General features: G+C 35.0%; 6 protein-coding genes across 11 annotated transcripts; 2 read left to right on the forward strand and 4 right to left on the reverse strand.

Moving 5' to 3' along the window:
• Nucleotides 1-46,670: 46,670 nt before the first annotated feature.
• On the reverse strand, nucleotides 46,671-56,651 carry MEIG1 (meiosis/spermiogenesis associated 1). Of its 3 annotated transcripts, none has more exons than XM_052001406.1 (3): nucleotides 56,325-56,651; nucleotides 49,394-49,563; nucleotides 46,671-47,034 (listed from the first exon to the last, which is right to left on the reverse strand). In XM_052001406.1, exons 2-3 carry the CDS (start codon nucleotides 49,529-49,531, stop codon nucleotides 46,906-46,908), a joined length of 267 nt encoding a protein of 88 aa, XP_051857366.1. In that variant the 5' UTR covers nucleotides 49,532-49,563; nucleotides 56,325-56,651; the 3' UTR covers nucleotides 46,671-46,905. The 3 variants fall into 3 exon arrangements, with proteins under 3 accessions (XP_051857366.1, XP_051857365.1, XP_051857363.1); XM_052001405.1 differs by lacking the exon at nucleotides 56,325-56,651 and adding an exon at nucleotides 55,791-56,069; XM_052001403.1 differs by lacking the exon at nucleotides 56,325-56,651 and adding an exon at nucleotides 55,811-56,060.
• Nucleotides 56,652-62,702: 6,051 nt separating this feature from the next.
• DCLRE1C (DNA cross-link repair 1C) lies at nucleotides 62,703-116,510 on the forward strand. 3 transcript variants are annotated; one of them, XM_052000436.1, is made up of 15 exons: nucleotides 62,703-62,891; nucleotides 64,523-64,574; nucleotides 65,168-65,252; nucleotides 68,232-68,291; nucleotides 68,947-69,002; nucleotides 69,992-70,093; nucleotides 75,530-75,602; nucleotides 75,784-75,924; nucleotides 79,200-79,301; nucleotides 84,987-85,123; nucleotides 88,048-88,102; nucleotides 98,654-98,742; nucleotides 105,002-105,099; nucleotides 107,174-108,072; nucleotides 116,076-116,510. In XM_052000436.1, exons 1-15 carry the CDS (start codon nucleotides 62,783-62,785, stop codon nucleotides 116,169-116,171), a joined length of 2,154 nt encoding a protein of 717 aa, XP_051856396.1. In that variant the 5' UTR covers nucleotides 62,703-62,782; the 3' UTR covers nucleotides 116,172-116,510. The 3 variants fall into 3 exon arrangements, with proteins under 3 accessions (XP_051856396.1, XP_051856393.1, XP_051856394.1); XM_052000433.1 differs by lacking the exon at nucleotides 116,076-116,510 and having other exon boundaries at nucleotides 107,174-108,302; XM_052000434.1 differs by lacking the exons at nucleotides 88,048-88,102; nucleotides 98,654-98,742; nucleotides 116,076-116,510 and having other exon boundaries at nucleotides 107,174-108,302.
• A 2,222-nt stretch (nucleotides 116,511-118,732) lies between these two features.
• On the reverse strand, nucleotides 118,733-137,677 carry SUV39H2 (SUV39H2 histone lysine methyltransferase). The gene is made up of 6 exons (XM_051962092.1): nucleotides 135,521-137,677; nucleotides 132,325-132,470; nucleotides 125,264-125,935; nucleotides 123,463-123,609; nucleotides 122,411-122,540; nucleotides 118,733-121,373 (listed from the first exon to the last, which is right to left on the reverse strand). The coding sequence occupies exons 1-6, from the start codon at nucleotides 135,549-135,551 to the stop codon at nucleotides 121,267-121,269; spliced, it is 1,233 nt and encodes a 410-aa protein (XP_051818052.1). The 5' UTR covers nucleotides 135,552-137,677; the 3' UTR covers nucleotides 118,733-121,266.
• Nucleotides 137,678-140,752: 3,075 nt separating this feature from the next.
• HSPA14 (heat shock protein family A (Hsp70) member 14) lies at nucleotides 140,753-173,503 on the reverse strand. The gene is made up of 14 exons (XM_051962089.1): nucleotides 173,348-173,503; nucleotides 171,977-172,057; nucleotides 171,818-171,900; nucleotides 163,222-163,270; nucleotides 162,970-163,075; nucleotides 162,365-162,455; nucleotides 161,187-161,291; nucleotides 159,368-159,529; nucleotides 155,911-156,066; nucleotides 154,097-154,199; nucleotides 148,366-148,581; nucleotides 148,080-148,253; nucleotides 142,072-142,142; nucleotides 140,753-140,935 (listed from the first exon to the last, which is right to left on the reverse strand). The coding sequence occupies exons 1-14, from the start codon at nucleotides 173,402-173,404 to the stop codon at nucleotides 140,857-140,859; spliced, it is 1,533 nt and encodes a 510-aa protein (XP_051818049.1). The 5' UTR covers nucleotides 173,405-173,503; the 3' UTR covers nucleotides 140,753-140,856.
• On the reverse strand, nucleotides 165,130-171,900 carry MSANTD7 (Myb/SANT DNA binding domain containing 7). Of its 2 annotated transcripts, XM_051962090.1 has the most exons (3): nucleotides 171,818-171,900; nucleotides 169,336-170,062; nucleotides 165,130-168,811 (listed from the first exon to the last, which is right to left on the reverse strand). In XM_051962090.1, exons 2-3 carry the CDS (start codon nucleotides 170,054-170,056, stop codon nucleotides 168,288-168,290), a joined length of 1,245 nt encoding a protein of 414 aa, XP_051818050.1. In that variant the 5' UTR covers nucleotides 170,057-170,062; nucleotides 171,818-171,900; the 3' UTR covers nucleotides 165,130-168,287. The 2 variants fall into 2 exon arrangements, with proteins under 2 accessions (XP_051818050.1, XP_051818051.1); XM_051962091.1 differs by lacking the exon at nucleotides 171,818-171,900 and having other exon boundaries at nucleotides 169,342-171,810.
• A 167-nt stretch (nucleotides 173,504-173,670) lies between the features above and the next one.
• On the forward strand, nucleotides 173,671-188,879 carry CDNF (cerebral dopamine neurotrophic factor). Its single transcript, XM_051962094.1, has 4 exons — nucleotides 173,671-174,058; nucleotides 180,550-180,677; nucleotides 182,541-182,682; nucleotides 187,255-188,879. The coding sequence occupies exons 1-4, from the start codon at nucleotides 173,938-173,940 to the stop codon at nucleotides 187,431-187,433; spliced, it is 570 nt and encodes a 189-aa protein (XP_051818054.1). The 5' UTR covers nucleotides 173,671-173,937; the 3' UTR covers nucleotides 187,434-188,879.
• The last annotated feature ends 40,886 nt before the right edge of the window (nucleotides 188,880-229,765 follow it).

Consider the following 229,765-nt stretch of genomic DNA (forward strand, 5'->3'; position numbering starts at 1 on the left):
CAAATAGTAAATATAATATTAATTATAACATTATTAGTGCATAAAATAAAAGTAAAGCATTATGAATAAGTACTGCATCTATAATTTCACTGATATGGGGAACTTCCCTTCTACAGGGAACATCACATTTTCTTCAATTATATAAAATGAATTGCTTGAAGCAATGAGAAGTAACTTGATTAAGAACAGTACAGTCAGTATGTGTCAGAAGAGAGACTCAATGTTAACCTCACTTCTTATGACTCCTAGGCTAGTTTTTGTTTGTTTGTTTGTTTTGGTGGGAAGAGAGAGTGGGGAAAACAATTCCCTTTTTAAAATGTATATGTTATATTTTGGTCTTTTAAAAAATTGTTCTGGGGGCAGTGGATAGAGCACCAACCTTGAAGTCAGGAGGACCTGAGTTCAAATCTGGCCTCAGACACTTCACACTTCCTAGCTGTGTGACCCTGGGCAAGTCACTTAACCCCAATTGCCTCAGCAAAAAAAAAAAAAAAAAATGTTCTGGATTTTAATATAAAAAAGATTTTCATTGACTTTGTAGAACATAAAAATATGACAGCAGAGAAACTGTGACTCTCCATTCCATATCTCTTGCTTAAAAAAAAAAAAAGTAAGTAAAAATTTCATGTTATTTTCAAAACTGTCCTGTTTGTCCTTCTGAACATATATCCATTCTCTTCTGTGAATTGAAAAAAATGTTGGGCATACATTTTTAGAGATGGCTACTGTATAGATTAATTTTTTTTTTGGCATTTCTTTTATTTTTTTTTCTTTTTAAATTTTTATTTAATAATTACTTTATATTGACAGAATCCATGCCAGGGTAATTTTTTTTTTTTTTTACAACCTTATCCTTTGCACTCGTTTCTGTTCCAATTTTTTTCCCTCCCTCCCTCCATTCCCTCCCCTAGATGGCAAGCAGTCCTTTATATGTTGGATATGTTGCAGTATATCCTAGATACAATATATGTTTGCAGAACCGAACAGTTCTCTTGTTGCATAGGGAGAATTGGATTCAGAAGGTATAAATAACCCGGGAAGAAAAACAAAAATGCAGATAGTTCACATTCGTTTCCCAGTGTTCTTTCTTTGGGTGTAGCTGCTTTTGTCCGTGTGTAGATTAATTTTGATTGTGTTACAACTCTCCACCTCTGCACTCTCTTTTATGTTTTTAATTGGAATGAAGAAAGGGAAATTAATGGAAGGTGGAGTTAGTGGTAATGTAATAATAATGATGATGAAATTATTTTGTTTGTAATATTTTAAATTTACCCATGGGAAGTTCAACTGGCAACATGACAAGCATTTTGAAATGAAAGTATAGAATTATATAGTTAAAGTAATATGAAGTAGAATTCATAGTTTCATATACAGCCCTCTTTTTTGGCATGTTTTGATTCATGTATGGAAATTCTTTTTTATGGTTTTTTTTTAAGAAAATATTTTGATAACTATTTCAATATGCTGTAGTTGGTTTCCTTTGTATTAAGTATTTAACAACATTCTTACAAGAGATCCATAGCCTTTACTAGCATGTTAAGGAGTCCACTGACACAAAAAAAGGTTAAGGACTCCAATTTTATGACATCTCAAGACAAAGTCCTAAGGACTTTGGAGGCCCTGGATGCTTGGACTCTCTTGGTCTCATTACTGCCCCACCACCCTGATTGCTTCCACTCCCTAGGGCTTACATAGTCTCGACTGCAAATTTTTGGCTAAGCTAGGACTTCCTCTGGAAAACTCTGCTCTTTATGCCCTTAGATATGGGGGCTTGAAGGTACCTGTGTCCTTGAAGGGAATTGTCTCTCTTCAATGCTGAGAGGCTGTCAGTTTATCTGAATGTGCTGGTCTTAGTTTTGCTGGTGTAGATTTCTGGCTGAATTTTTGTGCATCTGAAGTAAGAAGTCACTTATGGTTTCTCATTGGATTTCTTGATCGTTATTAAGTCGAATTTAGGTTTTGATGGAAACAGGTTAGAGGTATGAGGTCTGTCTTCTTTCAGAAAGCCACCTTAAACCAAAAATAGTATCTCCAAACTCATTGTTAATTGGTTCCATAAGACATAACGAGGGGCAAAAATGATGATTTCTGAGTGATTTTTTTTCCATAAGGAGTGCTTCTACAATGTGAGGTCTAACTATCCCTTCCTACCTTATTTCCCACAGGAGCAAGTGGGACTGCAGAGAAAACCAGCCAGTCCAGCTGTGCTCCTCCCTTTTTGACTCAACTCACTTTCTGAGAGGAACCTCAACCATTATATCCTCCCTCCAGCACAGTCTATGCAAGTGCCCTCTTCCTCAAAGGAAGAAAGGGATATGGAGGCGGAAGGTTTTGTCTCTCACCCTCCACATCCCAAGGCTCTGGCCAAGGACTGGGGCATCAAAGCTGCCACATGTCCTAGATTGTGCTCTCTTGATGGCTTCTCCTCCTAATGAGCATGACAGCCTCTCTGTGTCCCTTCCAGTACTTCTGTTTTGGGAGATGGGAAATGCTGCATCACTAAAGCATCATTATCCCTCCAACCTGATAGTACTGCCCACTGCTGCCTGTGGCCAGGGGCAATAGCAGGGGTGGTGGGGATCTATGCAGTATGCTTGGCCAAACATCCCTACTACTTAACCAACACATCGAAGTGCAATGATTACTGAGCAAGATTTGAGTGCTGAAGCATTTCTTTCTCATTGAAATGTGTCAAATACCAAATTTGATGGTTTCAAAGCAGAAGAGTACCCGGGTACCACTGAATTTCCAAGGCTAGTTCCTTGTCCCCTCCACCATAGCTGCTATTATGAGACCAGTTAAATAATGGAATAAAAGATAAACCATTTCTAATTGGAGAGACCAAAGAAGACTTCATAGAAGAATAATACTTGGACTACCTCTTAAAGCTTAAGTAGAGTTAAGGTGAAAAGTGGGGAGGTCATTCTAAATGTAAGAGAGTTTGAAGCTTTAATATGAGCAAGTATACAATGTCTTCTGGGGCTTATGAGTTAGTCCAATTTGGAAAGATCTTAATATACGTAAGGAAGAATAGAATGAAATATGGAAAATACTGAAATAGTTTTTCATACTGGTATGATATAAATTATCATTTTTAAAAATCAGAGTTTTAATGATGTTGCTCAGTTTTATCAAATGAACTTGTACAATTTACATTTTTTCACAGTATTCTAAGCATATTCTCCACTCTTCTCACAACTTGAAAAAGAAAAAACCTACAGCCTTGTTGTTAGCTATTTCATTCAATTGTGTTCCAAATAAATATAACTACAAGATAATCATGCTTCCTTTCTTTGCCTAAAAACACTTTAATAAAAAAAAAAAAAAAAAAAAAGGAACATTGCAGGGTAATACAATTGAAAAATCTAGGTTCCTAAGAAAAATACTACCTCCCCAACTCCCGCTCCAAATTAAATAACCATGCTAGTCAAATCTAGAACTTCCAATAGTCATTTATCCTTATGGTGAACTGGGTCAAATGTTCTTTGAATTCATTTTTGGGAACTTTTTTTTTTTTTTTTAAGTAAAGCACTACAATCAGGGAAGGAAAATCTAAATAAAAACCAAGATGAATTATGTAACTTTTTGCCTTTTACACTGTCTGGCTGAAGCCAGCTAAATGGATTGAAAATTTTTGTTTGTTTCTAAAGAGACAGGTTTTAAAAACTATATTATAAAGCAGCAATCATCAAAACCATTTGGTACTGGCTAAGAAATCGAGTAGTTTATCAGTGGAATAGATTAGGTTCACCAGATACAATAGTCAATAATTATAATAATCTAGTGTTTGATAAACCTAAAGACTCCCTGAGATAAGAACTCACTACTTGACAAAAATTGCTGGGAAAATTGGAAAACAGTATGCCAGAAACATAACACCTTATACCAGGATAAGGTTTAATTAAATGGGTTCATGAGTTAGACATAAAGAATGATACTATAGGCAAATTAGAAAAACAAAGGGTAATCCACCTCTCAGATCTGTGAAGGAAGAAAGTTGTGGCCAAAAAATAGAGTAAATTATGAAAATCAAAATAGATAATTTTGATTATATTAAGTTAAAAGGTTTTGTACAAACAAAACCAATGCAGAGAAGATTAGAAGAAAACTGGGAAAAAAAATTTGCATCCAAGGGTTCTGATAAAAGCCTCAAATTTATAAAAATATAAGCCACTCTCCAATTGATAAATGGTCAAAGGATGGGAAGAGACAATTTTTAGATGAAAACCATTTTTAGTCATATGAAAAATGCTCTAAATCACTATTGATGGGAAAAATGCAAATTAAGACAGCTCTAGAGAATATGGAAATGTTTTGCATGACTAAAGATGTATAATCTAAACTGAATTGCCTATATTCTCAATGGGGGTGGAAAGTAGGAAGCAGAGGAAGGAGAGAACTGGAACTCAAAGTTTTAAAAACAAATATTAAAAATTGTTTTTATAAATAACTGGGAAAAAATAAAATGCTAAATTTGAAAAAAGAAAAGAAAGAAGATGGAAGAACTGGGATTTTATCTCATAAGCTAACTTGGGATAGGAGACTCAGCATTTCAGAGACAAGGAAATCTGCTTTTTCCTCGTTGTAGTTGAGAAATCATAGACTTGTTACCCTGCTTCCTAATATTTTTCTGCTAACTCATGCCATCATGTTTAGATCAGATCAAAAAGATGAAAGAAAAAAAATCTTGACTGAAAGAAAAAAGATTTTGATCTGATTTTTCTTGTGCGACATGACAAATTTGGAAATATGTTCAGAAGAATTGAACATATTTAACCTATATTAGATTGTTTGCTGCCTATGGGAGGAAGTAGAGGGAAAGGGGGAGATAAATGTTGAATGTTGAAATGTGAGTGTTGAAAACTGTCTTTGTATGTATTTGGAAAAATAAAAAGCCATTAAAAAAAGAATGCTCTCAGAAAAACCTTTCTTTTTTTCCTTCTTTTTAATTATTCTTGAGGTTTTTTTTTTTTTTTTTAAATCTATGTTGTTTTTCACAACATGACATAGGATCCTTAAGTGGGGGAAGGTTAAGTAATAGTAAGGCAAGTTAGGGAGCAGAAATAGAATAGTCAGCAAAAATAGAAAAGACATGTGTGTGTATGTATGTGTGTGGGGGTGAGTATGTATATAGATGTATATATCTACATATGTATACATAAATATATCTTTTCTTAGCTATAGCTTCCTTGAATGTGGGGGGGGGGTGAAAAGGAGAAAAAAGAATAAAGTAAATAAGGTGTGTATCAGAGAACTAAAGAACAATTTACAAGGAAGTATAATGCCAGAGAAACTGAGGCAATATAGAGATTAGAGAGTATTTATATTTGAAAAGGAAAGATTTACTGGGACCAAATGGAGCCATGGTTTAGTCCCAAGGATGAATGAGACTATCCTCTCCAAAAATCCAGCAAACAATATGAATTCTAAATAACATATATACACATGGCTCAGTTACAGGGGTAGACCAAGGCAGGGGTGGAGTCCTAGCTCTTGAGAGTGGGAATCGGACTATCAATCTGGCAGGGTGGGGACATTCTGATAAATTGAAATGGGGAGAAGCACTCAACATTCTGATGATGTCTAAGATAGAAGGTCTCTCTCCTTATCTGGATCATCATGATTAGGAGGGGAGGGGTGATGTTGCAGGATTGAACAATTAGGAACTGAGGCAGAACAATTCAGGGAAACCTAGGCAGAACAATAGGGAAACTGAGTCAGGACAATAGAAGGGAACTGTGGCACAACAGAAGTAAAGAAAAATGGACATTCATGAATATAATTTCTTCTACTAATATATATATTTTCTTGATCTGGCAATTTGTTGTTATATATATATATTTTTTTGAATCCTTCCTCATGTTCTGCTGGGCACATGACAATGTTCTCTTTTGTTTTGCTTTACCTTGTTTGTATTTCTTTTCTGTTTTTCTTTTTTTCCTTACTCTATTTTTTCAAATAAAATAAATTCAATAATAATTTTAAAAACAATGGTTGAATCAGTTCTCTACTCATCAACAATACATTAATAGCTTATTTTTTCCACATCTCCTTCATAATTTTTCTTTTCTGTCCTTTTGGCCAATCTAACAGGTATATGGCAGTACCTTAGAATTATTTTAAATGCCTTTCTTCAATCAACAGTAAATGGTTCTTATTCTTATAAATTTGTTATATTTGTTAAAGAGGTATAAATAATAAATTTATAAATTTTATAAATTTGACTTACTTCCCTATTTGTTTGAGAAATGAGGCCTTTATCAGAGAAACTTGCTCCAATTTTTTCCCCACAGTTTCTCTTGTTAACTTATTTTTCTTCTGTTTATTTTATTTTCTCTCTCCTTTTACCTTGTCCCTCCTTAAAAATGTTTTGCTTCTGACTACTATCTCACCCAATTTATGTTCCCTTCTATCACCATCACTACCCTCTCTTCCTCTCCTATTTTCCTGTTAGTAAGATAGATTTTAAGTGTGTATGTTATTACCTCTTCTGAGCCAGTTTTGATAAGAGTAAAGTTCACTCATTGTCCCTTATTTCCCCCCCTTTCCTCTCCACTGTGAAAGCTTTTTCTTTCCTCTTTTATGTGTGAAAATTTACCCTATCTTACCCCTCCCTTTCTCTCTTACAGTACATTCCTCTCTTACTCCTTCATTATTTTTTAGATATTATCCTTTCACATTCAACCCCTTCACATTCACATAACCCCTGTGCCCTCTGTCTAGATAGATAGATAGATACTCCTTTTAATTGCCCTAATAATGAGAAAGTTCTCATGAGTTAGAAGTATCATCTTTCCATGTAAGAATGTAAAGAATTTAACCTTATTAAGTCTCTTATGAGTTCCCTTTCCTATTTACCTTTTTATGCTTCTCTAGATTCAAATTTTTGAAAGTCAGATTTTTTATTCAGCTCTGGTATTTTCATCAAGAATGCTTGAAAGTTCTTTATTTCATTGAATATCCATTTCCCCACTGAAGGACTATAATTGGTTTTGCTGCATAGGTGATTCTTGGTTGTAACTCTCTCTCTTTTGCCCTCTGGAATATCATATTCCAAACCCTCTGATCCTTTAATATGGGAACCACTAAATCTCATGTTATCCTATCTAAAATTCCACAATACTTGAATTGTTTCTGGCTGCTTGCAATATTTTCTCCTTGACCTGGAAGCTCTGGAATTTGGTTATATTTGGCTGGGAATTTTCATTTTAAAATCTCTCTCAGGAGGTGGTTTGTGGATTCTTTACATTTATTTTTTTATCCCTAGTCCTAGAGTAGCAGGGAAGTTTTCCTTGACAGTCTAGGCTCTTTTTTTTTTTTTTTTTTTTTTATCTTGGCTTTCAAGTAGTCCAATAATTTTAAGATTATCTCTTCAGGTCAGTTCTTTTTTTCAATAAGATATTTCACTTTGTCTTCTATTTTTTACATTATTTTGACTTTTTAAAAAAAATTGTATCTTTATACATCATTTGCTTCCATTTGCTCAATTCTAATTTTTAAGGAATTATTTTCTTCAGTGAGTTTTTGTTCCTTCTTTTCTATTCGTATAATTCTATTTTTAAAGTTGTTTTCTTCATTGGATTTTTTCTTCCATTTAGTCAATTCTACTCCTTAAAGAATTGTTTTTTTCTTCAGTGAATTTTTGTGCTTCTCCATTTGGCCAATTCTTCTATTTAAGTCATTCTTCTCTTCATTGGCTTCCTTTACCATTTACCAAGTTTCTGACTTTTTTTTTCATGATTTTCTTGCAACATTCTTATTTCTATTCTCAGGTTTTCCTCTACCTCTCTTACTTGAATTTCAAAATTCTTTTGGAATTCTTCATATCCTGAGACTAATTCATATTTTTCTTGGGAGTCTTTGGATGTAGTAACTTTGACTTTTTAATCTTCTGAGTGCATATTTTGATCTTTCTTGTCCCCATTTTGACTTTCTATGGTCAGAATCTTTTTCTGTTGTTTGCTCAATTTTCTAGCCTATTATTTATCATTTAACTTTTTGTTAAAGTAGGGTTCTATTTCCAGGATGAAAGGTACACTATTTTATGCAACTGTTTTCATAGATACTTCTAGGTACCTGTAATTTTTCAATTTTTACAGGGTGGTATGATCTAAAGATAGGTATTTTACTACTCACTTAGCCTTTGCATGACCACAAGCATTTTTTTCTGCCTGAAACTGTGAGAAGGGTCCCTATTCTATTGTGGTGATAACTCTGGTGTATTAATGATTTTCCTTGTCCTGGAACTGCTACCTAGGACTGCAATCTGGATTTGAATTTGGACACAGAAACAGAATCATGCCTCAGTGTTAGAGAAGAGACTCCCTGTAATCTCCTTCTGATCAGTTTTTGGACACATACCCCTTACCATCAGGCTGAGCCCTGGAAGCTGCCACTACTATTTTCAATTCAGGGGCTCCCAAGGCCTGCTCCTAGTTTTCTGGGGCTTGGGCTATGCTAGTGAGGTTTATATTGGATTGTGTTTCCCCTCACCCTGGTGTGATAGACCTTTCCTATTGACCTTTTAAGTTTTTCTGGACTGGAAAATTGTTTCACTTCATCTTTTTGTGCATTCTGCTGCTCTAGAATTTATATAGAGTTACTATTCAAAGGTATTTGAAGGGATTTTAAGGAGATCTTAAGTGAGTTCCTGCCTTTTCACACTATCTTGGCTCTGCTTCTCTTTCATCTTCTTACAACAATTCTGCCTATCCAGAATTTAAAGTGTTTATATGGTTTTTCTCTCTGATACAGAGGTTCTTTTGGAAACCTGATGAAGCCCAGGGACCCCTCCTCAGTATTATGTTTTAAAATTCATTTTAAAGTGTATAGAATTACATAGAATACCAATTATATTAAAATATAGTTAAAATTGTATTGCAAACTCTTTTGTAGCAAGGCTGTCATTGTGTGGCTCAAATCTGGACATCTCTAATTTCTTTTCCCTCCACCCTTCCAGAAAGGGAACCAGGAAGTTGGAACCCAAGAACACCCTGCTCTCTTTAGAGAGAAGGAGTACCAAGCTAGAATTATACATATCTGCTCTTCTAAATATTGTTAATCTAGGAATATGATAAAGTTCAATCTAACTTCTGATTGCTACTTCTCATTATTGGAGTGAAGATAACCTCAGGCTTTATATCTAAGGCTTAAGCTCTTCCCATCCAATACCAATTCCATGATGAATCCACCTAGTGAATTGCAAAGAAATTCATTTATTCAAAAAATAACTAAACAGAATCAAAGGAAGTATACATAAAAGAATATATAAGATAATAGAGTGAAAGAACTCTCACACTGAGAACTAAGTAACAGAAAGAGAAAGAAAGAGAGAGAGAAAGGGGGAAAGAAAAAGAGAGAGAGAGAGAGAAAGAGAGAGAGGGAGAGAGAGGGGGGAGAGAGAGAGAAAGAGAGAGAGAGAGAAAGAGAGTCCTAAATTTCTTAAATTTAATCAAGATGATATTCCTTAACATTTCTAGGGTAGCAAGCTGGAGATGATGAAAACTGCCAGCTCCTATTATTTTTTTCCAGAATTTTTTCCTTCAGTAACTTGAAGTGGGGTTAGACACCCCATTTGAAGCCCACCTGAACTTATTTGATGATAAGAAGACTGAAAAAGACTGGAGTTTTCCCTATCTGGATGACTTTCTACCCTTTATCCAGCATGTGGCATTCATTGCCACAAATGAGGAAAATCCCATACCAAAAGCTTTGGGATGGGGTATTCCAAAATATATTAAATATAACAAATTTATTTTAAAAACCAAGTCACAAATATTAGGTTAAGAACCCTGCTTCTAATACAACCCTCATTCTAATCCAACCTTTACCCTTATTGTTGGAGACTTCAGTATATGTGTTATATTCCTTCAAATTTCTTTGCTCTCACTTCAACTTCACTCTCTTTAGGTTCATTCTTTGTAGGCCACCTCAGTCCTAGTGTCTGAGGTCCTGTTCTTTTTGGAATTTAGTCTAGTATTTAAGTATCCACTGGATAACTTAAATCTCACAGTCACTCAAAACTGTTTCACTTTCATTAGTTTTGAAAGCAGATTTGATCACAATCTCCTGTGTTATTTCTCCTTTTCCTAAATCAGTATTTTTTAATCTTCACTATAACATCTAGTTAACATATCTCTTCCTATTCATCTAATCTGTCACCCCTTACTCTGATATTTTCTCTTTTCTCTTCACTGTGTTGACCCATGATTGATGACACATAATTTTTCTACCCTGATTTCCTTTCCATCTTCTCATAATACCAGTCCTCAAACTTTGAATCACCCCGACCATTAGCTATCTCCACTTATAATCATGAGCTATTAAATGTCAATTTAGTATACTCTAATTGAGTCTATTATAACTTCCTATTATAATAATTTAATAGTTGCCAAGGAAGAGTTGAGAAAAGGCTTCTCTCTTCATTAAAGAAGTAGAGGATAAGAGATGTAGAATACTACAGGTACTGTTAGATGTGTGATATGTTCATTGTTTTTGCTCAATTGTTGAGCAATTTTTTTTATTATTAATTTTTTTTATAATGAATATACCATAAAGACAAAGGGCATTAATTGAAAAATTTAAATGAAGGCAATAGGGCTCTCACTGTTGTTGCACAATAAAACTTATTTTTCCTTAATTGACTCTCACTCCCACTCAGAGTTGTCTCAAAGTTATTTTCTTTCTTCAAACCCCCAACAATTCTTTCACTCTGCTACTTCTTAGCAGATGTTCTTACCTCCTACTCCACTGAGAAAACAAAAGTATACTTATATTAATTTCTTCTTCTTACTGATTTCATACCTAAAACCCCTTTTATATTTTCACTTCTCTTTTCCTCCTTTCCAACTGTCTCTAGTGGTCTTCCCAGCACCACTAACTCTTCTACCTTTACCCTAAACCTCATACTTTCCAACATTTTCCATAGCTTCTTGCTGTCATCTCCAATCTCTCTCTATTGATTTTTTTCTCTTCACCTACAAACACATTCAGGTCTTTACTCTTCCTTAACAACAAACAAACAGAACCCCCTTACTATATATCTCTTCCTTTTACTCTCATACACCTATATTGAATTGTCTACCCTCAATATTTTCACTTTCTCAGTATTCACTAATATCTCTTAAAATAAAATAAAATCTCTTAAAATCTGTTTTCCAATCTTGAATTGCAACTCTTTTCTTTAAAGTTACCAAAATCATTAACTGCTAAATTCAATGGTCTTTTTTAAATCTTTGTCTTCTTTGGTTTATATACAAATTTTGGACATTATTAACCACCCTGTCCTGGATACTCTCTTCTTTTGACTTCCTGCTTGATCACTCTTCAATTTTCTTGGCCAGATTGTCTGTCTCCCAGTCTCTATTAGTGGCTGTCTCCTAGAGCTCTCACCTAAGCCCCTATCTCTTTACCTTTTAGGTTATCTATCTCTTGTATATTTCACCCATCACCTTTTGTAGGTTCAAGTATAATCTCTAAAACTCCAAAATCTATATCTATCCCCAATCACCCTTCTAAACTTTATTAACTCACTGTCATCTGCCTGACTGCCTATCTTCTACTATATGTACTATGTGAATTTCGTATTCAACATATCCAAAACTCATTTTCTTCCCCACTAAATCTGCCCATTCTCCAAACTTCCCCTTTTCCATTGAGTGAAATACCCAATCACCTAAGTTAAAAATCTCAGAATAATTCTAAACTCTTCCTTCTCTTTTTCTACCACTATTACACCCAGTCAGTTTCCATGGTACAATATTCACATCTCTATCAAAGTCATCATCTCTACTTTGTTCCCACACAAATCTTGAAATCTTCCTTAGGGAAACATTGTAGGCTCTGATGGTTTAGTTATAGGATTCTGGGTCTCCGTAGCAGCTCCTAGTCAAGACTATAGTACATGGTTTCCATTCTGACCATTTTCCCTGACTGGAATCTTATAATTCTCTCTTGGATCCACAACAGACTGAGAAGCCACCTTTGGCCCTACCGTGTCTGATTCTGGTCTCTATAACACTTCTAGACTATTTCTCTATATTTAGTAAAAGTAATGTAATTGAATGTTTCATTTTTAAAAAAATTTTTAATTTTTAAAGTTGACATAAATCAGTAAACATGAAATTTATATACATACCCTTCCTTTCCTTTTTTTTTTTAATTTTTTTTTTCATCAGGAATGACCGTAAACATTTTAATTCTAGTGTTCAATACCTTAGGGGATTTAAATTTTTTTTTAATTCTTTCTTTTTTATTATTTAAATTTTTCCAATTACATGTAAAGATAGTTTTCAACATTCTTTTAAATAAGATTTTAAGTTCTACTTATTTCTCCCTCCTTTCCTTCTTCCCTCCTCAACATGGCAAACAATCTGATATAGATTTTCAAGCTCCCTTTTATGAATTGATTGTGTTCTTCCATTAGAATGTAAACTCCCTGAAGATAGGCAGTGTTTTGTATGTATCTGCAGTACCTAGCTTAATGCTTGGCAAAGAAAAAAAGTTTAATAAATCTTATATTTCTCTTCTATCTACCTATCTTTCTAACATCTATCCATCCCTTCCTTCCTACTTACACAGATGTCACCCTAATTCAGATTCTCATCATTTCTTATCCCTAGACTATAGTAATAATCTCCCAAATGGTCTTCTTTCCCCAAGTTTTTCTTTTCCCTAAACCATTTTACCACAACTGCCAAAATAATTTTCCTAATGCATGGGTCTGATCATGTCTTTTCTCAACAAACTTCAGGGGCTTCTGTAAAATATAAACTCTTCAACCTGACATTAAAGTCAATCCATAATTTGGGTCCCACCTACCTTTTCAGCCTGGTTTCATACAATTCTCTTTCATTAACTTCATTCCAAGCAAACTGGATTGCTGACAAAGTTGATAGCTCATCTCCTGCTTCTCTTTATTTGTACAAACAGATCTGCATATCTACAATGTGTTTCCTTCTGTTACAACCTACTGACACTTCTGTCTTTCGGAAAGCTTATCTTCTTTCAAGGTTCACCTCAAATAGCATTTTCTCCATGAAGTCTCCATTGTTGTTAGTGCTATCTCCCTTTCAATTTCCCTTGTGCTATATTAATCTTAATAGTCTATATTCTTTGCTCTCTCTTTTCTCTGCCCTCAATAGACTGTAAACTCTCCTGAAGGCAAGGGACTCTTTGTTTTTGTCTTTGCATCTCAAATACATAACCTAGTGCCTTTCACATAACGAGGAGTTTGATTAATTGTGAATGAAACTTAATTGAATGTATAACCTGTGGTCCAGAAGCCCCAGTCTCTGTGCTTATAAAGATTTGGTCCAATAATGGGGTCGACCCCCAAAATCCTATGTCTTTGTATTGCTTCCACTCATAGTTGCCTTTAGAAATTTCAGAAGATAGCCCTCAAATATAGCTGATGTAAATATAGATAGATAGATATGGATATAGATATTTATAAAATCTCTAGAATCACATGTGTTTTCTCCTCAAAGAAACTTTGGAACCAACTCCATCCATTTTGCAGGTACTCAGTGCCATCATCAAGCTTAGTATTCTATCTGCATTCTAATGTATATATATAAACACATAAATAATGTATATACAAAATGCCTAGGCATGACTGTAGCCTGGTTAATATTTTGTATTTCTTGAATTTTAAATTATTTTAAATATTATCCCCCTTTCTCCAGCTCCTTGAAGCCAGAAATTGTGTTTTTATCTCTCTCTCTCTGTGTGTATGTGTGTGTGTGAGAGACCAGCACTTAACACAGTATCTAGCACATAGTAAGAATTTAGTAAATGTTTATTGACTGACTGAATAATAGCTATTAAAACCTATAATCTATATAAAAAACAACTTAGACCTTCAAATCTCTGTTACAAAATGTTAAATCAAGGTTTAAAAAAAGGAAGCAAGTATGTAACAGATTTGTGTTTTCATATATGGAAATGTTTATGGGTACCAATGTTTGTCACTTTCAATATAATCAAAAACTGTGAGAATAAAAATTTTCAAAATGAATCCTATTCAATTACATTGCTCTCACTAAAGTGTTATTGATAACATTTTTTAGTGAGAGCAAAATGACATTTTGTAACTTTAATAAATAGAATACAAATTATTCTTGTGTATTTTACAATGTATATAATTCATTAATTCAGGAGTATACATACATACATACACACACACACACACACACACACTTTATAAATAAGTTTACAGCATAAAGATGAAAACAGGAATAGACTATCTATTTATGTCATAAAAATATGCATTCAGAAAGCTACAGACTCTTAAAAGTGGCTATAATCAATCACTCATGCAAGCATTTATTATTTTTTTAAATAGCTTTTTATTTACAAGTTATATGCATGAGTAATTTTACATTATTGACAATTGACAACCTTTTTTTCCACATGCAATCATTTATTAAGTAAGTACTAGGCATTATAGAAGGATGTTGTCTATTAAAATAAAAATGAAATTGTCTCTGCTCTAAAATTTTACTTTCTATTGACAGAGACAACATATTCATAGATTCATACAAAGGCTATTCAAAGTAAATACAAGGTTAAAATTTGGGGAAGAATGCATTAGAAATTGCAGGAGGGGAGGGATTAACAAAGGCTTCAGATAGAAGATAAGCAGAGTTCTGAAGGGGAAAAGAATTCTAAAATATGGAGGTGAGATAGGTATACATTCTAGGCATAGATTATAACCAGTGCAAAAGTACTGAGACAAGAAATAGAGTGTCATGTGGACAAACAGCAGGAAGAACAGTTTGGCTGCTCTTGTGTAGGAAGGGAAATATTTATTTTGGACAGGTACATTGAGGCAAAGTTGTGAAGGGGCTTTAAAAGCTGAAAGCAGGGATTTATGTTTGATCTTTGAAGCAAGAGGGAGCTATTGAAATTTGTTGAGCAGGGGAATGGTGTGATCGGATTTGTGATCCGAAAATAACCAGGAAAATAACCAGCAGCTGTGTAAAGAACAAACTAGAGAGGGAAGAGAACTGAGGCAGGAAGACCAAATGGGAGCTGCTGCTATTATAGTAATTGAGGCAAGAGGAGATCAAGTTCTGAACTATGGGATAGTGTTGTTTGAGAACCAGTCCTTTGAGAAGCAATGACATCATGAAGGGTAATCTTGACTTGGTGTGAATTGTATTTTAAGTGAAGCAGAGATGAGCAAAGTCATCAGCCTCACTCTTTCCTCTAGTTGTTGAAGTACAGTGGCAAGACAAAAGTCAAGACAACTGATGATTTTGGTCCAGGATGCAACGGATGACTTGAACTTTCAAAATTAAGGTCTTTCCCAGACTTCATTTTGCCTGAGGCAACACCAACTCAATGAAGAATAGAGAGAAGAGGACAGTTGATTAGATATATGGTAAGATAGAGAGTGTGGAGCAAGGGATAACATTAAAGCTGTGAATCTGGTCAACTGGAAGGGTGTTTATGCTTTCTAGAGAAATAAGAGAAATTCAGAAGAAGGTGGATTTAGGGTGAATTTTGATTAGGACACAACTTTAAGATGCTTGTGAGACATAAGTTGAAATATCTAATTAGTCAGTTGGAGATGTATGACTACAATTTAGAGCAGATGTTTCCCCCAGAATTCAGCTTTTATTTTTGTTATAGATTAATTTTTTCTATACATTCACTTTTCTCTTAGAGCTTGTTGAAATCAGTGATTTCAAGGTTCTATACATAATTTTTAAAAAATGCTAGACTCTAGGATAACTGTGCCCATCTTATTATCATCCTCTACCATACAGCTCAATGCCATATCTGATAAACACTAGTTTCCCCAGAGAAGTATGTCCAGCTAGATGGAATGGAAACACTTCTCCAATTTTGCCATGTTTGTTTCATCATTCCAAGACTTGGCATCCTTGAGACTGAAAGACTTGCCTTGCATAGAGGAAATAGGAGCCAGAGGAAGAACATTTCTTTTGCATATATAACTGTGTTTTCATCTTGGAGATGATGAGTGGAAAGTCTTAAATCTTACTCCAAAGGCTCTGATCCTCTACTTCTAGGTTGGCAATTTTGGTGACCACCTCCCTGAGCTGGAAGCTCTTCATTAGGGCCTCTGTAGGTACTGGTGTTTACTTCAGGACAGAAATTTTTGCATAATCTCTCTGATTCTGGCAATATCACAGAGAAGCACAATGGCACAATTATGTCAAGAGAAGTCAGCCAGAGAAACATCCATCTGATTGTAGATCTTATGTACCAGGAAGTTAGTTTCTATCTTCATTCCCTAAAAGAGTAGGATAGCATTTGCTATTGTCATAACAAGGAGGCCAAAAGATCCTAAAGACCACCTTAGCCAGCAAAGTGTGAACTCTTTCCAAATGCAAAACTTTTTTTTTTGTCATGAAAAATAAAGGTGTCAAACATATCTCAGATTGTGGTTGCAAAACTAATTGAGAAATGTCTAATAAAATAAATAAATACAATAAAACATAGGTAACATCAATGTATAGTTTTCTAAGTCAATATGTATCTAGTGGGATTCTTCTATAGAGAGCAGAACTTTGGAGAAGTATACTTGAAACAAGGTGTTAACTCAGTGGAATTGATGAAATGATGTTCACATATATACTTACTACTTAGCATGGTGATGTAATGGTTCTCTAGCTCACACATAATCAGTATACTGTAATGATGTAATCACAATAAGGTATAGAAGGGCTAAGAAGGACTGGAAGATATGACATTCTATCTTTGACCTTGCTCCTGATGGCTCTCATGCCTCCTGCACTAATATCAAGTCTGGGTCAAAATAAAGAGTCTAGACTTTATTCCTGACTATCCTCGTGGTGTCTATCCTCCTGAGACCAAGGCTAGCCCGAACAATATATTCTTCTGTATAAATTCCTGACTCTTGTTTTTCTTTGAATTTATACTATTGATATAGAGTTATGACCACTCAGATAAGTATCACTGGATTAGAATATAAGCTCATTAGCAAGACATTAGAGAGGAAAATGGCAGAAAACATAAGGAATATCATCTCATAGAAGAAGAAAAATGGAGTAATCCTTTTTTTTTTTTTTAAAGGTGACAATACTATGCTTTGATCTACATTCAGTCTCCACAGCTCTCTCTCTTCAGAATGGTTGGCTCACTTCACAATTCCCTAGTATAAGTTTCCAAAATATATCATCCCTCAGATTCTCCCAAAGATTATTATTTTCTGGAGAAGAGTGTTGTTTTTTCAGCTGATGGCTTTTAACTTGTGTGTGTGTGTGTGTGTGTGTGTGTGTGTGTGTGTGCATGTGACAAGGGACCATAACAGAGCTGTCTAATAAAGCCTATGGACTCTTATTTAAAATAATGTTTCTAAATGCATAAAATAAAAAAGGAATACAATAGAAACCAATTGTTGAATATGGTTACCAAATGATACTTTTAAAATATGTTCACAGACCCCAGGTTAAGATCCCTGTCTAAAAGCAACATATTTTAGGAAGTTATGAAAATAAGACATAGACTAAATTATAACTATGATTACTTAGAGGACTAGGATTCAAAATTATTCATTCCCAAATGTTTGACAGCAAAAACATAGAGCTGGGAGAGAGTTTTAATGTAGAAATCAAGGAAAAGGACTTCAAGTATAAGTCTAAATAAAATTGTAATAACAAGATCAAAGCCTGATCAAGAATCAGTGAACTGAGTATTAGGAAGTGAGATTGGAAATGTCAAGAGGCAAGACAAAATGCAGATGGACACATATAAATTCAACTAGAACAGAATTCTTAGGCATGGAATTTAAAGAGGTTGCCAATAAGTTATGTGCACAAGATTTCCTTATTTTTTTAAAAGAGCCTTTCATAGGCATTTATATAAGAACCCACTACTGTGACAGGCCATTGCAAAAATGCCATTCCCCTTGTTTTTATCATTTCTTCAAAGTCTTTTCTCTACTATTAGATATGATAGTTGAGGAAGTTAACTCTGATTCTAAATCTCAAGGAACTGAAATTTAGTTGCAAACTCTATTGCTAACTACTAAGTTTGTTGATAACATATGAAGCAATGGTACAATCCCCAAAAAAACTGATTACTTAGAGACCATAATGTTATACACATAGATAAAGAACAAAAAGATACATCAACTAATCTACTTTGCCATACACCCAAAACCTCAGAAGTTTGGGATACAAAGTATTGTTAGGAAACAAGAACAGAAAGTAATGACTTATATGACTTCTTTCCTTACAACATTTTTATGAGAACAATCTACATATATATCTTTGATAAAAATGTGAAAAGTAAACAGGCTTTTGTAGATGATTATATAGCAGATATCTTCAAAGATTCTGCTGTCTTTAAAAGAATTATAAAATTCTAAATATAAATAAATTCTTAAACATACACATTATAAATGATAATAAAATTACAAAAGCATTTGACTCTGTAGAACAGAGTTCGTTTCTAAAATTACTAACCAATAATATGTTTCACTTTTGTAAGGTGAAATGAGACTTGGATTTGGGGTCAAAAAACCTAAATTCACACTCAGCTCTATTCATTTTTACCATTGAGATTTCAGGTGAATCACTCACTCTTTATAATGCTATTTTCTCTTTCCTTCCTGTTCCAGATAAAGATAGGTAGTACACAATTGGAAATATGTGCCTCAATCTCTAAGAAGAAATTGGAAGAAGGAATATTAATCTGCAACTCATCTGCATTCGGGGGATAATAAAAGCCATGAAAGTACATGATATCACTAAAGGATAGAGTATATAGAGAAGAGTAAAGTCTTATAACAGAACTTAAGGGAATATTCACAGAGGAGAAGGTGGGAGAGGAATGAGAAGATATCAAAAGAAACAATAGTATTTGAAGAGGGAGAAGCATGAGAAAGTAGTATCGCAGACAATAAGGAAGGAGAAGATATTAAGTAGAGTGGCAGATGAAGAAAAAAAAATTAGATTTATAGTCGGCCCTTTTGAATCCTAACTCTGTTACTGTGTTATCTTCAATGAATCCCTTACCCTTTCTCAATTTCATTTTCTTTATTTATTGATCTCCAAATGTTTATTGAAACTAGGGACTTGGGTTACACGATCTCCATCATCTCTTCTAGATATAAATTTATAATTCTAAGAAGAGGGAAGGAGGTTACATTGTCAAATATAGCACAGAGGTTAAGAATATGAAGGTCAGAGCAGGATGAATACAGAGAGGACTGGCGAGACTTACATGAACTGATGCTAAGTGAAATGAGCAGAACCAGGAGATCATTATACACTTCGACAACGATATTGTATGAGGACATATTTTGATGGAAGTGGATTTCTTTGACAAAGAGACCTAACTGAGTTTCAATTGATAAATGACGGACAAAAGCAGCTACACCTAAAGAAAGAACACTGGAAACGAATGTGAACTCTTTCCAAATGCAAAACTTTTTTTTTGTCATGAAAAATAAAGGTGTCAAACATATCTCAGATTGTGGTTGCAAAACTAATTGAGAAATGTCTAATAAAATAAATAAATACAATAAAACATAGGTAACATCAATGTATAGTTTTCTAAGTCAATATGTATCTAGTGGGATTCTTCTATAGAGAGCAGAACTTTGGAGAAGTATACTTGAAACAAGGTGTTAACTCAGTGGAATTGATGAAATGATGTTCACATATATACTTACTACTTAGCATGGTGATGTAATGGTTCTCTAGCTCACACATAATCAGTATACTGTAATGATGTAATCACAATAAGGTATAGAAGGGCTAAGAAGGACTGGAAGATATGACATTCTATCTTTGACCTTGCTCCTGATGGCTCTCATGCCTCCTGCACTAATATCAAGTCTGGGTCAAAATAAAGAGTCTAGACTTTATTCCTGACTATCCTCGTGGTGTCTATCCTCCTGAGACCAAGGCCTGTCCTAAGGACCTCCAGTAAGCTAGCCCGAACAATATATTCTTCTGTATAAATTCCTGACTCTTGTTTTTCTTTGAATTTATACTATTGATATAGAGTTATGACCACTCAGATAAGTATCATTGGATTAGAATATAAGCTCATTAGCAAGACATTAGAGAGGAAAATGGCAGAAAACATAAGGAATATCATCTCATAGAAGAAGAAAAATGGAGTAATCCTTTTTTTTTTTTTAAAGGTGACAATACTATGCTTTGATCTACATTCAGTCTCCACAGCTCTCTCTCTTCAGAATGGTTGGCTCACTTCACAATTCCCTAGTATAAGTTTCCAAAATATATCATCCCTCAGATTCTCCCAAAGATTATTATTTTCTGGAGAAGAGTGTTGTTTTTTCAGCTGATGGCTTTTAACTTGTGTGTGTGTGTGTGTGTGTGTGTGTGTGTGTGTGTGTGTGCATGTGACAAGGGACCATAACAGAGCTGTCTAATAAAGCCTATGGACTCTTATTTAAAATAATGTTTCTAAATGCATAAAATAAAAAAGGAATACAATAGAAACCAATTGTTGAATATGGTTACCAAATGATACTTTTAAAATATGTTCACAGACCCCAGGTTAAGATCCCTGTCTAAAAGCAACATATTTTAGGAAGTTATGAAAATAAGACATAGACTAAATTATAACTATGATTACTTAGAGGACTAGGATTCAAAATTATTCATTCCCAAATGTTTGACAGCAAAAACATAGAGCTGGGAGAGAGTTTTAATGTAGAAATCAAGGAAAAGGACTTCAAGTATAAGTCTAAATAAAATTGTAATAACAAGATCAAAGCCTGATCAAGAATCAGTGAACTGAGTATTAGGAAGTGAGATTGGAAATGTCAAGAGGCAAGACAAAATGCTGATGCACACATATAAATTCAACTAGAACAGAATTCTTAGGCATGGAATTTAAAGAGGTTGCCAATAAGTTATATGCACAAGATTTCCTTATTTTTTTAAAAGAGCATTTCATAGGCATTTATATAAGAACCCACTACTGTGACAGGCCATTGCAAAAATGTCATTCCCCTTGTTTTTATCATTTCTTCAAAGTCTTTTCTCTACTATTAGATATGATAGTTGAGGAAGTTAACTCTGATTCTAAATCTCAAGGAACTGAAATTTAGTTGCAAACTCTATTGCTAACTACTAAGTTTGTTGATAACATATGAAGCAATGGTACAATCCCCCCAAAAACTGATTACTTAGAGACCATAATGTTATACACATAGATAAAGAACAAAAAGATACATCAACTAATCTACTTTGCCATACACCCAAAACCTCAGAAGTTTGGGATACAAAGTATTGTTAGGAAACAAGAACAGAAAGTAATGACTTATATGACTTCTTTCCTTACAACATTTTTATGAGAACAATCTACATATATATCTTTGATAAAAATGTGAAAAGTAAACAGGCTTTTGTAGATGATTATATAGCAGATATCTTCAAAGATTCTACTGTCTTTAAAAGAATTATAAAATTCTAAATATAAATAAATTCTTAAACATACACATTATAAATGATAATAAAATTACAAAAGCATTTGACTCTGTAGAACAGAGTTCGTTTCTAAAATTACTAACCAATAATATGTTTCACTTTTGTAAGGTGAAATGAGACTTGGATTTGGGGTCAAAAAACCTAAATTCACACTCAGCTCTATTCATTTTTACCATTGAGATTTCAGGTGAATCACTCACTCTTTATAATGCTATTTTCTCTTTCCTTCCTGTTCCAGATAAAGATAGGTAGTACACAATTGGAAATATGTGCCTCAATCTCTAAGAAGAAATTGGAAGAAGGAATATTAATCTGCAACTCATCTGCATTCGGGGGATAATAAAAGCCATGAAAGTACATGATATCACTAAAGGATAGAGTATATAGAGAAGAGTAAAGTCTTATAACAGAACTTAAGGGAATATTCACAGAGGAGAAGGTGGGAGAGGAATGAGAAGATATCAAAAGAAACAATAGTATTTGAAGAGGGAGAAGCATGAGAAAGTAGTATCGCAGACAATAAGGAAGAGAAGATATTAAGTAGAGTGGCAGATGAAGAAAAAAAAATTAGATTTATAGTCGGCCCTTTTGAATCCTAACTCTGTTACTGTGTTATCTTCAATGAATCCCTTACCCTTTCTCAATTTCATTTTCTTTATTTATTGATCTCCAAATGTTTATTGAAACTAGGGACTTGGGTTACACGATCTCCATCATCTCTTCTAGATATAAATTTATAATTCTAAGAAGAGGGAAGGAGGTTACATTGTCAAATATAGCACAGAGGTTAAGAATATGAAGGTCAGAGCAGGATGAATACAGAGAGGACTGGCGAGACTTACATGAACTGATGCTAAGTGAAATGAGCAGAACCAGGAGATCATTATACACTTCGACAACGATATTGTATGAGGACATATTTTGATGGAAGTGGATTTCTTTGACAAAGAGACCTAACTGAGTTTCAATTGATAAATGACGGACAAAAGCAGCTACACCTAAAGAAAGAACACTGGGAAACGAATGTGAACTATTTGCATTTTTGTTTTTCTTCCCGGGTTATTTATACCTTCTGAATCCAATTCTCCCTATGCAACAAGAGAACTGTTCAGTTCTGCAAACATATATTGTATCTAGGATATACTGCAACATATAAAGGACTGCTTGCCATCTAGGGGAGGGAGTGGAGGGAGGGAGGGGAAAAAAAATTGGAACAGAAATGAGTGCAAAGGATAATGTTGTAAAAAAAAAAATTACCCTGGCATGGATTCTGTCAATATAAAGTAATTATTAAATAAAAATTAAAAAAAAAAAAAGAATATGAAGGTCAGAAAACATTCACATGATATTAATTGGTGATAAAAGTAATAAACATTTACATAATTCTTAGTATGTGCTAATTACTTTACAAATATTATCCTACTTTATCCTTCCAACAGTCTTGGAGGATAGGTGCTATTTTTATCCCTGTTTAACAGATGAGGAAACAGTGGCAGGCAAAGGTTATATGGATTGTCCAGAGTCACACAGCTAGTACTGTTTAAGGCTAAGTCTTCCTGACTCCAGGTCCAGTACTCTATCTACTGAGCCACCTATCTGCCCCAATTTAGTCTTAAGGAAATGATTAATGACCTTGGAGAAGGGCTTATAATTAATGGCCTTGGAGACTTTTAGTCGAGGAATTAGAATTTTATCTGTAAACCCAATCTGACCCCATTTCTGCAGCTTAGTGAAGGAAGAATATTGAATCCACCCAACCTTATAACAATAGGGGTAATCCAAGAAAATTATGAAAAGAAAGTTAAGCAACTTGAAATAGAGAACTAAAAACTTAAGGAAGAAAATAAAGATTAGGCAAGACCTAATAGCTATTATACTGAAGTATCATAGATCTTAGAATATAGTTTTGTAGAGCAAAAGAATTGGGGTTACAATCAAGGATAATTTACTCAGCAAAGTTAAGTATAATTCTGAATGAAAAAAATGGATATTTAATGAACTTTCAGATATTTGTGACAAAAAAGCATAACTTAAGGGAAAACTCAATGTATGATATCCAGGAGAAATATAAGGTAGACATTAAAGACCATTATAAGGGACTTAGGTCAAATTGTTTACTTCTTATGTGAAAATATGAGTACAGTTATGACTGTCATCATTATTTGGTTTTGGATGATTCTATCAGATTCCATGCCCTTTGATCCTTTAAAGTGGAAGCTGCTAGGTCCTAGGTAATCCTGATTATGACTCCTCAATATTTGAATTGGTTTCTCCTGGCTGGTTGCAATATTTTCTCCTTGATTTGAAATTCTGAAATTTAGCTATGATATTCCTTGGATATCTTTTTCAGGAGGTGATCTATGAATTCTTTCAATGGCTATTTTACTCTCTGATTGTAGGACATCAGAGCTGTTTTCCTTGATGATTTCCTGAAAGATGATGTCTAAGCTCTTTTCTTTTCATCAAGATTTTTAGGAAGTCCAATAAGTCTTAGGTTATTTTTCCTGGATCTGTTTTCCAATGGTTTTTTTTTTTTTTTTTTTTTTTTTTTGCAATGAGGTATTTTACATTTTCTTCTATTTCTTCCTTCCTTCCTTCCTTCCTTCCTTCCTTCCTTCTTCCTTCCTTCCTTCCTTCCTTCCTTCCTTCCTTCCTTCCTTCCTTCCTTCCTTCCTTCCTTCTTCCTTCCTTCCTTCCTTCCTTCTTTCCTCCCTTTCTTTCTTTCTTTCTTTCTTTCTTTCTCTCTCTTTCTGATTCTTGAAGTCTTATTGAGTCATTCACTTCCATTTGTACAATTATAATTTTTAGTGAATTATTTTCTTCAATTAGCTTTTTAAATCTCTTTTTGCATTTGGACAAATGAGCTTTTTTTTCTGAATTTTTTTTTAATGGCTTTTTATTTACAAGTTATATGTATGGGTAATTTTACAGCATTGACAATTGCCAAACCTCTTGTTCCAATTTTTCCCTCCTTCCCCCCATTCCCTCCCCTAGATGGCAGGATGATCAGTAGATGTTAAATGTATTAAAGTATAAATTAGATACACAATAAGTATACATGACCAAACTGTTATTTTGCTGTACAAAAAGAATCAGACTCTGAAATATTGTACAATTAGCCTGTGAAGGAAATCCAAAATGCAGGCAGGCAAAAATATAAGGATTGGGAATTCAATGTAATGGTTCTTAGTCATCTAGATTTCTTTTACTGGGAGTAGCTGGTTCAGTTCATTACTACTCCATTGGAACTGATTTGGTTCATCTCATTGCTGAATATGGCCAGGTCCATCAGAATTGATCATCATACAGTATTGTTGTTGAAGTATATAATGATCTAGTGGCCCTGCTCATTTCACTCAGCATCAGTTCGTGTAAGTTTCTCCAGGCCTTTCTGAAATCATCCTGTTGGTCATTTCTTACTGAACAATAATATTTCATAATATTCATATACCACAATTTATTCAGCCATTCTCCTGAATGGCATCTATTCAGTTTCCAGTTTCTGGGCACTACAATGAGGGCTGCCACAAACATGCGTGCACATACAGATCCCTTTCCCTTCTTTATGATCTCTTTGGGATATAAGCCCAACTTATATCCCAGCAACTTTCACTGCTGGATCAAAGGGTATGCACAGTTTGATAACTTTTTGAGCATAGTTCCAAATTGCTCTCCAGAATGGTTGGATGTATTCACAATTCCACCAACAATGTATTAGTGGACAAATGAACTTTTAAATGAGGTGTTTTGTTCATTGGATTTTTTTTTTTCCACTTCAAAAATTGTTTTTCAACAAATTGGTTTCTTTTTCAAATATATTTTGAAAGGAGTTATATGCTTTTTTCATTTCATCAAATCTATTTTGTAAGGAGTTATATGATTTTTCCATTTAACTAAATCAATTTTTAAGGAATTTTCTTTAGATAATTTCTGTCTTTACTTTTTCAAACTCTCTTGCAAAGTTCTCATTTCCTTCCCCCATATTTCTTCTCTCTTTTAAGTTTCTTTTTTTGAATTCTTTCAAGAGAGACTTGTGCATCTCACAAGTCTAACTCATATCATCCTTTTGGGGCTTCATCTAGAGAAGATTTGCCTTTAGTATCTTCAGGATTTGAGGTCTGTTCTCTGTCTCCATAAAAGCTATTTATGGTCAGAGTTTTTTTTTTTTTTTTTTTTTTTTTTTTTTTTTTTTTGCTTTTTTGTTTATTTTTGATCTGCTCTTAGGGAAAATGGGAGATTATCCCAAGCTTCCTCTATTTTAGGCTGCTCTGAGCCAGTATTGCTGACTTTCTTCCAGTGCTGGATAGGTATGGTCAGATCCCACATTTTTTCTGGGGTTCAGGGGCTCACAATTTATCTTTTGTATTTGTTTTGGGTGTCTCACAGCAAATCTGCTGAATCACTGGCTTGTGATCAGGACAGACTAGCCTAAGAGTCTTGCAGTAGATTCCCTAGTGCATGGATGCTACAATGCTCTGTCTCCTTCCCCATCCTCCCCCATTCCTTACACTGTGGTCTGGGCTCAACAGCCTCTTCCCCTTCCCAATTGAAACAGATCTTTTATGAAGTTCTTCCAAAGTATCTTCTTCCGGAAATTTGGTGTACTCCAAATATTTGTAGATTCTGTCACTCCAAAACCAGTTCAGAGGCTTAATCTGCTATTGATCTAAGGGACACTAGGAGAAGTTCAGATAGAGATGGGTCTACTCTCTGCCATCTTGGCTCTGTCCCTCTCTAATGGGATGATTCTAAAAAGAAGTAATTATCTCATACAAATGAGATCTAAAAAGGAAAAAAAAGATACAAAAGAAGCTAGTGGGGGGAGGGTAGATAGTACTGGAACCTTACTCTCATGGGAATGGGTTAAAGAAGGAACAACAGACATATCTAAAAGGGTATAAAAATCTTCTAAATTCAGAAAGAAATAAGAGGATAAGGGGATAGGGTGTGTTAAGGGGGAAAGGATAAGGCGGGGGGGGGTGTCTCTTAGAGGTATAGGTATGTTAATAAATAGGAAGACAAGGTAGTAGGTAGAAGTAAAAGAGAGGAGTGAGAAGGGATAGAAATAGGGTAAGAAGGATAGTGAGGAAAAAATTGGAAGGAGAAAAATACATAGGTAATTATATCTTAGAATGTGAATGGGATGAACTTATCCATTAAACAAAAACTGATACCAGATTAAAATTTTGAATTCAACAATATGTTGCTTTTAGGAAATGCAATAGAAATTAGAGATTTACACAAAGATGAAATAAAGAGTTGTAGTAGAATTTATTGTGTAAAAAAAAAAAAAGCAGGGATGGTAATCATGATTTCAGATAAAGTTAGAGCTAAAATGGATTTAATCAAAATAGAAGAATAGGGAAATTACATTATGTGTCAGCAATATTACTCAATATTTTTAGACTATTTAAAATAACTGGACAATATAGTATAACTGCCAAAACAGATACAGGAACTATATGAACAGAAACATAAAAAACTTTTTATATGAATAAAGTCATATCTAAATAACTGGAGTAATGTTTATTGTTCATTTATTGTTTAGATAAGGCCAACATAATAAAAAAAGTGACAGTGTTATCTAATCAATCTGTTTATTCAATGCCAAAAGTTAATTGTCTTATTGAGTTAGAGAAAATACTAAAGTTCATTTGGAAGAACAAAAGATCAGGAACTTCAAAGAAACTGAAGGAGTGGAAAATGTACAGGAAGCAGTATTAGAACTTAAACTATATCATAATGTGAGAGTATGTTGAAGTGTAAAATGGATATTTTTAATTAGTTTAAATTGAAATTTTCTTGTACATATAAAACCTATGCAATCAAGAATAGAGGAAATGCAGAAAATTGGAGGGAAACTTTCATAAACTCTCAGATAGGATGGGATTGAGTTGAAAAACATGACTTGGGCATATGAAGGAAAATGCTATCCATCTTCAGGGAAATAGATGACAAGTAGAAATAAACATTGTGCAGTTTTACATATATGGACATATATGTATATATGTCTCTCTGTGCGCATATATATGTAATATATGTACATATATGTTTATATTCATATCCAAGTTTAATTGCAGCCTTTTTGAGAGAGAAGGGGCAGAGGGAAAGGGAAAAAAAAAGTAAAAAATTTACAGCAGAAAACAAAAATAAAAAAAGTAAAGGAAAGCAAAGAAAAACTGGGCAGGTTTGAAAATAATGTTTAGTATTTATTATATATGTTTTCTTGAAATGGAAATTTCTTGCTTTATACTGAATCCTCTCTTATATGCTGCTGTATATATGGCAATGTTTTTTTTTTCCTTTTCTCATTTTATATTTAACTTTAAAATGCATGTTAAAATTATCCAAAAAATGTATTGTGAAATTTAAAAACTGCTGGGAAAATCAAAAAGTAGCCTGATAAAAAATTAGGCTTAAATCAGCATCTTACACACTTACATCTTACAGATCTTTATGATCTGAATAGTAAAGATAATATCATTAAAAATTAGGAGAGAAGCAGATTATGAAAGTTTGTTTTTTTAAAGGGTCTGACTGTTTTAATAGAAATTTCCCGTTTTTGTTTTGCGAGTGTATAATAAGATCCATGACAATTACAAAGAACAAATTATTTCCTTTGACTGCAAAGCTGAAATGCCTGGAGATCATATGTTTCAAAGCAATGGATAGACTATAAAATCTTAAAATTAGGGATTAAAAGCATAAAAGAAAAAAATTCTAATTATATGAATTTAATTTTTTTTTTGCACAAGTGAAATTAATGTACCTTAGTATAAAAACAAAGCAGGGAAGGGCTAGTGATCTTTATATCAAATACATCTAACAAGAATTTGGTATCCAAGGTATATAAGATTACCTGATAAAATCAAAAACCAATCCCCAGAAGACAAGTGGACAAAGTCCATGTAAAGTTCTCAAAAGACTTTTAGACTATTGACAATCATAAGAATGACCCAAATCACTAGTAATAAAATATATTCAAATCAAAGCAATATGAAAATTAATACCTAAGAAATAAAAAAAAATGAATGTGGGAATAGTGCATGTTGGAGGGACTGCATTAAAATAGGCACACTAATGCATTGTTGGTGGAGATGGGTATTAGTATAGCTGTTCTGCAAAATAATTTGGAATGATGCATATAAAAGTGACTAAAATGACCACACCCTTTCAACCTAGAGATTCTATTGTAAGGGATATACCTCAAAGAGATTACTGACAAAAAGAATGTTCCCTCTATACCAAAATATTTATAGCAGAACTTTTTCAGTGGTATTTTGTTTTTCCAAATACATGCAAAAATAGTTTTCAACATACACCTTTGCAAAACCTTGTGCTCTAGTTTTTTTCCTTCCTTCTCTTCTCCATCCTCCTCAAGATAACAAGCAATCCTGTATAAATCTTCTAAACATATTTCCATATTTGTTATGCTGCACAAGAAAAATCAGATCAAAAGGGAGAAAAAAAACTACAAGAATTTTTAAAACAACAATAACAAAGGTGAAAATACTATGCTTTGATCCACATTTACTCTCTCTTTGAGTGTGTTCCATAGTTCTCTCTTTGGGTGTGGATGGCACTTTCTATCCAAAGTCTATTAGAATTGCCTTGTATTACTTCATTGTTGAAAAAAAGCCAAGTCCATCACAGTTGATCATCACATAATCTTGTTGTTAGTGTATACAATGTTCTCTTGGTTCTAGCAGCACTTTTGTGGTACAAAAGATGCTCTGATGGGAAATTTGGATTGAAAAAAACTTCAAAGGAAAAAAGATTATAGAGTGATAGTGGTAGTGAGAGAGTCTGAAATTTTGTCAACAATGGGGAGTAAGTATTCTAATTCCCTGACCATGACCATTATTGAAAATCCAAAGATAAGTAAAAGATAGTCCTATGATATACTCTGCTCTTATCTGACCACAAATATTGGGGAACATTATATTTAGTTCTGGGCATTTCAATTTAGTTTAATAAGCCAGAGAGCATCCAGTGGGAGACAGGATGGTATATGTCCTTGAATCTATGCCACATGAAGACTAATATACAGTTTACACTGAAGAAGATAGGATTTAGGAGGAGGGGAAAGTAGAGGAGAGAGAAACAATAGTGACAGAGTTCTCTAAATATTCATTGTGGAAGAGGGTTTAGATTTATTCTATTTATCTCCAGAAGACATGGAGCATCTAGATGGCATAGTAGATAAAGAGCCAGCCTTAGAGTCAGAAAGACCTGAGTTTAAAATCAAACTTAGATGCTTATTAGCTGTGTGACCCTGGACAAAGTACTTAACCCTGTGGACCTTAGCTTCCTCATCTGTAAAATGATTTGGAGAAGGAAATGGCAAAGAACTCCAGTATTTTTGCCAAGAAACCTCAGATGGTGTTATGAAGGGTTGGAAACAACTGAACAACAGAGGACAGAACTATAAAGCATAGGGAAATGATATAGAAGGAGAGAATTTAGACCTGATGTCAGGAAAACTTTCCTAATGGATCTATTTAAAAATGAAATGCACTGCCTCAAATTTCTTCTCACCAGAGTTCTTCAAATCAAAGGTTGGTTATATATCAGGTATCTTATATAAATCATGAATTAGTCAAATGGTTTCCAAAATACCTTCTAAATGAAATGTTTTGAATCTATGAAATTGTAGATGGAATGGTTCTTATAATTGAAGAAGGGAATTGCAAAAGAATATAACTATCTTCTCAGCCCTCCCTCTCATGGAATGCAGAAATCAAAACGTATTCTCAGGAAAGAGGCTTTGTATAGACACCAAATGACCTTCCTTAACATGTGTTAAGACTTAGAATGTTTTTCTACTTTGTTATGCTGCTGCTAAGAATATTGTCAATGTTTTCTTTCCATGACCTTATTTGACTAAACATGGACATTTCCTATCTCCTGTTTGTTCTAATTTCTTTATATGTGTCCTTGAGTGCATTTTTTTTATTTGAAAATTTTCCTTTTTAGCTCTGGCTGAATAAAATAGCACCTTTCCAGTATTTTTTCTCCCCTCCTTCACTTCTGACCTTGTCACAGAATCCCCATACTTTATACTAAGAATAGATATGAGAAAGTAGTATTTATACACTAAAAGCCCAAGATTGAAAGTTTTCAGAGTAACGAAATAAAAAGGCTATGATATAGCCTTTTGCTCAGAAGTTTGGGATACAAAGTATTTATTTGAAGGGGATTGTTTGTTTCTATTTCATTTTGTCCACGAACATAATTTTTGTTACTTCAATCTTCTTTAAGGATAGTTTTCATCTATATATGAAATAAATACACTAGTCTAAGTAACAATTCTGCATTCCATCAGCTGTTCTGTGCTAGCTACTAGTTAAGAAACCAAATCTGTCTCCAAACAAAAATTATTTTTAATGAAAAAATCTATACAAAGCTTAAAAGTTTTCTAAGATATGGCTCTACCATTCAAATCAAAGAACAAATGAAATATTTCCCATGATTGTTTTTTCTTTTTAATTGTTCTTTTCAAAGTTTATTCCTAACTAGTGAATTTTGTCATTTTTTTCCTGCAAAATGCTTTTATTTTTTTCCAAGCTTTCACCATTTTCTGAAAAAAAGAGGTAGTTTGAATGAATTGAAATGAATTGAATGAATTGAAAAAGCATCAATAAAATTGAATATTTTTAAAATTCAGTGTAGGAAAAGCAGGGATTTTTCAGTCTCCTATCTCTATTTCTCTTGTTGAGAGGCAGCATGAGCTAGAAAGCTGTCCTTGGAGCTAAAAAGACATAAATTCAATCTCGCCTTTGACACACTCTGTGAGCCTTTGGCAGGTTATTTAACCTCTCAGTATTCTAGGAAATTTCTTAAGACTATAAAGTGAAGGGGCAGCTAGGTGGCACATTGGATAGAGCACTAGCCCTAAAATTAGGAGGACCTCAGTTCAATCTGGTCTCAGACACTTAACATTTCTTAGCTGTATGACCCTGGACAAGCCTCAGCTAAAAAGAAGAAGAAGAAAGATTATAAGGTAAACAGCAGATCCATTAGTAGAAGCAATTTCTCAGTAGGAGATTTCCATGTCAATGAAATCACAGATTTTGCTTAAAATTCAGGCCACACTTCTCTTGGCCTTCTCTTTTAGAGACCTTCCAGAGAGCCCCTGATCCAGGATACCCACCTGCAGATGCCATCCATTCACTTTCCAGCCTCTGTTATTGACTCAGTTTTCTCCAGAGCTCTTGAGGCCTTTTCCAGACCAGATCCACTTCAAACTTCCAGTTCCTAGCACCTCTTTGGATTCCCCCACACTATACCTCAGTCTACAGTGAAGTAATCCTTTTAAGATCTCTTAGGATACATCACCACCTACCACAAGGTAGGACCCAAGAAGATTTTTGAATGGTGTAATCCCTTTTATCTCTCAACAGACTTCTCTCCTATCACTGATATTAGGCCTAGAATCATTTCTCAATGGTTAGTATACTTCTGGTTCTAGTATTCTTCTCAATATTTAGTCTATTTCTTATTCTCTCCCATCCCAATGATTTTGAACTCCCTAAATGCTGATATCCAAACTTTATTTCCCATTTTATATTCTCATTCCCATATTCTTCAACCATACATCCTTCTCCTTACTCCCCCAGTGTCCCACCCCAGATCTCCTGGTCTCTTCTACTCTGGAATGTGCTCTGGAATGCCCATTCCTCAATTAACACACTCACTGGATACTCTTCCTAGTGCTATTTGCCCTTTCACTTATACCCCTATTTACTGGTCACTCCCAAGTTCATAAACTTCCATAAAGTTCCATAACAATGTTCTTCACCATGATTTTCAATCTTTGCAACCTTCATTTCTTTCCCAGGCATTGGCTACATATTCCCCTTTCTTACTTTAACCCATTGATGAATCAATTCAACTCTGAATTGGTACTCTGAAAAGGTATACTTAAGACTCAGTATGATTGATTTAATCCTACAAGATATTAACTCAGTGGAATTGATGAGATAATGGTTCCCTAGTGATATAATGATTGGCTTATACTCAGTATGATGAATTAATGTAATTTGTAATAGAGTATTTAAGAGGTCAGAGTCAGACCAAAGTCAGAGACTGAGATGTGCAGACTACTGATTGGCTGACTCACTGGATAGGAGCAGAGACTGAGTGAGACTGCTAGCACAGACTCTCATCTCTGACAATCTGACAGTCTGACAGTCTGACAGTCTGCACATTTCAGTCTCTGCTCTTATCCAGTATACCTTTTCAGAGCATTCAACTTTACAGTTATTTTCTACATTTGAGACCTCTGGTCCCTTATCCTAATGGCAAACTTCAACTTTGGACTATTCTTATCATCCAATAGTTTGCTCCTACTTATGTGACCCTTCTGCTTGTCAAAGTAAACTCCTCTACAGGTACCCTTGATTCTATTCCATCCCATCTTCTCCAACAAATTGTTGCCTCTAACTCCACCACTGTTAATAATCTTCAATCTCTCCATATCTTCCTTGCTGCCTACAAACATATCCCTTCACTGCTCTCTCCAGCCTTAAAATACCCTCATTTATGTCCATCCCAACTCGCTATATTTTGAAATCTCTTCTCCCATCCATTGCTAAAATCAGTGAGAAAGAGATCTACATACAGGCCCTCTATTTCCCTCTTACTCTTCTAAATTTTCAGTAATATGGCTACTTATGTTATTTTATAACCTGAAACTGTTTTCTTCAAAGTTATCAGTTCTCCCGTAATTACTGAATCAAATGGCTTTTGAACTGTCAAATCTTTGACATTGTTAATCACCATCTATTCCTGGATTTTCTCTATGTTTTTGGGATACTATTCTCTCTTGGATTTGCTTCCATCTAATTGCTCTTTCTCAGTCTCCTTTGCTAGATCTTAATGCACTTCAGGGCCACTAACTGTGAGTTAGGGCTCTATTCCAAGCTCTTTTCTTATCACTTTTTATATTAACTTGCTTGGTGAATTCACCAATTTTCATAATTTTATAATTATCATTTCTATACAGAGGAATCCCAGATGTTCAATTTATGTCGCTCTCCTGAGTCCCTGTCCTATATCAACAAACTGTCTCTTGTATATCTCAAACTAGATGTCCTGTTGGTAATTCAAACTCAGCATATCCAAAACAGATTTCATCTTTCCTCAAACCCTCTCAGCTTCTCAACTTTCAATTACTTAAGAATACCACCATCTTCCTAATCACCCAGGTTCATAACTTGGGTGTCATCTCAAATCTTCACTCACATTTATCTCACATATACAATTTATTGTAAAGTTTTGTCATTTCTACCTTCTCAACATTCTTTTAATACATCCCTTTCTCACTCACACACACCCTGGTGCAGGTCCTCCTCTCTTTATGTCTTAGAATACTGCAGAAGTCTGGTTGGTTTCCTTGCCTCAAGAATCTTCTCCACTCTAAATCATCTTCCACATAGCTGTCAAAGGAATCTTTCTAAAGCACAATTCTTTTTAATGAAATTTTTTTAAATTAAAAAAATGTATTTTTCTCCTTCCTTGTATCCCATTTAAAAAAAGAAAAGAAAAATCTTTGTAAAAACATGTATATTTAAGCAAAACAAATCCCCCCATTGATTGTATTTAAAATACAGATTTCTCTTTCTATATCCTAAGTCCATCACAGTCAAGAAACAGATAACATGCTTTTTCACATTCATCTTCTAGAATCATGGATTTTAATTATCCTGATAAGACTTCTAAATGACTATTACATAGATTATTTTTACAGTCTTGTTATATTGTTTTCTTGATTCTGCTCATTTCTTTCTTGATCAGTTCATACAAATCTTGAAAATTACTTAACGATGATATAATACAAATTATTGTGGTTCTGCTTACTAAATTCAGCATCAATTTACATGTCTTTCCATGTCTCTCTGAAATCATCTTTTTTTTTTCTTCATTCCTTACAGCACAATATTATTCTGTTACATTTATATGTTGTAATTTGTTGAACCATTCCCCAGTTAATAGGCATCCTTTTATTTTTCTTTTTTGTCACCACAAATGGAGGTACTATATTTTTGTGCATTTTCTTTTCCTTTTTTATTTCTTGGGTGTAGATCTAGTGCTAATATAGCTAGGTCAATGGCTTGCATACATTGCTAGTAACATTTTATATATAATTTCAGAATGATCAAACCATTTCACAGTTCTACCAACAGTTCATTAATGTTTTCTCACAGTTCTTCCAACACTTTTCATTCCTGTCATCTTTGCCAATGAACCTCAGAATTTCTCTAAGTTGGATTTCTCTAATTGTTAGTGATTTGGAACTTTTTTTTTTCTTAAGACTGCAGATAGCTTAGATGTCTTTCCTTAAAAACTCTGTTCTCATTGTTTTCTGTTGTTTGTTTGCTTGATGTTTTTTCTTTCTCAAATTTTTTCTCACTTTTGATCTGATTTTTCTTGTGCAGCATAATGAATATGTTTAAAAGAAGTGCTCATGTTTCACTTATATCAGATTGCTTGTTGGAGGGGACGGGGAGGAGAGGGAGAAAAATTTGTGACAAGGTTTTGCAAGGGTGAATGTTGAAAATCATCTTTGTATGTATTTGGAAAAATAAGTAAATGGATTCTCTCTCCTTTTTTTTTTTTTTTTTTTTTTTTGAGAGGCAATTGGGGATAAGTGATTTGTTCAGGACCACACAGCTAGTAAGTATTAAATGTATGAGATCAGTTTTGAACTCAAGTCCTCCTGATTCCAGGATTGGTATTCTATCCACTGTGCCATCTATCTGCCCCTAGTAAATGAATTCTTTTTTTTAAAAAAGTATCTACCCATTTCTTTCTTAGACCATATATTAATCTATACTCCACTCAGCTAAAAAATGTTTTCCAGAGGTCTGAGCATCTCACCTTTAGGCTCCACAAACTCCAGTAACTTGAAAGTCTAGCAGTTTCAAGATTAAATTAAAAATAACTATTTAACATTTAAAGCTCTTTACAATTTGATCCTTTCTGAGGTCTGATTATTCTTTACAAGACACTACATTTCCCTATTTTATGCCTTTACTGGCTGTCCCTCTACCTTGGAATTCTTTGCCTCCCTTTCAAAACCCTTCTGAATTTCACTTTCTGCTAGAGACTTTTCCTCATCCCTCCCATCACAGCCCATATTCTATCTCCAAAGTCAGTGTCTTTCTGAGATAACATTCTATTTACATATGTGTATATTTCTTGAGTACACATAGTTATCTACAGGTTGTCTCCTCCATTAGAATATGAGCTCCTTAAGAACTGGGAGGCTTCATTCATTTTTTCTTTGTATTGGAATTACTACCATTGTGCCTGGGGCATATAGTTTGGTATTTAATAAATGCTCAGTGAATGGAATTGAATGACAGTAGTAACTCTTTCATGTGTTTCATCTTTAAGTCAAAGGAATGGGTACTATTGTCTTATGTATGTATGTGCATGTGTGTGTGTGTGTATATATATATATATATATATATATTCACAAATATTTATATATATATTTATTTATACATATTTGTATTATCAGGCATATAGTAGCACTTTGCACATTGTTATGTCAATAATTAAGATTTTAATTAATTTGAAGTACTGGAGAAATGATCTTTTTTACTTATTTGGATAATCTCACATATACAAATTTCCTGGAACCAAAGTCATAGAATTTAAGTTCTGCTAAGTTCTTTCTGAAAAGCATTTCCTGGGAGTTCATTCAGCTAGTGAGTTTGGCTGGAAATATTTTTATAATCCTTTGTGCCCATAGTTGTGAAAGTGAATGTTTTGTTGGTTGTCTTTAATAAATATTCAAATCAAGAACTTCCAATGAAAAGAGAATTGTGCGCATGTTTTAGTACTGTTGCTTCCAGGTTGATTTGAATGGACCATGACTAGTATGATGGAATTGAAAAGTTTAAAAGAATTTTCTCAACTCTAACTCAAAAAACTGGTACAGAAATGATTGGCTTACAAGACAGTACTTAAAGACTTCTATGGCTGGTTCAGTCTGTATCACAAAAGGGCTATGATGGTGATCTTTTTCCTATTGGAAAGAGGCCATACAGCAGCTGCAACTCAGGAGAAAAACAGATGGTAGCACTAGAAGACATACAGATCGCCATTCACCAGAAGCATTGGAAGATGAGAGGGGTTTGGAGGGCAGGGAAGGGCAGATAAGGATAGCTCAGTAGAGGACACACCAAACTTGCAGCCGACAATATCACCAGTAGCTTTGACTGAGGAGGTATTAGGCAACAGCTTTGAAAGCAGGGAAGAGTTCTTAAAATGGCTGATGCATGTGGACTCTCCCTGATATGTTCCCTGTATATGTATTTGCTATGCATTGGTTCCAGATGGGTCACAGTCAGAGGTATACTGGAGCTGGTGCTACTTGTTATGGAGAGCTGATTGTTAAATTTTACAAATGCTACAAATAAGAGCCTGGATTACTGTTATTGTCTAGTCTAAAGGGATGGAGAAAATATTAATAATGGAAATTAAACTTAAATTTAATTACTATTGTTCAACTCTTGCAGTTCAAAGACCTGTGCGCTGGGCAACTGATCTGTCTTGTTCTTGCACAATTTTGTCCCTGTTCTTATTTCATAGCCTGTTCCTGAATGTTTATCAATCTTTTATCAGCTTAAAAATGGACAGGAACCATCTGTGGACCACATTATATATCCATAGCATGGATCCTAGGTTTTTAAAGCTTTTTTTTTGGGGGGGGAGCTTAAATCAGTTAAAATCTGGGTTGATAAATAGAAACAATTTCTTGAGATTCAATCCCAATTTGAAATACTGTTGAACAGTAGTGTTTCCTAGTCCAACTTCTTTTAATTTATATCTGAATGGCCTAATATAGCTATAAAGTCAACTAGATGCATGTCTTCCCTCTCTAGCAAACAAGAAGACAAACACCCCCCTCTACCCTAATGAGCTAGTTTTGTTGCTGTACAGTCTTAGCTGAACCCATCAGATTACTAGTTATAACAAAACTAAAATGTCTCTATTTGGTAGATACTCTCCAACGTTAAGGGGAGCTAAGTGGTGCACAGTGTGCCAGACCTAGAGACAGGAAGACTCATGTTTGTTACAATATGACCTCAGACACTACTATAACGTGTGACCTAACTTGGCAAGTCACATATTTGCCTTAATTCCTCATCTGTAAAAATAAGCTAGAAAAGGAAATGGAAGGCCACTCCAGGATCTTTGCCAAGAAAACTATAAATGGTGTCACGAAGAGTTGGACACGGCTGAAATAGCTGAATGATAATGACAATGATTTCAACATCAATGTAATTCCACCTATCAGATCAGTTTTTTATTTTTTCAAATCATTTATCCCCTATGCTTGTAGTTTTAATTAAGACATTAAATAAGACAAACCATGCTGAGGTTTTCCTAATGATTGGACCTTAAGCTGATGACATTTGGACTCAGATGTAAGTGTCAGTGTGACAGATGTCGCACAGATGGGAGAGTTTAGCGGGGCAGCTCCTCAAGTGTGACATGGAATATTTAATTTTAGTAGTGAATTGGGTAAAAGGATAGAGGAGAGCCCACATGATGAGTCCCTCTCTTTCCCCTCTTTGTCCAGGACTTCTGGCTTACAATAATAGTTTAGGGAGAACTTATGGCTTTCTGTTACAGATCTTTCTTTGCTTTATATTGCTCCTGCTTATCCCATTGGATTAGTTTAGAAAACTGTCACTTGTTTGTGAGTTCCCCCGGGCAGCTTAGTACTTGGCTATTTCTGTACCCTCAAAACAGGGGAGAACTAGATACATCTACTTTGGTTCAGACTTGACCTCTCTTTTGGTCTTCTTATCATCAATCAACATCAAAACACAAAGCAGATTACAGACTGTTACTATATTTTGTGTACTACTAGGATAAACATTGGCAAAGAAATGGAAATTACAGGGGGAAAGAGGAAATGCTTTTAAATATGTGCTGAGCCTGCTACTATGGGGTCCCAGGCTTTCTCCATTAACTCCATGGCTCACAAAGTCATATTAAAATCTGCAAGAGTGGATAAATTAATAGAAGCTGCTTTCTTTCTGTGCAAGAGCATTTAGGTGTCATCTCACCCACTCTAGTCAACTGGACTCAGTGCTCACATAATCAGCTGCTTTAGCTGCATCATTAAACTGGCAGTATTAGATCTAGCCCCTTCTTTCTGGGTCTCTGAAGGGGAAGGCAGAGCACAAGTACCAAGGCCACATCTGCAAAGGTTTGCATGACTTGTAATTGGGAGTCCACTAGGCCTCCTATCTTGGGGTTGCCCTTTCCTCCTTCTACCTTGAATTCTTTCTAAACTGTCTCAGTTTTTTCTTCTCTTCCTTCCCTCTTCCCTCCCCTCTCCAGTTCATGATCTCCTAGATAGCGGGTTTCAGGGAAAGGTCTTTTTCTCCATTCTGAGGCAGGGTCAGATACTGAAAAAGAATTACAAAAGCATTTAAAAACTATTTCTTTTATGCTTCATGATAAGAATTCTAGAGTCATAACCACAGAAAGAATTGTATAAGGAAATAAGACTAAAATATGTTTTCTCAGCAACTCTTTATCTGCAAAGATTCCTTTTTAAAAAGTAGATGGCTTTTCTCTCTGGAGGAGAATATAATGGCTGTTGCTATTAAACTTTCATAACAGTAATGCCTATAATGAATTCATGGCTGCTGGTTTTTAAAACACATAGTTTATTTTCCATTTGTTGTTCTTTAACAAGTGGTCAAGAAATAAGAACACTTCTTTTTAAAAAAAAATTTTAGTTTTCAACATTTGCATTTATAATAACTTGATCTCTATGTTTTGTCTTCCTTTCTCCCTTTCCCCCTCTTTGAGATGACAATGAATCTTATATAGGTTATTCATGAGAAATCATATTAAACATATTTCCACATTAGTCACATTGTAAAAGAACAAAAGGGGAAATCATGAGAAAAAAAAAGAACCAAAAAATGAAAATGGCATGTTTCAATCTGCATTCAGACTCCATGGTTGTTTCTCTGGATATGGATAGCATTTTCCATCATGAGTCTTTTGGAATTGTCTTAGATCATTGCATTATTATCAAAACTGAATATCCACACAAGAAATATGAATGCCTTTCAAAAAGAAATAAGTATCAACAACTACCTGAATAAATGTTCAAAATCATTAATAAAGAAATGCAAATTTAATTAATCCCGAGTTATTCCTTCACACATGGATATGTCAAAGATGGTTAAAAAAAAAAAAACAAAAGAAACAGGAAAACATTGTTAGAAGGATTATGAGAAGGAATATAGTGAGTAAACCCACATTTTAGAAAAACATTCATAAGCTGGAGAATATCCAGAAAAAGACAAGTAAAATGATGCAGGGTTTAAGTTCATGCAATATGAAGATTAATTAATGGGACTAAGAATGTTTAACTTGTAAAAAAAAAAAAGGATCAGACTGAATAGACAACTATCTCCTGTCAGGAAGAGTGGGATTAAATTTGTTTTCTTTGGTTCTAGAAGGCAGAACTTGGATCAAAGGGGAAAAAACTCAAAGAAATAAAATCTAGGCTTGATGGAAAGAACTTTCTAAAAAGTAGAGTAATCCAGAAATGGAATGGGCTGACTTAGGAAGTAGTAGATTCCTCCTTACTGTAGGTCTTCAAACAAAAGTTTGAGGACCACTTGTCAGCTATGTTGTAAGTGAAGGTTCCTTTAGGAGTATGAGTTTAGGTAGGTGGTTGCTGAAATATCTTATAACTCTGAAACTGTGATACTGATCTTTTTTCACAATCTTTGCTTTCAAGTGTGGTTATCAAAATAGAGAATAGTGGCTTTGTTATCCAAACCTAACCTGAACAATAAATGAGTAAATACTCTCAACCTGTCACCTATCTATCTGATATAGAAAATGACGATAAGATTTTTAGACCATGACCTACTGAGTAATTTATTTGGAAGTCTTGCTTTCCCCTTGGGAGGACCTGAAAGAAACCCCTTTTGAGAAAGCAAGACTTTGGTACACTGATGGCTTCTGCCTCAGGAATGAGAAGGGAGAGCTAGTTGGCAATTTTGGCATTACTACTGCCACAGAATTGGTTGAAGCTTCATTACTACCTGATATTATTTGGCACAATAAGCTGAACTCAAGGCAGTAGCTAGTGCTTGTTAATTAGGGAAGGGGAAAAAAATTAACATCTGTTGTACTGATAGACATTCTTTTGGAATAGTACATGATTTTGGGATGGTCTGGAAACATTGGGGCTTCCATACCTCCTCAAAATAACTCATTAAAAATCAGAAACAGGTTCCCATCTATTAGATTGTTGTTTCCTCAAGCTATGGCAATAATTAAAATTCCAAGAAAGAGCTGAAAAACCAGTGCCCATGCGTATGGAAATAACTTAGCTGAGACCAGGGCTTTAACTCCCCTGATCCCTGAGGCATGGCTCTAATAGCACTCTCATCTTACTCTGAAGGCCTGCCTAAGTCTTTTAGCCTAATAAAAAAAGAAATAGCTATCCTCCAGAAAAGGATGCTTATTATGAATCAGAAAAAAAAAAAAAAAAAGAGAGATGTAGCCTTGATAAGACTACAAGACTATGAGTCAGTGCAAGTGGACTTGTAGTACTCCCTAAGAACTTATCCCTGCCTGTGACAGAATTCTATTCATTTCACTGGGAACCTGACCAACTAGTAGAGCTTGCCTGAAAACACTGGTGGGGGAGTTTTTATCAGATTGCCACCACCATCAATGAGATGTATTCTACCTGCCCCATGCATTTTGCTCTGAATCTGGTTGAGGGCGGTTTCCTCTCCCAGATGCACCCTTTGAAACTTGGCAAATCCCTTCATTCAATTGCCAACTGCTCAGGGTTGCAAATATACTTTGGTCATTATCTGTATGTTCTTTAAGGGGTAGGTATGTTCTTCTGTTGTATTGCTACAGCCTCAAAGATAGCAAAAATTCTCTTGGGAAAAATTTCATTATGGGGTTTAGGAGGTTTCCTAAAGTAAATACATAATTACACAGACATTCATTTCACAGGAATTTCACTAAGTAAGTTGCTTTCTTCCTGTTCAATCAATCAGTAGCTCTGTTGTGCCTACCACCTCATTTATCAGGAATAGTTGAAAGAATCAATGGGATACTTAAAATCTCACTAACTAAATTCTTTGAGGAGCTATATATCCCTTGAGCTATATATCCCTTGACCAAAAGCTTTCTTTAATCTTTCTGGTCCTCAGATCTAGTCCATTCAGCTCCCACAAGCTCAATCCCTATGAGATAGTAACAAGATGCCCTTTAAGCACAGTATACAAAGTTCCCTCCTACAATATTGTACTGATTTTGCTTAGAAAGTCTCAAAAACTCTCTAACTTATCTCATGGTCCCATTCCTTAGGAATTCCAACCAATTCCAACCAAGACTTATCCTCAGATCCAACCTGGTGACTAGGTTTATTGGAAATACCATCTCAGAAAACACACCTTGAGTCACAGTGGAAACATCCTTTTAAAGTCCTGCTCACCACCTTACTACGATTTTGCTTTAGGAAATAAAGTCCTGGATCCATTTGTCAACTATCAAGAGAGCAAGACCAACCATCTTGATTGTGTAATCCACTGGTGATCTGACTTTGAAAATAAAATGAAATCCAAAGCAGCTGACATCTGAGGCAGACAGCTGTCCCCAAGACTTCCAGGTCAAGAAGCAGACAATAGAAGATGGAGACTACTAATCCAAGAACCCAGACATGGGCTTTACTTTTTCCTTATTACTGTTCTTTTTTGTTTTAGCAATTATGATGCTCATGAAATTGACAGCTTCTGGCTTTTCATTTCTATAGATTTCTTCCTTTCATTTTTTATATTGCTCTTATTTCAAACCTGTATAGCTTGCCAACTTGATGATTTTAGACCCCTCACTCCCATCAACAACATTCTATTAAACTACAAACTCAAGAGCCCAATTCAACAATTCTCTATAATACTCAATTTGTTTTTGCTATTCACAGCCCTGGTCTCTGGATCATGATCCCACTGGGAGGGTTTATATTATCCACTGTCTCTGTCACCCAGACGGGATGTCAGAATGTTCCAAAAACCCCTACTTAATCCGAAGATGGGAAATCACTTTGTCTGCCCCAAAATGCAGTAGTTCTCAAAATCACATAATTTCATAAGACCTACTTTAATCCTCTATTCTCACAGCAATTACACAGCCACATATTGGAAAATGGAGCATCAAAACCAACAAACTCGACAACAGAATTTACGGCCCTGGCACTTCAGACCCTTACTAAAGAGACCTTAGTAAAGTTCATTACACTTGGGAGTTTTTCTAAAAACTCAAGCTCTACTTTGCATCTTATGTATAAATGTCAATATGAGACCCCACTTTGGATCATTAAGTTCCATGCAATATAATTCCCTCTTCATTCTGATCTTGTCATGGATCGCCATCTTAAGAGATCTCACTTGGCTCCCCTGGCCAGCATCTCTGGCAATAAAATATAGTGTGTATTATCTATGTGAACTAAATATATCTAAAATTTGCCAAGAATTTTGATAAGATTTTTAATTCACAAATTATACCTTTTTCTGATTTCAGTAAATGAAAGTGAAATAAGCCAGCATGTATGTTTTATGTATGTCTGTATAAATGCACACATATGTAAAACTAGCCCAAACCTGTGTACTATGTAAAAAAAAATTTTTTAATTCTGTGGGAAATATAAAAAGCTTGAATATTGCTTGGGTTTTAGAGTACTATTTAGGGGAATGGACAAACAAAAAAATGACAGGAAGCTATAGTTAATTTGATTATGAATCTCAAAACAATCATAAAAGTATCCATTCTATTTCCAGGATGACGTAGGATTTCTAGAATAAGCTCTTGTTCCATAATACTACTATCACTACCTTTGACTTCAGCCCTCTATCCCATGACATTTATTCATCCTGGGAATCATCATCTGCACCATGCCTTTGCAGTCCTATAATTCTTCTCCACTGAACTATTCTTCTGCAATTCTCTAAGCCTGTCTCTGCACCCAAGTTTGTCTAGGTCTTGCCCAAGTTACTCCTATATCCAGGAAACCACTCTCTTGAAGTTCCAGTTAAGGTCATCCTTTCACCACCACAGAGGCCTGCTTTCCTGCCCATTGTGGCTCTGATGGCCCCCATGGGATCCCTAACTGATATCACAGTCACTTCTGGCAATTTGTGCTTTTCTGTTGGGAACCTCCAGTTCCCACCGGGCAGAGTTAGCCACAGATCTGGAGCACCATGTAAGGCTGATCGCTCCCCTCCAAATTCAGCTTGATTTTTTTGCCCTCAAAATTACTGAGTGCTGAATACTCAACTGCTGAGCAGGGTCAGGCATATGCCCTCCTTGGGAAGGAATGTTTCTACATTTAACAATTCTCCCTTATATCATTCTTAGTGCTCTGAACAAGTGGAAGACTTACAGAATAGGGGCCAAGATATCTTAAAATATTTCTATCACTTTTGACTTGTTCTGACTACCTGGAAACCTTGTCAGCATTCTCCACTCTGTCCTCTTTATTCTAACATCTCTCCTCCTTACTGACCTTGTCCACTATCTCTGCATTTGCTGCCATTTGGGCTTTCTCACCTATCCACTTCTCTCCTGCATAAAATTATGTTCCAGGTGGTTGTTTCCCCTCAGTCTACAGGGCTGTTGCAGTCATTGATTGAAAGATGAGATTTTTAATTTTTATATTAACCTATATGTGCAATGATTATACTATAGATTTGTGGAGCTTCCTTCCTTTCCAGGGGACCATGACTTGGAAGCTGAGATTGCAGCTGAAGCATGCCCTTACATGCTAACTATCCTCATGCTTGTTCCTGCCAATTGAACTGAACTATGTGCCTCACTTTTGCTGACAGTCATGCTAACCCTGGTTCTATGCCCTGTTGACTATTTGACAGGTCCTAACAACTTGGCAGACTGTTCACATAAGACCCATGAATACTGTTTTTTCTGAAGTTTTTTTTTTTTTTTTCATGTTTAAAAACTCTGCCCTAAGCAGGTGAAATCCCCTTCTTAAGAAGGTGGACTTTACTTATAAGTTGTTTCCCTCATTTTAAAATTAAACTTGATTCCTGACTCTCCTGACTCTAGCCTACTATTTGATTCCAGTCATCTACGGTTAGAGGCTGGTTTTGGTACAGTTGACATCCTCAAGGTTGACTATGCTTATTGCTTAAAGCATGTCTAGATTTCTTAAAAAGGACCATAGGGGAGCCAGTAGTTAGTTGCCTTGTAATTCCCCTAAGCCTGATTGATGCTTTTTCACTAAAATCACTAGGTTTTCACTAAAATCTAGGTGGCACAGTAGATAGAGCACCAGCCCTGAAGTCAGGAGGACCTGAGTACAAATCTGATCTCAGATTCTTAACACTTCCTAGCTGTGTGACCCTGGGCAAGTCACTTAACCCAATTGCCTCAGGGGGAAAAAAATCTTATCTTTGTATTTGCCCACTTACAGTGATATCCTGATCAATTATACAAATAACTATGTTTACCTAAGAATGTTATAAAAAATTAATGCTCATTGGATAATTTAAAATGTCTAAGTGTGAGAGTCATGAGAGGGAGAACAAAATAGTGTGTATTATCCTATGTGAACTAAATATATGTACAATTTGCCAAGAATTTTGATAAGATTTTTAATTCACAAATTATACCTTTTTCCGATTTCAGTAAATGAAAGTGAAATAAGTCAGCATGTATGTTTTATGTATGTCTGTATAAATGCACACATACATAAAACTAGTCTAAACCTGTGTATTATGTAAAAAACATTTTTTTAAATTCTGTGGGAAATATAAAAAGCTTGATTGAGTATTGCTTGGGTTTTAGAATACTATTTAGGGGAATGGACAAACAAAAAGATGACAGGAAGCTATAGTTAATCTGATTCTGAATCTCAAAAAATAGAAAGTCACATTCTCCTGTAATCTAAGTACAGAATTTATTAACAGCACTCAAATCACTAATGGAATGCTCATGCACATTAAAAAAAAAAAAAAAAAGATTAAGGAGCTATTTGCTGATGCCTGCCCACCATTCTTGGATCCCCATATTTATTTGTTTTGGAGAATGAAGCCTTATAACTACAAGTCAAACAATTGTCTCTATTCAAACTATAGACCAGTTCTGAATGGAAGAGTGAAGAGTGGGAGGGATTGGAGTTCATGGGGTTTAAAACAGAAACAAACAAATGGGGAGTGAACTTTTTACAAATAAGATTCCAAGTATTTTGAATACTCCAATCATGAGTATTCTATTACTGAAAGCTGTATTGTAGCTTGATGACATGATTTACTCCCTATAAAGCAGGGGGATTGGCAGAGAGGCTGCTCTGATGAATCCAACATTCATTATACATATTTCCTCCTCCTCTCTTGGGGAAGTGTGGTGGAGTTAGGGTTGAAGAAGGAGGAATTGATAAGGTTAAACTGAATCACTAAGGAAAACTGTATAATGGTTATTCTTTAACAAAGTTTGGCTGCCATATAAATCTGCTCAGATAATGATAACTAAAATTTTTATAGCACTTTATATGTGCCAAGTACTTTACAATTATCTCATTTGAGCCTCACAACAACCCTGCATTGTAGGTGCTATTATCTTCATTTTTAAAGATGAGGAAACTGAAACAGTGATTTGCTTAGGATCCCAAAGCTAATAGGTATCTAAGAGAAGATCTGACTGTGTGACCTTGGGCAAATCAACTTAACCCCAACTGCCTCAGAAAAAAAAAAAAAAAAAAGGATCTGAACTTAAGTTTTCCTGATTTTAGGTCCAGTACTCTATAACCTCCTGCTATTGCTTTTTTAGGAACTTGGCTATGTGAGTATCTGAGGTGGTCAGGTTTATGTCTGGTATCCTCAAATAATCTGGTAAGCAGGAAGTTTTTGCCCTACATTTATGCCTTGATAGATTTGAAGAGAAGGTAAAAAGCACTGTGCCAGGTAGAGGGATGCTAATGACAAGGTTTATATCATCTTTTAAAAATTATCTTAATAAAATTTTATTTAGAGTTACTTGTAAACTTAAGTAAATTCAATGGTATGTCAGACATGATTCAAAAGCATGATTCTTTCTAATGTAAATGGGGTTGATTTAATATTGCAACATTCCTGAAAAATAAGTTGTTTTTTAACTCAATCCCCAAAATAGAGAAATAACCAATTTTCTCCTGCTTTATTTTTAGAAGATGACATTTTATTTATTCATTTATCTATCAGCTATTTTAAACTGTGGGGCAAGGTGACTTAAAAAAGAAAGCTTAGTTTCATTACTTTTAAGTTACAAAGTATTTAAGTGAAGAGTACAGTTGGTAATATGACATACATTTTACATGTTATAGCATGAAATTCAGTGGTTTTTTAAAATAAATAACAAAACACACAAGGAAGAAATGCTAATAAGCATAAATTTTAACTTTATGAACCTCCTTGTCTTCACATTCCCTCTGTTTATTATAGTAATAGAAAGTATTATCTCTTCTCTGAAGCTTCTTCACATAGCCTGTCTCTGGCCAACGATCTACCTGTATGCACACACAAAATAATAAAAAAACAACACATTTTTTTATGTACTACTTAAATACAAAAGAAGTCTTGGTATTTTATTATAAGTAATAGTTCAAAAATTTAAAAAGTTAAAGTATTAAATTAACTTGTACAAAACTTTGATTTTTGAACAAAGTTAGAAATACTAACTTTTGGTTAAATAATTTGAATACAAAATATAAAATCAGCGATTTATCATTTCTTCCTAGACCCATAGGTTAGAATCTCTATACAATGTTCAAGATATAAAACATATTTAAGGAAATTCCAATTTCTCATGCTGTCAGGTTAATACAATTTAGATTAAGGAACTTTAAAAATAATTTTGTTCAATTCCATTTTCCCGTAAGAAGCTAATGCCTAGGTATATGAAGCAATTTACCTAAAATGATATTGAAATATTATGTTAGTTACTTGGAAGTTGAATTCAGGTTCTTCAAATCAAGTAGTCTATTACTGAAAGCTATATATTGTAGCTTGATGACTTGTCTCATCAGTATCACTTCTATAAGATGTTATCTTTGGGCAAAGTCATTCCCAAACAAAGATAAATGAGTCTATTGACTTTAGGCCTAAGTTTTGGGAACCAAAAAGATATTTATGGATATAATCTGAGAGGTACCTGGCAGAGTAGGTTCTACCTACCATTAAAAACAAAACAAAATTTGAAGTTCACATATTACATATATACCATTCCACAATCCCACCAATACTTAACACTGTAAGGATGCTTTTCTTCTTTTCTACAAACATTTCTCAGGATATCCTTTTGAAAAAATTTTTGCCCTTAAGGTACATTTTGATGTATAGTCTTTATTAGTTAAAAGATATCTGATTTAATTAGAATGAGTATCTTTTAAAATTAACCCATAATTTAAAAGCCTTTTTGAGTTGTTATGGACAAGCTTCTCCTAATTTACTTAGCTAGACTGGTTCTCCCCAGGCTATACTTCAAGATTTTCAGCTTGGAAGGACTTGCTAAACCTTACTCTCTGAGGCATGATAATCTTCAACAAAAAAAGGTCTCCTTCATTCCATGAATAAGAATATTTCTGGTTTTGCCTGCATAAAAATGTAATCAATCCTTGTTGACTGCTTAAAAGGTGAGGACTTTTAAGTGTGCAAACATTCATTGCTAAAAGAGATTGCTACAGATCTTTGAGGACAGACCTACTTATAAATAAAGAATTAGGGCTTCTTTTAAAACTCCTTTTTCAACTAATTTTGCTTCTGTCTTAAATATTTCAAAAAAACCAAAAAACCTAAAAACTTTTCCTGTGGTGAAGGAATAAAGTCAACTTCAAATATTTACAGTAATGCTGATAAATAAAATAATCATAGATAATTCAATTAGGATTAATAATTTCAAACTCAATTTCTAATCATTTTTTTTTTCATCCTTCATTTTTCCATCCCTGGTTGTTGTTGTTGTTGTTATTGTTGTTGTTTTTTTTGAAGTGCTAAGAACTGATAACAAAAATTAGCTGCATGGAAGAGAAAAATAAGAATCTAAACATACTGAAGATTCATAAAATAGGTAATATGCATGAATTAAATGGGCATTTTGTATATAGCTTCATCTATATGAAAAATTCAAAGTATTTATAAATCTGAAATATTCTTTTATTTATTTGTTTGTTTGGCTGAGGCAATTGGGGTTAAGTGACTTGCCCAGGGACACACAGCTAGGAAATGTTAAGTCTGAGGTCAAATTTGAACTCAGGTCCTCCTGATTTTAGGGCTGGTGCTCTATCCACTGCGCCCCCCCCCCCAATCTGAAGCATTCTTATAAAGAAAAATGTTGACTGCCTAATCAAGATGAATTTCACTGGGTTGGCTGATGTCCACTGTTAATAAATTAGACTCTAGACATTAACAGTAACAGCTAGCATTTATTTCTCATTTTAAGTCTTACAAAGTACTTTACAAATGTTAGTTCACTTGATCTTCCCAACTTCTCATACAGATCAAATATAAGATAGATGCTATTATTAGCTATTTTATCCATGGAAAAATGAGACACAAGAAGTTGAGACTTCTCAGAAGTACATAGCTAGTAAGCATTTAAGGCAATATTCAAACTCAAGTTTTTTTTTTAACTTCAAATCTAATACTCTATCCACCACAAAACCTTGTTGCCTAATTATTCTCATTTTTCATAAATACAAATTCCTTAAAAGAAAAAAAATTGTCAAATTCAAATTTGGAATTCCATTCTTTCTTCTCCAACCCCTTCAAATGTTACAAAGAACAATAACAGAAAAAACATAAATATACTGTTTCTTGGAGATAACATCTGATAAAGGAAAATTATTCTGCTTCTACAATCTACCTTACCATAGCGACTTGCTTCACTTGTTTATATTCAATTTCATCCCGATATCCTGCTTGCTGAAATCTGTACAGATTCTCTATCTCATCTGACCATTTTTTGGCGCGACTTATTGATTTTGGTTTCATGTCAGAACTAGCCATGTCTACAGAAGTTTTACCGCCAGTCTTTTTTTCTGAAAGATGTTAAAACAATATTATCTTATGACATACTACTGAAATACCCCCCCCATATGAAAATACCTAAAAATTTAAAAATACATGTATTTTCCAATATTCCTGTTTGTAACCACTATTGCAGTAAAAAACAATCAACCTCAGATTTTAAGCAAGATTGTGAGGTACAGCAAAGGCCTCTATGCTTTTTCTGAACCTTCCTGAATTCACCTTAATATCTGACACTAATTACCAAGAAGACATTTTAATAAATTATTTCCTAGTCCCCACAACAAAACCTCATTTTATGAAATGTGTACTTAAGTACTTTTCAGCTAAAAGTTTAGAATTCATATACAATTGATTTTAATTAATAGTAAAGGCTTTTAAAATGAGATATTTTTGAGAAGCTTTTAAATTTTTATATTTTCCCCCTGAGGCAATTGGGGTTAAGTGACTTGCCCAGGGTCACACAGCTAGGAAGCGTTAAGTGTCTGAGGTCACATTTGAACTCAGGAACTCCTGATTTCAGAGCTGTTGCTCTATTCACTGCACCACCCAGCTGCCCCAAAAAGCATTTTTTAAAAAAGAACTAAAATGCATCAAATTGGTTACGTTTTTCCACATTGAAGTCCAAAAGTGGCTAGGCCTTCTTTCTTGAAAAACAAAACTGTAATAGATTTATCAACTAAATTCAAAGTTATGGTATCAAAGACATGTTATCTTAATCTTGTATTCTAATCCTGATGATTTGAGCAACTGTATGCTTATTTCTGATACATTTTTAAAAAACAGAACAGTAGAATCTTAAAATATCCCACCAGTCTATATAATAGTATTTTTAAATTATCTGTTTTCCTATTGCCCTTTGTTCCCAGGAAGGAAATGTGGTATCTTCTCTTTTCCCTTCTTTGTTGATGGGAAACTGCTATTCTTGCCACCTGGTCCATTTGCTCAGCTCATTGTGGTACCCAATCCTGAGCCAGATCAACATGAGAACCAAAACTAAGACATAAAGTCCCATGGCATCTATAAGGTGGACTCCAAAGTTACTTATATCACTAATTTAAAGACTATTATATACCCTGCAATTTGAATTCAATTTGACTAATATTTATTAAGGGCCTACTTACTACATTTGAGATACTCTTTGTTAAGTGTGTGGCAATACAGACATATGACACAAATCCTGCTTTTTAAAAGCTTACACTCTGCTGGACAGGTATTCAAATAATATGATATCCTATAATACAGGAGAGAGTAGTATAAGTACAAAGGAGAGTTCTAAGCATAATGCTATGAGAGATTGAAATCATTTGGAGGAGAGAGTGGAAGAACAGGGAGAATTTCATTTTGGAGAAAGAATATAAATTGGGCATGAAATAAAGACCATATAAATAGATGGAAATGAGTATTCCAGGTATGGGGCACAGCACAAGCCAAGATGGAATTGGTAGGGAGAAAGATGTACAATGGCAGTTGAGAGTAGTCTAGTGTATTTGGAACTGAATATTTACAGGAGTATATAGGATGAAATAAAGTTGAACAGGAAGGTTACAGCCAGATTGTGGAAGGATGTGAATACCAAGATCAGGAACTTATATTGTATTTGCTTGGCAACAAGAAAACATTAAAAGGGATTGAGTAGATGGGTTCTTAATCTAAGATCCATGGACCTATAGGATTCCTTGATTGATTTCAGGGAGTCTATGAACTTGAACAGGAAAATTGTCTTTTTTCCCCCACTAACACTAACAAAAAAATTGGCATTTTCTTCAATTATAAACATGGGCAGCAAATTATTCTTCTGAAAAGAGGTCCATAGGCTTCACTGACATAAGGGTCCAGGTTAAGAACATCTGGAACAGAAGAATGACACAATGATAGCATTATGTTATTAAGATCCACTCTAGGTTGCAGGTTGATGTACTGGGGAGTGAACAGATTGGAGGCAGGAAGACCAATGAGATTTTTATAGTAGGCTAGTTGATGATAAGAACCTGAACTAGGATGGCTGAAAAGGGAAGTGGAGAGAAAGTGCCAAAACCAAAAAACAAAAACCATAGAGGTATAAATGAGAGGACTTGGATGTGTGGAGTGAGGGAAAGCAACCTGTCAAGAGAGAACTAGCTAAGGTTAGAAAAATGACTGGAAAAATATGAATAGAAACTTAAGTTAGAAGAAGCAGATCTAGGGTGAAAATGAGTTCAATTTTAGACATAATTAGTTTCAAATGCTAGAGGAACATCAAAGATTAGAATAAAATGAGTACAGTGCTATATGCAGTATACTTCAAATAGTTGTATCTTTCCAACCACATAAACCAGTAAATTAAAAGGAAGGCATTTCGAATTTTCACTGTATCCTCAAAACTATCTTTAATAAAAACATTATTTCCAATGGATGAAATACAGTGAAGACTAACTTCATAAAATGGAAATCTTGAAAATGAGTCATTCTGAATCAGTGTTCATAAAATAGATTATTTACTCTGCTAAAATTTATAAACTCACTTCATCTATCCACTTCTTTTGAACCTTCACTAGTAATTCAGGGCCTCCTTGGCTGGATTAACATGATTAGTGTCCTTGTTTATAATAATTCCTCCATATTCTCTCTCAATCCAGACAATACACTGCTGTCAAAGTGATTTCTACTTCAAATATCTGAATTACTCCACTAAGAAAAAAAAAAGTGATGTTTACTGTCTACCAAATAAAAGTCCTAATTTTTAGCCTAGCATTTTAGATCCTGTGCATTGTTCTTGCCTATTTTCTAGTCTTATCTCATCCTACTCTCATTATACTCTAGATTCCTGCCTAGCCAAACAGGATTACTTGAGGTTCCCTGAACACATTGTGGAGCAGCTAGATGGATAGAGTGCAAGACCCGAGTCAGAAAGACTCCTTTTCCAGAATTCAAATCTGGCCCTAGACATTTACTAGCTATGTGACCTTAGGTAAGTCACTTAACATTGTTTACCTCAATTTCCTCATCTATATAATTAACTGAAGGAGCAAACCACACTGTGTCTGTGCCAAGAATAACCCAAATGGGCTCCCAAAGAGTCAGTTGAGACTCAATACACAGCTTAAGTTTTGACTTTGGTCATTTCCTATTAAGTCTTTCTTTCTACCACTGTCTACTGAAAACCTGTTTTTCATGACCCATTTCAAATGACACAGTCTTTATTAAACCTTCCCCTGGGATAGAAGTGAATTTTTCTTTCCCTGAACTCCGAGTTCTTTATTTGTACTTCTCTTATTAGCACTATTTTAGCACTATTTTGTACTGTAATTACTTGTATGTCATATCTCTAGAGAGCAGGACCAGTTGATTATCTTGAATATCAACAGTATGATGCCTTAAACTCAATGTCTGTTGAATTAATTTGTTTCAATTTTCCAAATAAGACAAACTAAAGCTTGACAAACATATTTCAAAATTAGTGGTATTACTGGGATTAGTTTTAAAAACTTGATCTTTACATACATACATTATTTTGGCTAAAAATAATGCTATATTTGTAGGTATATCCATGTACATATAACATTTAATAGTTCATGTTCTGTTGAGCAATAAACCAGTTCAAAACAGTAAAGATGCTCTTTCTGCAATTCTATTCATTTTAATGGGAAATTAACTTTAAATTCTAATTATAATCACTTACATGTTATCTCGGTTAACTGCTTCATTGTTGAAAAACACACTAAGCACATCCAACAAACAAGCTTGTCCAGGGGAACCTGGACGTACATTCTGATAAAGCAATTATTGAAATGGATATCCATAGAAAAAAATGCTGCCAAGAAACATGCAAAAAAAAATACCAGAGTGCTACTCAGTACATTCAAAACTCTTTTAGGTTTTTACATAAATTTAGCAAGCGTATTGCTTAAAATGATAATACAAAATGAAGCAGCTTTTATAAGTGGTAGGACAGTCATAACTCCAACTGATTGAGATTATTTTTAAAATTTGGCTTTTTAGTACACAATTGGTAGTACTTTTGCTTTGACAGGCCATATTAAATATTGATACATTATAATTATGTCTATATAAACATTTGTCATACTGGTTTTATGATTCTAGAGATGTTTCAAACATATAGAAAACTGTCTTCAAGATTTAACAGGACAGAACATGGATTAAGTGCTAGATGAGGCTAGGAAATTAACATTCTTCTTTATAGAACTGCAAATCCTTGGGATAGATATTAGGCATTTCAAAATTGTTCATTTTCTATTTGCAACAAAATTGTTTCCTCCAAAATCTAAAATGAATGGTACCTAACAATCTTATTGGCAAAAAGCAATTAGAGCTTTAAACTGTGTTAAGAACATTCAGGATTTTGAGACCTAAAGGCATTTACTGTCAGACACAGCAGAATGATAATAACATTTTCAGTTTATTAGATATACATTTTGATTTCTATAATAAAGTGTTTTATTTTTGTAGGATTAAATTTAATGGTAGAAATACTACTTTCCTCTCAAAACATTAACTAATTCAGCACTTTCTACCTTTCTGAAATGGAATTTTCCTATGTTTAAAAATTTTAATATTAACCAGAACTTGCAATTTAGCGTGATGAAGTAGAATCATTTATCTCAGGGCCACTTGAAATAGAACAGGTGTGGCCTAGAGTTCTCTTTTTTCACTCTTTTCTGTTCTTCTCTACCAAACTATATACTAAAACTTCTCTACCAACTGTATATCCCAAAAGTACTTTCCCCACCTCTTCTATTTACTGATGAATCCCTGAAGGACACTGACATTTTTCTTTTATAAAATAATATAAAATATTAAATTTAAATACAATTTTATTTCCCCCCAGTAACATGTAGAATCAATTTCTAATATTCATTTTTGATACTTACATTTCAAGTAAATTTCTTTATTACATTTCTATCAAAATTAAAATTCTTAGACTCTTACTACTCATCCTGTTCCCCAGAATAATATAAGCTGTTAAGAGGCTGAATAGAAAATGAGTGGCATGGAAACTACTCACATCCAAAATAAGTGAATGTGTCTATACCTATAAAGGATTGTAAATTGAGAATAATGAATCATTAACTCTGGACATGACGGAGTTCCAGTGGCAGCTTTAAAGTCCCAACTTCAATTACCTAAAACTAGTTCATCAGCACTTAGTGACACTTCCTACCCTCCTCTATAACCTATTAGTGCCCTGGACTTCTCTTCGTTCACTTTCTCCCATACATCATTCCCCTTAGGAACCCAACTTCCAACCTGATAATCAGCTCATCTGATAAACTCATTGCATTAAAGTAGAAGGTTTTAGAAGTTCTTCAAAGTTCTTAGTCCAGTTCATAGGCCATTGGGTGCTGTTATGAAAAGGGACTTCTGAAGATAATAGATAAAAATGGCTCGCAATTATATGCATTTTAAGTTACAAAACACTTTATATACACATCTCCTTTGTTCCTCACAACAACCCTGTGAGGTAGGTAGAGCAAATATGACTAGATCTATTTTAAAGAGTAAACTATGGCTTGATAAACCGAAGTGATTTTTCTAAGGCCACAACTCTCCCAAGGGACAATACCAGGATTCACAATCAGATCTGAACTCAATTCTTTTTCAATTCCCAAACTATACTGTTTGATTTTTCTACTGTGTTGTATAAACTAATGTAAATGAGGCTTCTGTATAAAATGTTTGATATCAATTGGGGGGGAAAATGGATAAAACATAGTAAAAGTCTTAAAAAAAATTACCACTCTGAAATATTCCCAAAAGGCTCTTCTCCTTTGAGATTATTGATCCCTATGCATTATATAAAGATTGACTCCACAAACAAGATCTCCTTTCCCCCGCTGAGTCGGGATAGCGCAATTGGGGTTGAATGTTTTAGAACAATTTCTCTGAGGCCACTGACAACAAACCTTACTTAGCTCACCCACGTTCTTTTTCGTGGGTTTCAAAGAGACTGACATTACCAAAAAAAAAAAAAAATGGTAAAGGGATAAGTATGGCGCGGAGGGAGCCCCAGCTCGGATCACGGAGCATGTGGGGAAACAAAGGCCAGTGGGTAGACAGAAGTTTCCTCGTCTCGCGGCTCCGGGCAGGGATGAGGAAGGGGCGGAGCCCAGGGGAGGGGCCTACACGGGATAGGGAGGCCTTGAGGGGAAAGCAGCATCCAAGCCCGCCAGAGCAGCGTCCCCTGCCGACTGCCTTCCTTCCCCTCTTGGTTCCCATTGCCCAGCTGATAGTGAGGTACCCGGGCTGCCGGTTACTCACTGCCGATGCCCTGTGGCACTGAAAGCTTGGGTGGAGGTGGCGCTGGAAGTGATTCTTCAGGATTCTGGGACTTCTTAGGCCAGCAAAGAGACAACGGCTGCCCTGGAGCCCTCCAGCCTCGTAGCAATCCGGAAGCTCGCTCGAGGCTGAAACCAACGGCTCTTCCTTTCACTCAGTCTCCCGTGCGCCTGCGCTAAGGAAACCGGCGCGTTTGAAAGAGCGCTCCCAAAGAGGGAGCCTGGCGCCGCAAGTTGTGGAGCTTGCTCCCTAGGTGACTACTCGCTCCGCCCACGCCAGGCGCAGGCCGCTGGCATTGTCGCGAGAATTCTCCTGGGTATTCATTAACTTCGCAAGACACCTTGTAGTTAGTCTGTCGTTTAAGCTCCCAGCTTCCTCGTTTGAAAAGCAAAACAAAGTAACCAAAACCCCCCAAAACAAAAACCACCAAACCAAACCAAACCAAAAAACACTACTGCACAGGTAGGGGAGGGGCTCAAAATACAATGACTCTTACAGTTGTGAGGTTTCTTTGAGACAGCGCTGGTTTTGTAGTCTGCAAATCGCGCCATTGCCACTCAGTATGACCAATTGTCAAGTTCCTTCATCTCTGCACTTCCAAGTCCTCATCTATCAAATGGTGGGATAGGGGTGGGGGACAACAAGATGGCCTCTAAGGCAGGAGTTAGCTCTGAACCTACGTTGTAGAGGCAGCGTGATCAGAATGCACCTGGCGGGGCCATGGACAGGACTTTGGCAACCCTTCAGACTTAGTTTCTGAAGTTGGCACTTCACTTGATGAAGGGTCAAGTCTGTAGCGGTAAATTCTTGATGTATTGTTGAATTAAGAGAAAGCCTCCCTTCCTGTCTCACAACTCCAAAACTTCCAAATTATATCGAATAAAAATTGGACTTGAAATAACCCTAATGCCACTGGGGGTGGGGGTGGAGGAAAAAAAAAAAAAAAAAATCCTCTAAATACCGTATATACTCTAGTATAAGCCCACACGAATATAAGCTGAGGCCCCTAATTTTAACCTAAAAATCTGGGAAAACTTATTATATTAGTAGGTTTAGGTAGCGCACTGGTGCCCGCAGAGGAGGAGAGCGGGTGCCAGCATTAGTATACAGTCCAGTTACCGACTGTGATACTACAGGAACAGCCGCATCACCGAAGCAACCGCTGGCCCTGTCTTATCACAGTCGGCACTCCCGCTGTATACTACACAGCAGGGGGGCATTCAAAGGGATATTTACACATGTTTTATCTAGTGACTCGAGTATAAGCCGAGGAGGGGATTTTCTGCCCAAAAATTGGGCAGAAAAACCTCGGCTTATACTTGAGTATATACGGTAAACCTTGTACATTTCAAAAAGGAATTACCCTTGTTAACTGTGGGTAGGCAGTAGTAGTTTTCCCGAGTGGTTGTGGCCAAAAAGAGTTAAAAGGTGGGCTATTTTCTGGCAACCAAGCTCTCTAGTTTCTCCTAATCCCTGAACAAGAGACATGAAAACTATTAGATCTATACTCAAAGCTGGGTATTCCTCTGGGACTCTAGGAGATGCTAATCTTTTTGGGAGAATCAGTCTTTGTCAGTAGGATGAAGTTTATGGACCTCTCAATGTTTTAAAATGCACAAAATACGTAAGATTACAACGAAAATCAATAATCCTCAAATATAGATGTAATGGACTGAGGCTTGAGTTGATGCACTGAGGTCCCAAGCACATGAGGTTAAATAGTAATTGGACCATACTCTATTAATATATAAGCTTGGAGAAAGAATGGCCCCGCCCACTCTTTGTCCAAGTCCTGATGTGTTGTATAAGAAATGATGATTTTGGTGGGTGGAGGCAGGGGAGTGAAAAAGGAAGGGGAAGGAGAGTATGTAAACAGCAGTCACACATACACCTTCTTCAGCAGCTAAGAGATAGTCCAAAAGCAATCTATTGTCCATTGCTTCACATATCAGGGAATCCAAGTTAGCAGTTTGTAAAGATTCCAACATCTTATTAGTTCTACTTAGTATCTTGTTTCAGGTTCTGGCCAAAAACATCTTCTTGTAAGATCAGATCAATAATCTATCAACTCTAATGAGTTAGCAGTTAGTAAAGATTCCAACATCTCCCCTTTTCTTTTGGGCGGGGGCCATTCTTTCTCCAAACTTATATATTAATAGAGTATGGTCCAATTACTATTTAGTCTCATGTGCTTGGGACCTCAGTGCATCAACTCAAGCCTCAGCCCATTACATATAGATATCACTTTTTTGGTTAAATATGAACCCTAGAAAACCTGATAGCAATATTCAATAAAAGGATAAAAATCCAGTATCTTCAGTCACTCAGACTGGAGGGGGCAAAACTCAAATGAATTAATAAATGAAAAAGCGCTTATTGAGTGCTATGTGCCAAGGTACTTTGCTTAGCATAGGATGCAAATACAAAAAGGTTTAAAAAAAATTTTTTTTTTTAAATTTATGGAACCTACATTCTAATTGGAGAAAACATAGGGAAGGTTGGCTAGAGAAAAATGTTTTGGTTGGGGGAATTATAGAGATGAAGAATTAATCCATAGGGCAACAATACTCATTTAAGTACATTACTAAATAAATCATCTCTAAATCCCTTGATAATGTTTCTTTTTTTTCCCTCAGTCTGACAAGGAAATGATCCTACTTCCACATGTACAGATGATTCCCTCTAGATAAAAAAAAAAAAAAAAAAAGTATTAAGTGTTTATACCAGGATATGAAGATATAAATGCAAAAATGAGACAGACGTTGCCCTTCAAGAAGTTTACATTTTGATGGAGACAAAACATATAGGGAGTGTCTAGAGAGATCCATAGGACAGTCAATAGTCATGTTGTTTTCAAGAGCAATTATATAGTATAATAGTATTAATTTGGTTACTGAACCCAGAGAAAGAGAAACAGGGGGAATGATGTGGGCAGGGTAGATGGCAAGATATCCATAATGGACAGGACAGGATGTGAGGCATGAACTAAGGTCACCTATGGTGGATTAATTGAATTTTTTGTTCATCCACTTACAAAATAGTTTGGCTGATTTGGGAGTTCCAAAGCTAAGTGATTTCATTTCTTTGTGGCAGGTACAAGGTGTGCCTGGATAAAGTGCCAGTCTGGAGTTAGGAACTCCTCTTCCTAAATTCAAATCCAATCTCAAACATTTACTAGTTATGTAACTATGGGCAAGTCATTTAACCCTATTTATCTCAGTCTTCTTTTCTATAAAATGAGCTGAAAGAAAAGGCAAGCCATTCCAGTATTTTTGTCAAGAAAACCCCAGATGGGTTCATGAAGAATAGGACATGGCTGAAGGCAACTGAATAACAACAAAGAGATTGTAAGAGGAAGTTTTTTTTTTTTTTTTTTTTTTTTTGGTGCCCCGGTCTAGAGGAGCTGTTTTCCAAGTGAAAAGAGATTAGAAACAGCAGAAAAAATGTTAAGATGGCAAGGATGGCTAGCCAGAGGGACCACTGGAAAGGCTTTGAGTACAGGTTTGTGTGAGGGCTATTTGTCTGTTATCTGAAGAGTAGTTTGGCTAAGTTTAAGCAGACTCATCAAAAGGCTGTCTTCCAGGTGACATTTTTTGGCCACAGAAACTCATAATGACAGTTTTCATTAAGAAGGCCTAGATCTTTAAGTAACAATCTCAGAATCATGACTATCAGAAGGTTGTGGGCCCACAAAGTATGAAAATGTCATATAGTTTGGAGCCATTCTATGCAGGTAAGAAAAGTTTTGAGATGAGAAAAATCCAAGTGGCAGACCAGAAAGGTGAGAACAGATGTATCGGTTAGAAAACAGAACAAAGGAGTATGGTCAGGGTTATGTGGAGGCATGGCTAAATAATGTGAGAGCATCAGAGAACAAAAGACACAGGTGGCAATTGTTTGAAGAAATGTCAACACTTGCTAGATTGAGCATCAGATAACTGTGTAGAAAAAAAAATGATGGTATGTGCCTTTGTAGAGGGAGTGCCAATGCTTTTTTTTTTTTTTTTTTAGACAATTATGCCATGGATATATATTTTACTTATGCTTTTACTAAGTGGGGAATATGAAAGAATTCATTGGAGAATAGATAAATACTCCTGGGAGACATTTGGATGGGAACAGACATTTGATATGGATATTAAGAACTCTGTTAATTCATTGCCTTTGATTCCCTTTACAATTCTCTTTTTCTTTTTAGTTCTGAATTCACATTTCATTCTGGTCTTATTGGCCTGGACTACAATGGTTGGAGCAAATAAGCCAAATAGAATAATTTGTAAAAGTCCTCTAAACTCAATCTAATGCACATAAGCTTACAGCTGGAATTCTGAAGTATGGGATAATTATATAAATACACTTAATGATGAGTTACTACCAAATGAGATAGTCAGCCTTACTTTGTGGGGATAATTTAGAGTGTTAGAAAGTTATATAATAAGCTAAAGTAAGCTTCCCTATAATTTTAGTTTCTGTTTTTTCCTTCGGATTTTCACAAAATAATTCAAGTTTCTTTTCCTAGGCTTTCAACTATTTGAGGCAACTATTATGCTTTCCACTCTAAATTTTTATTTTCTAAGTTAAATCTACTCAGCTCCTTCAATTTCCATGCTTTTTACTATCTTGATTCCTTAGATAAGTTCTAGTTGTCAATGTCATTCTAAACGTGAAGATTAGTACTGACCAAATAATTCCACAGATGGGGTATGAGCATAGTGGAATACAATATCCTGACAGAGCACTCCTAGTGAAGGCAAACATGGAAAAGAATAATTTGTGAGAAGTAACTCGTGGCTCATTCCTTATTTCACTACTTCCATCTTCTGTATCAAAAGGTATTGAGCCTTCACTTTATCTTCAGAGAATTTTTCGTTCATAAGTTCTATGCTAGGTATTATTACTTTCTAATCTTAAGAGTTTTCTCTTATATTTCCAACTTGTTCTCCATAAGAATGATGCAGGAGATCAAAATGATTATTGTGATTATCTTTCTAAATTGGTTCTTCAATTTTTTTGTATATCTGTTAGTGATAGTTCTACATTTAAGCATTTTAGGATAGTTTCATTTACTTATTGTCTTGGCAAATCCTCTTCAACAGCTTTATTTTATTTTATTTTTAATTCTTTTATACATTTCACATTTCAGAGAATCTATTTTTGAGCGTCTACATCAACGGAATCTACTTAAGTTTCAATTTTATAGTCTTGTAGTTCCTTCTCAGTATTTTCTGGTAAAATGATCTCAATATCATTCTTTGGAGCAGGAAGATTCATCAACTCTAAATAGAGATCCTCATGGGATTCTGTCTGCTTTACATAGGGGAAGGGGAGTGGAGAGGGGTCATTTGCCAGTCCCTTATAGGATTTATGTTTAGTTTGTCCCTCAGAGAGGTTTTGCTTGAGGTAGTACCAGCAACTTTTAAAGGAGTCATTCCACATAGAGGACTTAACTTTCCAGCTTAAAGAATAGTCTTAAATAGGATGGACAAGACTATATTTGTTTTCTACATGATCTATCCTTGTGAAGTCACACCAAAGAAGTTACTCTCACACCCCAGTGTGACTACCTTTCATTGGGGTGTCCATAGTGGTAACAACTGTTAAGTTCTATTCTTTCAGGATTTAATCATGGTTAGTTGGAGTTTTGGGTATTGTCAGAGTGATGCTTTTTTTGGTGATACTATACTCAGACAAAAGAGTACTGGAAGCAGAATTTATTATGCGGGATTCCTCTGTTGTTTGAGATACAATTCTACTTGCTTAAGCTGACTTTCACAACTTCCTGAAGTTCTGCATCCAAGATTTGACGTGCAAAAAGTAATGATTTGCTGCTTCTTTTTTGAGTGTTGTAAATTCTGATTTTTGACTGTTTTGTTGATGAACAAACCTTTGTTGTTTTGTCTTTCTTCCTATCTCTACTTTCCTTTTTTGATCTTAACTCATTAAGATCATGTTGTAACTTTCTAAAGTCAGTTTCAAGTACCTGATAATTTTCTTTAGAAGTGTCATCTGAAGATTTCCCTTTTTCTCCTCCCCCATGTAATTTCTTCATTAAACTCTATCTCCTCTCTTCTTTTTCCTTTTTCTGAATTTGTATGCTAGCTGCTTGAAGTTCTCTTCTCTTTTGGAGGGCAGCATAGCATTTTGCTTCTTATAATTGTTTTTCTCTTGCTTTCATCTTGGCCTTTCCCAGTGTATTTGCCAGACAGCTCTAGCTTCTGAGAGCAGTTAGAATTCATCCTCATCCACATCAACGGAATCAGGCCTGGTTGATATCGTTTCTGGATTTGTTCAGTCTCTCCAGGTTTGTTTTCGTTTGTTTTTTTCATTCTTTTTGGGCAGCTTTATTCAGGAGAAATTCATAGTGCTTCAAGTACGGTATAATTTTTCACCCGATGATCGGAGCAACAGCTCTACACTAAGTTGGCATCGATTTGGTCGGATACAAAAGCTTTTCTTCTTCCTCCTTAGTCCACTTGTTTGTTTTGTTTAGTTTTGATCTTTGGCATAGCCATTCATACTACTCGGTCTGTTGATTTCCTAAGCAACTGTGAAGCTATCCAAGACCCATTTCATTAATTCAGCTTTGAGAATTTCATCTTTCATATTCCTCCACACACATTACTTTGAAAAAAAAATCCCAAGCTTTTGGGCGGAGGTTTGAGCTCGGCAGTCAGCTGTGGAAACGCCGCGAACATCTTAACCGCGTGGTGACCCAGAATCCAAAGCCAATCCGAGAACCCGGCAGTCTGTGGACTGGGAACCCAGAAAAAGTCCCAGCTAGGCAGGGCCTTTCTCATTGGTGGAGGCCTCCACTAGTCCCAGCCAATGGGAACTGGCGGGGTCGTGCTCCAGGAAGTACGAGGTGGAGGTGGGACTCGCTCCAGAGTCTCGCTGTGCGGGTCCTGAATCTGCTGCTGGTTTTGTTCCCCACTTACTGCGGGCCCCGCCGGCGTCATGAGCACTTTCGAGGGGCAGATGGTGGAGTATCCAACCATCTCCATAGATCGCTTTGATCGGCAGAATCTGATGGCCCGGGCGTACTTCCTCTCCCACTGCCACAAGGGTGAGTGAGCGCTGCACGCCTCCTGATGCTGGAAATCTTTGTGGGCAGCTGAGGTGGGGGTGGGCTGCCTGAAAGGGTGTCGCCATCCACAGCGGAGCTGGGCTGGGTCAGGGTGCTGCAGTTCGGAGGAAATGAGCTGGAGCAAGCTTGGTGACCCAGCGCGGGGATGGGGGTGAAGGGGAGAATTTTGTAAATTCAGCAAGGATCTTTTAAGTACTTACAATGCTCAGCACTGAATACAGAGATCCAAGATAAGATATCCCGAAGTGGTCCTTGCATTCAAAGAGTTTATTATGTTCGTGGGGGAAACAAAATGTACACAGAAGAACACGTTCAAATATAAAATAAATACAGAATAGCGTGGTCAGTAATGGGCAAGGTAAGTGGGGAAGGAAAGCCATTATCCTATGTGCTTGTTTTTTAGTAAGCACTTAATAAATGCTCTGTTTTAATATATCTACCTGTGTCGGACCCGCTTTACTCCCCAGGATTGGCCTTCGGATTTGTCTTCCTATTGCATCTCACTCCAATCTTTACTACATAGCTGCCAAAATGATTTTCCCGAAGTATATGTTTGACTATATCTTTATCCCTTTCTTCTTCCTCTGTCCCTTACCACCTAGTAAACTTTTTTTTTTTTAACCTCCAATATCAGATGTAAAGGTCTTTGATTTGTATTTAATATTCTTTATTATCTAACTCCTTTCCATTTTCCCACTCTTACACTTTAATTACCTCCAAATACTGTGTGATCCAGCTATAGTGCCTTAGTCCTCAAACCTGACATTTTGGCGTCCCATTTTTCTGTCCTGGATGATACCTCTGCCTCCAGTGCTCTGCTTCCTCCAGCTTTGAGAATATCTATCTTCTGTCTAACTTTTTCTGTTCCACTAGATTCTTGCAGAGGTCCTCGGACTTTTTAAATAGGGGGCCAGTTCACTGTCCCTCAGACTGCTGGAGGGACAGACTATAGTAAAAACAAAAACTTTGTTTTGTGGGCCTTTAAATAAAGAAACTTCATAGCCCTGGGTGAGGGGATTATCATCCTCAGCTGCCGCATCTGGCTCGCAGGTTGTTGTTTGAGGACCCCTGTTAGAGCCTTCTCCTCTAAGATTATGTTCTATCTACTTGGTGCTTCAGATATATTTATTTACATCGCTTCTGTAGGGGCAACTTTAGCCTTTCAGTCTGTTCCTAGTGCTTAGCATAGTGCTGGTTAAGTAAATACTTAACAAATGCTGATTGATAGACTAGAGAGACCTGGATTCAAGTCCTGAATTGGATAAATTTTATTTCCATGGGTGTGTCTATGTGTATGTAAACATACAGATATATTAACATATGTAACCATAAGTGGGTTATTTAGCCTCTCAGTATTCCAGGAAATCACTCTATAGTTACAGACAAAATTGCTGACTTTCATTGTTTGAAAGATGTAACATCAGAGAAGTTCTGCACTGATGATTGAATCACAGATCTGGATTAGCTGGCCAGGGAGAAAAACAACAACAAAAAATCCCTGCAAAAAACTAATGTAATCTTTCATATATATAATCATTCTCTACCCAAATTTACTTAATAACCTTTCTAGTGGAACTTGTCTCACTCTTTTTTTTTTTTTTTTTTTTTAGACCATATGAAAGGGTTGAGGGCCCCATCTTTGAAAAGAAGATTGGAATGCAGGTAATTGATTTCAATTAAGAAAGAAGGAAAACAACAGTCTTATTTATTAATCTGGCAACTGGGAACTTAGGTTTGGAATGTTATAAAGAGTAACATCAAGGGTAAACATGTAAAACAGTATAAATCAGAAAGTTGAAGACAGATTTTCCCCCATCCCCAACCCCCAAGTTCACAGTTTTGCTTAGAGTATATGGACTGCTTGTGCTTAGAGTAGTTACCTGCTATTTCTAGAATAAAATCCCTTAAGATTTTATTTGCCCTCAGCACCTAATTTTCTGACTCTACAAAGGGGAAAGGAAAATTTGGAATGGAACAGTTTAAAATTCACTTGTCAGATGGTACTTTTTTCAAGAGAAATGACAATGATTTAGTAATTTTAAAAAATCATTTTCTTTATAAGAAGATAAGATTTAAGTTGGGAGATCTTAAGATACATCCTGTTGAAGTCCTAGGATGAGAAGATCTCTAAGGTCTCCTCCAATTCTAATAGTCTATGATTCAGCAACCTTGCCCTTCTTGATTCTGTTATTGGAATTAAATTCAATTAATGAGATGAAGACATCTAGGAACTAATCCTTTTTATTTCCTTGCAGCTTAAAGGTTCACTTATATTGTTCCCCTGTCACCAAAGAACTATTATTAACTAGTTCCAGATACAGCTTTTGGGAGAAAAGAATTGTAAGTTTATATTTTTACTAAGATGAGTTCTATTTTTTCAATGAGATTTTATTTTCTAAATAAACTGAAAAGAAATTTGAAAGTAAAAAATGCTATACTTCATGTCATTTAGAACTTGATGAAAGTCATTGGCAAACATGTTGTCAGATTAGAGCCTCATGTCACTTTATTAGAATTCTTTCTTCAGTTGATCATTGATCTGTACATCAGTACTCTTTGGGTCTTGTTTAGCCACCTATGTATCTGACTGATTGAATTGTTATTTATTTCACATCACTTTATCTTGTTTAAATAATAGCATGAACAAATTTGCCAGATGTGTAATTGAAATCTAGGCACTGTATGCCATTTCTGTCAAATTTCTCTGATCTGCCAGTCAGTTAAAAAAAAAAAAGAAAGAAATTAACATAGCATAATTTGATTTTAATGCATACTTATTTGTAGGGATTGCTGCTTTCCTTTCCAAGTGCCTACAAATTATAATTAATTTTATTTTTATTTTTTTGCTGAGGCAATTGGGGTTAAGTGACTTGCCCAGGGTCACACAGCTAAGATATGTTTAGTGTCTGAGGGCAGATTTGAACTCGAGTCCTCCTGACTTCAGGACTGGTACCCTATTCACTTTGACACCTAGCTGCCCCACAAATTATAATTTTAATAATTCTCTGAATTTTTCTGGTATTGCTTTAAAGTTTGCAGTCACTTTTTGAAAATCGAGACATTTGCACATTTCCAGTTCGATAGTATCTTTGTTATTTTCTGATCCTTTAAAAGATCAATAATCATTCTGTAATCATATCCTTTTAGTATCTCAGAATACAGTTCATTTAGATGAGCTCATGTAAGGCACATAGCTTTTATTCTTGTTTTATGATCTAATTCTAGTCATTATGCTTTTCTTGAAATTCAGTTTCTCATTATCCTTTTAAAAAGTTATACTTTTATGTGTAGAGAGAGTTCTTAATGGAGAAAACAAAAGCAAAATAAGAATTTTGAATGAATCAATAGGTGAAAAGGCATCTATTGAACATTAAATGTACATCAAGGACTGTGTTAAAAGCTGTAGATGCAAATAGAGAAACAAGACAGTTCTTGCTCACAAGATACTCACATCCTAATTGGATGAGACCACACAAGTAGAAGGATTCATTTGAAGGGGAGAGGACATGTGAGAAAAGACAAGTGATTCTCTTTCTTCCTTGAAGTATTATAGTTGGTGATTTCATTCTTTTTCCTTATGGTGAAAATGGGGCATCATTTTCTACCTGAGAGGGACGAAAAGAGAATTAACTAGGAGGTGGAAGGACAAAGGAATTTCCTATTGAGGATCTGGAAGAGAGAGGTACAGTTAGCTTGGACAAAAAAAATCTCCCTGTAGAGCCTACTCTGCTGGCCTTTCTGGTGCCTGGTGATTAAGTAGTTAAAGAATTTTGCCTTCTCTCATTTATTAACATAGGCCATTTTCAGTGATCCTAGTCCCTTCCCTAACAAAATTGAGGAGAGTCCTTTTTGGTTTTATATTTGTTCCTGAAATTGTTCTTATAGGTCTTATAAGTCATCCTACTTGATTGTGTATCATTACTTTCATGTACTGTATATGTCCTTTTAAAAATTCAGCTCATTGGTAGGCTCCTTATGCAGTACTTTCTAGATGATCTATTTTCATTCTACTGAACTGAAATCTGGAGAGATTCTGTGATTTACTAGGCATCCACAGCAAAGGCAGCTACTGGTGGAAGGAACAAAAGAGTTAGGACCTAAAATAAATTCTGAAACATTTAAACTATGCCCAGAATCTCTTAAGCATCTCTTAAGTATCTACTAGGCTCTAGGTACCTTGCTGGTCTTGGGTACGGGACACTACAATTAGCTGAACTTAGCTAGTTATGTTGAAATATGGAAGACTTGAATGTGCAAATAGAAGTCAAGATTTGCAGTTAAAATCATAAATGTGTCTCTCCTCCCGCCTGACTTCTGAAATAGTGAACTTTCTGGCATTTTTTTTGAGAGTGTGAAAATGCCATTGATAGCTCAGATCAGATTGCTACCTATTGAGTCAGCCTCCTTGGCAGCTGAAAACTAAGGAGCCAGATTTGATAAAAATTGGTCTACACATTTGTTTTTTTAACACAAAACAGTATAGTTTACATGTTTTTATAGTCTTAAGGTTAAAGTTTGCCAGGGATATGTTTTTAGAGATTGGTAAAGTGAGTACATTCATTGGATAGTCAACAGTGTATGGACTCTGAATATATTGTTGTCTTTTAGGAACCCTCATTTTGAAGTCCAAATTAATTGTGGGACTTTTTGGATCCATAGATCAAAAGGAGATTGGGGATATTGTGAAAAATGTTGCTAGGCCTTCTTGCTTTTTCACCTTGTATTTCTTCTAATCTCACAAATAAGAATTTTGAAAATACATCTAACTTAATTTTCTTTCTAATGATAATGGCCTTTTCTAAAATGGTAGCCTTTTTTTGCTTTTGAAAGATTTTGACCTGGTAGAACTATGTTGAAGATAATTTTGGTGATGTTCTTACTTCACATTTGATGGTGGATGTTGGCATTTTTTTTTTTTTTTTTTGGCTTGTGAAAATTGTATTGAGGGATTTGAGTAGGGCTTGCTTTGCACAATATGTATAGAGCAAAAACAGATGCTTACCTTTTGTATAGATATAGTAAATATGTGAATATGTTGGATCAATTATGATCAGAGTTCAGTGTATGCATTGTAGGTCTAGCGTTTTGTATTTTTAATGCATAAATCCATTTAAACTGAAGTGTAGTTGACTTCAATTTTTTACTTTTTACATAACATTTTTTTCCTGAACATGACATATATAAAGACACTTTGTATTCACTCTCTGGGACTTGCGGTTTTTCCTAGAGTCATGTAAATATTTGAGTTATGTAATTATGAGATTAAGAGCCATAAAAAATGAAATTATATATAAATAACATCTTCTTTTACTTCAATAGATTGCTCTTGAAATTGAAACTCCAACTCAGATTTCTTTAATAGATGAAGCATCTGGTGAGGTAAACAAATTATCTTTAATAATCTATTCTAAAGTTAATAACAATGTTCTTTTTCTGTTGTTATTGGCTGCATTTGATTATTTATTTGCTTCACAGAAAACTTTTCCTTGACAATATTTCCATAAATTAATAGATCTGAAGTTTTGAAAAATCATTGTTTAGGTGAAAATGTTTCACGTTAGTATTACATGCCTAGATATAGAATTTTAGTTTGTGTTAGGAAACTAGAAAGAAAACAGTTGAAAAATGGAATAGATCTGTTAGTGTTTTCTACAACAAACTATTTTTATTATTGATGACAATTCAAGGTATTCATACTCTTAAAAAATTTTTTATTGTCTTTTGTTTTTATATCATCTTCATTTATAAATATATTTCACCTTTCCCTCAACCCCCAACCAAAATCTTGAAACAAAGTCTTGGGACCAAGAAGAAATAGGAGGAAAACAGGTTAATTTAAACTAAACAGCATATCATCCAAATCTTATAAAATATGTAGTTTTTCATACTCATGGTTTCCTATGTCTGCAAAGAAGTCTGTCAGTTAGTAATTGTAACAGTCCCTATTCTTGAGGCATTTGGAAAATGTATACCATTGTGTAACACTTTGATTTAACCTGGATCTAATGTTTTTCTTCTTTGTTTTAAATTTCAGAAGGAAGAGGTTGTTGTAACTCTTTTACCAGCTGGTCACTGCCCAGGTTCAGTTATGTAAGAGATCCTCTATCTCAGGTTTTCTTGGGATCCATGAACTTGTATTCTAATATATTGATAACTGGATGTCAATATAATTGATTATTTTTGTAATCTTATGTATTTTATTTTATGCATTTAAAAACATTCTGAGATGAGGTCCATATTTTACTCTGTATCCCTTTGTGGCAATCCTTTTTTTAGTCTTAAGAAGAAAGTCTATGTGTATCTTTAAAAGTTTAAATTATTGGTGCATCTAGATGACATAGTGGATCGACTACTGGCCCTAAAGTCAGGAGGACCTGTGTTCAAATATGACCTTAAACACTTAACACTTCTATCTGTATGACTCTGGGCAAGTTACTTAACCCCATTTGCCTCAGCAAAAAAAAACAAAAACAAAAAACATTTAAATTGTTTTTCTGGGATTTCTTCAGCCTTCATTTCTTATCATGAAATGCTTAGCTGAGGTAGTTATTATGGAACTTTGTTGGCAATGAAAATCTTATTGATCTGTTCCATTAATGTTGCATTTTTTTTTTCATAAGGACTTTTCTTCCTATGATCATTAAGTACCTCATTAAAATGCAAGTTTTTCAGATGTTTCAGATCAGAGACAACTAAGCATTCAGTTCTATTATTATTATTATTACTTTTAACAACAGAGGTAACGCTTAAAAATGTGGCATCATTAACATTAGTGGCATAATTATGAGCAAGTCACTTTAACGTTTTCATTTAAACTTTTCTGAGCCTCAATTTCCTTAATTATTAAAACATGGATAATATTTGTATTATCTTTTTGAGAACTGTATGATGCTGTATGTAAGTGATTCATTTACTAACATAACATTAACTTACTCTTTTATATTCATCAAAATTTCCGTTATCATTGCTTTTAGTAATTGAAATGTCCAACAGGAGTATTTGTTACATTATTTGGCATGGTGACTTCATTAAGATTTCTTTTGAATTAAGGAAATTGTTGAAATCTGTTTCCTTTGTAGGTTTTTGTTTCAGGGTAACAATGGAACAGTCTTGTACACAGGAGACTTTAGATTAGCCAAAGGGGAAGCTGCCAGAATGGAATTCTTGCACTCTGGGAGCAGGTATTACAATTTACAAGAACTGTTAAACATAAAGCCTTTTCATAAAAATTCACTTGGGTGTGATGCTTCAATGTTCTGGGAACTCTTTTCCTCCCTTCCTTCCTTCCTCCCTCCCTCCCTTCCTTCTTCCCTTCCTTCCTTCTTACCTTCATTCCTTCCTCCCTCCCTTCCTTCCTTCCTTCCTTCCTTCTTTCTTCCTTTCTTCCTTCCTTCCTTGCTTCCTTCTTTCCTTCCTTCCATTTTGACTTTTTCTGTGGCTTTACTCTTATGATTATCACAATAATGGTCATTTGAACTAATGGTATTCAGAAATTATATCCTGTTCTTCCCCTTTATGGGTTAATAGTAGGTAGGTAGTGACTTAGAAAAAAATACTTGTTGAAATTTATAAAATCTTAAATATTCCCGGGAAAGACATAATAATAGTGTTGCTTTAAAGAAAATTCTAGCTTCCAAGTTCAATAAATAATGTGACTCAAACTGTGAACATTTCCTTAGGGACTGCATGAAGTCAGGAAGATCTGGGTTCAAATTCTTCTCATACACTTCCCATGTGTGACTCTGTTTGCTTCAGCTTCTTCATTTGTAAAGTAAGGGAATTAGACTTCATGGATTCTAAGGTCCCTTAAAACTCTTAACTGTATGATCCCTTGCTTCTTTTTTGGTAATTTGTTTTAGGAAATAAATTTGTGAAACTTTTAGATTATAAGGAAAGAAATGTAAAAATCACAAATTAAGACATCATTCCAAAAGTTTTTCAGCATGTAGAGAAAAGATGAAGAGCAACATGGTATTGCATTGTAGTGTATATAGATTCAGGGATATGGAACATAGGCTGCAATGCTTCTGATCTCATTTTGTGGGCATCTCTTTTAGCAATTTCTTCTTGTCCCTTTTCTCTCTTGTCCATGTCTTCTCCAAGCTGCTGACCTTTTTGATGGGAATGGTTTGGTTTCTGAAAGGAACAAAAGAAGGAAGTTTTATGTAAGGAGAAAGGATAAAGAATACTTCTGAAACCCAAACCTTACACTTTACGAGGATCTACTTGCTATTGGCAGGAGGGGCCTTTTCTTACATTTCTTGATATTGCTTGGATATCAGTGGAGTGTTCAGACTGTCATTCACATTCTTGTGACATAACTGTCCCATATATTTCAGTCATCTCTCTGATATCTTTTTTCTTTTTTTTAGTAGTATTTTATTTTAAAAATACATGCAAAGATAGTTTCCAATATTCACCTTTGCAAAACTTTGTGTTCCATATTTTTCTTCCTTTTTCCCCTCCTCCCCAAAACAGCAAACGATCTAATAATTTTTCTAAACATATTTCTATATTCATTATGCTGTATAAGCTAAATCAGATCAAAAGGAGCAAAAATGAGAGGAAAAAAAAGCAAGCAAACAACAGCAAATAAAAATGTTATGCTTTGATCCACATTCAGTCTCTATAGGTCTCTTTCTGGATGCAGATAGTACTTTCCATCACAAGTCTGTTAGAATTGCCTTGGATCACCTCTTTATTTTTTTGTTTTTATTTTTTTTTAATATAATAGCTTTTTATTTTTCAAAATACATACAAAAGTAGTTTTCAACATTCACTCTTAAAAAATCTTGTGTTCCATATTTTTCTCCCTCCCTCCATCTTTCCATAGACAACAACTAATCCAATCTAGGTTAAACATGTGCAGTTCTTCTAAACATATTAACACATTTATTATGCTGCATAAGAAAAATCAGATCAAAAAGGCAAAAAAAATGAGAGGAAAAAACAAGCAAGCAAATAACAACAAAGGTGAAAATATTATGTTGTGATACACTTTACATCCCCATTGTCTTCTCTCTGGATGCAGCTGACTCTCTCCAATAGGCTGAACTCTTGTTCTTTTTGTTGTAAATACTGTAACTTAACTTTTTGTCTTTTCTCTAACTCAGCCTGTAATTTTTGCATTTCTTGTTCTATTATCTGTAATGTGATGTTTTGTTTTTTCTCTAACTTAACCTTTAACTCTTTTGTTTTTGCTCTATATGCTCAATGATCTCTAGTATCTCTTGATTTTTTCCTTGCTGAGCTGTATTTAATGGGCATGGGAGTATATGCCTTGGAGCTTGAGAGCAAGCTCCCTGTCCTTCTTCAGAGGTGATCTCTGTTAGAGAATCATCCATCTGGCTCTTTAACATATTTGCTTAAGCTGCATGCACATCTGTATCCTCGAGCATGATTGTAGGTAGACTTATACCTAGATTCATACTGCTTCTCTGCCTTCCCTTCTGAATCAGGGCCCGTTAAACCTTCCCAATTATGGGGTCTGGTAATTTACAGTGCACCCACGTTGAGTTGCCACATGTAGTTTCACTCCCAGAAACTTACTGTTACCAGTCACGCTTAATTCTCAGGCCTTCAGAAAAATATCTGGCCACTGTCTAGTACAATGCTTCTTTACCAATCTTCCCTCAATCAAGAGGTCTTCAGAGGCAGCTGGCCACTGTCTCACTGAGTGGTGGTTCTATGTTTAATAGAGCACCCGAGGACAGTTGCATGCAAGTTTAAAATCTTTATTCTACATGTTCACATCTTGTTCTAGCTGACCTCCTGTTCACTCCTAGTAAATTCCTAGTAAAAAAAACTCCACCTACTTCCTGGTCCCCACAGCTTATATAGGATCTATGAGGTCACACGCACAGCCAATTAGAGAAGGAGACACTACAAGTTGATGATGCAGATCTCAATGCAACCAGAGCTTCCGCTCACAAAGCGGTCCACTCTGTTCACAGAAAATCACATCCAGGGATCTCAGGCTTCAAAGCCTTTGTACTTCCTGATTGCACCGTCCAGGTTTCCTCTTCAGACCCTTATACTCTCCAACACAAATCTATTGAAATTGGCCTGAAACACCTCATTGTTGAAAAGAACTAAGTCCATTACAACTGATCATCACATAATTTTGTTGATTGTATATTGTTCTCTTGGTTCTGCTCACTTCACTCAGCATCAATTCACGTAATGTTCTCAGGTTTTTCTGAAATCAGCCTACTCATTTCTTTTTCTTTTTTCTTTGAAATTTAGCTTTTAATCTATTAGCAATAGGATTAGGAATTAATTTCAACATTGAGGCTAAGTAAAAGTCAAAATATCCATGGAAGGTTCCTTGGATTTCTTTTTCTTTTAAATCTAAAGCTTTATTTCCAAAGCATGTATAGTTTTCAGCATTCACCTTTGCAAGACCCTGTGTTGCAAATTTTTTTCTCCCTCCCTTCTCCCCACTCCCTCCTCTAGATGGCAAGTAGTCCAATATATGTTAAACGTGTGCAATTCTTTTATACATATTTCTACAATCATGCTGTACAAGAAAAATCAGATCAAAAAGAAAAAAAAATGAGAAAGAAAACAAAATGCAAACAATGGAAAAAAGTGAAAATACTATGTTGTGATCCACATCCAGTCCTCACAGTCCCCATTTTAGGTGCAGATGGCTCTCTCCATCATAAGACCATTGGAACTGGTCTGAATCACCTTGCTGTTGAAAAGAACCATGCCCATCATAATTGATCATCACATAATCTTGTTGCTGTGTACAATGTTCTCTTGGTTCTATTCACTTCACTTAGCATCAGTTCATGTAAGTCTCTCCAGGCCTCTCTGAAATCATCCTGCTAATCATTTTTTACAGAACAGTAATTTCTCATAACCTTCATATACCATAACTTATTCAGCCATTCTCCAACTGATGGGCGTCCACTCAGTTTCCAGTTCCTTGCCACTACAAAAAGCTGCTACAAACATTTTTTGCATATGTGGATCCTTTTCCATCTTTTATAATGTCTTAGGGATATAGACCCAGTAGAGACACTGCTGGATCAAAGGATGTATACAATTTTACAGTCCTTTGTGCGTAATTCCAAATTGTTCTCTACAATGGTTTGATCATTTTACAACTCCACCAACAATATATTAGTGTCCCAGTTTTCCCATATCCTCTCCAACATTTATCATTATCTTTTCCTGTCATCTTAGCCAATCTTAGAGGTGTGAAGTGGTACCTCAGAGTTCTTTTAATTTTCCTTTCTCTAATCAATAGTGATTCAGAGCTAGAAATGGTTTTAATTCATTTGAAAATTGTTCATGTCCTTTGATCATTTATCAATCGGAAAATGGCTTGTATTATAAATTTGAGACAATTCTGTTTGGAAATGAGGTTTTTATTAGAAACACTGGCTGTAAACATTTTTTTCCAGCTTTCTGCTTCTCTTTTAATCTTGGCTTTATTGGTTTTATTTGTCTGATATCTTTTACAAAACTTTTCTCATGTAGTTCTTTGTAATTGGAGAAAGAAAGGAAGAGCTTTGGAAGGAAATAAAATAATCATTTATTTAGTGCCCCTTGGGTACCAGGAACTGTGCAAAGCACTTACAAATATCTTATTTGATTAGATGCAGCTATTATCCCCATTTTACAGTTGTGAAAATGAAGACAAATGGAGATCAGGTGGCTTTTCCAGAGTTTCAGTTCTCTCAGGCCAAATGCTCACCATGTTCTTCTCTAGCATTGTCATTGGGGGATCCTAAATTTTAATTCTAATGAACAGAATAGTAGAGTTTTGAATGCTCAATAATTTGGGAATTTGGGCTTATTAATATTGTGCCGACATACTTGTTTGCCTCTGAATTTTGTATACTTAATCTAGTCTATTTAACTAACTTCAGTTTTTCAACCAATTCCAAGGAAGTTTGATGATCATAGCTTTGCAGTTTAGTTGGACATTTGATGTTAGGCTCCCTTCTTTTCACTTTTTTTTTTCATTATTTTGAGATTCTTAACCTTTTGGCCCTATAGATGAATTTTGTCATTTTAGTTCTATAATATAGTCATTTAATAGTTTTGTAAGAGGCTGAATAAGCAAATGAATTTAGGTAATATTGTCATTTTTATTATATTATAATGATTCAACCATGAATTATGTCCCTCTGGTTATTCAGGTTCATTCTTATTCCTGTAAACAGTATTTTGTAGTTGAATTCCTATGGTTTCTTATTCTTTTTCAGTAAAAATTCATTCTATGAGCTTAGGAATCCTGGGAAATGTTATTCTTTCCCACATAAGCCAAACCTGATTTATATAGTCACTTGTGTATACATAATAAAGCTCTAGAAAGTTAAAATCCATGTCTTATCTAATATTTTATGAGGCAACTGGCAAAGCATTCGGTGTGGTACTTACAATTTATTGAATTTAGGGGAAGTAGTTTGTGTTGAGTCTATAACCGTAGGCAAACCAAGGAAAATCTTTCAGTGAAAAATAAAATCAAAGATGATACCCAAGAGGTGTTTTGCTACTATGTTCCAGGCTAGAAAAACAACTTTGTAAAGTAATTGAGTATTGCCTTTACTAGTGTTTTATAAAATAAGATTAGATACAACAAAATTTTAATTTTATTTCAGAGTGAAAGACATCCAAAGTGTGTATTTAGACACCACTTTCTGCGATCCAAAATATTATCAGATTCCAAGTCGGGTAAGCATACATTTAGAAAGACATTTTATAAGTGAAGAAATCTAATTATAATGGATATTTGCATGCTATGCTGTGATCTTCAAACATTGACTAATAAATTTTTCCTTCCTTTGTACTGGGGAAGACTGATGAGTGTCAGTTGTATTTATTGTTGAATGTATCTTTAAAATCCCTAATCTAGGTGGAATGTTTAAATGGAATATTAGAATTGGTACGAAGTTGGATCACTCTGAGTCCTTATCATATTGTGTGGCTGAACTGCAAAGCGGCCTATGGATATGAATATTTATTCACCAACCTCAGTGAAGAATTTGGAACACAGGTATTTTGCCAGTTATAAAAAATAAAAGAAACCTAAAAATTATGGCACATAAAAAAATCCACTCAAAAAATCTCTCAAGCAGGGATTGGCAAATTTTTTGAAATGGAAATTTCCTCTGTCCTCATGAAAGAGTATCATAGTTTTCTCAACAGCAGCTTATGTCAGAATGGACCCAACCTGTCTTAATAAGCTGGACCTTAGGGTTTTTGAGTCTTTTAACATTATACAATGTTGGGCAAATAGTTTCCTCCTTGTAGGCCTTATTTTTCTAATCTAATCTGTAAAATGGAAGAAATTTCATCTCTAAATTCTCTTTTAGCTAGATATAAAGTTATGTGATTTTGTTTTTCATCTTAATATAAGCTCCTTTACTAGTTTATAGTTTCTTGAGCATAGAGTACAAGATTTATTTATGTTTTTCCTCTGCACCTAACATAATTCAAGATACACAAGCAGTTTAGTATTTTGTGGGCAGCTAGTTGGCATACTGGTTAGAAGGACAGGCCTGGGGGAATGAAGTCTGGAAGACTAGAGTTCATTTCTAACCTCAGAGAGATATTAGCTCTGGGATTCTGGGCAAGTCATTTAATTTATGTCTACCTTAGTTTTATTAACTCTAAAATGGGGATAATAATAGCAGCTACCTCCCAGGTTGTAAGGATCAAATACTATTTGTAAAACATTTAGCATAATGCCTGCACATAGGGCTCCTCAAACTACAGCCTGTGGACCAGATGCGGCAGCTGAGGACGTTTATCCTCTTCACCCAGGGCTATGAAGTTTTTTTATTAAAAGGCCCACAAAACAATGTTTTTGTTTTTACTATAGTCTGGCCCTCCAACAGTCTGAGGGACAGTGAACTGGCCCCCTATTTAAAAAGTTTGAGGACCCCTGTATGGTTAATAAATGATTATTCCTTTCCTTGCCGTCTCTACCCCTTTCATTCCTTGATATTCACTCTTGTTTTATATATGAGAAAGTAAAAGTTTTTAACTTGTCCACATTCGTGAACATAATGCTTCTAAAATAACTAATAATAATTAGCATTTTTATAGTGATTTTAAGTTTGGTAAAGTGTGTAAAAATCTCATTTAAATCTCACAACAACCTTGGTGTGGGCTATTATTATTATCCCCATTTTATAGATGAGAAAACTTGCAGATATAGGCTAAGTAAGTAATTTTGCCTAGGATCATAGCTAAAAACTATCTGAGATTTGCCAAACTGACCTTTTTACTGTTCATAATACCTGACATTTCATCGCTTCCCTCCGTATCTTTATGAGCTCTGCTTCCCCCTTTTCATTGTAACCTGTGATAGGGTTGTACCTGTTGGCGATCCAGGAGCATATTTTTCACGACTCTTAATGATGATTTTGTACTTCACTAAAGCCCTCTGTTTTCCCAAAGCACCTCACAATCTGTTCCTTGTTTATTTTAAATACAGTTCCATTCACTGGAATTTCTATATGTTTATCCATATTACAGTTATTATGAGTATATGACATCACTGATTCCACTTAGTGATATTATTGCCCACTAGGAAAACCTGCCTTATTTGACCATATATTTGTTAATAGCCTATCAGTCAGTGATAACTGACAAACTGAAAAAACTGACAGATGAAACCCAAATTTCCTTCCTCATAAAATCACAACAGCTCCTATAGTACAAAAATGCTTTTTTAAAATATGGATTACACACATACACAAACATACATGCACATGCACATGTGCATACACAGTCCCTGATTCCTGAAATTAATTCAGTCCCTCCTCCTCTTGTTCCTCTTAGAATCCCTAGTTTCCTGCATAGTCAGCTCTTCCATGAAACCTTTCCCAATGTCCCTGGCTGTCAGTACCTCACTCCCAAAATTCCCTTGTATTTTGATAAGCCAAAAAGCATTTATTAAGCATTTCTTCTATGTCATATTATAGTGCTAGAACTGGGAATAAAAAGAAAGACAAAAATCATCCCTTCCCTCAAGAATTTTACAATCTAATGGGAGAGATATGCAAACAACTATGTGCAAACAAGATACAGACAGAACTTTTGGTATTCATTTTATATATACTTATATATGTACATTCCTCAGAATGTAAGTTCCTTCTGGGCAGTGATTGTTTCATTTTTGTTTCTCTCTCAGTTACTAACACAGTACTTGGCACATAGTAGGTGCTAAATAAATACTTAGTGATTGGTTAGAACATGATTCTCTTTACACTGTACCACAATGACCTTCTTCCTGAGATATGTTCTCCTGAAATATATAGGATATTTACAAAATAGTCAAAAAGTACAGACAATAAAAAGATCACTCAACTTTGAGTTGTAAGATCTAGGATCTAATTTTGGTTTTGTCACTGTATAATCTGGACCACCTGAATGATCTGAGTAAGCTATTTAAGAAAAAAATCTATAAAATGGGTATAATTATAAGCAGTTATGAAAATGATTTCCGTGTGTGAACTGCTTTGTTAAACTTACAGATCACTATAAATGTTAACTGGTATTGCAATTCATTTAATGAATGTCAAATATACCACAAATAGATCCACCAGGTACTATAATCCAAAACCTCTTGGGAATGAAACTTTCCTGAGTAAAGTCAGAATTTTTGAGCTGAGGGTGACATACGGATTATTACAGTCCCATCATTTTACAAGTAGCAGAATAGTGGAATTAAGGTCAGCAGCCCTGGGTGTTGATCCAGCTCTGCTATTTAGTAATTGTATTATTTCAGACAATTCACTTAAACTTTCAAGGCCTCAGTCTTCTCATCCACAAAATATGATTCTATGAAATTCATTTCATTTAAACTGCCTTAAAGAATTGGTTAAAATATAGGCATCAAACAGTAGGAAGAGAGGTTAATCATAATCAACTCATTACTTATACTTTGGTATATTATTGTGTTGGTCCTCTGTATTGGTGAAGATCAACCACTTCTCTGTGCCTTAGTTTGTGATTTTGTGTAGCTATGGCTAAAAGATTAATCGTCTTGTGCTTAAGCTTGGGGTGAGGTACTCAGCTTAATTAGATTGGTCCTCAGAACTACTCTGTCCTCAAGGCTAGACACCTTTTAGCTTTGTCTCATTTCTCTTCATTGCCATAACCTTTGAGAGCTCTGGGTCACCTCTGTGCCTCTGGGAGGCAGCAGAACAAGACCTAAATGGAGAATCTGATTAGTCCCTAAATCACCAAAAATTGATTTATTTCATAACATAATATAATTTCAAAATATTTAATCTTCATAAATTTTCCTGTTTTTCTTAGGTTCATGTGAACAAATTAGATATGTTTAAAAACATGCCTGATATCCTTTACCATATAACAACAGATCGTTATACACAGATTCATGCCTGTCGACACCCACGGGTAAGTACCCATCTTATTTTTCTCTTCATACTATTTACTCCCTATACTACAGATGTCAAGGCATTTTAGCAGTGAAAGGGAATCCAGGCATTGTCTGATCTAATCCTTTCAATTTACAAATGAAGAACCTGAGAGCCAAGAAATGAAGTGAAAAGTCAAAAGAATTTAGAAAGTTACTCTCACACAGAATGTTTCAATAAAGTGCATATATACTTCAATAACTTTTTTCTAAAAATGATACAGATAATTATTAGAATATGATAGATATGCAGTTTAAGGAAGCAAGTGTTTACCATTCACTTGTTTTGATTTTTATAAATATTTTGAATGATGAAAATGATAGACATGTTTTTCAACTTACTTTGCATTCTATTCACTTAAAAATTATTGATGTTCTGTTTTTTAAAAAATTTATTTATTTAACATTTCCCCAGTTATATTCAAAACAAATTTTTTTTACATTTGTTTTTAAGATTTTTGAGTTCTAGGTTCTCTCCTTTTATTTCTCCCACAAATAAGAAACCATATGTGAACTTATGAAAAATATTTCCATATTGTCAAATTGTGAAAGAAAACATAGACCTCCTACCCTAAAGAAAATAAAAACACTCGAGAAAAATTAAATTAGAGAGAAAGAGAGAGAGAATGCTTCAGTCTGTATTCAGGCATAATCTATTCTTTCTCTAGATAAAGATAGGATTTTTCATCATAAGCCCTTCTGAGTAGTCATGGATGGTTGTACTACTGGGCATCCCAGAACATTGCTATTCCTTTGTATATAGTATATTTCACTTTGTCCATGGAGGACTTTCCAGGTTTTTGCTTTGGTTTTTTTCCTGAGAACATCCTACTTATCAGTTCCTAGAGAACGATAAACACATACCACAGTTTATTGAGCCAGTCTCCAATTAATGGACATTCCCTCAATTTCCAATTTGATGATGATGCTGCCATGAATATTTTTTTGTACATATAGGTCATTTTCCTTTTTTGTTTTTCTCAACTCTTTTGGTATTCATGCGGTGGTGTTAGGTCAAAGGCTATGCATGAATTTACAGCCTTTTGGATACAGATCATGTCTCTTGATCATTTATCAATTGGGGCATGGCTCTTATTTTTTATAAAGTTGACTTAGTTCTCTTTTTTCTTTGAGAAATGAGGTTATTAAAGAAATTTGCTTAGAAAAATTTTTATACAATTACTATTGCTAATTGTATTTCTTCCCTATTTTCTCTCTCCTTTCACCTTGTCCCTCCTCAAAAGTATTTTGCTACAGATCACTCCCTCCCTCAGTATGATCTCCCTTCTAAGACCCTCCCTCCTTCCTGTATCCATCCATTCCCTTCATATTTTTCTGCAGGGTAAGGTAACATTGTAATGAATTACAAATATAATCCTTCCATGTAGGAATATAAACAGATAAACCTTATTAAGTCCCTTATGATATACCGATGTTCTGTTTTAATAAAACAGATAATATTTTTCCACATCCAGACAAAACCTCAGGAGAATATATTCTCCTAAACAGCAAAGTAAAATCACCAATAGTACTATGTTTGGAAATGAGACTACAAATTACCTTCTACTTTTAGTTTATCAAATTAGTAGAAAGGAAGGATTTGGACTTTAACAGTTCTGACTGCCCATTTTGCACATAAATAATTTTTGTTGCTTATTTGTTAAATGTAGTTCCATTCATTTGAATTCCTTTATGTTTGTCCAAATTGTAGTTATTCTGAATATATGATATCACTGCTACCACTGATGATATTATTGTATAGTAGAAGAATCTGTCTTGTTTGTCCATGCATTTGTTAATAGCTTCTCAGTGTTTGACATGTGAAACTCAAGTTGCCTTTCCCATAACAGTAAATTCTGTAGCACTGAAATGTTTATATCTGTGTGTGTGTAGATATGTATATCTACACACACACACACATATTTACACAAGTATATAAATTCATTCATACTTATACCCATATAGGTAGATAAATCAGCAATGAAAATTATTATGATTCTATGGTCAGAAGCTCAAAGTAAGTAACACTGGGATCTGAAAAGAAAGAGAGGCTGATGGAAAACATAGTTTAATAAAAAATGTCACATAAGCAACAATATTTGGTCTACTCCTTCAGGCAAACAATAAGTTGTCATCAGGTTTATATTTGCTGTGACACCATATGTATAATAAAAGATTATTTTCTTTCCCATACCCTGATTTAGAGATACTTTTTCAATGTAAATGTATGTATTTTAAAAAAAAAAATAACTATTGGAGTAAAAGAAGTTCTCTGGATCCACAAGAGAGACCCTTATGACTTTTCTCCCTGGCCTGGTAGTTCTTAATGATTTGGCTTTTTAGACTTCATAATATATGTTTCTTTTTATACCAAATGCTTGACTTCATGCAAACCTATTTGGTTTGAGAGTTTTGCTATTGTTTTGTATTTACTCATCCCATTATACATGCATGTAATGTTCTTGTTTGGTTTTCTAGAGGTCTTGGAGCAGCCTTCATTTCAGTCAGAGTAATCATCATAAGAATAGCCAGGTGTTAAAGTCCAAATCCTTTATTATCTCCTTTACAATCTAGTTTCCTTGCTGGGGCCTGGGCTAGCTTTCTTGAGAGCCTTTCAGACCAGCCTTGGTCTCAGTTTGGAAGTGCAGGAGGTCAGCCACCACGGTGGTGTGAGATGGAGTGAATGTCTCGCCTTGGCTCCCAGAGCTTGAGCTCCCGCCTCCATTGCGCTTATCTTCTCTGGCTCTGACTTTGGCTGAGTTTGGCCCAGCTTTATGTGCTCTATTTTAATTACATAAGTGTGAATCTTGTAGAACTATATTAAGTACTAAGTACATGTACTGAACTAGAGAACTATTAATCACCACGCTAAACTAGATAACCATTGTCTTATCAATTCCACTAACTTAACACCTTGTAAGAATACTTGTTTTAAGTACAAGAGTGCTGGCCCATAACACATGTACTCAATTTACAGATTCTCAGTTTAAAAGATAATTTAATTTACATTCACTAGATAGGCAGCTTTTTATCATTGTATATTAGGTGCTTAGTGAATACTTATTGACTGACATATTCAAATTGTTTCATATAGAAAAGATGATATATATATATATATATATATATATATATATATATATATATACACACACACACACACGTGGAGAAATGCAATATACGTTATAAGTAAATGATATACTTACCATTTTCCTCTACTTCCAACATAAGTTCTGTCTAGTACTTTTAATACTATATGAGAAACAAAAAGCCTCTGTTGTGCATCTCCCCTCCCTGAGCTTACTTTAGGATCATCTCTCCCCAAGGTTCCATTTATCTCTATTCCAGATCTTAGTTCAATTTTATTGTTCAAAATTAGATTGTTTCTCTTTTCTTCTTCTGATTTTTACCCAGTGATTTCTCAGGATTGAAATTTAAATTCCCCACCTGTTATTGTTCTCTGACTTCCCCTATAGGAAGGAAGGAATAAAGGAAGGAAGAAAAAAAGGAAGGAGGGAAAGATTTATATATTGAGTACCTGCTATGTGCCAAGCACTGTTCTAAGCCTTTACATTTGATTATCACTACCCTGAGAGGTAGGTGCTATTATTATCCTCATTTTACAGTTGAACAAATAAACTGAAATAGATGGAAGTTGTGACTTGCCTAATATTATCCATATTTTACAGAAGAAGAAACTGAGGCATAAAGAAGTTAAGCTAAATTCATGAAAACTTAAATTTAAATCAAATTTTCCAAATACTTAGGAAAGTTTACTGTTCAGTAGAATGCTACAGTGTCTAAGGCCTGATTGACTTCTTAAGACTCAGTGTTCCATCTAGTGCATCACTTAGCAACTTGTAGAATTTAATTTAATTTTTTTTCCTTTTTTTTTTTTTTTTAATTTTTATTTAATAATTACTTTATATTGACAGAATCCATGCCAGGGTAATTTTTTTTACAACATTATCCCTTGCACTCGTTTCTGTTCCGATTTTTCCCCTCCCTCCCTCCACCCCCTCCCCTAGATGGCAAGCAGTCCTATATATGTTAGATATGTTGCAGTATATCCTAGATACAATATATGTTTGCAGAACCGAACAGTTCTCTTGTTGCACAGGGAGAATTGGATTCAGAAGGTAAAAATAACCCGGGAAGAAAAACAAAAATGCAGATAGTTCCCATTCGTTTCCCAGTGTTCTTTCTTTGGGTGTAGCTGCTTCTGTCCGTCATTGATCAATTGAAACTCAGTTAGGTCTCTTTGTCAAAGAAATCCACTTCCATCAAAATATGTCCTCATACAATATCGTTGTCGAAGTGTATAATGATCTCTTGGTTCTGCTCATTTCACTTAGCATCAGTTCATGTAAGTCTCGCCAGTCCTCTCTGTATTCATCCTGCTGGTCATTTTTACAGAACAATAATATTCCATAACATTCATATACCACAATTTACCCAGCCATTCTCCAGTTGATGGGCATCCATTCATTTTCCAGTTTCTAGCCACTACAAACAGGGCTGCTACAAACATTTTGGCACATACAGGTCCCTTTCCCTTCTTTAGTATTTCTAAGCCCAATAGAAACACTGCTGGATCAAAGGGTATGCACAATTTGATAACTTTTTGGGCATAAGTAGAATTTAATTTTAGATGTGTCCTCTGTACTCTCTGAGTTCCTTTCTCCCCAGCTTAGGACGCATGTCAGATTGATTCTAGCTGTTCTTCATTACTTGTTTTGAGATGGAATGAATGTTCATCTCTCCCCAAGGTTCCATTTATCTCTATTCCAGATCTTAGTTCAATTGTATTGTTCAAAATTAGATTGTTTCTCTTTTCTTCTTCTGATCTTTACCCAGTGATTTCTCAGGATTGAAGAGAAAGTTGATAACACACACATGCACACTGTATATATATTTATGTATGCACACATTATATGTGTGTGTGCGTGTATGTATATACACACATATACATATCTGCCTGACATAAGTGTGTATACACATACATACATTCATATTTTGTTGTGTGTATTTTCTTGGGGAGAGATGACAAGTACTTGTACCCAAATACAAACTTATTTTCTTTGTCTTATCAACTTATTGCTTTTTCTTTGAGTCCCTTTTTTCTTCCTCGGGTACTTTTCAGTTCTCTTTCATATGGAAGGACTCTGTTAGATTGAGTCCTTCTTTTCTTTCATTTCAAGTTATTTTCCTTATATTCTCCTAAATCATCTTTCCTAAATTCAGCCTTTGGCCTCTACATTCCAGACTTTTTCACTTAGCCTTATAGTTTTATTCTTGTTTAGTTCAAGTACTCCTCTTATTCACACCTTTCTGTGTGTGACATTCAATCCTTTGGAATCTGTAAGTAGCCCTTTCTTGAAGCTTTGGAGCTTTTGTTTTCTTTACTTATCTTCTGTTGATTCTTTCTTTATGGGACTTATCCAGTGAGCTCAGCAATGCTCTGGTCTAACTCTAAATGCTTCTTGAGTGACTATACTCTAAAATAGATGAAATAAAACCTTGTTTGAGAAATGATTTTAATAATTGGTCAAGTTTTCATAGTAATGCAGCAAATTAAATGGTGCCATTTTTGATAGATTTTTATTCTATGTTGATGGAATTTGAAGATCTTGGTGTTTAGGTCTTTGGCTTTTCTTTGTCTTACTTAGGTAGAAGAATTTTTTCATGGGAACAGATTGCCATGCGGAATTACTTCTAAAAATGGGACTCCATTGCATATAATCAGCATTAAGCCATCCACAATGTGGTTTGGAGAAAGAACCAGAAAAACAAATGTAATTATGAGGTAAAGTATGTGTGTGTGTATATTAGAGTGTGGAGGTGGGACAATATGTCAATGTATGATAAAGAACGTTCTGATTAGAAAAGTCTTTTGTGATTCACAAAAGTCTGATTTGACTTTCTTTAAATTCAGTGGAATATGAGAGCAGTAGAAGAAATATAATTTCTAAGCTGTACTTTTTAAATTAAGCTTTACTACTGAGTATGTTTTAATGACCATCAACCAATAACTATTTATTGGAGGAAGGTTAAAAAAAACTTGCCTGCTTAACAAGAAAAAAATTAAAGAATAACATAATTATGTAATCAGTAGTTATAGATCACTTGTTGACTCCTAAGGTAAATCTTCAGCTGTTTGCCCTTTTTATTTAGCCCTGAACATATCAAGTGTTCTTAAAGAGAAGCAAATATTGAGATAGTAGTTTTGTATAAGGCATATGATAAATGTAATTGTCATAGTGGTGGTGGTAGTAATTTATTTTGAGACTCATCATCTACAATCTCTTAAGTGTTATGGGATTTCATAGAAAAATTATTGAAGGGTTAGAATAATGAAGTCTGCATTAAAAAAAAGAGTTGAGATTACCTGAATTTAGAAGTAGCAGATGATAGGGAGCAGGAAGGGAACAGAAATAGAACTAAAAGTAATATTTGTGAGAAGTATTAACTAGGAATGTCTGATCATTGAGTAGAGTTCAGTTTGATGAGTGTTGAAAAGTAAAACTAGCTGAGTGGTATGTATAGGTTCTGGACGGCCTTAAGAAGTTTGGAATCACAAAGAAGTGCCATGATAAAACAGTTGAGCCTGGTGGTAGTTAGCAGTATGGTTTGGAGGAAAAAGTTGTTGGATGTGAGGAGAGCAAATGAGACTCTGCTGCGATAAAGAGTGGGTTCTGAGAATTCAGGCAAAGGAGAGAACTTTAGGAATCATCTTGTTCAACTTCTTCATTTTACCTATGAAGGCCCAGAAAGACTAAGTGACTTGTCAGAGTTGTGTTATTGGGATAGGACTTGGAACAACATGAATTTAATGCCTGCAACATGACTGGATTTTGTTTCTAAATCTCTGTAGGGCCTTATAGAATCCCGAGTTTTAATGGAGTAATCTTTGGAAAAATTCCAATCTAAGCCATTATCTTTAGGGCATGGTAGAAATCAGCAAAGAGATTTTAGTAACTATTAACCTGATTAGTACATGTTAATTGGTATCCCATAGGAGCCAGTTTCAAGTCAGATGTTATTTAATATTTTTGTTAGTGATCTGGATAGTGGAATTGAGTATACTTATCAAGTTTCAGGAAGCTAATCCACTGGAAAACATTTAATTCAAAATCACTGTTGTAGGAGTTTAAAGGAAATGGAAATCATTCCCAGAAAAGAGAGTTAAAATTTGATCTGGATCTTGAAAAAGATTAGAATTTGGACAAGGGAAGAGAGCAGAGGAGCAGAGCACATGAGATGGCAGGAGCACAAGTACAGAAGTGGGAAAAGACAAGGCTTGTTTGGGGGACATGGAGTACATTGGTTGGGCTAGAACAAAGGATTCACATAGGGGAATAATGTAGAAATAAGACTTGAAAAATTAGATTTGAGAGTTTGTGGAAGGCTTTAGATGCTGTCTTCATTAGTTAGAACTTTTAACTTGTACCCAGTTGGAAGGATACTGAAAGTTTTCCAGTAAGTAGAATATCATGACATAACTGGAATTTTAGGAAAATTAGTCTGGTTTTTGTGGATAGGATACATTTTAAAGGGGCTAGAATCAAGGGAATAGGGCCTCATGATTGGATGTGAGGATCAAGGAAAAATAAAAAATTAAAATTTTAAAGCAGGAGAATGTTAGGATCTTGGGAGAAGTGACAAACTTAATTTGATATGAGTTTGAATAATGTCAAGATAATGATATAGAAACATATAGCAGACATTTGGAAGTGTAGGGTAGGAATTTTGGGAAGACAAGAATGTGTGAGATTTCCCAGCAGATAAGAGAAGAGCAGAAGCATGATGCAAAACGAGAAAATTCTTGTGTTTTGCATTGGTTAATCATTCAATCAACAATCATTTATTAAGAACCTATTAAGACCCAAAATGTGACAGCATCATGCTAAGAGTTAGGGATATTAATACAAAAACGGGATAATTTTTGCTCTCAAGATGATAACATTCTACTAGGGGGATATAACATGTTTACAGAAGAGCAACAATGAGATATATGCAAAATAAATGCAGTGATTTTAGAGTGGACAATTAACACTTGGAAGAATAAAAGACTCGAAAAGAAATTGGCACTCAAGCTAACTCTTGGGAATGCAGAGGCGGATGGTAGAATAAGGAAGGGTGCATACCATTTAATCAATATGGAAAGATAGTTGGAGCTGGATTGCAATTGACTTTTAAGTTCAGAGAAGTTTGTTTTTTTATACTAGATATACTGGGGAGTAACTGAAGCTTCTTAAACAGGAGAAGGAAGTGGTTCAACTTTTATTTTAGGAAGATCATTGAACATCTGTGTGGATCATGAATGGGAGAGGGACCATAAAGTCATAGATGTAGAGTTGGAAAGGACCTTAGGAAACAACTGATCCAGCCTCTTCACTTTATAGGTGAGGAACTAAAACCCAGAGAGGTGAGGTGTCTTGCCAGGTAGCATGGCTACTAAGTGTCTGGAGCAAGATTTGAATGCAAGATTTCCCAACTCCAAATCCATATCCCTATCCACTATACTTTGCTACTTCTTGTTTCTTGCATTTATGCAGGAGGAAAAAAATATTTTATATACTAAAATTTCTGAAGTTTAGTCAGACATAAAAAAGTCCCCCTGTTTATAGGTTGATTAAATAGTGAAGTCAGCTACCCTGGGAGAGCTCAAAATTTTGATGAATGTGGAATAACAAGGTTTTTTTTTTTGTTGTTGCTACTTTTTCTTAGAACTGGAGAGAGTTCGTATAGAGCTTGTTTTTCATTTCATTCTTCCTACAGTGAGGTAAGTTGACAGTGGGTGGCTTTAGTGTCATTGACTTTTAGGCATATATTTGCTTCTGTTATTCAGATTTGTTGTAACTCATAAATACTTATATTGATTTATTTCATGGAAGGAATTTCTTTATCAATAAAATCTATTTAAAATTCTCTAAAATATGTTATTACCAAATATGATCTCCTAATTTTATTTAGGAGGCTTTCTGATGTAGAATTTATCTCTCTTATAGAATCATTACATTATCATTCAAAGGAATACTCAATAGTAACCAAAATAATCCCAATACAACTTTATACAACAATATAAGGAAATAGTTTTCTTAAAAAAAATTATTTCCAATGTGATTGCCACTAATTTTCATTTTTTAAAACTAAGACAAGTTAATGCTTCCTCTTTTATGAGGAAACAAGTTCAGCTTGCTCATGTGTGGAAGTAAAATGAAATAGACTTGGATGATATTTGCTGTGACAGCATAATTTAAGATTTTCATTTTAGAATGTTAAAGGCTATTTTTTTCCTCCCAGTTACAAGTCCTACTTGGACTGTGGTTCCAGCTGATTGTAATGTGTCACAGCCTCACTGTAAGGCATCAGTCATCAGTGTGTTGAGCCTCAGGTTTTAGTTGATGGCTCCCAGTTCAAATCCTCATTGAACAGTCATAAACTGAGAATCTCAGTGTTGGTAATCTACCTGACCCGAAATGCTCTCTCCAACATTCTTATTGCTGACCTTGTGCAAGTCATTCATCTTCTTTGTAAATGGAGAGGCTTAGATTAGAGAGCCCTTAAGGCCCTCTGATAACCGCCTCTGATTCAGGGATCCCCAGTAAGTTGGTATTCTCAACCTGTAACTTTAGTTACCTTAAGAAATTGGGGGAAAATAAAAATACAATTATGAGATGCCAAGTTATCTATTTAGGACAATGACTTTCCATAAACAGTATCATATTTGACAGCCCTCTTAGTAAGATGACTTTGCAAATAATAGAGCTAAAATGAGAGAGAGAGACTTAAGGAAAAGACCTTAGGCTAGAAATACAAAATAGTACAGTTATAAAGTTTGTCATAAAGAAAAAAGGCTAAACAGTAGAGAGTGAGAAAGCATAGAATGAAGTCCCACATGGACAAAAATAAAAAGTATTTTAAAAAAGGAGACTAGATAGTAGAACAGTACTTTACTGTGAAGAACGAGAGAAAGGTAGACCTCACAGAAGGGAGTTGGGGCCTTTGGTGGGAGGGATCTGTTTTGTCATATTTCCCAGGAAGGCCAAATGGACAATTATATTTTGACATTTTATTACCAAAGATATGTTTAATAACTAAACATCAGTCATTAGTTACAAAGACAATATTTCAAGGCAGTTTTTAAAGTGATAAATTCCTATGGTGTAATTCATGCCTTTCTCAATAATTTGAAAATTTGAGTAGAATTCAAAAGCCATACCCTTTGATTTTTATCTAGTTTGCTCTTGGAATGTCTTAGGCTGCCTGTCTCTCTGGATCATCTATCACATTTCTTTTCATATTCTTTTTAGCCATAGGTGGTCTCTGTAACTTATCCAAAATATTTAAGTTAATCTCAGGACAGGCTTTACTTTTTGAAATTTTCTGAAACTAGAAACCCTGTTTTATTTTGTTTTTGTTTTTTTGCTCTGTACATGCAGCACTAGAAAGAGAAGGGAGGAGTTTTACATATAGCAAAGTCACAATAGTAAGAGCATAAGAACATATATATTTGCTTTACCCTTAACAGCTAGAATTAGTTTCCTATCACCTGTAGAATAGCAAAACAGCTCCTGTCCCTTTATTTTTTCATATTAATAATTATATTTTATGTACATTAATAAAATTTTATCTTAGTTCTGGGTAGTTTCTTCTAGTGCCATCATCCATCTCCTGCCTTCTTTCCCTCTCCCCCTCTCCCCCCCCAAAAAAAATCTCTAGAAACTGAGTATTACAGTAGTCACCAGTTAACAACTGTTCCAACCCAAGGAACTCGATGCCTTATAGAACAGAATAAATATGTGTGTATATATAATATGTATGTATGTATCTATATATTTAAACACATTTTTTTATGAGTTTGACTTTTAGAGATTGTATTTTTATAAATTGGGTGTAGGTGAATATACATACCGTCTCAAAAAATCTTAGTGCATTTTAAAACTATGAAACTTCTGCTTTGTGGGAGTAGGTTTTGGAGGAGAAATACTTTTCTATTTGTGTTACCTTTTCTTTGTAATTCCTTATTTTGTGAGAAGAAGAAATGAATTACTGAATTATAACTGTCCTTTTTTACTTTCCTTGAACTACATCTTGAATTTGCATCTACTGTTTGTATGTGATTCATAAAAGAAAAAACCTACTGTTTGGTTGTGATTCATAAAAGAAAAAATGGTAGTCAAATAAAGCATTGTTTTCTATTTCATAAAATTTTTAAAAGTTTAAAGGAAACTAAATTTTTTTTTATTATAGCTTTTTGTTTTCAAGATATATGCATGGGTAATTTTTTAGCATTGACAATTGCAAAACCTTTTGTTCCAATTTTTCCTCTCCTTTCCCCCCTTACCCCCCCTTCCCCCAGATGACAGGTTGACCAATGCATGTTAAATATGTTAAAGTATAAGTTAAATACTATATATATATATATATATATATATACACACACACACACACATGTCCATACAGTTATTTTGCTGTACAAAAAGAATCAGACTTTGAAATAGTATACAATTAATTTGTGAAGGAAATCAAAAATGCAGGCAGACAAAAATAGAGGGATTGGGAAGTCTATGTCGTGGTTCATAGTCATCTCCTAGAGTTCTTTCGCTGTGTGTAGCTCGTTCAATTCATTACTGCTGTATTGGAACTGATTTGGTTCATCTCATTGCTGAAGATGGCCGCATCCATCAGAATTGATTATCATATAGTATTGTTGTTGAAGTATATAATGATCTGGTCCTGCTCATTTCACTCAGCATCAGTTCATGTAAGTTTCTCCAGGCCTCTCTGAAATCATCCTGTTGTCATTTTTTACTGAACAATAATATTCCGTGATATTCATATACCACAATTTACCCAACCATTCTCCAATTGATGGGCATCCATTCAGTTTCCAGTTTCTGGCCACTACAAAGAGGGCTGCCACAAACATTCTTGCATATACAGGTCCCTAGGAAACTAAAATTTAAAAAAAAGTTTTAAAATTTATTTTAAACTTAAGTACAAAATAAGAAAAGGGGAAAAAATTGCTATGTCCACAGCAGGATACAAGAGAGGATTCAGTGTAAAACATTAATTTTCGTTTCAAGAAAATGTATATAATAAATTCTACACATTGGTTTTTAAAGCTGTCCATCTTTTCTTTGCTTTTTTGTAGTGGTTTTTGTTGTTGTTGTACTCCTATGCCCTTTTTACTTTATTTTTTTCCTTCCCTCTCAAAAGAAGGCTGCAGTTATTAAACATGGAAACCTATCTGTACACACACACACACACACATACACTCACACTCTCACATATATATAATCTTGGAACATTTATATATAAATGTATATATAAAAATTGGAACATAGATGGATTTGTAAGGTCTGTTATAGTATAATCTAAGATATAAATATCTATAAACATACATATACTCATATATAAATACACATATCTATTTGAATATATACTCATATACATGTATGTAGGACCATATTGTGTCTATTTCTACTTGCTATCTGCTTATCTGACAGTGGATGATTTCTTTCATAAGTCCAAGTCTTTTCATTTTTTTCTAGATTACTACTGGCTCATCATTTCCTACACCACAGCAATCTTCCAATCCAATCTTCTGAGAGGTTGTCTATGAAAGTTTCTTTTTTTAACCAATTTTCTGTATTCCTTCTATTCTTGCTTTTTTAGGTTTTATTTATACAAGAAAAATTTAATTTAAAATAATCCAAATTGCCCATTTTATACTTCAATGCTTTCACCTTACAGTATGGTTTATGGTCTAATACTACTGAATTTGCTTCTTTACATCTTTTCCCCTGGTTTCTTTTACTTGATCTTTTGTTCTTCTAATTGAACTTTATTATTTTTTCCTAACTCAGATTTTTTTTTTCATAATTTAATAAGGATGGCATTACAAAAATAGATTTGTCAGGTAAAATTGTCATTCTAAAAATTATTTATTTTTGCTGAGGCAATTGAGGTTAAGTGAGTTGCCCAGGGTCATATAGCTAGGAAGTGTTAAGTGTCGTAGGCCAGATTTGAACTCAGGTTCTCCTGACTTCAGGGCTGGTGCTCTATTCACTGCAACACCTAGGTTCCCTTCATTTTAAAAATTATATTGCCTTTACCTACCCATGAACAATAAATACTTCAATTGCTTAGATCTAACTTCTTTGTATAAAAAAAGTTTATATTTATAGTTACCTGTGTCCTTTATGGCAGGTATACTCTTAGGTATTTATACTGTCTAGCTATTCTAAATGGTCTAAAACAATTTGACTAATATGGCAGTTATGTAGTTTCCCTATTTTTTTCTTTTGATTAAATCCTTTTTTTTTCTCCTGAGGCAATTGGGGTTAAGTGACTTGTCTTGGATCACACAGCTAGGAGTATTAAGTGTCTGAGGTCAAATTTGAACTCAAGCCCTCTTGACTTCAGGACTGGTGCTCTATCCACAGGACAGCTCCTTAGCACCACCGAGCTGCCCCTGATTAAATCTATTTTAACTTTAACTTTGTCTGAAATCATGATTGCTATCCCTCTTTTTTTAATGATAAATTCTACTTCTGACCTTTATTTTATGTTTTATATGTATCTCTCATTTGTATAGCATTTCCTTAAAACAATTTACTGTTAAAATCTAATTTTTAATGTTTTTTTATTTTATGGGTAAAATCATCCCATTTACATTCTAAGCTATAATTACTTATTTTCTATTTCCCTCTTTCCTATCTTTCCTCACTATCCTTCTCATACTCATATGTGCCTTCTTACTCCTCTGCTTGATTTTTGCTTGCCACCTTGCTCTATCCACTTCCCTAAAAGCCCCTCATTCTCTTTCCCCCTATACATTTACCTCTTATTTTCTGAATTTGGAAGACTTATACTTTTATATATACATATATATATATATATATTTCCTTATTTAACCTATTTTGGATGAGAATAAGATTTCAACACTACCCTCTACTAATTTCTTTTGTATCACTTTTTCCTTTTTATGCCTCATTTATATGAGATAATTGCTCCTTTTATTTCTCCCTTCAGTTTTTTTAATCATCCCATTATAGTCAGTTCACTTCAAGCTTTTTGTTTAAAATACCCAAAGAAAAATGACTCATAAAATAACTGTTAATATTTTTATATACAAAAAATAAACAATTTAACCCTATTGGTCCTTAATGTTTATATTTCTCCTGGAGGTTACATGTCAAATTTTCCCCTAAGTTCTGCTGGTTTTGTCACAAAAAAAACCTGAAAGTCTTTAACTTCATTCGATGTTCTTTTTTTTTTTTCCTTCCTATTCAGGATTACACTTAACTTTGCTAGGCAAGTTACTTTTGGTTGTTACTTGAGCTCTTTTGCTCTATGAAATATAGTATTCTAAGACTTAACAGTTTTTTAGTGTTGTTGCTGCTAAGTCTTGTGTAGTCCTTGTTCCATGATGTTTAAGTTGTTTTTTTCTTGTTTCTTCCAAATATTTTCTTCTTACTCTGGGAACTTTGAAACTTGGCTCTAATATTCCTGTAAATTTTTCTTCTGGGATTTCTTTCAGTTGGCAATTAGTGGATTTTTTTTTTTTCCTATCTCTGCTCTGTTTTCTTTTTCTAGATATTCAAGGCAGTCTTCCTCAATGATTTCTTGAAATGTGATATTAGAGTTTGCAGGCTTGATGTGGTGTAACAAACAAACTTCTTGTACAAGAAGTAACGGTATAAGACAATATAAATCAACATGGTGTTGTAAAAGGTTGCCAGAAGTCCTAGAAGGAGAGTATGTAAACAGCAGTCACACATACGCCTTCTTCAGCAGCCAAGAGATAGTCCAAAACCAATCTATTGTCCATTGCTTCACATATCAGGGAATTCAATCATCCCCCCAAGTTTTTGAAGTCCTGCAAAAGTCTTTTTATGTGTTAGGGAATCCAGTGATTCCAGCAGATTTTGAAGTTCCGTAACAGTCTTATCATTTCTCAGAAAATCCAACGATTCCTAAGGGCTTTCAAGTCTTATGTCTCAGAGAATCCAATGATTCCTGAGGGTTTTCAAGTCCTACAACAATCTTATCATGTTTCAGAGAATCCAATGACATTAAGACACTGCTCCAAAAACAAAAGAAAGGGGGAGTCACAGGTAACTCTAGAGAACTTCTAAATCTAACCCTTTTTACTATTAACTTCTTGATTTTTGACAAAGATGCACTGACTCTGGCAGACAGGTTTTATAACCCACCGGAAGGGCAGTGTCCAGTGTGGGCAGCTCCACTATCTTTAGATAATCGCCAGGTGATGTGGAGAGACCCAGAAAGTGGTAAATGGAAGGGACCAGATAGTCTAACTGCTTAGGGGAGAGGGTTTGCTTGTATCTACAGGTGGAGAAGGAATCATTTGGATGCCAGCGAGCCATATTCACCTTGTCCATCACAGAGATGGAGCAGACCCTTGAAACGGAGGAAAAGACCCAAGAAATATCGGGTAGTTCTGTTGCTGATTGTGCTCACCATCGAAAGAACATGGCAGTTATGGCGTTTGACTCATGGACATAGAAAATTGTTGGACTTCAAAACCCTCAGGAATCATTGGATTCTCTGAGACATGATAAGATTGTTGTAGAACTTCAAAATCTGCTGGAATCATTGGATTCCCTAACACATAAAAAGACTTTTGCAGGACTTCAAAAACTTGGGGGATCATTGGATTCCCTGACATGTGAAGCAATGGACAATAGATTGGTTTTGGACTATTTCTTGGCTGCTGTAGAAGGCGTATGTGTGACTGCTATTTACTTACTCTCCTTCTAGAACTTCTGGCAATCTTTTACAACACCATGTTGATTTATATTGTTTGTTATACCATTACTTGTGTGTACAATTCATGTTTGTTACACCACATCAAGCCTGCACTGACTGTGGGGAGAGTCATCACTAATAGCCTCTGCGTTATTGCTATGTGCTTGTATAATACCTCCCATGCTGATGGATTTGTGCATACCTGTTTCTAATAAGACCCTTTAGCCCAAAAACTCGCTAGCAACCCCCAATTCCCTTTGGTGCTTTTCATCTCCTTTCCTGAGATGTCAGGGGACTCATGATCACCTCTTTTTCTGTGCTTTCACCTCCTTTCCTGAGAAGTCAGGGAGGGTGTGATCATCTCCCCTTGGGGGTTCTGACACACACACACACACACACACACACACACCCGCCCCAAAGGAGTCAGGGATGGCATGACCACCTGTGTTCTAAAACAAAAGAAAGTGGGAGATGTAATGGGCTGAGGCTCGAGTTGATGCACTGAGGTCCCAAGCACGTGAGGCTAAATAGTAATTGGACCATACTCTACTAATACTTGGAGAAAGAATGGCCCCCACCCACTCTTTGTGCAAGTCCTGATGTGTTGTATAGGAAATGACGATTTTGGTGGGTGGAGACGGGGGCAGAGAAGGAAGTGGAAAGAGAGACTGCTGGCTAGCATCTTGATACAGCTGCTCACATTGTTATCGCCACCTCCCTTCACCTCCGATTCCCCTTCACCTTCGATTCCCCTTCACCTTCGATCCTTCTTCACCTCCGATCCTTCTTCACCTCTACTAAGAATAAAGATCGACGATTTTCCCCTAACCAGAATTCTTGACTGGCTGATTTTAAAATACACACTCATCACAAGAGTTTTTTTTTTTTTTAAAAAGTTTAAATATGTGCAATTCTTTTAAACATAGTTTCATATTTATCATGTGCAAGAAAAACAGATCAAAGGGGAAAAAATATGAGAAAGAAAGAACAAACACAAAAAGGTGAAAAATACTATGCTGCGATCCACTTTCAGTGTCCATGATTCTCTCTCTGGATGCAGATGGCATTTTCCTTCCTGACACTTTTGGAAATGCTTTGAATCATTATATTATTCAGAAGAGTCAGTTCTAACACAGTTGATCTTTGTATAATCTTGTTGCTGTGTACAGCAATAAATCTACAATGTTCTCTTGGTTCTGCTCACTTCACTTAGCATCAGTTTGTGTAACTCTCTCCAGGCCTCTCTGAAATCATCCTGCTCATCATTTCTGACAGAGCAATAATATTTTATAACATTCATATAACATAACTTATTCACCATGGGCATCCACTTAATTTCCAATTCATTGCCAGTACAGACTTAGTAGTGAGACAGTTGCTGGGTATGCATAGTTGTATGGATGAGTTTTTTTTTAATCATAATTTTTAGGCAGTCCAACAATTCTTACATAATTTTTCCTCAATCAATTCTCTAGATCAGTTATTTTTCTAATAAGGTATTTTACATTCTCCTTTTTTTTTTTTCAGACTTTGATTTTTTAAAAATTATTTCTTGGTATCTTAGAATGTCACTAGCTTCTTTTTGCCCAATTCTATTTTTCAAGAAATTATTTTCTTCATTAAGTTTTTGGTTCTTTATTTCAAATTGGTTGGCTTTCGTTTCATAATTAAAAAAAATTTTTTTTTTTTGGATTGCTCATTTTTCTTTAATTTTTCTTTTATCTCTTTTGTTTGATTTTTTTTTTTTTAAGTTCTACAAAATCTTTATGTCTGGGACCATTTGACATTTCTCATTGAAAAAGTGTTTTTTTAGTTCTATTAATCCTCCTCTGAATATGAACCCAGATCTTCTCTATCCCATGGTAACTGTCTATGGTTGGGTCTTTCTCCTTTGCTTGCTTATTTTTTGTTTGCTTGTTTTTAGTTTTATTTTTTAGCAGCTATAAGTGTGGTGAAGTTCTAGTCTTAAGGTATGGTAAATAATGCCCCAGGTCTCAGGTCCTTGCTACTGTGATTTTTGAAGTCTGTTCCAGTGCTCAACCTTGGGCTCTCTTCTCTGTTCCTAAGCCACAACTAGAGCCGCTGTGGATCTGTCCCACATATGAGCTCTCTCCTTGTGCGCCCCCTAGTGGCTGCGAGCTATAGCTAGCCTCTCTCCTCCCGAAGGCGAATATCCTCGCCTGGTATTCTGCAAGGCCCCTAGCCAAGAGGATCCTATCCCTTGGCCACTGCATTCACCAGCTGTGGGGTGGCTGCTTCTTACCAGGAAATGGCAGCATAACTCCCGGTGCATCTGGTCAGCACGGATGCCCATGGGAGGTGCTTCATTTTCCTGCTCAGCTGTCAGGTCCCCACGGTAGCTGCAGGAAAAAGAGTGCTTTAGGTTGAGATGGTCTCCATGTTTTGTGGTTTGTTGATTCTTCAGAGTTGGCCTGGAGCTGCTTACCCTTCTCTTAGGTTGGACCTTGTGCTCCTGGAGAGCTGGTCTTTCCTGGGGTTTTGCCCGTTCTTAGGAGAACCTGACTTTTATTTATTTGCTGCTTCACATTTGCTCTGATGCAATATTATATCTTAAGTTTTCTGACCTCCTCTGCCATGCTCTCAGATTCCTCTTAGAAACTGTAAATTAAAAATTTCTAAGTAAAGAATTATCTCATTTACTTTCCTCCTTTAATTAAAATATGTATTTCCCTTTTTTTCCTGCAAGGCCATGGAGATGTCAGATCAAAGCTCTAGAGCTGCAAGGGGACCCCAGAAGTCATCTAACTCAATCCAGTCCCCCCATTTTACAATTGAAGATTCAATTGTAAGGTTCATCAAGGTTAAACAGCCTGTCCAAGATCATAAAGGTGGTGAGAGTAGACTGTGGCTGGAGCCAGAGGCCACAGTCTACTCTCACCACCTCTATGATTTTGGACTAGGCTGTTTAACCTCTTAAGGTCTCTTCAGTGATGTTAATGCTTGCAGAATTGAATTGCCTCTGATAAAATCATGAATTTGGAAGAGTTAGGGTGCAAGCATTGCTTTTATACCTCACATTCTACATTTGTAAACTTAAATACAGAATGGTTGTGGAGAGCAACCTGCACTTTATACAAAATACAAAGTACTCATAAAAACAACCATATTATTCCCTTTGTGTGTCCATGAATTGCATTTAGGTTAGAGAAAATCACAGCTTTTGAAGAGCTTCTGGATGTTGTACCTTTAAAAAGGTTTGCATCCCATAACAATGACTATACAGACAGCAAAGTTATAAGATTTTATGGTACATGTGGTTATTTATTTAAAAGCAACAACTAAATTCTAAGAGAATTAAAAAGGGGATGTATCTGGGTGCTGAATCTTCCTGAGTAAGGAGGCAAATAATGTGCACAAAAATAGGATTTATTCAACAAACACCTGAGTCAAAAGAGTCAAAAAGAAGATTCCTTTCCCTTATCTTCACTATTTCCTGGGCACAGTTTCTTATGAAGCACTACTTGTTAAAGTGGGACTTTTTTCCTTTTATTTTCCACTAGTGAATCATTATTTTTTTTTCCTTTTCCATTAGATTAAGGATTTCTTGAGTTACATACGTCCTGTGAATGTGTATCCAAATGTCATTCCCTTGGGTGCAACAATGGATAAAGTGGTAGAAATGTAAGTAGAGAGTTTTAAATGAGCCAAACACTAGATTTTGGTGTCACTGGGATGCTTGGTTGGGAGGTTTAAGCTTTTCTGTGGAATTTGGCCATAAATTTCACTTAATTTAAAATCTTTGAATCCTATTTTCCTGTTAAGCTTACTCAGACTGACTTTCTCCTTTTCCCCTTTTGCTCACTGAGGTACTAGGAAAAGTTCATTTTGTTTTTCCTAAACAGTCTTTTGCTTAGAGATTACTCCTCTCCCATGAGTCACTTTTCCAGCCCTCTTCAGCCAGAGACAAAGATGGATCTACTTCTGATCTTTCCATCACCCCCAGACATACCAATTCTGCATTTAAGAATTTTGAAATCCCCTCATCTGACCATAGTCAGTTGGCTTTCATCTCTTCCCTCCGCCTTCCTTTACATAACTGCACTCTCCATCTGTACACTGTCCCCTTGCTTCTCTCCCAAGCTCTCTCCCCCACCCCAGCCACCTTCTCTCCATATCCTGACTCCTGCATAGAACAGTTCAACTCTACCCCGTTGTCCTAGCTGGAACCTGCAGCTCCTGTGTGTCCTGTCAGTGATGCCCATTCAGGGCTTGACTTTGGGTCACTTCAGCGTTTACCACCCTCAGCCTTACATACGTGCTGCTGAAGGAAAACCATTTAGTCATTCGGACTGGATCCCCTGCAGATTTGCTGCTAGACAGCTATCCCAATCTCCACAGCAGCTCTTCATCCTTCCTCAAACCTCCCCCCTCTCCCCACCCCGGTCTTCAGCTGAGAACCTGGCCTCATATTTTCAGGAAAAAAAAAAAAAAACCTGACAAACTCCTTTCCCCTCTTCCTCATTTGCTGTCATTCAGGTGCCTTCTGCCTTTCTTCATCTATCACATGGTGAAAAAAAGGCTAACCCCTGTCACTTCTTCAAGAGATCCCATTCCATCTGATTTCTAACAGATGGGCCTCTGTCACCCCATCTTTCACTTATTTTCAGTCTCTCCTTCTCTACGAGCTCATTTCCTACTGCCTACACACATGCTCAGTCTCCCTTCTGAAAAAACCTGCCCCCATTTCTGTCCTATTTCTCTTGCACCCTTTCTAACTGAACTCCTCAGAAAGGCTGTTTCCCCTGTAAACTTCTCTCACTCTCCCCAATCCAGCTTCTGGCCTTACCTTCCACTGGAACTTTTTTCTTCAAAGTTACTCATCTTTTAGTTGCCAAAGAAAATGGTCACTGGGCTTGGAGCAAGGAAGACCCAAGCTCAGATTTGGCTTCGGACACCTGGAGGCTATGACTCTCTGAGCAGAGCATTTAATTTCTCCGCCTTGGTCTCCTTATTGGTAAAACGGGGATGAGGGCACCCAGCCTTAGGTCTGTTGTGACGGGAGATGAGGTGGGTTACAGAGCACTCAGCAGAGTGCCTGGCATACCTCGGCTGTCTTGTATCAACACCCTCTGACCCTGCAGACTGCTCACTCCTGGTGGATGTGTTCGTCTCTGGGTTTGTGTAAGGACATCCAGATCACATCTGTAATCAGAGGTGCTGTTCCTGGCTCTGTGCTCGGCCCTCTTCCCTTCTCCCTCTGACTTCTTCACTGGGTGGTTTCATCCGATTCCATGGATTTCATTATCAACTCTGCTTTCCAGCCCCTTCCTACCTTTCCAGTTTAATACCACCTTGTGTCCTCTTCAGTCAAGTTAACCCTGACCTGTTCTACAAATAAGGCACTCATCACTTAGATTCAGGCATTCTCTCTGCCTTTCTCTCATATTTTAAACACTTTCCCTCCTCCATGCTGACTTCTGCCCTCCCTGGCTTCCCTATTTACTAGGAAAATCCCATCTTCTATAGGGAGCCTTCCTTCTGCTAATTATTTCCTGTTTATCCTATACATAGTTTGCGTTGTATAGATTTGTCTCCATGTTGTCTCCCTCATTAGATTGCAGACTTCTTGAGAACAAGGACTGTCTTTTGCCTCTCTTTGTATCCCCATTGCTTAGCACAGTATATGGCAATAAGTGTTTGACTGATACTTATATAAAATATATAATATGGTGCTTAACACATAGTAAGCATTTAATGTTTATTAATTGATTGGTTGATTTTTGTCTGTTACAAGCCAGTTACAAATTGTGAACATTTTGTTGGCCTCCCTCTTATTAGCCATCTTATATTTTTACCTTGTGGTCTTGTATAACACTTGTTTTTGACTATTTTTGTAGTTAATTTACAAAAATTTTAATTTAAATCATTTCCCCAAATATTTAAAACAAGCAGAGTTTACACTTTAATGAAACACCATAGTGATTTCTTAAAGTGAAAAATATTTTTGTATGCACATTCCAGTTGAATAGTCTTCTGAATTTGAATTTTTATATGTTCAGTTTTCTTAAAGCAGAACATGTCATTTAAATAAAGTCAACAAATATTTACTAAGACGCTGCTGTATTTGTAACATTACACTAGATTTTGTGAGGCATATAGAAAGAAAAATCTGTTCAAGAGTTTCTGTCTTCAAGGCATGTAGGAATCGGGAAGATGAAATAAACAGCTTTAAAGTAATGGGAAGTAATTTGAAACAAGCACATATCTCATTATTGTAATTTAACGTAGTCACCTTGATAAGTCATACATTTAGTTTAGCGATACTCCGTACAGTTTTGGAACATTTATGGATCACTAGGACCCCCATTTAACATTTCTAAGTATTGTTTAACCAGGAGATGGCTGTCTATAGTGCTGCATTCAGTATATCCCTTGGACATATTTTAATGCTGCCACACTGATAATCTCCATACATCATGTTCTTCTTCCCCTGCCTAGTCTTCCCACTTTATTAGCTTTCTCATTTTCTGCTGCTGGATTTGCTCTAAATATATTGGGGCAGGTAATGTACTTTAGTTTGTAAAGTGGCTGATGTAACTACAAGGGAATACACCTTTGCTATTCCATAATATCCAGAGTTCTACTTTGGCACTGTTTTTTATTTAGGTAGGGGATTTCACTTTCCCCCAGGCCAGTGATTGAGAGCAGTGTCATGCTAAGGTATCCTATTTATTTATTTGCAGCTGACTAAGCTATGTAATATAGTATTCCAAGAATCATTATATCAGTTTTTTGGGCTGCCAAACAGAACTATTTCCTGTGGAGTTTAGAGATTTATGTTCTGACTTCTGTTTCAGGAATACGCTAGTCCACATAGCCTTTCGGTAGCATTATAATAGAGTTAGATGTTTCTTTCCTGGGAAAAGTATTATATTTCTTTTAGAGTAGAAGTTATTTCAGGACCCTTTGATAAATCTGGTCAAATTTATGGACTCCTTTTTTAGAATAATGTTTTAAAATGCATACAGTAAAACCCTATATGTGCAGGTAGTTGGCTTCAGACATTTATTAGTTGGGTGATTCTGAGCAAGTCACTTAACCCTGTTTGCCTCAGTTTCTTCTGAGAATGAACTAGAGAAGGAAATGGCAAATCATTCCAGTATCTTTGCCAAGAAAATTCTAAATGGGATCATGAAGAGTCAAGCATGACTGAAAATAACTAAACAAACAAACCCACCTCCAAATAGGAGTTATGCTTAACATAAAAAATCATAGGATTACAAAGAAAATCAATTTTTTTAAAATATAGTTATTAAAATTTAAAAAATAAGATCCTGGACCATGGATTTTAGAGTTTGGCAGGGTCATTTCATTTGGTCTTCAGTTTGTGTCTCTGCTAGAAACATCTATCTCAATATGAGTGTGTTCGTGATGAATGCTTGCTCATAGAAACCAAGAGAGTCCCTATTCCCCAAAGGTCATGTTTCTAGAGAATTTAGTGCTAGCTGTATGACGTATAGGAAAATTGTTGAAAGTTACTAATCCCACCAAATGAACTTATTTTTATTTCTTGTATATATTTTTACGTGCTTCTGTATCAGATCGTGGCCAAGGTTTTATATTCTCTATTGAATCATTCATAGACCTTTCTCCTTTTTCAACTGTATACTGTATAGGGACCTAGCTTATGGAAATTAATTTGGACTCAAGAAAGGAAACACAGAAATATAATGCACATCTTTAAAGTATGGTAAAGAAAGAGCAATGCAGCCATTGAGAAAAGAGAATAAGATACAGAAGTCTTTGGTCAGTCTTTTCTCTAAGCTCAGTTACAAAAGTAGAGGTATCTTTTGGGATATAGATTCCTAAATGATCAACTTATTTAGGAAACTGTTGGAATAATTGAGCACAAAAATATAGAGGATCCTTGGTTCACTGGACCTTTGAGTCAACAAAACCAAACAAGCCACACAACTTTCTATTTGGCAAAGAATAGTTGGCTGTAGAAGCTATTTATAATGGTACTCTAAATTCTAATTTAGGTAAGATCAATATTTTTTAAAAAATAATTCTTTCATTTCTTTCTTTTAAAATGTTTTATTAGGCACAGACTTATGGTAATGATAAAACAATATTTCCTTTCTCAGTTGTCTGATAAACATAGTATTAATCTCTGACTTAATTGTTTGTTCTTACATTCCCTCAGTGGTCCTAGAATGTTCAGCAAGGGAAAGCGTATTCAATAGCTGGACCTGTTGAAATTTTCTATTTAACAATTAAGAGACTTCTCTTCTTCCTCCCCAAATAATGATGAAGGGGCGGAAACTCATTTAGATGTAAAGTTTTAGCATTTTGTTCATAAAAACTTCAACATCATTACTTTATATTTATGACTTCATGTATATATATAAAGCATGTATGATTTCAACAATATGGGTACTCCTTCTACTAAACAATAGATTATAATCCTTCCATACTCTAGTAGACTGTTTGATGAGTTGGTTTTGCCAGAATGTTTCAACACCTAGTAGCCGGCATTATGTGATGATTCTTTTCAAACTTAGCTAGACTGGTCCTCAGACAACAATTTAGTCAGAAATTCCAGGCTGCTAGCAAAACCATGTAAGAACCCAGGATCCCCTCTCTACCACAGTTAGGCATAGGAATATTACTTTAATGGAAGATATTGTAATTAAAATTCAAATAATAGCAGAATGTAGGGATATGAGATGTCACAAGATAGTGTGCATGTTACATTACTTCAGATGAGGCAGAGAGCGCTGCATGTAGGCTGAAGTTGTCTTAGAAAGCATGGACTTAAAGTCTTGATAGGAAGACTTTGGATTAGCAGAGGAAGGATGTTAGACTTGACAGGTGATGCAAGTAGTGTTGTGTTTGAGAAGCCAAGACTTATTTGGGGAACAATAAAGATATAGGGTAGATAATAGTATGACATAGGTTGAAAATACAGGCTTGTGCAAATTGATGAGGATTCTAAGGTACCGTGAAGTTGAACACTTCATTCTCAGATAATAAAGGACCCACTGGAGTTTCTTAACAAAAGACCAATATCATGGAAGTGGATTTTTTAGGAAGTCCAATTTGATGTTGATATATGGGGTAGATTGGATGGCAGGTGAATGAGAAGAAAGAAAAACAGTGTGAAGTCATTTATAGGAGTTAAAAGTACTTTATGAATGAGATGACCATTATCTGGACTATTAACATGATTTTGCATTCAAGTTACAGAAGGAAAAGAAGTTTCTTCCAGAGCTTATTTAGCATAGTGCCTGGCACATAGTAGGCACTTAATAAATTTTTGTTGACCGTTCAATTTCATTTTTATTATGTTTTATTTTTTATGTTTTCATGCCTTAAAATGTGATGATAATAATTTTTAAGATCGAAGAGTAAATTTTAACATGGGAAGTCTTTAGAAAGGAAAAGAAAAGGAAAATTATACCAATAAATTTAAAAATCAGTTACATAAAATGAAAGCCAAAATGGTACATCATGTTTCTGGAGTAGCAGAGGCGTTAAAGCTAAAAAACTTATAGGATACAAGTTAAATAAAGAATCAAAAAAGTAGGGATTACCCTCATCAAGGAATAGGACAGAAAAATCTCACTCCTTTGATGACCTGGGTTAGACGTTATCCTATAGGATCTGTAAAGAGGTGAGACCAAATATTTCTCACTTATACAAGAACCACTATAAATCTGAAAGGGATTTTGTGAAAAGGAAGTGAACTGAATACTACATACTACTTATTTTCTGTTGTTAAGTGTAAGGTTATAATTGTCATCATTTTATTATGATGGTAAAAGTATAATGTTTTAACTATTGGAACAGATTTCATGGAACAGATATATAAAATTTTAGTAGATATGCATTCCAGAAGTTTCCTTAGAAATTAAATGTATATCATGATTCTTTTCAGCTTAAAACCATTATGCCGATCCTTTTCTAAGATTACTGAAGCAAAGTATAAACCACTTGGAATGTTGAAGAGAACCAGAACAACATACCTTGAATCAGGTAAAGGGAATCTGGGTTCTCAGTGCCTAAGGAAGACTGTATTTTTTGATATATAATTTGGAGAGGAAATTGGATCTGGTATTTTGTTTACTTACTTTTCCTGAAAAAATAATTTTGTCCACATGTTTCTTCTATAATATAAGGACCAAATTGAATCTTTTTTTTTTCTTTAAGCTTATAAACATATTATGAGGATAAATGTTTGTATTTTTTAGTGCTTTGTATTTCTTGGAAATAAGCACTGCAAAATGGGACCAAGGCAGTGTGGAATTATATACTGATGTCATCCATTAGCTATGTGAACCCTAATTTGTACAATCATTGGGAACTTGTGTAATAATTTAAAAAAATCATTTCTGGTTTGGTTGAACTAAAATAATACAAATAATACTTTAGCTCTTCCTGTTTATCTTTAGTGCCTTTGTACTATCAAATGGAGAAGTGGGTTAACTTTGAAGCAAAATGAAGAATTTTAGGTTCTAAATTGAGTTGGATATGATCCTCATTAAAAAATAAATCCTATTGCTTTGATGCAAAAATGTTTTAAACAAAACTTTGTTCATATAAGGAGATACTTTTGAGGCAAAATTCTTGGAGCTCAATTGTAATTAAATTTCACCTATCACTTTGAGGTATGATCTCACATTGTTTTCTATGATTAATTCTTCCACTAGTTTGGAAGAATACCAGATAATACTTTATTCCACATTTCTCTTAAAACCAGTGTAAACTAAACCAGCAATACATATTGATAAGCTGGCAATATTAACAAATTACAGTGCAAAAATATTATGCTAGATTGGTGTAAGAAAAATGTAAATGTAAAAATCAGATAATCAAAGAAAAAAACAGTATCTTGACAAATGGGGTAATTTCATGAACATTAGTTGAACGTCTTAAAGAAGTAGCTAAAACCTGAATCTTGCTGACAAAAACAGAAGTCAAGACTAATATATGCCTGACATTATCAGGAGGGTTTTATCCCATATTTGTTATACAAAAATATTTTCTAACAGTAATTTATACATGATAGCTAGTAAGAAATCTACATATGTAAAGTTGTTAACATTGATGATTTATTAAATTGAATAAAGCATTTGGTGCTGGAAAGGAACCATTAAAGGTCATGTACTTTAAATCTAGCAAACCCCTTAGGCTGTATTGTGGCTGTCCACACTTGATCATAAATTAATATGTAATTGGGAAATATTTAACAAAATTCATTAATATATAGTTTTCTAAATCACTATGCAGCCACAGGTATCCTTATATATGATTTAGTGGTCTTGTGTTTATTTGAGTTTGATTTTACTGAGCTAGTTTTAATTCCTATTATTTATTGAATGTTAGGAAACATTTTCTGTTTATCCTCTGTCTTATTCAGTCATTGTTTGTAGGTTAGCCTATTTAGCACTTCAAACTTTTGTAGTTTATGTTTTTTTCCTACTCTTAATTCTGGCAGAAGTCTGGGTCAGTGAATTCTGACAGAGGTTGGGAGTATGTGTTTGATTTTCAAAATACTTTTAATATCTTTAATTAGATATATGTCTGGTTTTAAAATATATTTAATTTGGCTGCAAAACATATTACCAATTTTAACACTTTCAGGTAGGGCTTATTAATATTTATAATTTAAATATAGACAATGTTGTTTGTTTAATCAGCCAATCAACCAACCAGTATTTATTAAGCATTCACTATACAAAGTACAAGAGTAATGGAGATACAAAAAAGTAGGCTCTACCTGAGATAGAGAATATGTACAAAATTCTTTTATCTTAATTCAGAACATGTCATTGTAAAAGTGACATAGTAAACTGAGTTTTAAAAAAATTATAGTGCAATAGAAATCACAATTCACAAAGATATGGTCTTGTGCTCCAAAATTTTCTAAAAGAACTATGCAATTAATATGTATCAAGTGGCTTTTTTACTTTTTATAAAAGAAGAGAGGATCTTTAAGATGCCTTATATGAGTTCAGCTGAATGCATTACACAATAAATTGTTTACTAATTTTTGTGAAGCTCTCCCTTCATTTTTTTTTTTTTTTTTTTTTACCTTGGGCGGTGTCAGGGTGGACAGAGGATGAAGATGAAGATCTCTTTGATGATTCGCAGTTAATGCCTTTGAGACACAAGATCCCAAATAAACAGACTTTCCAGCCTCCATTACTTTCTCCCAAACCTGAACCTCAAGAATGTCCAGGACAACTGAAGCGGAACGTAGCAAGCTGCAGAAGAGACAGTGTGGAGAGTTCTCTTTTGACAAACTTTGTAGACTGTGAGGAATCCAACAGTGAGGATGAGGATCAGTCTGAAACTGTAACTTCTTTTCATGGGGATTTGAATTCTCTTCCATTACAGCAACAGGAATCGGATGTGGACATTCCAGAGTGGAAAATCTTCTTTAAAAATAATGCTGATATTCCAGATCCAGATGATGGTTCAGAAAATGTTATTTCTTCCACAGAGGCAGGCACTTCCCAGTCACCAAGACTTTTCACTGATTCTGATGGAGATTCAACTCATATCTCCTCACAGAATTCTTCTCAGTCCACACACATATCCGAACAAGAAAGCCAAGGTTGGGACAGCCAATCAGATACTATTTTGTTATCTTCTCAAGAAAGAAATTGTGGTGACTTCAACAAAAGCGGCTTCCGAGTCAGAGAGCTTGTCACCACTTGTCAACTGGAACAAAATATCTCTGGCCCAAAAGACACTTCCTCTGATTTGAAAGGCAGAGCTCAAGATGTATATACAGCTTCTATTTCCGGAGGAGCAACTACAGTAAGTTGTGAGAAGTATGCAACTGAAGAGGGAAAAAACTTGTTAAATCTTAGCACAAGTGTAGATTCTCAGAGCTCCTCAGACTTTGAAATACCTTCAACACCAGATGTTGAACTTCCTAAACAGGAACATTTACAACTTCTATATGCAAAGTTGGCAAAAGGTGAAAGTGTAATAATTGAAAGAAAGCATAGTACATCCAGTTCATAAATATTTTGGAATTATTTTTCAGTCAAAATACGAAGACTCCCTCAGAGATTTTATGAAATAGAAAGAAAAAAAACCTTAAAAGTATTCCAGAGTAATTGGTTTAGCAGATTAGAAAATGAAGACCTAGAAGAAAATGTTATGAAATATTAAGTGGCTGAGATTATATACATTTTTAATAAATTTTATTTTTTAATCAACAAAAATGCATTTTCTTTCCCCCTTTTCCTCTATTCTCATCCTGTTAAGGGAAAACAAAACCAAAATTAAGTTTTATTCTGCACTTTTGAATTCTTCACCTCTCTGTCAGGAGGTGAGTGGTAGTGTATTTCATTATGAATTATAGATTCATGGTTAAGTCATTACATTGATCAGTTTCTAAATCTTTCAAAATTATTTTACAGTGTTGATGTATAAATCACTGCTTCTGTTCATTTCACTGCATCAGTTCATAGAAGTCTTCCCAAATTTCTCTGAAACCATTTTTGTTTTCTCTCATGTTTATGTATCTCAACTTGTTCGGCTATTAAGTTGATTGATAGGTACCTTTATACTCCTTTCCCCTACTCCAATTTCTTATATTTTGCCATTGCAAACAAAAGAGCTACAAATATTTCTTAGAATTTGTTTTGAGAATCCCTCTCTTAATATATCCTGCATCCTATTGGTCTCCATCTCTTGAAATGTATTTCTGTCCCACATTCTGTACATGTATTTGGATGAATTTCAATTTTTAGCTGCTTTCCCTAGGCCTCTTCCTCATTTATGTTATTTGTATATCAGATGAGAAAAGTTTTACTCCTATCCCTCAGCATATTTTCTTTCCCTCTTTTTTCATTCTTTTAAGTTCAACAAAAGCCATTTTTAGGCTTTCTGTCCAATGACTTCCCCACGATCTCTAGTGGTGATTAAGGTTCCCAGGGGACATATATTATCTCCCTATATTTGAATATGCTATTTATCCTCTAGTTTCTCATGATAGTTTGCCTTATGTTTCTCTTGATCTATATTTGAATTCTTTAAATTCCTTTGTTATCTATGGTCCTCAAAAGGAATGCACTGAAGTCCTTTATTTCATTAAAAGTCCACTTCCTCTCCTTTCCCCCCCCAAGTAACATAGTTCTGCAGGGTAAGTAATTGACTGCATACTTCTTTTGCCTTCTGGATTATTGTATTCCAATCTCATCTTTTCTTTACACTGTCTTTCTGGCTAGTGTTTTCTCTTTGATTTAGAAAATATGGCTATACTGCTCTCGGGAGTTTTCATTTAGAATTTTACAAAGTGACCAGTGTATTTTATTTACGTGTTGTCCTTTTAAAGTTCTTGAAATATGTCATGACTTTCAGATAAGCCATTCTTAAATCACTATTCAAATTTGTTTTCCAGTCACTTAATTTTACTATAAGATAACCTTACATTTTCCTCCATTCTTGACTTTAAAAATATTTATCAAATCATATTTCAGTTTGTGGACTGGATAAGAGTTTATACTTATGTCAAACCATTACTTCTCTATTCACTTTAATAGCTCTCATTTTCCATTTATTTTCTTTCCAGTGTTTTATTAAAACTATTTTAAAAATTCTCCTCTCTAGTAAATTGTCTTCACATGTATCCAAGCTGGTTTTAAGGCTTTGCTTGTCAGTGTTTTGGAGTCAGTTTGTCTTGGGTGTCCCTGTCATTGTAATAGCTTTTTAAAAAAAATTTTGTTCTTCATTTTTTCCAACTGCTTCCTGGCTTTAGAGTTTAAGAACAGGTTCTATGTACTTGTAGAAGAAATGTCTGAACTGGTCCTGTTGCTGATTTTTTGGGAGTATTGTTTTGCTATTCCGAGGATCTCAGCGACAGCTTTGGCCCAATACCTAAGTTTTCAGTGCCCTTGAGGTGGTTTGATCCCAGGCAAAGTCCCATCATTGATTTTATCCAAGTAATGCAAGTTCCTGGCCTATCTTTGGGTTTGAACAGGACTATGGATTTGTTATATATGGAGTTTCAGCAGACTGTTGATTGACTTAAGTCATTATGACCTAACTGAAAAGCTCTGCTGGTTCCCTTTGGTCTGAAATCCCTGCCCAAGTTATTCCTGTGAATTTCAGACTGGGCTAGATGCTGGAGACCTTGCTCTGCTTATTACATGTAATAAGCATTCCTGCTGCTTATTATGTGATCTTGTTCCTTTCCCAATATATGTCCTAACTTGGAGACTCCTATCCCTGGAATACAGGTCGTCTTCACACTTTGCTTTGGATCCATAACCTGGAACAGGCCAGGAAGGACAGATGTTTTTCTTGTACTTGGGTCTTATACCTTACACAAACGTAGGCCTGGAGATGATGGATCTGGTTTATCTTCTTGCCCTCTCCCTTTACTGGAATGCTGTGTATAATGTGATCTTGGCTTTATATATACTTTTATTTGAAACAGAATCTAATGCACCATTATGCTTTCACATTTTAAAAAATGGACTTCTGTTAATTTTTATTTACCAAAACATCAACTCTGAAGGATAAAATTTTTTTGTAGTTGGCCATCCAGCAAAATGAAATGGGAATGAAAGTTCGAGATTTTTCTTAAGTTTAAAGTAGAATATTAGAAACATGAATTTTATATAAACTACCACTGCTTCCTTACCTTTTGGGAGTTGCAACAAGTATTCGTGCTAATATTTTTAAGTTGAGTAGATGATCATGCTATGTGAGCACCAAACTCACTATGAAAGCTGAGCCTACATGAACAGAATTTATTGTTACAATCAAAACTTAAAATCAAATTAATCTGACATTTGATTATAAGCATAATTATTGTATAGTGTGGATAACTGGATACGTGTTCAGTACTTTACCTAAATGTCTATAATATTGTGTTAAATCAAGCATTTCTAACAAAAATGAAAGTAGGTATCTGTAAAGAACAGCTTTGAAACCTTTCTTAGGACTCTTGAATCCATCCATAACTAAGGGGGAATCTAAATAAGTCTCTTTCCCCAAGTATTGGGATCCAAGATAGAATGGCTATTAAGGTTTCAGGTGATATTTAATTTAGGTCAAAGCAACTTTTTTCCTAATATGGGGAGAGTTGCTTTTCTCCATTTAAGACAAATTGAGCAGGGTGATGTGAATCTCAGGATCTGTAAAAGAAACTTATTGAGGATTTTTTTTAACAGTAAGGAAGCTGCCCCTGATTTCTCCCTTCTCTAGTCTCTCATACTTTTTTGGGAACCCAATAAATGGATATGTCTTGTTGTAGTTATATATTTGCTGCCCTTCTTTTAAATTATAGATTCCTGGAGGGCAGGACAATATCTTATTTTAGCAATGTTTTCCTAGCATAAAAATGAAATATAAAATTAGGGATTTAACAAATGTAAAGTTTAACCAAGAACAAGTTAATGACCTAGTCAAAATAAATACTAAAGTAGAAAGAGAAAGATGGTATAACACACAATAAGTAGTAACAATTTCAATCCTAAACAAAACCACATATTAGCCTAACATAATAGAAAACAAAAACAGAATAGTGACAGGGACTGGAACTGAATTCATTGTTATGAGGAAATCCTCAAAGAGTAAACTATCTACCAGTGCAGACTGACATGTCTGCAATTTTTACTATTAAAGAGAAATCTAGAGTACTAGAAATAAGTGATTTTCTCAGGATTGCATGGCATAGCCAATATATATGACACTCCAACCCAGACTTGTTTGTTGGATCCAAGGTCAGAAACGGATAAAAGAATAAAATGGAAATAGATAAAAGAAAAATCATTTTAGACACATTTAATCTACAATTATGTCAGTAGAACCCCCAAATCACTTTAGCCAGAGCTTGCTCTCATTGCCAAGCAAATAAGACAAGGTCAGAAGGCAAAATAGGATTAGAATACAAGTTCTTTGTCAAACATTACAGAGGTTCATGGTAGAATATTAGGCTTGTTGCCTCACAAAATATCAAAAAGCACTTGAGGAAAAAATCTGTAGAAAACTTTGGTATGAGATGGTAGCTAAGCTAAATTATTTTAGAGCATTTTTAGGTAAGTCAGAAAGTGGGGGGAAACCAAAATAAAATAGATCTGCCAGAATTTGCTTTGGTAGAATAAAATGTGACCCTAAAAGGTTTTCTGAGTTTTACCTGTGCACATACTAGTTCAAATGTGACCTCAGATACAATTACTTCTTACCTGTGTGACCCTGGGCAAGTCACAACTTCAGAAATCTTAGGGGAAAAAAAAATTACCTGACACAACTACAGAGGTAACATTCATGCCAAGACATAAAAATATGACCAGCCTAGTAAGCTGTTTTCCACTATCATGATGTTATGCCTGAAGGCCAAATGGATTGAGAGAATAAGGATTACCTATAAAAGTTATTCTGAAGGGTCTGTAAAATTGAATGAAGGAAAATACATCTTTATTTCAACACAGTTGATTTCCTTTTTAATTCTTATTTTATCCATTTAAAGCATTCTTGTGTTTTTACCAAGAGTACTATAGAGGTCTGTGAACAAAAAATAGTAAAAGATCTCTGTTATATTATCAAGGAATACTATAGTACCTGTTCAATGAACCATGTAGCCATGCAGAATGTATTTTAGAAAAATTAAGTTTGAAGAAGGTATATTGGCTAGATTTGACTTAGTTGTATGGACAAACCATCTTACTGAATACATTCATCAGACATGTATCTTGGGCACTAAAGATAAAATGGGTCCAGAAATGAATAGGAAAAAGTAGGTTAATGTGAAATTATTGCAAACTATTCACCTGCGAGTATTTGAGGCATAAATGAGGGTAAGTTTGCACAAAGGGAACATGAGAAATAGGCAGATCCAATAGATTTAATCTAGCAAGAGTGTTAAATACGTTAAGAGAATGTGAAATAAAAAGATTATCATGTTAGATTATAGCCATATGATGAAGGGCTCAATATAAAAGCTTGGATTCTAGTCTAGAGGCAGTTATTAGGGAACCATTTGACAGATGTGGGGAAAAAAATGGATCTGAGAAGAGACTAAGGATAGGGGGAGGAATTAGGAGAGTATTACAAAATTTTAGGGAAACAAGTGATAAAAACCAGAACTAGGTTCTTGATGATGGCAATGATTGAAGGCAGCATAATTTTGATATGGGATGTTACCTGACAGAATGGTAATGCCATTAAAAAAATACAGAAATGGGAAATGCAGAGAAAATATTTTGTACAGTTGAGTTTGAGGTACTAATAATACATAAGAAGTCTCCAATATTTGATGTCAAGATTTACTCACAGAAAAAAAGGCTAATTATGTGGATTTGGTAGTTATCTGCATAAAGATGATAAGTGAAGAGATTATACAGAGGAAGCCCAAGGACAGATCACTGGGCAACAACCCCTTTTAGGGAGAAATCCTCCTAGAGAAAGAGCTTGAAAAGCTGTCAGACGAACCAATTAAGAATAAAAATAATAGTTATCATTTATATAATACTTTAAAGTGTGTACAATATTTTGCAGATATCTCATTTTATTCTCATAATAACCACCTGGGAAGTATAGGTGATCTTATCTCCATTTTACATACCAGGAAACTGGTGCCTGAGGCAGGATCTGAATTTATGTCTCTTGACACATCAATTGTTATCACCTAGCTATCTCTAACCAAAGTGTCAAAAAAAAAAAAAAAAAAAAAAAAAAAAAAAAAAAGGCTGGTCAGCAATGTCAAATTATACACAAAGAACAAGAAAAATGAGAATTCAATCTTGATAATTAAGAAGCTAATAATGAATTTCAAACAACAAGCTTTAGTACTTCAGTTTATGAGGCAATCAGTGTGAATTCACTTAATCATCTTAGCTGAGATAACTTGCTGGATAGGAATAGCAGGGAAAATGAGGTAAATTTGGATTATGGGTCACTGTAGAGGAAAACAGGATGCTTTATGTGAGGATTTTAAGAGAATCAAAACAGGAAAAGGATGGTAGGTATTGAAAGTGGAAAGGGAGTACAGGAGGAAGCTGAAAGGGGAAAGAGAGAACTTAAATTTTGCCTAAGACAGTCTTACCTGTTTTGTAATGAACGTTTTGGTTATCTTGAATATAATTCAAACTTCTGAGTCTAGAAATATAATAGTTTAAGCATTCCCTTTCTAAACTGTGAGAGAAGAGCTCACCTCCCTCCTTCCCCAAAATCTGCTTGTTTCCTCTGGGGTTTGAGTCTCTTTTTTGGTTCATGTATTACTACTATAAACTACCTCTACAGTCAAACGGATAGTAACGGGAAGCATTGCAAGAAGAGTACTATCTTGTAGAAACCAAACATAGTTTTTTATGTACAAACTAGGGATTCTTCCTGTGTACCCTTTCATGTACCTTGAGAAGAGCAACTACTGTAATGCTTGTTTATGTGGATTTAAACATATACATAATCTGGATCATTTCCCATTACTGTATCACATAAAAAGTGGTTAAAAAAAACAACCAAAAAACACTTTTTAGAAAAATACTGAATAATTTGATAAAAATAGGGCCTCATTAAAAGCAGCTAATTGGCATAATGAAGAAAGCACTTCCTAGAGTCAGAAAAACCAGAGTTCAAATCTGACTCATTTACTTATAAGCTATATAATTGGGCAAAGTCACTTATGTCTGCTCAGTTTCTACAGCTGTAAAACAAAGGTAATAATTCCTACCACACAGTATTGTTATGAGGCTCAAATGAGATATTTATTTTCCTATCATTTATAATACTATAATTTTTAATTGTATGTGTTTTCTCCCCCATCACAACACATTTTATCTCCTATACTAATCTCACTTTTAAGTCAAGATTTAAAGTACAAAATGATTTAATTTAAAGGATCTTTTTTGAGTTTTAAAAATCTTTCTGCTCTGTTGTCCCCAATAGCTGCTTCTCTATAAATTCAGTTTCCTTAATGTAATGTTTTTGCTCATCATCAACATTGTAAGGTAAGGTCACTTCCCCTAAAATGTTCCTCTTTGCCCTTGGGCACAACTCCTTTGGATTTTTGTGAATAGAGATTATATCTTTATACTTTATCCTAGCAATCTGACTGGTGCATAGTACACACTTCATTGACTTTTCAAGTAAAACCTGCAAACCATAATTCATTTAGTGGCAACCTCCTTATATCTTCTAGTTACGTTTATAGCATGAATATAAAAAAATGTCAATTCAGAATATCCAGGCTGATGTAATGAAACATAGGTCAGGATCAAGAAATGAAGGAGGTTAGAATTAACAGACTACACCAAAGCCTCATGTCCATACATCAAGAATGCTTCTTTTTTCCAAGAAGGGAACTAGAAAGCACTGCAGGGCAGAGATGTCAAACTCAAAGATGGAACCTTATTAAAATGTGACTGGGCAAGGTACTTGGTTTCCAATATGGAAGTCATCTCTAAATCATCTATTTATATAGTCATACCATCCACTTAAGAACCAAAAAATCACAAGTGACATCACATTAGAAAAGAAATTTAAGAAAATGTATGCTTTTATAAACAGTGACCATCTGACTTATTCAGACATGTTACTGATACTAAAAATGATTAACGGATAAAGGAATAGACTTTGGCATTGACTGTTATCTTGTTCCACAGAAACTTCACCAACATAAAGCAGTTGTCACAATGAGGGAACAAAAATAGCCAAGAAAATACCTTAATTTCTTGTTTTTCTTGATACGAATTAAGTCTGTAGCCAATGGAAGTACCAGTTTATAATATAAATTCATTTGTAAAACCGTAAGGAGGATAGTAGAAGATTATGAGCAACACTGATTAATAAAATGACAAAGGAAAGTGAAGAAGATGGGCCTAGAAAGTCTGGTATGTCTCCTTTAAACAAGATAATTTTAAGATCAGTTAAAGTGGAAGGAGCATCGATAAAAAAGGAAAGCATCGATAAAAATGGAAAGCATCTATCAATTTCTAAAATATACTATGTTCTTCATTAATTATCAGGGACTGATCATATTTAATCTTAAACGTCTTAATTCTCAATATGCAAAAGGAACAACAAGGATGGGAACAGCATCTGGACCAAACCAAGTACAGAAGAGATCTATGATGATATGTTGACAGAATTTTGAGATATCACTTCTCATACCTGAAAAGAGAACTAAATGCTGGAACAATTAAGGGGGAAGAGAGGAAAAGGGCCATTTTGAAGCAGTAAAGAATATCAATTATTCCCCTACTTTAATTTCTACAAAATCTTTTACAATGATTTACATATCTATTAATATTCATTAGACACATATATGCTAGGCACTTTACTAATGGCTAGGGAAAGAAAACTGGTCCTTACCCTTCAGGAAGTTGAAAGGTATCTTTGATCAAAGTATGAAAATGAAGTAACCTGACTTGCACACTATGCACTACAGCCAATTAAAGTCATACATACAATTGATTTAAAGGTCAAAAAATGCACTATCTGTTGACTATAAAACAGCATTTGCTTCTGCAGAGTGTCATCCCTGCATAAATTGATAATATAATTGCAACAACAGATATAACTTTGTTGGATGATCTTCTGATTAATATCAAGCAAGGTATAAACAGGAGATACATGCATGCCAAAGTTTTTTTCTCACTGTCAAGGAGAGTACACTGTAGCAACCAAATGAAAGAATGATTCCATATGGATGCCGAGATCTTCCAAAGACTCTTCTTTGTAGATGATCTGCATCTAGTACTGAACATTAAAGAATCTCCTTAAATTAAATTTACAATGCTCAGAAGATTAATTATCTATAAAAGAAAAAACAATGGATAAAAACTGCCTATTATCTGGATTATAATATGAAGATGAATAGACAATCCACTGACCTGGTTCAAACTTGAATAGAAATAAGAAAGCAGGGTTACCATTAGAAATTTCATAGAACTTAAAAAGATTTTGAAACAAAAACATCATTTCATCTTCAGTATTCTTCTAATGGTGCTATAAAGGCTTCAATTCATGGGACAAATCCTCAGGGAAATAAAATTGTGGTCAATTAAAAATCAATAAAAGAGATGAAGAGAGATCACTGTGAGTGAGCATACACAAGCATATTACTAGCAATGATTTATGCTCAAGAAGAGACATAAAAATACTATCCAGATCTATGAATAGAAAGAGAAGGGAATCAGATACTTGACAAAAGTGAGAGCTAACACTTAAGAGAGTCTGAATGCTACACTAGTACTATTCTAAAGTTAAGTATCATTACTAAGAAACAGGCCTAATATATTTGATGAATCTCTGATGAAAGGATATGGGTTAAGTTACATAGGATGGAAAGCTATTGATAACCTGTACCACTGGAAGGAGTATTTACACCATTGAGATGACATACATTTGAGTAGCTCTATCTAGTAAATCTGTTTAGTCTATTTAATTGTGCCCACATACTAGAAATCCAATGACTTATCACCTCAGATTTAAATGCATAGCTATACTAACTATTCAATTTACAATCCAATAATTTTTAAAAGCTTTACAGAAATAAAGAGGTGTTATACAGAGAGGTAGTTCTACTTTGGAAAATGGCTTCTTTAGTTTTAGATCCATTTATTTTTTAGTACAAACTAGCTCAGATTCCAGAATATCTTTTGCTTTGGTGTTTAATTTCTCTAAAACCTACTTGAATTATTCTGATAGTGTTCAGTTTATAATTTCAATCAAATGTGCATAAGTTGTAACTTGAATAAGATTTATGTAGTCTAATATAATAGAGAGTTATTAAAATTTTAGGTTGTACCAAGGATCTGAAGTGTCCAGGAGAGAGCAGCTAGGATGGGAAAAGAATCTAAGTTCCATGGCATAGGAATAGCAATTGAAAGAACTGGATATTTTTAAGCCTGGAGAAGAATGGAGAGAATTTTCAATACTTGAAAAGCTAGATATAGATATTGATATGAATATGATGACTGTTTTTAATACTTGATATATGAATTAGACCTGTTCAGCTTGATTTCACTAGGACGAACTAAGAGTAGTAGTAAGGAAGATATAAAAAGGGGCCAATTTTGATCAAATACTTACTAATGTTTTACAGTGGGCTGCCTCAGATCATGGTTTCCATTCAATGGATGACATCAAGCAAAGGCTGAATGATTTCTTATTGGGAAATGCAATATAGGAATTCTTTGGCAGAAAGTGGTTGGACCAGTTGTCTACAGAGATCCCTTTCAATTCAGGAATATTGTAATAAAGAAAATCTAAGATATAAATACAGAACAAGTAAAAAGATCACTAGATTTGGAATCAAAGAACCAGATTCCAATCCTATCTCTCAATCTTTCATACTTCTTAAGTTTCTTAATTTGTAAAATAAGAGGCTGGATTAGGTAACCTCTAAGATCTCTTCTAGCTTTAAATCCATGATCCTAAAATCCATAATCCTGTGACTCAAGTCTTTAAAATAGCCAGTAAAAGAAATATGAATTTAAACAAAGAAATCATAACTTGCTTTTAAAAACAAAACCAAGACATCAAGTCCCTGGTTAAATCAGCTACATTTATAAAATCTAGTCTCAGTATGGTCAGAAAGATCAGTGATTTTCTGCCTGGCTCAGGGATCAATAAAATAAGGAGCTTAAACAGAAACAATGATATTCCATGGTAAGCAGAGATTTACTGAACAACATCAGAATCCAAACTAAATTAAATTTATTTTGTCAAAAACTATGGAAAAAATGCTTTAAGAATCACTAAATACAAACTAAAATTTGCATATCTATTAAAAAAAAAACATTCCTGAGATTACCAACTGTGTATTTCTAACACAGTTCCATTTACATACACTGAAAACAATGGAGTTAGTATAACCTGTACATTAATTTAATTTAAACTTGATCAAACTCTTACATTTGAAAATCATTTAAATTTGAAAAATATCAAATTCCTTAGGTATCTGCCAATTATATGGTGGGTAGCTAAATGGTAAACACAAATCACTATTTAAAATGGCAAGAAAGCACAGTTATTTTGTTTAAACAGTGTTACTACATTTGTTTGGCTGCATAATAAATTCTGGTCTTGATGACAATATAATGGAGCTCACATACTTCTAATCATGAAGATTTGCTGACTTCATGTCACTTTTTGTCCCAGTTTATCCACAAATTTTGCTTTTAAAACGAAGAGGTAAGATCTCACGAACCATTTAACGTCTTTAAAAATAAAAATGCATTAACAATTATTTAAAATTACATCTTTGAAAGGAAAGGGACATAACTCCTTCATCCCCTCCAGGATTTATCCAATAAATAGCACCCTAAGCATAAGTCTGTGAAGCCAGTTTGTCACTATTGACTAAAGACACATAAATGATTTGTAAGCAGACACACAAAAAGTCCTTTTCAAGTTAGCCATTTCATAAATGCTTTAAGTCTGGTTTCAAGTTCATAAATATAAATAACCTAAAGTATAATGAAAATTTTTTAATGCAACAACTGTTTGCTGTATGGCTAACTGCACACTTCTTAACAAAGAGTGATTTCACAAATGAGTAGCAGAGTTTCCCTAAATAGATTCTGTGTCATACAGGGGCAAATGAATGTTAACTTGCTTTTTTGTTGTGTTTTTATCCCAGTCAATTTTTGGGTCACTGTAGTCAAGGAAGAGAGGCTTGGGCAGACATGACTAGGAATGCAGTGAACTAAATTTCTTTTGTACCATTTGTCTCATGTTGAACACCGTGTTTAGAATTCAAAATGAATCAATCCCAGAACCAGAAAAATGCAGCTGAAAAATTATTCAACTTTTAGGTTCCCATGTGATAAAATTATCCTATTTTTATCTTTACAGTTTTAATTCTAGCCCCATAATTTAGAACTACTACAATAAACTATTCTTGGCCAGGCCAAACTTAGCTTTCATGATCACATTTTGAAAAGATTCATGTACAGAATGTCAGTCTAAAATATATATCACTTTTTAAAAGAATAGCCTGTAGAAAATATAAAAATACTATAGGTTTAACAAAGCATGTACATTAAAACTTGTCTGAATAAAGATGTAATACTAATGTATTAGAAAAATTTTCTTATTATGAAACATTAGCAAATATGGAAATACACAAAATACTTTAGGTGACATCTGGTTATAGTATACAGATCAGTAGTTCTCAAACAGGGTCTTGCAATTTTCAGTGGAGTTATGAGGGGTTTCAGGATGTAAATCTGTTCTTCTGAGGAGTGCTGCAAAGGGCTTTGATGCTGCAATATTAGTGGATAGAAACTTTCCCTTTGGTCCCAAACCCCACTCTTTTCCTCCCACATAATTATGATGGCCAGCCATTCAGTACTTTTTAAAAGAATTAATTGTTCTCTATGAAAAAAGTTTAAGAACCACTTGTAAAAGCAGAAGAAATATACCTTATATGCTACAAACTTCTCTAAACTATGAAATCAAGATATTTAAATTCTATTGTTTTACATTTAATTTTACACCTTAGCAAACATTAGGATCAGTAACTTGTCAATTTGTTTTAATAAAAATTAGAAAAAAAAAGTATAAAATTTGATATCACCTATTTTCAATAAGTACATACACAGTATGTATGACTGTTAAGCAGGTGAATAAGGATGTCATATAAATTACATTAACAAAAATAGAACTTTTTTTACATTGTCCAAATTAAATAAACTAACTATATTTCTCAACAAATTGAATGTTAGTCCTAAACTGATAACACTTACACATTCAAAAGCAGCATTTTCATAACTAAACTTAAGTATGTAAGCTCCAAGGGGGCAGGGATGGTATCTTCTCCAAACTTTTTATTTTTCCCAGTGCTTAGCATAGTGCCATGCACAATTAGTGCTTAATAAATGTTTGTTGAATGAACAAAAACCCTAATCCTTAAGTAGTTTTATTTTCCTAATGGGCTTGACATTCAACTATTAAGCACTGATATACTTGACTAGTCTGTGTAAGATCTACTCTTGTGACCCTGTGTTTACCCTTTCACATTAATAAGCATCAGTAAGGTCTTTGGCTAATGTGGTTTTGAAATGAATTGTAAATTAAGAAAACATGAGGCATAACAACCTTGATTTAGCATATATAAAAATATCCCAAATACTTAAATATAAAAAAAATTCATTTTCTAAGATGGGATTTAAGTAAAAAAACAAACAAAAAGAACCATGACATTTATCTTTAGACCTATATCCTGAAAATTTAGTTGAGGTAACCTCTGCAAGACACAGATCCACACTTGCACACAGTTCTGACCCTCTTTTTGGCTGGGCTGAGGTCAATAGACTCTGAAGATATATCTCCAGAACCTGAATATGTGGGGGGAAAAACACAGGAAAAAAGAGAGTTGGTAATTGTAATACGGAATTCTTTATTATTAAATCTAAAAACTATTCTAACATACATTTTGAATATTTAGCAGTTGAATCAATAAGCGTAATTAGTAGCCTATTTACATAACTAACCAGAGGACAGAAACAGCTTCAAGACTGTAAAAGAACCATTAAAAAAATCAATAGACATTCTTTTCTTAAGGATTATGTACTCAATATTTTTCAGTTATTAATTAATAAGCAAATATTGGAGTTATGTGGCATAATTCAATGAAATTAAGATCACAAAAATTAGTTTTCTGCAGGGTAGGATAACCAAATTAAATGCAAACAAAATAAGAAATCGATTTCACAGTATGGAATCAAATTTTTTCCAATAGGAATGGCCATCTGGAGTAATGGAAATTGAAGGGAAAATGACTGAATTCTACAAAAATCATTAATGTACAACCTTATGAGGACACAGAACAAGTTTAAATTGTACATAAAAATGTTAGGAAATTAATTCTAAAGAAAAATACTAAAAATAAATAATCTTTAACTGCTAAAATGTTTAAGTTTAAGAAGAGCTTTGGATACAAAGTTTGCATGTAGTTTTTTTTTTTTTTTTTTAGTAACTTTTAGTCTTATGAGATCACAACAAAAATATTTTACAACATTTTCAAAAGAATTAAATAACTGTATTTTGGATAAGAAATATTAGAGAAAGAATAAAATTTCCTTATTTTAAAGTTTTTTGTTTAAATATAACAAATTCATTAGTATAGAGGTGATATCCAGAACAGCTGCATATAATAGAAAATATATCAAACTGAATCAAAAGTCCTACACTTTAGTCCTGCTCTCATGATTTATCACCTGTATGACCATGGATAAATTAATTTAGCTTAAATTTTTTCAGCAACAAAATGTTAAGGGAAGACCTAAATATAAAGAAAGGTCCTATCCAAGTCTGAGTCTATTCTATACCCACAATTGTTTACCACAATTAATCCATAATAAAATCATCATACCTTTCATTTGATAATCAAAAGTAAGCTCTTCTCCAGGATGTATTGTTCTTGTGGAAAACAGTGCTATTCGAGGAAGACGAGTATCAAGGTTATCAATGAAAACGTTGAACACCTGAAGATTTGGATCACACTAAAAAAGAAACATTAAAATTATATGATCATTGTTATAGATGCAGAAACATCCGATTTAAGCCAGACAAATGCCACGTGAAAATTTTAATTTCCCAGGGCCTTGTTTTTAAATTCCTTTTAATATTTAATTGCTTTTTACATGGATAAAGGTCTAAGCCTAAATTTAAGGTTTCAGGGTGTCTCAGTGCTCCAAGACAAAGCTTAGGAACCCATTGCCTTCCCCACACTTAAATTATTAAGCTATATGGAAGACAGGGCAAAGCTTATGTTTTGTTTAGTGAACAAAACTAGAATTTTACTTAATAGTTCCAAAAGATTCATGATTTCATTAGTAACCTCTCCCACTGATGAAGATAGAAACTTGACCAAAAGTTGGTCCCTACAAAGTTGGAATGTCAGACTTTGTTTCTGCTGACATATAGCCTTTTAGAACATAGTTTTACCACAACAAAATGAAACATTAACATAGGACTCTGTCAGACATTGGTTATATTAGTATTTAATTTGATGGATCTTAAATTCATCACTAAACAAAATTTACCTTAAAATGGGTGAAGTAGTGAATTTGGAAGAATTTCCAACATTTTTCATAAACTAATTATACCTGAACTAATAATTTGGCATATTTTGTAATGTTACTTGCTATCTATTTAAAACAGCAATAATAAAATAACTTAACAAGGAAGCTATGTGGAAGAAGTGAAAATGTTAAAAAAGAACTCTGGAAATACAAAACACTGTATGAGTGATTACCTCATCTTAAAACCTTATTTTAAGGGACTGAGTAGTTTTAAGCCAAAATGGTAAGTTGATAAAAAAAAAAAAAAAAAAAAAAAAAAAAACCCAAGATTTTTAAAGGTGAAATTCTTGGCCCTCTTATTTTAAAAAGTCCTGTTTATGCTTGAAATGATACTTCTTACACTATGATTCACAAAATGAGACACATTTCCATATCGAGCTGCATCCACTGTGAATTCATCAGATTCATAGTCCAGATCAAAGAGATATGTGATTCCTTTATTATCATAGAGCTGCCCCCGTCTCTCAGCTTCTTCACTTGTGATAACCTATAAAGAAAAACTAATATATTATATAACTATTGCTGAACTAAAAGAAAAATCCATAATTTTGCAAAATAATTGTAAAAAGTCAGAAGTGATCTTACTGCTGAAACCAAGGAAATAAGCTGTTGGCATTAACAGTACATCAACAATATATAGTAGATGTAACCTAAAAATGTTTACACATATACTAGATACTCTGAAATCACCATGATTGCCAATCATTTAAACATATTCTTTCTGAAAGAAGCCAGCTGGAAGTAGAGAAATTTGGGAGATAAAAAAAAAAGGATTTTATAAAAATGACTTCAGAAAAAAAGATATAGTTTTAAAGGAAGATGTTTGTAAATTTTACTTAGCTATTCTTCCCTTTAAATAGAAAGCACCCTGAAACCTCTTATATACCCAAAATGCTCTTTTCCCCTTTAATAATCTTTGAATATGATTACAAAATAAACCTTACTTGAAATACAAAATATTAGTTTAGTTCAATTTGCAGTATACAATATTAACAAAATTCAATTTTATAAGTTTTTACAAAGATTTGACTAAAAAGCCAAAAAAACCCCATTTTCTATAGTTCTGCCTTTTTATTTACTCAATTAGCTACAAACCCCAAATTTCTAAAGCATAGTAAATAAAATAGGAAAAAGATCTCAAAAGTTCAAATACACTAAAGAGTAACTTAAAATTGACAAAATCAGGCAGCTCACAATGACTCAAATCAAAGTGAGATTAAGCTTTGTCATCTCTGGAAGAAAATATTAGGTCTACTATCACCATGACCAATTTTAAAATTGAAATAGGATTGAATATGATCAGATATACAACCACAACCAAATATCTCTGCAGCTAGGATTTATTAACATAGTAATGCAGTTTAATTCTTTGCATGTCAGTAGGGAAATGTTTGCAATTCAAAGTGAGCTATGGGAACACAAGTTCTGGACTTCTACCATCTTCCTTTAAATTCACTGTTTCACAGCAAGTTAGTACTTGGTACCTCACTGAAAGGTAGTTATTAGAATTTAAAATATTGAAAATAGTATTACTTCTAGATGTCATAGTATTTCTATTAATACTTTTGTCTTGGAATTTATCTACTCCAATACTTTAAGCACCTGTAATTTCATTGATGTGGTACTTTCCTCCACCAATGCAGATTGCAACCCCTTTACAACTTAATGAATGGGTCTTTCAGGAGCTGCTGTAGCTAAAAAATTCATTACCAGGCAACCAGATAAGTGATGAGCTTATCCTGACTTAAGACTGGTTCTTGAATAGACATATTTGTCTATCATTAGGCCTACACTTGAAGCTTCTCAGCTTAGTACAATTTACCAAACTTGTGTTCCATTAGTATACATCTTATGGTTACCTCCATGCCACAATGAGGCACCAAATTTATCAGGAGTTTTAAAATTTATATTTTATTAAAAATACCATAGCACTCCTGATGTAAAAACCAAAATATATATATGTAAATCTTTGCAAATATCAGTCACAAAATATACCAGCCAGGACAGACACTTAAATGTTATTCAAAAAAACAAAATAATTTATTAACAAAGAAACAAGTCCTTTGAAGAAAGACTCTTTTCAAAAAAGGTCACAATCTCGTATACATATTATTCATTACAGTCTAAGTAGTTGAACGTACCTCTCCAACATATTCCATGACAAAACTCATTCTTTTAATTTTCACAAGGGTTTTCACTCCCCAGCCACAGCCATTGCTAGTTCTAAAGATGCAAAGTGAATACGGTGTACCTTTCTGAACAATCCTATTGGGGCAATCAGGCCCACATTTACACCGCGAGTTGCACTCATAGATAGGAGTGCCAGGTTGAATTTTTATCTGCCTTTTTTTATTGTAAGCCAAATGAACTCCAGCTTCTGCAGGGCAGCACTTCTCAAAGAAGCAATCTGTGCACATACAACCAACTATGGCTTCATTTGTTAAATTGATTCCAGGAGCAGGTTTGTATTCATTAATGTAGTAAAAGTCTAAAGGTGGACCTTCCAGATCAACAGTATTTTCAACAAAGATCATTCCTTTATGGTTCTTTTTTCTGTTAAGCTCTTCTTGCCATCTCTGCAGAGCTACCCTTTGTTTAGCCTTCTTTACAACATACTCAGCAATAGCAGGCTTCAAACTTTTGATATCATTTTTCAACATTACTGCTTTGCCTTGCTTTAGCTGAGACAAATAATCACGTTGGTCATTATAAAATTGTTCAAGAAGTAATGGACATTTGAGATTTCTCGAAGGTTCCCAAGTATTTGTAGTTTCTGGCCATCCTTTCCATTTTACAAGGTAATATTCCATATCCTTAAAATACAAAAGAAGATGTACATTAAGCTATAAGGTTTCCAAATTCAATTCAACAAACAGTGAGTGCCTATTATGGACAAAGTTGGGGGATAAGGAGGTATAAAAAGAGTTTAAAATATAAAAGGATTAACAAGACTTAATGCCTTCTTCCAAGGACCCTATAGACTATAAAGGGAGATAACACATACCCATTATCATTGTTTTGACATCAGTCTAAAGAGCATTAAAACTAAGGGATGTTACACAAAATATGAAAATTCTCCCCATGTTTTCAAACCAAATGTTGCTGAATTTTTAATGTGACAAAAAGGTCCAATAATATCTTTAAAACTCTGTTATAAAGTTTGCAAAGCAGTTTTATGCTAGACCACGTGAACAAAAACCAACCTAGCAAATATTCAAGATTTTTTAAAAAGGTAAAAAAAAAAAAAAAAAAAAAGAAAAGAAAAGAAGGGTGTTTCAGATTGGGCTTTTCTGGCTCAATGTTCAGACTTCACAAGGGACTTGAAAAACTGACACCTTTATCCAAGTTTTGGTCAAGAGAGAGATGTTTTATCATGTGGTATTGTGAAGAATTTTAAGAAAAATTCTCAATGATCCCTTGACTTATAGTTTAGTGTGAATATTACTGTTACCTATGGTATGATAATTGATGATCAAAAAAAAAAAAAAGACCTTGAGGAATTGCAAGAATCAAATAACATCTGAATCATTATTATTCACACCTTTATTTCTGTATGCTAATTATTCTAAAACTGATAATGCACACTAAGTCTTCAGTGGATATTTGTTGAACTCTGCATTGAGGGATTACTGTCATCCTGACATATGACAAGTATTATCCAACAGAGATACTTTCCTGATATACTATGCTTTGGGTCAGACTATATCTGAATGCCAATATTTTACAAAGGACATGAGAGGAGGTCAATGAGGAAGTGAAAGCCTCAAGTTCACGACAAACGAGGACCAGTTGAAAGAAACAAAGTAATGTTTTATCTATAAAAAGACTTATGTGGAAAGTAGGGGGGGGGAGTACATAACTGTCTTCAAGGAATGCAACAAATGGACAATAAATGTAGACTGGAACCACTGGGATAAGTAATATTAATAGTAGTAATATTGAATAGGAAATAAAAAGAGTAAGAACATAAACTTGCAATATGGTATGTTGCAGAGGGAGAGAAAATGACCCTGGCTAGAAAAAAGGATTTATATGATAGAGTTAGGATTAACAGGTACTTACTTCATAAATCTATATTATCAGTATGGATACTCTTTCCACAATTGCAACTTTCAATATATTCATGCCATCTTATCCCTGCTGAGCCTTGTCTATTCCTGAGGGACTTTTGTCATTTTTGTCTTTTTATATCCAACATACAGTATTTTTATACAGCCATTTAATTTTTTTTTAAAAAAATTATAATTTGATAATTCCTGCCATTTGTGGCTTTGTCCAAGTCATCCTTTCTGGGTCTCAAGTTTCCTTCTTTGTAAAATGATGGGAATTAGAATAAACAATTTCTAAGGTCTCTTCTAGAATTAAATCAAATCAAATAAATCTTTGCATAAATCCTGGGCGAGGGGAAAGAAGATAAGAGACAGGATAAAGTCAAGGTACTAAAGGCTTTTTCTCTAGGTCTTTTTATTATTTTGTATATTTTATATATCAGTCTAAAATGCAGGATCTCACTAACCAGTTAACCTATCTCCTTTTCTAGGCATGCATGCTCTTAATATCTTTTATAACTGTTTCTACCTGGATAACAATGTTGGCAATATGCTGTGGTTTATTATCTATATCTTTCCATTGTTGTATAGGTCATCTTTGGTTTTTGATTCTAAGTTTATTCACCACCATACAGTCTCATCGAGAGAATGTCAGTGTTAGAAATAAATGAACTTTAGCATCAAGAAACAGGAGTTATCCCAAAAGCTGCATTTTTCATTTCTGGATTTCAATTCTGGATTCAGATATATTTAATTGCAGTACTTATCTAAGATTTAGGTGTTGGTAAGGTAATGCAATGGGCTGGCTATTTAATTACCTAATGTAATCGGAGCAATAAGTATTGTTCATCCATTTAGTTTTTCCTGTGTGGCTGAAACAATTCTTTGCTTTTCTCCTATCTCCAGCACCTGGCATAGTGCTTTGCAAATATCAGGCACTTAATACTTGTGACACTGAAATGAACTGTGTAGCATTCTAGAGTTTGTTATAATCAGCATAATGGCAACTACAAATACACACTCTGTCTTCCATTTGGACTTTGCATGAGGCAGTCTCCATGATACAAGGGGACACTTTTCTCTGTTTCTTGCTTCATAGTCAAAAGAATTTGGTAAGTTGAGGGCCACTGCAGTTATCTCTATGATACTTGTTCTCCTTGGCTCCATTATCTTCCATAATACTTTACATAGTTGTCAAAGATCTTCCCAAAACAAGGGCCGAAATCTCTCCTCTGCTCAAGAGATTACAGTGGTTGATTGCTTCTAGCCTCAAATTTTATTTGATTTTCATTTGCATTTCAAACACCAAATACTACCTGAAGCTCTTCTTGGCACCTTCCCCTTTCCCATCTAAGCTAGTGCTTCTTTGCATGCCCTTCAAATTACCTTGTTTTAACTTTATAGAGATTTTGTACATATTTATACAGGTATGTGTTGTTTCTCTGGATAGAATGTAATCTCCTTGAGGGCAGAAATCATTTCAATTTCTTTTTTATGTTCATATTTAACGATTTTCTGGATGAATGCATAATTTTGAGAATACCAGCCCCATAAAGCAAAAAAGTTGTATATAGGAAGCTGTAAGGACTAACTGCTGCCAAAAAATTACTTATCCCCTAAGCTATTCAGAAACGGCTAAGTGTATCCTTGAAAGACACAGAAGGTGACAGCAATCACTGGGTGTGTTAATCACAGAATCCTACAGTTGGAAAGCATATCTATTCCAAACCATACCTAAGCAAGAATCTTCTTCATAACATAACTTGCTAAGTAGGTCTTTGGTGAAATGCTTCTAGAGTAGGGAAACCCATTAATTCCTATTCCATCTTTGCATATTTTTTGATTATTAAGAATTTTACTCCAGTTTAAATTTGCCTTTTTGCAAATCTGAAAGAGGTAGATTTAATCACTGTCACTGTTCGGGATGGATATGGAGTCACAAGAAACCAGGGAAATGAATTGGGGGAAAAAAAATTTGGAAAAAGAATACTCTTCCTCCCTCCCCCCAATAATTATTTGGTACACTGGTGGTGATTTTGTGTTGAGAGATGGTGTTACTCATTGATCCCTGAAATGAGAAGGATTTTTTTTTTAATGTAGTCTAGATCCTAGACAATTTCATCACAGAATAGATTTCTAATCTATTTTGTTCTTCACTGCAGTTTTATCATTGTTCTTGGAATGATGGCTATCTTAATGAGTTTAGTGTGTGCTTATTTCTTTTCTACTCACTGTCTACACCAGGGGTCCTCAAACTACTGCCCACAGGCCAGATGCAGCAGCTGAGGACGATTATCCCCCTCACCCAGGGCTATTAAGTTTCTTTATTTAAAGGCCCACAAAACAAAGTTTTTGTTTTTACTATAGTCCGGCCCTCCAACAGTCTGAGGGACAGTGAACTGGCCCCCTATTTAAAAAGTTTGAGGAACCCGGTCTACACTGTTTTGCAAAACAATTACTTTTACTAACCTACCTCCTTAATGTTTTCCAAATGAACCTGTACTCTCTAACCTGGTGATGTTTTGGTCTACTGTATTTCTTAACTTGACAAGAACACAAATGTTATCTGGTAAGATGATTTTAGGACTCTTTTGAACTCCTTGAGGCAACTCTCACATTGGTCAGATTTATCTTAAGACATTTCTCTAATCAGTCAATAGCCTTACTTTTATTCCGTTCCCATTCTTCAGTTAACAGCTTGCTGAAATACTTCATATTGGGGCTGCTGTAATTACACCGGGCCTTTTTCCTTTCTTCTACTTACATGGTAATTTTGCTCTTTGTTCTGAATATACACATAGTGAAATAATTCTGATATTTATAATTAGTCATTTCCCATTAAGAGTCAAATTCATTTTTTGTGATAATTTAGTAGTATTCTTTATATACCCTATTATCATTCTCTTCTAAGAATGTATTAGTTCCAAGAATAACTCATTCAAGCAGTTTACAAGTTTTGGGACTAATTTCTCATTTCCTGAACCATATTTTCCAGTATTTTCACTGTCTTCCTCTGAGCCCACATTCCCATAAAGGTCAGTGTATATCAATGTATATATGATGACTTGGTTTGGAGGATGTTGTCAAATTCTTTATTAAATTTATTTCCATCTTCAACAAAGCATAAAAGCTGTCACTATCTTTCTTTTTTTTTTTTTTTTTGTCACTATCTTTCTCACAATGACCTTGCAAGTTCACCACATGAGTACTGTAGGGCATGGTGATTATACCATAAAATATTTCTTACTGTTTTTGGATGAACAATCAAACTAACTTCATCAATTTCTTTATGAGTGGAACCTGTGACCCACTTTCCATTTAGTTGCAATTTGTTTTCAAGTTTAGTTTATAGCATGAATGTTAAATAGATGTGACTTGGTTTCTTCAGTGTTGTACATCAATTCATTGGAAGTCAGGCATCTTACATTAAGAGTACCAGTTTGCATTTTACATGAACCTTTTATTACAGTTAGCCCATGAATTATATAAAAATGTGAACTTAAGTCTTGCTTGGAAAATGGTAGTAATAGAAAAATGCAAAGTGGTGGCAATGAGCATCTATATTTAACTAGATTATTCCTCTGACAATAAACATGGGTTGTTTTTGGAGCTTTATTCAGTATCTTAGGCTTAGTAAAACCTAATCAAGTTTGCAGTGTTAATATAATCTTTGAGAACCCCAGGTGACTTGTCACCATATCATGATATGTCATTGAAGCAGGAGCATTGCTAAGGTAGAAGTATAGTGAGAACAAATTAAGGAGAGTGGTTTGTAATGACACCAAGGCAGAGGTGTTTTAACTGTACTTTAAGCAAATGGAAAGTCATTAAAGAGGTTTTTGAGAGTCATGATGAAATTGGAAAGTTTTTGGAAAACAAATCTCAAGTATGGAGGATAGAGTACAAGAAAGAATAATTTGGAGAGACTCTTTTAGTATGTCTTCTTGTAGGGTAAAGAAGAGTCTGAGGAGTAGAGTGGGAATAGAAAAGGGAGGAATACAAGATATATTTGGAAAAAAGCATAGGGTTTGGTGACTAACCATTAATGAAATAGAAGGAATGAAAAGTAAAGAAATCTGGAAAGATGATAGGGCCATTGATAAAGGTAAGTTAGAAGGAGGTAGATAAATGGTTTATAAAGGGAAGAATCTACCCTGAGTGAACTACGTATAAGACATTTTATTCAGTTCTGGGTATCACCTTTTAGAAAAGGCACTAATAAATCAAGATTTATCTAGAGGAAGGCAACCAAGTTGATGGAGCCAATGTCACATAAGGATTGATTTAAAGATAACAGGAATATTTATCACAGGGAAAAGAAGACTTGAAGGGACATGATATTCTCAGTTTTTTCAAGGGTGGTCACATGGGCAAGGTAATAGAATGAGGAGCAATGGATAGAAGTTGTAGAAATGTGACTCAAATTTTATGTAAGGAAAAATTCTTAACAATTAAAGCTGTCCAAAAGTGAAATGAGATGTTTCAGGAAGAAGTGGATTTCCTACCAGGGAAAAACTTCAAACTAGACAGTAAGACTTGTTGGGGATATCATAGAAGAGATCCCATGATAATGAATTTATTAAATATAGAGTCACAGAATCTGAGCTGGGCCTTAGAGATCAAGTTTAATTAACTCACTTTACACACGTGGAAACTGAGGCTCACAGAGAGAAGTGACATGGCAAAGTCATAACACTAGTCAGTACGTAACAAGGGCTTGAATCCATGCCTTTGTCCTCAATATGTTAAGTTTGAGAGAATACAACATTTATGTAGCAACATCTAGTAGAATTAGTTGGTAATATGGAACTGATGCTCAGAAATTAACATTAATATTAGTATGAATTTTCAGGTACACACCTGATTTGGGATTTATGTGCTGTGGATAAAACACAGAGATAGAGATGGTCAAAAAACTAGTTGTGGTATTCTATAATTACCTTTAAAATATATTCATGTTGAAGTACATTTTGTGCTTCAAAAATCACAAATATCATTTGGCAATGGTAACAATAAGGCCTATTGTGGCCTAGAACCTAAACTTTAAAAAATGTCTTGCTTTTCCAAATGTTAAAAGTTTCTTTTCATGATAAATAAAATGAAATATTGAACATCTGATTATAACTTTATTGAGGACTATACATTTGCCTTACCTTTTCTATCTTGTAGTCACACAAGTATTCCACCTCATAATTATTTAGATTCCTTTTGGTGATTCCAATCGATTTACATGTGAGCTTTTCCTTTCTACATAATTCCTGAAGAGTATCAAGTGAAGCTAGGCAAGGCACACACCAGGCTACAATAAGAAAATATGATTCCTCACTAATGAAATACTAAAGTTAAGAATATATACTTTTTAGTTTTTACATTCCCACCCTCCAATTAGCAGTATTTCTACATCATAAAAGAATACTCACATGTGAATCAATGAACTTTTCTTCAGGAGAAAACCTAAAGGTTTCTGAATAATTTATATTGATTCCCATTAGATGACAACCAATGACATTCAATAAAAATTCCCATCAATTAGGCTATGCAAGCTCCTTAAATGAACATTTTAATTTGTTTGCTTGCTTCATCAAAATTACAGGGACCATTGTAATGGTCAGTATAAAGAAATATTTTTGAGTTGGTAATTACATTGATGTACACAATTACCTTGTTAATGGAATTTATAGGACCCTTAACCAACTGTTAGAACAGATTATAAATATTAAAAGATATACAAGTATACTGAAATAAGAAATTTTAAAATGAAGCCAACTGTATAGCTTTGTAATAAAGTATAAGTTGTTCTTTTGTTTTAGTCAACAGATGGAAAAAGCTGAAAATCAAAACGCATACCAAATTACAATATTAGGCATAGTTTTCTCACTTTTGAAGGCTATGAGATTTAAATTTTTCACTTTTCTTGCCCATGCTGTAATATTACCATCAAATGAGCCTGCAATTTATACAAATCTGTTCCACTTTAAGAAAACTACATATATACTAAAATCTAAATACAACCTAGGATGAGATTTTGAAAAGATTTTAGAGAACATCTAGTACAGAACTTCTTATAACTTTTTCCATTTGTGACTCCTTTTTACCTAAGAAATTTTTACAAGAGTCTGGGCAAGTAGATACATAAATAGGTATGCAAATGAAACAAATATTATTACTGATAATTAGTCATAATTTCATGACTCCCACATTCAGTTACAACGCACCATACATAATAGGGTTGTAAATAGAAGTTTAAGAAGCTGGGATATACTCTTTTCTTTTCTTTTTTTAAAAAATTTTTCCAATAAGGAAACTAAAGCCAAAAGATGTCAAGTGCTTTACTCAAAGTTACAAATATTGCAGAGTAAGTGGCAGAACTAAGGTCTGAACCGACATCCTCAATCAGGATCTTCATTGTAACACGAAAATACCAGAAACCAATTTTTTGCATTACAAAGTAATTCAAAATTCCCCTGAGCAAAACATTTAGCCAGTTCCCACACACAACTTTCAAATCCATAGTCTATCTGGTATAATAGAATACTGGATTAAAATAGGAGAGCAGAATTTAATTTCCAATTCTGCAATAAAACTTTGGGCAAGGCACTTAACCCCTTCTGTATTTTAAGATTTTTCACTGTTAAAGGGTCAAGTAGGACATCGGCCTACAGAGATTAGGTTTTACCAATAATTTAGAGTCCTTACTTTCCATATTTCCAAGCCAGTAAGATCGAGCACACTTACACTCGTGGTCTGGGATTTCCCCGTACTATACCGAAGGATATTACAGCTATCTCCTACAATTACCCCCCAGATCTTCCCTACCAGCAGGTGTCTCTCATACCCAAAAATCACTTAAGTTTTCACAAAAAAGAATGGGCTCCCGGACTAATTTCCAAAATACATAAAATAAACAAAAATATTATGTACAGTGAGGTGTACACCTACACTGTCATGTGTTAATGAGGTTTGACATCTATTAATCTTAGAATGTATAAAGTACCATTCAATCTGTTAATACAAAACGTAGCACTCAAAATTGCATATTTCTGTCCGTGGGATACTATCTATAGTAGCCAGGAGCACCTAGCAGTGTGACTACAGTATTCTCTTAAATGAAATAACTTCTTTGAAAACTTTGATGCTAATTTACAAGATTAAGTTTTTCATCGACACCATAAAAATCGTTTACAGGATATGCCGCACAAAGGCTTGCCATTCCTGATGAACTGAAACTGCAGAAGCTACAGTATGTTTATGGATGGATTCTGTCTCCAGAAATCCCATGTGTTCCTGGAGCAACTCAACACACTACGTTCTAGGACGCCAAAGTAACAGATTCCTCATGTTCTTCATCCCCTTCCTAGTATTTTTTTCAGTTTTGATTCTAAAGGGCCTCGGGAGTGGGGGTGGGGAAGAGATTAGGTATCTAATTCTTTGCAGTCCAGGAAGAAATGAAGCAGCCGGGGCTAAGGACTGAGGAGTCCCGCTCTTCAGTTCTTCTCAGCTCCTGGTCACTGAGCCCCAGGGCCAAAAACCCCTGAGTTCCTGCTTTCCCCTAACCTCCTGCCCTCTTAACAGCCCCAGCCCCAATTCTTTCCTCTCTAGAATCCCAGGAGCACACTCCCGGCCGAGGTCCCTTCTCAGGACAAACAAACAAACTTTTAAACTCCAAAACATCTGAGTTCTGCAGGACCACAAAGAAGTCAAACCGCAGCCTCCCCACCAACCAGGTTTCGGATCCTGCCCCGGGATTAACAAACCACTAATCCCCGCTCCTGGGGCCAGGCGCCTCCCGCTCCTGCCCCACACCTCGCGCCCGCCGTTTTCCCACCTCCGTTACAGTTGGGGAGCCAATGCTGCCCAGCGCGGGGCCCGGGGGGTTCGGGGGCCGGCGCCTCATCAGCGGTGCCTCCGGGGCCCGAGAAACGTTGGTGCCCGGGGAAGGCGACGGTAAACGGCTCCCCACCCTTCCCGGCGCGGGTTGCGGAGGTAGAGGCGCCAACCCGGCTCAGTTCTCGCGGCATGCGCCTGAGTCTCCCGCCAGCATGCGGCGCGGAAAGCGGACGGGACGGGACCAGACGGGACGGGATGGGACTGAGAGTGGGGAGAAAGAGGACAAGGAAGAGGAGGGAGCGGGGCTGGTGGTAGAGGGACCGGGGGGCAAGCAGTACAGCGCAGAGGCCAGCCCCCCGCCCAGCTCCCCACGTTGGAGTCACCGCGTCAGGAGCGTAGGGTGGCGGGCCGCCCCCCGGCAGTAAGGTCTCCTTCCCGGTCCTCCAGGGGCGGGGAGCGCGGTTGGGGCAGTGGGAGGTGAGATGAAGCGGGGTGGGGGCAGGGTCCCTCTCCAGCCCTCACCTCCTCGCGCTCCGGCCGCGGCCGCCGCCATCTTGTGGAACCTTCATTCAAACTGGCGCGGTCTGACCGGACCGCTCAGCTGGAGGGCCGAGGCCCCGCCCCCTTACCCGGCTCCGAGCGATGAGCGGGGAGCGGGGAGCGGGGAGGGAGGAGACAGGCCCACACGTCAGGGCTTGACGGGCGCCGGCTGTGGAGCGCGCGGGCTCTCAGGACCCCGTGGCCGCTGCCGCTCTGTCCGGGCTTCCGCACCTCGCTGAAGCGGGCCCCGGAGGTCGGCCGAGGCCACGCGTGCGGACCAACCGAGGCGCGGCGGGAAGCCCGAGCTCCTCCCCTCTCCCGGGCTGGATTAGGAGGAGTTTTGGATCGTTCCCCTCCCCCAGCCAGCGAGATACGGGCCGACCCGGGTCTCCGAGGCTGAGGACCGGGAGTGATGCGGCGTGTCCCGGGCCGGGAGAAGTGCGTGCGAGCTGAGCTTGGAGGGGCGCAGGAGAGGGCAAGAGCTTTTAAGCTCCTGTGGGCTAGGCTTTGCAAAAGTCCCTGACTTAATCAGGTCTAAGATGATAATTATCTATCGCTGAGGAAGAAATCTCAAGTTAGGCCCAGGTTTTTATTCTATTGTTTTAAGATTGTTTTTTTTTTTTTTTTTTTGACTGTTTCTGTGATTTAGACAAGCTTTCCTTTGGCAAGACTGAAAAATGTAAAAAACTTGACATCCAACATGTGATCAATTCTATCACCTAACTTTCATAATAGAATTGGTAGATTCAATTACTGTGGTTTTGCCACAATTACCCAGCCTCCAGGATTAGCCGCAGAAAAAACTCATCAGAACTTCTTCTGGTATCTTATGGAATGTCAAAATGGTACGCCAGAATTTGAAAGACAAAACCGGCCAAGATAACCTTGTTCAGTGACCCTGTCCGGAACATCAAAGTGGAAGACAGAGCAAAATGTGTGCTTGCCGGAGAAACTCGTGTATTGACGTGTGGGGAGAGGTGGGATTGCCCGGAGATGGTGGGATCCTGCAAACGAGACTACTCCTGTCAAGCTCACTCACTATAGGCAGATTAACAAAGTTGGTCATAATACCATTTATAGATTGTCTACTTGGTGTTCATTTGATCCTAACAATCCCTCTGGACGTTGAGGCAAACAAGTGACTTGCCCAGGATCACACAGCTAATACATATCTGAGGATCACTCCAAAATGCGCTGCTGTCTAGTTTTGCCTCTTTTCTCACTCGGTTCTCTCAGTAACCTCCCTGGTGCCCATAGTTCACTTTATATGTTTGTTACAAATGACTTCCTGATCTATATAGATTCAGCCCCAGTAGCTCTACAGAGCTCCAGTCCTTTAACATCGACTGCCCACTAGGTTCAAACTGCATATCAAACAAGACATCTCAAATGTGCCCCAAAGAGAAGTTATCTTTCCTCAAAAACTTATCCTAAACTATCAAATTTTGCAATTTCTGTCAAAAGACCACTATCTTTCCAGACACCCAGTTTAACAACCTCCATTATCTTCAACTCCTCTTATCCCACACAGCCAATTACTAAGGCCTCTTGATTCTACATTTGTGCTCTTCACTCTGTTCACAGCTACCATCCTAGTTCAGACTCTTCATCTGTTGTCTTATTTAGATGGCCTCCTAATTGACATTGCTTGCCTACCTTAGCTATCAAAATAATTTTTAGTAAGTATGGGTCTAATGTTTCCCACTAACTGATGAAAATTTGAAATGCTTTCTATTCCCTCTTGGAGCAAATATAAATCCTGCTGTTTGACATTTTAAACTTTCATATCCTAGCCCTTTCCTAACTAATCTTTTTAATACATTAATCTCCTTTACATACTTCTTTATGGCCTAGCCAAACTTGCCTATTTTGTATTTTTTCCTCCTACAAGACATTCTTATCTTCCCTTTCTTGTACCTTTGCATAAACTCTTTCCCCCATGCCTGGTTGGTTCTCTCCACCTCTTGGAACCTCTGATTTTCTTCTAATGTTAGCATAAGAGAGAGAGCTTCGGCAGGAAATCTTTCCCAGGTCCAGTCCTTCCTCCTGAAATTACCTTGTATTCATTTTGTATATATTCTGTATAAACATATGTATATGTTAGAATATAAATTCAGGAAAAAGTATTTCACTTTTGGTTTAACTAATATTAAGTATTTGATACCGGCATTCTACAAAGTTCTGGGGATAGAAAGGAAGCAAAAACCAAACTCTCCCTACTCTTAAGGGTGCTTATGTTTTAAAGGTAGAATTTGAGCTAAGTCTGGCAATAAGAAAACTAGGAAGCTGAAGAGGAAGATAGCCAATGCAAAGAACGCCAAGACAGGAGATTGTCATGTTTGAGGAGATAAAAAGAAGTCAGTATAATGGATTGTAGAATTTGGGGAGGAGAATAAATATAAAAAGGCTGGAAAGGTAGGAAGGATGCCTGTTATGAAGAGCTTTAAATGTCAAACAAAAGACTTTATATTTGGTTCCAGAAGTAAAAGGAAGCTATTGGATTTCATTCAGTGGAGGGCAGAATACATGAGGAGACATATAGTATAGAAAAACCACTGGCAGATGAATGGAGGATAGATTGGAGTTGGGGGAGACTTGAGGCAAGGAGACACTGTAGAAGGCTATTGAAGTAGTCTCAGCAAAATATGAGCCTGAATTTAGGTGGTACCTGCATAAGGAGAAAGAAAAGGATCTATAAGACATGTGAAGTAAAATAAGACTTGGCAATGCTATGTGAAAGTAGTAGGCGGGAGAAGTCAAGGCATTTCACTGAGGTCTTAGTGATAAGGAGGAGGATGGTGCTCTTGCTAGTAATACAAAAGTTCAGAAGAGGAGAGAATGTGCTGAGAAAGAGAGTTTTGGATGTGTTGTATTTGAGATGCCTACAGAACATCAGGGAGATGTCCAAGAGTTATTTGAAGATTCATGAGTAACTCTGGAGAGAGACTAGGGCTGATTCTACAGATCTAGAGGTGATGATTGAAAATACCATCACCAAAATGAAGTCACTACAAGAGATGGTGAGCACAGGAGAAGAGTTTTAGAACAACCAGAATTAGGAAGCCTGATGTTATGCAGAATGAGTAAAGATTGAAAAGGGCAATTGAGTAGATAGGAGAATAAAAGCTGCGTCATGAAAACCGAGAAAGGAAAGACACCAGAAGAGATGGTGTTTTTCAATGTCAACTACTATTGAAATTAAGGATGATCAGGATTGAGAAAAGGTATTATTAGATTTATATTCCTAGTGCTTAACAGTGTCCAGGATAAAAGAGTGCTTAATAGTTGATTCTGAAGTCACCAGTCTTCTAAAAAAAAAAAATAACACTAGAAAGATTGGCATGATTTTCAGTGTACACGAGGGCTACAGTATTTTGTAAAATGAAGTATTCTTTGATAATTTAAAATCTGTTCCATAAATTAAGATTACATACCAAATATTTTTCTAAAATAGGCATGTACTACTTTGCTTCTCCCCCTCTCCCCCTAATACCTCCAATTTAAGCAAATATGCATAGGGCAAACACAAGATAAGATACAATTCAAATGGCCAAGTAGCAAAACAAGGCTATTGGGATAATGAGTTTAATCAGGAAATGACACTGAATCTTTGAAGTACCAAGAATAAATCATTTCTCTGTGTTTTAGCTTTCCTAGGTGATGTAACAGAATGAGCCATAGTCTTAGAAGTTAAAAAACCCAAGATCCATATTCTAGCTACAGTACATTTGGTTGACAAATCATCTAGTTTCTGGGCCTTCAGTTTCCTAATATGCAAAATAAGGATAATGTGTTGTATTCCAAAAAGCTGTGGAAAATGCTCTGTAGCCCTTGCTCTTGCAATATGACTGTCCACCTCTTTCCTATTACTATACTTTCTAGATGATACCTTTGATGTCTCTATTACACAGATCATTACTGGTAATATGTTGCAGCTTATTTATTATACATTCATTGACCTCTGAGTCATAGGAAGTTTGATTGTGTACCATGATTCATAGTCGTAGAGCATTACTAGAAAAGTGGTTGTTTTATAAACTTGGATTATATGTCAAGGAGCAACAACATTCTGTGAAATTACTCATAAGTAATTCAGTCTATATTGTTTGCTTCTGGGTCTAATTAGTAGTTCATGTGTTCAGGTACTGATGATCTAATTTAATGAACTGCTCATCCAGCTGCATGCAATAGGTATTGTGTTTTCTTCATTTGTTGGACCAATCTCTGAGTAACCATGACCTTCACTGAGGAAAAATAGTAGCATTTGAAGGCTTGATAGAATTAGAACAATGTCGTCTGTCAATATGAGGCTACTGAAAGAATTATGGACAGTGGTCCATCCTTCTCTAAAACTCAAAAAACTATACTGCTGACTATTGAAAAGATAAATGATTTGCATTCCTTTCTAATTTGATTCTGTGTATTTCCACAGAAAGTTATATAGGATTTCCAATGTTCTATTCACAAAAAACCCCCAAAAAACTTTATACTTCTCAAGAAGCCCCCAGAATCACTATATAAAAGTTAAACTCTGTTAGTTGATGAGTATTTGCTCAAATAAACTTTTTGATTTATACTTGTTTTCTGCTTTCATAATTTTGGTTCATTTCTGAAAATACAATACTAGGGCTTCAGACTCTCCACTATTAAATTACTTAAGTCCCTTTACATTTGGCTATCATGCATGAAACACAATCTAGATTTAGAGCTGGAAGGGATATCATTTTTGGAAGCAAAATGAATGTTTTGAGACATTTACATAAAATTCAGTAATAAAAAGCAAATGCATAATGTTGTATGAAAATCTAAATAGAAGATGGTGGTGGTGGTGGTATTGATTGATAAAGCTTAGATTTTCCTTGTGGGGAATAGTAGATAATGTTTAGATTATCTCCTGAGTCTGGGCCCTCCATGGTAATGAGGAGTCCTACCTTAAGTTTGGACAAATAATAAATTTTCCCATTAATTGTCCAACAAACCTAACACAGGTCACTGAATTCTCTCTGATTGGTGGAACACATTCAGTGTAACAACTTGTATAAACCAAACGTTTCTCTAACGACAATTTTAAAAGGGGAGAGATTTAACACTAATTTCTTACCCACTCAGAATAGTTTTGCTCTTAAAAAAGTTACATTACAATTTTGTCTAATTCATTAAACCTTTTTAAAAGTCACTTTAAAATATTTTGTAATTTAGTTTAATAAAAACAGATTATGTAGTTCATTAAAAAATGTTTTAATATAAAGATTGTTTCTAAACAAAGACAAAATGACATAAGATATTCCAGTAATGAAAAAAATGCTTTCTCAAAAGTACTATGATGCCACTTCAACAGTAATTGCTTCACATTTTCCAGTACCTTGATCTGTGCACGTCACATGTAAAGATCCATCCCTACAAAAAAAAAAAAAAAAAAATTGCAGACTTGTAACTCATGGAAATTCTTGAAGTACTTTAGGGGGCACTATTTTTCCACAAAAAAAAAAAAAATCTATAGCAAATTTAGTTTTAGGGAAGCAGACTTTTACATTTGGAATATACATTTCATTTCCCAAATTTTAAATAGATTATCTAATGTTCCACTTTCGTGGAAATTTTTTCTCTCCCCTAAAACAGTAACTACTTGGCTAAAACAGCCACTTATGATATCAAATTAAGTTTAACTTATGTGAAATTAAGATGAGCCAGAATATCTCAGTCTAATCAATGAGTACAATGCAACTAAACAGGGATGGTGAGGGGAGGAAGAGTCCTTTCTATTACATGATTAAATGTAAAATATTCACTCATGATAAATCAGATTGTACATTCTTGTTAGGAACAGATCTTTAGAAAGCCCACATATTTTAAATTCATTATGGCACTGGCTTTATCAAGTGAGAAAAATACAGCTGCTTGCTACGGTTGTCAGGTACATTTTGGTAACTGCCTTTCTACATAGTATAAAAAGTTATTGTGTGAAAACCTGTGATATAAGATTTTTATATTTTGTGAAACTAAGATGGGCCTGGAGCCACTCCACAACTACCAAAAAGAATTAAACCTATTTTTGAACAAGTAAGCAGTGGAAATTGTATAAGGTCTCTGAAAACAGAAAAGATCACTTTTTTTGGTTAAAAGTAAATGTAAAGTACAACTGAATGTAAAGTTAGGTTTTTTTCTAATTAAGATATATTGTAATTTACTAGAAACATAATTTATGCAACAAAATAAAGCTTAAGGAATTATAATGATTACCACTCAAAAACAAGATTTTTTTTTTTTTTTTGCTGAGGCAATTGAAGTTAAGTGACTTGCCCAGGGTCACACAGCTAGAAGTGTTAAGTGTTTGAGACCACATTTGAACTCAGATCCTCCTGACTTCTAGCCTGGTTTTCTTATCCATTGCGCCACCTAGCTATCTTGAACAAAAGATTTTCAACACTTATTAGGTTTTGCCTAGTTTTCACAAAATAAACTAACCAACATAAAACACAGAAATTCTCAAAATTTAAAGATTTTTTTTGTAAACAATAAACACATTTTTGTACCTTTTCATGGTGAGAACAGCTAGTATATCATGGAGCCCATTTTCTTTTTTATCTAAATCCTGTAGTACAATCTGTTTATGAGAGAAAGAATGTTTTAAAAAGCTAAAGCAAAGCATCACCTTAACTTATAAATTGATAAAGGTTATTTATTACAGAAATCAGAAAATGTCAGACCATGACCAGATGAAACCAGATTGAGCTGTTTTTCCACTTTTGTAGATTAAATGTTAGATTTCCTTATCACACACATGCTTCACTACTTGTTTTGGTTGTGTTTTTAAAGATGGAGATTACTCCAAGGAAATAAACTTGGTAGTTTTTTAAAAAAAAACTTTCCAATGACAGAAACACTACAGTAGCTACTCGTGTAGAAATTCACACTTTTTTTTTTTTTTTTTTTTTGCTGAGGCATTGGGATTAAGTGACTTGCCCAGGGGTCACACAGCTAGGAAGTGTTAAATATCTGTGAACAGACTTGAATTCAGGTCCTCCTGACTTCAGGGCTGGTGCTCTATCCATTGCACCATCTAGCTGCCCCTAAATTCATACTTTTTAAGGATTATCCAAGACCACAAAGAAACAGGATGAATTACACCAAAGCACAAGGGAAAATGAAAAACATGCTAAGAAGTAAAATGATTGCTGCAAAATCAGCCTATTTAGAAAACAAGCCAAGGTTTTCAAGGAAACTAGTAACTAAAGGAATTCTTATTGATTTTTTCAAAGACTGGTAATAAGTTTCTCCAAAGTTAAAGAAAACCAGAAGAAAAAAAAAAGCTGCCAAGAGTTTGTTATAAAGAAAAAGTACACATCAAAAGCAAGTCAATACAAAAACTGTAATATTAAATGGAAAAACCATTTTTACTGATAAAACTCATTAAAATATATTTTTTTAAACAGGGAAAAACTATCTTCTCACTCTTCTATCCCACACTCTCTTGCCCCCAATTAAGGACTCCTCCCCAATTAAGGACTAAAGAAAATAAAACCTGTAACAAATACATATATAATCTAGCAAAACAAATCTGCATATTGGCATTCTGTACTGAGTCCCTTCATCGCTCTTATCAAGAGAGCATCTATTGTTAGGATTCATCATTAGTCCTATAGAATCATAGTTGGTCATTATACTGATAAGAATTCCTGATTTCTAGTTCTGTTTACTTCAATCTGGAGCAATTCATATAAATCTTCCCAAGTTTCCCTGAAACCATCTGCTTCGTTATTTCTTACAGCACAATTATACTCTATCACGTTTATATAACTTATTTAACCATTCCCAGACTTTGTCTAATTGGATTCAGAGGGGAGCACATATTATATTACATATTTCCCCACACTCTACATGAAGGTATGGTCTTAAGATCTTTCGAAATAGCCAAACTTCCCAAGGGGGAAGTTTCTTTGACTACAGAATATAAGCAAAACTTTGGGGTTTATTACATAAGTTCATTCTTCATTTGTTTCTCTTAATTTCTGTGTGTTTTTAACCTCAAAGCTCTTTTAATTAGGAAATATTTTGAACTCCTCTATTTCATTAAAGGTCAATTCTGTTCTCTCTCCCCTGACCCCTAGCATTATATTAAGTTTTGGTGATTAAGTTATTCTTGGCTGTAAGCCTTTATCTTTTACCTTTTGTAATACTGTATTCCAAGTTTTCTGCTCTTTCACAGCGGATTGGATTGTGGTTCCTCAGTTCTTGAATTTTTTTCTAGCTACTAGCAATGGTTTTTTATTTATTTTTTGGGAGGTATGATCGCAATTTTGGCTATTGTATTCCTGGGAGTTTTAATTTTGGAGTTTCTATTAGTCAATGCTAGATTCTTTGTATTTCTACTTTGTCTTCTATTTTCTTTTATGATTTCTTTAAAGATATCTAGGTTCCTTTTTTTGCTCACAGAAATAAGGTAGTGCAATGATTAACTTTCTTCTCCATCTTTTTTCAACTTAAGTGTTTTTGTTTTTGATTTTTTTTTGGGGGGGGGGAGGCGGCGGCTATATTTTACATCTTCAGGATTCCTCTGCAGGTTTCAGTATGGATTATTACCACAATTCTACTTGCTTGCTTCTGAGCTTCATGCCACCACTCCTGATCATGAAACCTCATTAAGTTTCCTCAGCCTTCCTGGATTTGTGACCCAGGACTGGGTAATGGGCAACAAAAATGGCAGTTAGCATCTTTCCCCACATTCTACATGAAGTTATGGATCTTCTTTTGAAATAGCCAACGAGGGGAACATCTTCATAGTCAAACATGTAACTTTGGATTTTATGGAATCACAAACTTTGAACTGGAGTGGACCTTAGAGGACATCAGGCTCACATTTTATACAGAAGGAAAAATGAAATCTTTAGCCCAGCTGCTCTCTGGGAGCTGAAATGTCCCCATGCTGGCCAAACCCTTTCCCCAGGATCCACAAAAATCTGTTTCAAAGTGCTGAACTGGTCTGAATAGATAACCCACTGTGATTTTTCCTTGGATTTGCCCCATCAGGATTTGGTCTGGTAAATTTTATAGATGTTTAGTGGAATTTTGAGAGAGGCAGGAACTTGCCATACTTCTTTATATTACTCTACCATCTTGGCTCCACCTCCTAAGAAGTACTTTTTCATTCAACTTTATATCAAAAGCATTTTCACAAGTTCAGGTGAACTTCTGGGCATCTTCATTAAATTATAAAACATTTGTAGTCTGAAGCTTTTTTTTTTTTTTTTAAATCCCAGTGGTCCTGAAAGTCTTGTTCCCACTGAGGAAATGAAATGATACCTCTGACAAATTTATTGATATACTTTAAAAAGTAGAACTGTACCAGAATAACAGAAAATTCTAAATGGAGACAAGAATATTATATCATAACCATGTCACAAATGGCTAAGAAATTTATCCAACAGATGAGAGGTTTTAGTGGGTTGGGAACTTGTGATTTAAACACTAATTTAAAAAAACTTACCAAGGCTAAATTTGAAAAATTAGACTATCAAAGGTATGTTTAAAATCTAGTGTAACAAAAATATGGTTTCATGATGAACAACTGAAGATCAAAATATTGTTAATTCAATACCAAATCATTTTTTAAAAGGCACTGCAGGAAAAGGATATACTGCATTTAGAAAAAAAAAAGTAAAATATTGAAAGGTTTATTGTATAAGTTAACTTGTTATCTGCAGCACTACTATTCTCAATTGGAAGACTTTATGCCAGATGAAAAAGTGATCTCTCTCCCTTCTCAAATTTCTCATGGTACTACACATGGGAACCCTTCACCCTGATCACTTTCTGCTCTTTATCATACTTATTTGTCTACTTGAGTTTTCCTGTGTATCTCTCCCTTTTCCTATTATAGTATGGATTTCCTAAAGCCAGGAACAGTGTTATTTTTCATCTTTAAAAATATCAACCCTAATAAATACTTCATACAAAGATACTTAGTACAGGTTAGATGGAACAAATTTTTCTAAGACCAAAATTGTCTTGTTTTGAACATGCTGGATACAATGGGCCATTGGTTTAGCTTTTCTCTATATCTAATTTACCTGCTAGAATTTTTCTGTGATGAATATAAATCAGACTATACCAATCTATTGGTACTGAAAAAAAATGGAAGAGGCATCTACATGATGTAATCAAATACACTTTTCCATCTTAATGGCATATCTTTAATTAAAATTTTCATCAGACAGCTTTCCTTTAAAAAAAAATGACTTTCTTTTTGTCATGTCAAACCCATCTTTGTGTCATACTCTTTTACATGTGCAGATAAGTTTTTCTGAAAAGGTTTTTATAAATTGGACTTTTTGGAAAAAATATAAGAACTTGAGTTTTAATATAAGAACTTGAGTTTTAATATCTATTACATTACATCATCTGTCACTGGTTACTAACAGTGGCTCTAGTTCTTTAAATCTATTTTTTTTGCCCTGTACATAACTTAAAAGAAGGCCCTTTATAAGGTTCATAATATTTTTGGGTATATTTCAGTTCATTTTTGTTTTGGCTTTCCTGAAACTAATCTTAGTATTTTGTGCCACTATATATTGCATTAATGCATCCTTCATTCTTATTTGTGTATAAGACTTTTTTTTTATAAGGCTTATCAAAGAGGTTCCTATGAAACCACAGCAGTTGTTTTACACATCTTCCTTTTCTTCCTCTTTAGGAGCATTTGTATTGTCTGAACCCTATTTCTCATTCCTCTTGAGCCATTTTTTCTTTTAGAATGTCTGTCTACAAGACTACATCTATTCTTTTTCATAACTTTTTGAAATCAACAGCATGGTGTAATGTAAAAAATATTGGATTTATAATCAGACACCTGGGTTCAAGGTATGGTTTTGTCACTTGATATGTGTGACCTTGGATAAGAAATTTAACTTCAACAGGTTTTGGTTTCCTTCTGTATAGAATGTGGGGCTGGACTAGATAACCTTTAAGTTCCCTATTCGGTTCAAAGTTTATGATTCTATAAAAATTAGGGTTACATGTTTTGATTATGGACTGTTTGCTTCTTTGGCTACTTCAAATTGAAGATAAAACATGGCCACATTCTCCTGAGGTTATTAGAATTTCTTCAACAAGGTCCTTTTTGGTCATAAATAAAATCAGAATATCAGTCCCTCCCTCATGCTGCTTTCTTTACTTTTGAAAGAGGACACTATCAGTATGGTAAATCAAAAATTTATCCTATGCTTTTAGCATTTTAGCAGAATGAGTATTTCGAATGATATATGAACAGGTAGCATTCCCTATCTTGTATCAGTTTGTATTAGTAAAGCTTCATCTCTAATTTCTATCTGGCAAATTTACCTTTAGCATGCTATTACAATGATAGTGCTTTTGTCTTACTATTCTCACCCATATGTTCTACACTGAGTTCCAATTCCAAGCTATGATTTCATTGTTATAGGTAATTCACAGATGAGGAACTCCTACCAAGTAGACTGGAATAGAAAGGTATAGCCTTAAGACAATTGCTCAAATCATTATATACCTCAACAACGATACTGTTTGAGGATATATTCTGATGGAAGTGGATCTCTTCGATAAAGAGAGTTAATTCAGATCAAAGATGGACAGAAGCAGCTACACCCAAAGAAAGAACACTGGGAGATGAATATAAACTGCTTGCATTTTTGTTTTTCTTCCCAGGTTATTTCTACCTTCTGAATTCAATTCTCCCTGTGCAACAAGAAAACTGTTGAGTTCTGCACACATATATTGTATCTAGGATATACTGTAACCTATTCAACATGTAAAGGACTGCTTGCCATCTAGGGGAGGGGGTGGAGGGAGGGAGGGGGAAAATCGGAACAGAAGTGAATGCAAGGGATAATGCTGTAAAAAAAAAAAAAAAAATCACCCTGGCATGGGTTCTATCAATAAAAAGTTATTTAAAAAAAAAAGGCAATTGTTCAAAATACTCAGAGGTTAAGTGCTTTTGCTATACAGCCTGTTTTATATCAGACAGACCTTACCTTACATCCATGTTTTTCTGGCTTTGAAAATGATTATCCATTCATTACACCACAATGTTCCTCTGTGCTTCCTTAATTCAAATTCAGAGGCATTGAGACAGAAGTGCATTTCTTGATACATGGTGCATTTCTGCTATACCTTCTCAACAACATTTAAATTTGGGTCGCAATATAAATTCCATTCACTAAACTCTTAAGTGATAAATATTATGCTTGCATTTGCTTCCTTGTAATAAAAAAAAATAAAATTTGGGGTTCACATTTTAAATTACCAATTATGATTTAAGAGTATACATCTGAGGTCATTAATATTGGCCCAGTTCTCTTCCCACTTATTTCCTTCTCTGAATTACTAGGCACCCAACCATTACTGTTTTGCTTATTTTTGATCATGTAGCCCACGAATAATATAGTATCCAATTTTGCATTTTTTGCTACTCTACATGAAATTATAGATGTGACTTTGGAAAGATAATTCTCTAGAAGGAAAAGAGAAAAATTAGTTGTTAATTAACATGTAAACTCAGGATTCTCACCTGTGCAAATTTATTTTCATCTTTTGTAGAATGTTTTCCTATTGACTCATAGAGTTCAAGACATACTGAGGATATACTTCCTGGGGCTTGTAATGTGTGTTGTCTTCGAGCTGGCAAAGGAGTCCCTGATGGGAACAGTATGGTGAATCTATTGGCTCCTGATTCATCCACTCCCTAAATAAGCAAAAACCACATGACTACCATTATTTTAACACAATAAATTAAATAAATCACAATAAACAAAACTTACTAAGTTTATTACAAAACTTATAAAAGTTGGACATACCTTCACTAAAATATCTTTTGCAGAACATTCAATAGCAAGAGGTTCTTCTTCTAATAAAATATTTTCTTTGCCAACAAGAATTCCAGCTTCTGTAGCTGCACCAATAGGAATAACCTCATCAGGAGGAATTGAATTCAGAAGCTCAACAGCTGGAAAAAGATCTTTAATCAGCTGTTGTAGCTTTGGGATTCGAGCTGATCCTCCACAAAGTACAACCTGGAAAAAAGCATTCATTCTTACTGTCTGAATAAATGTGTTTTTCAGAATTAAACAATGTTAATCTTGTAATGAAGTATTAAAAACTCCTTATTAGAAGCATACTTGATTTTAACCAGCTATTTCTGTGAAATGTTATTAGAAAATAACAGTATTTCATTTCATATGAAATGATATATTAGGCAATATTTTGTAGTTATCTAGTATTAAAAAATACTTAATTTCTTACGTTCCTTACAATACTCTATTTAATATTATATTGTTAAATTAATTTTAATAATAATAAAATATTAATATAATAAATTAATATATATCATTAAAGTTCACATTTGAGTCTGTTGATAGCTGTTGGTAGGTAATGTCTGAAGACCAACCATATAAAGCTTAGGCAATCTCCTTAAGGAAATTATGTGGTAATGACTTTTCTAGACAAAGAAGTTATCAGGGATCACCTACAACAACTTTTAGCCAAAGAGAGTCCTCAGGAAACAGCCAGCCAGCTTCCACATAGAAAACCCTTAAGTTCACACTAAATCAAATCTAATGAGAATGTACTGTAAATGACTTCTACTCCAAAAGCACAAAGGAGCATAAAGAAGTTTGAAGGCAACAGAAAATAGAGACTTCTGGTGGGACCAGTGGCAGGTGAATATATAGCCTGAAAAGCTCTGTTTCTGGAGACAGCAGAAGTGGAAGATTCTTCAACCAGCATGTAGTATGACAGAACCTGATCAAAATATCTCAGGCCAGGGGCTTGAAAGCCTAGGACCTGGATTTGAAACTCCAAAGAGAACCTGAAGATCTAAACACCGTGAACCTGAAAAAATCCAAGGAAGGCCTAACTATAGGAGATGGATGTCAGCACAAAAGGGTAATGGGGTGGAACATGGCGCTGGCACAAAATTCTGGCTCAGGAACTAAAGTTGAAAAGATAAGTAAGTCCAAAGAAATACTAGTATCAATATCTAAAATTATAAAATATCTACAAATGATACAGTAGATAGAACACTGGCTCTGAAATAGAAGGATCCAAGTTCAAATTCAGCTTTAGACACTTGACACATAAGCTATGTGACTTAGCAAGTCACTTAACTCTGTCTTGCCAAAGGGGGAAAAAAATACTTAGAATACATGAAAATTTAAAAAAATGAAATAAAATCGCTAAGGAAGGAACATAACTAGCTTAGAAAAAGTGGTGTGTGAATTAAATGTTAAAAATCATTACAAAAAATTAGAAGTGAAGCAGATCATAACCCTTTCATAGCTACAGGTTAATTGAACTAGGGGCACTGCATTTGCAAAAAATAAAATATGCTTTAAATTACACGAAGCTGAAAAGTTTCTGCAAAAATAAAATACATCTACTCTTTGATCTATACAGAATAGTGAGACATTCCAAAGAGATCATAAAAAAGGGAAAAGGACCCACATGTGCAAAAATGTTTCTGACAGCCCTTTTTGTAGTAGAAAGAAACTGGAAACTGAGTGGATGCCCATTAGTTGGAGAATGGCTGAATAAGTTATGGTATATATGGATGAAATGGGATATTATTATTCTCTAATAAATGATGAGTAGGCTGATTTCAGAAAAGCCTGAAAACATTTACATAAACTGATACTGAGTAAGTGAGCAGAACCAAAAGAACATTGTACACAATAACATCAAAATTCTGTAATGATCAGCTGTGACTGACTTGGCTGTTTTCAACAATGTGGTGATTTAAAGCAATTCCAACAGACTTGGAATGGAAAATGCTATCTAGAGAGAAAACTATAGAAACTGAATGTAAATCAAAGAATAGTATTTCCACTTTTTTTTTGTTTGCTTCATTTTTTTTTCTTTCTTGTGTTTTTTTTTCCTTTTTTGTTGCACAACATGACAAATATGAAAATGTTTAAAAGAATTGCACATATTTAACCTATATCCCATTGCTTGCTGTCTTGGGGAAGGAGGAAATGTGGGAGGCATGGGGAAAAATTTGAGACACAGTTTTACAAAAATTAATGTTGAAAGAGATCTTAGTTTCAATTGATCAAAGATGGACAGAAGCAGCTACACACAAAGAAAGGACACTGGGAAATGAATATAAACTGCTTGCATTTTTGTTTTTCTTCCCAGGTTATTTATACCTTCTGAATCCAATTCTCCCTATGCAACAAGAGAACTGTTCGGTTCTGCACACATATATTGTATCTAGGATATACTGTAACCTATTTAACATGTATAGGACTGCTTGCCATCTGAGGGAGGGGGTGGAGGGAGGGAAGGGAAAAATCGGAACAGAAGAGAGTGCAAGGGATAATGTTGTAAAAAATTACCCTGGCATGGGTTCTGTCAATAAAAAGTTATTTAAAAAAAAAAAAAAAGAATGTTGAAAACTATCTTTACATATACTTGAAAAATAAAAAATTGTTAAATCCTCTATATCAATTTTTTCAGATCTAAGTTTAAGTATGCAAAATAAATAGACTAATAAGACCAAGAGATATGATTTAAAGGATATGAACAAATAGTTTTCAAAAAATGAATAGCAAACTATCAGTAACTATGTGAAAGAATGTTTCAAATCATTAAAGTGTTTTCTGGTGGATGAAGAACCAAAAGAAATCACAAAGTTTCAAAATTATTAGTAATTTACTGGTGTAGAAATTGTGGAATGAATTTTACCTTTGAGTTATGGGAAAATAAATTCTGATTTACTTTTTTTTTTTTTTTTTTGATTTGTACTTGGCAGAAGTACTTTAAAATGTTTACTGTGATATAAATTTCATCATTATTTTACTGTCTACTTTTATATTATACTTAGAAATAACAGATCCTTCCATTACTTATGACATGAGTAAGTATTTATCTTAGCATATAGCACAAAGTTATAAATTTTTTCAGTGATTTAAAATCCCCAACATGACATAAAGTGGCTTTCAACATCATCTAATAAGGCAACAATCTTCAAAGTTTTTTGATCTTGTACTTTATTAGTTAAAAAAAATTAGTATATGTATATTTATTTACTTATTTAAATAACTTAGTTACAACTTAAAGTTATAAAATAACTTTAATAAAGTATATAATTATAAAGCATATATAAACATTTTAAAAGATGAGTTAAATCACATCTATTCCCAGAATCAATAGAAAACCACTGAAATTTACTGAGCGACAAACAAGTACTTTAAGAAAATGATTTTGATCAGCTGCATAAAAGGCTGGATTGGAGAGGGAAGAGACCAATTAGGAAGTTATTGTAGTAGTCTAAGTGAAAGCTGATGAGAGAGTATGGTTGTATGAGTATAGAAAAGGAGACTGATGCTGTGGAGGCAGATGTAATAAGAGTGGCAACTGTTTGAACAAATGGCACGAAGATAAAAAGTCAAGAATGACATCAAGGTAAAAAAAATTGACTATCCTCAAAAAAAAAATTGTGAGTTTGTTGGAAAGGACAACATAATCAGTTTTGTAGTATAAACCACAATTCACTCTGTGCTTGCTTAACTCTGTCCCTCAAAAAAATAAAAACAAAAACAAAAAACAAAGAAGGGGGGGAATTTGGAGCTCTTACCAGGTAACTGGGCAAGAAGACATTTGGAAGTAAGGGAAGAGTGACTTGCCTACAATATTCCTTTTACAAATGCCCAACTGCCATTGTGGGGGTGAATACTGGCTGGAGAAAGGAAGAGGTTGGGAGACTGCAGGGCAATGTAAAGTCAGTTTGAGGGAATGGAATGGAAAAGTATTTCGTAATAACAGATGAAGGGAGTGGTATGGTTGTGCTTTGGAATGAAGTACTGTGGTCTGTTACCCGTTGGGGAAGAAGTACAATATGACCCATATTCCCACTTTTAGGTTAGTTGATTACTTAACCCTTGGAACCATGACAGTCCTCTATTTCTAGGGACATTTAAAAGGAATAACAAAATATCTACTAGTTGGCACTAAAATTTTTCATTTTTGGATACTTCTTTCATAAAACTCCATAAAACTAACAAGTTCCTTTTTCTAGATAGAACTTAGTAAAGGCCTTGAACTTGTCCACAAAATACAGGTCTGTGGTATAAAAAACACTCTGGTAACATAGTATCTTTGAACCTTTTGGAGTTTGTTACAAAAGACCCATCCAAGGTATACAATATAGAAATTCTGCACATAGTCTTCATGAGAAACATTATCATGTTCTCTTCTGAGTTTGTATGTCACTAATCTCAAAAGTGAATGGGACAAAGAAGAGAATTAACTGATAAACACTGGGCCCCTTTCATGTTAGGATAGAAATTTGGGGAAATGCTAAATTAGTTCAGAGTTGAAGTTATATTGTTTGAGTTAACCCTGAGCTCCTTGAGAGGAGGGAGTTTCTTTGTACTCCCACTGCTTAGCTACCAGGCATATGGTAGGCACTTAATAAATTTGTTCATTGAAGGACAAAAAGAAGTTTATCTAGACTTAAAAGGAGGGGTCTTCCCTAGAGATAATCAAAATGGAACAATCCAAATCTAAATTTCTGAGCCTAAATCTAGTGCTCTTTTCTACTTATATGTTCACTAATATATAAAAAAAAATTATTACTGCCTTAATTTTATGTGATAATAGACTAAAAAATAACCCAAAAGTCTTCGTGGAATGCAATACTTTTTATTGAAAAAATTAAATTCACATACTATCTTTGTACAAGTGTAAATAGGCAGGAATTCAAATAGTTGGGAAATATCTAATTCTAGGTTGTTTAAAGCTCCTAGAAAGTCATTGGTATTGGTATTCAACTAAGTTTTAGATAATGAGAACAGAACACTAGCATATGAATGAATCTGTTAGTTTTAAATTAAACAATGTTTCCTAACTCCAAAATTTGTGGAATACAGGAATGTATTGTACAAACTTGTTATTTTTTAACAGCAGATAATATAAAGTGAACAATTTTCCACTAGCAACACTCTCTTTTGTTGTAAAGCCCTTTTTAAGAATCATTTTCAAAAACACATTTTCACATTGTCACAAATTTAAACAGCTTTTAAAATCAACAGAATTTTTAAGTCATCACCAAAAGATCTTAAAAGCAAACTTCCTCCATCCAAATGCTATTTAAAGCAAATCTTAGTCATTACATAAACTGCTCAAATATTAAGTAAATTGAAAGAATGTATTCTTTGTTGAAGTGACTTATGTATCTGATAAAACAAAGGGCCTTATAAGTGTGCATTACAAATACAACAATCTACTAATTTTTAAAAATTCACAAGAACTCAAAGTTTTTTGTTGCCTTTTTTTCCCCTGAGCCAATGGGGGTAAAGTGACTTGCCCAGAGTCACACAGCTAGGAAGTGTTAAGTGCCTGAGGTTACATTTGAACTCAGGTCCTCCTGACTTCAGGGCTGGTGCTCTATTTAGGTGCTATCCTAGCTGCCCCTGGAAAATGTTTAAATAGATATTAATACTCTTGGCATCGAGAGGATAACTGCCTTACTCCCTCCTAGGCTGATACCACATAACAAGAAACACATTAGGAAGAGAAACATGCAATTACCTTGTTAATATCATCTGATGTAAATTCAACTTGTTCCAAGAGATTTCTGATAACTTCTATACATTTATTAAAAAGTGGTGAACATATAAGTTCAAACCTGGCTCTATAAAAAAAGAAGAAAAATGAAAATGTTTAGTTATAGAAAACACAATGAAAGGGTAATACTTAAATTAATAATTATTGGAAACTAAGTTGTTATAACAGAAAAAACTGTAATAAGTATGTCACCCTCCTATTTAATAAACTCCAAACTCCCTTAACAACCTCTAAGATGGAATATAAACTCCTCTGCTGCTTGGCATTAAAAGCACCTCAAACTTCCAGTCACTCCCCTCAAGGCATTCTAGAGTCCAACCATACCAGCCTATTCCCTGTTTCTTGGGCATAATGTTTAGTCCTTAGGCATAACAGTCAATCTCCCATCTTCAATCTCTTTGCATAGGCTGTCTTTCATTCCTGTAATGTTTATGCTCTTTGCATTTATCGTTTAGAATCTCTGGTTTACTTTAAGACTCAGCTTTTAAAAAGACTTTTCTTGGTCTCCCTATATGCTGGTATCTTTCTTTTTAAGATTACATTGTATCATTCTATACATATCTTGTATATAGCCATTTATGTTTATTTTGTTTTCTTCATTCAAATTTAAGCTCCCTCCCTGAGTATGGGGACTATTTTCAATTTTTCTTCTTGTTCCCAGTTCTCAGCACAGAGGTAGGCATATAGTATTTGATTAGCTAAGCAAGTTCTTGGCCTACAGTGGGTAAACAACAGTGCAAAAGCAGTTTGTTTTTTTTAAAGCTCAAGTTTACAAATATTTGAAGATATTTAAAGTCAAATTCAAATAAAAATGTAAGTAAAAAAACCTGCCATACAACATTTAAAATATCTTAAGTATATCAAAAATATTAGTAATACTGCTAATAATTAACTATTCTATCAATCTTTTAGCCTAGACAAGAGAAACACTTAAAAGCCCAATAGGTCAATGTATCAACAAACAATTCATTAAAGAATCTAAAGATTTCACATCAAGATAGTAGAAAGAGCATTAAGAACTCAAAGTAGTTTATAACCAATGAAAGCAGTGTAATCTTTTGAAAACCTAGAAGAACATTAAGATCTGTCACCTTCTAAGACAATTTCAGTGACATCTTACAAGTCATTCAATGATCAAATCCACAACTTGAAAGGGATTATTAGACTCAGTCAGAATAGGCAATTTTGCTTATATACTACCCAAAAGAGGACCAAGTCTTCCTGTGAAGACTAATGAAAAGAATTCTCTTAGTGAAGGAACAAGCATTTGTTAACCATTTCCTAAATTTCACACAAATGAGAAAGAAATCATTTGATTGTATGTATACTACCCTTTATGCCTACTTTACGCTACCCGTATGCCTATCAAGAAGTTAAGTTCAATAGTGTCAAAGACAGATGACTAATAAAATAGTATCACTATGGATTCTCAGCATTTAGGAACTATTCATTATCAGAGAACCACTGCAGGCTCTGTCAACGTGAGCAAAATTACTTAAGAGATATTGTGTTATATAAATTGATATGTTCTACATGATTTTACGAACTTCAAACTAGGAATCTCACTTCTTCAAGTTAAAACAGATCAAATCTGGAATCTTTTTCACAAATTATCTTCAGCTGTGGAATAAAAAGGCATAGTATTTAGTACAACAAAATCATTACCCAAAAATAAACAAAGGAATGGTCTCTACTATGACTCAATTAATTTTAAAAAATTAATTCATAAAAGTCAGATACTCCAACACGATAGAATTTACCTTTTTATTTAGTCTTACCTGGACACATTACAGTCAAAATCTAGACCATCATACAGTGAGTCAACAAAACAGTTTGCACTTCCTAAGGTTGATAAAGAATGTTTTGCAACATCTGCGCTGTTCATTAATTTCATCATGGCTCGGGCATTTCCTTTTACATCGTGTTTAAAGGACCTAAATTCAAAACAAAATCTTTGAAGCTTAAAAAAAAAATCACTGGATCAGTCAAGATTCACATTAACTAAAAAAAAAAAAAAAAAAAAAAAAGAATAAACCCTAGGGAGATAAAGTTCTACTACATTACATATCAGAATTGTTCACTTTTTTAGGTTTCAATTCCTTTGGGTTCTTCAAAGAAAATGTATTTTGTAAACACTCCCAAAGAAGAATCTCTAATTCAAAAATTCAAATAAGAAACTTATTTATTTAGTGCCTTGAACTGTTTCCTACTTGGCCAAATTATGCTACAGATATTTTTTTTCCTCATCCTCATAATGGCTTTTTTCACATAGATATGAGCATTTTTACAGATAAAGAGACTAAATAAAGTTATGCAAATGGGTTAAAGATACTAAATTAAAATTAGAAACCTACATCTTTTGCCTTTATAATCTTTAATACAATCTCAAATATATGATTTTTGATATATTATCTGAGAAGCCAAACCGAGCATCAATTAAGCTGCAGAGTATTCTCTTTAAAATAACTTGTCAAAAAGAAAATGTCATGCTGTAGTACATTCTATCAAACATATCTCCTCCCTTGTCAGAAAGAATAATAATGGTAATCAATGTTCATGTACAAAAAGCCAACTACTTAAGGCAGCACAATAGTTTTTGGAAAAACTCTCATTAAGCTATAAAGTGGTTTCAATCTTTATCAATGGAGGGAACACATACCAACAAAATAATAGATCCACGAAATAACGAAGACATAAAACTTTTTCCTTAGATTATTATGATGCTTAAATAGGAACAAAGTACCATAGTATATAAATTTATTTGTTATTTGCCTAAAATAAAGACTTCAGAATACAGTCCACTGCCATACAACATTTAAAAAATCTTAAGCATATCAAAAATATTAGAAATACTGATAATAATTAATTACTCTGTTGAAAAAACAGTAGGTTATGTAGCACTTTTATTTTTGAACACTGGAGGATTGGGTTTTTTTTTTGAAGATTTGTTGATATGTAAACCATCATGGAACACACACACACAAAAAAAATAAAATAAAGAGAGAGAGATGAAAGTGATAGCATCATACATCTGAGATCTCTATGATGTCCTGGCATCCCATCTCCAATTTTTACTATCCCTTCCAAGTTCTGCTAACTACTTTATTACTTGGCCCATTTCCTATTTTGACCCCACTAAGAGCCTAGAAGAGAAATAAAGGAAGACTAGAAACCAGAAACGCTACAAAACATTTTTTCATTTCAATTCTACTTTATGGGAAAATTCTGTACATTTAAGCTTTTTGTTGTTTTTTTTTTTTCATTTACCATGATTTGCTGAAATCAAATCAAAATAGTCCAACACCAAAACAGCCAATAACTTTAACAATCTAGTGTTTGACAAACCCAAAGACCCTAGTTTTTGGGATAAGAACACAGTATTTGACAAAAATTGCTGGGAAAATTGGAAATTAGTATGGCAGAAACTAGGCATTGACCCACACTTAACACCATACTCCAAGATAAGGTCAAAATGGGTTCATAACCTAGGCATAAAGAATGAGATTATAAATAAATTGGAAGAGCATAGGATAGTTTACCTCTCAGACCTGTGGAAGAGGGAGGAATTTATGACCAAAGAACTAGAGATGACTATAGACTACAAAATAGAAAATTATGATTATATCAAATTGAAAAGTTTTTGTACAAACAAAACAAATGCAGACAAGATTAGAAGGGAAACAATAAACTGGGAAAACATTTTTATAGTCAAAGCTTCTGATAAAGGCCTCATTTCCAAAATATATAGAGAACTGACTCTAATTTATAAGAAATCAAGCCATTCTCCAACTGATAAATGGTCAAAGGATATGAACAGACAATTCTCAGACGAAGAAATTAAAACTATTTATAGACATATGAAAATATACTCCAAATCATTATTAATCAGAGAAATGCAAATTAAGACAACTCTGAGATACCACTACACAGCTATCAGATTGGCTAGAATGACAGGGAAAGACAATGTGGAATGTTGGAGGGGATGTGGGAAAACAGGGACACTGATACATTGTTGGTGGAATTGTGAACACATCCAGCCATTCTGGAGAACAATTTGGAACTATGCTCAAAAAGTTATCAAGCTGTGCATACCCTTTGATCCAGCAGTGTTTCTACTGGGCTTATACCCCAAAGAGATCTTAAAGAAGGGAAAGGGACCTGTATGTGCCAAAATGTTTGTGGCAGCCCTGTTTGTAGTGGCTAGAAGCTGGAAAATGAATGGATGTCCATCAATTGGAGAATGACTGAGTAAATTGTAGTATATGAATGTTATGGAATATTATTGTTCTGTAAGAAATGACCAACAGGATGAATACAGAGAGGACTGGCGAGACTTACATGAACTGATGCTAAGTGAAATGAGCAGAACCAGGAGATCATTAAATGCCTCAACAATGATACTGTTTGAGGATGTATTCTGATGGAAGTGGATCTCTTCAATAAAGAGAGCTAATTCAATTTCAATTAATCAAGGATAGACAGAAGCAGCTACACCCAAAGAAAGAAGACTGGAAAATGAATATAAACTGCTTGCATTTTTGTCTTTCTTCCCAGGTTATTTTTACCTTCTGAATCCAATTCTCTCTGTGCAATAAGAGAACTGTTCGGTTCTGCACACATATATTGTATCTAGGATATACTGTAACCTATTTAACATGTACAGGACTGCTTGCCATCTGAGGGAGGGGGTGGAGGGAAGGAAGGGAAAAATCGGAACAGAAGTAAGTGCAAGGGATAATGTTGTAAAAAATTACCCTGGCATGGGTTCTGTCAATAAAAAGTTATTTAAAAAAAAAAAACAAAATAGTCCAACACTTTCAAAATACAAAGTACCTTCAACAATACTGTCACATGTTCTAGCATAATGCAGGTCTTATTAGATTCAAATATTTTTACCCTTGCCCATTACAATGAGATCTGTCCAAAACCCAAGGATAGTTTAGGATACATTTTTGACAGCACCTAAGACAAACTCAAAGAGTAAAAATGTCATGATTATCTTTTTCTAAGAGAATAGAACTTCTGAGCTAAGGGTGTGTAGTAATGATTGTCAGTTCTTCCACTAGTTGGCGATAATGAGCACTAAAGTTCAGAACTCAGGAAATTTGTCCAGGGTCTGAGAGCTACGAAAATCCTTTCTTCCTTACAGCATGGCAGTTTATATCAATTAATTTAAATTGCTAAAATAATACTTTCAGACAAAAAGGAATACAAATACATATAATCAGAACTTACCTGTGAAACTCTGAAGCTAAATACTGGGCCAAGGCTTCTGTAAAATATACACCACCTATGCTGTCATCAGTATTTGTTGCAAGAACACGGTACATTCCACTGTTCACTTCTATGACACTAATAGATAAGGATGTTCCTCCAAGTTTATAGACCAAGACATTACTTTAAAAAAAAAAAAAAAGATTTTAAAAGATACATGAGTTATCAAGAATTACTATTTTATTATTGAGAAAAAAGTACAAAATGTTTCCCTCATGACAACTTTATATTTAAATAGAATATTATTCATATTTTACAAATGAAAAAACTGACTGTAATTGCTATCTACTATTCTTAGTTTTGATTATTATCCTACAAATAACTTTGTAGTAAGTATCTGACAGTCTTCAGTGCTGAGTAGAATTTCACATTCCCTCAACAGATTTGGGAACATCAAGATGCCAGTCAATTGACATTTAAACTTAGGCTACAGAGAGCTTTACACCTCCTTTTTCAGAGTCAGAAACTAGCAAGGAATGTTCTGAGGTACTCAAAGGGACAAGAAGCTCTTCAGCTTTGGAGACATATGTGCCAATCAACTGGCTTATATGAGCAGTAGAGGAACAATATATTCAGGAGTAGACTGTGAGGAATTTAAGCAAAGTTAGTCTTTTTCGTGTAAAAAAAAAAAAAAAAAAAAGAACCAGTACTTTAGAGTTGGAAGAGCTACTATCTCAAAATAAGATTTTTTGGATGAATGTGCAGAAGATCATACAGCTGGAGAGAGGCAAAAATAAGACCCAAACCAAGACCTTTTGTGTCCAGTGTTCTTTCTACTTTGTTACGATGAAAAGTGGTGTTTTCTATTCTGAATAGTTTAAATTGATTGAGAATGTAATATAAGTAAATACAAGTTTGTGTAAAATAAAATCTAGAAATCTCATCTCCAGCAGAAAAGAAAATTTTTCACGAGAATCTTCCTATATGATATCATAGTTAAAAATAAAAGGGCTAATACTAATAAAAGTATAATGGAAAACCCCACTACTACAATAACAATGTCAGGTTGTTGGCTAAACTATAAATACAATTTTAAACTAAATAATTTAAAAAGATCAGAGTAAATTAGTGCCATATATGTTTATCATTAATAACGCAACATGTTATATATAACAACATATACATAATATATAATATATACTAACATGTTAATATATATTAATCTAGTGCCAATCTAGTTCCAAGTATTTTACTGATACTGATATTCAGTTTATAATATATTTTGTTTTTATTTTATTATTGAGTGAGTGAGATGAGTGAGATAAAAGAATTGGCCCATTGGCTCAGACAGATATCTGAATAGATACGGTTGCAGTTGCTTAAATCAGGCCCAAACTATTCTCAACAATTAATATAAACATAGATTCTTTTGAATATTGTACCATTAAAACACGTCCCAGAATCTGATGTTGATTTTTCTTTAATCTTAAGTCAAGCCAAATTTATTAAAAAGTGCCTATGACCTATAGACTGATTAGGAGTAAATTAGAATTTCAGCACCAAGAAGAAGCTTGGTAATACCTACAATATCCAGTTCTTCCTCAAAAAAAAAAAAAAAAAAAGTACAGACGAGAAATCCAAGGAAGGGAAATATAAGATTAGCCAGGATTGCTGAATTCTCATTTTATACTTCTGCTCCTACTTATTATAGGGATTACTTGTTAGAAAAATTCTCACCAAAAGGACCACAAAGTCCTTGCTCCTAAGTGACAATAACTTTAGATACAAATGCCAGTAAGTAAACATTTTTCTCAGAGAATATAACTTTAATATAATTTACCTTTTCCCTGTGGGAGAATCTTGTCCAATTCCATAAGCAAGGAGAGCTGCAGATGGTTCATGAATTAACCGCAAAACATTAAATCCAGCTGCTCCAGCTGCTTCCCTGTGAACAATTTGCTTTCACTGTATTCAGTATCACTTAGAAATTATTCAACTATTAACATTTCAGAGTATTAAAATCTAAAGATTTTATGTGATTATCTCTTAATATTTCACAAATAGGAAATAAAAATGAAAAACAAACTTCAGTAAATTGTTATTTGACCCTTTAAGACTGCTCTAAAACAAGATATACCTGTCTTTAGTAGTAATATACAAAAGTACATGAGTTTAACTAATGTGAAAACATTTATTATGACTGTACACGTATAACTTTTGCTGGATTGCTTGCTGTCCTGGAGACAGAGAGATGGAAAAAAAGTTGAAATAAAAATCTTGTACAAGTAAATGTTCAAAACTTTATTTACATGTAATTGGAAAAAAAAATCCTATTAAGCACGTGTAAGGCAGGAAGTGCATGAGATACACATGCTGCTACATGAAATTAGATTTTTTTCTGCTCAGAATTGCTCCACAATCTACTTTAATGCTCAAGAAGTTTACTCTCTTAAAAATGAAAACAGAATTTTCAAAATGCTTAACTCTTAACTTTGAATTGGAATTAAAACAATTTTAATACAAATCTTGTCAATAATTTAAAAAGCAGAAAATTAAAAAAAAAAAAGACTATTATTGGTAAATACTTGTCTTTTGAGGCTTTGGAACGTGGAATTCTACCCCTCCAGAACTGTGTGTAATCTACATTTACCTAAAACTAATTGGCTCCTTATTTTATAGATCTAAAACTCAACAAGATTAAGAGGTAATGTAAAAGCTTTCTATTTTTTTCTGTATGTTTCCATAAAAATTTTTTAAAACATGAAATAAAATCTATATAAAGGACCAAAATAAGACAGTAGTTAAAAAAAGTGGTATCAAACCAAATACTTAACCATGTCTAATTTTATATTGTTGACATTTTTCTAAAATTAGAAAATAAGGATCATTAACAATCCTGTTGACATTAGATTCAAATTTGATTTTACCTTCAACTATGTAAATTTAAAAAAATGTAATCCCAAGAGTTTTTAACTCCTTTAATTAACCAAAAAATTAAATACCTCATATTCTACTCACCCAAGTGCATTCTTTTGGTTTTCTCCAAAATCAAACGGGACAGTAATAACTACATCACTGACATCTGAGCCCAAGGCAGACTGTGCAGTTTCTGTTCACACAGACATTTAAAAAATATATTATACTAAAAGTGAACTAGCACCAAATAGCTGTGATGTTAAATGCTTCCTTAACAAATAACTTTTTTGCAGTTCATACATTATCTCCCTATAATCTGTTTTTTTCCCCCAGCTTTTCCAGATGATGGGCCTTTGACATTAGCCATTATAAAAATAAATTTGCTATAAGAGATCTGGGTTCCAAACAAGTAAATACAGTATTTCATCATTGTTTGAGTGCCAGGAAAGCAGTTCTACCTCCCCAAACCCATCAAATAATAACATTTAAGCTGAAAAAGATCTTTTACAGAGATTTAAGAATGTGAAGCAACTTGTTGAAGACCACCCAGCTATTTTTTTGATAGAGCTAAAATTTAGAAATAGGATTATCCAAATCTTAGTTCTATGTTTCTTCAACTAAGCTATTATCTCACACAGTTCAAAAATGCCTTTCTGCCAATTAAAGCCCACTTAAAAGGATATTTGAGAAAGTTCTATTATATTTACCTTTCATTTTACTAAATATCAGTTTTACAACATCTTCTGGATTAACAAGTTTGGTTTCTTCTCCAGTATCTATTTCATATTGGAATTTTCCATTTTTTTCAATGATCTATAAAGAAAAATAATTAAGTTAAACAATAAAATAATTTTTCTTCAAAAAAAAAATGCAATTTTCTGAACAGAGTTGTATGTGATGGATGAACAATCGAAATTATCTTGTATTCATTCTGAGAATAACAGGATTATTATACTCACTGGACATTTACTTTCTGTGATGTATTTCTGCACTCGTAGGTCATCAGGGCTGTGAATATAAGAAAAAAATGCTATAAAATCCAAATTATAAAAATAGATTAAATATAATATTATTCCTATTATCACTGAATTTTAATAATGACAATTTATTAAGAAGCTAATTCAACATCCTCCAAATTTTATAAGAAATTAAGATTAGGCAGGATTAAACAAAACATGCTATTTAACAATTATTATTATAGCAAAATAAAAAAAAGCATGATCTTTATGATTCAGTTATAATAGAAAATTTATTTCCTGTTCTGACTATGCTATGAGGAGTGCAATTTATGTAGGGGGATAAATTTTTTTTCCATTGATAACCTATAATATCAAGCTTTTACCTTCAATCCCATGGTCCCAAAACAAACAAACAAACAAAAAATCAAGATGGAAAAAGGCTACAGAATCTATGGTTGCAGCCCATGCCATCAAACCTACTTTAATCTACCATATTTGCTCTCTTAAGCAGCTGAACATTGCAAAAAGAACCCCGAAATTATGAGAAGCAACAAACCTATATACCTGTACCTATGTAGAAAATGTGACAGGATGGCAGACCGAAGAATGCAGGCAAATACATGATGAGGAAAAAAGAGAGAGAAGCAAACACAAGTCAGAAAAAAAGATGGGCAGGAATCAAAAAATGCCCTATAAGTAGGAGGTACTCAATACCTCTTTTCAGCTTGAAACAATGAAAACATCAGGAATCAATGAGACCTGTGAAACATCTGAAAGTGCTTTTTTCACTTTTGAAGACAGAAATGGGGTATATCCTAGTACTCAGGTAGAAATATCCTAAGAGTTATTTTTGTAACCTAGAGATCATCCTGTGAGGTGATTATGGTTATTACATTTTTTTTTTTCAAAAGTGAAGTTTAAAGGATTGATCAAAGCAGCTACTCATGAAGTGATTCAATTGCCAAAGAACAAATGACTTTCAAGACCCAGTGAAATCTAGTCCTCTTGGACAAACTTAACTAAATCATCTCATCACTTAATTGTTCCAATTTCTTCTACTCTCATTTTCTTAAGTTCTCTCTATTCTTTTCTCTTTCTGATCCTTCTCTATTAAACGTGCCTATCTATAATAATGAAAAAAACAAACTTGAAACTAAAGTTGCATGGTTAAATTGGCACTTAGGATGCTCAAAGGACAAAATATTAAGGTAGAGATTGAAATAAATCTTGAATGTCAAGTTATGCATAGAAAATGTATGTCAGATAGAGGCAGCAAAGTAGGATTTGGTGAATTCATGAGTCCTGAATTCATTTGTATTGCCAAAAGGAATTACTGTATAATCTGAAGTCCCCTAATTTCCTTAGACATTAAAATCTGTCAATAAAAGACAATATACTTAAACTTCATTCTTAGACCTAAGAAAAGATTCTGCATCAGTTAATATTCTCAGTTGTAATCAAGATATCCACCTAAAAAGATCTGGTCTTGAATCCTGAAAAAATGTAGTGACTAGAATTAAAATTTTTGTGCTTAAGGCTTTGTGGTTAAGGCACACATATAGCCTGAGACTGAAAAGCTTGTTTTGAAAATTTAATCAACAGAGGTAATCCATATTCTAATCTTAAGCTTATGACATAAGAAACTGGCCATCTATCATCCAAATGAGGTAATTATTGTAATCAGGAAGAGCAGTATTTCCATAGAATTTATAAGCACTTACAGTGACAACTTCCCTTCTTTCTCAACAATCATATGAAGAACTTGCTCCTCTCACCTGCCTTTTGGAAGAAGGCTAACTACCTCTTGTGGATACACACAAAAAGGTAAGTGACAAAGGAAGCAGGGATGGAGAAGATAAAGGAATGATTATGAATATCTAAGGAAGCAGTGGATTGGCCACAACTGTATACAAGTAAAAACTTTATTTGTTCACATCAGGATTCAGTTATTAAACAGAAAAAAAAAAAAAAAAAAAACAGACTATGGGGGTTGGTACAAAGAGCACCTCATGCACATCATGGTTTCTGGAAGGCAGAAAGGAAGTCAGTTCTGGCCCATCTCCCCCAACCTTTAATGGATGGAGAGGATTCTCTTCCTCCCTCTCCGTAGGCTTTGCCTACATATATAGTCATTGCCCAGAGGCTTGGCATACACCACCACTGATGTGCTATGGGTCTCTAATTTCACCAATCCTTTACAGTTATATAGTGCTTTAACTGTTCAAAGCGCTTTCAAATTCATTATTTCGTAGGATCCTCACAACAGCCCTGTGAGGTAGGACAGTTATTATTATTGTTTATCCCCCTTTCACAGATGAGGACCCTCAGGCACTGAGTGGTAAAATAACATGCCTACGATTATGTAATGAGATGGGACTAGGACCCAGGCAAAAACCTGACTCCTGGTCACATCCTTGCCATTTAAAGATACTATTCTCTCTTGATTATCTGCATATTTTTCTCTTCACTCCTTCAATAACTTCCAACAAATACTCCTCTAGCAAAAAGTACTCCTGAGCCCTATATCTTTTACGAACACCACTTGTCTAACTTTGTTTGGCTGTCAGCATATCCATGATAGTATTTCTTAGTTGTAGCTCTACACCTTCACCCATGTTCTTACTGATATCACTGATAACCCTGTTTCACTACCAACAGCTTAGCATGCCAAAGGCTGAGCTCTTTATATCAAGCAATTGCTTCCAGGGAAGTCCACTTAATGCTGGCTTCTTTAGATTTATATACTTCCACATGAGGGCTCTCAAAAAGAATTTTTAAAAAGTGGTCTAAAAATGAATAATTCATCACCTTTATTCTTTGAAAGTAGGGATGATATTTTTGATGTTTTGTATAGAATTTAAGAGATCAATGCCTTAGTAAATATTAAATTAAATTCTCCTTCAATGCCCTTTAAAAGTTAATTTAAAACAATTTTTCAAATATGTATTACATTTTTACTGCAAAAGCTAAAATTTCATGAATTTTTGTTACATTTGAATCATAACAAGAGCTGGAAAGAATCTTTCAAAACTTTTCAAATCCAACTTCAACATTATGTAGATGATGATGATACAAAAAGATTAAGTGTCCAAGGGTACAAAGCTAACTTAAGGTTAAGAACCAAGAATAAAGCTTAAATCTCCAGGTTCCTATTCTAGAGCTCTCTTCACTATACTAGCTTTCCTCTCATTCATTAGATCACATTTATCATAGTAGTCTGCAGATCTTATATCTCTCCAACAAGCTAAATTTGCACTGAATGTTCTCACCTTGTCTTTGGAGGAGTTTGGGACAGTCCCTGTCCTCTGCAATGTCCCTTTCCCTCCCTCCCCAGTTTTCAGGCAGATACTAAAGCCATTTTTTTTTTAAAAAGTCTCTCCTGACACAGACTATTGAAATTCTGGAAAGCCTCATCAATTTAAGAAGTTTCTTATATCTATCACCACCTCTTCCTTCTCCTTCCTGTCCCCGCAAAAAGAAAAACAAAAATAATCTCCTAAATTAATTCACAAAATATAAAAGCTTTAGTTAGGTTTAGTGATTGTAGACAATAGTTTCCTTTTGGAAAGTAAATTTAGAGATATAGGCACATCACCCCAAAATATTTTGTTTTGTTTTTACAATCTCTTGGTCTCCTATAAATGTATATTCAAGGCCTATTAAATATTACAGAGAAATGACAAAAAGATTTGCTTTAGGGTCTGTGCTTCAAAAGAACAGTAATCTGTTCCTGAGTCTCCATCCACTCCATTTCTAAAAGGTGCAGGAGATTTACTCTGCTCTCATTCATTAATGGCCATTCAACTAGGTGAACCAACAATGGAGAAAGCATAGTTTTAACAGGTTCCTTAAGATGGGAAGTTTTCCAAGGCATGCCCTCTAACACACAACTAGACAGAAAAGCTGCTAGCCTAGAAAAATGAAATCAGCTTGAAGCAGAGCAGGGAAACTAACAATTCAAATCATTTGTTTCTAGAAAGCCTGAATGGTAACAAACCAAATTAGGATAATTACTAATATATACTTATGCACATAAAGTAAAGGAACTACATAATATGAAATGCAAGGTATTTACTTACATCTAACATTTTATATAACATTCAATATTTCATTTCACCATAGAATCATTCATCAATATGGAAACATGACATCACACTATTGCAGTTCCCTGTCAGTCATTAATTTAACCCCCTTAAGTGGTACAATAGGAATTAGCTGAATTTAAAAAGGGGGGGAGGTGGGAAAGGAGCTAATTTGGTTGCTATAGTTTGTATTACATGTCAAGACGTGATATAATTATAGCAGTGAAAAAATGTATTCAAAAGGGTACATGTTGTTTGCAACCATATTAGTTGTATGATTGTAGAAGGATTTAAAAAAAAAAAAAAAAAACCACCATCCAAGGAATCACTCTTTATATAGCAGTCAAGTAGGAAAAAAACAAAAAAAAAACAAAAAAAAAACAAACAAAAACCCCAATAACAACAAAAAAAACAAGTGATGAGTGCAGGGCTCAAAAGAATGAGGTTACTGTTAATAACCACATTTTTATACCTGGCAATCTAATGTGCCTCATCCCAGGTCACATTTATTAATAATACCTTACATTTACAGTTTACTTTTCTAAATGCTTTCACATCTACTTATCCATTTGTGCCTCACAACAACCCTGTGAGGTAGGTACGACAGGTATTATTATTCCCCTTTGTACATTTCAGGGTATTGATGCACAGGGAGATGATATGAATAGCCTAAGAACTTGGGGACACACAGGAATTCAGTGACAGAAGGAGGACTAGAGAATTCCTAACTTCCAGTCCCAGACTTTTTCTAAATACCATGCTGGCCCACATATTTCTGGAGAGTCCTCCATTAACTAGTAATGGGCTTTTGGGAAAGGAACTGGCCTGTGTATGTATTCTTGTTGCTCCACAAATATATGGTTCATCTTCCCTCTGAGGGCCAGCTGCTTATAAGAAAAGATGTCAGGGAACACTTGAGGACAGCCATTAGAAAGCAGATGTTACTACTACTACTTTAAGGAATAACTTTCTTACAACAGGCCCCTAACTTTTGGTGCTCGAAATTAACTTCTGAAGCAATTTTTCCAGTCCTAGCTGAAAAGCACCAGTTGCTTCTTCTACTGCTGTAGCCAAACGTCTGACTGCAATTACAGCATCCCTGCGGAGCTCATTGGCCGTGTCTTGCTGGGCACTGGCCTCCTCACCAATAGCAATCAGCCTGTCCAGTTTTTCTTCCTCACGCTTGGAAAGTTCTCGTGCCAGTCTCCTGTTTTCTGCCAACTCAGCAGCAATGGTCCTGGCCACTGAACGCCTTCTACGCCGTGCCCACCTTGGAGGTGGTTGGTTGGTGAAAGTCCCATCCCCACCAGAAACAAGATGGATTCTAGAGGAAGAGGCTTGGGGCTGTTGTGTGGAGGCTATACCAAGGGTGTTGCGGCTGGTGCTGGCGCAGGGACCCGGCTCACAGGACACACCCACTCTGGTCACAGTGCTGCTATGACAGGGAGCAACTGCACCTCTGTAAAGGCTGTGGGAGCTGCTGTAGCTGGGGATCGCTTGAGAGCAGCCTGCAAAACAAAGCAACAATGTTGCAAAGTGGACTTTCCTGCTAAGGTAATGCTTTGAAGCCAGCAGCAGAAAATAGCCGCAAATGACCACTACAATAGCTGCTAGGAGGAGCCCTTTTCATTTGGATTAGGGAAGAATTCAGCCTGATTTTTGGAGTTGTGAGGTTAAGGTAACTATGCCTATACAATCTTTTCCCAACCATCACGACCCCCTCTTTTTACCTATCTCAACTGTGAATTCAAAACTACAAATTCTTTTCAGTTATCTAAAGAAATAATGCTATCATGACTTTGGATTTACATAGAACTTTTCTTCTTTTGGGGGGTTCAGAGTCCCAACCTGAGATAACAGACCCAAGCCCATGGGGTTTTTGAAGCCAACAGTTCAGATGCCCACCCATCCCCAAACCAATGATTCACTAGGCTTGAGGACCACGGCAGAACACCACTCCCCAGCCATGCCTTGGTGTCCTTAAGACCATGGCATTGTAGGACCCCAATATTTTCTCACTCTTGGGAGTTACCTGCACCTGAGGCTTCATCCCAGGAATCCTCAAGGTCACCGGTTTCAGGCAGCTGGTTACCGATTCCCACACTTAGGTGACAATTCTCATCTGATTCCTTAGCTGCTCTCAAGATAGTCTGATGATCTGCTGCCTGATTCCTCTTTGCCTTCAAGTTGCTGTTTCCCTCTTCCCCTGGGAGGTCAGAGGCTACTAAGTTCTGATCACATTGCTTGGTCCAGACAGCATCCTCCATTAAATTATCTGGGTCAGTCACTACCTGATTTCGGAGAAGCTGATCCAGTGTATCATAAAATGGGCAGTGTGGAGGGTCACCCATACTGGTGGCATGGGCAACATAAGCCTTTAAGTATAAAGCCTTCAAAACTTTAAACTTGGAGCGGCACTGACGTTCTGTGCGTCGGAAACCTTCCTGGTGCATTCGTTTTGACACAGCCTGATAGACATCTGCATTATGGTGGACAGTCTGGAGGCGCTGAATGTACTCTGCCTCACCCAGTATGGCCAGAAGAGTACGTGTCTCCTGTCTGGACCAGCGGATGCCCGCACTGCTATTGGTAGTGGCCATTGTGGAATGGGAAACTGTTGAAGGCTCCTGAGCATCAAGTTGCAACAATGAAGACTTGGGGGAAGCTCTGTGTGGTCTCAGTATATTTCCGGGAGTCAGTTGCTTCCTCCTTCTCGGGACTAATTGCTGTGGAACCAGGTCCAAGGACCGCATGTCTGGCTAGAAGGCCAGATGGGCATGAGTTACAGGGAGAGTGTAAGGAAGACTTTGGCATCAAGTTAGATGGTGCTACTTGTGAGTGGTTCATTGATAGGCATGAGGCCAAGGCTGAGTAAGCCTGGCTTTGGGAGAAAGGCTGGGATGGATGTTGGGAGGCCAATAAAGCACTCTGTGGGCTTGGCAACTTGAGGGCTGACTCCTCCACAGAAGGCTGGGTGGTTTCCAAGACCAAGACCTGGTGACTATAACTATGTCTGTAAAAATTTTGTTTGGTAGAGAGGGAACTTGCAGAAAAGTGGGCCTGTAGAGCGTGGCAGCCAACTCTGGAGAAGCCCTGGCAGCCCATGTGCTACATGTTGGCAGTGGGCCCCGGGGACACATTTTACTAACCTTTTGCTAAACTGACCCCAAAGTACCAGGTTGGAGCCATGATGAGATGGCTACTTGACTGGCATTGTTACCTAGAAGCACTCCTGTAGATGACTAGAAAATTACTAAGTTATCTTTGCTAGCACAATTTCTATAAACCTCTTAGAAATTGGAGATATGATAGAAGTTGATCATTTACTATTCTGGCTGTTTGCACTTCCTCTCCTCAATTCTGTTGGGTGCTTAAAATGCTGCAAACCAATGAATCTGTCTACATTTGGCTGACATGGGAGGAGGATTTAGGAACTGAAAACTACTGGTACCAACCATCCCCCACACCAAGAAACAAAACTAAACCGAAAATCTATTTTTGTTTTGGCTAATGCAGAGATAGCCTAAGAAGAAAAAATAACATGAGTTCAATTTAACCAAAACAAATAATGATCATTTTGATTAAGATTCCTGCATCTACATGAGCCCTAAAACAATTCATTTATGAGTCCAAGTTCAGAATTTTAAGTTTATTTCTACTCAAAATTCTCTATCTAGCACTTTGGAAAGACGTTGTGGTTAAATAAATTAGAAGACCTGTAAACTCTAGTTATTTCACTGTGCAACATTAGGAAAACTAGAATCTTTTGGTGCTTCAGTTTCATCTATAAAATGGGTTAATAACTACTCTATCAAACTCAAGGCCAGTATGAAAATTTTAAAAAGATACAGAAGTGTGAAAATTTAAAAGCGCTATGTAAAGTATTATTATTACAAGGATATAAAACCTTTAATTATTATGGTGATCTATAATTTCAGGAGACAGAAGTCTGGGAAAGCAAGTCTCTTTAATCTTTTAATTAAAGTTAGAGCAGTGGATGATTAACTTTATTCTTATTTAAGACATTAATTAAGTTGTTTCTACAATGATTAAATTTGCACTTTAAGAGACAAACAGGAAAAGTTAGTCTAGAGAACCTACACAAAGGCACTGTAATAGAAAACTAACATCTATAAAAGCTGTCACTAAACATTACTAGTTTTTGGGAAAATTCAACTGTACCAGAATAAAATTCTCCAAGTTTCTTCCAAATTATTTTAAATGTCATAGTCCTCATTCCATTTCTCCTAAAAATCTAAGTCGAAAATGTCAAAAATATTATCTCCATTGAAATAATACAGAAATTATTTATTACGTTGTTCCAAAGCCACAGTGTGCAATGGAAAAGTTAGTAAGTGACAAGTCATAAAAACCTAACATAAATTAAAAGCAAGTTAAATGTCCCATTATATTACCTTTAATAATTCCCCAATTATGAATGCTAATTCCAGAATTGATTGCAAACTTCTCTTCCTGACAGAAATATATTATTTCATTTAAGATTGAATTCTTACCTTCTGCCAAGGATCTGCTTTACTTTCACAACTGTATTTGAAATATTTCTTATTCTACTTTGTTTTGCTGCCAAACCAACAACCTGCAAAAGAGCCATAAATTAAAATGTTTCTAATTTTTGATTACTGCAAAGTAAATAAGTCTGAAGGGACTATTACCTCTTCATTTTCTGAATAAGCAACCACAGCTGGTGTGACTCTGTCACCTGCATCATTAGCAACCACATGTGCTCTGCCATCCTGGAGAGATGGGCCAAAAAGAAAAAAAAAAAACAGTAATTTTAAAGGACATATTAATGATTATGTGAATTTACTGTGTTGTGATTAGATTTTTTACACAGAAGGCTGAATATTCTTTACACAACTTGGCCTTATCCAAGGGGACATCTTGGTTCTATATAAATACTTTAGAGTTAAGCAACGTATTATCATTATTCATTTAACCGAGTTACACAGAGCTTACCCTTTCTTAAGTAAAAGACGCCCTCTATGTTGAATCCACCCATTTCTTTTGGTGTCCTCTACACAGGCAATAATTGGTTAATGCATCCTATGTGTAATAACAACCTTCTTCATAACACTTAAAGATCATTATTAAGTCATCCTCTCTCCTCTCCACCCCACACCCACACACCTTCTTTTCTTCGGATTAAGTAATACTAACCCTATGGGAGTTTTTTTTTTTTTTCCCTGACAGAACCTATTTTCAGTAGGGCTAGAACTGACACCAAGAAAAAAACAAACAAACAGCAGCCTCTTCCCCTCCCAGGTTGTTCATCTCTCTTCTCCAAGAAATTGACAGAAGGGCCTGATTCCCTACCCCTCCCCCCAGGCCCACCCCCAGGCCCTCCAACGCCGCTTTCCCTACTTAGGACTCGGGAAACCTTCCATATTAAACAGACCAAGTAAGAAGCCATACTCACCCACGCTCCCCTCCATATTCAAACCTCTCGCACAGAATGCAACAGTTCTAGGTCGCAGGCTGAGTTACCCCGCCCTGCTTGCCTTCCCTCCTCCCTCGCTCCCTCCCTCCCTCTCGCAGGAGTTTGGAGAAGCCCCGGAACCTCTGAGTTCCAACCTAAGAACACCCCCCCCTCTTTACCCTCCCCCATTCTCGCCTCCGGCCCCCCCCCTTGACGCCGGGGCCAAGGGTGCACGTCAGGAGTCTGCTGCCGTGACGTCACCCCACACCTCCCTTCACCGTCCCGCGACCCTCCTTGGCGCCAGGCGCTACTCCCCCCAATAGAAATCCGTCGGGGATGGGGGATGGGGTGAGAAAGAGGGAATGAAGGATTTAGGAAGGCAGGAGATGAAGTGTGAAGACGGAAGGGGGAGAAGGTTTCAGAAAGTCGAGCGTCTGGCAACCGGCCCGAGGTGTCCTTCGCCTTTCGCCACCGCGGGAACGCGACCCTGGGCGACATTACCCCCAGCCTGGCTCTCTCCAGGTAACTAAAGGAAGGCATCACCTCCCCGAGTCTGGGAAGAGTAAAGCAAGCAGATTTTCTCCGCGCCGCTGCCGTTTTCTCTTACCTTATAGACGGCCACACAAGCAGATGTGCAGCCCAGGTGGACTCCGATGGCCGCCATGAGGCTGCGGCGGCACGGGCTGCTTTCACAACGGCGGCCGCTACCGGTCTCGGAGCAGCCCCATCAAGCACCGCGGTAACCATACGCTTCCCCCTCCCTTCCGCCCAGCCTGTCCATTCAATCCACGGCTGCCTAAGGCTGTCTCCGCCAATCAACACCAAATTCCCGCCTCGCTACGTAGAGGCCTGGCGAATCGTGAGGCGTCGCGTCTGCGTCGGTTTCCTCTGGAAGGTACGAGCGCCGAGCGCGTGGAGGAAAGCGCAAGCGCCAGTTGAAAAGAGTAGGCGGAGGTGGTGACGCCTGGTAGAGAGGTTCCTTCGCTTCGTCCCTCTTCTCACGCCTTTCCCGAGATGAGCCAATGGAAACTAGGGTTGGCGTTTGTGTCATTCTTCCTAACAACTATGGGCAGATTCTGTACTGTACCAGGTTCTCCTTTGCCCCTCTCTGCTGGTGGCTTTATAGAATAGAGGGAACCCTTATTTGTGCGTGTCTCTGACCGTGGGTGGCCCGCGCAATTGGAACTTTTTCTCAACATGCAGCCCTCGACCCCAGCTGCATTCACAGCCCTTACCCTCTCTGCCTACTTTTTTGCCGCCGACCCCATAGCTGTTCAGGGGCAAGAGTCCCCTGTGCTCGTGGGGGCCGACTGTGAAGGTGAGCGGGGGTGAGACTGAACTTGCATGGCAATGGCGCTGAGCTCCAAGGACTGCAGCTGTTGCTTGCACTGCCTTCTCCCTGCCTGGCTTATGCTATAAATAACTAGGAGCAGGAGAATGCAAGTGTCGCCACCCGCAAAGTTTTTTTTTTTTTTTTTTTCTCCCCCGTCCCTTGTTTCAAAAACCATCCGCCTAGTATGCTGTTAATAACCTGGTGAGTTTCCCAACCTTCCCTGAACGATTCAAAGAGGAAACTGCCTACTAGAGGGCTGGTAATTAAATAATGGAGCTCAAAAAAATTACCTTTGTGATCTGATAGTATGTTGCGTCGCATAGACCGACTTATCTATCTATCTGGCTTTAATTTAGTTCGCATTGTTTTAGGAGGTCCGGGGAGATAGGCAGAATCTTTAGTTCACATAAATTCCTTTGTCATTGAGACACTGAGAGATTAAGTGACTTTGTGGTCGCTGATAGAACTTGAGTCTAATTTTTCATTAGACACGATTTCTCCTCCATTCTCACCCATGTCAAGTTGGCACGTTGTACTGAAATCCTTAAGTGGATCATTCCTTTTCAGTTGGAAATTTCTGCATCCCTTTACCCAGAAGGCTTCGAGTACAAAATTCATTCCAAAAGGAAAAAAGAAAATTTAGCTAGGAGTGAGTAAGGTGACATAAACTTAAAGAGCATAGAACATTTATTTTTAAAAAATCGTTGCTTTTTACAGTATAAGTTAAAGGGAATCCAAGTCAGTAACCTCAGGTTTCTCATCTGAAACATGAGGGGGTTTGTTTGGATGATCTCCGGTTGATTTCCATTCTACATTTTTCCATTCTGTGATTCTAAATTTAACTCTTCCTGAATATTCCTTCAACATACAGCACCTGGGAAAGCATTGGTGCTTGATTTAGTAAGGAAGAAATTTAGATATTAATATACAAGAATTGAAAATGATGCCCAACTTAGTTGTTCTGGGAAAGAAGGGTTCAATGGCCAACAGCATGGCAATAGTTAAAGGTGCCATACATTTTTTATTTACTGATTTTAAGTTCTGAGCTCGATTGAAGCAATTAAGTTGTACTGGGCACCATTTACATTAGCTGTTATTTGATTTCATCATTCCTAATCCATCACAACAACCAAAAAGCTTGGAATATAATGTAGCAACTGTAGTAACCAAAATTCCGTTTAATCTTAAGTGCTGGAAGATGCCAATAGAGGTGAAGTTACTCTCCCAAGGTCACAAAGGTAATAATTCAGGATTGAGATGTGATCCTAGGTTATAAGTAAGAATCATATTATCATTGAGTAATTTTATATATATGTATGTGTGTATACATACACATATGTATGACTCCTCTATATCAGGAGACATAGGTGTTTATAAGTCTCCCACCATATTAAGACTTAAAGGAGATGCAGAAATAAACTTTTTGAGGAAAGGATTTTTATTTTTGTAAACCCAGGATCCAACACTGTGCTGGCACATAATAGGAAGTTAATAACTTGTTTTTTGAACAAAAGACCTATTTACACAATATAAAATTTACAAATTTCCAGAAATTTTTTTCAAATAAGAATATTCTATTTTCAATTTTAAATGACGATTTTTTTCTTTTTTGAGATTATGATCTTAATAATACATATTTTGTTAAATTGGCAAACTGCATTTCTTAAAATTTTATATTCATTTCCTATGCATGTCTTCTTTTTCTTGGTAATATGCTTTACTAATAGAATTCGACACAATAATAGCTGAAATTATAATTTCAAAAGGTAAAACTCATGATGATATGATAGCAAGGATATTTCATAGGGAAGGAGATAACAGTGGTAAAAAAAAAACACAAAAAAACATTCAGTACATTTTCACCACTAATTACATTCACTCACTTAGTATTGCCCTTCTGTAGCCTGAGCTTATGATGGAATGAGCTGTGTATCATTTGGAAGCTGATTTTCAGAGATCATTGCACAAAAGTAGAACAAGTCTACAATGACTCAATTTTTAAAAAATGTTTCCAGCCTTACCATTCTCCCTTTTCTCTTCTTGATTCTGTTACCTCTCTGGGGACTAACCTGGATTTTAAAAAAACCAACAAAAAACTTAGTGACTCTTAGCGCTTGGGTTAATATCTAGTTTTAACTTTGAAAAATAGTGTCAATAGTTCTAGGAATACAATGGAATCTATGAAAATGTTTTGAACCCATCAATTTCTGGTTATCACCATAAATATTGTTTTGCATTGTTTTACTATTTTTAATAGTTGAATTATATTTTAGAAAAACCTCAAAACTTTTAGCCTATTTCCTGTAGATGGCATTACTTACTACATTATCTAGTTACTGTATTCTACACTTCATATCTATAGTAGTTGGGAGTAACTTAGTTGGATGTAGTTAGACTTTCTAATCTGTCTCATTCTAATAGAGACTCACATTTATCTATCACTTAAAGGTTTACAAAGCAATTTCTTATTATGGAACTTACCTTATCTGAGGGTTTTCATTAATTCATTCATTTATTCAAGCATATATTTATGTACCACCTAGTACAAAGTACTGAGGACAAGAAGACAAAAACAAAAGCTCCCTGCCTGCAAGAAGCTTACCTTTTATTGGGAAGAAGTATACATACAAATAAAGAAATATTAAAATATGCAAATTACTTAGGGAGGGGATTTGAAAATGATAACCAACAATTGTGGGTCAAGATAGGTTTCAATGTAGGAGGCAACAACTGAGCTGAGTCTTAAAAAAAAGCTTCAAAAACATAGGGTCCTATTCAAGATACCTCATCTTTATGTGTTTGTAACCCTGTATCTTTGGAGACAATGCCAGTAGAGTAAAATCTGGTAGATTTTTACCATATTTCAAAAGTTTACAATACTGAACTGGCTATAGAGTATCTGCCTTTGATATGAAGTTCATGTGAAGACAGATTACATTCTAACGATGAGCGATAGCTTGCGCAAAGGCATGGGGACAGCAGATCAGATGTTGTGTATAGGCACAGTAAGTAGTCCAAGGTGACTGCAACACAATAAGTGAGGAGGATAATGTGTGTAGAGTTTGGAAAGGTGGTATTTTATCCTGACGATTACAGGGCACCTCTGAATCTTCTTGTGGAGGGATGTGACATTCATTGGTATTGATGTAAATAGAACCGGGAGACAAAAGGGAAGTTAAAGCTGAATGGAATAGCTCACAGGTTCTCATTGTAGAGGCAAATACAGGGGGGGAGGGGTTGGGTTTATCATGCATCTAAGGAAAATAAATCATTTCATAGAACATTTGATAGTCTCATATTGTGGTTCCTATAATGAGTCTTGTTAAACTGCTAAATAGCATAAAGAATAGATTTTCATGTATTCATATCCTACCTCAAAAACCAGCCATGTGACTCTGGAAAAATTAGTCTCAGTTTCTTCATCTATGGAATAAGGATAAGAACAGACCCAAAGTTAACTTTAAATGAGATGATAAAAGTAATGTGCTTTGCAAAACCTGACAGTACCATGTAAGTGCTGGTATTAAGAGGACCATGAAATTAAGTGTAGTTTATGCCTCATCAATAGATCTGTTACAGTGGATGATGAGATAAAGAGATTCTATGAAGAACTCAAAAAGACTCTCCAAATTAAATCAACATGTACTTTAATAGTGGTTTCTCTGCAAATGTAGGCTTTGGATACATGGAAAAATGTTGGCAAAAATTGGCTCAAGAGAAAATGAAAGGACTATATAGGAGTTTCACATCTATCCTATTATATATATATCTCACAACCAGTTTATAAGAAAAGAAAAATGTTATAAGAAAAGAAATAATCTTATAATGCTGAGCAATTAAAAAGTCATAAAAACGACAAGATCTCTTCCCATGTATGAGTTATCTAATTAGAGGTATTTTTATATTCATGTCATTAACTTGTTAGAATAAAATCTGAAATCAATATTAAATAGAAGACTAAAAAGGAGCCAAAATTTAGTAGGTAATTGAGATCTTTCTGAGAAATGAGTAAAAAAAGAAACATTGACACAAGACTATTACTATTTCTCAAAGAAGTTAAAATTTAAATTAATTACTACAACAAAGAGACCAAAAGAAACCTCTAAATATCTGATTTCCTTGCTAAGCTGGAACATAGCATAATACAGTTTGGAGTACAATCTTATTTACAAGATCTTAGGGAATAGGATAGTGGCAAGTATCCCTTTACAAGCAATGAGGAATCATAGAGGAATTTAAAAAATGTTTTCAGGAAGCTTAGAAAGAGACCTAACTAAGCAATTGCTTTCTTAAAGCACAAGTCTGATTTTGTTACTCTCTTCAATTAATTTCCAGTGGCTTCTTATCTCTAGAATAAAGTCTGTTTAACATTTAAAGGTTTCATAATAAGACCTCAACTCATCTTTCTACTTTATTCTACATTTCTGCTTCCATGTTGTCCAGTCAAACTGGCCTATTTACTATTCCTAATAAGTGAAGGTCCTCTTTCCCTCTGTGTGCCTTAAAATAGACTGACCCCCACTCCTAGAAGGTATTCCTTCCATCTGTAGTTCCTAGAATCCCTGTTCCTTCATTGATCTTCTCAAATGCTGCCTTTTAAAAATTTTTTCCAGAACCAAATTCTCCCCTCCCACTAATGCCTTTCCCTCAAATCACTTTGTATTTTTCTACAAATAAATCTTGTTTGTCTCTATATATGTATGTATTATCTCACTTTTCCAGACTGCAAACTTCTTAAAGGCAGGAACTGTTTTCTGTTTGTCTTTGAATCTCCAGTGCCTAGCATGATACCTGGCACAACTTTACTTTAAAAATGCATGTTGAATTCAACAGGATTTAATAAAAGAGTTGAACTAGATGACCTCATTATATGTCAAATTATCTGTTGATTAGATTTGGAGGATTTTATCAGGGTCTTCATAGGTACTCTTATTTTTTCATCCTTTGGAATACACGTTGGCACATAAACTGAAGCTCTTTCCACTGTGGTCCCCTTATGAACACTAAAATTCAAGGTAGCCATTTGAATTTTTACACTTCTCTGTTTATACACAGTGAAACCAATGTTGCCAACTCCATAATTACCACCAGTACATTTTGCTGCAACTTTTATCATTTATTACAAGAATGTCAGTATAGATTTTTACTTTCATTAATGTTGAATCAATTTATTTGTAAAGATTTCACATATAACAAATTTAATTAATATTAGAGATGCCCTAAAAATCATGAATTTTTGTCTTCTAAGCATGTACCATTGTGCAGAAAGAGGCCACACATGATAAAAAGACATTTTAAAAATCCTTTCTGTTTCATGGTTCTTCATAAGCAAAGTTAATCTCTTAGTGGACAAAGGACTTTTTATGAGCTTCTTTATCCAAAGATAAGTTGGCCCTTAGACAGCAGACACATTATGTTGACAAGGCAATGCTTTAAGTCTTTGCAGCTTGTCAAACTTGTTAAAGGTTGTGTTCTATAGTATTTGATGTCCCAAGATTACCTCCATGAAGTGGAAAATTATGATCCACAATTCCAATTTCCCCAAGTGTTACTTCTCTGGTATTTTAAAAACTTTTACAATCTTACCACAGTTTACCATTCTAACCTTTTCCACTTTATATGCTCTATAATCTAGCCAAATTGGCCTTACTGTTCCCCCTCCATGAAATTTCATCTCCTGTATTTTTGCTTTGTACATATAGGCTGTTTCCAATTAATAGAATGTATTAACTTTCTATCCTTAATTTTCTTCAAAGCTCAACTCAAAAAGATAATTATCACATTAAATATTTCCTTCTCAAGGCCAAATATCCCCAGTTCCTTTAACCAATCCACATATGGCATAGTTTTTAATCACTTTCCTATTTTGGTCATGTTTTGAAAATATTGTATCTTAATTGTTTTAAAACTTAGCACCTAGAACTGAATAGAATATTCCAGATGTGGTCTGACTAGGTTCTAGTATGGAGGGACTATCACTTGTGTGCCATGGACACACTATGTTTCTGTTAGTATAGCCTATTATGACATGAAGATTTTTGTCTGTTTCACACTTTGATGCTTATTGAGTTACAGTTTACTAAAACTCAGATTTTTTTTTTACATGAACTGCTTTTTAGCAACATCTCTCCCTTCCATTCTGCAGATTTTTTTTAATCATGATATATAACTTTATATTTATCCCTAATAAATGTCATCTTTTTAAGTTCAGAACATCTTTCTAATATCAACTTGTTTTTTCTTTAAATTTAGGACTTACCTTGAGACAATTTCTTGCTTTTCAGCAGATTGTAGGGTCAAAGAGTAATCTGTTAAATTATAACTAGATGCCTGAAAACAATTTTGATTGAATCTGAATTCACACTCCTGACAAAAACCAGTGATATCTGTTATGTTGATTTGTTATCCACAAATTTTGTGTAAGTTTATGGTTTTTTAATAGTGCATACAAATAAAATTTCTTTCTTTTTTTCTAGTATGTAAAGAATTTCTGGAAAGATTCTACAGCTCCTTAATAGCCAAAGGTGTTGACTTTTCCCAGGAAATCATAGAAAATGAATTAATTAGCAGTTGTTTAGATTCCAAAGGAAAAGAAAATCGTCTGGTATGGTAATTTTTCATCTTTCCCTTTCAATTTTTTTGTTTGCAGATGACTTAATTTTGTTTTTTCTCCCTCCCTTCCCTGCCCCCTTCCTTTGTTTCCAAACTCTTTTTGAGTATGACTCTTTAAAAAAAAATTCAGGATCCCTTTCTCCTGGTCTGGTTGTATTTATTTATATAATGTATAACTATTGATTGAGAAAATATAAATGACAAAAGATGACTTCAATTAGTGATTCAAGTAGTGACTTTAAATAAGCTTGTATTTTATTAATCACAGCAGCATCAATATACATTTTAAAAGGTATGTATATGAGAGACCTTTATTCATTCAATAGAAGGGTTTTTAATCCTATTACATAATGTTTCATGTTTTGATGGAGTTGAATGAAGATCAAAATGATAGTGTTTGATGATGGATATGAATTCATATATTTGCAATAACTCCATTGTAAGTATATGAGATCCTTGATTCACAGACTGTGAATAACTTTTCTAAGCCATTTAGTAAAGTTTTATGCTCAGCAATGGATATATTCTACTCTGGTTAAAGTTGTGGGCATAATCTACATCCTTTATCAGTTCAGCTAACATTTTTTTTAAATAACTTTTTATTGACAGAACCCATGCCAGGGTAATTTTTTACAGCATTATCCCTTGCACTCACTTCTGTTCCGATTTTTCCCCTCCCTCCCTTCACCCCCTCCCCCAGAGGGCAAGCAATCCTTTACATGTTAAATAGGTTACAGTATATCCTAGATACAATATATGTGTGCAGAACTGAACAGTTTTCTTGTTGCACAGGGAGAATTGGATTCAGAAGGTATAAATAACCTGGGAAGAAAAACAAAAATGCAAACAGTTTATATTCATTTCCCAGTGTTCTTTCTTAACATTTTTTTCCTAATTGAAGATTGTAGGATAGTCACTTGGGGTTGGGCTAATGAAATTCCAATAAATTTATAAGAATTTGGGCTACCTATAATATTCTCAAATGGATTGTATTTCAAGAATAAATCAGAGAGGCTAGAAGGCATCTAGGCCAGATGTTTGAAAGGTTTTCTCTCTCCAAGACTGCTGACCCAATCTTCCTTCTACTCCCTGGGTTTGGTTGGGTTATTGCACAAAATCTTCATCATCCTCTCTCATTCTCTTGCCGTACATTTTTGCTTTATGTGTATAAATATATTTTGTATAGTATGTTCTTTCCTATAGAAAGGCAACATGTTATACTGGACAGAAAATGGGCCTTAGAGTAAGGAAGAGCTGAATTCATGTCCTGCTTCTCACTCATATTTCCCAAATAACCTTGGGCAAGTCATAAGGCAGCTTTTTGAGACTTTAAAGTTAGAGACTAGGTGGTAATCTGCATGGGTAGATGAAGTTTTCACATCATTAGTTTCCTATATGGATGAAATCACAAGAGCAGCAACATAGTTTAAATCTGTGGTATCACTGAGAACCATTTTAGTTTTTAAACTCCTTAAAAGAAGGAAGAATACATCCTTTGAATTTACTTTGTAGGATCTCTACCACTTACATGTGAAAATATGAAACTATCATCTTAAATATTTTTATTATTTAAATCTCTGTCAATACCTTGACTTTTGCTTATTTTTACTTAAAATGCTATATATAGTACATTCCTGAAACAAGACAATTTATAATAGAAATGGCCATAGTCATAATGTAATTTATCTTTCTTGTGGCTTTGATCATGAGAGTTAAAAAGTTAAGGGTTGAATTGTAAGGATCAAGTTATTTCCACTTCCATCTCTAGAAACAATTTTTGAGCTACTATGTTATTCTAATTTTCATTTTTTTAAACATTGTAAATAAATACTCTGGATTGATTCTTTCTTTTCAGTGCTATTATCTCGGAGCAACAAATGATGCAGCCACAAAGATCCTAAGTGAAGTCACTCGCCCTATGAGTGCCCATGTACCAGCATTAAAGATTTGTGAGAAGTTGAAGAGGATAGACAGTCAGATCTGCGAGCTTAAATATGGTATAACTACAGTAAAATCTATATTATGTCAGCATCCCCATTTGGCTGGAAACACAGAAGATAAAACCTTTTCTCGTCAAAGAATCGCATCCAGATCCAGCCAACTTTAAAAATCCTGTTTAAATGATACTTTCTCCAAGAAGACATCTTCCTTATGCATAAATCTAGTCATGTCACTGCTTTACTTAAAACTTTTCAGTGATTCCCTATTGAAATACCATTTAAATTCTTAAAATGTAAATTCCTTCACAATCTGGGACTAAACATTGCTTTTTTATTTTATACTTCTCCTGGCCACATGTGTTATGATACTGTCAAACCTTACCCCCTTATTCCAACTGGCATTTTTCCATGTTTGTTCACACTGTTCCCTACACTTAGAATGTCTTCTACCAATTGAATTCTTTTGCCTAATTTTATGAGTGCCATTTCTTTCAAGAAATGCTAATTCTTCCAGTCAATAACAATCCTTTTCTCTTTGAACTTTATGTTTTTATATTTATTTGTGTCTTATTTCTCCCTATTTGATTTCAAATTTTTCAAGTATAGGGACTGTCATTTAATCTTGTATCTCCCCCACTGAGCTGCCTTAGACATTTAATAAATCTGCTAAAACTGAAGGGGAATAGTCATCCAAAGAGAATAATTTTGTAGCTGTTTATAATCCTAAGAGACAAATTTTTTGCCTATTTAGTTGATCAATAAGCTCCATATCAGACGCTATCTTCTGCTGAAGATGCAAAGACAAAAGCTAAATAGCTTTTGCCCTCCAGGAGTTTATACTGTGAATACATGCAGTCTTCAGGGCATAAAAAGAATGTAAGCCTTTTTTTTTTTCCCATGTGAAATCTAGCTAATTTACTAGAGTTAAGTTTTTAGGGATCAGGTTATTTATATAAAATTTTTGTTTTAGACAAAGTCACATTTAGCAAGAAAAACAGAAAGGGCAAGTCATGGCACATGATGTTTGATATATTAAGCTAGAAAATATGAATGTTATTGTTCAATGGGATTAGAACTCTGCAAGGAAAAGTGATAGGTAGTTCAACAAGGTGTAATTTGTTGTGGCAACTTTACTTCATTCAGAAGTATCTTCCTAGTATGGGCCTAATTGTTGAAAGGCTTGCAGCACAATTCCTATAGGCTTAGATATTGTTTTCTGCTAACATGGAAATATTCAGAAAATGAACATTAATTATTAAGAGTCACTTACACTTTGTTTCAATTCAACAAATAATTATCAAACATCTACTATGTGTAAACTATTGTGCTAGGTAGGAATGTGAATTATTTAATAATTTAATAAGATCTTAAGATTTTCAATGTGTGCTACATTCTAATTATATGGTATCTTTGAAAACTATTGTTTGCTCTTTTTGTTTTTTCTCATCTAAATTGATGAAGTAAAGTTCAGTTTATAATAGAAAGTGTCCTAAATTGGGTGTAAGGAAACCTGAATGTCCTGGCATGTGGACCTGACTTTGGGAAAGTCAGTTCAGCTCAATGAAGCTTAGTTTACTTTACTGTGAATGAGCTGTGTATGGTAACTAAGGCTGTCTTCAAATCTGAAGATGTAGAAACAGGTTTCTGAGAACAGACTGTAATAGGGAAGAAGGTAGCAATATCTGTGATATTAGATATTTCCTGAGCAAGGCAAGCATCAGTAAAGGCATCCTACATAATCAGGGGTAGCAGGATGTTTCAACTCCCTTGGGATGGAGCCACTATGAAAGTTGTGTGAGGTATAGAAAGGTGAGGTGGGGGTGCCGGTGATAATCTGCTTACTTTACAGTTTTGCCTAATGATAACTTTGATCCTAGGTTGCTGATCATAAATTGTTATTTTGTATTGGGTTTAAAATATAGTTTTAACTTCAGTGAAGTAGGACAAGACCCTTACACAAGCAAAACATTATCGTATGCCCTCTTATTAATGAGGAGGAATGATTGCTTACTAAAGAAGCCTCTGGGGAACCAGAGACATTAGCTTGGTACCTGTACAAGCCTGTTCAGGTAGGAATTAGATACTCTTAGCAGTCTTTCTTCTCTTTTTTTGTTAATGTCAAATGCCAGAGGCTGAGTGCAGGCATGCGAGCACACGTGCGGGTACACACACACACACACACACACACACACACACACACACACACACACAGTGTGCTAGGAGAGTAGTTGATTAATGCAAATTAGTTTTCTTCCTGAAACTACTGATCTTGATGTGCTCACTTTTTTATATTATTTCTTCCCATTGTTGGCAGAGAAACATATTGGGCAGAACTGAGTGAGTTGTCAGTTAGTTTAAGCTCTGATAACTTGTACTTTTAGGTCAACCATCAAATGAAGAAGTATAATAGATATAGAATTTGCTGGTCCATAGATTTTGAAAGTATCATTTAGTAATTTTTTATAAAAATAAGAAAGAGAAATGAAATACCTCTGAATAAATTTCTGGAAGAGCCTTAATCTTTCTAGTCCAACTTTATTTAGATTCCAACTCATTTTTATTAGAATTAGCAAATACTTTATATCTCTATTTTAAAATTACTATGTTCTTTTTTATTTTGGGGGGACTAGATGGCCCATGAAACTGATAAAAGTATAAATGACTCTCAGTCTGAGATAGTGACAAGGTAATGGGAAAGGTAGAAAGAAAAAAGTTTTTAGACTTTTTACAAATAGTAATTTAATTTTGAATATTCTAAATGTGAGCTCTTTGTCCAATGATCCTCCAGTGATAATGGATCTATCATTAAAAGAGATTGTGTTACACCCACATTGGCATTCTTGCTATACTTTAGAGAAAGACATAAAAATGCAGCTAAATGAATGAATGGTGCACTTTTTTTCTTTAAAAGAAAATGAGTAGATTTCCCCATATGCCTGAAACCAACTGAGGTATGTCAAATAGTCATTGTTGTTGTTTGTCCTTCATTCTCAAAGAGGACCATGACATCAGAAATGTGATGCCATGATATGCGAGTGAATTGAATTTAAGTGAGGGAGGACTGTACAAGGTCACCTGCTTCACCTTCCCCTCCTATACCAAATAGTAATCACTGAGGCACTGAAACACAAGTAGTGGTCATATCTATTTAGGGGTATTGAGATAGCAGTTTGTCAACCTGATTAAGAACAATAGTCTGTTGTCTTCCCATGGAACATATCAAAACTTGACAGAAAACCTCCCAAGGCTTGTCAAAACTAGATTAAAATTACTTAACACTTATAATTGATGTAGGCACAACTGATACTTGCAGAAGATATCAAGAAAGCATTGCCAAAGGTTACAAAGCCTTGAATAATAAATTGAATCCCATTACTAAAGATGCCCTTTGAAAGCAAAGTATAACAAAAGGAAAAACTAATTTGGAAAAATTAAGAAATAATTAAGAGATGGTTTTTGAATTTCAGGACCACATATAGAAAGACTTCTGACCAGGGATGAAGTGCAGCAAACAGACTAGCAAGAGAATTTTTTTCTAGCGTCTTAATGAATGTAATCAAAAGAATTTTAATTGAAAAAAGGTGAGGTAGGGAGAAAATGCCTTATGTGTCTCCACTACAATAGCTCAAAAGTAATCACTAATAGCTCAGTGTTAACTTGGAAGAGATGTTTCCAGAGGTAAGCTTGAAAAATCTATGTTTGACCTGTGCTCTTTATCAAGAACCTATATAAACATAAATAGTATTCTTATCATAACTTCAGATGATGGGGGGGCAGCTAAGTAACACAGTAGATAGTGCACTAGGCTAACCTCAGACACTTAATACTAGCTATGTGGCCCTGGGCAAGTCACTTAACCCCAATTGTCCAACAAATAAAAAAATTTAGAATACATAAACATGAGAGTGACTACCTAACATACTAGATGATAATCAGGATCCAAGAAGATCTTGAAATACTAAAAAATTGAGATGAGTTAAATATGATGAAATTTGATTAGGATAAATTTTATTATGCTTTTGGTTTAAAAAAAAATCAGTATTGCACATATTGCTATGAAGTACAAGAATTGCTACAAAGAAGTTAAAATTATATACCAGAAATTTAGAGTGGTGAAATCAGTTTGATTTTGATGACTTTTTGTGGAGATACTCAGATCTGGTGACTGCAGTACTAGAGTAATGAGATCATGGAGGATTATCCAGGACTGAAGAGTAGGAAATTGGAAAAAGTAAAGTAGAAAATTTTTAGATCAGTATAGTGCTTTGACTTCTCCTCATGCTTAACAATTGCTATCTTGTTGCTGCAGTTATTTGTCAATCAGTAAATATTTATTAAATACCTATTACGTATCAGACACTTTGCATATAGTTTTTGGGTATATTTTATCCCTTTACTATAGTGTAAACTTCTTGATAGATGGAATCATATCTAGTTTTATCTTAGTATCCCCAGAATTTAACATAGTTCAAGGCACTTGCTGAGGCTCAGAGACTGCAAATAGCTCAGAGACTGAATTAAGAATTGAAACATTCCCCAGTTCCCCCTTGAGTGCTCTTAGATTTAGCGTAATAAAATATATACTTTGCTTCCTAAGAGTTTTTATCTTTTGATTCTTTTATTTTTCAGAGAAGAAGTTGGACTTGGAATCAGTGGATCTGTCAAAGATGAGAGTAATTGAGTTGAAAAAGATTCTCAACAGTTGGGGAGAAGAGTGCAAAGCATGCATAGAAAAAACAGACCTAATAGATCTCATTAAAAAGTTGGCACCCAAGTACACATCTGCAAGTCCAAGATCAGATCTTTGAATGAAATTTGAACAAAGTGACTACATTAGCAAATCATCAAAATGATGACGATTCTGGCCTTAAAAAATGTGAATTATGAGCTACTGTTATAACCAGCTTGTGGCACAGATATCATACTTGTTTGTCCTGGTTTCAGAATACACTACTGGTAATGCTACCAATGCCAATTGCCTTATATTAACAGTGTATACAATTGTCACATTCCTTGCAAAGATATAAAAATATTTTGAATTACTTTTCCCTCATACAGCTTATTCCTAAGGTATGTGGAAAGCATCACCTTTTCCCTCTCAGGGGAAAATTGAGGCATTCAAAAGTCATTATAGGGTTTATCAGTAGTGATGGACGAAGTCTTGTTCTCATCCTTACATTAATGATTAGTCAAAAGTACTGGATTTAAGAAAAATAGACAATTTTTCTTTTTAAAAATTCACTTTATTTGATAATCCCTTTGAAGACAGTTTCAGAACCCTAGTCAGAGTTTTACAAATAATGACTTTTCTTATACTTAAAATCCCAATATAACTATATGCTTTTGATATGTTTGATCTCTAAAGTAGCAGATCTGGAAGAGCTGCTACAAAATTATTTTCCTCAGCTAATTTCGTGACATTTCTTAATCTGTTGGCTAAATTAAAGAGACCTTGAATAACTAAGTAAAAATAAACATGTGGAAATGTATAACAAGACTGGGAAAAATCTATCAGTATTTGTCTTATTCACAGAACCATATCATTTAGGTTTTTGCTCTTCATGGTCACTACTTAGATATATATTTTTTAAAATATGGAGCATATGTATTGTAGCAATTCATTGATTTAAAAATATAAATTATGTTCATTTTAAATCCTGTGTACATTATATTTTTCAAGAAATAGTTTCCATTCAGAGTAGCAGCCTACTAGTATATTGAAATACTAGGTTTTGTTTTTGTTTTTCTTTTTTAAATCTACTTAGCAAAATGATGTACTGCATGTTTGCCATTCTTCTTTGGCAATGTGGCTCAGTGTCTTGAGTTTTAATTCAGCACATCACCATTCTACAGTAATAAATTATATTATGATAAACATCCTTTCAAATTTTAAAAAATTAATCTGTCCCTCAAATTACTTTCTTCCTACTCCACAGTGAGCAAATTAAAAAAACAACAACATTAAAACCTCCAATTCATAAGATGCCTAAGAGAAATGCCTGCATTGGCCATATTTAGACATACTTTTGACACAAGGTTACAATATCTATTGGTAGTATGAAGATATGAGTTTCTAATGCCATTTTATGAATTTTAATGTATGAAATCTTACTGTATTTAAATATCAACATAAAGATAAAAAAACTACTGTATACTCGACAGAATTGAAGTTATTACTTGATTCACCACAATAGTTTCAAAAGTTTTAATGGGATTCAAGAATTATTAAAAAAAAAACAAACAAACTCATTTAATAGGAGCTCTTTTGGTGATTTATTGTGCATTTGATTCTTATCTACAGTTTCACAGGGGTTGCACAAGTAGAGGGAAAAACTGCCCAGATTGAAATTATCATTTGTGTTTCCATTCTCATTTCCAGAGTTTCTACCAGCAAATGAATCCTCCAAGTAGGTAGTAAGGTTGTAATACCCCTCCAGAAAACTGGTAATCTCCTGGATCATGTTTTTTGTTGAAGATAGCATAAGATTTAGAACAAAAGAACAAAATGTTGCCAGGTTAGAGCTTCTATCGTTCTCTATAAAATACTTAAATTTATTCTGAATTCATGCATTTTAAAAATATATGGTAGAATTGTATTTTTTCTGCTAAATTCAACTTGATATTTAAGACTGCACTAAGCACCAGGATGACAAAGATTAAAAAAATGAAACAATACCTACCTCAAGGAACTTTTTTTTCTAGAGGAAGAAAACAATTTGTGCATAGGTAAGTAATTATAAAATAAATACAGATTTCAAGATACTATCAACCAGAGAAATCAGGAGATGATATTGAATTGAGCCTTGATGATGCCTGGTGGGTTCTGAGAATCAGAGGTGAAGAGGTAAAATATGTAATTGGGATGTGGAATATTATGTGCAGCGAATCGCAAATGGACCAGTTTAACTGAAATAATAGAGGGGAGCAAGGAAAGGTTATATAATTATCCTATAAAAATAGGTTAAAATAAAAACTCTAACATTTAAGGTCCTTCAAAATCTGTCTCTGATCTAGCAAAGGAAAATGCTCTGGAACTTCTGGAGTGAGAGATTGAAGAGTCAGATCAGGAATTTAAATTTGACAATGGTGGGTAGAGAGGAGGGAAGTTGGACATAAGAAGACCAATTAAGATACTATTGCAGGAAGAGAACAGCATTTGCAATAGAGTAGTTATTGTATGATTGCAGAGAAGGATACACAAGTTGTATGTGTAGAATCAATAAGACTTTGGTAATTATTGATTATGGGGGAATGAATGAATGGAAAGTGGAAAATGTTTTCTAGGTTGAGAACCTGGGTGACTGGAAAAAATGATAGTGCTTCAGTATAAATGAGGAAAGATGTTAAAGAGGGAGAAGTGAATTTAGTTTTAGAAATGCTAATTTTGAGATATCTATGAAATTCAGGTAGAGATGAAGCAGGCAATTAGAGATAAGACACTTTATTTCTGGAGAGAATTGAGAATTGTAGATTTCAGAATCACAGAATTGAGAGTTGGAAAAGAACAGTGTATACTAGGCCAATCCATAAGACAAAGGAATCCTCACAATAATATTCTTGACAATCTAGTGATCATCCAATTTCTGCTTGAAAATTTTCAAAGAAAAAATCACCTTTTGAGGCAATCTAGTCACCTGCTTTCAAATAATAGTGGAATCCATGGGAGCAGATGAGATTACCAAATGAATATGGCAAAAATAGAGCACAGAAATGAATCTTAAGGTGTTTCTACATATCTAGGTAAGACATGGATAATGCTGAAAAAATGGAATGAACAGAGAGGTAGAAGAGAATTATGACAGTATTATGTAAGCATGGGGAAGAGAGAATATATAGAAAGGGTAATCAATATTAAATGCTGCAGAGGTCAAGAAAAGACTTGAGATTTCTGGGTCACATTGCCCCAAAATGGAGGATTAGATCTTTTTTCCAGTCCCCATTAACTTTTTTTTTAATTGTTTTTTTTTAATTTTTATTTAATAATTACTTTATATTGACAGAATCCATGCCAGGGTAATTTTTTTTACAACATTATCCCTTGCACTCGTTTCTGTTCCGATTTTTCCCCTTCCTCCCTCCACCCCCTCCCCTAGATGGCAAGCAGTCCTATATATGTTGGATATGTTGCAGTATATCCTAGATACAATATATGTTTGCAGAACCGAACAGTTCTCTTGTTGCACAGGGAGAATTGGATTCAGAAGGTATAAATAACCCGGGAAGAAAAACAAAAATGTAGATAGTTCACATTCGTTTCCCAGTGTTCTTTCTTTGGGTGTAGCTGCTTCTGTCCGTCATTTATCAATTGAAACTCAGTTAGGTCTCTTTGTCAAAGAAATCCACTTCCATCAAAATATGTCCTCATACAATATCATTGTCGAAGTGTATAATGATCTCCTGCCCATTAACTCTTAAAAAAAAATCCAAAAAATAAAGTTCCAGAAATAGAACAATTATAGGTGAATCCACAAGGCAAGAAAGCAAGAAGTTCAATGAAGTAACAGCCTTATGAAAGAGCACTTGCAAATCTTTAATGTGCTCACTCAGTATTCCTTCCTGACCCAGTCTCCTTACTCTTGACGTATCACATAACAACCAACCCATAGACTTGTGTTATGCAGAGGGAGGATGTAGAGATTCTACCCAGAATACCCTCCCCTAACTATGAAGTCAATAGATGGTGATTCAGCTGAGCAAGGGGAGAAGATAGGGCCTACAAATGGGACTGGGCCAGGGAACTATGGGTGTGGCCACATTCAACCTAAAGGAAAGGGAATTTGAATTTATTCAGAATTAGCTCTGTGCCCTGCAAACTACTGTTGACAGGGAATCAGAGCTGGCAGTAAAATTTTCTATTAAATGAGGCTAAAACTGTTGAAGTTTAGTCTTGTGAACATTTTTATCAAAGGGAGAGAAATCAAAGTGAATGATGGGAAAACATAAAGGGGAAGAAGGACCACAACCAAAAATTTCAAGAGAAAGAAAAATAAAAAAAACCTAGAGTATAAGCAGAAAAATTCAACACAATTGTATTAGAAGGAATAATGGGTACAAACTCAAGAAGTTTGCAAACTTTTCTAAACCAATGTCAGACAAAATCGAACCAATATCTGATAAAACACTCTTGTGAAATTCCAAGAGAACTTTGTTATTGAGTTCATTATGTCTAACTGTGACCCCCATTTGGGATTATTTGGCAAAGATACAGGAGTGATTTGCCATTAATTTATACAGCTCATTTTATAGATGAAGTGAGGAAAATGGTTAATCTTCCTGATCCCAGCTCAGTGTTCTATCCATTGCACCACCTACCTGCTTAAGAAAATATGGAATCCCTAAACAATGTTCCAGAATTGTTCAAAAGAAAATTGAAACTGTAAAAAATAAGAGAAAATAAATGAAAAGTATGGCTTGCACAACAGAAAAAAAAAATAGAAAAAAGTTAAATTGTGTCATCTCTCCTAAAAAGAGAAAGAGATCAACAGTTTTGGAATATAAATACACTGAAGTAAAGAACAATATGGATGAAGAGAAGAAAAAGCAATAATGCTGAAAGAATATGTAGAGAACACAGATAGTGGGGGAACTCTGGGTGAGGTATAAGACCAATGATAGCCATGCTTTAGTCTTCTTCTAGCTCTTTTTTTGGCTCTCAGGTCTTTTACACCTTGCAACTCATGTGGGGACCTTCTCCATCTTCACCCAACCCCAAGTTTTCAGCTTCCCTATTTCAGTGCAAGTTTTTTGAGGTCAGGGGACTCTGTGTTCGTTTGTGTTTGTATCCCCAGAACTTAGTGCAGTGATTCACACATAATAAGCATTAAATGGTTGGTGCCTTGCCCAAGGTTACAAAGATAACTTGTCAGAGGTGAGATTTAATTAAGTCTTCTGATTTGAGTCAATACTCTTCTCCACTGTTTCATGCTACTTATAATCTTTGGAAACTTAAAAAAGAGCAACTTCAGTGGAACTATTGTGTAGAAATGAAAGTTTGAGAGATTTAGAAGTGAAGGTGAGGAAGTGAGAAATTGAAGGCAAAATATAGATAGTATTATGTAGTTCTTTGGCTGTAAAAGGGAGAAAATATAGTGCGAAGGAATAGAGTCCATTTTTTTGTTTGTTTTGTTTTTAAGAATAAGGGAGAACTGGGCATTAGAAATGCTTAGAAATCTAAGCCATAGAAATGGCACCAATCTTAACACATCTGTGTTAAGTACATTAGCAGCCACTCACTGCTAATCCTGAGGTCATCTTGTTGGTTGTGTTGAGTAAGTGCCATGCTTTCTGTAGAGGACTGCAGATTTTGGGGAACTCTGAGAAAAGTATACTTGAAACAAAGATACAACAGGGTGTTAACTCAATGTGATTAATGAGAGGATGGTTCTCTAGTTTACATATACTTAGTACTTTAGCATGGTGATGTAATAGTTCTCTATTTCACAAATATGTAGTATGCTATAATGATCATACTGAGGTATTTAAGAGACGAGAGGACTGGAAATAGTGACATTCCATTTTTGACCATCCTACTGGTGGCTCTCCTGACTCTTGCACTCCTCCACTAAGATCAAGACTGGGCCAGAATAAAGACTCTAGACTCTATTCCTGACCATTCTCATGGTGTCTATCCTGCTGAGATCCAGGCCCAGTCGAAGGACCTCCAGAAAGCTAGCCTGAACATTACAGCTTTCTATGGTTCATATTTGTTAAGAGTTGTTTTTCTCTCAGCTCATCCCTGAGTTGGTACTTTGTAGGAAATATCAAAGCTGACAACTTTGTGCAGCTCTGACTCACTTGAATCCAAAATTTATGAGAAAGTCAAGAAGTTACCCTTCTGATTCTTCAGAACAAAGGATGAAAAACAACAACAAACTCATTGCAGGATTCGTGATAACTTATGACAACAATAACCTATCTAGACTCATTTGTCAATGACTAACATACTTCAACCCTTTCCAGATCTTAATGGGAATTATTCAGACTCCACTCTTCATCCTCCACTCCTTTCCATCACTCTCAAGGCAATACCTCCAAGTCCTATTCTAAAGCCATCTAACCTTTTTACTGTGCAAAATGGAATGCCTGATCTGTAAGTAACAAACTTTCTTTCATCATAAACCCTTTTCTTTATCTTCATGTAGACATTGAGACCTGATTTTCTCCTGATGACACTTTCTCATCTATTTTTCCATTATTGGTTGCACCTTCAGTCATACTCACCAACTTAGTGGCTGTGTTGGGGGGGGGATTAGAATATTTTTTATCCCTCAGTTCCACTTTCAGGCTTCCCATCACTATCATTCACTTATAGGGACTTCCTCAAACACCCTAACCTCCTAGTTCATTAATATTAATTTCAATGTCTACTCCTGCACTTACCTCAGTTGCACACAGACATGGTTTTAATCTTAATCTTGCTATCACCCACAAATGTATATTCATGTCTTCTAAAACTCCTTTATATGACCACAATTTGTTGTCATTCCACTTCTTTCTCTCCATTGCAGTTCAAAAATCTATTCTTCCATCCCCACTATTACTTCCTATCTCTTGCCCTCTCAGTTTTTTCTTAGATTACTACTCCTGCAATAGCTACATATTCTTCCCTCCATTTTTATCCCTTGGTGAACAAATTCAACTCTACTCTGTTGTTCTTTTGTGTCTCTCATCTCCTTATCCTATCAAAAACCTTGTCCTGAAAAACCTTTGCCTTGAACTCAAGGCTCCTGTAATCCTCTGTTTTGCCTCTTTCTCATGTGCTTTTTATTTTTTATTTAGAAACTGCAGCTGTATTTTTTCTATTTCTTTTTTATTATTAGTAAAGCTTTTTATTTTCTTTATTTGAAGTAAGAATCTCTTCCATTTTTATTTTTTAAAAATTTCATAAATTCAAACTGTTACTTTCAAAATTGTCCTGTTTGAATATTAAAGGGAGTATAGAAGGAAGCACAATCTGATTTTAGTGGCTGACAGTTTTCTTTTTGTTTAGTATCATTATTAATAACACCTACCCCAATTAAAGACAGAAAGATAAAAATTCCTTGTAATGAAATATAGTCAGACAAGAAATCCACAAAGTAACCATATCAAAAAAGTATGCATTTGTCTGCCATCTTGTATAAAATGAAAGACAAAAAGTTACAAAAGAAACCAATTATATTGAAATACAATTATCAAAATATAACATGCTTCATCATGGATCCTCTGGGAATATAGCTGGTTATATAATTGCCATAAGTCAATTTTTTTTTCTTTACAATGTTGCATCATGTAAGTTGCTCTAGTTCTGTTTATATCATTCTAGGTTTAAAGCTTTTTATTTTCTTTTTTATTTTTTTTTAATTTTTATTTAATAATTACTTTATATTGACAGAATCCATGCCAGGGTAATTTTTTTTACAACATTATCCCTTGCACTCATTTCTGTTCCGATTTTTCCCCTCCCTCCCTCCACTCCCTCCCCTAGATGGCAAGCAGTCCTATATATGTTGGATATGTTGCAGTATGTCCTAGATACAATATATGTTTGCAGAACCGAACAGTTCTCTTGTTGCACAGGGAGAATTGGATTCAGAAGGTATAAATAACCCGGGAAGAAAAACAAAAATGTAGATAGTTCACATTCGTTTCCCAGTGTTCTTTCTTTGGGTGTAGCTGTTTTTGTCCGTCATTTATCAATTGAAACTCAGGTCTCTTTGTCAAAGAAATCCACTTCCATCAAAATATGTCCTCATACAATATCGTTGTTGAAGTGTATAATGATCTCCTAGTTCTGCTCATTTCACTTAGCATCAGTCCATGTAGGTCTCTCCAAGCCTCTCTGTATTCATCCTGCTGGTCATTTCTTACAGAACAATAATATTCCATAACATTCATATACCACAATTTACCCAGCCATTCTCCAATTGATGGGCATCCATTCATTTTCCAGTTTCTAGCCACTACAAATAGGGCTGCTACAAACATTTTGGCACATACAAGTCCCTTTCCCTTCTTTAGTATTTCTTTGGGATATAATCCCAATAGAAACACTGCTGGGTCAAAGAGTATGCACAATTTGATAACTTTTTGGGCATAATTCCAGATTGCTCTCCAGAATGGTTGGATTCGTTCACAACTCCACCAACAATGCATTAGTGTCCCAGTTTTCCCGCATCCCCTCCAACATTCATCATTATTTTTTCCTGTCATCTTAGCCAATCTGACAGGTGTGTAGTGGTATCTCAGAGTTGTCTTAATTTGCATTTCTCTGATCAATAATGATTTGGAACACTCTTTCATATGGGTGGTAATAGTTTCAATTTCATCCTCTGAAAATTGTCTGTTCATATCCTTTGACCATTTATCAATTGGAGAATGGCTTGATTTCTTATAAATTTGAGTCAGTTCTCTATATATTTTGGAAATGAGGCCTTTATCAGAACCTTTAACTGTGAAGATGTTTTCCCAGTTTGTTGTAAAGTTTTTATTTTCAAAACATGCATGGATAATTTTTCATCACTGATCCTTGCATAACCTTGTGTTCCAAATTTTCCCCTCCCTCCTTCCCACCCCCTTCCCTAGATGGCAAGTAATCCAATATATATTATACATGTTAAAATACATGTTAAATTCAATATATGTAAAGATATTTGTACAATTATCTTGTTGCATCATGTACTTTTTAATAAGCTGGGAAAATGATAGAATTGTATTGCATGGGTCCGTTATAAATTTTTTATAGCAGCTGAGCCCTTACTACAGACAGGCAATCTTTTTGTACTTTTCTACCCATCTCATCATTCCCATTTATCAATAGTAACTCTTCCAAATCTTTTCAACCTTTCTTAGACATTCCACAGCCTCTTGTTCCCCACCTACTCAGCAAAGAACCTGACATCATACTTCACTTAAAAATATTATGGCCATTTGCTCTGAGATCCTTCTGCCTTCCTTTTCCTTACAGCATTTAAGATACCTTTTGCCACTTCCTCTTCCTTTATCCCTACTAACCTTAGGCAGGAACTAATCTCATTCCATCCTGTCTTCAGCAGATACCATCAATTGATATCCCTACTCTCACTTTTCTTTAATTTTTCCATGTTTATTGTCTACTTCCCTGCTGTCTATAAGCACACTCATGTCTTCCCCATTCTCAAAGAACGTTCACTTGATCCATCCATCTCTACCATCTATAACCTATATTTTCTTCCTTTTCTGACTGAACTCCTGGAAAAGCCTGTCTACAATTAATGCTCCCACTTCTTTTCCTCTCACTTTCTTCTTAAATCTTCAATCTGGCTTTTAATCTCATTACTTAACTGAATCTACTCTCTCCAAAGTTACCATTGATTTCTTAACCACTGAATTTCAGGCCTTTTTCTACATTCTCATTCCCCTTAACCTCTCTGCATCCATTGAAACTATCAAACAATCTCTTCTCCTAGATAATTTATTCAACCTATACTGCTCTTCTCCTACTTAACTGTTCCTTCTCTGTCTTTTTTCCTGGATCTTCATCCATCATGTCCATTAACTGGGAGTTTCTCCAAAGGCTTCCCACAGTCTCCTGGGCCTTTTTCCCCTCCCTCTATACTATTTCAAAGGAAGATCTCATCAGTTATCATGTGTTCAGCTATCATCTTTTGTGAAGATAATTTTCAGAAATATTTATCTAACCTTAACCTTACCTTTAGTGTTACATCTCCAACCATCTACTGACTATTTCAAACTGACTTGTCTTGTGAACATCTTTAACTCAACATGTCTAAAGCTGAACTCAATGTCTTTTCCCTCAAGCCTGTTCTTCTTTCTTACTTCCTTATTTTAGTACTACCATCATCTCAGCTATCCAGACTTGCAACCTAGTCATCCTCAATTCTGTATTCTCTCTCAACTTTATATCCAATCTGTTGCCAATATCATTATTTTTGTCTTCATAAAATCTCTTGCATACTCCCCCTTTTCTCCTCACCACATCCATCACTCTAGTTTAGACACCTTATGCCAAAATGGTACTAGGTCCACTTAACATGACTATCTTACTTCCTCCACTGCCAGCTAGGAGCTTTTAATAAAATAGGAGCAGAGAGAGGGGGAGGTGTAGGGTTGAAATTAGAAGATGAAAACTAGGTATAAGAACAGGAAACTAGGGATCCTAGGGCAGATTAAAATGCAAAGTTGGACTGTTCCCAGTTACCAGGATTTTGAAGGGAGGGAAGTGAGGTCAGAGTAGCAGTGATGGTCTGAGACAACAGGAAGAAATGGAGTAACTGGAGATTGTTAGATTGTGGAATAGGTAATAGAGGGGATGAGGAGCAAAGAGAGGTGGGAAAGGTAGGAAATTATGATCAGAAGGATTTCAGAATTACTGGTTGTGGAGGCAGAGCACTGGTGGATGATGATGAGCTCAATGGTGACTATCCTTATGTGTTGCTGAAGTATAATGGAGGTACAATTTATAGGAAATGAGGAGGCTGATGACTGGGAAGACATGGGGTTTAAGGGGACATCAATAAATGCTCAAGGAGGCAGTGTGTTATTGTTGATGGAACACTGTCTATGATACAGGAAGACTTTAATTCAAATCAGGCTAAGAGCTGTGTCACACTGGGGAAATGGGCAATCTCTCTGTGCCTCAGGTTTTCTTAACTGTGACAGGAGGGAATATTGGACTCTTGAACTCTTGAAGTCCCTTCAAGCTCTAGAGCTATGATCCTAAGTCTATTGAAGTCCTCAAATATAAAAGTGAAGAGATGAAAGCAATATTCTGTTGATTGTTGTTGTTTTTTGTTTGTTTGTAGTGCAATTTATTCCTAAACTGAGCCGATAATCATTTTGGAACAGAATACAATTATTATATATATTTAAATTAGTGTCAGGTTTTTCATTAAGTTTCACTAGAATATTAGTCTAGCCCATGGGAATAATACCCTTTAGATCAATCAAACTGGTGTTGTTCAGAGTGGCTTTCCACCGGGAAATTACTGTAAGTTATTGATCTTACTACATATTTTTCCTGCTCTCTGCTTAAATTTATCACTCTTAGTCTTATTCTGTTACTCCTAGTTATGATTCCTTAGAGTTCACTAAATAAGTCTCCTTGCTCCATGTTATTTATAGCTTTCAGATACTTGTAAACAGTTATCATTTAACTCTGACTTGGTTTGCCAAAATAGATGTACTATTTTTATATTTTAATTTTTCATCATGATAGTTTTTTCCTCTTGTTTTTACATATAAATTTCATTATCTTTATCTGTCACAAAAGAATCCCTTCAGTATATAAAAATAAAAATTATTTTGGAGATTTTTTTTCATTTTTATTATGTTAACCTACACCATCCATGAGCATGGATTGTCATTTCAATTACTTATTTTAGTCATTATAGTTTCATAGTTTTACTTGGAGAAGTTTTAATGAAAAGCTTAAGTTTTGATAATACTACTAAGAAGATAAAAGTAAACTGGACTTCATATTTCTTCTTTTATCACACTATCCCATTATAGTCTATTTTTGTATAGTAGAAAATAAGGAGACAGAAAAATTAGGAATGGGCATACTATATCAGATAAAGTATGTCATAAAACATTTAGCATTTTTGACTTCTGAATTTTAAGATAAAAAAAAATGGATGTTCTGGGGTTAAGTAAACCAATATAATAAAAAATTATATAGTTATTTTATATGTAGCCATTTTTGTCTTTGCTCATTATGAATAGAAAACATGATGACTTTTGCCCCATCTAATTTTTACCAATTCTATTTCTGCTAGCTATAGTAGCACTTGGACAATATGAACAAATACATATATTCTGAAATTAAGCTCCATATCAATGATAGAACTAATATTTATGAGGGACTACTGTTACTAATTTCCCAGCTTCTTTCCTCTAAACTTGCAACATGGAGAGTTGTCTTCTTCCTTCTTTAATAAACATTTGTTGTAAATCATTTCAGTTGTGACTGATTCTTCATGAACCCATTTGGGGTTTTGTTGGCAGAGGTACTGAAGTGGTTTGCCATTTCCTTCTCTAGCTCACTGTATATAGATGAGGAAACTGAGGTAAAATGTCATGCCCAGAGTCACATAATTATTAAGTGTCTGAAGTCGCATTTGAATTCAGCTCTTCCTGCTTCCAGAACTGGTGTTTTATCCCCCATTCTATTTATCCTCCCTCCTCCCTCCCCCCACAACTCTCAATAAAGATTCCCTTTCCCTAAAAGGAAACAAAGCTATCCCTAGGACCTGATTGACCTTGGCTTCCCTATTGCAGCTTCCTGGTCACCAAAGTTCATAAAAAGCTCCAACCATATAAAATTTGGGCCCTCAGTTTTGGTGTATTTCTGAAGACTACAAATCACCATATCTTTCACTATATTCTGTCTTGATGACCAGAAATATTTCTATATGGAGACAGGTTAGGAAAGGAAAGCTTCATTAACAAAAAGTGCCAGTGTCTTCTTGTTGCATATCCTTGTTGTCAGGGCCGAGTAAAACTTTCCTTAACTGTTCAATGATTTACACAGGCTTTATTTTGTTTCAACATCAAACCTGAAATAAGAAAGCACTGGTATTAAGAGCTGTGCAACTATGGGCCTCAGGAGGACATCTGGACACTTTTATAGTTCTTTTTATCTTCAGACTTAACTATTTTGGAATGGAATAGAGTTATAAAAGGGAGAACTTTGAAGGAGAAAATGGATAAGACCACACACTGAAAACATGCAAATTGTCATGCTAAGAGATGAACATACAGGAAATTCATGTCCCATTGAAGAGATCTGTGCTGATTATATTCAATGGCATAAACTTTGCTCTGAAATTTTTATATTTCTTTAGGTTTAATGTCCAGAATGTAGGAGGTACATTTCTGTTCTGTACAGTTCATTTCTGGAATATAGTTTTCATTTCCTGGTGTGTTTTAAAAAGGATATTAGTAAACTCTAGGGTGTCCAGAGAAATGTGATTAGGCTGATGAAAATGTCTTGAGAGAATGCTGTATAGGACTGGCTGAATTGATTGGGATGGTTTCTCCTGAAAACATAAAGACAGGAGGGATAGCAAAATGAACTAGCTTCAAGTATCTGAAAGGAAAGAAATGGCAAGAATGATTAGACAAGTACTATTTGAGCTCCAGCAGGAAGAATTAGCAATAATGGATGGAAATTGCAGAAAAACAGATCTCAGATCTTGTTCTAACAATTCTAACATTAAAAAATAGAATGAAGTTAGTGAGGTTTCCAATAACAAAAGATTTTCTAATGAAGGCTAGGGTACTAATTGATGGGAGATAGAGGAAATTTTCATTCAGAAATGAGTTAATCTAAATACTTTTTAAAAATACCTTCCTAAGAAGTGAAGGTTCTTTTCATTTATGTGTTGAAGTAGATGGATACTGAGGTCCCTTTCAATACTCAAATATTGTGATTTTGTGATTCTAAATCTGAAATTCAAGACTAAAAATTAGATAAATAGATGAACAGGGAGAAGTAGATGAATGAAAAGCTTGAGGGACAAAGTTTCTGGGTAATTAATAATTGATTTATTAATTAGGCTAGCAAATAATAAAATGATGGTCAGTGGTCTCAGTAATCAATGACAAAGCCATGGACATCATTGAATGCTTAAATACTTTTAGAAAAGAAGATGCCCCAAGAGATGAAAATCAACCTTGTTTGGTGAACAATTAATAATGGAGCAGGCATATTAATGAGGAAGTGGGCTAAAAGTCTTCAGTTTCTCCTGCTGGGAACATGACTTGATCATGATGAGACTCAGATGCCTCTAGTAATCTGGATAAAGTAATCCATTTCTATCCAGACTACTCTGGTTGGTTTTTTTTTTTTTTTTTTCTTTTATAAGCTGGGCTCTCCTAGGTTCTAAAGGAGGGAGGTTTGCTTCAAGGGTATAGATTTAACCCTAAGGCAAAGAATTCACTTATATAAGATTCTATTTGTAAGATCTTCTAGTTGGGTGGGATCATACCCAAGAGCACAGAGTATATATCCAGAGGATTTGGGCAATCTCATCTCTCAGCAATGTCCTTCAAAGACAGACTGAATGACTTTAAAGATTGGTCTCTGAATGAGGACATAGGAAAAACCTCAATTCTAATTTAATAATTGGTCATTAATATAATAGACAACAACAATTCCTTTTAGAGGGCAGATTTGAGACTCAGGTCACTATGTCCAGAGTTCATTCAGATGTGGCTACTTGGTTAGCAAAAGATCCCCAAATCTGGTACAGCATCCTCTATGGGCTCACTCCCCCAATTCCCTACCATATTCACAACTTGGTCTCCACAGGACAAGTGACTACTGCTTCCCTCAAGATTCCAATGGACTAGGATTTCTATTACTATTATTAATGAATTCTAATCTGATGAGCTCCCTATAACATCAAACATGACTTCAATTAATTTTTATAAGGGGATGTTTGCTTAAAAGATATAGAAATGACAGAAGTTATGAAAACCTCTATAAAATGGGAGCCCTCTTTTTTTGCACACACATAGTCTCTGGGTGGAGTTAAAACTAAAAGGTAGTGATATACACATAAAGAGAACATATGGTACAGAGGTGTATCTCATAATTTAATGGCCCTGGGAAACCCTTTTCCTCTATGTAGATTCTCCACCTTCCTTTTTCTTCATCTGTAGAATGAATGAGCTGAATAGATGATTTCTGAGACCCTTTGTGGCTTTAGATCTATGAGCCTATTATCATTTATGTTTTCTTCAGAGCCGAAAACAAATGGGGCATCCATCAGGTTGTTGTAATCTGAATGCTACTTCACGTCTCTGCCTGTCGATTACTGAAACTATTGGGGGAAGAGCAGTGTATATACCACAGAATAGAAGGTAATTAATAGGTGCATAAAGAATCATCTTTGGAGAGAGCCAGGAACCTTATCTAAATCCAGTGCCTTTATTTTAGCATAGTCCTTCATGCCCTCTATTTTATGTCACTTTGTGCCTCCCATTCTGGAGTGTTGAAGCTCAAAGATAAGTGAAAAGAGGGGAATAAAGCACCTAACTGTCTCCAATGAGATTGAGTCACTTGGCTTAGACAGACTATATTTCAGACCTCTGAAAAAAAGTTGTGGATGTGATTGTGGAGAACAAAATTATCTGAAGAATGGGGCTGGAGAAAATTTATTTTGATTTTCAAGTGGGAAAAGAAGATACTTAAAATTATAGATCTGAACTCTGACATTAATTCTTGAAAAAAAAGTTATAGGATAGATAACTAAAAGAATGACTTGTGAAACATTTGAAAAGAGAAGGATCATTATTCGATAGCATAATCATTCAGATTAAAACTATTTTCCTCTTTTGGCTACTAGACTTGGAGATTAGAATGATAAGAATAACAATAATATAATAATTCAAACCTATTTAGCTTTAAAGTTTGCAAAGCACTTTTCAGTTAGTGAATAATATTTTTTTAAGGTAAATGATATTTTTATTTAACAGATTAGGAAATTGAGGGGTAGGGAAGTTAGATGATTTTTTTTTTTCAGGATCACCAATCTGGTAATTGTGCAAGGTATCATATCAAAGTTTACCAAAGTCTGAAATTTCTCAGTACAGACTTGTGAGCCAGATGGAGTATACACTAAAGTAAGCTCAAAATTGATTGAAGGACCTGACCCAACAATTGTTGATTTGTATCAGTGTAGAAAGGCTCTTTCCTTGGCACTGATTCCATCAATATTTTTACCTTTCACTAGGAGAAAGCCATCTCTAGAATGCTTATCAAGTTTGTGGCTGACACAAAACTAAGAAGGATAACTTGTACAATGAATGAAGGGACCAAGATGTAAAAAGATCCTGAACAGTGGGAATGCTGGTCTATAGCTTTAAAGATTTGGGGCCACCTATGATTTTTGGTGGCTGCATCTAATTCTGTATAAGGCCTCTGATTAGGTGGTATGCAGGCTTGTGCCTGACTATTTACCACACCCTTGGCCTTTGGCTCCTGGCCCCCATTCTGTGAACAGCAACTCCTAGGAAATGATTTTTATATAAAGAGCTTCTACCCCCCATTCCAGCAGCAAGAGATCAGCAAACAGGTTTTCTCACTCTTTGATCCTACTGAGTCATCTGCAGGAGAAGCTGGCTTGGGTTCAGGCCCTGGAGGGAACTGAAAGGAAACTGGAACACAAGTCTCTGCTAATCAAATATTTAAAGGTCACTTCTTATGCATAAGTATTTGCGGAACTGAATCTGGCTCCAGAAGTGACGAAGAGGAGGGAATGGGGAATTCTCTGCTAGGAGATCAAAACATGAAAAAGCACTTGTACATTTCCATTTGGGAATCATGTGTCTCCTCATCCTTTCTCTGTTTACATTCCCTGGTTGGGGTGTCAAGGCTCATGGCTGGCCCATTTACACCTGCTGACCATCTGCTGACAGTCAGTCAAACAATATTTGTTTATTCCTGAGTGAATACATACTACTGTACTAGCTGAATCAGATGGGAGGAAGGAAACAAAACCGGAAAAATGAAAAATTATTTCTTCACAACTGACAAAGCAAAACTAAGTAGTTCTGATGTTAGATGAAATTATAAAACAAGGAAAAATTTATTTTCAGCTTCCTTTCTACTTCTTCTTCGAATGTTCTTTCCTCATATGACCAAAGTCGTCATGTATCTGTTCCCTGGCTGGCAAAAGACCACCCTCTGCTGCCTCAGGGAAGCATACCATGCTCTAATGCTGGCATCCTTAATCTTTACTTCAGGATAACAGATTTCCTTCATAGTATTGAGTATTTTATTCTATGCATTTAGAAATTTAATTCTGTAAAGAGGCCTATGACTGCCAAAGAGGTCAAAGACAATTTAAAAAATATTTAGATCCCTTGCTATAGAACTATCTTCCTCATCAGAAAACATATTTCTGTAGGATTTCTGTCTCAGCTAGATTGGAAAGCAATCTTGTAATTTATCAATGACTAAAGCAAGGCATTTATGACCAAGAAAGGGGTTAAATATTGGATCATTTATATGTTACTGCTCACCAGAAATTTGGGGCATTCGTTGTGACACGTCACTTGTCATCACAAAACAAAGGCCTATATGCAACAGATCATGGCACTTTCTGGCATTAAATATATGATGCAGTTAAAAGAAAAATTATATTGAAAAAATCTTCCTTTGCCTCCTTTCCTCGAGCCTGTCACTCTTAATTATATTTAGCCTGGCTTTACTAATAACCAAATTAGATTAAATATTAACTTGCTTTCCCCCTTTTCTTTTACAAGTGCTTTACTGATGCCTTTGGTTTTTGACTTCACATTCATTTTCTTATATGTTACTTTCATAGATCTGTCCCCTAATGACAAAGAAAAAAATTTCTTTATTAAAGCTTTTTGTTTTTAAAACATGTACATAGATAATTTTTTCAATATTAACCTCTGCAAAACCTCGTCTTCCAATTTTCCCCTTCTTTCCCCCACTCCCTCTCATGGTAAAAATATATGTTAAATCCAATATATGCATACATACATACATACATACAATTATCTTGCTGTGCAAGAAAAATCAAATCAAACAATAAAAAATGGGAAAAAAATAAAATGCAAGCAAACAAAAGAGTGAAAATACTATGTTGTGAACCACACTCAGTTCCCACAGTGCTCTCTCTGGGTGTAAATGGCTCTTTTCATCACAAGATCATTGAACTGGTCTGAATCATCTCATTGTTGAAGAGAGCCATGTCCATCAGAATTGATCATCATATGATCTTCTTTTGCTATATACAATGATCTCCTGGTTTTGCTCATTTTACTTAGCATCAGTTCATGTAAGTTTCTCCAGTCTTCTGAAATCATCCTGCTGATCATTTCTTATAGAACAACAATATTCCATAACATTCATATACCATATGAGCTCCTTTGGGGTTTTCTTGGCAAAGATAGTAGAGTGGATTGCCATTTTCTTCTCCAGCTCATTTTGTAGATGAGGACACTGAGGCAAGTACAGTTGAGTAGCTTAAAAGCAAGGGTCACAAAATTAGTGTCTAAGGATACATTTAAACTCAGGTCCTCCTCATTCCAGGATCCAGCACCCTATCTACTGCATCACTTAGCTGCCTTAAAGCTTCATATTTCTAGGAGTTCTTAATCCAAATGTCTTTGGAGGAATAACATTAAATTTAGCTAAACTTTTGGAAAGTTAGTCCACCTGATAGGTACATCCTCATCTTCTCTTAATAGTCAAGTGAATAGATCCTAAAACAGAATGTTACATACTCTCTCTGATTTGTTCACCATTTGGGCAATTTTACTTAATATTTTTCTTTTTCATTAAGGGACAGTTCTATAAGAGTAAAATATAAGAAAATAGATGTGAAGTCAAAAACCAAAGACAACAGCAAAGCATTTGTAAAAGAAAAGGGGAAAAAGAAAATTAATATTTAATCTAATTTAGTCATTAATATAGTCTTATTTACTAGTAGTAAATAAAAGCTACAAGCTAGGGAGAAGGAGTGCATTTTATAACTACATAACATATTATGTGCCCTAATCTGTTGCAAGTAGACTTGTCTTGTGATCTCAAATGACATGTGTCACCTGGCTACCCATTATTAACAAATACCTTATCTCAGATATCTTGAGGGTTAGCTAAAAGCAAAGGCTATCTGTAGTTTGAAACCCTGATGAATACAAGGAAGATGGTAAGGAAGCACAAGAAAAGATACAGACTTGATGACATAAGGGAGGGAGGACACTGAAAAAGAGTTAGATAGAACAGCTTATTTTTTCAGGGATTATTATGTTTTATTAAAGATAATATATTCTTTTTTTAGCTTTTTATTTTCAAAATATGTGGAAAGATAGTTTTCAACATTCATCCTGGGAAACCTTGTGTTCCAAATTTTTTTCTCCCTCCTTTTCTCTCACTCTCTCCCCTAGACATCAAGCAATCCAATATACGTTTAACGTGCAATTATTTTGCATATAATTCCACAATTATCATGCTGCACAAGAAAAATCAGATCAAAAAGGAAAAAAAATGAGAAAGAAAACAAAATGCAAACAACAGAAAAAAGTAAAAATATTATGTTGTGATCCACATTCTGTCCCCATAGTCCTCTCATGCAAATGCCTCTCTCCACGAGACTTTTGAAAATGGCTTGAATGACTTCATTGAAAAGAGCCACATCCATCAGAATTTATCATCACATAATCTTGTTATTTCTATGTACAATGTTCTTTTGGTTCTATTCACTTCACTTAGTATCAGTTCATGTAAGTCTCTCCAGGCCTTTCTGAAATCATCCTGCTGATCATTTCTTATAGAACAATAATATTCCATAACATCCATATACCATAACTTATTCAGCCATTCTCTACCAAGGGCATGCACTCAGTTTCCAGTCCCTTGCCATTACAAAAAGAGCTGCTACAAATATTTTCATACATGTGAGTCCTTTTCCCATTTTTATGATCTCTTTAGGATACAGGCCCAGTAAGGACAGTGGTGGATCAAAGGGTACGTGCAGTTTGATAGACCTTTGGGCATAATAAAACAGCTCTTTTGATGTTGGCAGAAATGAGTGACTTTTAGTCACCAGTCTATCCCTGCTCCTTCAGTTTAAGATCCTGAAGTGATGATTTGCCTAAACACAATTAGCATCATGATAATGGAAAGATATTGAAATGTATGTTTTCACTGATTAAAATAAGGAACTGAACACCATGTGACCAAATGGACTTGAAAGCATTCAAACAGTTAAGAAGCCAAAAAGCATTTATTAAATGCTAGGCACTATGTTCTATTCTGGAGAGTGAAGTTAAAAATGAAGCAGGCTTTATCATTAAGGTTCTATTCTACTGAGGAAAATAATATATACATTACAAATTAGATGCAAATTAATTTGAAGAATGAGGCACTAGCAGCTGAAGAATAATAAAAGGCTTTTCTAGGAGGGAACATTTGAGTTGAGACTTGAAAGAAATTATTTATTGCAGAAGACATAGATAAGGAGGGAGAGCATTCCAGGAATGATAGGACAACCTGTATAAGGCTTGGAGATGGAAGATAGAATGTTGTGTGTGTGTATGTGTATATACATACGTATATAAATATATATATTATATATATATATAAAGATAGAATGTTGTGTGTGTGTATGTGTGTGTGTATATATATATATATGTGTATATATATATATACATATATACATATATATAAAGCAAATAGGCTGATTTTTCTGGAATGTAGAAGGCACAAAGTGAAATAATGTGTAATAAACTTGCAAAGCTAGTTTGCAGCTAGATCATGAAGAACTTCAAATGTCAAATGGGCAAATAAGGAGACACCATAGCTTTTTGTTGTTGCTGCTGAGGCAATTGGGGTTAAGTGGTTTGCCTAGGATCACACAAGTGGTAACTGTTAAGTATCTGAGGCTAGATTTGAATTCAGGTTCTCCTAACTTCAAGGCTGTGCCATCTAATTGCCCTCGATACTATAAATACTGACTTGAAAAAAGTCAGGAAGTGACATGGTTGGATCTGTGGGTTAGGGATACAGTTTTGTCATCTGTGTGAAATGTTTGGAGAATGGAAAGCCTAGGCAAGGGATGAAGGAAACCTGAACTATGTAATTAAAGAGAAGGGTTCTGATATAAAAGATACCACCGAGAGTGCATTGTCAAGATTTGGTAACTAATTGAATATTGAGAGTAAGGAAGAATGAAGATTATATGTAACTCCAAGATTGCAAATCTTGACTAAATCTTGACTAAAAGTAGGGTAGTACTCTCAACAGAAATAGGGAAGTTAGGAAGAGGCCAGAGCTTGAGGGAGAAAATAATGGGTTTTCTTTTAGACACATTGAATTTGAGATGTCTACAGAATATTGAATTAGAAATATCCCATCAACAGGCAGTGATAGAAGAGTTCAAGAGAGGAAATAGGTCTGGAAATACAGATTTGTATTGTGGTGGCAAAGTAAACTCCTTAGAGTGAGTGAAATCAATTAGTTAATCAATAAACATGTATTAAGTAGTTGCAATGTGCCAAGCACTGTGCTAAGCATTGGGAATACCATAAAAAAAGGCAAAAGACAGTTCTTACTCTTAAGGAATTCACAATTTAATGAAGGAAACAATAAACAAATATATACAAACAGCCTATATACTGAACCAAGAGATGGAATATACAGGGAAAAGAGGGTTTGGGAAAGAGTTTTTGCAGTATGCCTATGATAAGGAAGTAAGATAGAGATGGGGATTGAGTAAAGAAGACAGAATGGTCCTACAGGTCAGAGAAGATCATAGAGAGATGCTGTCTCTCTGTGTCTCTCTTTGTCTCTGTCTCTATCTCTGTCTCTGTTTCTGTTTCTGTGTCTCTATCTCTCTATTTCTGTCCCTCTGTCTCTCTCTCCCTCTTGTTTCTGTCTCTTTTTTTCTCTCTCTGTCTCTGTCTTTGTCTCTCCATCTCTGTCTCTATCTCTCTGTCTCTCTCTTACACACACACACACACACACACACACACACACACACACACACACACACACACTCCCCTAAAACAGAGGCAATTCAGCCGCAGACCAGCAGGTAGTAGCAGAGAGCAGTAGAGAAAATCTAGAAAGGTCCAGATATGAAGTGCCATCAGATGGCGCCAGAGAGCAGCCTGCCTCTAGAGGTCCTCTGTGTGACTTTACTACCCAGTAGTTAGAGCAGCAGTGACCTGCGGATCCATGATGTCACTGGACCAGGTGCATGACATCAGCAGCACTAGGGGACAGGTCACCAGGAGCACTTCTGGAGTCAGAGAAGAGTTCTAGCAGACTCTGTCTGGGAGCATGAAGCGCTCTGGCTGCTTGAACTTGGGCCCTAGACAGGTTGCCCCATTCTGGCTATCTGTGCTCCTCACACAAGTGCTCTTTCCACCTATTTCCTGGCCACAAATACTTTCTGTGTGTGTATTCTCTCTTTCACCCATTGTATGGTGACCTCTGGGACCATTTATACCCTGTATATTGTTGGGGGAGGGTAAGCATTCTCTTATTTATTTCCTTAGAACGTAAGCTATCTGAAGGTAAAGGCTTTCTTTCTTTCTTTTTTTTTTTTTTTTTTTATTGTATTCCTAGCATTTAGCATAGTTGCTGGCACATAGAAGATGCTTAATAAATGTTTGTTGATTGATTGATTGCTATGTTGTTTAGTTAAATGCCTTGTGCTTTGAAATCGTCCTTTTTTTATTAGATTGATAAAAGGAACATTAGTGGGGATTTCTAAGCTGGGGTTTTGAGTAAATGATGACCCAAAGCATGCCTTAAATTTGGGGTAATTTTCACAGAGGGCTCATTTGTAGGAGAACATTGCACTGTATAAATTTTGAATGTCAGAGTTTTGAGAATAGTTTCTTGAATTAAAACGTTGATGCTTAAGAACTCTAAAAGGGATAGATAACATTTATGTAATGCTTTATGGTTTGCAAAGCACTTCATACATACTATCTCATTAAGGCTAGTCTAACTCCCTCACTTTAAAAAAAAAGGAAACAGAGATCCCCAAAGAAAAACTTTCCAGAGATCACTATACCCCAGGTTTTCTGGCTCTCTATCTAGTCCATTATGGTACACTCTCTCTTTAGGGAAAAGACATGGTCCATTAGTAATTATAGCAATTTGGGAACCAACTGCCATGAGGGAATACTTTGAGCTTTGTCACAAACTCATTATGAGACCTTGGACAAGAGAGTTAATTGCTCAATGTCTTCATTGTGGTATAGTGGAAATATTACTCAATTTGGTATAAAAGGATGAGTTTGAATCCCATTCTCTGTTGCTATTTTACCTAAACCACCTTTCTAGGTCTTAATTTTCTCAACTGCAAAATAGGAAATTGTATTTGATGTACTCTCAGGTCCTTTCCAGTTCTGAATTGCAAACTAGGAGTCATTTTCAACCCATTCTTTATTCTCTCTTTCTCTCCCCCCACCTATCAGTTCCTTTCTTCGCATTCACAAAATCACCACCTTTGCCCAGACCCTCAGCATCTTCTGCCTAGATTATTTTAATAGCCTGAAAAGTTGGCAAATGGCAAATTTAAAGCTGGCAAAATTCCTTTATTGGGCATTTAATGGCAGGTTACACAAAAGCCAGCACAAGCTTCTCTAATGGGTATTTAAAAACCCTTCTGAAATTGGCTCCAGCGTTTTCTTTCTCAGACTGATTACAAATTGTTTTCTCTCACAAACTTTATTTCAGAAAATTGTCTTATCCACTGTTCCCTATCCACAATATTCCCCAATACTGGACATTTTCACTGGTGCCTGAAATGCTCTTTTCTCTTGGCCTTCTGGCTTCTTTCAAGTCTCAGCTAAAGCCCCACTTTGTATAAGATTTCCTGATCCTTCTTAATCTAGTGCCTTCCCTCTGTTCATTATTTCCAATTTTTCCTGTATACATCTTGTTAGTATATAATTGTTTGCATACTGTCTCTTCTGCTAGATGATAAACTTCTTGAGAACAGAGTTTCATCTTTGTATCCCTGGAGTTAACACAATGTATGACACATGGTAGGTACTTAATAAATGCATTAATATTTATTAATAGTTATTAAATATTAACATTTAATAAATATTATGCCTTCGTGCCTTTGTCCAGAATATTCTTCCATGCCTAGAATGTTTGCTCTTCTCATTTAACCTTCTTGGAACCCATCTTTTCCTTTTAGGTTCAGTTCAAATGTTACATTCTATAAGATGCCTTTGATGATCCTTCCAGCTTTTATTTTTACTTATTTTGTTTATATATTGTATTTGTTTATCTAGATACATGTTGTAGACACCCCTCCACCTGTTCTTTCCACCCACAGTGAAATATAAATTCCTTATAGGTAGAAACTATTTTTATTTTGTCTTTGGCTCTCCAATCCTAGAATGGTACCTAGAACATATAGGTATTTAAATACTTGTTCAATTAAATCTTAATCCCCTAGTTCATAAAATGTGAATATAATATTTGTATTCTGGATGACTTGGTAGAGTTCAAGGGCTATGAATTCATTTATTTCATATTTTGGGCATAAATTGCTTAATCTCCCCTTTTTCCTTTTGTTAAAGAAATTAAATAGAATATAGAAATATAGGATAGCCTGGGTTCAAGTTTTGTCTCTAATACACCCTGGCTATATGACAGTGAGCAAATCAGTGAAACTTTAGATACCCTAGGAGCAATCTCTGAAGGTACATATTACAAAGAAGTCACTATTGTCATTCTGCATTTGATTTCCATATCGGGATTTAAACACATTAATGAAATCTTAATTCTGGAGTGCCTGCCTCCTTCCCCAGTCCCTTTTTCCCCCAAAAAAGAGAGAGGCTGGTTATTACTTGATAACTACTTAATGGTTAATTCTCTAAAACTTAATGATAACTTTGTTCCCTTTTTGCTATTTAAATAGAAATTAAGCTACACCTGAATCAAAGATGTGCTGTATAAATTATTTTAAAAAGCAGTTCATTTTCTACTGCTGCAAAATGCTAGATAAATGATCACAGAATATTCCAGAAACATAAGCAGCAGTGGGTTTTAAAGCATTGTTCTGAGTTTGGCCATTATGGAGTCTGACATGCTCATTGTTTTGTCATCCAGGTCCATGGTTGCTCCTTTGTTAGACAGACCTAGAATGCTGCCATTGTTTAGAGAATTAAGTCCCTGTCTGATTCCCCTGCCTCAGCTGATTCCTCATTATTGCTGCATGACTAAGACTTGGTAATAGAAAACTGTATAATAAGTTAATGCTATCTTATCCAAACAGTTCTTTGTTATTCGGGCGAGGGAAGAGAAACTCACAGTTCTTTAGGTCCCTGAGTTTTTCCAGAGCAATAATAGAAGGACGAGGCCAGGTCAGACATTAGACTTATGAGTCTGGTCACTGGATAACTAACCTGTTCTCATCTATTTGGTTTCACATGGCCTAAAAGTTAATGATTTATTAATCATTTGGGCTGTACGACTGTATAAATATAGCTTTTAACGTGACTTGGGCAGAATCTTACCCATCAGTGTTCCTCCTTAGCCATTAAGAATTCAGTGGGTAATAATAATACAATCAGATATAACAAAGATACCAATTAATTTGGATAGAGTGAAACAGTTGGATAGGGAAGGAGGGCCTATGGGGTTATATTGAGATGTCTCAGAATTTGAAAAAATTCCAGTGCTACAGAAAGTAGGAGGAATTCAAGATTTTTTTTTTTTTTTTTTTTGTCCTGTATAACTCCCTCTCCCAATTGTTAGTGGTAATTTGGTGGTCTTGAAAATATAGCTATTTCATAAACCTCCCTGCAACAGTGTATACTCTTGAGTAGAGGTTTTATAATTTTCAGTTAGTGTTTCAGGATGAGTAAACAAAGTAACTGCTAAGTGAATAATGTCATTTGCTAAAGGCTTGGTTATAGCTTCTTGTTGCACCTTTTTAGCACAGTGGAAAAGGGAAGAAATAGAGTTTCTGTTTGATTTTTCCAGGATCCTGTGATTGTATCCTTTTTTCCTTAAGTAACATCGAGCTGTGTTGTAGAGTTCATTTGTAGCCAGAATCTCAGGGGGTGATGCTCATAAATAGCTCTGTTAATTATTAGAACAGAGAACCAGGCAAGCTGGATTTAATGAGGTAATAAGCAATATTTAAGACATTTCAATGTCAAGATACAGAAGTCAAATATAATGATATGATGATGATCATAGCACCTTATATTTGTATATTGCTATAAGGCTGGTGAAATGTTGTGTGTGTGTGTGTATATATATATATATACATATATATATATATATTATCTTGCTTGATACAACAATAGTTTGAAGCAGGTGGCATTATTACATTCATTTCACAGAGAAAGAAACTGAGGCTGAGAAGTTAATTGACTTGCTTATTATTGCATTGCTGGGAAACATCAGAGGTGGTATTTGATATAATGAGAAGTTTAAAGACTAGACACTACAATTTTTTTCCCCTAGAAAGTATCTATTCTTTTTAAGGGATTGTATCAGAAAGAATTTGATGATTGCCCTATTAGGTTCCCTAAGTTGTATTACGGGGGTGATTAGTGTCATTGCCACCTAGCTGATTCTATGATCACTACTTTGCAAATGACAAAACTGAGGCCCAAAGAAATTAAGTTACTTCCCTGTGGTCAGGCAGGTAGCTCAACAAATATTAATTCAATTCTGAAAACATTAATTTTAATTGGTGATAAAATCTATACCTGAATCCAGGCTCCCTGATGGAATTCTTAATTCTAATCTCTCAAGTAACTCATTTTTAACTCTGAGGAAAAATAAAATAAAATTGGATTATATATATAGTAGTGTTCCCTATCCAGACCTATTGGTCTTAAAGTCTTATGTAGGTAATCTCTATTTTATTGGCTTCTTTTGTTCTTTAGCATTCCTAGCAAGGTGGGAAATATGCCAACAATAGATTGTCTATCAAATAACTTGTAAATCCTAGTCAGCATTATTAAAATTTTGGAGAAATTAAAAACAATACAAAACAACATTTCCTATCAGGAAATTCATAGTGGGGAGGGGGTAATTGGTATACTGTAAAACTTCAGTTAATTAATCATAATGTTTGAAAAAATGAGTTTTCTGGAAATTTAGCTTTCTGGCTAATGAGTGTTCAGCCAAAGAGTTCATTTTGCTTAAACTACTGAAGCTGAATTTTTTTGTAAAATGTAGTAGTTATCTGACACAGAGTATGCTAAACATAATTTAATATTGATAATTGAGGATTTGGCAGTGCCTCAAAGTGATATTTATGAATTTTAATTCTCATTGCACAAAATTATAGAAGTATCTGGGAAGAGGTAAGAGATTGAGTGAAGTATGCTGATTCATGCTATAATCTGTTTTTTTTTTAAATCCATAATATCAGTTTGTTATTTATCTCTTTAATGAAGAAAATTGCAAGATTTTAGTCAATCAAGGATTTATTATGGTAAATTAAATTCATACTTACTGATTCAAATTCAGTGTTCAATAATTGGAAATGCTGCTGTGTAATGATTTCAAGAATTTTCTGGTCTCTCTCTAGATTTGGTCTTTTAAAATGTAACATCAAAACAGGAAATTATGTTATTTAAGTAGTCAATGTTCACAAACAGAGACATTCAAATTTTGCTCAAAACCACAGTTTTCAAGTGGCTTACAAACTTGGCCAGATCCCATCTCTTCTCTCATTTTTCTTTTCTCCAATATACAGGGCTAATACTCTTGACATTTCAGAATTCCTTTTAAAGGGAAAAGTCTTTGTTGGAGGTTTCCACTAGACTCTAATTGTTCAATCTGAGTTGAGCAAAGAAAAATTGCATTGGCTTTGTCTATTTGTTGTCTTAAGATTGCTGCATCAGCACTTTCTTACTGCTGAGCTGCTATAGTCTTTATTGACCTACCCATTTGCTTACTTTAAAAAATATAGTTTGCTCATTTGTCATCTATAAGAGATATTACACTAGAAACTCATTAGTCAATTGACTTCTTAAGGTTCTTCTTTAATCTCCATTATAATCATTTGCTTTCTTTCCAGCTTAAAGTTGCTCTTCCTAACAAATCTTGGATCACAACTATAATACAATGAATAGAGCACTGGGCTTGGAGTCAAAAAAAATCCAAGTTCAAATACAGTCTCAGATACTTATTCTGTAACTCTGGGCAAATTACTTAGCATTGTTTGCCTCAGTTTCCTTATTTGTAAAATGAGCTGGAGAAGGAAATGGCAAACCAAAGATACTTCTAGTATCTTTGCGAAGAAAATTCCAATGAGTTCCCAGACTGAATAGTCACAACAAAATTATGGCTATAATTAAAGCAGGTTCAAAAGAGTTTTGCTACAAAGTGCTAACATCCTAGGGAGTGTACTTCTTCCTTGTAGCAACCCAGAGACTTCTGTCCCCATATTTTGCAATTCATAGAGATCGTCCTCTATTAACCTATATGGTGTAGCACAATATATGACTCCATTTCCACATTCCCATGCATCTCCATCCCCATGATCTTGAAATCATGATGCTTCTCTCATGGGAGTCTGTCTTTTCTCTTTCTCAACCTTTGTATTGGCATTTTTGAATTTTGGAGGAAGGGCTATTTCCTCCATAGAATTTAGGAAATTTTGCAGAAGAGTTAGTTTTCATAAAGTTATATTGAACAAAAGGTCTCTTAGTTTCATACATGAAGTGACCTTTGCCTGCAATCAGATATTAGAGTCCCCTCCCTTTCCCCCAGGTGTTATATAACCCATAAGTACTAAACCACTGGGCAATATCTATTGTGTAAGATCCAGTTATTAGCAGTTTTCTAGAAAAAATAATTCAATTTTTTTCTCTAAAGTATTTCTCTGACTTTGTTCAGTGAGGGTTCTATCTAGTCTAAGTGGAGCATCCACTCCATTTCCAATTCTTTGCCACCACAAAAAAAGTCATCATGAATATTTTTGTACAAATTAATCTTTTTTCCATTTTCTTTCATCTCTCTAGGATATAAACACTATGATGGTATTTCTGGGTTAAAAGGCATGCAGTTTTATTGCCCTTTGGGTGTAGTTCCAAATTATTCTCTAGAATGGAGACCAATTCACACCACCACCAATAGTACATTAAGATACTTATTTTTTCCACACTCCTTCAATCATTTCAGACAACACATTTTTGGTAAAGGAACACTCTCCCTATTTTATAAATGAAAAAATCGAAACATAGCTAAATTCAATGATTTGTCAAAGATCAAAGAGTAAATCATCAATTGCAGAGCTGGTACTAAAGCCTATTTCAAATCTTAGAACTCTATGTAGGTTTTTTGTTGTTGCTGGTTGGGTTGCACCATATTTTCATCAGGGTGAGAGGTTCTTAGAATGGAAACTTTTTCTACCAATATGGATGAATAAAATATCTTAGTGAATTGTCTGCATCACTGAGAGAATTAATAGCCTTCCCATGATCACATAACTGGTATGTCTGGACTTGAACCAGAACTTGAATTCAGCTCCTCCTAACTCCTTGGCCATTCCTTCAACTGCACTACTTTTCATGGTACCTCTATTTCCTACAAATTGCCAAGTCTTTCAAAAATTTAAGGAAACCAATTAAAGATAAATTGTAGGTTAAACTCTAAGATATTTATGGAAAATTATGTATTCCTTACATGAAATTTGTGAGCCTGGCATCTATGAGAAGCCGAATGAACAAAGAGTTGGACATTCTTTTTTTTTTTTTTTGGAGCTTTTTATTTGCAAAATATATGCAAAGATAGTTTTCAACATTTACCCTTCCAAAACCTTGTGTTCCAAATTTTTCTCCCTCCCTTCTCCCTACCCTAGATAGCAAATAATCCAATATACATTAAATATGTATAATTCTTATATACATTTTTTCACATTTATCATACTGCACAAGAAAAATCAGATCAAAAAGGGAAAAATGAGAAAGAAAACAAAAAGCAAGCAAAGAACAATAGAAAAGGTGAAGAAATCATATTGTGACCCACAGTCAGTCCCCACAGTCCTATCTCTGGGTACAGAGGACTCTTTCCTTCACAAGACCATTGGAATCGACCTGGCTCACTTCATTTTGAAAAGATCCACGTCCATCAGAATTGGTCATCACATAATCTTGTTGTTGCTGTGTACAATGTCCTTTTGGTTCCGTTCACTTCACTTAACATTAGTTCATGCTTCTATAGGCTTTTCTGAAATAATCCTCTGATCATTTTTAAAAATAGAACAATAATATTCCATAACATCCATATACTATAACTTATTCAGCTATTTTTCAGTTGATGGGCATTCATTCAGTTCCTAGTTCCTTGCCACTACAAAAAAGGTTGCTACAAACATTTTTGCACATGTAAGTTATTTTTCCTTTTTTTATGATCTCTTTGGGATACAGACCTAGTAGAGACTTGCTGGATCAATGTATGAATGGTTTGATAGCCATTTGGGCATAGTTTCAAATTATTCTCAAGAATGGTTGGATCAATTCACAAATCCACCAACAATGTATTAGTGTCCCAGTTTTCCCACATCCCTTCCAACATTTATCATTACCTTTTTCTGCCATTTTAGTCAATCTGAGAGGTATGCAGTGTTTTACCTCAAAGTTGTTTTAATTTGCATTTCTCTAATCAATGGTGATTTAGAGCATTTTTTCATATGACTAGAAATGGTTTCAATTTCTTTATCTGACAAATGTCTGTTCATATCCTTTGACCCTTATCAATTGAAGAATGGCTTTTATTCTTATAAATTTGAGTCAATTATGTATTTTAAAAATGATGCTTTTATCAGAACCCTTGGATGTAAGGATTTCCCCCCCAGTTTTCTGCTTGCCTTCTAATCTTGTCTGTATTAGTTTTGTTTGTACAAAACCTTTTTAACTTAATATAATAAAAAACATCTATTTTGTATTTCATACTGTACTCCAGTTCTTCTTTGGCCATAAATTCCTTTCTTCTCCATAGATCTGAGAGGTAGACTATCCTTTATTTTCTAATTTGCTCATAGTATCACTCTTTATGTGTAAATCATGAACCAATTTTGACCTTATCTTGGTATAGGGTGTTAGATGTTGATCAATGCCTAGATTCTGCCATATTATTTTCCAATTTTCCTAGCAATTTTTGTCAAATAGTGAGTTCTTATCCCAGAAGCTGGGGTCTTTGGGTTTATCAAACACTAGATTACAATAGTCCTGTGAACCTAATTTATTCCACTAATTAACTATTCTATGTCTTAGCCAGTACCAAATGGTTTTAATAACCATTGTTTTATAATATAGTTTTAGATCTGATATAGCCAAGCCACCTTCATTTGCATCTTTTCACTAATTCCATTGGAAATCTTAACCTTTTTTTATTTCAGATGAACTTTATAATTGTTTTTTCTATCTCTTTGGTTTCTTAGCAATTTGATTAGTATGGCATTGAATATGTAGATTAATTCAAGTAAAATCATCATTTTTATTATATTAGCTTGACCTGCCTATGAGTATTTGACATTCTTCCAGTTGTTTAGATCTGAATTTATTTGTGTGGAAAGTGTTTTGTAATTATACTCACATAGTTCCTGACTTTACCTTGGCAAGTAGACTCCCAAATATTTTATATTATCTACAGTTATTTTAAATGGAATTTCTCCTTGCTGCTGGACTTTGTTGGTAACATGTAGAAATGCTGATTTATGTGGGTTTATTTTGTATCCTGAAACTTTGCTAAAGTTGTTAATCATTTCTTTAGTTGTTTAGTGGATTCTCTAAGTATACCATCATATCATCTGCAAAGAGTGATAATTTCCTCATTACTTAGTCTAATTCCTTTAATTTCTTTTTTTTTTTTTCTTTTATTGCTAAAGCTAACATTTCAAATACGCTATTGAAAAGCAATGGTGATAGTAGGCAATCTTGTTTCACCCCTTATTTTATTGGGAATATTTCTAGTTTATCCATATTACTTATGATGTTTGCTGATGGTTTTAGATAAATGGTACTGATCATTTTAAGAAAATTCCATCTATCCCTATGCACGCTAGTGTTTTTAATAGGAATGGGTGTTGGGTTTTGTCAAATGCTTTTTTTTTTTTGCATTTATTGAGATAATCATATGATTTCTGTTAGTTTGGTTATTGATATAGTCAATTACGTTAATAATTTTCCTAATATTGAACCAGCCCTGCATTCTTGGTATAAATCCTACTTGGTCATGATGTATTATCCTAGTGATAACTTGCTGTAATCTCTTTGCTAATATTTTATTTAAGATTTTTGCACCAATATTCATTAGGGAAATTGGTCTATAATTTTCTTTCTTTGTTTTCATCCTACCTGGTTTAGGTATCAGCACCATATCTGTGTCATAAAAGAAATTTGGTAGGACTCCTTCTTTCCCTATTTTCCCAAATAATTTACATAGTATTGGAATTAATTATTCTTTAAATGTTTGGTAGAATTCACTTGTAAATTCATCTGGTCTTGGAGATTTTTTTTCTCCAGGTGATTAATAGCTTGTTCAATTTCTTTTTTCAAAAATGGGATAATTAAGTAATTTATTTCCTCCACTATTAATCTGGATAAGATGGATAAAAATCTATATCTTTATATATTTGTCCATTTCACTTAGATTATCACATTTATTGGCATACAGTTGAACAAAATAGCTCCTAACTATTTTTCTAATTTCCTCTTCATTGGTGGAAAGTTCACCCTTTTCATTATTGATATTAGCAATTTGATTTTCTTCTTTGTTTTTTTTTTTCTAATCAAATTAACTAAAAGTTTATTTATTTTGTTGTGGTTTTTCTAAATAAAACCAACTCTTAGTTTTTTTTATTAATTCAATAGTTTTCTTACTTTCAATTTCATTGATCTCCCCTCTTATTTTCAGAATTTCAAATTCGGTATTTAATTGGGAGTTTTTAATTTATTCTTTTTGTAGTTTTTTTTAGTTGCAAAGACAATTTGTTGATCTTCCTTTTTCTCTGTTTTATTCAAGGAAGCATCTAGAAATATAAAATTTCCCCTAAGCATTCCTTTGGCTGCACCCCATAAATTTTGGTATGTTGTCTCATTATTATCCTTCTTTTGGGATGAAATTATCTTTTTTTTTTCTTTTTTAAAATTATTTTTATTTTCATTTTCCCCATTACATGTAAAAACTTTTTTTTGTAAGACATGTACAATTTACATATTTTCATATAACCCTGTTAAGAGAGAAAAATGAGAACAAAAGGAAAAAATCACAAGGAAAAAAAAGGTGAAAATCTTACATGCTGATCTACATTTCAGTCGCCACAGTCCTTTCTCTGGATGAGATGTTTTCCATCCAGAGTTTATTGGGATTACATTGAATCACTAAACCATTGAGAAGGACCAAGTCTGTCGTAGTTGATCATTGTGCACAGTGCTGCTGTTGCTGTGCACAGTGTTTTCCTGGTTCTGCTTGCTTGGGACTGAAGGTTCTTGCTCAAAGTCCCACCAATTCCAAGTGGTGAATAAGTTGGGAAACCTTCCTCTGAGCCCCAATCCTTCCTTCTTTTCCCTAACTGGGCCAGTTCAGGTGACTGAAGCAGAAGGGATAACATGCACTTGCCTTGGGAAGGGCATTTCTGTTTGGTCCTGGAGTCTAGGAGTTGCTACTGAAGCTTCTGGAGCAGGGAAGGGTCTCGTCTGACGCTAGATTTAGGACTCACCGTTTGAGTGAAGAGTGCAGTGGAAAGGGGAGACCCTAGAGGCAGAAACAGGAGGCAATTGCAGGATTTCAGGTGAGAGGGGAGGAAGCTCCTCAGGCAGTGCATGGGGAAGCCCTGGAGAGCAGGATGCCCTTCTGCCACTGATGCAGGCCCTCTCTTCTCTTTGGGATGAAATTATCAATTGTTTCTATGATTTTTTTGTTTCACCCACTCGTTCTTTAGGATTAGATTATTTAGTTTCTAATTAATTTTTGGTCTTTTTTCCCTGACCCTTTATTACATGTAATTTTTATTGCATCATGACTTGTAAAAGATAAATTTACTATTTCTGCCTTTCTCTGTTTGATTTTGAGGTTTTTATAACTTAGTACATGGTCAATTTTTGTGAAGGCTTCATGTACTGCTGAGGAAGAAGTATATTTCTTTCTGTACCCATTCAGTTTTCTCTAAAGGTCTATCATAACTAACTTTTCTAAAATTCTATTTATCTCCCTAATTTTTTTCTTGTTTGTTTTGTGGTTCTATTTATCTTGTTCTGATAAAGCAAGGTTGAGATCCTCCACTAGTATAGTTTTGTTGTCTATTTCTTCTTGCAACTTTCAACTTATCGTCTAAGAACTTGGATGTTATTCCACTTGGTGCACATATATTTAGTATTGATATTATTTTATTATCTATGTTACTCGTTAGCAAGATGTAGTTTTCTTCCCTATTTCCTTTAATTAGATCTATTTTTGCTTTTGCTTTATCTGAGACCAGAATCACTACCCTTGCTTTTCCTTTTCTTTTTTACTTCAACTGAAACATAATAAATTATGTTCCAGTCTTTTACCTTTATTCTGTATGTATTACTCTGCTTTAAATGTGTTTCTTGTAAACAATATATTGGAGGATTCTGGTTTTTAATCCCATCTGCTATCTACTTCCATTTTATGGGAGAGTCCATCCTATTCACATTTATAGTTAAAATTATTAAATCTGTATTTCCTGATATCTTATTTTCTCCATTATACTTTTTTCTTTCCTTTCCTCCTCTCCCTCCTCATTAGTGCTTTGCTTCTAACCACCACCTCCCTCAATCTGTCCTCCCTTTTTACAGCCCTTCCCTCCTTTTTTCCCTTTTTCCTTCTATTTCCCTATAGGATGAGATAAGTTTCTATATTCAAATAAATATGTCTGATATTCTCTCTTTGAGCCAAATCTGATGAGATTAAGGTTCACACAATGCACATCCCCCTCCCTTCTGTCCCTCAACTGCAATAGATTTTTTTTTGGCCTATTCATCTGATACAATTTACTCCATTTTACCTCCCCTTTTCTCTTCTTCCAGTAAAGTCAAATTCTATCTATGCCCTCTAACTATACCTCTAATTGTGGCTCCTAGATATTTGAATTGTTTCTTTCTGTCTGCTTGCAGATTTTTCTCCTTGATCTGATAATTTTGGAGTTTAGCTGAAATATTCTTTAAAATTTTCATTTTGGGGTCTCTTTCAGAAGGTGACCAATGGATTATTTCAATGGCTATTTTAACCTTTGGTTCTTGGACATTAGGACATTTTTCCTTGATCCTTTCTTGAAAGATGTTTAGGTTCTTTTTTTCATTGTGAGTTTCAGGTAGTCCAACAACTCTTAGATTATCTCTACTGGATCTGTTTTCCAGATCAGTTGTTTTTCCAATGGAATATTTTACATTTTCTTCTATTTTTTTTTTCATTTTCTTTTTGGTTTTGTTTGATTGATTCTTTATGTCTTATTGAATCATTCACTTTCATTTGTTCAATTCTAATTTTTAGTGAATTATTTTCTTCAATTAGCTTTAAAAAAACTCCTTTTGCATTTGGCCAATTAAACTTTTAAATGAGTTGTTTGGTTCATTGGATTTTTTTTTCCCTTTTACAAATTCTGTTTTTCAAGGAGTTGTTTTCTTTTTCCAATTCATCAAATCTATTTTTTTAAGAAGTGATTTTCTTCAGATAATTTCTATGTTTCCTTTTCCAGAGCTCTCATTGTCTTTCTTTTCCTTCTAACTCTCTTTTAAGACCCTTTTTGAATTCTTCCAAGGGAGACTTGTGAGATGGAGACTAACTTATGGCTCTTTGAGCCATCTGGAGGCTTTTTGCCTTTAGTGTCCCCGGGGTTTGAGATCTGTTCTTAATTCCATAAAAGCTATCTATGGTCCGAGCTCTTTTTGCTTCCCCCCCCCTCATTTTTAAAGGTTGAAGTCTGCTCTTGGGGCAAAGGGGTAATTGTCCCAAGCTTTCTTTATCAAGGCCGGTGGCTTCACATTGCCCAGGGGCTGGTACTGCTGCCTTTCTTCTCATGCAGGGTGGCTATAACCAAGTCCAGCTTGTTATGCTGGGGTTCAGGACACACAATTAGCTTCTCTAGTTCTGTTGGAAATCTTACAGTTAGTCTGCTGATCCACTGATTTCTGAGCCAGGACAGAAATTTATTGTAATTTGGCTAAGAGTCTCCCACTAGATTCCCCCTGCTCAGAGAGCTGCTCTGCCCTGGTCTCCCTGTGCTGTGCTGTGCCTATGCTAGGTTGCTATACTGTTCCTCCCTCCCACCCCCAATTGATTGAGACAGATCTTTCCTGAGTTCTTCCAAAATATCTTCTGCTGGAAATTTGTTACATTCTAGATATTTGTGGGCTCTGTCACTCCAAAACCTGTTCAAAGGCTTGATTTAGTGTTTATCTGAGGGAAGCAAGGAAGATCTCAAAGACCTATCTACTCTGCCATCTTGGCTCAGCCCCCTCCTGACATTCATTCTTTGTAGAGAGAGAACATCAGCTTTTTGATGCTCTTTATAGTTTGTGACACAGGCAGAGGAGTTTCTGCTTCCCTGTGTGACATTTTGTTAACTAAAGGTGACTAAGACCCTGATGAGTGGAGAAGAGAGAGACAAAGTATTCCTCTAACCAAAGACATTTCCAGAAAGGGCAGTGGCAAACTTTGACTCATCTTTCTTCCTCACTTCTCATATCTAATCAGTTACTAGGTATAGTCAATTATATCTGTGTATCATTTATTGCATTGATTCCCTATTATCTATCTCCATTGCCTGTCATTTTAGGAGCACCTGCCTGGACGATTGCAATTACCTCTTAAGACAGTTCTTGCTGTCTTCAATCTTTTCTCTTTTATACCTCTGTCATACCACTCTTTGTCAAAGTAATCATTCTTGTTTATATATCTAGTCACAATCTTCTTAAAGAGTTTTCAACTATCTATCAAGGAAACACCAAATTCCTTTATCTAGCATTCAAGGTCCTCTATAACTTGTTACTCCTTTAACTTCCTTTTTAGCTTTATCTCATATTACATCATTAGATCCTCCCTCCACTAAAGTTCCATCCAACATGTTGGAGCCTGTTGGAATCTTTACAAACTGCTAACTCATTAGAGTTGATAGATTATTGATCTGCTCTTACAGGAAGATGTTTTGGGCCAGAACCTGAAACAAGGTAGTAGAACTAATTGATACAATGCTTGTGTTTGCACCTTTACTCATTGGAGTTCACACATTTGGGAAATTTCAGGGTTTAGTATGAGATACCTGAATTCACACCTCCCTTGAAGCTCTTAGGGCCAGAGAGCACTATGGGAGAAAACCCATAATCCCATTCTCTCAGAAGAGTCATATATAAACCAGTGAAGAGTGATTCATTCAAATATTTTCCACTTGTCTGGCTGGTAGCAGAAGAAGAATTTTGAGAGGAAGAAGCTACTAGTCGAGCGGGAGATTGAGAAGGCCTCTGTGGCGGCTGGGCTCCTGCACTTCCCCCACTGAGACCAAGCTGGTCTGAAAGACTCGCCAGAAAGCTAGCCGAGCCCCAAGTGAAGGAGACAAGAGATTCATGCCATCTTTGTGCTGGATGGAGGCTGAAGAAAGCAAAGGCAGAGGCTGAAGGACAAAACCTTTGGATTTGGAGACATTTGGAGGGAGCTCTTGGAACCAAGCAGAGAGATAGGCCTCTAAGAATCTAGCTATTCGGGCCCAAGGAAAGAGACAAGACTTGGAAGGAGAAATAAATGTTTGTATTTTTACCAGCTGGCTGCATTTGGGGTAATTTTTGATCTGATCTGATACTAAGGCTGCCTCCAAGAAAACCTCCCCGAGAAACCTGCCTTCTCTCCCCCAGAGAGAACTATTCTACTTATTTTAAAAGAAGATCACCACAGGAGCCTTCCTATACATTTTTGCCTTGAGTAAATTTAAACTGTCTATACCTTATTTTTTATCACAAGATCAGATTCATTATTTCCAAATCTCCCTGATGACAAACTTTACACTGCTTTTCCTATGTGATGCTTCATTTGTAATATGTTGCAGTCCACCATGCATCACTTCATTGATCTTTGAATGAATCTTAATTCTTCAGAGACCAGTATTATGAGAGGCAGCATAGCATTGTAGATCCAAGGGAATTGGAGTTAGGAAAATCAGGGTTCTTGCTGCAGATACTTCCTAGCTGTGTGAATGTAGGCAAATTGCTTGGCTTTTCTATACTTCAGTTTCATCATCTATGAGGGTTGGGCTCAATAGCCTCAAAGATCCTCTCCAGTTCCAAATCTGTGGTTCTATGATTCCATGATTCAGAGCCTTAGAGGGTCATTTGAAACAATAATGATGCTGAAAAGATGAACTTTTGTTTGAGGCAGAAACTTGGAGTCAGTTGAAACACTGTGAATTCAAAGGCAATCCAGCTAACTCTCTTCCTCCTATTCAGTACTCATGGTCCAATGGCCACTATTTATAGTAGATAGAGCTCTGGTTTTGAGGTCAGAAAAAACTAAGTTCAAATCTTGTCTCAGATACTTATACAATCTGTAACTCTCTGTGCTATCTAAACATGAGCTATTATAAATTCAATAAACTTTTTAAAAGCATGTGCTTTATCAAGCAGTATACTAGGTGCTGTAGATGCAAAGACCAAAACTAAATCATTCTTATCCTCATAGAGCTTACATTTTATTAACTTATGATTTTTATTATTGTTATCATGAACTTATGAACTCCTGTGGATTGTGATGTAATTATAAAATAATAAATAAGGTCATCATCTTTTGGTGATGAATGTAATGAGATTGTTGTGCATCTTGCAGCAACATTTTTCCCATAATCAGTTGCCAGGGCCTTTTGTGATTTTCAAAGTTGGATAGCCAAGTGATATTTATATACCTATTTTCATTTTTTGCTCTCTGCTCATTGTGATGAATCCTTTGGAAAATAGAAACTTACATTATCCTCATTTTGTTTCCATTCTTTTCTGCACCATTGTAGGGCAGTCAGGCTAATTCAAACTTATTTTAGGAGCAATGAAATTAGCAAAGTGACTTGATCTCTTTTCATGTTGCTTTTAGTCATATTGGTCCATTAGTTGGAAAAAAAACCATCTGTATAATACTCATTCAACTAGTATATTATTCACTTATCATGTGTAAGGTTCTGTGCTAGGCACTGGGGAAACCAAGACAAAAAGTTTTATACTGTTCCTGTCCTCAAGGAACTCAAATTCTCCTCAGGAGAAATAATATGAACATGAAATGACTATTGAAAGGGGAATTTTTTCATATGTGTCAATAGCACATAGTAAGTGTGATAGTAAAGGAAAGAACCTCAAAAAGTGCTCTAGGAAAACTTGAGAAGAAAGTGAAAACATTCAGTGGGAACATGGGGAAGTCAGCATACATACTATCATAATTGGGATAAATAATCCCTAAATTACAAAAATTGCAACATAGAATGTAACTTTAAAATAAAAGTAGAAATTGTTTTCTTTCAGGAATCATTAAATTATGGAATGGGTAAGTGTGACTATGTTGCTATAGTAGGGAGGGGATGTCGTAGGGAGGGGATGTCTTACATATTAAGAGGATGCAGAGGAAGGGTACAAATTTGGAGCAGATAGAAAAATAATTCTTATCTATTGGATAGAGGGAGGGGAAAAACATGATATAATAGAAATAGCATCCACAGGATCCAGAAGACCTGGATTTACATCCTGACTGGTCAATTACTAGTGTGACATGACCATTTTACTTCTCCAATTCTCATCTTGAACAATGAAAGGATTAAATGAGGTGATTTCTAAGTTTTCTGTAGTTTTGGTATTCTATGATACTCTGTTGATATGGTTTTGTTATGGCTTTAAAGGTATAAAACCATAACTCATCAGGCTAGAGCATTTTAGTGACTGCAGAGTTCCCATGAGGACAGCTCTGAATCTAGAGTGTATGAGGAGTGGTAGAGAAGGCAGGAAAAGTCATGAAAAATCCCAGTCCTAATTCTATAACCCTGAGTCATGCCCATAAGGAACTTCCAGGGCTCATGCTGCTGGCAGGAGCCCCAATTTAGAAATTTTATTTCTTAATCCTTCATCAATAGAATTCTAACAAGATTTCTAGGATTATGAAGTCAAATGAGGATTAAGCTGCTACTATGAAAGGCTTTGCTGAAATACCTGCTTTTCTGATATTGAAAAGTACTACTAAGAATTTTTGTTCCAGATAATTGACACAAAATCCAACCTTGAAGACAATTGGGAGAAGAGTTGATAGTCAGGGAAGAGTTCACCTGGGATGTGCCACCTGTGGGAAAGAAATATGCAATATCTGGTTGTTTCTTATTTTAGTAATAATAATATTCAGTTTCTTATTTAATTTTCTCATTTTAGTAATTAGGTGTGAAGTTCAATTTTTTCAAGGTTGAAGGACAGTAAGTGCTATCAATGTCCTCTAAATTTTGATGTGATGAGACAAAGCTCCAGCTGCCCCATCCTAACTAGTTATGATTCAGTTGAGACCACTGGAGAATTTGTTCTTTTAGAGGGGTAAAAATCTTACTTTAGTTCAGTGTTACTTAGGGTTTTTCTTACCCTTCCATTGTTCCTGGAAATAGGATCTTTTGGCAGCATTTTATACCATGGAATTTGAAGCTCTTCTGACCATATGGCAGTGAAGCAACTAGTCCAACCCTTTTACAAATAAGGAAATGAAAGGATAGAGTGGTCAATTGATTTTCCTAAAGTCACACAGCTAATTCGTGACAGATCTGGGATGTAAAAATCAGAGTCTCCTAATCCCAGGATGATGCTCTTTGTACTATAAATTACATGGTCTCCCTTTGCCTGTGGGTAGAACATTACATCAAGAGAGTGATCTAGTGATACTGGGCACTTATTTTAAGGCCTTATGTAAGATTTTCATTTATAGAAGTTCTATGTGATTAAGTGACACAATGGATAATCACTAGGCCCGGGGTCAGGAAAATTCATTTTGATGAGTTCTTCTGGCTTCAGATATTTACTTGCTGTGTGACCCTGAGCAATTCTGTTTGCCTCAGTTTTCTCATCTGTAAAAATTATCTGGAGAAGAAAATGGCAAACCATTTTAGTATCCTTGCCAAGAAAACCCTAAATAGGGTCACAAAGAGTCAGACATGACTGGAAATGATTGAACAACAGCAATATGATTCTAAGGCAAATTTGATGACTCCCTCTGTACCTGTTCACTCAAACACTCAATCCTATGTTCTTATATTCATGGGCTAAACCCTCCTTCCTAACCCCCTCCCCCAAAACCCAATGATTATTCATATTCTAGTAAAAATAAATAAATAATTCTAGTAAAAACAGCATTCTAGTAGCAATAATTAAAAAAGAAATAAGTTTTAGAACTTTCAAATGATCTAAATCATTCTTCATTAGGAAGGAAGAACGGAAACAAGCATTTGATGTCCACCATGTGCTAAGCATTGTGTGAAACATTGAGGCTACAAATGCAAGTAAAAAATATAATCCCTGCTCTGGGAGAATTTATATATTCTAATGCTATAAAATATTACACAAAAGGGATCTGAAAATTGAGGAATGGGAAGAGGGGAAGGGTTCTAATATGGGGACATGATTTTGAATTCCAGAAGTCAGGCCCATGGCTCCTCAACAAAGCTGACACTTTAGAAGGAACTCCTTAGTGGGAAAAGAGAGCTTTACTTAAAAATCTTTTGGGTTGAGAAGGCCCCAATATGATTAAATATTCCACAGTGAGGAGGCCTTAAGGCTTCAGGGAAATTCCGGGAAGTAACCATATTTCAGGAGTTCAGGAGTTCAGGAGCCAGGATGTGGGCTGGGAGGAGAATTAAATTTGCCATCCATTTACTTCCAAATTTTCTAAGGACCATAGATTCAGAGCAAGATGGAACTTTAGGTACTATCTAAGATTAATCCAAAGTCACACACACACAGGTAATAAGGGACAGAGCTTGGAATCCATTTCCTCTCATGCCAAATCCAATGTTCTTTCTTCTATAGACAACTGGCCTCAGAGTCAAGGTTCAAATGTTGACTCTTGACACATATTGGTTATAAGATCCTAGGCAGGTCTCTTTATTCCTTAATGCCTCTAAACAATTTTCTAAATCTCTTTAAGTCACAGATCAAGTGCCAATTTTCATTGGAAGAATGAATTTCTTCACTAATAGTTCCCTACATGAGTGAAATTCTAGGTCTAGACAAAACAAGAAAGTCCTTTAGAAACCCAAGAAGGCAGAAACAAAAGTATAATTGTTCATGATAGTTAACTATTCATCATGGGGAATGAAACAAAACTGCAAATACACTTATATTGTCATATTAATGAACTTTAATTGACTCCTGATTTGTATCTACTCACAGTTAAAAGACTTTCCAGGAAGTTACATAACAAGTATGGATTAGAATTAACGACCTCTAAGGTCCTTTCCAGTTCTGACAGTCTTTGATTCTATGAAAAGAATTGATAGGACAGAATGAAAAGAGATTTTTTTTTTTTAACAGAAGCAAGAGAAAAAGAATGTGTATCTGAACTTATTGTTCCAGATTTGCCGACGTCAAGGATGACACACACACAATGCATTAGGGAAGATGTGTGACTTCTGAAAAGTTTGCCAACAGACATTGCTTGTTTCCAGTAAGT

The sequence above is a fragment of the Antechinus flavipes genome, chromosome 5 (genome assembly GCF_016432865.1).
Source record: "Antechinus flavipes isolate AdamAnt ecotype Samford, QLD, Australia chromosome 5, AdamAnt_v2, whole genome shotgun sequence".
NCBI classification, from domain to species: domain Eukaryota; kingdom Metazoa; phylum Chordata; class Mammalia; order Dasyuromorphia; family Dasyuridae; genus Antechinus; species Antechinus flavipes.

Coding starts and splice junctions, on each gene's coding strand:
- MEIG1 (XM_052001406.1), bottom strand. CDS start 49,531: ATGGCTAGTTCTGACATGAAACCAAAATCAATAAGTCGCGCCAAAAAA. Junction 47,035..49,393: donor AAGTGAAGCAAGTCGCTATG/GTAAGGTAGATT, acceptor GTGTGCATACAG/GTAGATCGTTGGCCAGAGAC.
- DCLRE1C (XM_052000436.1), top strand. CDS start 62,783: ATGAGCACTTTCGAGGGGCAGATGGTGGAGTATCCAACCATCTCCATA. Junction 62,892..64,522: donor CCTCTCCCACTGCCACAAGG/GTGAGTGAGCGC, acceptor TTTTTTTTTTAG/ACCATATGAAAGGGTTGAGG. Junction 70,094..75,529: donor TTCTTGCACTCTGGGAGCAG/GTATTACAATTT, acceptor ATTTTATTTCAG/AGTGAAAGACATCCAAAGTG.
- SUV39H2 (XM_051962092.1), bottom strand. CDS start 135,551: ATGGCGGCGGCCGCGGCCGGAGCGCGAGGAG. Junction 125,936..132,324: donor GTGACTACAAGATAGAAAAG/GTAAGGCAAATG, acceptor TTGTATTTTAAG/GATATGGAATATTACCTTGT. Junction 123,610..125,263: donor TCATGGAATATGTTGGAGAG/GTACGTTCAACT, acceptor TTTTCTTTATAG/GTTATCACAAGTGAAGAAGC.
- MSANTD7 (XM_051962090.1), bottom strand. CDS start 170,056: ATGCGGTCCTTGGACCTGGTTCCACAGCAATTAGTCCCGAGAAGGAGG. Junction 168,812..169,335: donor GGATGAAGCCTCAGGTGCAG/GTAACTCCCAAG, acceptor TTTGTTTTGCAG/GCTGCTCTCAAGCGATCCCC.
- HSPA14 (XM_051962089.1), bottom strand. CDS start 173,404: ATGGCGGCCATCGGAGTCCACCTGGGCTGCACATCTGCTTGTGTGGCC. Junction 162,456..162,969: donor GATATTTAGTAAAATGAAAG/GTAAATATAATA, acceptor CTGTGTGAACAG/AAACTGCACAGTCTGCCTTG. Junction 148,254..148,365: donor CAAAAGATATTTTAGTGAAG/GTATGTCCAACT, acceptor TTGCTTATTTAG/GGAGTGGATGAATCAGGAGC.
- CDNF (XM_051962094.1), top strand. CDS start 173,938: ATGCAGCCCTCGACCCCAGCTGCATTCACAGCCCTTACCCTCTCTGCC. Junction 174,059..180,549: donor CGTGGGGGCCGACTGTGAAG/GTGAGCGGGGGT, acceptor CTTTTTTTCTAG/TATGTAAAGAATTTCTGGAA. Junction 182,683..187,254: donor GATCTGCGAGCTTAAATATG/GTATAACTACAG, acceptor TTTATTTTTCAG/AGAAGAAGTTGGACTTGGAA.